The 288358-nt window shown below is 46.1% G+C and overlaps 1 protein-coding gene and 1 long non-coding RNA gene across 2 annotated transcripts; one reads left to right on the forward strand and one right to left on the reverse strand.

Annotated features, from left to right (window-relative positions):
* Nucleotides 1–32347: 32347 nt before the first annotated feature.
* Nucleotides 32348–162257, reverse strand: KYNU (kynureninase). The gene is made up of 14 exons (XM_073647244.1): nt 162123–162257; nt 145779–145991; nt 143828–143948; nt 135112–135194; nt 107019–107080; nt 102591–102662; nt 99781–99855; nt 88680–88826; nt 59540–59638; nt 57376–57449; nt 50277–50329; nt 47196–47281; nt 36469–36699; nt 32348–32590 (listed from the first exon to the last, which is right to left on the reverse strand). Exons 2-14 carry the CDS (start codon nt 145945–145947, stop codon nt 32435–32437), a joined length of 1428 nt encoding a protein of 475 aa, XP_073503345.1. The 5' UTR covers nt 145948–145991; nt 162123–162257; the 3' UTR covers nt 32348–32434.
* LOC141161822 (uncharacterized) lies at nt 82563–104965 on the forward strand. The gene is made up of 2 exons (XR_012250695.1): nt 82563–83096; nt 102979–104965. It is a non-coding gene; the product is annotated as an uncharacterized lncRNA (long non-coding RNA).
* Nucleotides 162258–288358: the final 126101 nt, after the last annotated feature.

Here is a 288358-nt window from a genome sequence, read left to right on the forward strand (position 1 = left end):
CGCCCGTCCGCACCCCTGGGATCCCTTCGTTCCTCTTTCCTGGAGCCTTCTCCTCTCCTCTTCCTTCCTTCTCCCTCTTCCAGGCCTGGGCCTCTGTTACTAGGCCCGCCTCCGGAGCAGAGCTCATGCAGAGCCCCTGCTCCCTGTCACTTCTGCTCAGACTTCTCTGCACTGAACTAAGATGGTGCCCACCTTTTATACTCCCTTCTCAATGCACCCAGGAACTGCTTCCTTCCTGCTCCTGCACTACAGGGTTCCCCTTCCTCGGTGTTCCCTCCCCCCCACTCCAGACAGGGGCTGTCGTGCCCATCTCAGGGGCATATTGGTCGCCCCGCCCCACGGCAATGTGGTGTAATGCATGCAGGTGTCAGGGTCCTGATCCACACTCTATCCTTACCTGAGAGTGAGATATCACACCTCTGGGTGAGGTGCAATACCTCTGTAGCTACCGAGCCCTCGGGGTGCTACAGTTCCATTTATCTTCAGCCTAGGTGACGTTTTGCGATACAGGGCCGTGATTTTGGCTATAAAAGGGTTCCCTAGACCCCTACCCCAAGCTTTTAAAGAGAATAATATATGGCGTGCCAGGAGACTTTATGGAATGCTTTCTCAGCATCCAACGAGAGTATCTAATTACAAATTTTTAACTGCATCTAGCCCAGGAAATACTTTGTGCCTAGTAGCAGTGTCTGCTAGTCAGCGGATTATCCCAGCTGTTAAGCAAGCTACACCACCTGTAGTTTGGACACTTCATTTTTTCAAAGGAAATGCTTCGGGACCCCGGGATACTCAGTGAAGAGCATCAGGAGGCACCCCAAGGCATAGGGGCTGGGACTGGCGGTAGGACGCCTTGTGGTGGACCTCCGAGCTCGATCCTTATAAAAGCTTTTTAACTGCAGCAGCTTTAGTGGACGCTACTGGAGCTGGAATTACGCGGCTGCTGGCATGAGACTTGCCCTCCAATAGATCCTTGTAAAAGGATTTAAAGTGTATTCATTCAAATTAGAGAGACAATTTAAATTAAAAAGCTTAGACCAGCCTCCACCACAGGGGGGCTCGCTTGACCCACCAGCGGACAGGCACCAGTATTGGGAGAGGGGGCCTGGCCGTCAGGGTCCACCGCAGCTCTGGCACAAACCCGGCGACACGGAGGTCGCACGGGCAGGAACGGACTGGCCGTGTCGGCTTCGCACTTTTTCGGTTTTAGAAGGGCATGACATGCCTATATCTGTGTCTCCCCCTCCTTTTATTTCTCCACCTCTTTTCTTTTCGCATGACTATATGTATTTGTCACTTTTCCATGTGTTAGTTGTGTCTTCTGAGCAGTTTGTCAGCTTTTGGACACCTTTGAAGGTGTTTTCTATGTGTTTCTATGTGTTTTTGTTTGCCTGCCATTGGTTTTAACGGTGTTCGAACACTACGGGGGTGGCTCAACACTACTCACTGGTAATGTCTCTAATTTGAAGATATTCATCTTTGCTTTTTATCCAGCGCAGACCGCCATCACTTTTTCCAGCCAGGATTCGTCTCTGCATAAAATAACACACAGTTATCTAGAGCACAAATTCCAGAGCACATTCCCCAACTTCTACACAACGCAGCTGAATACAGACATGCACCCACCATTAATATATAATTAGTTATTATGCAAATGTAGCGCCCCGAGGGTTCGGCCGCTACAGGGGTATTGCACCTCTGCCAGAGGTGTGATATTCCACTCCCGGGTAAGGATGGAGTATGGACCAGGGCTCAGTTAGCTGCATGCATCACACACACCCCATTTCCGGGGGACAGCTCAACAGTGCTCCCATTTATACTGTAATGCAAGCACGGCAGACCATGTCCCTGGCTGGATTGGGGAGGGGGGAGGAAAACCCAGTGATGTAGGAGCAGAGGGGGACGGTTTCTGAGCATAGGTAGGAGCTCATTGTGTGCTGGTCACCTGAGCTCACACTCAGAGGGGAGGTATAAAAGGTGGGCACCATCTTAGGTCAGTCAGTCAGTTCAGAATGAGAGGAGAAGACAGGGAGCGGAGGCTCTGTAGGAGCTCTGCTCAAAGGCAGGCCTAGGGTGAAGGCCGGAGCCTGGGAGGAGAAGGAGAAGTAGGCCTAGAGAAGAGGCCGAGGGAAGGAGGAGAAGAAGGAACAGGAAAGGAGAAGAAGTGACAGAGAAACAGAAGGGCTCAGAAACAAGAAGGCAGAGGGGACCCTAAGGACCAACGTGAAATCGGGTGATGGGTCAGGCAAGAAAAGGGTACCGGATCCCAAATTGGAGGAGGTAAATTATCCCTCAGCCAAGAACCGGAGGTCGTGACCATCACTTGGTGCGACCCCCTGCTAACCTTGCTAGGAAGGCACCATATAGGATAGCGGGAAACGGGGCCCACGTTTACCCGCATAGATCCGCGGCAGCTGGACAAAACCTTGGTCACTGGTGGGGCACGAGCCAGAGGAAGGATAGAGGGGAGTCCTGTGCCATACTCCTGAATTGCCTGGGGGTTGACCGAGCCCCTCACCTGGTGGACGCAGCACGGCTTGGGCAGTCACTACCTGTACAGAAGTGTCTTGGAGTATACTAACTGTGAGTAAAAGACCCTGGACTGCAACACGTTGTCTTTGTGCTTCTTACTTCGCCAGCACTAACGGTACTGGGACTCCCTGCACCATCACCCCCACCATCTACACCTCGCTGCCCTGAGGCTACACTCCTCCCGTGGGGAGTTGTACTACTCCCTGCTGCACCCACAACACCAGCCTCAGCGGTCTACACTGCAGCGGCGGTTAGCCCTGACCGCAATCCACGGGTGGCGTAGTCGGACATTGCAAAGCACATAGTAGACTACCACTGGTCTGACCACCCTGAGCCACGGGACCGGGTCGCCACTACTACTCCCAACATTGCCCTGAAGCCGGGTCCCGAGTGCCCCAAGGCCCAGGGGGCGAGTCAGCTTTGGCGTAGTCGGCAGGATCGTGACCAACCCGCCACAAACGGGTATTGCGTGCCTGAAAAGAGACTGTTTTACTGTATTAAAAATGGCGCCCACCCCAGAAGAACGGACGCCATAATGTGCGCGCCAAAAGACAACAGGAAGCCACCTCCCATCGTGGGCCAGGTCCCAGAATGGCGCCAAAGAAGGAGCCCACCCCCAACAGCCATGAGTGCGGCTGTGGAGATGTCCATCAAGGTGGGGGGGCTGCCCCTGAAAGTGATTGTCAGCAGATTGCCCCAAGACCACCCCCAATGGGGGCGGAAAGAGAAGAAAACTGCGGGGCCGGGTGTGGTTTGGATCAGTCTCACCGGACCACACCCGGAGATGGAGAGAGGAGCCAGCTCCAGTACTTTGGCGAGGGCCCTGCTACAGGTCGAACCACCATGCAGCTTCACGGAGCTGCTAGCACAGCTTCCCGAGGGAGACCCGGAGTATGTGTGGGCTGCGCTGGAGGAGTTGGACCGGAGGATGGTCCGGGCGCAGCGGGACGTGATTGCTGGGTGGAAGGAAGAGATGGTCCGGCGGACCGTGACCCAGCAGCAAAAAGCACCGCCACCACCCAGCAGCACGCCTACCTCCGGGGGCGGTGAGAGAGGATCGGAGGCTGAGGACGACGCCGCGGAGGAGGCCATAGCCGCGGAGGCAGTTAACGGGGAAGTCCTAACCCCGAGTCCAGGGGCCGCAACCCTGTCCCTGTCCTTGTCTCCCGTCACGGCACCCGAAGCCCCGGGAGCCGTAGCTGCCACCACACCTCCCCCGCTACCAACTAGGACCCAGGCCGTAGACGCCGCCGTCGAGCCCCGCCCCGCGCCGTGCCCTTTAATCCCGGGCGTGACCGGAAGCCGACCACCGCAGGCCTGGTCGCAAGGCCTAGTGCCCCCGGGCGCCGCTGCCCCGCCAGCGCCCCCTGCCTCTGCTGTGCCACCCCCGGGTGCGACTAGAAGAAGACCGCCACAGGCCTGGTCGCAAGGCCTAGTGCCCCCGGGCGCCGCTGCCCCGTCAGTGCCCTCTGCCTCTGCCGTACCACCCCTGGTCGCGGATCTGTTCGCCAGCACACCGGTCCGGATGGGCTTCCTTTCATCTGGCCCCCCGGATATGTTAACCCCCACCTACGGAGAGGCCTGTCCGCAGAGGCCGGAGTCCCACCTGAACCCCTGATACCTGCTCCGGAGCCCATGGAAGTCTCCCAGCCCCCGCTTGAAGACGCCCCGTTTGAGTGGGACCCGACCGGAGAAAATCTAATGGGGTTCACCCAGGAGACACGGGCGGATGCAGCCCGCCGACAGGAGTCCTGTCGCCCACATTTGGCGATGTTCGAGATGGAGCAGCGGGAACGAAGTGTCCGGCAAAAGCAGTTACAGGCCCGAAGCGCAGAACAGAAGATGCGCACCCGGTGAAAACCCCGAGCTGCCCGCGGTCCCCGAGCCACCGGGACTGTTGTAAAATTTCAGATGGAACACGGCTGGGGATTCATCCGGGACCCGGACACGATCAGTGATGTGTTCGTGACCCGAAGGGACGTGGATTGCCACCTGCCGGAGGGTCATCGTGGATGGGATTTGTATCCTGGCGACGTGGTGTCCTACACCCGACACCAAGGCGTGAAGGGGTGGTACGCTCTCCACGTCCATAGAGTAGTAGAGGAGGAGGAACAGCACTACTCAGATCCAGAGTACCAAGAGGACCCGGATGGGTCTGAAGACCATCACCATGAGGAGCAAGGCGCGGCTGGAGGGTATCGCTACCAGTGAACAGTGGCATACCATTGTATATAGTTACCCGACAGAGTACGTGGGACTGATTCGGATTTGAGTGTGGTCCCCGTTGGGACTGTTATGGGACTGTTACCTGCTAAAGTTGTCCCCTTCCCCAAGTTACCTGGCTGAGGACTGAGAACAGCCGCCCCTTTTCCTTAACCTGGCTGAGGACTGAGAGCAGCCATCCCCTTCCTAAACTAGCCGAGGACTGAGAACGGCCGTCCCAGTAAATAGTTGCGCTTCCTAAAGCGCCCCCTATTGGTTTTATAAAAGAACTGCAACGTCTACCTCAAGACAAGTTTGCTAGAGTGTTGCACCTTTAAGAAGAATGAACACCTGGTCGCAAGTTGCACCGCGGCCAGTACCCAAGAATATGTTTTACTTAAAAATGTTTTATATGAAGAGTTTTATATGCTGCTATATGATAATGAGAATGTTTTATGTGACAAAAGAGTTCCGGTAGTATTAACAATGACAAAGAAAAGTGTTTCCCATAAAGGGAATTGAACAATGTCATCCGTTTTCTAATGTGAAAAGTTTTTAAAAAGTTGTGCATGTCTTGTAATCAAATGTCTTTACTCTTTTCCAGCCCGAGGACGTGCTGTGGTTTACCAGGGGGGAATGTAGCGCCCCGAGGGTTCGGCCGCTACAGGGGTATTGCACCTCTGCCAGAGGTGTGATATTCCACTCCCGGGTAAGGATGGAGTATGGACCAGGGCTCAGTTAGCTGCATGCATCACACACACCCCATTTCCGGGGGACAGCTCAACGGTGCTCCCATTTATAAAGTAATGCAGGCACGACAGACCATGTCCCTGGCTGGAGTGGGGAGGGGGGAGGAAAAGCCAGTGATGTAGGAGCAGAGGGGGACAGTTTCTGAGCATAGGTAGGAGCTCATTGGGTGCTGGTCACCTGAGCTCACACTCAGAGGGGAGGTATAAAAGGTGGGCACCATCTTAGGTCAGTTAGTCAGTCAGTTCAGAGTGAGAAGAGAGGACAGGGAGCGGAGGCTCTGTAGGAGCTTTGCACATAGGCAGGCCTAGGGTGAAGGCCGGCGCCTGGGAGGAGAAGGAGAAGTAGGCCTAGAGAAGAGGCCGAGGGAAGGAGGAGAAGAAGAAACAGGAAAGGAGAAGAAGTGACAGAGAAACAGAAGGGCTCAGAAACAAGAAGGCAGAGGGGACCCTAAGGACCAACGTGAAATCGGGTGACGGGTCAGGCAAGAAAAGGGTACCGGATCCCAAATTGGTGGAGGTAAATTATCCCTCAGCCAAGAACCGGAGGTCGTGACCATCACTTGGTGCGACCCCCTGCTAACCTTGCTAGGAAGGCACTGACGCACCCCTGGGCCTGTGTCGCGCTGGGTTGCGCACGCGGGAGCTTACCCGGAGCCGGATCTCTTGAGGGTTGTAGTCTCGTGGCGGTGATCCGGTCCGTGCCCAGGGAGTCAGACTAAGTGGCGCTGTATCAGCGGTAGATGATGGACGACTATGCCACCCGTTGAATGCAGCTATGGAGCTGCCGCTGCAGGGCAGACCGCTGAGGCCGGTAGAAGGATGGTGCAGCGTGGATGGTATAACCCCCAACGGGAGGGGTATGGCCTCAGGGCAGCCGACGTGGATGATGGGGGTAGCAGGAACCACTCAGAGACGATGCGGTGTAGTTCAGGGTCTTTACTGGTGACAAAGATAGACCCTCCCGGAGTACTGGCTAGCGGTTGGGGCCTGGTCAGTCCTTGAGCAGATGGGATCTCCCCTGGCCAGGCGGAGTTGTAGGCCTCCCAAACTAACGATACTCTTCTGGCTACCTTGCTAGAAGCGAGTATAAGTAGCCCACGTCCATGAGTGTACTGTGTGGTGCTCACCCGTATGGCCGGTGACTCGGGGCCTTCTAGTAGCTTCCGCTCCACGACGGCGGTGCTGGTCCCATGCGTGTGACCGTGCCTTCGGGTTTCTTGGCCAGAGGACCTGAAATCCCCTGCCTGACGGATTCTGCTGCTGGGTAGGAGTTAGTCCCCACAGCCTCGGACTCCGGGTCCGGTAAGAAATCTTCTCAGTCAGGGCGAGCTCTGCAGCTGCCAGCCCCTGACTCCTTGTAACACTGCTCCCACAGAGCTCCTGTTGTTTCTTCCCATAGCTGCTTCTCTTCTCTGTCTCTACTTCTGGCATGGCCCAGGAGCTGGGCCCAGCCGGAGCCACAGCTCCCTGTCAGCCCTCCTGGCTGAACTCTCCCTCTGAACTCTCTAACCCTGCCTCAGCCCCAGGTTTTTATAGGGGAAGTTCTTCCCCTCCCAGGACTGGGCAGGAGGTGTGGCATGCATAGGATTCCTGACCAAGAGACCTCCCACCTGCTCTCAGACATAACACTGCCGTTACTGTGGAAACCAGACCCCTGGGGTGCCACATTCCCCCCTAGTGAAATTTAGTACTCCGGGACTAAACATATTTTTAAACATAACAAGGTATAAACAATAATAGTACAATAAGAAAAACACATAAAGATGGTTACGGCGTGTCCGCAACCGGGTGCAGTTTTGAAGAAAAGCAAGGTGTCCATTTCACCAAAACAGGGAGACGTAACCAGGTAGGGGTCTGTCCTGCCCCGAGTCCTTAACAGTCTTTAGTCCGTCCTGGGTTACGCTCCAACTATGTACAAAGGATTCCCGGCAAATCCACCAAAGACTCCCATAAATTACTAGAAACACATAATTATTTACAGGATATGGCCGCTCTCAGTCCTCGGCCAGTGGGGATAAGGAATGGCTGCTCACAGTCCTCAGCCTGGTAAGGGATAGGGGATGGCTGCTTACAGTCCTCAGCTTGGTAAGGGATAGGGACACATGGGGAACAATTCACTAATCCCAACGGGGACCATATTTTAATTAGCAGCAGTCCTTGTACCCTAACGGGTAACTATGTACAGCTCTTTATTCACGCTACTTCCCTTCAGTAGCTATGTCCTCTTTGTGCTCCCTCCTGAGGGTAGTCCTCAGACCCGTCCGGGTCCTCTTGGCTTTCCTCGTATTGGTAGTACTGCAGCTCCTCCTCGGTTAGCTGGGTTAGTATCTCTGCGACAGTCCTCCTCCCAGATGGCCAGGACTTTACCTCCCTTTGGGCTGCCCCGGTTAATTGGGCCACCAGGATGCTCACTTTTTGCTCCTCTGTGAGGGGGTACACCTGGAAGAGGCTATCCAGCTTTTCTCTAAAGTCACGCAGGGTATGTGACTCCCCTGAGTACTGGGGTAGCCAGGCTGCCCCCGGGATATAGGGCATGGTGAAAGGCATGACCGCAATGGCGGTGGCGCTGGCGGGGGTTGAAGCGGTGAAGCTCTCCTCCGTATCCGACATCCTTCTCCCCCCTAGTGGACCGTGGCCTACCTTGCGATGATCCTCTTCCGTAGGCCGCGGCTCCGCAGTGGATCGTCAGGGTTGAGGACCTTCCGTCGCGCTCCTGTGACGTCAGCGTCTGCTGGGCTCCTTCCAGGACCTTACGCGACGTCTGGACGTGAGGCGGGGCTTCAGTTCTCGCGCGCTTTTGGAGTCCACGCCCCTCTTCTTCCCGCGCGGCGTCCTCAAGATGGTGTCCAATGGCGGGAAAACTCCACGTATGGCGGGAAGAAGGCCGAAGATGGCGCCGGATGGCGGGAAACCTCCACCGATGGCGGGAAGGAAGCGGAAGATGGCGCCGGATGGCGGGAATCTTCACCACTGGTAAGTTTGAACAGTCTTTTTCAGGCACGCAGTACCCGGTGGTTGCGGGCACGAGATCCTGCCGACTACGCCAAAAGTTGACGCACCCCTGGGCCTGTGTCGCGCTGGGTTGCGCACGCGGGAGCTTACCCGGAAACGGATCTCTTGAGGGTTGTAGTCTCGTGGCGGTGATCCGGTCCGTGCCCAGGGAGTCAGACTAAGTGGCGCTGTATCAGCGGTAGATGATGGACGACTATGCCACCCGTTGAATGCAGCTATGGAGCTGCCGCTGCAGGGCAGACCGCTGAGGCCGGTAGAAGGATGGTGCAGCGTGGATGGTATAACCCCCAACGGGAGGGGTATGGCCTCAGGGCAGCCGACGTGGATGATGGGGGTAGCAGGAACCACTCAGAGACGATGCGGTGTAGTTCAGGGTCTTTACTGGTGACAAAGATAGACCCTCCCGGAGTACTGGCTAGCGGTTGGGGCCTGGTCAGTCCTTGAGCAGATGGGATCTCCCCTGGCCAGGCGGAGTTGTAGGCCTCCCAAACTAACGATACTATTCTGGCTACCTTGCTAGAAGCGAGTATAAGTAGCCCACGTCCATGAGTGTACTGTGTGGTGCTCACCCGTATGGCCGGTGACTCGGGGCCTTCTAGTAGCTTCCGCTCCACGACGGCGGTGCTGGTCCCATGCGTGTGACCGTGCCTTCGGGTTTCTTGGCCAGAGGACCTGAAATCCCCTGCCTGACGGATTCTGCTGCTGGGTAGGAGTTAGTCCCCACAGCCTCGGACTCCGGGTCCGGTAAGAAATCTTCTCAGTCAGGGCGAGCTCTGCAGCTGCCAGCCCCTGACTCCTTGTAACACTGCTCCCACAGAGCTCCTGTTGTTTCTTCCCATAGCTGCTTCTCTTCTCTGTCTCTACTTCTGGCATGGCCCAGGAGCTGGGCCCAGCCGGAGCCACAGCTCCCTGTCAGCCCTCCTGGCTGAACTCTCCCTCTGAACTCTCTAACCCTGCCTCAGCCCCAGGTTTTTATAGGGGAAGTTCTTCCCCTCCCAGGACTGGGCAGGAGGTGTGGCATGCATAGGATTCCTGACCAAGAGACCTCCCACCTGCTCTCAGACATAATACTGCCGTTACTGTGGAAACCAGACCCCTGGGGTGCCACAGCACCATATAGGATAGCGGGAAACGGGGCCCACGTTTACCCGCATAGATCCGCGGCAGCTGGACAAAAGCTTGGTCACTGGAGGGGCACGAGCCAGAGGAAGGATAGAGGGGAGTCCTGTGCCATACTCCTGAATTGCCTGGGGGTTGACCGAGCCCCTCATCTGGTGGACGCAGCATGGCTTGGGCAGTCACTACCTGTACAGAAGTGGCTTGGAGTATACGAACTGTGAGTAAAAGACCCTGGACTGCAACACGTTGTCTTTGTGCTTCTTACTTCGCCAGCACTAACGGTACTGGGACTCCCTGCACCATCACCCCCACCATCTACACCTCGCTGCCCTGAGGCTACACTCCTCCCGTGGGGAGTCGTACTACTCCCTGCTGCACCCACAACACCAGCCTCAGCGGTCTGCACTGCAGCGGCGGTTAGCCCTGACCGCAATCCACGGGTGGCGTAGTCAGACATTGCAAAGCACATAGTAGACTACCACTGGTCTGACCACCCTGAGCCCGGTCCCGAGTGCCCCAAGGCCCAGGGGGCAAGTCGCAACCTACTATTTCAACAACTGTCATGTCATGTCCTCTCTCCCACCCCCACTCTCTATTCATTATCAACTGTTCTCCCCCACAATCAATATATAATTTACTCTACTCCACCCCCGATTCATCATTTGCTAGCCCCCACCCTCAATTCATAAACATCTACTGTCCCCCAACCCCCAGTCTCAATATATCATCATTTAATCCCCCACCCTCAAAATTCATCATTATTTTTTTCTCTCCAGCCCCCCAAGTCATCATTTACTCTCCCCACCCCACCTTCAATTCATTTGCTCTCCCCACCTTCAATTTAATTGCTCTTCCCCATCCCCCAACTTCACTTCATCATCTGCAGTTCCCCCTCACCATCATTTGCAATCCCCTGTCACCCTCCCCCCACTTAATCATTTGCATCCCACCCATCCCCCATTTCATCATTTGCAGTTCCCCCTCACCATCATTTGCAGTCCCCTGTCACCCTCCCCCCACTTAATCATTTGCATCCCACCCCTCCCCCACTTCATCATTTGCAGCTCCCCCTCCCCTCACTCCATCATTTGCTGTCCCATATCCCCCACCCCCTCTCACTTCATCATTTGTAGTCCCCCCCCTCACACATTTAATTTATTTTATAAAGAAAAAAAAGAGGTTTTCATACTTGCCTCACTTACAATCCCCTGCCGGCACAGCTCCTCTTCTGCTGTCCTGGCAATGGTCACTGGCGCATTTACATGATAGCACATATGCGATGACGTCATCGAATACATGCCGTCACCTGTCCAGAAGTCCGGAGAAGGTGAAGGGAGCTGGAGCTTTGCAGCCGTTCAGGTACTTTGACGGCCATGGAGCTCCGGGAAAGCTCCCAGCGCCGAGGTGTGCGCCTCCGCCCCGACGCCCAGCACCTTGTTACATCCTGGGGCCCAGTGAGCAGATGCACAAGAGGAGGAGCCCTGACTAGGCCGGGCCCCCTCTGCTCACCGGGCCCCATATAACGGTAAGGACAGTAATGCCCTGATGGAGGATGTGGTCTCGGCAGTCAGACAGGATAGGTGATAACTTGATAAAATAGTAATAATACTTTAACTTACAATGGGGTCTACCAAGGCATGGCGCTCCCCATTTTAACGTAATTTACTTCAAAAGATCTGAACAAATCTGGACAGAGACTTAATAGCTTATATCTGCTAGTTACACAATGCTTCTAGAACAATCGTTCTGTTATTTATCAGAGGTTGTATGGAGCCATAATAAGACCATGTGCTTGAAGACTAGGGTTCTTATGGTTTTCACTCTTGGACAATTTTTTTTTTCTGGCTACTGTATCAGAAATCTTCGAGCTACTATAACACAAAAAAGAGAAATTAAAATAAACACTGAGATATTATCACTGAAAGATCTGTCTTGTGTTCCTAGATAATGTCTCAGTACAGTAAGATAATAAGTCACATGAAGTGGATATGGCCATTATATTTATTTATTTTTCAGTAAAAATTATTTCTGATAAAATATTTTTTATAGTTCTCTTATATGTTGAGGAATCATTTTCTTTCTTTCTTTCTTTCTTTCTTTCTTTTTTACTCCTCTTCTTTTTTTTTTCTTTCTCTCTATTTTTTTCTCATCTCTTTCTTTCTTTCTTTCTTTCTCTCTATTTTTTTCTCATCTCTTTCTTTCTTTCTTTCTTTCTTTCTTTCTTTCTTTCTTTCTTTCTTTCTTCCTTCCTTCCTTCCTTCCTTCCTTCCTTTCTCTTTTTTTCCTTTATTTTATCTTCTTTCTTTCTCTCTTCTAGTACTAATTTAGTTTTTCTAAATATTTACTCTCTCCTTCATTCAACACAACTTTGGATAACAAAAAGACACTCAATTACCATGTTATCTTATTATTCTCTTTTTTCTATCTGCCTTCAATGTGGGGAAAAAAAACATACACAGTAGAAAAAAAAAAGCAATCCAAATCTGCAGGTTTCCACCGGATGGGCAAAGAATCTAATGGGGTCTTCGGAATCTCCTCCAACACATTATATCAAGAACAAAAAGAGAACCGTTCACTCGATTTTTCAATTTAAATTGATTACCTCTGCCTACAATTGCCGCTGCTCCACTGATTCTGTAAAGAATAATTTTCTTCTGTGCCCCTTTGTTCCAAAATTGCCAGCATGCGCCGGGAGTGGCTGCTTCTAAAGCCTATAGAACCTCAGAACGATGCTCCATAGGCTTTGGATGATGGATTTGGTGAACATCATGGGAAGTGCTGGACTACTTCGGACCTGCGTGAAAACTTTTTTTTAGTAAATTGGCGAATCAGGGAAAGAGTTGGGGTGTTTTTTTTTCAAATACAGCTTTTTTTGTGTTTTTTTCTTTTTAGTGTTGGATTAGTAATAGGGGCGTTTGATAGACACTTCTTCATCACTTACACCAGTACTTGATGCCAGCTGTGTTTTCGGACAACTCACAGCTAACATCAACCCCAAGCCCCATTACCCCATTATCCCGATTGCCAACGCACCAGGGCATCGGGAAGAACCGGGCAAACCGCCAGAATCTGAGCATCTCATGTGATGCGCCATTTCTACAGTGGCTAATGGCTGCTATTCTTAGGCTGGAAAGGGCCAAATAACCATGGACCTTCCAAGCCTGATAATATCTACTCACAGCTGTCTGCTTTACCTGTGCTGGTTATAAAAAATGGGGGAACCCCACGTCACTTTTTTTTCATTTATTTATTTGATTAATAGCTGTAACATTGGGTCAACATATAAGGCACTAAAGGGTGCATTGTTTATAATGTGTCCTGGTGTTGTGAAATTAGATGTCTGTCTATCTAGGGTCTTTGCAAAGTTTTCAAACCTTTGACACATAAAAATCATTATTTTCTGCAAGGCAATTTATTCCGGTATGCATCACATGGAAAGTGCTCTGATGGCACACGTATGCCACACGGATAACGCACGCATACACAAGAATGTCACACGGACACACAACACCAGGACATGTGACGGGGGCTAAAAGTGCGTTAACTGTTTGAGAACGCCAACTAACACCTGTAAAAGATCATCCAAGAGTAAATGTGAGCTACAGTTTGCTCACAGTAACATCTAGAAGAATATAGACTCCCCCCCCCCCCCAATTTTATAGCTCCTCCGTTAACAGATGATTGCATGTCTCGAAGTGATTGATGATGAGTTTTCTTCCAAGTGCTCAATTAACTTTAGTAAAAACAAAAAAAATTGAGTAGAAGACGATGCTTTATGCAATTTAAGGCCATGTTCTCACGTTCAGTATTTGATCAGTATTTTGCATCAGTATTTGTAAGTCAAAACCAAATAAGGAACAATCAGAGGAAAAGTATAATAGAAACACGTCACCACTTCTGCATTTTTCACCCACTCCTGGCTTTGGCTTACAAATACCGATGTAAAATACTGACTAAATACTGACCAGATACGGACCGTGAAAGTGGACGAAAAGCAATAATTTTTTTTTTCATGTTAACAGTTGTTCCTTCTTTGATCTTCTACCTCATTACTGTCCATAAGAACTTCATGGTATGTTGAGTATCTCTGGAGTCTTTGTCTCATAAGGGTTTCTCCTCCATGGTTATGCTTATGTGTTACCCTGGCCTGGATGCCACAAATATAATAAAGCTGTGTCTGAGAGCAAGGGGGAGGTTCTCTGGTCAGGGGAACATTAGCATACAATACCTCTTGTCACAGGCCAGTAGAGGGAGCAGGCTGCCCCTATAAAAGCTGGAACTGGGGGCAGGGTTAGGGAGAACTGGACAACCAGTCGCTGGATAGAGAAGTGTCCCAGAGCAGTGAGGGACAGTTGTATTGCACCCTAAGAGGACGTGTGGCAGTAGGAGAGCCACAAGCCAGGGACAAGAGGTGAAGTACGCCTGTCCTGGCAGATAAAGAACCAAATTTACCAGACTTTGGTGTCTGAGGCTGTGAGGATTTCACATCCTACAGCAAATAACCAGTCCGCAGGGGACTGTACGTTCCTTGGCCTAAGAAGCCCGGAGGCTCCGCCACAGCAGAAGGGACCAGCAGAGCCGTACCAGGCCGGGAGTAGAAAGGAACCCACGTTGCAAACCATACGGGCGAGAGGACACGGTGAGCTCGGGACCGTGGGCTGTTACCCTACCAGGAGGAGATAGCCAGAAGGACACAAAAAGAAAAAGTGGGCACTGCTGGGGAATAATATTCACAAATAGAAAGGGGGGCTACAGTAACCTGATGTAAAGACACAAAATTATTCGGAAGAAAAAGACTCAGGATATATAACCATGCACACCCAATGTTGGAAAAGTGAAAAAAATCTTTATTACATGATTACATTTAGACAACAAAAGAAAATTTTTTAAAAGCATTTAAAACAGACAAAAACATGTGCAATCTTCATATGGGGGAATTCATGATAATATGCATAAAAATAGCAATAAACCCCACTATGTTATGTGCCACAGGTATATTTTACATCACTTATATAACATTCGATTAATGTAGACCAACTAAGCAACCCTGGTTATAAATAGCAGGGCACAACCAGTCAAAATATGTGTTTATGACAAACCAAACCCTCCTAAATAATATAAGTGAATCAAGGAATGAGTAGGAGAGATGGTCTATTGGCAATGGGGGCCCATATTTTAGAGGTATTGGCCAGATTGTGTCACCAAAGTCATATATGACGTGGCACAGTTGATCCAAATATAAATAACAAGCCAGGCATTCCTGAGTGGTCAAGTCAAGAAAATAAGTAAATAAAAAATATATGGAAGAATAATTACCTGCTGGCACCAGAGACCCTACGCGTTACGCTGCTCAGACGCAGCTTCGTCAGGGGTATGTTGTCTAAGAGCACATGTGTGTGTTATATAGTTGATCCCAAATGGTGTGACTAGTTTCAGGTGAGTGTTTGTCTCCCTATGGTGTGTAGACAGGCCTGTTCTCATCAGAATGTGTTCCACCCAGTCCACGTGGAACGCAAACGGAAATGGGTTAAACGTCATATCCGGTCCAAAGCAGAGGGCGCCAAATACAGCCCTGAAGCTATTATTGTCAAAGGTGCGTCCCACCCGTACCATACGGCGGAACGGGGGTGGAAGTGAAGTAAACGTCATATCCAGTCAGAAGGGTAAACACGCAGAGCAATGAACTATGCACGTAGTCCTAATAAAGAAGAGGCTTGCGTTCCACGATGGAACGCAAAAACCCCAGGAGCAGCGCGTCCGCTGCAGAGAATAATAGTGATCACACAAGAAAGTGCTAGCATTAATCAAAAAAAAAAAGAAAGAATTACAGTCCAAACCAGGAATACTAAGAAGTCAGTATATGATCTGAGGACAATCACCAAACATGCATAGATACAAAGATAGATACAAAGATGCATCACATAACAGAATACAGACCTGGACATATAAGACTCACTGACCAGACAGACATAAAACAAAAAAAAAAAAAAAATTCCCATTCAAAATAAAGCTCTCTCCTTTCCCTCCTTTTCCTTTTTTCTCTTCCTTTCTTTCTCCCTTCCCTTCCTTCTCCTTTCCCCTCCCCTTCTTTTCCTTCCCCTTTCCATCCTCCCCTCTCCTTCCCTCCCCTTCCTTTACTAAGATAAAAGACAAGACATATAAATGCATATGAGACTGTGTGCAAGTATGTGAAAAGATGCACACAGCTAAACAATCACAAATACAAGAAATAAGCAATAAACTAATGGAACTGCACAAGTTGGCCCCATGGGAGGGAAAAAAAACAAACAAAAAAAAAGGTGAATCAAAACCCCAATAGTGGGCAAGATTCCACATATAAGAACACCATGGGCGTCTGGAAAAGTCAGAAGTGGAAAATACTCATTCGTGCCCCTCATAGCCACTACATCAAACATTAGGGTCCAATAAGAAACTAACCCTGGGGAACTGGGTAGAATCTAAAAAATATTGATATTAAAGCTCCCTTCCTTTGAGGGACTACATTAACTGCAGGTCCACTAAGGTCTATGTTGGTCAAACATCGCAGGAACTTCGGAGGCGGGTACAGCAACACGCTTCGAATATCCATCTTGCTGAACAGGATTTGAGAAAGGGCAGGACCATCTCCACGGTGGCCCTGCACTTTCTTCAATTCCATTCCAGCAGCACTAATAAATTGCGAGTTACAGGCCTCCAAAAAATGAAGCCTAACCCACGCAATTCAGAATCATACTAGGGACCTTTTGAGGACAGAATCCAGGTGGATCTTTACACTTGACACAGTGGCCCCAAAGGGCATAAATGAGGATCTCTCATTTACTGGTTACTTGGCTTAAATTTCCATGGTGTCCTTATAAGCAGTACTCTGTTTATTTTGGGGGTGCATGTGCACCTCCTTTAAATTCCATTCCAGCAGCTTTAATATCAATATTTTTTAGATTCTACCCAGTTCCCCGGGGTTAGTTTCTTATTGGACCCTAATGTTTGATGTAGTGGCTATGAGGGGCACGAATGAGTATTTTCCACTTCTGACTTTTCCAGACGCCCATGGTGTTCTTATATGTGGAATCTTGCCCACTATTGGGGTTTTGGTTCACCTTTTTTTTTGTTTGTTTTTTTTTCCCTCCCATGGGGCCAACTTGTGCAGTTCCATTAGTTTATTGCTTATTTCTTGTATTTGTGATTGTTTAGCTGTGTGCATCTTTTCACATACTTGCACACAGTCTCATATGCATTTATATGTCTTGTCTTTTATCTTAGTAAAGGAAGGGGAGGGAAGGAGAGGGGAGGATGGAAAGGGGAAGGAAAAGAAGGGGAAGGGAAAGGAGAAGGAAGGGAAGGGAGAAAGAAAGGAAGAGAAAAAAGGAAAAAGAGGGAAAGGAGAGAGCTTTATTTTGAATGGGAATTTTTATTTTTTTTTTTGTTTTATGTCTGTCTGGTCAGTGAGTCTTATATGTCCAGGTCTGTATTCTGTTATGTGATGCATCTTTGTATCTATCTTTGTATCTATGCATGTTTGGTGATTGTCCTCAGATCATATACTGACTTCTTAGTATTCCTGGTTTGGACTGCAATTCTTTCTTTCTTTTTTTTTTGATTAATGCTAGCACTTTCTTGTGTGATCACTATTATTCTCTGCAGCGGACGCGCTGCTCCTGGGGTTTTTGCGTTCCATCGTGGAACGCAAGCCTCTTCTTTATTATGACTACGTGCATAGTTCATTGCTCTGCGTGTTTACCCTTCTGACTGGATATGACGTTTACTTCACTTCCACCCCCGTTCCGCCGTATGGTACGGGTGGGACGCACCTTTGACAATAATAGCTTCAGGGCTGTATTTGGCGCCCTCTGCTTTGGACCGGATATGACGTTTAACCCATTTCCGTTTGCGTTCCACGTGGACTGGGTGGAACACATTCTGATGAGAACAGGCCTGTCTACACACCATAGGGAGACAAACACTCACCTGAAACTAGTCACACCATTTGGGATCAACTATATAACACACACATGTGCTCTTAGACAACATACCCCTGACGAAGCTGCGTCTGAGCAGCGTAACGCGTAGGGTCTCTGGTGCCAGCAGGTCATTATTCTTCCATATATTTTTTATTTACTTATTTTCTTGACTTGACCACTCAGGAATGCCTGGCTTGTTATTTATATGTGGATCAACTGTGCCACGTCATATATGACTTTGGTGACACAATCTGGCCAATACCTCTAAAATATGGGCCCCCATTGCCAATAGACCATCTCTCCTACTCATTCCTTGATTCACTTATATTATTTAGGGGGGTTTGGTTTGTCATAAACACATATTTTGACTGGTTGTGCTGTGCTATTTATACCAGGGTTGCTTAGTAGGTCTACATTAATCAAATGTTATATAAGTGATGTAAAATATACCTGTGGCACATAACATAGTGGGGTTTATTGCTATTTTTATGCATATTATCATGAATTCCTCCATATGAAGATTGCACATGTTTTTGTCTGTTTTAAATGCTTTTAAAAAATTTTCTTTTGTTGTCTAAATGTAATCATGTATTAAAGATTTTTTTCACTTTTCCAACATTGGGTGTGCATGGTTATATATCCTGAGTCTTTTTCTTCCGAATAATTTTAGATAGCCAGAAGGAGCGCAGAGAGCACGGTAGGCCTACACCCTCACCCTGACCAGGGCCAATTTCCCAATTGCTCTCGGACATCCAGGTCCCCTCCTAGCCGGGACTGTTTGTGGGTCAGTTCACCTGTTCTAGTAAAGACCCTGGACTGCAACCTGTTGTCTGTGTGCTCCTTGCTCCTCCAGCACTAACGGTACTGGGACGCCCTACACCATCACCCCCATCATCCATTATACTGCCCTGGGGCCGCACTCTTCCCGTGAGGAGTCACACTATCCCAGCTGCATACATCATCAGCCCCAGCGGTCTACCTGGCAGCGGCGGTCCGCACTGACCGCAATCCATGGGTGGCGTAGTCGGACACACCAACAGCGCGTCGCAGACTACCACTGGTCTGACCACCCTGAGCCACGGAACCGGGTAGCCACTACTACCCCCATCGTTCCCCTATTGCCCGGATCCGAGTGCCCCACGGCCCAGGGGGCGAGTCAGCTTTGGCGTAATCGGCAGGATCGCGACCAACCCGCCACAAACGGGTATTGCGTGCCTGAAAAAGACTGTACACGTACCTGAAGAAGAGGTTTCCTGCCATCCGGAGCCGTTTCCCGCCATTTTCAGCCGTCTCCCGCCATCTTCTGTCGGTTCCCGCCATCTTCAGCCGTTTTCCCGCCATATGACGCCATCTTCAGGACGCCGCGCGGGAAGAAGAGGGGCGTGGACATCCAAACCGCGCGAGACCTGAAGCTCCGCCCCACGCACCGACGCTGCTCAAGGTCCTGGAAGGGAGAGAGAGCGACGCTGACGTCACCAGGACGCGACGCAAGGTCCCTGTCCAGAGGAGCATCAGCGGAGCCGCGGCCTACAGAAGAGGATCGTCGGAAGGTAGGCCGCGCTTAACTAGGGGGGAGGAAGATGACGGACACAGAGGCGCCCACTACCACCAGCGCAGCTGCAGCAGCGGTGATGCCATTTTCCCTGCCTTACATCCCTGGAGCGGCCTGGCTGCCTAAGTATTCAGGGGAGCCCCATGCCCTAACTGACTTTAAGGAAAGGCTGTACAGTTTATTCCAAATTTACCCCCTGACAGAGGAACAGAAGGTTAGCATACTGACAGGGCAGTTAACTGGCGCAGCCCAGCGGGAGGTAAAGTCATGGCCCGCTGAGGAGAAAAGAACTGTGAAGGATATTCTGGCCCGGCTGCGGGGGTACCTTTGACACACGTACCTCCGCTGAAATTAAAATGAGGTTCTATGGATGTAAACAGCGGACACAGGACAGCATCAGAGACTATGCCTTAAATTTGCAGGAAGCCTTGAGGGCCATCCAACAAGCTGACCCTGGCAGCGTACAGGATACGGATAAGCTACTAACTGAACAGTTTATAGAAGGTCTGCTGTCTAGCGCCCACAGGACCCAGCTGCGCCTCTTGTTCTTTCAGAACCCTGATCTGACCTTTGCCCAATTCAAGGACAGGGCCATAAGGGTGCTCCGTGAACCCGCAACAAGTGGCGCTATAAACCCCCGGCGCCCTGCTCTCACCTACAACCCGGGGGCGGCGCCCTCCTCTATGGACTCCGTGGGGGCTGACGCACAGGCCCTGAACCAAGCCCCGTCGAAAGATCTGCATCACCAAGTCCAGGAGCTGACCAGGAGCGACGCGGCGTTGACCAGGACCGTCCAGGCGTTACAAGTGGACCCGTCAAGACCCATCGAGCTGGCTTCAAGTCCGGAGGATGTCCCGTGGCGTCAACAGAGGAGGATCCCGTCATTCCGAGGGAGGCCCACAGACCGCTACGCAGAGGATGGACAGCCCATTTGCCGTCGATGCAACCAGCCCGGACACATTTCCAGGTACTGTAATTTAAACTGGTCCAACCTGGGGCAGAGGGCCGACCCCCAGGCATAAGATCACCAGGCCCTTATAATTGGCATGATAAGTACGTTGGGGGGCGCCCGGATTTACCCGTGGTGCTGGATGGTATCCCCATGAGCGCCTTGCTGGATACTGGGTCGCAAGTCCCTTATGTACTTTTTAAGCAGTATTGGACTGATGCTGATATCACACGGTATCCAGACAGTAACTTGAGCATCATCGCCAGTAATGGCTTACCCGTGCTGCAGATGGGGTTCAAGGAGATGACCATTAAAATTGGTAAAGTTGAACTACCCTCACAGGGAGTAATTATTGTGGACATTGACCGTCGTGAAAGTCACCCTAAAATAACTGTGGGTACTAACGTGATTGAAAATTGTCTTTCAGAGGTAATTGTAATTCTACAACAGGTGGTGGTGAATGCTAGTTACAACCAACAGAGAGTCCTCAACAAAGAGATAAAAGCCCTGATTAGACGGCAGCAGGTCGAACTGTCTGGTGGTGAGATCGGTAGCGTAAGACTGAGTGACCCATTCCCCATTTCCATGCCTCCCAAAAGTGAAATGATGATCTGGTGTCGGACTGCAATCGGGTTGAGGGGTAGAGACTACCAAGCCATGGTAGAACCCGTGTACTCAGACAGCAGGCCCACCATTTTGACAGCCCGGGGGGTGGTTGATGTCTGTCATGGGAGGGTGCCCGTTCGCATTCTCAACACTGGGGAGAGAGAGGTACACTTACCCAGGTACGCTACACTTGCCAAACTGTTTGTTGTCGAGCACAAAGCTATCAGGGCCGTGGAGCCTTTGCCTCCATCTCCACAGGCGGAGGGTAATGGCTCCCAGAAACAAAAGGAGGACTGGTGCCAGAAACTCCATGTGGGTGCTGACTCCACTCCCCTGCACCAAAAACAAGGAGTCTACCGGGTGGTACAGGAGTACGAGAGAGTCTTTAGTAAGCACCCGCTAGACTTCGGCAGAGTAAAAGGGATAGAACACCACATCCCCACAGGGAGCCACCCACCAATAAAAGAGAGACACAGGCCTGTACCCCCTGCACATTATCAGAACGCCAAGGGTATGCTGCGAGAAATGAAAGAAGCTGGGGTCATTAGAGATAGCTGTAGCCCCTGGGCAGCCCCCCTGGTTCTGTTAAAAAATAAAGACGGCACCATGAGAATGTGCGTGGACTATAGACAAATCAACCGTATCAACCACAAAGACGCATATCCGCTGCCTAGAATAGAGGAGTCTTTAGCCGCACTAAAATCAGGTAACTTCTTTTCTACTTTGGACCTTACTAGCGGGTACTGGCAGGTTCTTGTGGCAGAGGCTGACAAGGAGAAGACCGCCTTCACCACCTCGATGGGACTGAGTGAGTTCAACTGTATGCCCTTCGGGCTCTGCAACGCACCAGGGACCTTCCAGAGGCTGATGGAATGCTGTCTAGGGCACTGAAACTTCGAGACGGTCCTCCTTTACCTGGACGACGTGATCGTCTATTCGAAGACTTACGAGGATCATCTAAAGCACCTGGCCGAGGTGTTCGAAGCCCTGGCAGGCTATGGCCTGAAGGTGAAACCATCAAAGTGTCACCTGCTGAAACCAAAGGTCCAGTACCTAGGGCACGTGGTAAGTGTGGAAGGAGTAGCCCCCGACCCTGACAAGGTCACGACAATCAAGAGCTGGCCCAGCCCCTCGAACATCAAAGAAGTGAGGCAGTTCCTCGGGTTGGTAGGCTACTACCGAAGGTTCATCCCCGGGTTCACTAAGATGACAGCTCCTATGCAGGACCTCCTGATTGGACAGTCTAAGTCCAGAAGCCAAAAGCCACCCTTCAAGTGGGATAAACCGGAAGAGGAGTCCTTCCGCCAGTTGAAGATGGCCCTCACGGGGGATGATATCCTGGCCTACCCTGATTATGGCCAGCCTTTTATTCTCCACACAGACGCCAGTAATGTGGGACTGGGAGCCGTAGTGTCACAAAACCAACAGGGCAGAGAAAGGGTGATCGCATACACCAGCTGGAAGCTGAGGCCCACCGAGAGGAACCCGGAAAATTACAGCTCCTTCAAGCTAGAATTCTTGGCGGTGGTGTGGGCCGTAACGAAACACTTCAAGCATTACCTGGCCTCCGCAAAGTTCACTGTGTATACGGATAACAACCCGTTAACACACCTAGACAGTGCAAGACTGGGTGCCCTGGAACAGAGGTGGATGGCCCGTCTCTCCAGTTATGACTTCGTGATCAAGTACCGGGCAGGCAAAATAAATGCCAAAGCTGACGCCCTATCGAGAATGCCTCACTTATCTGAAGGTGACGAAGACCCAGAAGAGCTGGAGGAGGTAGAACTCCCCGCGTTTCACCGGTACGGAGCCACTCAATACTCCCACCACATGAAGGAGGAAGATTTAACCACCGTTATGATCAATCCCCTACCTCACCACAGCTGGGCCGAGACCCAAGATAGTGACCCTGCAATCCGCCTGGTGAAAGATCTGCTGACCCAGGAAGACGCCCGCATAGATCCGGATGCTCCAGAGGAAGCCAAGCAGCTATGGAAAGAGAAGAGCAAGCTGTTCCTCTACGATGGCAAGCTGTGCAGAAGACTTGTCAACCACCGGACGCACGAGCTGACCTGGCAAGTCGTGGTCCCAAGGCGGGATGCACCTATGGTCCTGGGGGCACTTCGGTTGGAAGAAACTGGAGTTCCTGCTAAGAGGACAGTTCTTTTGGGTCGGCATGAGAGGGGCTGTAGAGAAGTGGTGCAGAGACTGTGGCCCTTGTAACCTAAGGAGGAAGGACCGTGCCAGCCATAAGACACCCTTGAGGCCCATCGTCACCACGCAGCCTCTTGAGCTGGTAGCTCTGGACCATGTCAAATTGGCTCCAAGCCAGTCAGGATACATCTATGCCCTGACAATCGTGGACCACTATTCCTGTTTTCTAGTGGTGGTCCCGGTAAAGGACTTGACAGCCCAAACAGCGGCCAGAGCCTTCCAGCAATACTTCTGCCGTCCACACGGGTATCCGGAACAGGTCCTGACAGACCAGGGTCCAGCGTTCGAGGCTGAAATCTTCCAAGAGTTCTGCAACCTCTATGGCTGTAAGAAGATTTGGACAACGCCTTACCATCCACAAACCAACGGGATGTGTGAGAAAATGAACAATATAGTCATTGATCTCCTGAAGACATTGCCCCTGGAGGAACGCAGCCTGTGGCCAGAAAAACTGCTGGACCTAATAGTCTTATACAACCATATCCTGGTGAATGCTACAAACTGAACCCCGGCTTACCTGATGCAAGCTAGACCAGGTAAGCTGCCCGTAGACCTGGAGATGGGAGTCCTAACACCTGAGGACACCTCCCCGGATGCGGACTGGGATACGGAGAGGCGACTGCAGTACAAGAAGGTACAGGAGAGTGTGGAGAAGAGCCTGGCCCAAGTGAGAGAAAGGGAAGAAAGACTCTTCAACCAACACGCCCCTGCTGGTCCCCTAGAACCTGGTGAGCAGGTCCTGAAGCGAAAGAGAAGGCTTCACAAGTTGGACGACCAGTGGGAAAGGGAACCCTACACCGTACTGCAGTCTGATCACGACAACCCGAAGGTGTGCGTGATCACCAAGGATGGAGGAGAAACCACTAGTACCGTCTCCAGAGACCACCTAAAAAGGTGCCCCGAGCAACTTCATAGTGCAGAAGAGGATCAAAGTGACCTTGAACCCGCAGAGGACAAGGAAGAAATGATTAGCACCGTTCTCGGAGAGTTTCCTCAGTCCTGGACTCGAATAAACGATGCCATAGTGGTACCCATCCTGCATTTCCTGCAACCGGCAAAGCAACAACCTACACCAGAGCCGGAAGGTGAAGAAGAGCAAGCAGTTCCAGAGGCGGAAGAGCCTGTACCAGCAGCCCAGAAGAGTCAACCCTCTGCTGACAGTGAGCCTGCCATGCCTGCGGTAAGCCAAAGGACCAGCAGACAGCTGCCTGCCCTACCTGTAAGTCCAGCTGGTAGCTGTACATCTAACGCTAGTGGGGAAAGCCAGGTCGGTCCACCACCAGACAGTGGGTTAAGGAGGTCAACTAGGAGCACAAAGGGGCAGATACCCGCTCGCTGGAGAATATAGTGTGCACTAAAATTGTAAATAACCCTGTTGCCAAGTGTTGAAATGTTTACAATGTTACATGCAAGATTGGTAATTCTGTGTTTCAGTTTCTTACAGCTACCGTACGGACTCAAAGGTTATGGACTTTTAATAACCGGGACTTTGTATGGACTGCGTTCGGAGCCTGACCAAGGAATGAACTAAGACTGTAAAGGACTTGGTGTAGGACAGACCCCCCACCTGGTTAAGGCTCCCCGTTGTATTGGTGATATGGACACCCGGTCACAGACCACACTGTGACCTTAAGAAGTCAATCTGCGCGTCACTTTCCTGATAATGTTTTATGGTCATGCATATTGTCTTTGTTTATTGTTTAGTCCCGGAGTACTAAATTTTACTAGGGGGGAATGTGTCACCCTGGCCTGGATGCCACAAATATAATAAAGCTGTGTCTGAGAGCAAGGGGGAGGTTCTCTGGTCAGGGGAACATTAGCATGCAATACCTCCTGTCAGAGGCCAGTAGGGGGAGCAGGCTGCCCCTATAAAAGCTGGAACTGGGGGCAGGGTTAAGGAGAACTGGACAACCGGTCTCTGGATAAAGAAGAGTCCCAGAGCAATGAGGGACAGTTGTATTGCACCCTAAGAGGACGTGTGGCAGTAGGAGAGCCACAAGCCAGGGACAAGAGGTGAAGTACGCCTGTCCTGGCAGATAAAGAACCAAATTTACCAGACTTTGGTGTCTGAGGCTGTGAGGATTTCACGTCCTTCAGCAAATAACCAGTCCGCAGGGGACTGTACGTTCCTTGGCCTAAGAAGCCCGGAGGCTCCGCCACAGCAGAAGGGACCAGCAGAGCCGTACCAGGCCGGGAGTAGAAAGGAACCCACGTTGCAAACCATACGGGCGAGAGGACACGGTGAGCTCGGGACCGTGGGCTGTTGCCCTACCAGGAGGAGATAGCCAGAAGGAGCGCAGAGAGCACGGTAGGCCTACACCCTCACCCTGACCAGGGCCAATTTCCCAATTGCTCTCGGACATCCAGGTCCCCTCCTAGCCGGGACTGTTTGTGGGTCAGTTCACCTGTTCTAGTAAAGACCCTGGACTGCAACCTGTTGTCTGTGTGCTCCTTGCTCCTCCAGCACTAACGGTACAGAGATGCCCTACACCATCACCCCCATCTTCCATTATACTGCCCTGGGGCCGCACTCTTCCCGTGGGGAGTCACACTATCCCAGCTGCATACATCATCAGCCCCAGCGGTCTACCTGGCAGCTGCGGTCCGCACTGACCGCAATCCACGGGTGGCGTAGTCGGACACACCAACAGTGCGTCGCAGACTACCACTGGTCTGACCACCCTGAGCCACGGAACCGGGTAGCCACTACTACCCCCATCGTTCCCCTATTGCCCGGATCCGAGTGCCCCACGGCCCAGGGGGCGAGTCACTTATAAGGAAGTTGCTCAATAAATGTAAAGTCATTGTGTAGCACCCTGAGGATTCGGCTGCTACAGGGGTATTGCACCTCAACCCAGAGGTGTGATATTCCACTCCCGGGTAAGGATGGAGAGTGGAACTGAGCTCGGTAGGCTGCATGCACTACACACATCCCATTTCCGAGGAACAGGCCGACGGTACTCCCACTTAGAAATGTGCAGGTACGACCGAGTCTGTTCCTGGCTGGAGTGGGAGGGGGGTGGTACATCCCATGTAGTGTAGGGGCAGATAGGGGGAGCAGCCTGGGTAAAGATAGGAGCTCATTGGGTGCTGGTCACCTGAGCTCACACATAGAGGGATATATAAGGTGGGCACCAACTAGAATCAGGGTCAGACGCAGAGAGTCAGATGCAGAGAGGATCAGCTGCAGAAAGACCAAGACCCAGAGTGAGAGAGGAGAAAAGAGAAAGACCCAGAGCACAGAAGAGAAGGGACCCAAGAACCCAAATCAGAGCACCGGGTGAGGAGACAGCATCAGGGTACCGGAACCCAAGCTGGTGGGGGTAAAAACAATCCCCAGCCAGAGACCGGAGACCGTGGGCAGTGTCTGTCACGGTCACCCACCACATTCACCCCGAAGGCACACCACATGAAGGGTCAGGGAACCCAGGGCCAAGGGTGTCCCAACAGAAGGCCCGAGGGAGCTGGACCTAGGTGGATCACTGGTGGGGACGGCTGAAGAAAGGACAGAGGGAGAGCTCAGGGCCACGCTCCGGACTTGTTTGGGGGTTGGCTGGATCCAGGACCTGGTGGACGCAGCACGGCTCGGGTGGTCACTAGCAGCTGGAGTGACCAGTACAACATCTGCAGTAAGTAAACACCCTTAACTGCACAACCCGACTCTGTCTTCACTGCCGTCTGCACTACACCACCACAACCCCCATCCTCTGCGCCTGTCCCCTCTGAGGCTATACCCCTCCCGTTGGGGGTTATCCCACCAAGCTGCGCACCCACCATCAGCCTCAGCGGACCCTGCTGCAGCGGCGGCCACAGTGACCGCATCACAACGGGTGGCGTAGTCGACACAAAAGAACTTTAGTAACATCTGTAGAACTGCCACATCACACTGAGCTTGACGCCCTGGGCACGGGACCGGGTCACAGCCGCTCGGAGACTACAACCCCCCCCATCTGATCCGGTGCCGGGTATTCCCCTCAAAAAGGAATATGTCCCAGGGGGCGCGTCAACTTTGGCGTAGTCGGCAGGATTACGTGCCCGCAACACCCGGGTACTGCGTGCCTGAAGAAAAGTGCAAGTTTACCTCAGAAAGAAGTCTCCCGCCGGTTCCGGAGGGTCCACGCCATCGGACTCCATCACCAGTCGTTTCCCGCCGATTGTCCGCCATTTCCAGCTTGTTCCCGCCATCTGCAGAGTTTCCCGCCACTGGGCGACGCTTCCCGCCAAAACCGCAGATTTCCCGCCTTGGAAGAGCAGCGGACGCCATTATGGGCGTGCCAAAGGAGGGCAAGAGGCCACCTCCCATCGTGGGCCAGGACAGAAAATGGCGCCAAAAGTGGAAACCGCCCCCACCAACAGAGACTGTGATGCTGGAGGTGTCTGTCAGCGTGAAAGAACTCCCCCTGGAGCTGACAGTCACCGAGTTGCCCCGGGACCGCCCTCGAAGTGGGAGGAGACGAAAGAGAAGAGAAAAGATGGGTGTCGCTTGGAGCAGTCTGGAGCGAGCGCACCCGGAGGCAAGAAGTCTAACGAGGAGTAGCGGAGGAGCTTACCCGGATATGGAGAGAAAGCAGAACAGCACCGGCCCGCTGGCCAGGAGTCTGCTAGAGACCGAGGAAGGAGGGCAGAGCAGCACCGGCCCGCTGGCCAGGAGCCTGCCGGAAGCAGAGCAGAGCAGCACCGACCCGATGGTCAGGAGCCTGCTAGAGTCCACAACCCCGCTAGGTCTAGCGGAGATCTTAGCGCAGCTCCTCCGAGACCGGGAGTGTGCACAAACTGCCCTGGAGGGCCTCGCACGGAGGATGGCCCGGGTACAGCGTGAGATACTGGCGGAGTGGAGCCGGGAGATGGCCCAGCAAGCAGAGACCAGTCAACGGAGCACGCTACCCTGGAAGAGGAAGCAGACCGCCTCTGAGGATGGCGCGGGAGGACCCAAGGCCGGAGACGGCGCCGAGGAGGGAGCCGAACGCATGGAGGCAGGTAAAGGGGACGCCTATACCCCAAGCCGTGACACCGCTCACCTGCCCCAGCTCCCCGTCGCAGAGCCCGAAAGTCCCCCTGCTGTGCCCGTAGCCGCCACGTCACCGCTATGGACTAGGCCCCGACCGGAAGCCGCCGCAGCGACCCCTGTGACGTCACGCGCCTCGACCCGGAGCGTGACAAAGCAGGAAACACCACCAGCCTGGTCGCAAGGCCTAGTACCCCCGGGCGCCGCATCACCAACAGCGCCCCCTACCTCCGCGGAGCCTCCGGCCTGGCCGCAAGGCCAGGTAGCCCAGGGCGCCGCCGTCCTAACGGTGCCCTTCACCTTCCAGGTGCCCCAGGCCTGGCCGCAAGGCCTGGGCAACCCGGGCGCCACCACCACCGCGCCCGCGCCCGCAATACCAAGGGTGTCACACCTGGGGGAGGACCTCTTCAGCCAGCTCACATGGCCGGACGGGCGGCCCTTCATCTGGCCCGAAGGATACCATGAGCTGGAACGGCAGCAGAGACTAAGACCCCTGGATGAACCCCTGATTCCGGCTCCGAAGCCCGTGGCACGGATCTCGCCCCCGCTAGCGGAAGCACAGTTTGAGTGGGACCCCACCGGAGAAGATTTAATGGGGTTCACTCAGGAAACTCGGGCAGTCGCCGCTGAGCGTACTGAGTGTTGTCGTCAGCAGCTAGCAGAGTTTACGAGAGAACGGGAGGAGAGGCGGGTCAGAGAACAACAGGCCCAAATCCGGAGTGCGGAGCAGAAGAGCCGGACTAGGAGGAACCCCCGTGCAGCGCACTGTCCCCGCACCATCGGGACGGTGATAAAGTTCAACCCGCAGCATGGGTGGGGCTTTATTCGGGACCGTAACAACCGCGGTGACGTTTTTGTGACCCGCAGAGACGTCGAGTCCCACCTGCCGGAAGGTCACAAAGGCCGTGACCTCTATGTAGGAGACGAAGTCACTTTCACCCGGCACAAGTGTGCCAAAGGACCTTACGCCCTCCACGTACACCGCTTGACGGAGGAGGAGTTGCGGTACGGGGAGGAGGAGCCAGAGGACCCGGACGGGTCTGAAGCAACACCGTATCACTAAGAAAAAGCAGGAGGGAGCCGTCGTTGAGGACGGGAATAGAGACTGTATATAGTTGCCCGTCGGGGCACAGTGAACCGTTGCTGCTAAAATAGTCCCCGTTGGGACCAGTGAACTGTTTACCCGTTAACCCCTTAATCCCACAGGCTGAGGACTGTGAGCAGCCATTCCCTTCCCTTTACCTGGCCGAGGACTGAGAGCGGCCATATCCCTGTATATAGTTGCGCTTCCTAAAGCGCCCCCTACCGGTTTTATAGGAAAACCAGTTTTTCTAAGAGACTGTCGCACTTTTCCCGGACACACGTTGCACAGTGTCCGGAGGAGGAACCTGAAACAAGAAACGACTACGAGAATGTTTATATGAAAAGTTTTATATGATGTTTTATATGTTTATGTTTATAAAAAAAAAAATGTATGTTTTGGTGTTTTTGTCTTTACAGCCCGAGGACGTGCTGTGATTTACCAGGGGGGAATGTAGCACCCTGAGGATTCGGCTGCTACAGGGGTATTGCACCTCAACCCAGAGGTGTGATATTCCACTCCCGGGTAAGGATGGAGAGTGGAACTGAGCTCGGTAGGCTGCATGCACTACACACATCCCATTTCCGAGGAACAGGCCGACGGTACTCCCACTTAGAAATGTGCAGGTACGACCGAGTCTGTTCCTGGCTGGAGTGGGAGGGGGGTGGTACATCCCATGTAGTGTAGGGGCAGATAGGGGGAGCAGCCTGGGTAAAGATAGGAGCTCATTGGGTGCTGGTCACCTGAGCTCACACATAGAGGGATATATAAGGTGGGCACCAACTAGAATCAGGGTCAGACGCAGAGAGTCAGATGCAGAGAGGATCAGCTGCAGAAAGACCAAGACCCAGAGTGAGAGAGGAGAAAAGAGAAAGACCCAGAGCACAGAAGAGAAGGGACCCAAGAACCCAAATCAGAGCACCGGGTGAGGAGACAGCATCAGGGTACCGGAACCCAAGCTGGTGGGGGTAAAAACAATCCCCAGCCAGAGACCGGAGACCGTGGGCAGTGTCTGTCACGGTCACCCACCACATTCACCCCGAAGGCACACCACATGAAGGGTCAGGGAACCCAGGGCCAAGGGTGTCCCAACAGAAGGCCCGAGGGAGCTGGACCTAGGTGGATCACTGGTGGGGACGGCTGAAGAAAGGACAGAGGGAGAGCTCAGGGCCACGCTCCGGACTTGTTTGGGGGTTGGCTGGATCCAGGACCTGGTGGACGCAGCACGGCTCGGGTGGTCACTAGCAGCTGGAGTGACCAGTACAACATCTGCAGTAAGTAAACACCCTTAACTGCACAACCCGACTCTGTCTTCACTGCCGTCTGCACTACACCACCACAACCCCCATCCTCTGCGCCTGTCCCCTCTGAGGCTATACCCCTCCCGTTGGGGGTTATCCCACCAAGCTGCGCACCCACCATCAGCCTCAGCGGACCCTGCTGCAGCGGCGGCCACAGTGACCGCATCACAACGGGTGGCGTAGTCGACACAAAAGAACTTTAGTAACATCTGTAGAACTGCCACATCACACTGAGCTTGACGCCCTGGGCACGGGACCGGGTCACAGCCGCTCGGAGACTACAACCCCCCCCATCTGATCCGGTGCCGGGTATTCCCCTCAAAAAGGAATATGTCCCAGGGGGCGCGTCAATTGCGAGGACACAAATACAATAAAAAACAGCAACATCTGTCAGATTTTATCATGGAAACAGGTGTTCTTGGCAAACGTGACATTTAAACGAAGTACTCATTCATTTTGCGGTAACAATTACCTGGAAACATATTCTTTAGGTCACTGTTGGCACCCTTGAAAATGTTCCAGAAAATTAAGTATTTTATTGCACTTACACATGTTTTGTTATACACATGTTTGTTTTCTCTCTGTGTGTTGGAGCACACAAAAAAACAAAAGCAAATTGGACATAATTTCCCATAAAACTCCAAAAATGGGCTGGACAAAACTGTTGGCACCCACAACTTAATATTTGGTTGCACACCCTTTGGAATAAATAACTGCAATCAGCCCCTTCCTATAATCATCAACAAGCTTCTTACACCTCTCACCTGGAATTTTGGACCACTCTTCTTTTGCAAACTCCTCCAGGTCTCTCATATTTGAAGGCGCCTTCTCCCAATAATTTGAAGGGTGCTCCCCTGAAATATTACAGCAGTCATTTCTCCCCAAACAAAACTTTATACACACAAGAGGCAGGATCCCACCAGTTGCGGTATCCCCTTCCAGCAGCAAACAGAAGTGTTCAACTCGGGAGGGGATGGCTACCATAACAGAACCCTTTCCCCAGATCTGATCCCTTAAATGATGTTGTCAGAGATTGACAGTGGCAGCTAAGTAATTAATACAGGTGCCGGCTGTATAACACAGTCAGCACCTGCCATGTATGGAGCGGTCTCTGCTCCCTAAGAAGTCAGGAATGTCTTTAAAAGGGGTATTTCAACCATGAAAATTTATAACTTATTCATGGAACAGGTAATAATTGTTAGACTGATGGGGGTCTAATCACTGGAAACCTAAGCAATAATTGGGGGACTGTAGTCTCCTGACATTCCTGATTCCCCACCAGCACATCTCTTGTACCCTGGTCCTTCTTGGACAAATATTTATTGATCTCTTGTGTTTTAAGAATATTGTTCAATTAGTCCACCTAATATTTCTTTTTCTGGGATACATAACGGATAATTTTTGGTCCACTTTTTTGGAAACTTGAAAATTAAGGATGAGAGACAATCTTCTTAGCTTCAGACAATAGGGCAATTTTGGGACTTATAGAGACAAATGGGGTAATTCTAATACTTATTGGGACATATGGGGCAAATCTGGGACTTATGGGACAATTTTGGGACTTATGGAGACTTATTGAGCAATTCTGGGACTTAATGAGACTTTTGAGGCAAATCTGGGACTTATGAAGACTTATGGGGAACTTCTGGGACTTATGGAGACTTTTGGGGAAATTCGGAGACTTATGAAGACATATGGGGAAATTCTGGGACTTATCAAGACTTATGGGGCAATTCTGAGACTTATGGAGACTTTTTGGGCAATTCGGAGACTTTTGAAGACTTATGGGGAAATTCTGGGACTTATCAAGACTTATGGGGCAATTCTGGGACTTATGAAGACTCATGGGGCAATTCTGGGACTTATGACAGCAAAGGCCATAAGGAGTTTACTGTTGACCTGAAAGAAGAGGCTTACTTGTATGTATGAGATTGTGGTAGGAGTTATGCAACCATAGGGAGCCTACACCCAGAATAATGAGATCTACTTCACTTTAACATCCATAGGGAATAATTCTTGAATAACTAAAAAAAAAATAATGAATGTGAATTATTAATAAGGAGCCATAAAAAACATTATTTTTCTTTATTATTTTTACAGCATTTGTACAAAAATCAAATATTTGTGACACGACTATTTGAAACTACTGAGTCTAAGTCATTCTGATCTTTCTTCTGTCCCATCTTTCTCCTTTGAGCTTCTAGCAGCGGCCAAAGCTTCTCCCAAAATTTTAATAAACTTGAAGACATCGTGGAATGTGTTATAGAGAGGAACAGGTGCGATCCGTAGACCATTGGGCTCACGCATATCACACTGTAAGAGAAAATAGAAACGGTAAGGCTTTATTGCCAACTCGGAAGGTCAATTTTAACCTTTTAACTACTATGATTACAATCCAGTCTGGTATCAAACCAGTAGATCCACACCAAGACCTATATCTAGCTAACTCCGATTGCAAAAGTGTAATCCCTTAAAAGGAAGATGTCATCAAAAAATTGTTTAAATCAGGTTTTTGTGTTAAATTTATATTTTTATGACAATATTTTTTCTCTGTAATACAATCTTAATTAAAAAAATGATATCTGGCAATATTGATACTGGCCACTGAGGCTTTTTTAGACTCTAACTTCCTGATTCAAGAAATTGACATGTACATTAGCCACAATGGTCAGATTGTAACCCTATGTTTCGTATTAAAGCATCTAATGAGTGTGTGCAAAGGCCTTTGTGAAGAGAGGAGGAGCAGGGAAGCTGTGGCTTTGAATTGATGGATATTATATTATTAGTTGTGTATAGACCAGTCATTGTAATCTTGCCTCCAATGATAATGAGCCTTCTGAAAATTTTTCCTGAAGGACATGAAGTATGAGTTTAAAAAAGTCCCAGTGGCCAGTGTGAACAGTGCAAGATTCCTTATGTTGTGTTGTAATAAAGTACATAAGAAAAAAAAAATAACAAAAAAGCACATTGCCAATTTTTGAAGTGTAACAAACATTAAAGAACATTTTAAAAAAAAATATAAAGAAGCAAACATGTACAATTTCACTCCCCTTTCCCCAAAACTAATTAGCAAAATGTAAAAAAATAACACATTTGGCTTCACTGCATATTTGTTTGAACTAAAAAAAAACTTAAATATGTATCCCAAATGTCGAAATGCAAAAGAAAAATACAAAACAGAAAAAATACAGATTTGTTTTTCTATTTTTTTCCCATAAAAAGATGAATAAAAAGAGATGAGAACGTTGAATGGATACCAAAATGGTATGAATAAAAACTACAGCTCATTCTGTAAAAAAAAAAAACAACAAAAACAAGTCTTTATGCAAATCAGTAAAAAATAAAAACAAGTTATGGCTCCCAGAATATGATGACTGAAGCCAAACTTTTATTTTATAAGTATTTATATATTTTTAAGTAGTTAAAAAAAATACCATATGAGTTTGGTATGACCATAACCACATTGACCTCAAGAATAAAGTTACCTGGTCTTTTTAAAAAAGTGAATGTCATAATAAAAAAAGGAGGGGGGGGGGGGCGACGACACTTTTTATTTTTTTATTTTCCTCCACATCTTTCAGTACATTATGTCTGAAAATTAATGGTGTTATTCAAAACTACAACTTGCAGAAATAAAAGCTTGGTATTACCACATCAACTGAGAAATAAAAAAAATGTCTGGCTTTTGGAAGAGTGGGTTGAAAAACTGAAGGTGTTAGAATGAAAAATTGCCCAGTCCTTAAGGGGTTAGGAGATGTTTACATCTTGGAACATAAACCATGGCCGCCTTCTTCTAAAACAGCGCCACACCTTTCCAGAGGTTGTTTGTGGTATTGTAGTTCAGCAAACTTCACTGCAGGTGAACTGCAGTTGAGCAGCAATACCCGACACAACCATTGAACAGGTGTGGCACTCTTTGGGAAGAAAGCAGCCATGTCTTTCTAGTCCTATACAACTCTCTACCCTTCTTAAACAGGTTGCTCACTACATTCACATTAATGGTCTATCCTTAGGATAGGTCATCAATGTCTGATTGATGAGGGTGCGCGTTCAGGAGCTAAAGAGCACAGCTCCATCAACTGTTTAATGGCAGCGGCCGAGTAGTACACAACTAACCCCTACTTAAATCAATAGTGGATGAATGTGCAGTACCCGGCCGCAACCACTATCCCATTGGTGGAGCTGTGCAGCTCTGTAACTGAGCAGTTATGGCCGACACTAGGAACAGGTGATCGGCGGGGGTGCCAGGTGTCGCTCCCCCACTGATCAAACATTGATGACCTATTTATCAATCTTAAGGTAGTGGACAACCTCTTTAAACAAAGTTTACTATTTTTCCATATGACCGAGTATCAGTAGGGTTATTTTTTTTTATTCCCAGAAAGCTTTCATTATGAGCTTAATCATTTTGAGAAGGAGCAGCAAAAACTGAATTTCCAATAACATCATTGTTTTATTAGAAACAAAATATATATTTTTTTGCTTTATTTTTACATGTAAAAAATCCTAAATGATAAAATTTCTCAGGTTAGCCACTTGAGCATATGTAACACAGGCACTTTAGATGCAGTGATACAGAAGCACAGAGCAGCCAATACAGGGTTAATAAACAGGGAAAGTTTATGATAAGATGAATCTCCACGCAGGGAGTAACAGGGGAAAATATGGGGAAATAGCAGGTATTAGTCTGTAACTGACAGTTCACAGTTTAACTAGATTTAGCAGAGTCAAACCAGTAACAAACGACAGTTTTTTCACTTAGCTGACTTGTATCCTCTACAAGGCAGTTGCCGGCTGGTGCTGGTGACACTGTCTTCAGGCTTCCCCGCCCAAACAATGCTCCATCTTCTGGCGGCAGCGGGCGGTCTCCGGTTTTACCCGCTGAGCCCCTAGTCCATAACAGTGCACCTCACGTGCTCAGCTCCACGGACCCTGTGTCTCTTCTCCCTACAGTCAGCTTGACTCCTCCGGTCCACTGCACTCGGATCCCTTGCTCCAAGTCCTGTAGCCAGGAGCCTGGACCCTCTCACACTGCTCTACTGAGCTGGACACAGCTCCGCTTTCCCGCGCAAACGTCCTCATCTCTCCCTCTCTCTCGTCACACCAGGAGTCCCTCTGTTACCTGACCTCCCAGCTCTCTCTCAACTCGCCCCCTGCTTCCCTGTCACATGACTCCTCTGCTTGCAGTCTGTCTTCCCCCTGCAACAAGAGGTACGGCCCCGGCAGTTCCGGATCCCTTGCTCTGAAAGTACTTACACCCCGGTCCTCCCCCTTACACATACATAAATAGCGGTGCATTTTCTTTTCAGCTTTGCTGTGTGGGCTAAGACAGAGTCAGCAGGTTTTAATGACAATTGACAGCTCTACTGGGCAGTACTCTATATGTTTCTGAAGACAGTATTAGGGTGTTTCTGCACCTTAGATACCTAACAAGATATTTTAGCCGAGGTCTATGGCACCGCACTTCCCCATACATGTCTCATTCAAGCATTCATGGGTTCTTTATGGGGAGAATGGAGGAAGCCGGTGCCAGAGGCTTTCCTAGCATGAGAACATAAGGATTTGGTGATTGAATTCCATCCTTTTCTCCCCTGATATTATCCATTCATGGACAGTCAAGTTGCTATAGAATTCAGATCCCATCAAAATCATTAGATTTGGATGACATTAGACTAATGTGTATAGGGGACCATCTTCTCAGTCATTAATTTCTATTCTTTCCTTCTACTGGATATTCTATACAGTTAATACAGGATGAAAGTTTGTGCCTGCAATATGGCTGCCCTTAGAATAATTCCAAAAGTTAAAAAAAAAAAAAAAACAAACTAAATAATTAAAAAAAAATGCAAAAAAACATAAGTTTTCTTTAAAAACTGAAATCTACGGTAATTAACCGAAATGACATGCCTGATAACCTTTCCTTTAAATACATAATATGCCCACTTTAATGTCTACTGCTCCGTCTTCATGCATAAAAAAAATATAAAATTAATTGAAAATAAAGAATTCAGGCGCGAGCGATGACATCCTACAAAGTAGCAGAAGAAAGTCAGCACTCAAAGAGGAATGCTTGGAAAACTTTGTAATGTCTTAATGTGATTACCGGGTCAAGTGCAATTTTATTAAATAAAACAGTTATTGACATTGTTAATTTGCAAACACGTCCATGACAAAAGGACAATATCACGTACCGCGACGCCTCGCTTCTCCAGTTCTTTGTAAACAGCTTTTATGGGCAGAGAAAATGCCAAGGAGAGCTGACATCCCCGATCTTCAAAGCGAGAGGGTGTGATTATTTTTGCATAAGGTTTCTTGGGTTCAGCCATATTTTCACTGTAATAATGTTTAATTAAGTACTCCAAATAGCCAGTCAGTAAAATCGACTTTTGCCGTAAGTCCTTCATGCTGGTTTGATTGAAAACCTTTGAAGGAAAAAAAAAATGAGGCATTAAACATGTAATTGCATAAAACAGAATAATCGCTTAGAAAAGTGACATTTGTAGTTTATGGATATGCAAATAATAAAAGTGAAGAGATGAACTTGATGGAACTGTGTCTTTTTTTCAATCTTTGTAAGTATGTAGAAGGTTATGTCTAGGTACCAATCCGGCATCGGGGTCCGCTAGGATACAAATATTATCATCTTTTTGTAGCAAAATATTAAAATCATGGTACTCCACCACATAAGCAGTAAAATAACGCAGACGCGTTTCGGACCAAGGTCTTTTATTAATGCATGCCATATAAAGGGTTACAAATGCAGCAATGTAAAATATGGCTGTCCAGGTAGGAGGAGAAAAAAATGTCCTTTGCAAAGTAATATGTCATATAATAACAAAAAAATTGAGATATAGCAGAGCTGAGTTTTTTATTTGGCTCATTATGATGCAACAATGCATCTTCATTGGCTTTACACAGGACTTTAAGTAAAGTTAAAGGAGTTGTCCGGTCTTAGGCTTCCATTCTGCAGTAAATGCAGACTTATGAATCCTCATATTGCGCGCTGTGTGCATGCTGTCAGGATTCTCTGATGCCGGCAGGGGACCGCAAGAATGAGATTTACATACATGTGGTCACATGCCGACTAGACATGCACAACCTCACTTAGTGCAAGTGTATGGAGCAAGATCGGACACGTCTAGTCGGAATGTGGCCGGAAGTATGCAAATCGCATATTTGAGGTCACCTGACCGCCCGCTCCCGGTATCGGCACCAGAGAATCCTGATAGCGTGCAGTGCCTGATGAGAGAATTCACAAGTCTGCAGTCACATAGTGTGACTGCAGAAATATAGCCTAAAGCCAGAGAACCCCTTTATTGAGTTATTGTTACTCAATAAGTTAATGGTATTGATAAAATGCCGAATGACACATGGAGCTCTGCTTCATCTGTAACTTTTTACAAAAAAAAAATTAAAGTGATTCAGAGTTGTTTTTGCCACTTAGACCACGGCCCCACTATCAGAATTCGGTCAGTATTCGGTCAGTATTATTTCTCAGGAGTGGGAGCCAAAACCAGGAGTGGGTGATAAACGCAGAATTGGTGACTTGTTTCTATTATACCTTCTCTCTGATTGTTCCTCACTTGGTTTTGACTCCCACTCTTGAGAAAAAATACTGACTGAAAACTAACCAAATACTGATAGTGGGGCCGTGGCCTTAAAGGGGTATCCCGTGAACAACATTTATGTATCTTCTGTCCACAGGGGATGTTGGATCTAAGTTCCCTTATGAACAGAGCAGAGCTGTGCATGTGCAACCACCCCTTCATTCACTTTTATGGTTATATGGGGTAGTACACATGTCTGACCAATGCTCTCATTGTCAGTGAATGGTGCGGTGTTCACACTTGCGCACTACGACTCCAGCAATAAATTCAACGCTGCTGTAGGCTGATTTATAAACTTAGGGTCATGTAATCATCAGACCAAAAGGACTATCATGAAATGTCTTGATGCATGCCACTCCATATTGGTCCTAAGGATGCCTGGTGTTCGCCCTTTTACCCCTATATAAGGATCATATGCAGTGGCCTCTGGGATACATCCATGGAGTAGCTGCTGACCAATGGAGTGAGTGACAGTTAGAAGTGCCCACAAGTCAGGTAAGAAACTGAGAGAGGCCATAGCAAAATTATATACAAAGTGTAATTATGGGATAGCTGGGTTTAAGTTTACAGGGTCAGGCAGAAACGTTTGGCAAAGAGAGAAAACAGTGAGTTAAACAAAAGAGTAAATGTGGAACAAAAGCTGGAACAGAACACAAAGGGTCAATCCAATAGAAGAGCCACCAGAGCTGTAGTATGTGTACAATAATTGGCAAGTGACTATAGGGGTTTAAATAAGGAGTGGTGCACCCACATAGGTTGCTGAACCCATCTAGTAACTTACCTTTTGTTTTTATCAAAGTATTTTTTATCCAATTATTGTTCTAAATAAATTTGTGTTTTATACAGCCAACGTCTCCTCTTCTACCCTTTAGAATTGGGTACATATACGTTACATACTTTGATACTAGCGCAGGTGTATATATATTGTTTATATATATTTTTCGTCTGCAATTTGGGATACAATTTGTACTTATTGCCCAAAAAAAAATCGTGTTGACATTTTTCACATTGCAGAAGATTGTCTCAGAGAAGGCTTTCATGAACTCAAATGCTTCAATGCGGGGGGGGGGGGGGGCTTACCCATAATGCTTTGCAACTATCACATCACATGATATAGCACAGGCAATGATTCAGGATAGTGAGAGGACATCACAGCTCAGCAATACAGATAGGGAGTCTAAAGCCCCCGTCTCACATAGCGAGATCGCTGCTGAGTCACGGTTTTGGTGACGCAACAGTGACCTCACCAGCGATGTCGCTATGTGTGACACTTTGCAGCGATCAGGCCCCTGCTGTGAGGTCGCTGATCGCTGCAAAGTGTCCTGGACCATTTTTTGGTCGTTGCCCTCCCGCTGGTCAGCACACATCGCTGTGTGTGACCAGCGGGAGCAGCGATCAGGCTGGTAACTATGGTAAACATTGGGTTACTAGGGGCACACGCGCACCTAGTAACCCGTTGTTTATCATGGTTACGAGCTTGCTAAAGTGAGCGGTAACCTCCCGCTCACTGTAGCAGAGTGGTAACCATGATAAACAACGGGTTACTAGGTGCGCGTGTGCCCCTAGTAACCCGATGTTTACCATAGTTACCAGCCTGCTCCTGCTTCAGCAGGCTCGTAACTAGGAGCAGGACATCGTGGAAAGATTCTTTCCACGATGTCGCTGCTCCCCTGATCGTTGGTGAGCCTGCCTGTTTGACATCTCACCAGCGACCACATAGCGACGCAGCAACGATCCCTGACAGGTCATATCGTTGTCGGGATCGTTGCAGCGTCGCTAAGTGTGACGGGGCCTTTAGCCACAAAACACCGAATAAACATTACAGATCGTGTGTGTGACAGCACAGCGGTGAAGAACAGTTATCATCCGTTTTCCCATAGCCAAATATGTGGAGGTCACTTTAACACAAATATAACGTTAATAATGTCAAAGAGTTTGAAAAGGGGTTGGATACTGTTCTAGGAGACCTCAGAGTGTTACACATGTTTTTGGAAGCTTTGCAATTTGTGGTAAATTGATTCACTGCAAATTGAATTTTCGGGAAAAAATTCGAAAGTGAATTTCCAAAGATTTGCTCATCGCTAGCAGGCATGTGACACTCAAAGATTATTTCATCATAGACAATGCAGATATCGCTGAAGAAAAGGATTGACAGTTTGACACCCATCTTCTTATTGCTTAAACCTTGATGTGCCTGTCAACCAATAAAGATTTTCAAGCTAAAAGTAGATTTTAATGTAAATATTTACATATGAAAGTAAATAGAAAATGACAATAGGATAAACACATAAAAGTCCCTGAGAATGCAGCTTTACCGAGCCCTTCCTGAATGCTCGTATATTTATCCTCACAGCATTAAAGCATTGTAGATCCATTTTCTTGATTGCACCGGGAGCTGGGACTTAGCTAGTAACGGTTAGATCCATTTTGCTGAGGTTCTACAGCAGCAATTAGCATTTGGAAAGCCTAAGTCACCGTGCCAAAAAGGGTAAAATCAGCCATAAAAAGGAGAATCACTGAGCTCTCGACTCATTGCTGGAGACTCCCCGCAGCGGATTTAATGACATAGACACATAGCAGCTACGTGGTGACATAAGTTCATAAATGAAAAACCCTGTAGTCTCACATTGATGAACTAAAAACCCCCCAAAAAAGGAAAATATGATTTTTATGGAGTCTTTACAGTGAGGTACTTTGTGCAAATGAGCCCCTGGTGTGAAATCTTCTATCTGTACTCAGATTCCCAGGTCAAATTTGCCTAATTTAGCAGTGAAAATTCATGCAAAAAGCTTTCAGGATTTGGCTTAACAGCTTCTGTTGTTACAGATGAAGCATTAAGTTACGATGTAGAAAATGATACAAACAATCAGCGTTCGAGAACGTTATAAATGACTCGGCTCTAAAAGCTTTCTAAGCTCAGCTCGCGGAGTAGAGAAAGTTCATTTGTTTTGACTTGTGTCCTTGAAATTTCTATAGTGCCTCTGCCGGCACGTCCGTCTTAGAAATCAAGGAGCAATTTCTGCAATTGCTGCAGATCGGTCAATTATAACAACTTTATTATTAAAGGTAAATTTTCAGCAATAAGAAAAAAAAAGTATTTACCTGCTGTCTGTGTAGCAATCTGCAAGTAAGAAAATGTGTTAAACATGTGCAGCAGTTTTAGGCTTCATTCAGATGTCAGTTTTTCTCACGTACGAGAAGAACGAACCAATTATTTTGATTGATAGAAGAAAAATCCAGCCTAGAAAAAGCCATAAAATTGAAAATTTATTGAAACAACATTAAAAAGAATGAGGTAACAGCATAATAGTCAGAGCTTCATGCAGGGAAAATACTGGGCAGACACGTTTCAGACTATCAGGTCTTTAAACATTGGCAATGATTAAAGACCCGATGGTCTGAAACCCGTCTGTCCAGTACTTTCCCTGTATGGGGCTGTGATTATTATGCTATTACCTCATTCTTTTTAATGTTGTTTCAATACATTTTCAATTTTATGGGATTTCCGAAGCTGGATTTTTCTTCTATCAATTTGTCTTCCTGCGGCACTGCTGGGTTTCCATGCTCCGGACTCCTCCATGGGTGAGCTGACAAAGTTTTCTTTTATCATTTATTTTGGTCAGACTCTACTCTAATCATGTGGTCCGAATTATCATCAGTTTTTCTCGTACGTGGAGAAAAAAAGAAAAAAAAAAGGTTTCTCTACCTTTTCCTTTCCAACTGTCCATTAAAAAACGGACTGTCCGCACTAGATTTGATTTTTGTTACAGACCAAAAGACTTAAGATATCAATTTTGATCGGATCAAAATCTGACAGTCCACGAAAAATCATGGACATGTGAATGATCCCATAGACCATCACAGGTACAAGTACTATCCATGCAAATGATGTTTAGCAACCGTACATGAGGACTGGACATCTGAATGAGGCCCAGTTGGAAATGTGGCAACAAGGAGAAAATGTATTCATCAGGGTTGTGCAGGGAGCTGTAACAGTTACTACACAGTGAGCACGCTGTAATCATTCCCCCTACACCCTGATTGACATCCTACTGAACAACCTATGTGGCTACATAGTGAGTGGTGACTGTTAAAGCCTAGCTCCACCCTGATGACAGGAAGCAAGCAGCTGCAGGGAAAATATACCTTTTGTTTTCTCTCTGTAGCTAGTCTTCCAATCAGAGACCTGCACATGTTCAAAACAGTATTTATCTGCAGATTCCAACTAGGTTACCATTATTTTTATTTTTTTAGCTGAGGAATAAATTGCATGGAAATAATATTGCAAACATGTGAAAATATGTGGCTTATGGGTGGTGGTATTACAGCAGTCAGATTATTCAATTTTGCATTTGTTTTGCAACTGAATTACAATATTTTTTTCCTTTTGTGCTGTAATTAGAATTGATTTATTTATCAATCTATTGCCACCTGTTGATGAAAAGTGGTATTACAGATAATTCATTATTATTGTTGCTTATGTAGCGCCAATATATTCCACAGTGCTTTACAGACATTTTCATTACTGTCCTCAGTGGGGCTCCTAATCTACATTCCCTGTAAGTATATATTTGAAGTGTTGAAAGTGCTAACCACTGAGCCATCGCACTGCCCACACGTACCGTATACATTTCAATTCACCTACCAGTAAGTCATTTCATGTAATATTATTTAAATTATTAATAATAACAACAGTTGATTTAGCTATATTTTGTTTCTTGATTAATTTACAGTTTTTGAGCTACAGTGCCTACAAGTAGTATTCAACCCCCTGCAGATTTAGCTGGTTTGATAAGATGCAAATAAGTTAGAGCCTTCAAACTGCAAACGAGAGTAGGTTTTATGAACAGAAGCATAAATCTTACAAACCAAAAAGTTATGTTGCTCAGTTGAATTTTATTAAATTTTAAACATAAAAGTGTGGGTCAATTATTATACAACCCCTATGTTTAATATTTTGTGGAATAACCCTTGTTTGCAATTACAGCTAATAATCGTCTTTTATAAGACCTGATCAGGCCGGCACAGGTCTGTGGAGTTATCTTGGCCCACTCCTCCATGCTGATCTTCTCCAAGTTATCTAGGTTCTTTGGGTGTCTCATATGGACTTTATTCTTAAGCTCCTTCCTCAAGTTTTCAATTGGGTTAAGGTCAGGAGACTGACTAGGCCACTCCAACACCTTGACTTTTTCCCTCTTGAACCAGGCCTTGGTTTTCTTGGCTGTGTGCTTTGGGTCGTTGTCTTGTTGGAAGATGAAATTACGACCCATCTTAAGATCCTTGATGGAGGAGCGGAGGTTCTTGGCCATAATCTCCAGGTAGGCTGTGCTATCCATCTTCCCATGGATGCGGACCAGATGGCCAGGCCCCTTGGCAGAGAAACAGCCCCACAGCATGATGCTGCCACCACCATGCTTGACTGTAGGGATGGTATTCTTGGGGTCGTATGCAGTGCCATCCAGTCTCCAAACGTCACGTGTGTGGTTGGCACCAAAGATCTCGATCTTGGTCTCATCAGACCATAGAACCTTGAACCAGTCTGTCTCAGAGTCCTCCAAGTGATCATGAGCAAACTGTAGACGAGCCTTGACGTGACGCTTTGAAAGTAAAGGTACCTTACGGGCTCGTCTGGAACGGAGACCATTGCGGTGGAGTACGTTACTTATGGTATTGACTGAAACCAATGTCCCCACTGCCATGAGATCTTCCCGGAGCTCCTTCCTTGTTGTCCTTGGGTTAGCCTTGACTCTTCAGACAAGCCTGGCCTCGGCATGGGAGGACACTTTCAAAGGCTGTCCTGGCCGTGGAAGGCTAACAGTAGTTCCATAAGCCTTCCACTTACGGATGATGCTCCCAACAGTGGAGACAGGTAGGCCCAACTCCTTGGAAAGGGTTTTGTACCCCTTGCCAGCCTTGTGACCCTCCACGATCTTGTCTCTGATGGCCTTGGAATGCTCCTTTGTCTTTCCCATGTTGACCATGTCTGAGTGCTGTTCACAACTTTGGGGAGGGTCTTAAATAGTCAGAAAAGGCTGGCAAAAGAGATCTTTAATCCACACATGTGAAGCTCATTATTCTTGGTGCCTGAACTACTTCTTAATACTTTTGGGGGACCAAACAGAATTCTTGTGGTTTGAGGGGTTGAATAATAAATGACACTCTGAATTAACTTTTAACGTTTTTTAAAAAAAAAAAAAAAAAAAAAATTTGCTGCAGTGCATTTCCCACTTCCAGGCTGATCTACAGTACAAATGTCACAATGCCAAGTTAATTCCGCATGTGTCAACCAGCTAAATCAGCAGGGGGTTGAATACTACTTGTAGGATCTGTATATTTATTCTAATCTAATATAAGGTGAACTCTGAGTGTTGAGGCTAGTGATGGGTGAACCCCTGGATGTTCGGGTCCGGCGGGTTCAGCTGAACAGTTTATTAAAAGTTCGGGTTCAGGTACCAGAACTACTACAGTCATCAGCTTATGCCTGCTGTCACAGATAACAGCAAGAGCAGGCGCCGTTGAAGGGAGTATTCATCTGCCAGCGCCTGCGCTATAAATAAATAAATTTAAAAACAATGGCATGGGTTCCCCTGTATTTTTGATAACCAGCCAGGCAAAACTGACAGCTGCATGCTGCAATCCTTAGCTGTCAGCTATAGCAAGGCTGGTAATCAAGAATAGAGAGGTCCCCACGCTGTTTTTTTAATTACTTAAATAAATAATTTAAAAAACGGCGTGGGGTCCCCCCAATTTTTGACAACCAACCAAGCTAAAGCTGACAACTGGGGGCTGGTATTCTCAGACTGGTAAGAGGCCATGGATATTGCCCCCCCCCAGCCTAAAAATAGTAGTCCGCAGCCATCCCAAAAAAGGCGCATGTTTTAGATGCGCCAATTCTGGTGCTTTGCCTGGCTCTTCCCGCATGCCCTGTGGCAGTGGCAAGTGGGTTAATATTTGTGGGGTTGATGTCACCTTTGTATTGTATGGTGACATCAAGCCCTTTGGTTAGTAATGGAGAGGCATCTATAAGACACCTCTCCATTACTAATCCTATAGTTATATTGTAAATAAAAACACAGACAGAATAAAGTCTTTTATTTGAAATAAAACAAACACTACTTTTACTTTTTTATATATAAACAACAAACACAGTTATACTCACCTAACGCCCATTCCATTAAAGCCATTGTCTCCTGTAAAAAAAACAGAAAATAATAAACAACGAAAATACTCACCTAACGCCAATTCCTTTGAAGCACTAGTCTCCTGTAAGAAAACAAAAATAAAAGACAACTGTGGCGCCCCTGTGGGTCCAGTAGCCACAGAGGTACTGCATCTCAGCCAGAGATGTGGTACCCCACTCTCGGGTAAGGAGGGAGCACTACCCGGGACCCAAACACCCACATCCAACACCAAATCACTCCAGTAGGGAAGGGCGAGATTGCTCCTGAGGGAGAGCACAGTCCCTGTCCCTGTGTAAGGGGGAAAACCGGGGTGTAAGTACTTTCAGAGCAAGGGATAAGGAACTGCCGGGGCCGTGCGTCTGGTTGCAGGGGGAAGACAGACTGCAAGCACAGGAGTCAGGTGACTGGGAAGCTGGGGGCGTGCCCAGAGTGAGAGCTGGGAGGTCAGGTGACCGAGAGACTGGTGGCGTGGGTAGAGAGAGGAAGAGACGAGGACGTTTGCGTGGGAAAGCGGAACTGGGTCCTGCTCAGCAGAGCAGTGTGAGAGGGTCCAGGCTCCTGGCTCCAGGACGGGGAGCAAGAGCCGAGTACAGTGGACCGGAGGAGTCAAGCAGACTAGAGAAGAGATGCAGGGTCGGTGGAGCCGGGCACGTGAGGTGCCGTGTTAAGGTCTAGGGGCTCAGCGGGTAAAACCGGAGACCGCCCGCTGCCGCCAGAAGACGGAGCATTGTTTGGGCGGTGAAGCCTGAAGAAATCAACACCGGCCTCAGCTGGCAACTGCCTTGTGGAGGAAAAGAGCCAGCTAAGTGTAAAAACTGTCGTTTACGACCGGTTCAACTCTGCTATATCTAGTTAAACTGTGAACTGTCAGTTAAAGACTTTTACCTGCTACTTCCCACCTACTTCTAGAGAAAACCTGTGAGACCTTCGTCCCCTTCCTATTTCTAGAGAAAGCCTGTGAGTCCAGCTTATCCCTCCTATTTCTAGAGAAAGTCTGAGTCATATTTGTCCCTGTCCACGGAGAATTATTGACAAACCTACCTGCATAGAAGCTCATATAGGAAAAGCAGTATATCAGCAGTACTGCTGAGTAAAAAAGACTCAAGGGCTCTTTTTATGTGTGAGCATGAAAATAGGGCTCACAGCCTATCTCTATGAGATGGTAAAATAAGCAGGGCTCACATGCGGTCTCCAAAAGTGATAGGGGAAAGCAGTAGTCCCATTCTCTAGTCATGAGTGAGCAGAGATTCAATACTCACATGCTATCACTGAGAGTTAGTAGGGGAAGAAAGATGCACAAGCTTTCCTGAAAGTGGGTGAGATGATCAAGACTCTCATCCCTTTTTTCATGAGTGGGCAGAGAAGTAGGACTCACATGCTTTCCCTATGAGTGGGTTAGGAAGCAGGGGAATTTCAGACTTTCACTATGAGTTGGTGGAAGGAGCAGGACTCATATACTTTCTTTGTGAGTGGGTAGAGAAGCATGATTTACATGCTTTCCCGATGAGTGAGTGTGGGAAATAGGACTCGCATGCTTTCTCCAAAAGTGGGTGAGGGTAGTAGGATTCATGTCTATCTTGATCATAGAATCCTTTTAATAATGTAATAAACTTTGTAAATTGATGAAGCTGGAAACCTTTTTATGTATTCTACTGCAAGTAGTATTCATGCTTACTTTCTGGATGGGAAAGCAGAATTTCCATACTTTTTGAATGAGCTGGTGAGGGAAGTAGGACTCACATGCTATGTTCAAAACTGGGTGGATGAAGAAGGACTCACAAATTTCCTCTATGAATGGGGGAAAGCAGAACCCACATCCTTTCTCCAAGAATGGGCAGGATCAGCAGTACTCACAGGCTTTCTATAGTACTGATAACTTTTAAACAACTTTTTATGTGAAAATGTTCAATCAAATCATAAGAAGCAATGTATCCCTCATCTCAGCATCTCCTCTTCCATTTTATACTGATCGTATATCAGGTAGATAACCTGCCTGAGGTTTTAATGAAGGACTGTTGTGTGGATCACCACCTGTTGACCATTGTTGCAGGTGATATGGAACAATCTATGGAATAATACATCGTGTGATCACATTAAAAAGTCTATAGTGCATTTCACTATTGCACTTACATCCAAACTTGCATGCAGGGAACACACCAGTAAAATCGGGGGATTAGAAAGACGGAAGCCATCCACACCCTGGCACAATTTTAATTCTAGAAAAAAATGAAAAGCACAAAGTTATTATTATGAATTATATAGTGTTGAGGAAGCAAAAACATCTGTTTTTTTGGACTGTAATGGAGGTGTTCTCAGTCATTGTAGGAAGTAAGCTGTGACATCATCTATTTTTAAATAGTGGATCCTGTGTTATCTACTGTATATAGAGGTGTTATCAGTCATTGTACAGGAGGAGGAGGAGGTGAGCTGTGACATCATCTATTGTAAATAGTGGATCCTGTGTTATCTACTGTATATAGAGGTGTTATCAGTCATTGTACAGGAGGAGGAAAAGGTGAGCTGTGACATCACCTATTGTGAATGGTGGATCCTGTGTTATCTATTGAATATAGAGGTGTTATCAGTCATTGTACAGGAGGAGGAGGAGGTGAGCTGTGACATCACCTATTGTAAATGATGGATCCTGTATTATCTACTGTATATAGAGGTGTTATCAGTCATTGTACAGGAGGAGGAGGTGAGCTGTGACATCATCTATTGTAAATGGTGGATCCTGTGTTTTCTACTGTACATAGAGGAGTTATCAGTCATAATACAGGAGGAGGTGAGCTGTGACATCATCTATTGTGAATGGTGGATCCTGTGTTATCTACTGTATATAGAGGTATTATCAGTCCCAATACAGGAGGAGGTGAGCTGTGATATCACCTATTGTGAATGTGGATCCTGTGTGATCTACTGTATGTAGAGGTGTTATCAGTCATTTTACAGAATTAGCAGGTGAGCTGTAACATCATCTATTATAAATGGTGGATCCTGTGTTATATACTGTATACAGAGCTATTATCAGTCACTGTACAGTAGGTGGAGGTGAGCTGTGACATCACCTATTGTGAATAAAGGATCCTGTGTTATCTACTGTATATAGAGATATTATCAGTCATTGTACAGGAGGAGGAGGAGGTGAGCTGTGACATCACCTATTGTGAATGGTGGATCCTGTGTTATCTACTGTATATAGAGGTGTTATCAGTCATTGTACAGGAGGAGGATGTGATCTGTGACGTTTCCTATAGTGAATGGTGGATCCTGTAGTATCGACTGTATATACAGGTGTTATCAGTAATTATACAGGAGGACAAGGAGGTGAGCTATGACCACTTATTGTGAAAGAAGGATCCTGTGTTATCTACTGTATATAGAGATGTTATCAGTCATTGTACAGTAGGAGGAGGTGAGCTGTGACATCACCTATTGTGAATAAAGGATCCTGTGTTATCTACTGTATATAGAGGTGTTATCAGTCATTGTACAGTAGGAGGAGGTGAGCTGTGACATCTCCTATAGTGAATGGTGGATCCTGTGTTTTCTACTGTACATAGAGGAGTTATCAGTCATAATACAGGAGGAGGTGAGCTGTGACATCATCTATTGTGAATGGTGAATCCTGTGTCATCTACTGTATATACAGATGTTATCAGTCATTGTACTGGAGGAGGAGGTGAGTTGTGACATCATCTATTGTGAATAAAGGATCCTGTGTTATCTACTGTATATAGAGGTATTATCAGTCCCAATACAGGAGGAGGTGAGCTGTGATATCACCTATTGTGAATGTGGATCCTGTGTGATCTACTGTATGTAGAGGTGTTATCAGTCATTTTACAGAATTAGCAGGTGAGCTGTAACATCATCTATTATAAATGGTGGATCCTGTGTTATATACTGTATACAGAGCTATTATCAGTCACTGTACAGTAGGTGGAGGTGAGCTGTGACATCACCTATTGTGAATAAAGGATCCTGTGTTATCTACTGTATATAGAAATATTATCAGTCATTGTACAGGAGGAGGAGGAGGTGAGCTGTGACATCACCTATTGTGAATGGTGGATCCTGTGTTATCTACTGTATATAGAGGTATTATCAGTCATTGTACAGGAGGAGGATGTGATCTGTAACGTTTCCTATAGTGAATGGTGGATCCTGTAGTATCGACTGTATATACAGGTGTTATCAGTAATTATACAGGAGGAGGAGGAGGTGAGCTATGACCACTTATTGTGAAAGAAGGATCCTGTGTTATCTACTGTATATAGAGATGTTATCAGTCATTGTACAGTAGGAGGAGGTGAGCTGTGACATCACCTATTGTGAATAAAGGATCCTGTGTTATCTACTGTATATAGAGGTGTTATCAGTCATTGTACAGTAGGAGGAGGTGATCTGTGACATCTCCTATAGTGAATGGTGGATCCTGTATTATCGAGTTTCGTATTAGGCTTAGTGGTCAGTGGCTACTCCTTTACCAAAACAGCGCCTCACAGGGGTTGTGTTTCATGTCCCAGCTTAGCTGAACTAAGTGCATATGACTGAGCTGTATGTCACTTAACATATGAATGGTGCTGTTTTTTAAAAAAAATTGCCATAAGTTGACCTGCATATTTGCCAAAAGTGCCGGCTATGCGTTAATTATCCTGGTTTCCAGACTACAAGGTACAGGCTTTAGCAAAAACATGTAAAAACTGAAGTTGAAATTTTGCTCCATTTCAGAAAGTTTCTGGGAGTGGGACATAAAAGTGAAGAGTTTGACATTCTATATGTTAGTAAGTACGGTATGTGTCTGTGTTCCTAGAAATAGCAACACATTGTAACAGAAAAAAGAATGATGAAAATAGCAAACCCTTCTTTGCTACATCTGGATATACAGGACTAAATGTAACATGTGCTGGAATTGATGTCAGTGTAAGAAGCTTAGGACAAGACCGGCTACTAGACAAATCTGTGTCTGAGGTCTTAAAGACAGCAATGTTTCTTCTATCTTGGAATGACAGGTCCATTTAAAGATCAAGGCAGAAAACATAACTGTAGAGTCCTCCGCTCATCCCGGACATCATCAAAGATTAGTTGAGTGCCCGTCTTTCTCGCCCTGGCTGTGCGCTGATTGAAATGTTCTGCTGAGCGCATTGTTTTATGGAGACGCCGGTGCGTTAAAGGCTACGGATACGTTATCAGGCTGCGAGTACATACTGTTCTCCATGTTGAATCTGGATTTGAACTCGTGACCCCACCAGCCAACCAACCTGGAACAAAAGGGAAATAAAAATCATTATCCTCAATTACAGCAGCCTTGAAAGTAGCTAATGCCAGGGAAACGCAACACAACTGTATGTAGCATACAGCTCGTCAGCTCAGCGGGCGACAGTTTTGACATTACAGCTGTGTTTTGACATTACAGCGATGCTATTGCAGAGTTCAGATCAAACATCTCTGTGTGAGAAAATGGGGAACATGAATTTATTATTACTGACTAGAGAGATGGGAGAGAAGAATTGTATCACCGTGAAGGTCGGAAAGACTAAAGCCGGTGCAGAAATCTGGAGTCTGAGCAGTTAGAAATGGAGTATGCAATATTTAGTGAGCCTCTCTTAGAGAACCCATAGAGCTCCCAACCGCATAGAAATGAACATACACTCTACAAAGCCTAAAGTAGCACATTCTGCATTTTAAATATTTTTAACTCTTTTTGTAAACCTTTTTTTTGGCGGAAATCTATCAAAACAGATCTGTTATCAGATTTAAAAAAAGAAACTGCATACTGTACATAATTAAATATGTTTTTCCTTTCTAATAAGGCTGGGGTACTAACTTTGAAAATTAATGTCAGAATGGCTGTTTTATTTTATATGAAATTTTAATCTTCATCTTTTTCCATCTAGCCTGTTTGACAGCTCCTCAGTGTGACTCCTCCCTGCTTCTGCTGAATCTCCTCCCACCTAACTTGACTGACAGTTCCTCAATGTTTCTCTTCTCTGATTCTGCCGAATCTCCACCCACCAAGCCTGTTTGACAGCTCCTCAGTGTCCCTTCTCACTGCTTCTGCTGAATCTCCACCCACCTAACCTGACTGACCATTCCTCATTGTCCCTCCTCCCTGATTCTGCTGACTCTCCACCCACCTAGCCGATCTGATAGTTCCTCAGTGTCCCTCCTCCCTGATTCTGCTGAATCTCCACCCAACTAACCTGCCTGACAGTTCCTCAGTGTGTCTCTTCCCTGATTCTGCTAAATCCCCACCCACCTAGCCTGTCTGACAGTTCCTCAGTGTCCCTCCTCCCCACTTTTACTAAATTTCCACCCACCTAGCCTGACTGACAATTCCTCAGTGTCCTTCATTTCTCCTGCTGATGTGAAAACTCATGTTATTATGGTTGCATAATCATGATTTCAAAATAAATATTTTATCCACCCAGCACTGACAGCTGCAGCTTGTACTGAGCAGGGTGAGATCTCAGCAACTACAGGGAAGAAGTACACTGATTTGTCAATCAGGCTAGGTGGTATAAAGAGTAAACTTTACATGGAAATCTGGCAGCTCTTTATATGGTTTACACAGACTTTATTTACAGAGCTGCACTTACAAGAGAGTTTTCTGGGTTGCAGCCCTGGAGTAGCTTCTGGCCAGGGCAGCAAACTGGCAGAGGAGAGTCAACTAGCTGGATCAAAGCCAAGAAGTGCATATACAGGATACATTTGGCGATAGAAATGAGGCCAGTGGAATAGCCAAGGTCAGAACAATAGGAGGACAGACCAAATAGAAATTGATATACGGCACTCTGATAGGTGGTGCACGAGTAAGGGTTCCAAGCCATAATAATGTTTATCAAGATACTGGGCACTCTATTTGAAGTTCAATAAAGAATTTTTTATTTCAGTTCATTCTTTCATATGCAATCCACAAAACAATGTAACGTTTCAACCTATATAAAATGCCACGCCGTGCCAGAAATGCTGTCATAGAGGTACCAGAAACGTCATACATTTTCTAGGTTTTCACAGTAAAAGAAATTTTCTCATAGAGTGATGCATATTTTCTATTTAGCAACAGAGATACTTTCATACACAGATGCTCCCGTACAGCACCAGAGATGCTCCTGTACTGTGCCAGAGATGCTACCGTACAGCATCAGAGATGCTACCGTACAGTGCCAGAGATACTCCTGTATTGTGCCAGAGATGCTCCCATACAGCGCCAGAGATGCTCCCATACAGCGCCAGAGATGCTCCTGTACAGTGCCAGAGATGATCCTGTACAGCGCCAGAGATGCTCTCATACAGCATCAGAGCTACTCTCGTAGTGCGTCAGAGATGCTCCCGTACAGCACCAGAGATGCTCCTATAGTGTGTCAGAGATGCTCCCATACAGCGCCAGAGATGATCCTGTACAGCGCCAGAGATGCTCTCATACAGCATCAGAGATGCTCCTGTACAGCACCAGAGATGCTCCCATAGTGTGTCAGAGATTCTACCATACAGTGCCAGAGATGCTCTCGTACAGTGTCAGAGCTGCTCTCGTCGTCCATCAGAGATGCTACCGTACAGCACCAGAGATGTTCCTGTACTGCACCAGAGATGCTCCCGTACTGTGCAAGAGATGCTCCTGTAGGGCGTCAGAAATGCTACCGAACAGCGCCAGAGATGCTCCTGTACAGCACCAGAAATGTTCCCATACTGTGCAAGAGATGCTCCCATACAGCGCCAGAGATGCTCCTGTACAGCACTAGAGATGATCCTGTAATGTGCCAGAAATACTCCTTTACAGCACCAGAGATGCTCCCGTACAGGGTCAGATATGCTCCTGTACAGCATCAGAGATGCTCCTGTACAGTGCCAGATATGCTCCCGCAGTGTGTCAGAGATGTTCCCGTACAGCACCAGAGATGTTCCCGTACAGTGCCAGAGATGCTCCCGCAATGTGTCAGAGATGCTCCCATGGTGCATCAGAGATGCTTCTGTACAGCGCCGGATATGCTCCCGTACAGCACCAGAGATGCTCACGTACAGTGTCAGAGCTGCTCTCATAGTGCGTCAGAGATGCTCCCGTACACAGGACCGACATCAGGGCATTACTGCCCTTACTACTGTATGGGGCCCTGTGAACAGAAGCAATAAGGGGGGGCCCGGGCTCATGGGCCCCATGCCCCCGGCCAGCCTCGGACCCCTCTCTCTTTGCCTCTGCTCACCGGGCCTCAGGGAGTCAGGGGCAACAGTTCAGACCTTAATGCACCTGGCGGACGGAAATAAGCTCTATACCTTTAAACCGCTGCCGGGTGCATCATGGTCATGATGCTGGTCATGTGACACACTGCACGCTCGCTTTCATTTTGGAGCAAAGCAGTAGCGTGCCACATGTGCATTGGGACCCGGGACAGGTAGGCAGACTTCAGCAGCGGAGGCAGCAGGAGGAGGTAGGCACACTGTGTGTCAGTGTCTGTGTGTGTCTGTGTGTGTGTCAGTGTCTGTGTATGTTTCAGTGTCTGTGTGTGTGTGTGTTTCAGTGTCTGTGTGTGTGTGTGTATCAGTGTCTGTCTGTTTGTGTCAGTAAGGGACTATTTCTGGAACTGTGAGGGGGCTATTTCTGACCATGTGAGGGAGCTATTTCTGGCCTGTGAGGGGGCTATTTCTGGCTGTGGAGTTGGGGGTGGAGCCTGGGCGGAGTCTCATACAGTGCCAGAGATGTTCCCGTACAGTGCCAGAGATGCTCCCGTATAGCGTCAGAGCTGCTCTCATAGTGCGTCAGAGATGGTACTGTACAGCACCAGAGATTCTCCCGTACAGCGCCAGAGATACTCCAGTACTGTGCCAGAGATGTTCCCGTACTGTGCCAGAGATGCTCCCGTACAACGCCAGAGATGTTCCTGTACTGTGCCAGAGATGTTCCCGTACTGTGCCAGAGATATTCCCGTACTGTGCCAGAGATATTCCCGTACTGTGCCAGAGATGCTCCTGTACAGCGGCAGAGATGCTCCCATACAACGCCAGAGATGTTCCTGTACTGTGCCAGAGATGCCCCTGTACAGTACCAGAGATGTTCCCGTACTGTGCCAGAGATGTTCCCGTACTGTGCCAGAGATGTTCCTGTACTGTGCCAGAGATGCCCCTGTACAGTACCAGAGATGTTCCCGTACAGTGCCAGAGATGTTCCCGTACTGTGCCAGAGATGTTCCCGTACAGTGCCAGAGATGCTCCCGTATAGCGTCAGAGCTGCTCTCATAGTGCATCAGAGATGGTACTGTACAGCACCAGAGATACTCCCGTACAACGCCAGAGATGTTCCTGTACTGTGCCAGAGATGTTCCCGTACTGTGCCAGAGATATTCCCGTACTGTGCCAGAGATGCTCCTGTACTGTGCCAGAGATGTTCCCGTACTGTGCCAGAGATATTCCCGTACTGTGCCAGAGATGTTCCTGTACTGTGCCAGAGATGTTCCAGTACTGTGCCAGAGATATTCCCGTACTGTGCCAGAGATGCTCCTGTACAGCGGCAGAGATGCTCCCGTACAACGCCAGAGATGTTCCTGTACTGTGCCAGAGATGCTCCCGTAGTGTGTCAGAGATGCTCCCGTACAGCACCAGAGATGTTCCCGTACTGTGCCAGAGATGTTCCCATACAGTACCAAAGATGTTCTCGTACAGTACCAGAGATGCTCCCGTACAGCGGCAGAGATTCTCCCATACAATGCCAGAGATGCTGCTGTACTGTGCCAGAGATGCTCCCGTAGTGTGTCAGAGATGCCCCCGTACAGTGCTAAAGATGTTCCCGTACTGTGCCAGAGATGTTCCTGTACTGTGCAAGAGATGTTACCGTACAGTGCCAGAGATGTTCCCATACTGTGCCAGAGATGTTCCCGTACAGTGCCAGAGATGTTCCCGTATAGCGTCAGAGCTGCTCTCATGGTGCGTCAGAGATGCTACCGTACAGCACCAGAGATTCTCCCGTACAGCGCCAGAGATACTCCAGTACTGTGCCAGAGATGTTCCCGTACTGTGCCAGAGATGCTCCCGTACAGCGGCAGAGATGCTCCCGTACAACGCCAGAGATGTTCCTATACTGTGCCAGAGATGTTCCCGTACTGTGCCAGAGATGTTCCCGTACTGTGCCAGAGATGCTCCTGTACAGTGGCAGAGATGCTCCCATACAACGCCAGAGATGTTCCTGTACTGTGCCAGAGATGTTCCTGTACTGTGCCAGAGATGCCCCTGTACAGTACCAGAGATGTTCCCGTACTGTGCCAGAGATGTTCCCGTACAGCGGCAGAGATTCTCCCGTACAATGCCAGAGATGTTCCCGTACTGTGCCAGAGATGCTCCCGTAGTGTGTCAGAGATGCTCCCGTACAGCACCAGAGATGTTCCCGTACTGTGCCAGAGATGTTTCCGTACTGCGCCAGAGATGCTCCATACAGCATCAGAGCTGTTCTCATAGTGCGTCAGAGATGCTACCGTACAGCACCAGAGATGTTCCCATACTGTGCCAGAGATGTTCCCATACAGTACCAAAGATGTTCTCGTACTGTGCCAGAGATGCTCCCGTACAGCGGCAGAGATTCTCCCGTACAATGCCAGAGATGTTCCTGTACTGTGCCAGAGATGATCCCGTAGTGTGTCAGAGATGCCCCCGTACAGTGCTAAAGATGTTCCCATACAGTACCAGAGATGTTCCCGAATTGTGCCAGAGATGCCCCCGTACAGCGCCAGAGATGTTCCCGTACAGTACCAGAGATGTTCCCGAACTGTGCCAGAGATGCTCCTGTACAGCGGCAAAGATTCTCCCGTAAAATGCCAGAGATGTTCCTGTACAGTGCCACAGATGCCACCATACAGCACCAGAGATGTTCCCGTACAGCACCAGAGATGTTCCAGTACTGTGCCAGAGATGCTCCTGTACAGCGCCAGAGATGCTCCCGTACAGCACCAGAGATTGTCCCATACAGCACCAGAGATTGTCCCGTACTGTGCCAGAGATGCTCCCGTACAGCGCCAGAGATTCTCCCGTACTGTGCCAGAGATGCTCCCGTACAGTGTCAGAGATTCTCCCGTACAGTGCCAGAGATTCTACCGAAGTAGAAGATTCTATAGAGGTTAAGAGCTGCTCCCATACACTGCCAGAGATGCTCCCGTAGAGCACCAGAGATGCTCTAATGCAGTGCCAGAGATGCTCCTATAGAATGATAGAGATATTCCCATAAAGAATCAGAGTTGCTCCCATACAATGCCAGAGATGATCCTAAACAGTGCCAGAGCTGCTCCATGGGATGCTACCATACAGTGCCAGAGATGCTTTCATACGGTGTCAGGAATGCTCCTATATAGTGCCAAAGCTGCTCCTATACAGTGCGAGAAATGCCCCCATACTGTGCGAAAAATGCTCCTATATAGTGCCGGAGAGGCTCCCATAAAGTGCCGCAGATGCTTCCATATAGTGCCAGAGCTGCTCCAGGAGATGCTCCTGTACACAGCCAGAGGCGATCCTCAACAGTGCCGGAGATGCACCCATATAGTGCCACAGAGGCTCCAATGCAATTCTAGAGAAATAGCATTGAGTTCCTGGGATGATGCTTATGCTGCGCTAAAGATTACCATAATACATTGCCAGGATGATTCTATACATTGGCATAAGAGTTCCCATGTACCTCTTTAGAGTGCCAAAAAAAATACAAGACTGCCTGCGTTTTTTCAGCAGGGTGTTAGAGGGACCACTTTCATATAGTCCAAGGGTCAGACCACATTTTCTCTTATGTACCCCCAGACCCCATCCCACAATACTGAGTGAGATTAATTTTTAAAATATTATGCATAATAGTTCTGCAGCAAGTAGAGATAGAAGACTTCTCAGGATACACTGGAGACATTGATACATCACGAATGTCTCATGACCGAGGCTTACAGTGGAACCAAATGGTAACTTCCTTGGATAACATCATGCCTCTCCGCTCAACGTTGTCTCGAGACTTATTTGGTTGCTCATTATAATCAATGTCTAATCAGGGGGCCACCCTAATAAAAGCTGAGCAGAGCTGACTGGAGACATAGTGGCACGGTGACTGGGTTGCAGTGACTGGACACCCTCCGATTGGACATTAATGTCTACTCCTTTAAACCTACTTTCTGTTACCAGTATTATCACTCTGATGGTCCTGCAGATAAGACATTGATTCCTGTAACAATTACTACTTTTAGGAGTTTAGTAAGAATGTGACCCGTTGGTGCAGTTTAGATGTCAGGTCAATTTACCTAATTTCCTATAGAAAAACACTAATGAGTTGATAGGAAGGTAGAGTGTTACGTACGATGGTTGAATAGTGCTGGAATGTTTCTCATGGATGAAAGCTCCGGCTAATCCTCCAGCTCCGGAGTTCAGATACTGCAAAGAAGTAAAAGAAGTACAACTAATTACTGCACCAATGTGCAAAAGCATCAAAGAGAGTTAAAGTGTAAAAATATGCTGCATTATCTGAAATCAACCACCTGTCTCCTTAGCTTTCAGTGCTGGGCTTTATACTGTATGTGCAGATTGGCTCCTGTCTATGAGCAGAAGCTCACCCGGAAAGTATAGAGTATTAGTGATTTCACTATAGAATGTAAATATAGGGAAAGTATATCATTAGTTAAATGGCACACATAGGAGTATTAACAAGGTTGGAGTTCGACTTTAAGGATGCTACAGGCGCTGTCATAGCTGCTAACTGTCCAGATTTTTCAGATGTGGCCCCAGCAGATTCAGGGCCACCCCAGATTAAAAAAGGCTTGGGGTTTATGTAAACCCTGTCCAAATGTGGATGTTCCTATGTGAGTCATAGGTAGAGATGAGCGGACCCATGGGAGTTCAGGTTCTGGTACCCGAGTACCAGAATTCGGTTCAGGTACCAGAACTGTACCTGAAGTTGAACCTGAACCCCATTGAAATCAATAGGGACCCGGACTTTAGCGCTGGGAAATTCCTCTCCCCTTCCCTCCTTCCCTCTCTCTCTTTTTCTCTCTTCCAGGAGAACTCGGTGTTCGGAGTTCCTGGTGTCTGATACGAAACCCCGAACTTTACAGTTCGCGTTCGTTCATCTCTAGTCACAGGCATTCCTAGGAGAGTTGGGAGCATTCCCAGGTGATACCAGAGAGGGGATTTGAGCATCCCTATCTCTAAACACTATTGTTAGAAAGTATTCCATGGATATTTTTTTTAGGTGAGCCACTGGGTGGATATCTGTAATACATTAAAGCAGGAAGAGACATATCATTGGTGCAACCTGTGTAGCCACACAAGAGGTAAAGAGGCCACTACCACCCCCAAAGCAGCAAGCAGCTTCTGTCATAGCAGAACTATTGGACTGCAAGTGGCACATATACTGTTCTTGCACAGGGGCTATTTCTGTCTATGTCCACCATTGCATTAAAGGGTTAATTCTAAAAGATCATGTTATCCCTAGGGATGAGCAAACCAGTGGAAGCTCGGATTCGACCAAACTTTAGTCCAACGTTCGATTTGGGTACCAGAACTCTGCCCGAACTTTAACATAGAAATCTATGATGACCTGAACTTTGGGATCACTGGGAGTCCAAACACAGGGGGCCCCCTGCAATCTCGAGATCAGGCCTTTGATACTCCTAGAACAGGGCTCATGAATAGGCCAGGAGCATGCATGAATGGAGTTCATTCAATTCATTGTCTTTAGGACTGATGGAAGTAGCCGATCACTGTGCTTGGCAGTCCCATAGACAATGAATACAGCGAAGGTTGAGCATGTGGACCCCCAGCGATTAGGAAGTTATACCCTCTCTTATGGATAGGGTATCACTTTTAAAAAGAGCCTTTAAATTTAAATAGGGACCTTGTAATGAAAGTAAAGAGTTTTTCCCATTTTTTATTATTATCAGGAGAATGAAGGGGTCATGCTGCTGGTGTAAATAGACTCAACTTAAGGGATAATGTGGTTAAAACTTGACTTTCATTAAAATTCACTCATAGCCTCCCCGACATGTTTCGCCATAACTGGCGTCATCAGGCGATTGAGGATAGACTCAGTCTCCTGATTAAGCCAGTTATGGCGAAACATGGGGAGGCTATGAGTGAATTTTAATCAACTTTAGTGGTTTTGCAACTGACATCTATAATTGTCACAAGAACAGCTACCCTAGCTAGTGGATTGCAGGCTTAAAATATAGGTAGGATGGGATCACTCACCTACAACCTACATAGTGATTGGCCAGAGCAAATAAATGAAGTGGTTCAGTGCTGCGCTCTCTTCATTTTCAGGATCAGTAAGGGTCCTAGAGGTCAGACCGTCACTGATTATAGAGTGGCAATCACTTTACAAGATGGAAATACCTCTTTAATAATAGTTTATTGTTGGAATCTCACAGTAGCAGGGCCCCCGCAATCAAATCTAATTATTCTGCAAAGTGCCCTAAATAGCAAAACTCCATGAACTTAGTAAACATATAAGTAAAAAGAAGAAGGACCTTATAAGAACACCAACAAGCGAAGTCCACCTCCCAGTCGTGCAAGCAAAGTTCAACATTACCAACAGCATGGGCCAAATCAAAGCCAACATAGCACCCCTGGAAAAAAAAATACTTTATTATATATTTCATTAGTATAAATTGGAAGAAAAGTTTCAGCTGTGTTTTTTGTTTAGTGTAAACTTGTTAAATTTTATGGCAGCGCAGTTCCAAAAAGTAACACAAGAGGGCAGTAGTGAAATAAATATAAATATTCATTGCATAAAAGTAACTAAACCTCAGTCACTTCTTTTAAAATTGAGCGCCTTTTTAACTGCAAGCAGTAAAAAAGAGTATGCGTTACAGAAAATTACAAGGTTCTGAATTTTTTTAACCCCAAAAGTATACCAAAAAACCTTATAAGTGGGGTATAGTTGCACTTGTGCAGGCCTGGAGAATCATACGGTCAGGTCATTTTCAATGCACAAGGAACAACTTGAAAACAAAACCTCAACAAAAAAGAGGAATTATGTTTTTTCCCCCCATTTTTCAGTACATTATAAAAATGTATGCTGTCACTTAAAACTACAACTCGCAAAAAAAAAAAAAAAAGCTGCGTAGATGGAAAAATTAAAAAGACATGGAAGGAGGAGAGTAAAAAAATGAAAGTGCAAAAATGAAAAATGATAAAGGGGTGATGAAAAGTCTTAAAAAAAAGAACTTGAAATATTAAAAAATTATCTATTTTCAGCTTTTCTTTCTCTTGGTGAACCAGAACATATATCATTTAAAGCATAACTGTAGTTTCAATTTCTATCTCATAAATCAATAGTACTCATGAAAATAAGAAACGTATCAGATAAATCTGCTTCTTTCTCTGCTGGAGTTGATTAGTCATTAGCAAAATTCTCAATTTTCTTGTGTAAAATCTGTATTCAGTGAAGACTTTCCCATTACTGAGATAGGAGATGGCAGCTGCTCCTGATGAGATTCTATGTAGATTGAAGTAGGGAGGAGCTAGAGGTAGAGCTCCTCCTCTTTCCTGCTTTTGTAAGGAGATGGACAAGCTGCCACGTTCCCCTCGAACACATTAATGCTGCTGTGGTATAGAATGGGAATAATGTTTTGTTCCTGATATGTTTCCTTGTGGGCTGTAGTATTAACTAACGGCCACAAGATGTCACTGTCTAGAATATAGGTGAAAAGTGAAGTTTTGACTAGTAACACAGCCTGCAGAGACAGTGTGAGAGTTAATTAAGTGTGAGGACAGCCCATAGTGGGTGGGCACTTTGGGAATCTCTGGTTAGTGTCAGGAACAGGAAGTAGAGGACAGTGAGTAGTGTGCAGTACTGCAGAAATGAGCAGGCTCTATAGTGGCTGCTAGTGTAGACATGGACCTAGTATCCCGGACAGTGGATCGCCAAAGAATCCCTCCATAAGAGTCCCCTTAGCCCACCTGGGAGCCTCAACAAAGTCGTCGGGGGCCTGGGGACTCATTTGGTCTGCGAGGCTGCAGAAGAATTCGAGTCTCAAGCTCTAGGAGGTAGAGTGAATTGGGATCCAGATATACTGTCATTGGTGAGGAAGAGTCTCTAGGGCTAGAGAAGAAAGGAACAGAGATACCTCACCTAAATCGGGAACCAGGGCTGAAGTTGTATCCGCTACCTGTTGGAAAGATGACAAGCCGTTGGGACTTATCCTTTATACCTGCCTGTGAATACTGACAGTTACCAAGTAAAGTTCTGGTTGTTTTTATGAACTCTGTGTCCTCTGAATTGATTGCTGCCCTTGTTCCAGAAAAGGAATTCCTGGAGTCAGAAGAGGCCAGCTGGCCAGAAGTAAGTGGGAAACACCACATACACAGCAGCACACTAGAGCAAGGACACACTTTGTCTGTAGGGTGCCAAAGCAAGCATGGGCTACAGCTTGCCCACGACTACCTCGTTTTGGTACCTTACATTTCCTCTCCTCTACATTGAATCTCATCACTAGCAGCTGTCATCTCCTATCTCAGTAATGGGAAATTCTTCACTGAATACAAATATTACGCCAGAATTGAGAATTGTGATAATGACTGATCAATTCTGGCAGAGAAAGAAGCAGATTTCTCTAATAAGATATATTACAAAGTTTCTTATTTTCATGTGTACTATTGATTTATGAAAGAAAAATTTAAACAACTCTTACACTTTAAGTCGCAGAGAATTTAGAACAAACAGGGAGCAAGTAACAACATCAATATGATATGAAATTAATAGGCACAAATATATCAGCTTGGAACTATGCAAAGATCATAGTACAGCATTGGGAGGAGGTGAACTGTGACATCTCCTATTGTGAATGGTGGATCCTGTGTTATCTACTGTATATAGAGGTTTTATCAGTCTTGTACAGGAGGAGGTGAGATGTGACATCACCTATTGTGAATAGTGGATCCTGTGTTATCTACTATATATATAGATGTTATCAGTCATTTTACAGGAGGGAGAGGAGGAGGTGAGCTGTGACATCACCTATTGTGAATGGTGCATCCTGTGTTATCTACTATATATATAGATGTTATCAGTCAGTCTACAGGAGGAGGAAGTGAGTTGTGACAGCAGCTAATGTGAATGGTGGATTCTGTGTTATCTACTTTATATAGAGGAGTTATCAGTCATTGTACAGGAGGAGGTGAGCTGTGACATCATCTATTGTGAATGGTTGATCCTGTGTTATCTACTGTATATAGAGATGTTATCAATCATTGTACAGGAGGGGGAGAAGGTGAGCTGTGACATCACTTATTGTGAATTATGGATCCTGTGTTATCTACTGCATATAGAGATGTTATCAGCCATTGCACAGGAGGAGGAGGTGAGTTGTGAAATCACCTATTGTGAATGGTTGATCCTGTGTTATCTACTGTATATAGAGGTGTTATATTTCATTGTACAGGAGGAGGAGGAGGTGAGCTGTGACATTACCTATTGTGAATGGTGGATTCTGTGTTATCTACTGTATATAGAGGAGTTATCAGTCATTGTACAGGAGGAGGAGGAGGTGAGCTGTGACATCACCTATTGTGAATGGTGGATCCTGTGCTATCTACTGTATATAGAGGTGTTATCAGTCATTGTACAGGAGGAGGAGGTGAGCTGTGACATCACCTATTGTGAATGGTGGATTCTGTGTTATCTATTGTATATATAGATATTATCAGTCAGTGTACAGGAGGAGGAAGTGAGTTGTGACATCACCTATTGTGAATATTGGATCCTGTGTTATCTACTGTACATAGAGGAGTTATCAGTCATTGTACAGCAGGAAGAGGAGGAGGTGAGCTGTGACATCATCTATTGAGAATGGTGGATGTGTTTCTGTGTTATCTACTGTATATAGAGGTGTTATCAGTCATTGTACAGGAGGAGGGGGAGGTGAGCTGTGTCATTACTTATTGTGGGGACATCATACTGTATATAAGGAGCTGTGGTTTACTTTTAGGGGCACTCAGGGGAATATAACATGTTAAATAGGCACTTATAAGGCATCATTACATGATAGAGGCACTGAGGGTATTAAAAATGGCTGAGAGGCACTATTTTCAACGACCCTTAACATCCAGTTACTGTCATTAAGAAGGAGGAGTCCTGGAAGTGATGATCCGGTCCCCACAGAGCCCTGATCTCACTTAATCCAGTCTGTGTGGGACCACATGAGGAGACAGAAGAATCCGCACAAGACTCTCCAATTTTATTAATTGATAAAAAAAACGCACCTAATAACACTTTGAATTTTTTTAATGCCTTTCTAAAACGTTTACGCAGTACCATATGTATATATTTATTGTCTATACACTAAATTTGCACTACTTGCCGTCACTTTGCACTGAATGTTCTGAAATAATCAATCTCCAAAATGGCCACTAGATGGCACCATGCTACCAAGAAATCCATTGTCATCCAGAAGGAGACAGATTAGAAGCTTTTAAAGCAAAATAATGACTCATTTCTTAAGGGCCAAACATACTGTGCTTTTCTGAGACATTTTACGTAGCAGCGAATTAATATATCAGACAAAGTATAATTATTTAGAGATACTAGCATTCAGAAACCTGGAAATAATGATAAATTGCTGCTTATTCCACTTAATTGCTGATTCTTATGTCCTGAGTGCCTAATGGCTAGTTTTGTGCAATTTATCATGCTGTAGATTATAGGGTGATTACATGTTATTGGCAATTCTTTATTTTTGTAGTGATATATATATATATATCTCTGATAATCCAGCATATGTCAAATCCTCAAATCTATTGCTGGACTAATACATGTACAGGATATATATATATATATATATATATATATATATATATATATATATACACATACGCACATGAGCAGTATATACACTGTGTATATATATATACATATATATACAGTACAGACCAAAAGTTTGGACACACCTTATCGTTTAAAGATTTTTCTGTATTTTCATGACTATGAAAATTGTACATTCACACTGAAGGCATCAAAACTATGAATTAACACATGTGGAATTATATACTTAACAAAAAAGTGTGAAACAACTGAAAATATGTCTTATATTCTAGGTTCTTCAAAGTAGCCACCTTTTGCTTTGATGACCGCTTTGCACACTCTTGGCATTCTCTTGATGAGCTTCAAGAGGTAGTCACCGGAAATGGTCTTCACTTCACAGGTGTGCCCTGTCAGGTTCAATAAGTGGGATTTCTTGCCTTATAAATGGGGTTGGGACCATCAGTTGTGTTGTGCAGAAGTCTGGTGGATACACAGCTGATAGTCCTACTGAATAGACTGTTAGAATTTGTATTATGGCAAGAAAAAAGCAGCTAAGTAAAGAAAAACGAGTGGCCATCATTACTTTAAGAAATGAAGGTCAGTCAGTCCAAAAAATTGGTTAAACTTTGAAAGTGTCCCCAAGTGCAGTTGCAAAAACCAGGAAGACCAAGAGTCACCTCTGCTTCTGAGGATAAGTTTATCCGAGTCACCAGACTCAGAAATCGCAGGTTAACAGCAGCTCAGATTAAAGACCAGGTCAATGCCACACAGAGTTCTAGCAGCAGACACATCTCTACAACAACTGTTAAGAGGAGACTTTGTGCAGCAGGCCTTCATGGTAAAATAGCTGCTAGGAAACCACTGCTAAGGACAGGCAACAAGCAGAAGAGACTTGTTTGGGCTAAAGAACACAAGGAATGGACATTAGACCAGTGGAAATCTGTGCTTTGGTCTGAAGAGTCCAAATTTGAGATCTTTGGTTCCAACCACCGTGTCTTTGTGCGACGCAGAAAAGGTGAACGGATGGACTCTACATGCCTGGTTCCCACCGTGAAGCATGGAGGAGGAGGTGTGATGGTGTGGGGGTGCTTTGCTGGTGACACTGTTGGGGATTTATTCAAAATTGATGGCATACTGAACCAGCATGGCTACCACAGCATCTTGCAGCGGCATGCTATTCCATCCGGTTTGCGTTTAGTTGGACCATCATTTATTTTTCAACAGGACAATGACCCCAAACACACCTCCAGGCTGTGTAAGGGCTATTTGACCAAGAAGGAGAGTGATGGGGTGCTACGCCAGATGACCTGGCCTCCACAGTCACCAGACCTGAGCCCAATCGAGATGGTTTGGGGTGAGCTGGACCGCAGAGTGAAGGCAAAAGGGCCAACAAGTGCTAAGCATCTCTGGGAACTCCATCAAGATTGTTGGAAGACCATTTCCGGTGACTACCTCTTGAAGCTCATCAAGAGAATGCCAAGAGTGTGCAAAGCAGTCATCAAAGCAAAAGGTGGCTACTGTACAGTTTTCATAGTCATGAAAATACAGAACAATCTTTAAATGAGAAGGTGTGTCCAAACTTTTGGTCTGTACTATATATATATATATATATATATATATATATATATATATACATACACACACACACAATTTAGCATGTCTGATAATCCAGCATATGACAAATCTACAGATCTAGTGCTGGAATAAATATATATATATATATATATATATATATATATATATATATATAATATACTGTAATACTGCATATACATACAGTATGTATACATAAATCCTGCACTAGATATGACATATGCCGGATTACCAGATATGCTGAATGATGGGGGGTGTATGATTATTGAAATACTGTTCTCATAATTGATTATCTCTGCTCTGGCTTTTACTTTTCATTATATAGCCATCTGTATTATCCTTTAATTCTTTTTTTAAATGCAGGTTCTGAACTGCTGGCATTTCTGGAATATCAGATCCTTGATTAAAGGATTTGTTTCTTTTTTCTAAACATTTATTTGGTAGTTTATAATACTAAATATTATTAAGAGTACTTGTTACTTTTAAACAGGGAGCGGAATCGCAAATATAAGTGTAACCTCAAGCTCTTTGATCCTAATGCAAAATCAGAGGTTCTCCTCTTACCCCACAATATGTGTTATTGATATTCTTGGGATCTTCTCATGTAGCCATAAGAACTTTGGATCCCCCCAGCACAAGTTTCCAGAGCTTCTCTTAACAATATGATCGCTATCTTTGCATCCACTACAGATACTGTAAGCCCCTCCTGCAATCTGAAAAGTTTCCAAACCCCCCATCACTGGTGTGGGCTCTATCCGGGCTCCTTATTCCAGTCGACTTTCTTCCTTACACATTAGCAAGAAAATCTCTCTGCAAAATGAAATACAGACTTGCAAACAACTTGAATGTCTGACATTTATGATAATCCTTAGGTTTCCATAACTTTTACCATTGTAAAATACCCAGACTCTTGTCCACCCAGGAAGAATTGATGGAGCAGAAAATGAACTGTTTGCAAGGAGGATTTTCTCATGTAGAACAGTAGGTTGGAATCACAGGGGTCTCGACTTTGGGAACATTCACAACAAGCATACATATTACACTGCTGATTCGCTGCAAGTCCACATCAAAATCTGCGCTAAAAAGTCTCACTTGTTAAATGTGGATTTGATGCTGATTTTGGAGCATATTTGCTGCAGTTTTCACCTTTTGGATTGCAAAGGCTAAAATCCTTGGCAGCATAAACTGACAGGCTGTAGATATAAAATCCACACAGCTGGTTAATTTCCACCATAGAATTTTTTTCCTGCAGCATGCGGATGAGATCTGGTAAACTCTCATCTATTCTGCTGCTTCAGTATTGCGCTTTGGATTTTCCGCTTGCAAATCTAGATGGGAAATCAGCAGCTCATTGGCCAAATATGACCATACCCTTATACTTCTTCTTCCATTTTTAGGTAAACCCATAATCATATTTAGCGAAAATAAAAGGATTTTCTCCTGCATTTTTTTGTGCAGAAAATCAGCTGCGTTTCACAGTTCAAGAAGTGGATGTGATTTCCTGAAATCTCGTACTATCTGTGCATTAAAAAAAGGCTTCAGAACTCAATATTTTTGGCGCTTTTTTTTTCTTATGGACTTGAAAAGCGAATGTAAAATCACAATTGCATTTTTATGTGTGGAATTTCAGAGTTGCTAAACTAAAAAACACATTAAGAAAGTAAGCTCCAAAAAGACGCTTCAAAAAAAGGGAAAATATATAAAGAAAATGGTGAAAAAACCCTATAAAATGGAATATGTCAGAAGGTTTTTGCCATGTAATCCGAGAGCAGTATGATGTAGGGGCAGAGACTCTGATTCCAGCAATGTGTCACATACAAATCTGCTTGCTGTCATTTTGATACAATCTCTATTTTCTCTGCTGCAAATCTAGCAGTGCTCAGAATGCTGAGCTCAGCATAGCCCCACCCACATCACTGATTGGCAGCTTTCTATGTACACTGTGCATTGGTACTGCCAATCAGTGGTGGTGGCGGGGTTACAGAGAGCAGGAGGATTACATGGCACAAGACGCCTAGTCAGTGATAATCTCCAAATGATAAAACCAGTGTTTATTGAAACATCAACACACACGCTGCTATCGGATTACATAGCAAAACCTGCTGACAGATTCCCCTTAACAGTGCAAGTGGCTATTGCAAATTCTAGTGTGGACTTTTGGGGAAAAAACATGTAAAAAAAAAAAGTGATTTCACTACGTGGGAAAATGACATCAGGCTTAAAAAACTGCAGAAATATTTATCTGGATCTACTGATGTGCGGTTAGTTCATTTGCATGGCAAAGCTTCAATGGTAAGATGAAAGAATATGGCACAGCTTCATTTTTAGGGTATGTTCACAATGCAATTGAGCCTCTTTTAAAAAACAAAATGTCAGCAACGACCGACAGTTTTACTATAGTTTGCAACAATAGTCGCAGCACGATCGCATGGTGTGAACATGCTCTTAAAGAGTAATTGTCATTTTATTTTTTATTTCATAAATCAATAGTACATGTGAAAATAAGAAACTTTGTATATATCTCATCAGAGAAATCAGCTTCTTTCTCCTCCTGGACTGATCTGTCGTTCTTAAAATTGACAATTTTCGGGTAAAATCTGTGTTCAGTGAAAACGTAATTGTTACATTACTGAGATAGGAGTTTCCACTGATGAGGATGGATGAGTGAGGATAGGGAGGAAGGAAGAAGAAGGAAGGAAAAGGGAGGATGAATGAAGGAGGATGGATGAGGGAAGATGGATAAGGAAGGATGGATGAGGGAGGAAGGAAGGATGAGGGATGATAGGGAGGAAGGAAGAGGGATGAAGGATGAGGGAGGAAGGATAAGGGAGGATAGGGAGGAAGGATGAGGGAGGGTAGGGAGGAAGGAAGAAGAAGGAAGGAAAAGGGAGGAGGGATGAGGGAGGATGGAAGGATGAGGGGAGGAAGGATGAGGAATGAAGAGGGAGGATCGGGAGGAAGGATGAGGAAAGAAGGATGAGGGAGGATAGGGAGAAAAGATGAGGGAGGTTATGGAGAAGGAATAAGGGAGGATGGATAAGGAAGGATGGATGAGGGAGGAAGGAAGGATGAGGGAGGAAGGATAAGGGATGATAGAGAGGAAGGAAGATGGTTGAAGGATGAGGGAGGAAGGAAAAGGGAGGATAGGGAGGAAGTATGAGGGAGAATAGGGAGGAAGGATTAAGGAGGATGAGGAGGAAGGATGAGGGAGGGTAGGGAGGAAGGATGAGAGAAGATAGGGAGGAAGGATGAGAGAGGATAGGGAGGAAGGAAGAAGAAGGAAGGAAAAGGAAGGATGGATGAAGGAGGATGGATGAGGGAGGATGGATAAGGTAGGATGGTTGAGGGAGGAAGGAAAGATGAGGGAGGGAGGGGGGAAGGAAGGATAAGGGAGGAAGGATGAGTGATGATAGGGAGAAAGGAATGGGGATGAAGGATGAGGGAGAGTGGATAAAGGAGGGTAGGGAGGAAGGATGAGAGAAGATAAGGAGGAAGGATGAGAGAGGATAGGGAGGAAGGATGAGAGAGGATAGGGAGGAAGGAAGAAGGAAGGAAAAGGGAGGATGGATGAGGGAGGATGGATAAGGTAGGATGTATGAGGGAGGAAGGATGAGGAAGGAAGGAAGGATAAGGGAGGAAGGAAGGATGAGGAGAGGAAGGATGAGGAATGAAGAGGGAGGATCGGGAGGAAGGATGAGAAAGGAAGGATGAGGGAGGATAGGGAGGATGGATGAGGAAAGAAAGATGAGGGAGTATGGATGAGGGAGGATAGGGAGGGAGGATAGGGAGGAAGGATGAGGAAGGTTAGGGAGGATGGATAAGGAAGGATGGATAAGGGAGAAAGGAAGGATGAGGAAATGAGGAAGGATGAGGGAGGAAGGATAAGGGATGATAGGGAGGAAGGAAGAGGGATGAAGGATGAGGGAGGAAGGAAGAGGGAGGATAGAGAGGAAGGATGAGGGAGGATAGGGAGGAAGGATTAAGGAGGATGGGGTGGAAGGATGAGGGAGGGTAAGGAGGAAGGGTGAGAGAAGATGGGGGAAGGAAGAGAGAGGATAGGGAGGAAGGATGAGAGAGGATAGGGAGGAAGGATGAGGGAGGATAGGGAGGATGAGGGAGGAAGGCAGAGGGAGGATAGGGAGGAAGGATAGGGAGGAAGGATGAGAGAGGATAGGGAGGAAGGATGAGTGATGGTAGGGAGGAAGGAGAAGGGAGGGTAGGGAGGGAAGCTCTGCTTCTAGTTCCTCACCACCTTACTTTTGTATAGAATCTTATAAGCACCAACTGTCATCTCTAATCTTCGTAATGTAAGATTCTGTCTTCATTGAATACAAATTTTACCTTAAAATTGACAATTTTGAAAATCAATGATCAGTCCTGGCAGAGAAATAAGCAGATTTCTCATTCTCATTTCTCATGTGCACTTTTGATTTATGAAATAAAAAATAAAATGAAGGTTGCTCTTTTAACATTTGTTTTATTTCATTTGTAAATACATTTAGTAACTTTTTTTTGTGCACTGATACTAAACTTACATAATGTTTCTACTCCATTCACCCCCAAAGCTGCATTCAGAATCTTTCTGGCTGCCATTTGTGCTGACAGAAACATCTGTAATACTCAGAAATGTTCTGTTTCAATGCATTATAGTTTTACATTATCTGCTAGAAACACGACATCTCCCACAATGTTCTGCAGCGCCGTGTGCTCCGTACATATAGCGTTCCTGTAGGAAATAGAGCTAAGAGCAAAACTGTTGTTCACCTGTGGATTATTTATTTTCCAATGATGAACTATTGTATTCAGCAAAATTAAAAAAAAAATGAGTAGGGATCTTAACGCTTATAATAGATCTCTGCTTGCTGTCAGTAAATAGGAAGATGTTTTTCTAACAATCATAGGCTAAAACTATGTCCTATTTTGAAATGATGAATTAACACAAAGCCAATTAGAATGCCCTTTAATTGTTATTACGCCATGCAATATATGGGCAGGTTCCATCATCATTAAAAAAGGTAATTTTAACAAAAATGTTGCTCCCCCCCAAAACGCTGCAAAAACCCCTGACCATACCAGTCAGAGCGGCACGGCTGCCACCACGTGTGACTTCAGCCTTTTACAACGCAAATGCTGATTCTTCGCTTAATACTTTCTAGTGGTTTATGATGCAGAAAGGAAACAGCCGGCATTTCATCTAGAAAACGATCCTTTGTGGCTGAGCTCATAACCGCCAGTCTTATCTTGTCTACAGGAGGAGGACTCTTAAAGCCTATTTGTAATTAACCTTGTAAAATCCACCCTGATAATCCGTTAATCACTCAGATCATGTTGAGTGTTTGTAAGAAAATGTACCGTGACTTTAATCCATTGATACGGCCGCGCTGCAGCTTCAACTGCCGGAACAATAAACTCAATTTATTCCCAGCAAAGGGAACAAAATACATTTTTCTAATGCATTAAGACAAAATGTGGTCGTATGGAGACATAAACTCTGTGTGTATTTTTAATATAGCACGGGAAATGTGATGAATCTCTACTCTTACAGGCACGTTAACTAGAATATTAGGGAACTGAAATGTTAGCAATTGCCTGAAGGACACTTCCTGCAAACCCAGGATTTGTTGGGGGGGTTGTTGGCACAAGAATCAATGCCTTCATTATAATGTCACCATAGAGGATACACACATTATGTTGCCATCCTCTCCATACGTTTTCCATCTTGAAGCACATATCAATAACATTGTTATGCTATATACATAATTCATGTACTATATACATATAGTATACATAAATAAGATTGCCATATTCTATACATATATATCTAATCCCTCCATATAGTACACATATACAACATTCTCATACTGTATACATATATAACTGATGCCCCCATACAGTACACATAAATAACATTGCCATACTATATACATATATATCTAATGCCCCCATACAGTGCACATAAATAACATTATCATGCTGTATACATATATAACTGATGCCCCCATACAGTGCACATAAATAACATTATCATGCTGTATACATATGACGCGCCCCCTGGGCCATATTCTTTTAGGGGGAATATCCGGAGCCGGATCAGATGGGGGTTGTAGTCTTCCGAGTGGCTGTGACCCGGTCCGTGCCCAGGGTGTCAAACTGAGTTGTATGTGGCAGTCATACAGATGTTATAAGTTCTTTATTTGTCGACTACGCCACCCGTTGTGTTGCGGTCACTGTGGCCGCCGCTGCAGCAGGGTCCGCTGAGGCTGGTGGTGTCGGTGCAGCTTTGGTGATATAACCCCCAACGGGTGGGGTATAGCCTCAGTGGGATCAGGTGCAGAGGATGGGAGTTGTGGTGATGCAGTGTAGACGGCAATCAGAGACAGAGTCGGGTTATGCAGTTTAGGTTGTTTTACTCACTGCTGATGTTCTGGTCACTCCAGCTTCGAGTGACCTCCCGAGCCGTGCTGCGTCCACCAGGTTCTGGATCCAGCCAACTCCCAAATAAGTCCGGAGCGTGACCCTGAGCTCTCCTTCAGTCCTTTCTCTGGCCGTCCCCACTATTGATCCACCCAGGTCCAGCTCCCTCGGGCCTTCTGTTGGGAGACCCTTGGCCTTGGGTTCCCTGACCCTCCTCGTGGTATGCCTTCGTGGTGGATGTGGTGGGTGACCGTGGCAAACGCTGCCCACGGTTTCCGGTCTCTGGCTGGGGAGTGTTTTTGCCCCCACCAGCTTGGGTTCCGGTACCCTGTGCCGACTCTTCACCCGGGGATTTAAGTTGGGTTCTTGGAGTCCTTTTCTTCTGGTTCCCCCTCTGGGTCTCTCTCTCTCCTCTCTCACTCTGGGTCTCTCTTCTCCTCCGCTCGCTGACTTTCTCTCTGCAACTGACCCTGTTCTTAGTTGGTGCCCACCTTATATACACCCTCTAAGTGTGAGCTCAGGTGACCAGCACCCAATGAGCTCCTATCTTTACCCAGGCTGCTCCCCCTATCTGCCCCTACACTACTTGGGATGTACCACCCCCCTCCCACTCCAGCCAGGAACAGACTCGGTCGTACCTGCACATTTCTAAGTGGGAGTACCGTCGGTCTGTTCCTCGGAAATGGGATGTATGTAGTGCATGCAGCCTACCGAGCTCAGGTCCACACTCCATCCTTACCCGGGAGTGGAATATCACACCTCTGGGTTGAGGTGCAATACCCCTGTAGCAGCCGAATCCTCAGGGTGCTACATTCCCCCCTGGTAAATCACAGCACGTCCTCGGGCTGTAAGACAAAAACATCACAAAACATACAAATTTTTTTCATAAACATATAAAACATATAAAACATTATATATATATAAAACTTTTCAGATTAAACATTCTCGTCGTCTCTTGTTTCTCCTCCGGTCACTGGGCAACTGTTGACCGGGCAAAGTGCGACAGTCTTTCTAGAAAAATGGTTTTCCTATAAAACCGGTAGGGGGCGCTTTAGGACGCGCAACTATATACAAGGATATGGCCGCTCTCAGTCCTCGGCCAGTTAAGGAGGGAAAGGAAATGGTTGCTCACAGTCCTCAGCCTGTGGGATTAAGGTAAACGAGTAAACAGTTCACTCATCTGGTCCCAACGGGGACTATATTTGCAGTAACAGTTTCTTTATACCCCGATCGGGTAACTATTTACAGCACCTACTCCGCTGTACTCAACAACGTCTTCCTCCTGCTCCTTCTTTGGGGATCTCAGCTTCAGACCCGTCCGGATCCTCTTGCTCTTCCTCCTCACATTGCAGCTCCTCCTCTGTCAGGCGATGCACATGGAGGGCGTAAGGTCCTTTGGCACACTTGTGCCGGGTAAAGGTGACCTCGTCCCCGATATAAAGGTCACGACCTCTGTGCCCCTCCGGCAGATGGGACTCCACATCTCTGCGCGTGACAAAGACGTCGCCGGGGGTGTTGTGGTCTCTGATGAAGCCCCACCCATGCTGCATGTTGAACTTAATTACAGTCCCGGTGGTGCGGGGACTGTGCGCTGCACGGGGGTCCCTCCTGGTTCGGCTCTTCTGCTCGGCGCTCCTTATTTGGGCCTGTTGTTCCTGGACCCGCCTCTCTCTCCGCTCCCTCGCAAACTCCTCGAGCTGCTGTCGGCAGCACTCAGCACGCTCCGCTGCAGCTGCCCTGGTTTCTTGAGTGAACCCCATTAGGTCTTCTCCGGTGGGGTCCCACTCAAATTGGGTCTCTTCAAGCGGGGGCGAGATCCTTATCACGGGCTTCGGAGCCGGAATCAGGGGTGCACACATGGCCCCAACTCTCCTCTGGTGCTCCAGTTCATAATATCTCTGGGGCCAGATGAAAGGCTGCCCGTCCGGCCACGTGTGCTGGGCAAACAAGTCCTCTCCCAGACGCGGCACCCTTGGTTTTACGGGTGCGGGCGCGGTGGTGGTGGCGCCCGGGTTGCCCAGGCCTTGCGGCCAGGCCTGGGGCACCTGGAAGGTGAAGGGCACCGTCAGGACGGCGGCGCCCTGGGCTACCTGGCCTTGCGGCCAGGCCGGAGGCTCCGCGGAGGTAGGGGGCGCTGTTGGTGATGCGACGCCCGGGGGTACTAGGCCTTGCGACCAGGCTGGTGGTACTTCCTGCTTGGTCACGCTCGGGGTCGAGGCGTGTGACGTCACAGGGGTCGCGGCGGCGGCTTCCGGTTGGGGCCTAGTCTGCGTCGGTGACATGGCGTTTTCGGGCACAGCAGGGGGACTTTCGGGCTCTGCGACGGGGAGCTGGGGCAGGTACGCGGTTTCCCGGTTTGGGGTATAGACGTCCCCTTTACCTGCCTCCATGCGTTCGGCTCCCTTCTCGGCGCCGTCTCCGGCCTTGGGTCCTCCCGCGCCATCCTCAGAGGCGGTCTGTCTCCTCATCTTGGCTGGCATGCTCCGGGTCTTGGTTTGCTGGGCCATCTCTCGGCTCCACTCCGCCAATGTCTCTCGCTGTACCCGGGCCATCCTCCGTGCGAGGCCCTCCAGGGCAGTCTGTGCACACTCCCGGTCTCGGGGGAGCTGTGCGAGGACCTCCACTAGGCCTAGTGGGGTCGTGGTTTCCAGCAGGCTCCTGACCAACGGGTCGGTGCTGCTCTGCTCTTCTTCCAGCAGGCTCCTGGCCAGCGGGCCGGTGCTGCTCTGCTCTCTGGCCATCTCCGGGTGAGCTTCTCTGCTACTCCTCTCCAGGCTTCTTGCCTCCGGGTGCGCTCGCTCCAGACTCCTCCAGGCGGCACCCATCTTCGTTCTTTTCTTTCGTCTCCTCCCCCTTTGAGGGAGGTCCCGGGGCCACTTGGTGATTGTCAGCTCCAGGGGCGGTTCTTTCACGCTGACAGACACCTCTAGCATCACAGTCTCTGTTGGTGGGGGCGGTTTCCACTTTTGGCGCCATTTTCGGTCCTGGCCCACGATGGGAGGCGGCCTCTCACCACCCTCTGGCACGCCCATAATGGCGTCCGCTCTGACAAGGCGGGAAACCTTTGGAAATGGCGGGAATCGCTTCCCAGTGGCGGGAAACTCTGCAGATGGCGGGAAAACGCTGTTAATGGCGGACAACCGGCTGGAATCGACTGGTGATGGGGTCCGATGGCGGGGACCCTCCGGAACCGGCAGGAGACTTCTTTCTGAGGTAAACTTGCACTTTTCTTCAGGCACGCAGTACCTGGTTGTTGTGGGCACGTAATCCTGCCGACTACGCCAAAGTTGACGCGCCCCCTGGGCCATATTCTTTTAGGGGGAATATCCGGAGCCGGATCAGATGGGGGTTGTAGTCTTCCGAGTGGCTGTGACCCGGTCCGTGCCCAGGGTGTCAAACTGAGTTGTATGTGGCAGTCATACAGATGTTATAAGTTCTTTATTTGTCGACTACGCCACCCGTTGTGTTGCGGTCACTGTGGCCGCCGCTGCAGCAGGGTCCGCTGAGGCTGGTGGTGTCGGTGCAGCTTTGGTGATATAACCCCCAACGGGTGGGGTATAGCCTCAGTGGGATCAGGTGCAGAGGATGGGAGTTGTGGTGATGCAGTGTAGACGGCAATCAGAGACAGAGTCGGGTTATGCAGTTTAGGTTGTTTTACTCACTGCTGATGTTCTGGTCACTCCAGCTTCGAGTGACCTCCCGAGCCGTGCTGCGTCCACCAGGTTCTGGATCCAGCCAACTCCCAAATAAGTCCGGAGCGTGACCCTGAGCTCTCCTTCAGTCCTTTCTCTGGCCGTCCCCACTATTGATCCACCCAGGTCCAGCTCCCTCGGGCCTTCTGTTGGGAGACCCTTGGCCTTGGGTTCCCTGACCCTCCTCGTGGTATGCCTTCGTGGTGGATGTGGTGGGTGACCGTGGCAAACGCTGCCCACGGTCTCCGGTCTCTGGCTGGGGAGTGTTTTTGCCCCCACCAGCTTGGGTTCCGGTACCCTGTGCCGACTCTTCACCCGGGGATTTAAGTTGGGTTCTTGGAGTCCTTTTCTTCTGGTTCCCCCTCTGGGTCTCTCTCTCTCCTCTCTCACTCTGGGTCTCTCTTCTCCTCCGCTCGCTGACTTTCTCTCTGCAACTGACCCTGTTCTTAGTTGGTGCCCACCTTATATACACCCTCTAAGTGTGAGCTCAGGTGACCAGCACCCAATGAGCTCCTATCTTTACCCAGGCTGCTCCCCCTATCTGCCCCTACACTACTTGGGATGTACCACCCCCCTCCCACTCCAGCCAGGAACAGACTCGGTCGTACCTGCACATTTCTAAGTGGGAGTACCGTCGGTCTGTTCCTCGGAAATGGGATGTATGTAGTGCATGCAGCCTACCGAGCTCAGGTCCACACTCCATCCTTACCCGGGAGTGGAATATCACACCTCTGGGTTGAGGTGCAATACCCCTGTAGCAGCCGAATCCTCAGGGTGCTACACATATATAACTGATGCCCCCATACAGTGCACATAAATAACATTATCATGCTGTATACATATATAACTAATGCCCCCATACAGTGCACATAAATAACATTATCATACTGTATACATATATAACTGATGCCCCCATACAGTGCACATAAATAACATTATCATACTATATACATATATAACTGATGCCCCCATACAGTACACATATATAACATTATCATACTATATACATATATAACTGATGCCCCCATACAGTACACATAAATAACATTATCATACCATATACATATATAACTGATGCCCCCATACAGTACACATATATAACATTATCATACTGTGTACATATATACAGTACACATAAATAACATCGCCATACTATATACATATATATCTAAGGCCCCCATACAGTGCACATAAATAACATTATCATGCTGTATACATATATAACTGATGCCCCCATACAGTGCACATAAATAACATTATCATGCTGTATACATATATAACTAATGCCCCCATACAGTGCACATAAATAACATTATCATACTGTATACATATATAACTGATGCCCCCATACAGTGCACATAAATAACATTATCATACTATATACATATATAACTGATGCCCCCATACAGTACACATATATAACATTATCATACTATATACATATATAACTGATGCCCCCATACAGTACACATAAATAACATTATCATACCATATACATATATAACTGATGCCCCCATACAGTACACATATATAACATTATCATACTGTATACATATATACAGTACACATAAATAACATCGCCATACTATATACATATATATCTAAGGCCCCCATACAGTGCACATAAATAACATTATCATACTGTATACATATATAACTGATGCCCCCATACAGTGCACATAAATAACATTATCATACTATATACAGTACAGACCAAAAGTTTGGACACACCTTCTCATTTAAAGATTTTTCTGTATTTTCATGACTTTGAAAATTGTACATTCACACTGAAGGCATCAAAACTATGAATTAACACATGTGGAATTATATGCTTAACAAAAAAGTGTGAAACAACTGAAAATATGTCTTATATTCTAGGTTCTTCAAAGTAGCCACCTTTTGCTTTGATGACTGCTTTGTACACTCTTGGCATTCTCTTGATGAGCTTCAAGAGGTAGTCACCGGAAATGGTTTTCACTTCACAGGTGTGCCCTGTCAGGTGTAATAAGTGGGATTTCTTGCCTTATAAATGGGGTTGGGACCATCAGTTGTGTTGTGCAGAAGTCTGGTGGATACACAGTTGATAGTCCTACTGAATAGACTGTTAGAATTTGTATTATGGCAAGAAAAAGCAGCTAAGTAAAGAAAAACGAGTGGCCGTCATTATTTTAAGAAATGAAGGTCAGTCAGTGCGAAAAATTGGGCAAACTTTGAAAGTGTCCCCAAGTGCAGTTGCAAAAACCATCAAGCGCTACAAAGAAACTGGCTCACATGAGGACCGCCCCAGGAAAGGAAGACCAAGAGTCACCTCTGCTTCTGAGGATAAGTTTATCCGAGTCACCAGCCTCAGAAATCGCAGGTTAACAGCAGCTCAGATTAGAGACCAGGTCAATGCCACACAGAGTTCTAGCAGCAGACACATCTCTACAACAACTGTTAAGAGGAGACTTTGTGCAGCAGGCCTTCATGGTAAAATAGCTGCTAGGAAACCACTGCTAAGGACAGGCAACCAGCAGAAGAGACTTGTTTGGGCTAAAGAACACAAGGAATGGACATTAGACCAGTGGAAATCTGTGCTTTGGTCTGATGAGTTCAAATTTGAGATCTTTGGTTCCAACCACCGTGTATTTGTGCGACGCTGAAAAGGTGAACGGATGGACTCTACATGCCTGGTTCTCACCGTGAAGCAAGGAGGAGGAGGTGTGATGGTGTGAGCGTGCTTTGCTGGTGACACTGTTGGGGATTTATTCAAAATTGAAGGCATACTGAACCAGCATGGCTACAACAGCATCTTGCAGCGGCATGCTATTCCATCCGGTTTGCATTTAGGTGGACCACCATTTATTTTTCAACAGGACAATGACTCCAAACACACCTCCAGGCTGTGTAAGGGCTATTTGACCAAGAAGGAGAGTGATGGGGTGCTACGCCAGATGACCTGGCCTCCACAGTCACCAGACCTGAACCCAATTGAGATGGTTTGGGGTGAGCTGGACCGCAGAGTGAAGGCAAAAGGGCCAACAAGTGCTAAGCATCTCTGGGAACTCCTTCAAGATTGTTGGAAAACCATTTACGGTGACTACCTCTTGAAGCTCATCAAGAGAATGCCAGGAGTGTGCAAAGCAGTCATAAAAGCAAAAGGTGGCTACTTTGAAGAACCTAGAATATAAGACATATTTTCAGCTGTTTCACACTTTTTTGTTAAGTATATAATTCCACATGTGTTAATTTATAGTTTTGATGCCTTCAGTGTGAATGTACAATTTTCAAAGTCATGAATATACAGAAAAATCTTTAAATGAGAAGGTGTGTCCAAACTTTTGGTCTGTACTGTACATATATACCTGATGCCCCCATACAGTACACATATATAACATTCTCATACTGTATACATATATAACTGATGCCCTCATACAGTACACATAAATAACATATACAAACTGTATACATATATATCTAATGCCCCCATATAGTGCATATACATAACATTTCCATACTGTATACAAATAAATCTAATTTCCCCATAAAGTACACATGCATAAAATTACCATATTGTATACATACATAAGTAATACCCCATACAGTGCACATATATATCATTGCCATACTAAATACATATCTATTTATCACTTACAGTACAGACCAAAAGTTTGGACACACCTTCTCATTTAAATATTTTTCTGTATTTTCATGACTATGAAAATTGTACATTCAAACTGAAGGCATCAAAACTATGAATTAACACATGTGGAATTATATACTTAACATAAAAGTGTGAAACAACTGAGAATATGTCTTATATTCTAGGTTCTTCAAAGTAGCCACATTTTGCTTTGATGACTGCTTTGCACACTCTTGGCATTCTCTTGATGAGCTTCAAGAGGTAGTCACCGGAAATGGTTTTCACTTCACAGGTGTGCCCTGTCAGGTTTAATAAGTGGGATTTCTTGCCTTATAAATGGGGTTGGGACCATCAGTTGTGTTGTGCAGAAGTCTGGTGGTTACACAGCTGATAGTCCTACTGAATAGACTGTTAGAATATGTATTATGGCAAGAAAAAAGCAGCTAAGTAAAGAAAAACAAGTGGCCATCATTACTTTAAGAAATAAAGGTCAGTCAGTGCGAAAAATTGGGAAAACTTTGAAAGTGTCCCCAAGTGCAGTTGCAAAAACCATCAAGCGCTACAAAGAAACTGGCTCACATGAGGACCGCCCCAGGAAATGAAGACCAAGAGTCACCTCTGCTTCTGAGGATAACTTTATCCGAGTCACCAGCCTCAGAAATCGCAGGTTAACAGCAGCTCAGAATAGAGACCAGGTCGATGCCACACAGAGTTCTAGCAGCAGACACATCTCTACAACAACTGTTAAGAGGAGACTTTGTGCAGCAGGCCTTCATGGTAAAATAGCTGCTAGGAAACCACTGCTAAGGACAGGCAACAAGCAGAAGAGACTTGTTTGGGCTAAAGACCACAAGGAATGGACATTAGACCAGTGGAAATCTGTGCTTTTGTCTGATGAGTCCAAATTTGAGATCTTTGGTTTCAACCACCGTGTCTTTGTTCGACGCAGAAAAGGTGAACGGATGGACTCTACATGCCTGGTTCCCACCGTGAAGCATGGAGGAGAAGGTGTGATGATGTTGGGGTGCTTTTTTGGTGACACTGTTGGGGATTTATTCAAAATTGAAGGCATACTGAACCAGCATGGCTACCACAGCATCTTGCAGCGGCATGCTATTCCATCCGGTTTGCATTTAGTTGGACCATCATTTATTTTTCAACAGGACAATGACCTCAAACACACCTCCAGGCTGTGTAAGGACTATTTGACGAAGAAGGAGAGTGATGGGGTGCTACGCCAGATGACCTGGCCTCCACAGTCACCAGACCTGAACCCAATCGAGATGGTTTGGGGTGAGCTGGACCGCAGAGTGAAGGCAAAAGGGCCAACAAGTGCTAAGCATCTCTGGGAACTTCTTCAAGATTGTTGGAAGACTATTTCTGGTGACTACCTCTTGAAGCTCATCAAGAGAATGCCAAGTGTGTGCAAAGCAATCATCAAAGCAAAAGGTGGCTACTTTGAAGAACCTAGAATATAAGACATATTTTCAGTTGTTTCACACTTTTCTGTTAAGTATATAATTCCACATGTGTTAATTCATAGTTTTGATACCTTCAGTGTGAATGTACAATTTTCATAGTCATGAAAATACAGAAAAATCTTTAAATGAGAAGGTGTATCCAAACTTTTGGTCTGTACTGTATATAATACATATGCATAACATTGTCATATTGTATACATAGCACATAACTAATGTCGCCATACAGTACGGATAAATATCAGTGTCATACTAAATACATATATAACTAATTCCCACATACATTACACATAAATATCATTGCTAATGTACTGTTACGCAAGGTGAGGGAAACACTAAGTGCACAACAATGGGAAGAGGGGGAGGAAGCCCAAACACTAGGGAAAGGGGGAGTGGAGACCCGTAGGCAGATCTGAAAACACCCTGGCTCTCTTAATGTCCCTAAATAGCTTCCTCTCTTATCGCTGAGCCGGAAACCCAATCCCTGACTGCCCCTAGCAATAGGCCCTAGGTAGGGAGGGGAAGGGGTGAAAACTAGTCAGCCCCCACTGCAACTAAAGACAAAGAAGTAAACAGACAAGGGAAACACTTAGCTTGAGAAGACACCAGAGAGATCACGACTACAATCCTCCAAGGGAACTCCAAGAAGAAATTAGCCGATTACTAGTATTTCAAGCCTGGACTGAGGAAAATAGAGCTATCACCAGCGACTCTCTGGGGAGCAAAAACAAATCCCGGCACTCACATGTGGTGAACTAATCTCGTTTATTTCCACATCTCAAAACTTTTCAGCTCATCCAAAGACTTCGTCAATAGTCAAAGTCTCTGGATGAGCTGAAATGTTTTGAGATGTGGAAATAAATTAGATTAATTCACCATATGTGAGTGCCGGGATTTGTTTTTTCTCTTGGATCTATCACTTCTCCTCATGCACCACGAAAGGAGTGCAGAGTGCCGACCACATTGTGAACGTTATATGACTCTCTGGAGAGACTGAATATCCATCAAGGGTGTGTCAATAAACAGCAGAAGGTGGAGGTCACTACTGGGTCCTAGAGGGAGAAGGATATCACTGCACTACAGAGATGAAAAGATCAAGAAGGTGTCTGCAGAGCCAAGCGCAAAGAACTTCTACAGTTGGATCCAGAACGACTGTCTGTCACACCTGCCACACTCGTGACATGCACTCATACAATACACATGCATAACATTGACAGATTGAATCCCACAATGTTTGTCCGCTATTTCATCCTTCTCTGCTAGCTTTCTAAAACTTAAGATTTCCCGGTAGATACCTGCACGCACCCTCCGATCCTCACAAGATCTCCTTCTCTACTCCCCTCTTATCTGCTCTTCCCACAATCACATAAAAGTTTTCTCCTGTGCATCCCCCCTACTGTGGAACTCTCTATCCCAACATAAAAGACTCTCGCCTGCCGTGGAAACCTTCAAAAGGAACCTGAAGACCCACCTCTTCCGACAAGCCTACAACCTATTGTAAGTATTTTTGCTATGTACAACCCCTGGCAAAAATTATGTAATCACCGGGCTCGGAGGATGTTCATTCAGTTGTTTAATGTTGTTGAAAAAACAACTCCCCCCACCTCCTCCATCACCATTGCTCTCCCTGTTCTCCCCCCCACCTCCTCCATCACCATTGCTCTCCCTCATCTCCCCCCACCATCACCACTGCTCTCCCTCATCTCCCCCCACCATCACCATTGCTCTCCCTCATCTCTCCCCACCATCACCATTGCTCTCCCTCATCTCCCCCCACCTCCTCCATCACCATTGCTGTCCCCATTTCCCCCCATTTCTAGTCCAGTGTATTAGTTAAAAAAAAACAAAAAACACTTACCTCTCAGCATTCTCCCTCGCAGCATCGTCCTCTGCTTCCTGCCCGGCATTTTTCTCCTAACACAGGCTCACGCTGCATGATGACGTCATCAATCAGCACGAGCCTGTGTCAGGGAGGAAGCGCCAGGCAGGAAGCAGAGGTGAGGATGGATCGCTCCAGCTCTACTGCAATTTTCATCCTGTCAGCAGCGAAGCTGGAGGGATCGCTCCCTACCCACCGCACAGGATGAGGACAATCTGGCCATGGGCCCCCCGGAGCCTGGCGGTCCTAGAAGCAGGCCAGATTGCTCTCATTAGCCACACTGCAAGACCCTTCCTGAGAATTCTCTGGTGTCCCGGTGCCCCACTCCGACCCTGCATGTCATACAAAGCCATCCACAACTTGTCTCTTCCATATATCTGTGACCTAGTCTCCTGATACTTACCTACACGCAATCTCCGATCCTCAGAAGATCTCCTTCTCTACTCCCCTCTTATCTCCTCCTCCCACAATCGCATACAAGATTTCCCCCATGCATCCCCCCTACTCTGGATCTCTCTACCCCAACACATCAGACTTTCGCCTACCGTGGAAACCTTCAAAAGGAACCTGAAGACCCACCTCTTCCCACAAGCCTACAACCTATTGTAAGTATTTTTGCTATGTATACCCCCTTTCACATGTAAAGCTCCATGAAATAAATGGCGCTATAATAAATAGTAATAATAATAATGCATACATATATAACTAATGATCCCATATAGTACACGTTTCCATACTGTATATTGTACATATATAACTAATGTCTCCATACTGTTCATATAAATAGAATTGTCATATACATAAATAGATACATAAAAGAAGCCCCCATACACTACACATAAATATCATTGCTATACTCATCTAATGCCAATATATTGCTAAGCTGTACATAAACTGCAATTAAGCCATCATTCAGCACATACAGTTATATGAAAAAGTTTGGGCACCCCTATTAATCTTAAGCTTAATGTTTTATAAAAATTGGTGTTTTTGCATCAGCTATTTCAGTTTGATATATGTAATAACTGTTGGACACAGTAATGTTTCTGCCTTGAAATGAGGTTTATTGTACTAACAGAAAATGTGCAATCTGCATTCAAACAAAATTTGACAGGTGCATAAGTATGGGCACCTCACCAGAAAAGTGACATTAATATTTAGTAGATCCTCCTTTTGCAAAACTAACAGCCTCTAGTCGCTTCCTGTAGCTTTTAATGAGTTCCTGGATCCTGGATGAAGGTATTTGTGACCATTCCTCTTTACAAAACAATTCCAGTTCAGTTAAGTTTGATGGTCGCCGAGCATGGACAGCCCTCTTCAAATGATCCCACAGATGTTCAATGATATTCAGGTCTGGGGACTGGGATGGCCATTCCGGAACATTGTAATTGTTCCTCTGCATGAATGCCTGAGTAGATATGGAGCGGTGTTTTGGATCATTGTCTTGCTGAAAGATCCATCCCCTGCGTAACTTCAACTTTGTCACTGATTCTTGAACATTATTGTCAAGAATCTGCTGATACTGAGTGGAATCCTTGCGTCCCTCAACTTTAACAAGATTCCCGGTGCCGGCATTGGCCACACAGCCCCAAAGCATGATGGAACCTCCACCAAATTTTACTGTGGGTAGCAAGTGTTTTTCTTGGAATGCTGTGTTTTTTTGCTGCCATGCATAACGCCTTTTTGTATGACCAAACAACTCAATCTTGGTTTCATCAGTCCACAGGACCTTCTTCCAAAAAGAAATTGGCTTCTCCAAATGTGCTTTTGCATACCTCAGCCGACTCTGTTTGTGGTGTGCTTGCAGAAACGGCTTCTTTCACATCACTCTCCCATATAGCTTCTCCTTGTGCAAAGTGCGTTGTATAGTTGACCGATGCACAGTGACATCATCTGCAGCAAGTTGATGCTGCAGCTCTCTGGAGGTGGTCTGAGGATTGTCCTTGACTGATCTCACCATTCTTCTTCCCTGCCTTTCTGATGTTTTTCTTGGCCTGCCTCTTCTGGCCTTAACAAGAACTGTCCCTGTGTTCTTCCATTTCCTTACTATGTTCCTCACACTGGAAACTGACAGGTTAAATCTCTGAGACAGCTTTTTGTATCCTTCCCCTGAACAACTTTGTTGAATAATCTTTGTTTTCAGATCATTTGACAGTTGTTTTGAGGAGCCCATGATGCCACTCTTCAGAGGAGATTCAAACAGGACAACAACTTGCAAGTGGCCACTTTCAGTAGCTTTTCTCATGATTGCATACACCTGTCTATGAAGTTCAAAGCTCAATGAGGTTACAAAACCAAAAAAAGTGCTTTAGTAAGTCAGTAAAAAGTAGGTAGGAGTATTTAAAACAAGAAAATGATAAGGGTGCCCATACTTATGCACCTGTCAAATTTTGTTTGAATGCAGATTGCACATTTTCTGTTAGTACAATAAACCTCATTTCAAGGCAGAAACGTTACTGTGTCCAACAGTTATTACATATATCAAACTGAAATAGCTGTTGCAAAAAAACCCATTTTTATAAAACATTAAGCTTAAGATTAATAGGGGTGCCCAAACTTTTTCATATAACTGTATGAACCATAAAATATAATGTCTACAGTTACTTAAAGGAGGAGCCACTTAAAGAGTAGCTAAATTATTGCAAACATTTTTAATATTAGGTAGGTACGGGTCTGGGTCCTGAGACCCCCTGATCACCCACAAAAAAACCCTCAGAAGTGCAGAGCTCAGGAGACAGGAGCACACGGGTCTTTCCTGTGCGCACATGGAGAGGTATAAGGATTCAATAGTAATCATGGACTGTCTACTGAATCCATACTCCGCTTTTAGTACATGTGCACATGACGTCTCTTACATGTGGGCGGACCTACCGTATTTTCCAAGAGGAATCGCTGGCGCTTTTATTTCTTCAAGCTTCTTTTTTTGGCATTTTTTGGTCATTTTTTGAGCGCTTTCTCATCATTTTTAGCAGTAAGCTATTGTTTAAGCTTTCCCATTGACTTGTATTAAAAAGTATGGTGTGTCCTCAGAAGCCGACAGAAGAATGCACCGCTGTGGTGCATGTGGTACTCAATAAGAGTAATTTTTTTCAGACCAAGCAGAGGGAAAAAATTATGGAATCACTAAATTCTGAGGAATGGACCGCTCACTTCTTTTAACTGCCTGGTGACTTTGGAAATCGGAAGCAGTTACAAGACACTCAAAAAGCTGAACGAGCATATGAACAGTAAGTGGGATTTACATAGAAATAAACATGTTCATTCTTTTGAGCGTTTTCTAGGCACCTTTTCAGGTGAGTTTTGGAGCGGAATCCGCCTGACAAAGCCGTCATGTGCAAAATACCATGGGGAATGTGAACAATGGAGGTTTTTTTTAGGTTGTCAAAAATGACGAGTTTTCTAGGGTAAATGCCATCAGGAAACACTCCTTCTTCTTTTTCTAGAGCATTGTTTGCAGCTTTTGATTGGACAGTGTCTAGATTGAAGCATTTCCATCAGGAGCCGCTTAAAATAAGTGACATGCAGAAAGAAAGGTTCAAAAGATGGAACATATGGATAACAAAGTAGTTTTACAACAGAATTGCTCAGTAAGAGGCTTTCAAATGTTTTTTGAGCAATTTTTTAAGATGTTTTTTTCAGAGCAGACCTGCTCCAAAAAACTCCTTACAGAACTCTGTGTGCACAAGTCCTTAGATGCCACTGTCAATAGTGACAGAGGTTGGAAATGGGGAAAGGAGTCATTCTGACCCCCATTGGCCCCAAACCACAACATCTTTATGAGGTGTATGAGGAGCTGGCCACGGACTAAAGACTATTGAACCAATTGACGTAAAGCAGAGTCCACGGGCTCTATGGGATGCAGACTTTTTCCAGCTTGTAGCACAAGTTATGTCAATCTTATTGTTGTGTTTTATTGGAGATTTTCTTGCTCATCAGATTGGGTTGCATGGGTCTCTCCTAGCGAGTGTTCAGCCTTGGGAACCGCTGTTTCAATTCAGTGACAGTAAACAGAGGAAGACATGCAGGCTGAATCTTATGTATACGTTAGGCCAGACATGAGATTGGTAATCTGGTAAAGCAATCATACCATTACTCTTGTGAGTGTCTCAGAGGCCTCAATTGAGCCATTGTTTCATATGAGACTGTATGTTGACTCTTGTTGTATGTTAATTTGTAAATGCCTGCTGAGAACGTATTGCATCAGCCCACTGCACTTTACTAATCAACACAATTTAGGACAAATATGCAAGTTAGTTGAACATTCGAACAGTGAAGGATTACCTCCCCCCCGCCTTTCCTCAATCCTGTGGAGGAATGTCCTGAATGGAAGCTGTGGGTATAAAGTCTCTGGCTCCCTCTCCAGAGAGTCTCTACAGGAAAAGTCCAAAGAACCATTGCTCCATTAAGTAGAATAAAGGTCTGCTCATCTGTTCAATCACTGAACCCACAAAGGCACTTGGAGAACACCGGTTGGGACTGTGCCATATGTTGTTATCGGCTGGAGCTGTATACATGTGCTACAGTCATGGTATCCATCGCCTGGATGTGGCATGTGCTACAGTTGTGGTATCCGTCATCTGGAGGGGCATGGGCAGTGACTACAGACTATACTGGCCGAAGATACAAAAGCTGTGGCCCAACCAAAAGTTGGGAGAAAGTGGTTATCGCCTGGTTCAGCCCGAGTTTGGATCTTGTGGACTGGGGGCATTGTATTTTGGCCATCTACCCAGAATTGCTGTAAGACCATGGATGTAAAGAATAAAAAAATAGTTGCATTGCTATCCTGTCTAGGTAATTATTACAACCCACAACCTCATATCTTCACAGGTCGTTAAAGGCATTATCAAGGCATCCAGGGCACCTAATAAATGCCCCTGTGTCTGCCATATTTGTACACCCATGAAACCCTGCCCGTAGTTTCATAGGAAATCAGTAATTTTACAATATATTGTGAGATTAAAGATAAAACAAAAAAATTAAAAAAAGTTACAGCTATTGGATGGAGAGGAAGAAAGCTAGAAAAGAAATAGGGGTCTACTGGGATGCTGTTTCCTAATGACCCCATAAATCTGGAGCAGGCACTCACCCCAAGTACACGGGGTGGTAGTGAGCATGTTCGACCTCTGCACCATTCACTTTCTCACTATCGCTCCAGTCACACAGCGGATTTATGGCTCCTATTTACCAGAATCTGTGGTCGACCCAGCAGTCAGACCCCCAGTGATCCTACATCAATTATCTATTCTATGGATAGGCAATAATAAATGCTGTTTATGGGACAATCCCTTTAAGGTTATGGTCACACTTTGTGTTTTTGCTGTGTTTTTTTATGCAAATTTTAAGCTGCGTTTTACAGCATCAGCAAACTCTATGAGATTTCAGAAATCTCATGCACGCACACAGGTTTTTTCTGACTGATTTGGAAAACTGCTGCGTTTTTGCAAACTGGAGCATGCCACTTCTTTCAGCGTTTTTGCAGAGGTTTTTCCACCCAGAGGAAGCAATGAGTAGTGCAAAAATGCAGCTAAATCACAGCAAAAAACGCAGGTATCAGGTTTTGCTTCGTTTTTGGTGCAAAAAAACTCAGGAAGTTGCATCATGTTTTTTTGGGGGGGGGCACTAAACTTTATCAGCATGCAGGAGAGACAAAGGTATCTGAGAAAAAAATGCAACAAAAAAACACAACTAAATCTGTTTTTTGGTAAACAACTTCTTTACTGACAAGAGAGCAGGTTTTGCCTGTAGAAAAAAACACAACGTGTGAACATAACCTGCTAGTGCTACAAACCACAGAGTCTCAACTTCAGCTACATGAGTCAGATCAATCCACAAAAGAAACATTTCACTGACAAACTCAGCTCTGCTACATCTGCACATAAATCAGTGCAATCACACCACCTACAAATAACTTTTTTTTCCCTCAATCTAGGTCACTAATCTGTAGATATCTTTGGCTCCAGGGCAGAAAGGTCAAGTCACTAAAGGCCAATCATAAGAAATAAGAGGCAGAATTTTGTAGAGAATCCGTCTCGTGCAGGTTGATGAGCTGACAAAGGCTTCTGTCAGCACCGCAGGGATCTACCTGCTGACTGCAAAAAAGTCTGTGGAAGCAGTGAAATTTGCAGGGCGCACATTATTACTGCAGAAGGTGGCCCCCGATCCCTGACACATGGGTGTGCAGCACTCACCATCCTGTGCCCGGCCTCAGTGATTCTGGGGAGGTCAAATAATTGTCCAGTATAATATTGTACTCCGCTGAATAATATCACCGCTATACTGTCCCCTTCTCTTTCTATCACTGACAAAATATCCTCAGTCCTCAGAGTCTCTTCTCCCTGAATGGAAAGAAGAAAATGTATTAGAAATAGTAAAAATGCAAAGATAGACCTATATGAGAAAGAAAAATAGATAGATAATAGATTGATATATACTATAGATAGATGATAGATAGATAATAGATAGACAGATAGATAGATAGATAGATAGATAGATAGAGGGATGGATAGATACATAGATAATATATAGATGATAGATAGATACATAGATAATAGATAGATAGATAGATAGATAATGATAGATAGATAATGATAGATAGATAATAGATAGATAGATAGATGATTGATAGATAGATAGATAATAGATGATAGATAGATAATAGATAAATAGATAGATAGATAATAGATAGATGATAGATAGATAATAGATAGATAGATACATAGATAATAGATAGATATAGATAGATGATAGATAGATAATGATAGATAGATAATAGATAGATAGATGATTGATAGATAGATAGATAGATAGATGATAGATAATAGATAGATAGATACATAGATAATAGATAGATATAGATAGATGATAGATAGATAATGATAGATAGATAATGATAGATAGATAATAGATAGATAGATGATTGATAGATAGATAGATAATAGATGATAGATAGATGATAGATATATGATAGATAGATGGATAGATAGATAGATAGATAGATATGTGACACCCCAGGGGTCTGGTTGCCACAGTAATAGAGATATTATGTCTGAGAGCAAGTGGGAGGTTTCTCTGGTCAGGAGCCCTAAGCATGCAACACGGCCCACCCAGACCTGGGAGGGGAGGAATCTGCCCTTATAAACTGGGTCTGGGGCGGGATTAAGTCAGACAGAGCCTGCAGAACGAGCAGAGCAGTCAGAGCCTGGAGTGAAGCTGCAGACACAGGAAAAGATACATCAGGAGCTCTGTAGGAGCAGAGGCAGAAGGCCAGGGGCTGTGAGCAGAGATATAGCTCGCCCTGGCTGAAGTTACTAAAACCGGACACAGGAGTCCGAGGCTGTGGGGACTGATATATACCCAGCAGCAGAAACCAGCCGGCAGGGGATTCCAGGTCCTCTGGCCATAGAAGCCCGGAGGCTCAGTCACAAAAAAGGGACCAGCGCCGCCATCCAGGAGCGGAGGCTAACAGAAGGTCCCAAGTCACCAGCCATACGGGTGAGCACCACACGGTATACTCAGGGACGTGGGCTACTTGTAACCGTTGACAGCAAGGTAGCCAGGAAGAGTGCAGATAAACGGGGAGGCCTACAACTCCACCTGGCCAGGGGAACTCCTGCTTGCTCGCAGACTGACCAGGCCCCTTATACTAGCCAGTACTCCCGGGAGGGTCTGCCTTGTACCATCAGTAAAGACCCTGAACTGCACCTCACGTCTCTGTGATTCCTTGCCGCACCAGCACCATTAGCACTGGGACCCTCACACCATCACTCCCATCATCACTCACATTAGCTGCCCTGAGGCAATACTTCTCCTGTGGGGAGTTATCCCATACTCGGCTGCACAAACAACATCAGCCTCAGCGGTCGGCAGCGCAGCGGCGGTCCCCACTGACCGCAATCCACGGGTGGCGTAGTCGGACATTTGCTATACATTAAGACTGCCACTGGTTTGACCACCCTGGGCACAGACCGGGTCACCGCCACACGGAGACTACAACCCCCAGCATTCTACAACAGGCCCGGTTCCGGGTTCCCCTGCACAACACAGGCCCAGGGGGCGCGTCAACTTTGGCGTAGTCGGCAGGATTTCGTGCCCGCAACCACCGGGTACTGCGTGCCTGAAAAAGAGACTTTTATACTTACCTGTAGTGAAGTTTCCCGCCGTCCGGAGTCGTTTACCGCCATCCGGAGCCGATTCCCGCCATCAGACGCCATCTTGGACCGTTTCCCGCCGTCTTCTGCCTTCTTCCCGCCATCCGCAGCTGCTTCCCGCCTTCGGACGCCATCTTCGGGACGCCGCACGGGAAGAAGAGGGGCGTGGACGCCGAAAGCGCGCGAGATCCGAAGCTCCGCCCCACGCTCCGCCCCACGCTCTGACGCTGCGCAAGGTCCTGGAAGGGAGGCAGAGCGACGCTGACGTCATCGGAGCGCGACGCCAGGTCCTCAACCCCGACGATCGACTGCGGAGCCGCGGCCTACGGAAGAAGAGCATCGCAAGGTAGGCCACGGTCCACTAGGGGGGAGGAGGATGCCGGATACCGAGGGGAGCTCCACTGCCACAGCCACCGCCAGCGCAACCGCTGCAGCAGTCATGCCATTCACCATGCCCTATATCCCGGGGGCAACCTGGCTACCCCAGTACTCAGGGGAGTCACATACTCTAAATGACTTTAGAGAAAGACTGGATAGCCTCTTCCAGGTGTACCCCCTCACAGAAGAGCAAAAAGTGAGCATCCTGGTGGCCCAATTAATCGGGGCAGCCCAAAGGGAGGTAAAGTCCTGGCCACCTGGGAGGAAGAGGACTGTCAGAGAAATACTAGCCCGGCTGAAAGACACATTTGATACCCGCACCTCAGCCGAAATAAAGCTCAGATTTTACGGGTGTAAACAGCGGGCACATGAGAATATAAGAGACTATGCTCTAAACCTACAAGAGGCCCTGAGAGCCATTAAGCAGGCAGACCCTGACAGCGTGGGAAATGAAGATAAGCTGTTGACTGAACAATTTATTGAGGGTCTACTGTGCAATGCGCACCAAACCCAGTTGCGGGCAATGGCCTTACAGGACCCTGACCTGGACTTTGCACAGTTCAAGGACAGAGCCATCCGGGTGCTCCGAGAACCGGCACCAGGTGGCGCTGTGACCCACAGGCCCCCTGCTATCACTTACCACCAGGAGACGTCGCCCTTGTCTGCAGGGCCTGTGGGAGCTGATGCGCAGGCTTTAAACAGTGACCCGGCTACAGATCTGCACCATCAGGTCCAAGAGCTGACTAAGAGCGTTGCCGCGCTAACCAGAACTGTGCAGTCTTTACAGGTCTCTTCTCCAGGAAAGATCCAGCTGGCATCCGGACCGGAGGACGTCCCGTGGCACCGACTGAGGAGGACCCCACCGGCCAGAGGAAGACCCAGCTACAGATACAACGAGGACGGACGACCCATCTGCCGCCGCTGCAATCAACCCGGACATGTGGCAAGGTACTGTCATTTAAACAGGCACAACCTGGGGTAGAGGGCCAACCCCCAGGCATAAGACCATCAGGCCCATCAAACTGGCGTGATAAATACGTAGGGGGACGTCCAATCTTGCCTGTGGTACTGGATGGCATTCCTATGAGTGCCCTACTAGACACTGGGTCACAGGTGACCACCATCCCGTACGTGCTCTTTAAACAGTACTGGAATGACTCGGACATAACCCGCTACCCAGATGACGACCTGAGTATCATCGCCAGCAATGGTCAGCCCGTGCCGCAGGTGGGATTCAAAGAGGTGACCATTAAGATCGGTAAAGTCGAACTGGCGGCACAAGGACTGATTATAGTGGACATAGACCGTCATGAGAGTCACCCTAGAATAACCTTGGGAAGTAATGTGATTGAAAATTGTCTTGCAGAGGTGATTCTCATTTTACAGCAGGTTGCCAAGAACGCCAGTTCCGGCCAGCAGCGTGTGCTCCAAAAAGAGATCCGGGCACTGATGAAGCGGCAACAGGTGGAACTATCTGGTGGTGAGATAGGTAGCGTGAGAATGTGTGACCCGTTCCCTATTGCCATGCCCCCAAAAAGTGAGATGATGATTTGGTGCCGGGCAGCTATTGGTCTAAGAGGTAGAGACTACCAAGCAATGGTAGAACCCGTCTACTCAGACAGTAGGCCCACCATTTTGACAGCACGGGGGGTGGTCGATGTACGCCATGAGAGGGTGCCCGTTCGCATCATAAATATCGGGGAAGTACACCTGCCCCGGTATGCCACGCTAGCCAAATTGTTCACCATCAACCAGAACTCTGTACAGGCCGTGGAACCCTTGCCTCCATCTCAACCAGAGGAAGGTAACGGCTCTAAGAAACCAATGGAGGACTGGTGTCAGCAACTGCATTTGGGTACTGACTCCACTCCCTCACACCAGAAACAGGGAGTCTATCGGGTGGTTCGAGAGTACGAGAGAGTGTTTAGTAAACACTCGCTAGACTTCGGGCGAGTAAAGGGGGTAGAACACCACATCCCCACGGGAGACCATCCTCCCATAAAGGATAGATACCGACCCGTACCCCCGGCACACTACCAACACGCCAAGGGGATGCTTAGAGACATGAAGGAGGCTGGGGTAATCAGGGACAGCTGTAGCCCCTGGGCAGCTCCACTAGTCTTAGTGAAAAAGAAAGACAACACCATGAGAATGTGTGTAGACTACAGGAAGGTCAACCGTATCACACACAAAGATGCGTACCCGTTACCAAGGATAGAAGAGTCCTTAGCTGCATTAAAATCTGCTAACTTCTTCTCTACTTTGGATCTCACTAGCGGGTACTGGCAGGTTCCTGTAGCAGAGGCGGACCGGGAGAAGACCGCATTCACCACCCCGATGGGTCTCAGCGAATTTAACTGTATGCCGTTCAGGCTCTGCAACGCACCAGGAACCTTCCAACGGTTGATGGAATGCTGTCTGGGACACCGGAACTTCGAGACGGTCCTGTTATACCTGGACGATGTCATCGTCTATTCCAAGACCTACGAGGACCACCTGAAACACCTGGCAGAAGTGTTTGAATCTCTGGCAAACTACGGCCTAAAGGTGAAACCCTCCAATTGTCACCTCCTGAAACCAAAGGTGCAGTACCTGGGACACGTGGTGAGTGCTGACGGAGTGGCTCCCGACCCTGATAAGATCACCGTGATTAAGGACTGGCCAAGACCCTCCAGCATAAAGGAAGTGCGACAGTTCCTCGGGTTGGTGGGCTACTACCGAAGATTCATTCCCGGTTTCACCAAAATGGCAGCCCCTATGCAGGACCTCCTGATAGGTCAATCTCGGAAAGCCAAAAACCAGAAGCCGCCCTTTAGGTGGGAAAAGCTGGAAGAGGAGTCCTTCTGCCAGCTGAAGATGGCCCTCACGGGGGATGAAATCCTGGCATATCCAGACTACAGCCAGCCCTTTATCCTCCAAACGGACGCAAGCAACATCGGGCCAGGAGCTGTACTGTCCCAGATCCAGCAAGGGAAAGAACGGGTAATCGCTTACGCCAGCCGAAAGCTACGGCCCACGGTGAGGAACCCTGAGAATTATAGCTCATTCAAGCTGGAGTTCCTGGCAGTAGTGTGGGCAGTGACCGAACGTTTCAAGCATTACCTTGCCTCCTCCAAATTCACCGTGTACATGGATAACAACCCGTTGACACACCTGGACACTGCAAGGCTCGGTGCCCTGGAACAGAGATGGATGGCCCGCCTGTCCAACTTTGAATTCACCATCAAATACCGGGCAGGACGCTCAAATGCCAACGCGGATGCCCTGTCTAGAATGCCGAACTTACCGGACTTAGGGGAAGATCCAGAAGATCTGGAAGAAGTTGAGCTCCCTGCGTTCCACCGTCATGGGATTACCCTGTATTCCCACTGTGTGAAGGACAGGCGCTCCGTGACGTTCAATCCCTTGCCCCACTACAACTGGGCGGAGACGCAAGACAGTGATCCCGCAGTCCATTTGGTGAAGGAAATGCTGACCCAGGCCGATGCCCGTCTTGACCCAGATGCTCCGGAGGAGACCAAGCAACTGTGGAAGGAGAAAAGTAAGCTGTTCCTCTACAGGGAGAAGCTGTGCCGGAGAATGGTTAACTCTCGAACACATGAGTTGACCTGGCAGGTAGTGGTCCCAAGACGAGACGCGGCTATGGTTCTGGAGGCATACCACAACGGAGCAGGGCATTTTGGATGGAAGAAGCTGGAGTTCTAGTTGCGTGAACGGTTCTACTGGGTAGGCATGAGTGGAGCCATCGAGAGGTGGTGCAGAGACTGTGGCCCGTGCCACCTGAGAAGAAAAGACCGAGCCAGCCAGAAGACTCCCCTGCAGCCCATCATCACCAGACAGCCACTGGAACTGATAGCCCTGGACCATGTGAAACGCTCCAAGCAGATCTGGGTATGTCTACGCCCTCACAATCGTAGATCATTACTCCCGGTTCCTGGTGGTGGTCCCGGTCAAGGACTTAATGGCTCAAACAGCAGCTAGAGCCTTCCAGCAGCACTTCTGCCGTCCACACGGGTACCCGGACCAAGTGTTGACAGACCAAGGACCAGCCTTCGAAGCGGAGGTCTTCCAGGAGTTCTGCAACCTGTATGGCTGCAAGAAGATAAGAACAATGCCCTATCACCCTCAAACCAATGGACTCTGCGAGAAGATGAACCAGGTGGTGATAGATCTGCTAAAAACATTGCCCCTGGAAGAACGCAGTCTGTGGTCTGAGAAACTGCCCGATCTGGTGGACCTGTATAACCACATCCCTGTAGGTTCCACCAACTGTACCCCGGCTTACCTAATGAGAGCAAGACCTGGTAAGCTGCCTATTGACCTGGATATGGGAGTCCTGACGCCTGAGGACACCTCGCCAGAGGCAGACTGGGATACAGAACGGCAGCAGTGGTATCGGAAAGTACAGGAGAGCGTCGAGCGAAGTCTGTCTCAAGCTAGAGAAAGGCAAGAGAAGGCTTATAACCAGTATGCTCCCGCTGTTCCCCTGGTACCTGGAGAGCAGGTCTTGAAGAGGAAGAGGCGGCTCCACAAGTTTGACGACCAGTGGGAGAAGGACCCGTACACCGTACTGCCATCAAGCCATGAGAACCCAAAAATCTGCGTAATCAGTAAGGATGGAGGAGAAACCACAGCCATTGTCTCCAGAGACCACCTGAAGAAGTGTCCCGAGCAGCTGCAAAGCCCTGAAGAAGATCAAGGAAACCCTCAACCCGCAGAGGAAAGGGAAGAAATGATCAGTACCGTACTCGGAGACTTCCCCCGGTCTTGGACACAAGTAAACGGCGCTGTCGTGGTACCCGTCCTCACTTTTCTCCAGCCAGCCCCGCAAGTGCCTACAGAGGAACCGGTAGAGCTGGAAGAGCAGCCGGCCCAAGAGGCAGAAGAGTCCACACCAGCAGTACAGGAGGATCAACCCTCTGCTAGTAGTGAGCCTGCTGTGCCCCTAGTGAGAAGGCCAGGGGCTGTGAGCAGAGATATAGCTCGCCCTGGCTGAAGTTACTAAAACCGGACACAGGAGTCCGAGGCTGTGGGGACTGATATATACCCAGCAGCAGAAACCAGCCGGCAGGGGATTCCAGGTCCTCTGGCCATAGAAGCCCGAAGGCTCAGTCACAAAGAAGGGACCAGCGCCGCCATCCAGGAGCGGAGGCTAACAGAAGGCCCCAAGTCACCAGCCATACGGGTGAGCACCACACGGTATACTCAGGGACGTGGGCTACTTGTAACCGCTGACAGCAAGGTAGCCAGGAAGAGTGCAGATAAACGGGGAGGCCTACAACTCCACCTGGCCAGGGGAACTCCTGCTTGCTCGCAGACTGACCAGGCCCCCTATACTAGCCAGTACTCCCAGGAGGGTCTGCCTTGTACCAAAAGTAAAGACCCTGAACTGCACCTCACGTCTCTGTGATTCCTTGCCGCACCAGCACCATTAGCACTGGGACCCTCACACCATCACTCCCATCATCTCTCACATTAGCTGCTCTGAGGCAATACTTCTCCCGTGGGGAGTTATCCCATACTCGGCTGCGCAAACAACATCAGCCTCAGCGGTCGGCAGCGCAGCGGCGGTCCCCACTGACCGCAATCCACGGGTGGCGTAGTCGGACATTTGCTATACATTAAGGCTGCCACTGGTTTGACCACCCTGGGCACGGACCGGGTCACCGCCACACGGAGACTACAACCCCCAGCATTCTACAACAGGCCCGGTTCCGGGTTCCCCTACACAACACAGACCCAGGGGGCGCGTCAGATAGATACATGAATAGATAGATAGATAGATAGATAGATAGATAGATAGATATGGACAGATCAGTTATTTATTCACATATATTGTACATGTATTTAGCATTATTGCCATCTAAAGATTAGAGTTGCTAGAAGACACTGACACAGAAGTTTTGTCATGGGGCAAAAGTTAAGCAGCTCTACTGATAAGGAGGGCAGTGATTTCAGCTTCTTAGGAATAAATTGTTACTTTTTGTAAGATCTTCAAAAGTAATGAAAGGGTTTTAAGATAAACCCTCTGGTAGTTCTCCTTTAACATTGTCTTTGGGTAACTGTGAGCACTGGTAACAGTAATAGTAAATGGAATATTAGGGAACAAGTCTCTAAGTGGCGATTACAATAATTGGTTCTTTGTAGCCTTTCATAGTAACTGCAATAAATGATCCCTTGCAGTACCACTTTTCACCAACACATATTCACCAATGCAACAGCGCCCCCCCCCCCCCAGTATTAATTTACAATAGCAGACCACTAGAGATTTCAGCCCAAAATACCAATCTTTAAAAAAGTGCTAACAAAGTATGCTGCAGAAATGAAAGATTGCTAGTCATACTGAGCAGGACTTAACTCCAATATAGAACATTTACTTCCCCTTTAAATGACAGGACTACATCTAATGTAATTTTGTTTCAGAATGGAAATCGCTATGACTTCAAAATAGTCTGGAGGCTTCATCTTCCAGCTTTTTTTGACCAATTGTCCTCTCTGCAGACCAATTTAATAAGTGGGACGAGAGTTTAAGACCAAACTGTGTTCATTCAGAATTCATGTGCTGACCGAGAGATGTCACTCCTGAGAATTCGCCGGCTTCTGAAGCATTTGGCTTTGACTTTCTTACAAATATCAACTTATTTTTTTGCAATGGAGTCGTCATCTGCTGGGAGGGGATGTGCGCTCTTTACCTGAGATACAGTGCAGGGTTTCATTTGCTTAAAAATAGTAAATCTCCCGTAGGCAGAGAGGGAGTAAAATGTTTATGTGCCGGGAGACTAATTAGCCGGTCGGTATATGGTTATTTATACCGGCTTAATGCAATCGTTAAAGGTTTACGGAACGTAGCCTTTAAAGAAATGTAGCGACATAAAAAGGCACGGATCCTGCCGTATGTTCTGGTGAGTATATTGTAACCTTCTCAAATGTTAATGATGACGCCATTGAGAAATTGTTGCTTTTTACCAGGAAAAAAAAGTCACATTCGAGAACTATGAGCTACATTTCTTTTTCAGTCTAAGTTAAAGAGGTCCTTATGGCTCCCCAGACTTGTTTGTTTCAGTAAATAATTGCATATACTGGGAAATTACAATCTTGGAGTATTTTTTTTACTTAGAACTTCTTGTGTGGCTCCTCCATTATTCCTCCTGGAAATGAATGAATGAAAAACAGGTCGCTATTATTCACCCTAAACAGTGAAACTCTGTAGGACAGCGTCAGAGTGTTTAAGCAAATGCCTAAGTTGTCAGTTTATACACACATTTCCAGGAGGAGTATTAGAGGAATGGCACAATGCAGAATGTTCTGAAAATGTGATCAATTATTGTTATTTCATGGGGAATGTATTGGCTAAAACAGACATCTCAGAAGAACTGACAAGTTTTCTTAAAGGGTTATTCCAGTTTTATGGTTCTCCTGGTTTGGAGATAAGTCGGCCGCCGTTTTGCTGGATTAAAACAAACAATCAAAACTTTATGCTCAGCTGTTTTGCAACCTCCAACGCCATTGCAGCTCCACGCAAGTGGATTTCTTGTCTTCCATTGCTCCTTTCCAACAATGAAGCCAACCTGAGACCTGCAATTAGCGTCACGCAGTCATGTTGGGGGTTGGGAGTGACATATGTCATGACATTCGTTATTCCCCCCAACATGACTTTGTGATGACAATATGAAGCCACAGAATAGAGCGACAGATCATGGATGAAAAAAACACCAGTGAAGATGTCCAATGCCGCAGCAGAGTTGGAGGCAGCAGAACAGACGAGGAAAGGTGAGTGTAAATTGGGACAGGTTCAAATTGGATCTAATGTAAAAGGGACCAATGTAAATCTGCCAGCCATATTTGTGCCAATCTGCCCAAATCAAATTTTGGGATATCTGCTCCTCTCTGATCATTTTTAGATTTAAAATTTTGTGATGATTATTTTCTTAATATATCATTACATCGGTTGATGTTCTGTTTTCTTTACACAGAACTCTAAATATTCTGCATTGACATAATGATAAAATTTTGTCTGCCAGCAGTCACCACAAGAGGGAGCTGAAGAGCATATTGCATACTGTTTCTTCATAGAACTCAATACAACAGCAGTATGCTTCAAACTCTTATGCTCCCTCTAGTGGTGGCTGCAGGCGGACAGATCTTTAGCTTTTATTTCTATGTCTATACAGAAGATTTGAAGCTCATTATAAATCAAAGAACCGACCGCTATAAAGATTTAAAAGATATTACTTATATAAAAAAAAAGATATTGGAGCTATTTAGGTTATATAAACAAAACTGTCTTGACATTAAGGGGCACTAGACTCCAAGACGGAAGCACTGATAGAGTAAAGGTTTCTCTTAAATGAAAGATTGTTCTAATGTAGTAGGAGGCCGTGCTTGAAACGACACCTTGACATTTGCCCACATCCTTTTTTCATATGATTGCTAATTATAAGGCATTGAAAAGAGTTATAATTAAACATAAAGTGCTGCTCTCCCTTAGTGCGAGGCTTTCATTTTTCCCCAGAGTGTAATTAACTCGGAACCAAGCATAATAATGATAGTATCCATTTTTTTAAGTCGCAAGGGACTTATATCTGTGTACTACGCTCATCCGGACTTCGGCTATCAAACGCTACATTGTTAGCTTGTTCTCTTGATTTTATACAAAGCTTTGAAATAAATAAATAAAAACAAAAAGAAAGAAACATGAAAGATAAAGAATAGATTAAAGCTTCGGAACAGAAACAGAGAAATAAAAATGTCTGGTGGTACGAACCTTGCGGGGATGGACTAGGAGCATACTGGACTCCACGTCGAGCCCGTGAAACCGGATTTGGGATTCAACAGTATACTGCAAGAGACACAATTTTCTGTTTAGCAAACTAATAAAACCATTAGGTACCACATAAAGCAGCTACAGATAAGCTTCTGTTACACTAACAGTCTTACTGATGAAATTAGCTACAATGAATCTATGCTTGCTGAATAACATACTCCAAAAATTGCAACAGGGGATAGATTTCTGCCCCTACACAGTAACAAACTATCAGACTTGTGAGCAGAGATTGTTTGCTATGAGAAGGAGGCTATGAGTGGCCTCTATTTTAAAGGATTTGTCCAGTCTTACGTAAGTAGAAAGCAAAGTTATAACTCTTTTTTATCTTGATTCTGTTAGTTTCAATGTGTCAGTGAATGAGAACATTCATATTTACATTTAAAGGATGGAAATCAGCGGTGATCGTGTTCCACTGACACTGATGCGCAAATCATTGCGGAAAAAAGAGAAAAAAAGATCACTGGTACTCTGTGACAATCTTTATACCCTTATCAATTGAACATGAACGAAACAGCACCTGGATGTAACTACGATTATTTCCATTCACTGACAGCAAGCAGATATGTTAAAAATAATAAGGAAATTGCAACACAACATAAATGTATCTGACTTGATTGTATTTGCACATGGAAATATGTTGACAACCCTAGAGAGGGCTGACACACTTCATGTGTTAAAATATAGTATACATCCAAGCCACCCCTTTGTTTCAAAATAAGCCCTTCCTCTACAGATTAGGGTGTGACTACAGAGATTTAGCAGGGGGCTTTAGTGTTTGTCACAATGCCTCAGCTCAGTGTGTCTGGGACGCGGTGACAGCTCAGTTGTCTAATCTGGTGCAGGGACATGCTGAGTTGTCAGTATTTTGATGGACAGCTCAGCCATCCAATCTGAATCTGGGAGGTGCCGAGCTTCTTACAGGTGATCCCTGTTCAAGGTGATTACCCAGGTACTTATCTGAGCTGTCTGTCCTAAATCTCTACCAGACATAGCACCTGCTCAGTGGGTTGCTTTGTTTTTCTGTGCTCTGTTTGTTGATCTATTGCTGCCTGACCTTGGACCTCGTTCTGACCATCCGTTTGCCTAGCCCCTTTGCTCTGATCCGCTATCTTCCAGGCATTCTGACCTCAGACTGTGACCTGACTTTGCCTTTGTCTTTACACTTTAGTTTACTACGAGCTTTCATCCCAGAACGTTTTGACTACCCTGCCTCATGGCTTGTCCGTGAGTAGTGACTAGCATCACAGTGTTGAGTCCTGATAAAGAACGCGGGTTTTGCGTTCAAAACGCTTTGCTCCTCGTTTGTACATGGAATTTGACTATGGAATCTATTTTTAAATAACAATAAATTTTTGGAATATTTATGAAGCTGGAACTTTTTCCTTCCTTTCTTGGACATTTAAAGCAAGTGGTTCCTTGTGTTCTGTGCCTCAGAACGCCCGAGTCTAGGTAAGCTGGTGTTTCCTTCAATTTTACAGTGTTGTTATCCAGCCTTAGGCTGAGTTCACACGATGCGTATTTAATGCGCTTCCGCGGCGTTTTTGCAGTTGCGTAAACGCCGCGGAAACGCATTAAAAACGCATGGTAGAAGGGCAGCAATGTTCCCCAATTGAAATCCGCATGTGCTGTGCCCATGATGCGGATTTTTCCGCAGCGTAAACGCTGCGGTCAAAAATCCACAGCATGTCAATTAATTTTGCGGAAACACTGCTCTTTTGCCGCCATTGACTTGCATTAGACCGCATGGAATCCGCATCACTGTATATGTTGATGCGCTTTTCATGCGGTCTAATGTGCGGATGGTACCCGGGTGTGGATGAGAAGACTCTCATCCAGACCCAGGTACCATTAAAAAAAAAAAGAATAAAATAAAAAATATATATATTCTCACCTTCTGATGGCCCGCGCAGCGCTCCTGCTTGGTTCCCGGGACTTCGCGGTTGAATGAAGAAGGACCTTCGCTGACGTCAGAGTCATGTGACGGGTCACGTGACGCTGACGTCGGAAGGTCCTAAAGTCTTCACTGCCGGCAGCCGGGACCGAGCGAAGCAGGACACCGGGGGCCATCAGAGGGTAAAGTATATATTTATTTTTTATTTTTTTTCCTGCCAGAGAGATGCAGAAACGCTCAGGAAAAAATCCTAAGCATTTCTGCATCGTGTGCACATACCCTTATACAGCTATTCAGCAGTACAAGGATATTAAAAATGAGATTGCTCTGCTGATTGTGACCAAGTCTATACAGCAAAGCTGAAAAGTGCAGAAAGCATGAAACCTCAGTCAATTGTGTGCGTTCAATTGATGAATGGGAATACTTTTTTCTATTTTCTGTAAAACACTTGTAGACTTGAGCTAGCGAAAGACAGCAATCCAAATATAGCATAAGACTCCTATCGACGGATCCAGGAGCGCTTTCACCTGTGAGCCTGGCAATTGTTTTGCTGCTATATAAATAAATGACATTTTGAACCCTCACGCGCTGTATTGATTTTACATTGAGCATTAAAAACATCATGAGTAATTGTCAGCAATGTACGACTCAGCTACCAATGGCTTTGAGAAATAGCCTGAAATCAATGAGCAAATCCAATTGTGATGTGTAATGTGTGCTTTTCTATTGAGCTGGAATAAATAGAGCCCTATAGAATACGGAGAGGTGGATTTACTATGAAAAGAAGACAGTCACCACGGAAAATATACAAAAAATGGCAAATAATAGCTAATTAGTAGACTGGTAGGTGGCTCCTTACATGGTCCGACGGAAAGGCTTTAGCTTCAAGGAGAATCTTATGGCGAGTTTTTGTTGGTTTGTAAAAGGATAACTGCAAAACACAAACACGAGAGAATAATACTGAAGACACGAGCTTTATCCAGCAACCATAGTAATGCCATCATTAAAGGATAACTGAAAAACATGGTTCATGTTATTGTGCACATTGAACAATTCACATCATCTTCGAAGAGTGTTACAAAAGTATAAATATAAATTTCACATTCTTTATTGTAATTTTTAGCGCACACAAACATGAAGATCCATGTCAATATTCTTGTCCAGACTGGAAGCTGTTACAGTAGATAAAAGTGCAGGTTTGAATATGGAAAGTGAAATTTCAACTTTTTAAACCTTGTTCTTTCAAGGTGCAACTCCTAAACCAAATTTGTGAACTCCCCCGATCATCCAAGAAGCATCTGAAACAAAAAAAAGGACACGACCTATAGTTCTCGGAGTGTCGGTAAACCTTCCAAGAACACTGGCGACCATCCAGAATTCAGCAAACCTGGATGGATTCTCCCACCTGAAGAAGCTGGGATGGAAACATGGAGAAGGAAGGCTATGGTAGAGCGGGTGTGTGAATAGGACGTGGTCCCTGCAAATGGGGCATGGGTATGGCTGAATATTTACAGTGCCATGCTCAATTCACCCCTCAACTCTCAATCTTCAGGATGTCGACTGCATGCTATATATATAGAATATATTCTGTGCTGATCAATGTATTAATAATATCTTTATAGTGTTCCAAGTTTTGTTTTTCTGATATAGGGCTCCAAATATTGCTTTCATACATATAGGGGGCATAGAGGAAAGAATGCAAAAAGGGAATGTTCCCTCCTTCAGCATTAATTTAATGCACATTATTTTATTGTTACAAATGTTGCTACTAATAACAGAAAAAATAATAAATAAAGGGCAGCAAAACTACTTAAACCCTGCACAGATGAGGTTGCATGATCATCTTACGTGTACAGGTCTTGTTACTGTTGGGCTGAAGGACCTGCAGACATTTGGCTGCATGATCATCTCTGTGCAGGTCCAAAAGTCAAAAGACAGCAGCAGAGGTGGAAAATGTCAGTGGCTATGTAAGTGTAGGGTTCTTCTCTTGGGTCTGTATTTATTTAGCGGAATTGGTCTGGTGTCAGTTCAGGGGTATATTCTTGTTTATGGGTCTTGTCCGGGGATTGCAACAGTTTAGTGGCTCAGATGTCTGCATTTGTTTACAGAGTATAATTTATGGGTTTGATCTGGGGTCTCTATATAATTAAGGGTCTATATTATTTAACGAGTTGCCAAAGCTTGGAGCGCAAGTCTAAATTCACAATGTGCAGTGTGCATGCTGTCAGGATTCCCTGGTGCCAGAGCAAGTAGCGGGTCATCATGTGACCACAAATATGCGATTTGCATACTAACGGCCACATTCTGACTAGACGTGTCCAGCTTCACTCAATTCACTTGTATTGAAGGAGACCATGCATGTCTAGTCAGCATGTGACCAAATGTATGCAAATCGCAAAGTTGCGGTAATGCGCTCGTCCACTCCGGGAGAATACTGACAGTGTACACACTGTATGATGTGAGGATTCACGCAAGTTTGCCGACACACAGGGTGACAGCAGACTTGTGCCCCGAGCCTGGACGACCTCTTTAAGGACTGGTCAGGGGTCTAAATTATTAGAGGCTGGGAAGGCTGCAGATGTGAGGAACCAACGATGGTCATCATCATGGTGGTCTGGACAGGATAGAGAATAAAAAGGAAGATAATATTTACAAGGAAAGGTGACACTTATTGTGAGTCTCTACATTTATAGAGGAGCCATTACCATTGGCAAGTTGATGGCTTACTACATTGTGTCAGTGAATTTTGGATGTTGTCCCTGTGTAGCAGAATAGCATTTAACTTTTACATTTTTTTTTTGAAGCCCAAAAAGTGGTCACATCTGTTGTGATTTCCCTGACCCCCTTCCTCTTGGAAATTTGTGTAAACTTCATTGCTCAGAAGGGCAGAAAAGAAAGATCCTTCATGATAAATTATGAAACTGGATTTCATAGAATCATAGAATCATAGAATGGTAGAGTTGGAAGGGACCTCCTGGGTCATCTGGTCCAACCCCCTGCTCAAAGCAGGATTCACTAGATCATCTCAGACAGATGTCTGTCCAGCCTCTGTTTGAAGACGTCCATTGAAGGGGAACTCACCACCTCTCGTGGCAGCCTGTTCCACTCATTAATCACCCTAACTGTCAAAAAGTTTTTTTCTAATATCTAATCTGTGTCTCCTCCCATTTAGTTTCATCCCATTGCTTCTAGTCTTTCCTTGTGCAAATGAGAATAAAGATGATCCTTCTACAATGTGACAGCCCTTGACATATTTGTAGACAGCTATTAAGTCTCCTCTCAGTCTTCTTTTTTGCAAGCTAAACATTCCCAAATCCTGCAACCGTTCCTCATAGGACATGGTTTGCAGACCAGTCACCATTCTGGTCGCTCTTCTCTGAACTTGCTCCAGTTTGTCTATGTCTTTTTTAAAATGTGGTGCCCAAAACTGTACACAGTATTCCAGATGAGGTCTGACCAAAAAGGAGTAAAGACCGATAATGACTTCACGTGATCTAGACTGTATGCTTCTGTTAATACATCCCAGAATTGTATTTGCCTTTTTTGCTGCTACATCACACTGTTGACTCATGTTCAGTCTATGATCTATTAGTATACCTAAGTCTTTTTCACATGTACTGTTGCTTAGCTCTATTCCTCCCATTCTGTATATGCTTTTTTCATTTTTATTGCCCAGATGTAGTACTTTGAATTTTTCCCTGTTAAAAACCATTCTGTTGGTTGCTGCCCACTGCTCCAGTTTATTTAGGTTTTTTTGAATCCTCTCTCTCTCTTCTCTAGTATTAGCTATCCCTCCTAGCTTTGTGTCATCAGCAAATTTAATCAGTTTACCCTCAATTCCTTCATCTAAATCATTGATAAAGATGTTGAACAATACAGGTCCCAGGACGGAGCCCTGTGGTACCCCACTTGAGACATTCATCCAGCTGGATGTGAAGCCATTTACAACCACCCTTTGAGTCCGATCACTAAGCCAGTTATGAATCCACCTAACAGTTGCCTGGTCCATTGCATACTTGGTCATTTTTTCAATAAGGATGGTGTGAGATACTTTGTCAAATGCTTTTCTGAAGTCAAGATATACTATATCTACAGCATTTCCCTGATCCACCCAGTCAGTGATTCTGTCACAGAAGGAAATTAAGTTAGTCTGACATGACTTGTTAGTTACAAACCCATGCTGACTCTGGTTAATCACTTCATTCTTATCCATGTACTTACATACATGTTGTTTAATAATTTGTTCAAAGATCTTTCCTGGTATAGAAGTCAGACTCACCGGCCTATAGTTCCCTGGGTCCACCTTCTTCCCCTTTTTGAAGATAGGAACAACATTTGCTCTTCTCCAGTCTTCTGGGACTTCTCCTGTTCTCCAAGAATTTTCAAAGATTATGGAGAGTGGTTCTAAAATTTCTTCTACGATCTCCTTCAGTACTCTGGGGTGTAATTCATCTGGACCTGGAGACTTGAACTCATTTATGTTAGCTAATATTCCCTCACAATCTTTCTGTTTACAGATAACTTGGATTCCTCTAGTCCTTTAAAAGGACAGTGAAGATCAGTTGATGTTACATTTTCTTTCTGAGAGAAAACAGATGCAAAATAGGAATTAAAAAGTTCGGCCTTCTCAACATCCTCTCTTACCATTTCTCCATTTTCATCCTGTAAAAATCCTATAGCATCTTTGACTTTTCTTGTACTTTTGACATACCCCCAAAATCCTTTTTTATTGCTTTTGACATCTCTTGCAAGCCTTAATTCATTGTCAGCTTTAGCTAACCTGATACGTGCCCTGCAGGATCTGCAGACTGCATTATAATCTTCTTTAGATATGCCTCCCTCTTTCCATTTAATAAACATTTCTTTCTTTCTTTTTAGCATGTGTTTAAGTTCTGTGTTCATCCATCCTGGTTTCCTTAAATGCTTCCCATTCTTCCTACTTTTCGGGATTGTTAACGATTGTGCTTTGAGATTTGTTTTGCAATTTTGGGAGGTGAGGCTCAGTAGCAGAGAAAATGGAAAAATTTTTAAAAGCTATTTGTAAAAACTTGGATTGTATGCAAAATGGCTTCAGTATCAGAGAAAACTTGCTGGGGTATGAAAAATCTCAAAAGCAGCTGTTTCCGAGAATGGCTGGAGACGATTATTGTTCCACATCTTCATGATTTACAAGAAAAGAATTTCTTGAAAGAGAAAGTAATGCTGTTCCTTGTGTGAACATGCATAGGAGATAAGGGAAATCTGCAATAGAAAGTAGACAAACCCGAGCTCAGGAGAAAGGACTCACCATCTGAAGATGCAAATTAACAGTTAGTCCATTCATTAACGCCACCTCTCCGGCTTTGGCACCTGCAATAAAATATGAAAGAACTCTCAGCAATTTTTTTGTCCAATAATTTCGGTTAGCACGAAAAAAAAATATTCTACGGTGAATGAGAAGATGACTTTCCATAATCTGGGAAAGTAAACACAATTTGAATGTTCCACCCGAATAAAAGCGAGAGTCTATTTATTTCTCTCATTTGGTGATCTGAATAAGAAGATAATGAAGTAGTCGCAGTGAACGAGAAGCTGATTTATGGCTATCATTATTTTCCAGCTGAATTCATACAAATTGCATTTCAAAGCTGAACACATGGAAATAGGAATTCCAATCAAAGACAACGGCAAGATGGAGGCACGTATAATAACAAGGTTCTGATTATATTACAATATATCATGGTGTGCAGTGATATGCCGTTCAGTCTTTACTACCATCCTGTGCCGCACTAGTACTTTCTGCAGTAATGTTTCCTAGCCCCATTGGTGGTCTAATCTTGATAAAAAAATGTTTAAATGTTGCCCATGACATGAGCAAATTACTGTGGTAAAGTCAAGGGGTTGGAGAACCTGTACCCAGAAGTCAAGTTTGTCATCATCCACGCCCAAGCTTTTCTAAAATCCTACACATGCGCAGTTGTCTCTTCACAGATGTCAATGAATATATATTGCCACTTATTGCATATGCAGTATATTTTATATATAATTTTATATATAATATTTTATAATAATTATGTGGATTGCATAGGTTGTTACCGACATCTGGTGAGAATTTCATGTCAATAGCTTCTTTAAAAATATATTTACTTAAAAAATTGGTAATGTGTTCAATACTTATTTCACCTACTGTATATATATAAGATGAGAGAATCGAATCACGCTACTCTGGTCCAGTGTCCAGGTCAGTGGCACCCGGCAGCTAGACTAAAAGTCCATGAATCTCTTACCTTCAGGCATCTCAGGATGGCATTTGAATTGTCAGGGCTGGTGCAACATCATAAGTGCAACGTGATGCACAGAGGATGTCTCACCAGCCCTGGCTAATCAAAAGATGCGCCAGGGACACTGGAAGGTATGAGATTTATGGGCCTCTTGTCTAGTGGCCAGGTGTCATTGAGGCAGAGGCCTGCAAATTTATCCGCTCCTCTCTAGTATAATATATATATACTGTATATGTGGCACCCCAGGGGTCCGGTTGCCACAGTGGCATTGCCTTCCTCACAAGAGTTGATGCCATGCCTGGAAGCAAGCACGGGTCCCCTAGTCAGGTATACTAGCATGCAACACTTTCCTGGCTCCAGACCAGCAAGGGGAGCTCCTCCCCTTAGCAACTGGAATCTGGAGGCGTTGTTAGTTAGAGTTAGTGAGACGAGTTGAAGACAGGACAGCGAAGAGGAAAGACCTGGGGAGTGGAGCTGCACGGCAGCTCACCCCAGAGAGGAGCATAGAAGAACCGGACACCGGAGTCTGAGGTTGTGGGGCACTGAAGGCCCAGCAGCAGAAACCGGAGGGCAGAAGACTGCAGGTCTCCTGGCCCCATCAGACGCCCAGAGGCTCCGCAGCACATAGGGCCCAGCACCGCCAGGTGGGAGCGACACTCCAGAAAGGCCCGAGCTGCCAGCCATACGGGTGAGCACAAAGACGTTTTACTCAGGGACGAGGGCCACAGCACAGCTATAAGCAGCAGGGCCAATGAGATTAGCGCAAAGGGAAGGCCTACAACTTCACCTGGCGATGTGGATTTCCAACTAGCTTCCAGGCCTCCCGGACCTCTACTACAAGCTAATATCCGTGCCCCGGTCTGCCTAACCACCGCAAGTAAAGATAAGAGGAAACTGCCATTAAGTTGTGGACTGGTTATTATCTGCGCCATCCCCCTGCACTACACTGCACAGCAACATCTGTAACATCACCAATTCCTGTCCTGGAGCTAAGCTCTGCCTGTGGAGACTTGTCCCAACTCTGCTGCGTCACCATCAGAGGATCTGCACCACAGCAGCGGCTCCATATAGCCGCATACCACAGGTGGCGTCACGAACATTAAACTATAAAAACTATAATCCCCTTTTATTGACCGCCCTGGGTCATGGACCGGGTCACTGCCACTGTGACTTCCCCTGCACCGACCGGCCCGGCACCGAGTACCCCACAGCCCAGGGGGCGCGTCTTATATATATATATATATACACACACACACACACACACACACACACACATACATACATACACACATACATATATATATATATATATATATATATATATATATATATATATATATATATAAATAGCCAGGGCTGGTGAGGCGACATCTATGCGTCACGTCGCACAAGTGACATTGATCCAGTCCTGATAAATTAAATGCCACCCCGGGAATGTCAGAAGGTAAGAGATTTGCAGGCTTCTCATCTAGCTGCAAAGTGCCACTGACCTAGATGCTGGACTGGAGTCCCGCGAATCAATCCGCTCATCTCTAGTGTACAGAGGTACATAAAGTGTTTATGTGACACCATGTAGTACGAGTATACTATTGGTGTAAATACTGCACCTCACCCAGAGGTGTGGTATCTCACTCTCGGGTAAGGATAGAGTGCTGCCCGGGACCCTAACACCTGCATCCAACACATTCCACTTCAGTGGGGGCAGGGCGAGATTGCTCGTAAGGGAGCGCACAGTCCCTGGTCCCTAGCTGAAGGGTGGAACTATGTAGTGGGTGTGGGTGGAGGACGTAGTTCAGGGGAGCACAGGAAAGGAAGTGATATAAATAGAGGAACCATCTTGGGAAGGCAGTTCAGTCTGAGAGGAGAGTTGAAGGGAGCAGGAGCTCAGCAGGAGCTCTGCTCAGGAGGAGAGCCTAGCCAGAGAGGCCCAAGACTGAGAAGGAGAGGAGGAAGGAGAATGGAGCAGGAAGGAAGGCTCCAGGAGGAACGAGGGGATCCTAGGGGTACGGGCAGTGCTGGAGGCCACCCGTATGCCTGAATCTACCAGGTGTGGAAGGATCAAGCCGCAGAGGGGACCAGCCCCTAAACTAGTGGAGAACTACAAGGCTCAGCTAGAAACCGGAGGCTTCTGTAATTTTAGGGTGCAGTTGCCACAGCCACAATTACATCGCTGAAAAGGTGGCCACAGAGGGTCCAGGGGGCTGCAGGTCGCCCGACAAGACCCGAGGCTACCGGATTGGCACACTGATTGTGAGGCGCAGAGCAGGAGGGTGAGAGCCAGCGCAGGAAGACGACTGAGGAAGGCACACAGAAAGGGGTCCCGTTAAGTGATCTGGAATTACCTGAGGGATTGCTGAACCCCTGCCTGGTAAACGCAGCGCGATGTGGGAGGCTGTAATCTGTACAGTGCAACCTGAGGAACTTAACAACTGTGAGTAAACTCTGAAGACTACACCCCACTGTCTCTGTGAATTATTGCTGCGCCATCACTCCCTGCACTACACTGCACTACAACGCCCAGCAACATCTACAACATCTACACTGCCCTGGAGCTAAGCTCTACCTGTGGAGAGCTAAACCAACTCTGCTGCATTTACACCCACTCCAGAGGACCTGCTCCGCAGCGGCAGCTCCATATAGCCGCATACCACAGGTGGTGTCACAAACTATATATAAAGACTATAAATCCCCTGTAAATAATCCCCCTTTTGATTGACCGCCCTGGGTCACGGACTGGGTCACCGCCACTGTGACATCTCCCCTAGCAACGACCGGCCCGGCACCGAGTACCCCACGGCCCAGGGGGCGCGTCATAAAGGGTGGTGCCAATATTGTGTCAATGTACCTCACCTAATAACTTCACTGCGCTGACCTGGCCTGTAGGGCATATATCACGATACATACCAAGTCCAACGTTAACAAGTAAGGGGAAAAACGTCAGGTGGAAGATGTTCACTGATAGCTGCAGTCCCAAGTTTTCATGCAAGCAGTCAAGGATATTGGTTGTCTCATGTTGATATGGCAATGACAGCATCACCCAGCCACACTCTGGACAGCCAAGCAGCCCTCTCCAGTGACAGCATTGTTGCACCACATTCAGAGAGGTTTCTAGAAAAAGTAGCCTTGCCAAAAGTTGTTCCCACTTCCTATCCCCAGTTGGCTAGCCGCAATTAACGGGCATCTTTCAAAATGGCAAAGACAAAATGGCTTGCACCTGCTTCACAAGTTGTATTTAGATTAAAACTGGCATGCTGGAACATCAGAACCATGTTTGGCACAGCAAACAACAATTGCCTAAAATGACGCTTTGCTCTAGTCGCCCATAAACTATCGAGGCTGGATGTTAACATTGCTGCCCTCAGTGAAGTCTAGCTCTCAGAGGAAGGCAGCCTTCAGGTTCATTGACATGCTACACTCTATATTGGTCAGGCAAGCAAAAGTTTGAGAGAAGCCTTTAAGGGGTTGGCTTCATGGTTAACCACTCCATTGCCTCCACACTTGACAACTTGCAAACAGAACATTCTGACTGCATCATCTCCATGTACCTCCCTCTATGGAACAAGCTGACCCTGGAGACAAGGACAAGTCCTATGCTATCTTGCATAGACTAACCATGATGCACCTGTTGATGATATGGTTGTAATCCTTGGTGACTATAACTCCAGAGTAGGCAAAAATTTGATGACCTGGAAAGAAGTACTTGGCAAATATGGCTTTGGAAAATGCAACAATAATGGTCGACTTTTGCTAGATTTATGCACAGAGCAGCAATTTGCCATCACTAACACCATCTTCCAGCAGAAAGACAGCCTGAAGAAAACTTGGATGCATCCTAGATAGAAAGACTGGCACCTCATAGACTATACTTTAGTGCACTAGATAGACCTATGAGATGTCCTACACACCAAAGTGATGCCCAGTGCAAAATGTCACACTGACCACCGTTTTGACTGATATTAAACTCAGATTGCAAGTCAAAGAGCAAGGAGGGGCATCAAAAGAAAGAATTTCCATATGTCAAAATCCAGTCAGCTGGGCTGAAAACCAGCTTTCTGGCAAACCTTCAGTCCAGACTTCTGGATCTCAGTTGTCCCACAGACTCCTCCCCAGAAGCATTCTGGAAACACTTAAAAGCCAGCAACTTCCAGACTTCCATAGAAGTCCTAGGGTTCTTCTCAAAGAAGAACAAAGAGTTGCTGGACAAATCAACAAGGAGACCTAACAATAGTTATCAAAGTAAAGATCTATCCACCAAGCACACCTAGTTCAACCATCTTGTCTTGATGAGGTTGCAGCTTTCTGACTTGTATGCACCATTCTCCAGAACAAGGTTTGTGTGTTCTGGAACAACCGATGTGCCAGCCTGGCACAAAAAAATTCAACTTTGTGCAGACATTGGTGACTACAGAGAGTTTTATGAAGTCCTGAAGGCAAATTATGGTCCTTTGCATCAAGTCCGAAGTCCTCTGCACAGTACAGAAAGTCACAGTCAGCTCACAGCGAAGGAATCCATCCTGAACTGATGGACTAAACATTTATAGACTTTTTTATACTACAAACACACTGTCAAAAAAAAAGATTTAAAAATCCATATCATTCCACTGCAATGAAAATGGAATTGGATGAGATCCATTCCTCACCCTTGAAGAAACTATTAAGGCCTTTAGCCAACTGAAAAGGGGTAAGTCTGCAGGAGTTGATGAAATTCCACCTGATATCTAAAGCTTGGCGCTAAATACAAAGCTTTGTAAACTCTTTGCCTGCTTCTGGGAACAAGGCAAACTATTACAAGACATTCAAAATTGTCATCCTATATAAAAACAAAGGAGAAAAGCCTAACTGGATAACCCTACCTTCCATTGCAGGAAAAAATCTTAACAAGAATACGCGTAACCAGTCTCTTTCCCACCATCAGGGAAGAATTGCTCTCAAAGCGAAAATGTGGCTTTATTGCAAACATGAGTAACATTGACATGCTTTTTTTATACAGGCAGCTTCAAGAGAAATGCAGGGAACAAAATAAGAGACTGTATGTATCATTTGTCAACCTCACCAAAGCATTCGACACAGTGAGTAGGAAACGGTTGAGCACATCATGGAACGATTAAAATGTCCTCCAAAGTTTCTTGACATGATCATCCAGTTACATGAAGGTCAGCTTGGTCAAGTCATAAACACCCATGATCTTTGAGAACCCATCCCAATAAAAAATGGAGTAAAACAAGACTGCATACTTGCAACAATTCTTTTTATAATTTTCTTTAGTATTATGCTTAAAAGGACCACAATAGACCTTGAAGATTTGGACAGACTCTACATCCGATACTACACTGATGGTAATCTATTCTACCTGAAGTGACTAATTGACAAGTCCATGAAAGAACTCATCTGAGAGATACTCTTTGCCGATGATGCTGCCCTTGTCTCCCATACAGAAGCAGATCTTCAGCGTATAACATCTTGTTTTACAAAAGCTGCCAAACGCTTTAGACTAAAAATTAGTATGAAGAAGACAAATATTTTTTATATCAGCTAGCAACTCAGGAACCTTAGCCCCTCAACACATCACCATTGGTGCTTCAGAGTAAAAGAAATTCAACAGTTCAGATACTTAGTATGCATCTTCTACTTTGATGCCAAGGTTGACAACGAGATTGATACCAGATTAGCAAAAGGCAAACATTGCATTTGGTAGACGGTATAAAAGAGTCTGGAGGAACAAGCATGTGAAGAAATGAATAAAAGTCAGTGTGTACAATGCCATCATATTATTCACCCTCCTGTATGGGTCCAAGATGAGGGTTATCTACTGCCACCACCTGCGACTCCTCAGGCACTTGCATTGGTGCTGCCTCCATACCATCCTTCATATAGTTCAAAACATAGAAAGGTTGAGTTGGAAGAGATCTGCAGGGTCATCATGTTCAACCCCCTGCTCAATGCAGGATTCACTAAAACATCTCAGACAGATGTCTGTCCAGCCTATGTTTGAAGACTTCCATTGAAGGAGAACTCACCACCTCTCGTTGCTGCCTTTTCTACTCATTAATCATCCTCACTTTCAAAAAGTTTGGAAGGATTTCACTATCAACATTGCAGGTCTTCAACAGGCAGCAGTTACCAGCATCAAGGCCATACTTCTAAAGAAGCAGTTGTGCTGGGCAAGGCACATCTCCAGGATGAAAGATCATTGCCTACCCAGAATTGCATTTTATGATGAACTCGCCACGAACTACCATGACAAAGGTGTACCAATGAAGATATACAAGGACATCCTGAAGAACTCTCTAGATGCCTGCCATATTGACCCTAGTCAATGGCCTGTCCTAGCTGATAACCATGAGGGTTGGAGACATACCATCCACAAATCTGTCTCTTTCTTTGAAAATGGTCACCGGGCTAGTCTCGAAGACAAAAGATGATGGCTCAAGTAGTCTGGAGTCAATGCAGCAAGAGCTGATTATCCCGCATTGATCTCATCATCCACCGAGTCTGCAATCAACATAGACAATTCCCCCTTCACAAATCTTTATGCATGAAGTTAAGCCATGATGACTAGAAAGTACACAATATGCTTTCCTACAAAATCCATGCATTCAATGTGCTTATGTGGTAATCTCATGTGGTGTATGGCAGTGTGCTGTACTCCTCGCAGCATACAATGTATCTCGCTGTGGCCAGTTTTCTGTCAGAAGAGTCCTCTCTCCTCCAATTACACACCCACATCAAACTCCACGATATAATGTTTTTCCAGTAAATGCCTCCAGGTAGAGGGTGATGATGGTGGTAGTAGTCTGTGCACCCGTGCCCCAGTCATAAAGAAGCCTTAAGAACTTAAACAGAAGTCTCTTTACAGAGGATAATGGGGCAAATTCTTATTCACAAACGATAGGGAACTGAGGTACAGGATTACTCTCACGGCTGCAGACTGCTGTGTACCTGCAGACAGGCAGATCTTGGTAACCTCTGGTGTCATCAAATCTGAATATTTCCCTCAGCACTGTGCTCTGTTTCTGCCCTGAGGTAATTCTTCCTCCTAGAGGTGCAATTGTAATCTTCCTAATATGAAGACTATCAGTTCCCTTTATTGTGTTCGCCCCTTTTTAAACGCAGCAGTCAGGGAGAAGGTAGGTAACTCCTTCACCTACAAAATGGCTTCCTCTTCTCAAAATGTCTGACCACCAACTGCCACTTCAACCCTTAACTACCTCACAGGATTTAGCTCCTCCCACTCCCATGTGACTGTTAGAGCTGCAGTCATTGGCTGACTGACAAGAGGCGTTTTTTTCCAGAAGCTTCTGCATATTAAACAGAGGCTGGGTCACATGATCAAGCCTGTGAGAGGGAGATTAACCCTTTTTGTGCTGCCTGTCAGCAGGTCTCACGATGTATTTAAAATGCACAGTTTACACAAAAAAGCAGCATTTACATGAAACACACTATATATCCGGTATCCCATAGAAATGGCCACTTTGTGGGAAACCACATGTCTCCCCTCTTGAAGTGTGTCGTCCCCGACACATCCGCATCTGTAAAACAAAATGAAACAGCATACATGTATACATATTCAGTCCATACTGTTGTTTAAAATATTCTTGGTTCCTTGAGTACCTGTGAAGAAACATAAAACTATGCAACATCTGAATACAAAGGTAAAACAACAAAGGTAAAACAACATGTAAACGTAATAAAAGAGTCCTTTTACTCCTGGAGTATGTTCTTGCAAGAACAACCCCCACTAAGTGGGGAATGGGATAACAGCTAACCCGTTATAACTTCTTTGCTTCGTCCCCAGGTGCAGTCGGGGCACACAGACCATAAAGAAACTTTCTGCACCAGCTGTTTTTGGGAAGGCTAGGAAACAGTATGGCAGTAATAAGGCTCTCATAAGCAATGGAGTCTCTCTTATTATGTACTACAAATACGTCTCTATCGGAGCCACACATGCAAAGTCTCTCCCATTTAGATAAGTAGTGACCAACTAGTCCTGGTAACGAGCGGGTAACTGTCCCTTGGTCGCTCGTTCGGATCTCCGCAGAGCAGGCACTTCCCTTTCTTCTTGGGTGGATGCAGGAGCTATGTCCGAATCCTCTAACGGAGAATGAGGCACTGGCACCACAAACTGAAGACAGGGTGCATGAAGCCAAACAAACGGGTGGGGGGTTTGAGAAGTCTATTCTGGTGCAATAGGGTTAGAAATTGGCGGGACTGGAACTTCCAGGGGTATTTAAATCTTGATCTGGCTACGATGGACCACCTTTTCTTGCTGAGTGTACTCTCTGACAATTTTGTACACTTCCACCCCTGGGAACGGGATACTGGTGATGACGTAAGGGTATGATTCCCACTGGTCATCCAGTTTGTGGGAGCGGTGGTTCTTTTTAGCCCAAACTCTGTCTCCTATTTGTAAGGGATCCGCCTTGGCCCTTGCATTGAAATCACCCTCCTGCCTTTGGCGGACAGCATTCATTTGGTCTTCCACAATTTCATTAGCTTCTTCGAGACGTCTTTGGCGGTCTACAACCCTATCTGACTGTGTTAGGGAATTAGGATGATTTTCCACTTGAACATTTAGCTGAAAATCTTCAGGCAGTTTCAAAGGACAGCCAAACATCAGGTAATATGGAGTGTAACCGGTGGAGCAGTGGGTGGTGTTGTTATACAAGCAAGTTAACTCTTGGAGCAACTCAGGCAATTCTTGTCTTTCTTTGGTTGGAACATTCTTTAACATGTCTATCAAAGTTTTATTCATCCTTTCACATAGTCCATTGCATTGGGGATGGTACGCAGTTGTGCGAAGTTTCTTGCAGCCACAGAGTGCACACAATTCTTGGAATAACTCAGACTGAAATGTGGGACCTTGATCTGTCAGGATCTGCTCGGGGTATTCATAAGGCTTTACAAAATGTTTCCAAAATACTGTGCCAGTGGTCCAGGCCGTCTGATCTCTGACAGGCACAGCCACAACAAATTTAGTGTAGTGGTCGATAATGGTCAGAGCATAGAGGTATCCAGTATGACTGGGTTGCAGTTTCACATGGTCAAGAGCAACAAGCTCCAGAGGATGGTGAGTTTCAATGGGATGCAGCGGGACTCTTTGTTCCATACCTTCTCGGCTACTTAGAGTACATGAAACACATTCTCTGTACCATTTCTCAATGTCTTGGCGCATTCGTATCCAATAGAAGCGTTCTCGGATGGTCATCTCAGTCTTTTGGCAGCCAAAGTGTCCTGATTGGTTGTGGTAGGCCTCTAGGATGAGCCTGGCATCTTGTCTGGGTACGACTACTTGAAACACTCTCTCGTGAGTGTGAGGGTTCACGTTGCGTCGTATAAGAACTCCTTTGTGGAACGGCAGATGTTTTTTCTGTCCCCATAATCGACAAAGTTCTGGGTCTGATTGTTTGTAGCCCACGCGCAGTTTTTGGGGTCTAGAGTTTAGTAACTTCCGTAGAGTTCTGAAAGTTCTGCTCTCCTTCTGGATTTCAGACAATCTTGACGCACCGTGGATTTGGGGCTAGGTTCTGAAACTGGGTTTCTTTTGACTCTCTGCACATTCTGTTTGGCGACATAGGAGTAGAAGGTAGGCATTTCTACTTCTTCCCACTCGTCTTCGTCATAACGGGGTGTTTCTGTTGTGGGCAACCTGGACAAGGCATCAGCATTGGCATTTGATCGGCCTGCTCAGTACTTCAGGATAAATTGGTAGTTGGCCAGGCGAGAGGCCCATCTCTGCTCAAGGGCTCCAAGTTTAGCAGTCCGTAACTGGGACAATGGGTTATTGTCGGTGAAAACCATGAAGGGGGTTGCAGCCAAGTAATACTTAAATTTTTCAGTGACGACCCACTCTAATGCAAGGAATTCCAAGTTAAACGAACTGTAGTTCTGATCATTTTTCTCGGTTGGCCGGGGGGATCTAATGGCATAAGCTATAACTTTTTCTTTGTCATCTTGGACCTGAGCTAAGTACTCCATCTTTTTGCTCAAGGGGGGTCTCTTCAGTGCCTATGTCGAATTTGTGCCACCACTTCTTTTCAGTTTCTGCACTTGGGGAAGGTTTCACTTGGATAGAACATTGGGACTCTTTAAGGATATCCTGAAAATTGAGTCTACTGTTTTGCTACAGTGATATATTTATGCAGGGTCACAGCTTTGTCCCCGCAATTTATGAGAAGCACTGGTACTCGACCTTGAGTTACAGTAGCCAAACCTCTTGTAGCTATAATGACTGTATCATCTTTGTGTTCATTTGGTTCAACTAGAACTTCATAGTCCTGACCCTTTAGACCCATCTTGGTTTTGCACCACACCATAGTTTCTGTACGAGGTTTCAGGATTATAGGCCTGGAATCCATTATCCTGGCAGGGCCAATCTCCCCTTTTGAATTAGTGAATTTCTAATGACTAGCGAGTATGCGGAGTGTTTTCTGAATGGTTCTCTTCTTCATGGGGGATGCAGCATTAAGAGCGTAATTCATGCCTTCAATAAGTTTGTCAAAACAATTTTGTAGTACATTCATCCCTAAAACTACAGGTGGGAAATCATCTTCTCCTGTATCGACTACATTAAGGCCTTGGTCAGGTAGTTCAGTTCTGCCAATTTTAAAAGTAGCTGTCCAGTAGCCCACTTGAGGATGAGGTTGTCCGTTACTAGCTATAATGTTAAGGTCAGCCGAGGTAATTTTCGCTAGATGGTCTGTTTTCCAATAGCGCATATATTGTGGTAGTTGGATTGTCATAATTTGCGATCCAGTGTCAAGTAGTGCTGGAAAAGGGATACCATCTCTTGTGATCGGAATTATGCGGCGATAGCCAACATATTTCAAGCCCCAGTCAGGGTCATCTGGACCTATGCATTCTTCTCCTGAGGGTCGGTCCTTGGCCTCAGGAAATTCCAGTTTAAAGACCGACATTCTCTTTCTATGTGACCACTACGGTTGCATCTGCTACAAATCAGTCGACCTAAGGAATCAAATCTGTTGGTAGGTCAATCTGTCCGGTAGTAGTTGTCTCTGGGATTGTAGGGTGGGACATTCTGGATAAAAGGAGGATTTTCTTGACTGGGGGTTGGATGCTTCAATGCCTTTACTTCTTTGCATAGGAGTGAAAGACTTTTGGTTACTTCTGCAATTTGATTACGTATCTCTTCAGTAGAGCCTTCTACCTGTTGGGGAGCACACTGAACAACAACAGGTTTGGCAGGGGCAAACACAGAACTTTCTTGGTCGTTCAACCCTTTATCCCTTGGACTCAATATTTTTATGGCAGATTCTTTAAAATCCAGAAAATCTCTATCAGGGTGTTGTAGTGCGAGCATTCTCAATTGTAACCTGGTAGTATCAGACATGACTCCCTCAGTAAATTGTTCCTTTAAAATTTGATCAGCATTAACAGCTTCAGTGGGATCAGCTTGGTTAAGGACACACTAGGCTTCCCGTAAACTGAGGGCAAAATCTCTTAAAGATTCATGGGACTGTTGTCTTTTCCTAAAGAATGTCATCTTTAACTGTGACAGGGTTCTGGTCTCAAATGTAACCCCTAACCTGTCTAGTATCTGTTCAGGAGTTTTCTTTATACTGGGAGGCCAAGACTTAACTTCCCTTAGTGCAGCGCCCCCTAGCTGACCAATCAATATCTCCACTTTTTGTCCAGGGCTCACAGGGTACAGTCTGAACATTGCCTGCATTTTCTCTTTAAAGTCCACTATAGCTGGGGACAGGGTCGGCCTGGCCTGGCGGGAAATCGGGAAATTTCCCGGTGGGCCCCGATATGAGAGTGAGAAAATTGGTGGCGGGGGCCCTTTAAAAGTGTGAGCCCTTTAAAAGTTCAGCTGAATCAAATGTAGCGTCGCGCGCACGGCACATTCATTGGTGACAGCGGGCCTGCAGTGACGTGCATGCAGCATACTTACCACGTGAGTCTCTGACACTAAGAGGATGGATTCTTTCTGGGCGGTGACACGCAATGCGCTCTGCTTTCCCGCTGGCTGGCAGACTGTGGTGACGCTGACGCCGCTCTCTCCTGGCCTCTGATACGCGCGCCCGCGCTCTGCAGTGCTCTCTCTGCTCCGGGGCCGTCCTATGATACGCCGGCGCCACCGAAGCTGATGTCTCGCTCTGCTCTCCCTGCTCCCGGGCTTCTGATACGGTCCCATCCCGGCTCCATATCTGCTCTGGCCTGCTCCCCTGTAGTAATACCGGCTCCCGACCAGGTGGTGGCACCGCCCCCTTCTCTCCTGCTCTGACTCTGGGCTTTTTTATACCGGCTCCGGGGCTGGATATGTGGAATGTGGCCTGGCCTGGAATTGGAAACAAGGCTGCAGTCCTACAGCTCTCACTGCTTCAATTTCATATCAAGAGCACTGTGCCAGATATTCAATAACGTTTTTATTGGTGAGTTATATGGCTGTGTGTGTGTGTGTGTATATGCCTGCATGTGTGTGTGTGTGTGTGTGTGTGTGTGTGTATATGTGTGTGTATGCCTGCATGTGTGTGTGTATATGGCTGTGTGTGTGTGTGTGTATGCCTGCATGTGTGTGTGTGTGTGTGTGTGTGTGTATATGGCTGTGTGTGTATATGCCTGCATGTGTGTGTGTGTGTGTATATGGCTGTGTGTGTATATGGCTGTGTGTGTGTGTGTGTGTATATCCCTGCATGTGTGTGTGTGTGTGTATATGGCTGTGTGTGTATATGTGTGTGTGTACAGTGTGTGTATATGCCTGTGTGTGTGTGTGTGTATGTATGCCTGCATGTGTGTGTGTATGGCTGTGTGTGTATATGCCTGCATGTGTGTGTGTATATGGCTGTGTGTATATATGCCTGCATGTGTGTGTGTGTGTACTGTATATGCCTGCATGTGTGTGTGTGTGTGTGTATATGCCTGCATGTGTGTGTGTGTGTATATGCCTGCATGTGTGTGTGTGTGTATATGGCTGTGTGTGTATATGCCTGCATGTGTGTGTGTGTATATATGGCTGTGTGTGTGTGTGTATATGCCTGCATGTGTGTGTGTGTATATGCCTGCATGTGTGTGTGTACATGGCTGTGTGTGTGTGTATATGCCTGCATGTGTGTGTGTGTATATGCTTGCATGTGTGTGTGTATATGGCTGTGTGTGTGTGTGTGTGTATATGCCTGCATGTGTGTGTGTGTATATGCTTGCATGTGTGTGTGTATATAGCTGTGTGTGTGTATATGCCTGCATGTGTGTGTATATGCCTGCATGTGTGTGTGTATATGCCTGCATGTGTGCGTGTGTGTGTATATGGCTGTGTGTGTATGTATATGCCTGTGTGTGTATATGCCTGCATGTGTGTGTATGTGTGTGTATATGCCTGCATGTGTGTGTGTGTATGCCTGCATGTGTGTGTGTATATGCCTGCATGTGTGTGTGTGTATATGGCTGTGTGTGTGTATATGCCTGCATGTGTGTGTGTATATGCCTGCATGTGTGTGTGTGTATATGCCTGCATGTGTGTGTGTGTGTATATGCCTGCATGTGTGTGTGTGTGTATATGGCTGTGTGTGTGTATGTATATGCCTGTGTGTGTATATGCCTGCGTGTATGTGTGTGTGTATATGCCTGCATGTGTGTGTGTGTGTGTATATGCCTGCATGTGTGTGTGTGTGTATATGCCTGCATGTGTGTGTGTATATATGCCTGCCTGTGTGTATATATGCCTGCCTGTGTGTGTGTGTATATGCCTGTGTGTGTACAGTGTGTGTGTATATGCCTGTGTGTGTACAGTGTGTGTGTATATGCCTGCTTGCGTGTGTGTACAGTGTGTGTGTATATGCCTGCTTGCGTGTGTGTACTGTATATGCCTGCATGTGTTTGTGTGTATGTATTTGAGTGCATGCATGTCTACGTGTGTATATATGTCTTCACACGTGTGCGTACTTCCCTGTGTGTCTGCATTTTTGTGTGTGATTGTCTGAGTGTGTCTGAGCATGACTGCGTGTGCATTTCTGTGTGTGCTTGCCTGCGTGTGTACTTGTCCCCATTTCTGTGAGTATGTGTATCTGCGTGTGTATATTAGGGCTCTTTCACATGTTCTGATATTTACGGGACTGGAGATATCCGTGTCCACCTGTGTGTCATCCGTGTGACACGTACCGGCGCTTGGGAATCAGTGTACAGTTAGCGCTGTTCCCAAGAGCCGGGTGCTGAGCGCTGCCCTCATCATAGATCCCTGCCGGTGCTGCGATCAGCAGCAGCAGGGTCAATGATGAGAGTAGTAGTCTACTCCCTCCATGTCCAACTGTAAAAATAGGAATAAAATAAAAGAATCCTTATACTCACCTCTCCTAAGCGTCACCCGCTGTGATCCGTGTGAGCGCTCACGCCGAGGAGAATGACTCCTGCAGCGAGCGGGTCCCGGAGCTGCGCTCAGTGATTAACAGGGCACCCCTTGTTGAGCGCAGCTCCGGGGCCCACTCGCTGCAGGAGTCGTTCTCCTCTGCATGAGCGCTTGCACGGATTACAGCGGGTGACGCTTAGGAGAGGTGAGTATAAGGATTTTTTTATTTTATTCCTATTTTTACAGTTCTACACGGCGGGAGTAGACTACTACTCTCATCATTGACTCTGCTGCTGCTGATCGCAGCGCCGGCAGGGATCTATGATGAGAGCAGCGTTCAGCACCTGGTGCTTAGGAAGAGCGCTGTCATCAGTGTGCGGGATGTTTTGTGGGAGGTGCAGCAGGTAAAAACATTCATTTGAATGGGTCTACATGTACCAATGTCTCTGGTACGTGTGGAAACTGTCACCGCATGTACTGACGTGTGAAAGAGCCCTTAGTATGTGTCTGTGTGCGCTTGTTTTCGTGTGTGTAAGCGTGCTTCGGCATGTCTGTGTGCTCTTCCGAAGATTTATTATATTTGGGGAGAGATGGGAGAGAAATTTTAGGAGACAGAATGGGGAGATGTGTGAAGAAACAGTATGGTGAACCAGAGGAGGGGTGGGAATGAGTGCAGGAACAGAATGGGGAAGGGGGATGTATGAGGAAACAGTATAGAGAGTGGAGGAATAGTGTGAGGAGACAGTATGGAGGGAGAAAAGTGTGAGGTGACAGCACAGAGACTAGGTAGTGTGGGGGAAGGTATAGAGATGCGGCAGTATGGGGGAAACAGTGTGAGGGCACAGAAAGGGGTGAACAGTATGCTGAGGAGGGGGAGTGTGATGAAGGGGCACAGTATAGAGACTGGACAGTATAGGGGGGACACAGTGTGAGAGGACAATGTGAACAGGGGGCCCAGTATGGTAAGGAGAGGACAGTGTGGAGAGGGGGCCCAGTATGGAAAGGAGAGGACAGTGAGGAGAGGGGGACCAGTATCGTAAGGAGAGGACAGTGTGGAGAGCAGGTACCATAAGAGGGGTAGAGTGTATGTCATGTTTTGTGCAGGGAGCATTGTAAGAGTTAGGTTTATTCAGGGGCTCAGTGTAGATATTTTTATTCAGGAGCATTATAATGACACTGCTATCTTTAAGGGCATCGTGTGGGGATGTGCTGCAGAAGACCGGAGAAGATGGAAGTCTGCAGAGATGAGCTGTGGATGAGAAAAGTCATCATGGAGTCTGGACAAGATGGAGAAAAGAAAGAGAACAACTCTAATCAGAGAAGACGTCTCAGGTAAGATACCTGGATGTAAATGTTCATTTGTGATCCAGCCTGCGTCTCATCAGTACTGTGGTTCCTGTATGGTCCGCAGTCTGATGATGACTGATAACAACTCCCAGTATCTCTATTGTTAATTACATACTGGGAGTTGTAGGTTTATGCGATACAAGACATTACAAATGATGGTGGTTCAGATGATGCATTCATGTACTGATGTGTTTGTGCGCGTCTGCGTGTTTGTGCGTGTCTGCGTATCTGGAATAATATGTATTTTTGTAAGATGCGTGTATGTAACTGTGCATTGTGGTGTGTAATAACATTCATATGCTTGGGGCACCTTTACTAAATCTATTAGGTCTCTTTCACATGTGTTAGGGAATTCCATTTGTCTTTCCACATTTAGGAACAAACAAGTGAAATTTGCTAACCTTGTCATAACTGTCACCATAGGGATGTGCTTGTATGGAGCGGGTTCAGGAGCTGAGCCTGCTCCATACCGAGCAGATGTCGGCTGTGTTACATAGCTGTCGTCTGCCTGTAACAGCAGTGATCAGAGCTCGCCTTGATTGCTGCTGTTTTGAGTATTTAAGTGCCCTTGTCAATCACTGACAGCGGCATTTAGATAGCACAATGGCCGGTGCATGCAGTCGCCTGCTCCCTTCAGCCCCCTGTGATGCAGTTGCAGGTTGCTGATGGGTTGCCAGTAGTGCTGAGTGAGCGTGGTCGGATAAGAGACATTACAGTCACCGCGAACTACAAAGTGAGCGTGCTGCAATAACGTCCGGCACCTTGATTGTGACACTTCCATGGAGGCCAACCTCAGGCTGAGCTTCATTGAATGACTAACATGGCAGCAGCACCTGGCAACTAGTGCTGAGCGAGCGTGGTCGGATAAGGTGTGATCCCAGCATGCTCGGGTGTTATCCGAGTATCTTGTAGTGCTCTGCTAATATGCTCTAGTCCCTGCGGTAGCATGTTTTGCGGCGGTAGACAGAAGCAACACATGCAGGGATTACCTAACAAACAGGCAATTCCTGCATGTGTTGCGTCTGTCTACCGCCCCAAAACATGCTACCCTGGGGATTCGAGAATAGTAGCAGAGCACTACAAGATACTCAGATAACACCCGAGCATGCTGGGATCACACCTTATCCGACCATGCTAGCTCAGCACTAGTTGCCAGGTGCTGCTGCCATGTTAGTCATTCAATGAAGCTCAGCCTGAAGTTGGGCTCCATGGAAGTGTCACAATCAAGGTGCCGGACGTTATTGCAGCACCCTCACTTTGTAGTTCGCGGTGACTGTAATGTCTCCCTCCTTGCACCGATCCTATGACAGGAAGCGAGTGGCGGCAGGGAGAATAAAATGTAATTTTCTCCGTGTAGCCAACGCTTTTCCAATAAGCCGTCTAACCAGGCTTTAAACCCTATTTACCTGCAGATTAACCCCATATCTGCAGATAAATATAGTTTTTCAAGGTGACAAGTTACCATTAAAGGGACTCTGGCAGTACGGAATGACTGTCCGAAGAAAGTCCTGCCACTCAGTGCTTCACAGCGCGGCCAATCTATAGTACATTATAGAAAAGCATAACAAGTAATAAAACCGTTTATGGTGGGCGGTAGTGTGGGCCCCAAGAGTCAGTTTCCCTGGTGGGCCCTAGGCACCCCAGTCCGACCCTGGGCATGATTATCATCATGCCCATTGCCCAGCCTGTCCTGCTGCCAACCTCTCGTTACTGTTACTATGCCTAGCAGCATGTACTACCACCAGTGGTTGGCAGGACATGCTGGGTGGGCATGAAAGTACCAAGGAGGCTGGCAGGACATACTAAGCATGAATCGGGCTATGGGCGAAGGAGAGCGGTGCCAGCGCCCGCCCATCTCCCCCGCTTGCTCAGGGCCCAGCAGCCGGATACTTACCTCCTCCTGCCTCCGCAGATCCGCTGTATTTCTGCTCTGCGCTCCCTGTGACATATCAGGTCAGAGGGTGCGGTGACGTCCTTCCACCGCGCCCTCCCCTGAGCCATCACAGGCAGCGCAGAGCGGGAAGACGCCGGCGACGCTGGAGTACGGACCTGAGCAGCGGCAGCGGGTAAGGAGGAGTGAGGTGAGTAGATTATTATTATTTATTTTAATGTATGGAGGCATGGGGCATTATATGGGGGGGGTGATATCCTGCATGGGGCACTATATGGGGGAGTGACATCCTGCATGGGGCATTATATGGGGGGTTGACATCCAGCATGGGGCATTATATGGGGGGGTGACATCCAGCATGGGGCATTATATGGGGGGGGGTGACATCCTGCATGGGGCATTATATGGGGGGGTGACATCCTGCATGGGGCATTTTAAAGAGGGGGGTAACATCCTGCATGGGGCATTATAAAGAGGGGGGGTGACATCCTGCATGGGGCATTATATGGGGGGTGACATCCTGCATGGGGCATTATATGGGGGAGGTGACATCCTGCATGGGGCATTATATGGAGGGGGGTGACATCCTGCGGCGCTGGAGTCCAGACCTGAGCAGCGGCAGCAGGTGAGGAGGAGTGAGGTGAGTATTCGATTATTTATTTAATGTATGGAGGCATGGGGCATTATATGGGTGGGGTGGTGATATCCTGCATGGGGCATTATATGGGGGAGTGACATCCAGCATGGGGCATTATATGGAGGGGTGACATCCAGCATGGGGCATTATATGGGGGGTGACATCCTGCATGGGGCGTTATATGGGGGAGGTGACATCCTGCATGGGGCATTATATGGAGGGGGGTGACATCCTGCATGGGGCATTATATGGGGTGCGTGACCTCCTGCATGGGGCATTATATGGGGGAGGTGACATCCTGCATGGGGCATTATATGGGGGAGGTGACAGCCTGCATGGGGCATTATATGGAGGGGGGTGACATCCTGCATGGGGCTTTATAAGGGGGGAACAGCCTGCATAGGGCATTATGTGGGGGGAACAGCCTGCATGGAGCTTTATATGGGGCCAGTATCCTGTACAGAGCATTTTATGGGGGCCAGTATTCTGTATGGAGCGTTATATGGGGTCAGTATTCTGTATGGAGCATTATATGGGGGCCAGTATTCTGTATGGAGCATTTTTTGGGGGCCAGTATACTGTGTGGAGCGTTATATGGGGACCAGTATCCTGTATGGAGCGTTATATGGGGGCCAGTATTCTGTACGGAGCGTTTTATGGGGGCCAGTATTCTGTATGGAGCATTATATGGGGACCAATATCCTGTATGGAGCGTTATATGGGGGCCAGTATTCTGTATGGAGCGTTATATGGGGACCAGTATTCTGTATGGAGCACTTTTTGGAGGCCAGTATACTGTGTGGAGCGATTCGCCGGTTTCTGAGCTATTATAGAATTTACAATAGATATCACTCATGTAATATAAGAAGTGAAATCTTTGCATTGTACTATACTTATATTTCTCTGCGTTATCTGTGCATCATGAATCGTGGTATGTGTTAAAGGGGCCCACTGAGACTCTTTCTCCCAGGGCCCAGAAAAACCTGGAGACGGCCCTTTGTGGTACTATCATGCTAGTACTACTACCACCAGTGGCTGGCTGGCAGGACATGCCATGTGAGCTTGAATGATAGTACCACAGAGGCTGGCAGTACATACTGGGCAATGGGCATAATAATACCACAAAGGCTGGGAGGACATACTGGGCAATGGGCATGATAGTACCACCAGTAGACTGACTTGGCGGTCTCCAGGGCTCCGTCTCCCCTTCTCGCTGCTGTTAGGCTGGGTTAACATTGCGTTTATACTGTGCGTTACAACGGATCCGTTGTAAATCAGCGCAGACGCAATGTACCGTAGACTTGCATTGCAAAAATAGGCATGTGTTTGAAAGTATGCATTATTTGCAACGCACAGGAAAACATCGTCGGCGGCTGGAGGCCAGCTGAGCACTTCTCTGACAACTGTGTTCTAGTGTCATTCTGTGCCTGCTCATCTCTGTCAGCAGGGGTATTTGTCTGATGGCAAAGATGTAGCAGAGCTGGAGACAGAAGATCCGTGGATTACCTCAGAGCGAGGATTTTGTTTTTTATTAAAGATGGAGTCCCTACATGTGTTTTTTTCTGTTTACTAGAAATTCATGGTGGCCATGTCTAGTTTGGTGTGACGCCATGAATTTCAGGCTTAGTGCCAGCTGATAATACAAAGCTGGTACTAACCCCATTATTACCCAGCGTGCCACCCCCACCAGGGCCGCTGGAAGAGCCGGATAAAGCGCCTGGAAATGGTGCTACGATGAATGCGCCAATTCCAGGGGTGGCTGCGGGCTGCCGTCTTCAGCGTGGGGGGCCCAGAATGCTTGGGCCTTACCATGCTGAGAATCCCAGCCCCCAGCTGCCTGGTTTTTTACCAGGCTGGCGATCAAAATATGGCGGGAGTCCACGCATTTTTTTAAATAATTTAAAAATAACATTGGGCTTTCCTGACTTTTGATCGCCAGGCAGCTGGAGGTGGCAGCCCGTAGCTGTCTGCTTTATCTGCGCTGAGAATCAAAAATTCTGCGGAGCGCTATGTCATTTTTGTTTTATTATTTATTTATTTTCACACTTTTATATGTGTGACAGTCCCAACAGCTAATCACAGACGCTGACACAGAGAACGGGCGTCTGTGATTGGCTGCTTGAGTAACCTGAAAGCAGCCCATACATAGTACCATACTAGAATGTATGGGCTGATTGTAGATTACTCGAACAGCCAATCACAGACGCCCATCCTCTTTGACAGCATCTGTGATTGGCAGTTGGGTCTGTGACATATAGAAGCGTGAAAAGAAATTTTTAAAAACGATGTAGCGCTCTGCAGAATTTTTGATTCTCACCGCAGATAAAGCGGACAGCTACGTACTGCCACCCCCAGCTGCCTGGCTTTACCTTGGCTGCCGATCAAAAGACAGAGAAGCCGAATATTTGTTTTAAACTTACTTAACTTTTTTTTTTTCCGCCATATGTTGATCGCCAGCCAGATAAAACAAGGCAGCTGAGCTGGGGGCTGGGATTCGCAGCATGGTAAGGCCCAAGCGTTCTTGGCCCTCCACGCTGAAAATCGCAGCCCGCAGCCACCCCTGAAAATGGCACATTCATCATAGCACCATTTCCAGGTGCTTTACCCGGCTCTTCCAGCGGCCCTGGTGGTGAGTGGCACCCTGGGTAATAATAGGATTAGTACCAGGCCAGCTTTGTATTATCAGCTGGTACTAAGCCCGAAATTCATGGTTTCACGCCAAATTAGACATAGTCACCATCAATTTCTAGTAAACAGAATAAAAAAGAATTTTTTTTTTTTATTAAAAATAAAACACATTTAGGGACTCCATCTTTAATAAAGAAAAATCCTCACTCCAACGTAATCCATAGGTCTTCTGTCTTCAGCTCTGCTAGATCTTTGCCATCAGAGAAATATGTCTGCTGACAGATGAGCAGGCACAGAATGACACTGGAGCACTGTTACTGTGTAGTGCGGCGCTATATTTCTTTTTTTTGTCATTTAATGCAGTGTAGAAATCTTGGGAAAAGTGTGGATTGTGCTCTGGAAGTGATCAGTTATAGCTAACTATGTTATTTTCTGCAGAGATAAGTCCTGCATAGAAGATGGGATATATCGGTCTGCAGATAAAGAACTTCACCTAGAGACATCACTGGTGAGTATGTGTATTACCTATACACACACACTGACACTATACACAGAGCTCCTGTGCATAATGTCACTGGTGATCACTGTATTACGTCTACACTGACACTATATACAGAGCTCCTATGCATAATGTCACTGGTGATCACTGTATTACCTCTACACTGACATATATACAGAGCTCCTGTGTATAATGTCACTGGTGATCACTGTATTACCTCTACACTGACACTATACACAGAGCTCCTGTGCATAATGTCACTGGTGATCACTGTATTACCTCTGCACTGACACTATATACAGAGCTCCTGTGTATAATGTCACTGGTGATCACTGTATTACCTCTACACTGACACTAAATACAGAGCTCCTGTGCATAATGCCACTTGTGATCACTGTATTACCTCTACACTGACACTATATACAGAGCTCCTATGCATAATGTCACTGGTGATCACTGTATTACCTCTACACTGACACTATATACAGAGCTCCTCTGTATAATGTCACTGGTGATCACTGTATTACCTCTACACTGACACTATACACAGAGCTCCTGTGTATAATGTCACTGGTGATCACTTTATTACCTGTACACTGACACTATATACAGAGCTCCTGTGTATAATGTCACTGGTGATCCCTGCATTACCTGTACACTGACACTATATACAGAGCTCCTGTGTATAATGTCACTGGTGATCACTGTATTACCTGTACACTGACACTATATACAGAGCTCCTGTGTATAATGTCACTGATAATCTCTACATTATCTGTACACTGACACTATATACAGAGCTCCTGTGTATAATGTCACTGGTGATCACTGTATTACCTCTACACTGACACTATACACAGAGCTCCTGTGTATAATGTCACTGGTGATCACTGTATTACCTCTACACTGACACTATATACAGAGCTCCTGTGTATAATGTCACTGGTGATCACTGTATTACCTGCACACTGACACTATACACAGAGCTCCTGTGTATAATGTCACTGGTGATCCCTGTATTACCTCTACACTGACACTATATACAGAGCTCCTGTGCACAATGTCACTGGTGATCACTGTATTACCTGTACACTGACACTAAATACAGAGCTCCTGTGTATAATGTCACTGATAGTCTCTACATTATCTGTACACTGACTCTATATACAGAGCTTTTTTACATTTTCATGATCAGTCACTATCTGGTGCCATTATGTGCCATGGTCATGGTGTGGCGGTATTTCTCCCTTGTATGTGGTATTATTCAGACAGTCACTATGTGGTGGTAATATGTGGTCTTCTCATGGTGTGGCAGTATATATACCTTGTACTTGGTTGTATTTGAGTATTTGATCACTATCTGGTGGTATGTGTTCTGGTCATGGTGTGGCGGTATTTCTCTCTTCTATGTGGTATTATTAGTCTAGGTATAGTGGATTGTTGTCAGTCATTTGTTTTTTCGGATATTAAGAATGGGAACATTCTTTATTTGCAATACATATTAAATACTTGGATGTTTAATCTCTCCCTGTGTTGTGACTACTACACAGCAGCAGAGATTTATTGGTTAATAAAGTTGATTCATTTTGAAAGAGTTTGTGGACTTATGTTATTCCTATATACGGTAACTGCATGGTGCTGGTGGGCCCCAAGGTTGATTTTTTCCTGGTGGGCCCCAGGTACTCCAGTCCGGCGCTGGCTGGGGAGCCAGGATGCCCCAAAGTAATAAGGCAATGTTAATGGCATGGCTTGAGCCATAGGAGTTGATGGGCTAGTCACTTCACTCTCCTCTTCTGAAGACATGTTTACAACACTGTATGCAGTAATTCTTTTTTCCTTTCCGGCTGCTGTATGTCTCTCCCCTCTCTGTCGGAGCGCAGTGGAGAAAATTTCAACTTCAGTTGCTCATTCCTGCAGGGCACCGACTTTATATACAAGATATCTGCGCAAAAACTTGGAAAACACAGTTTAAATCACAGGGTATTACAATCAAATCAGATCCACTGTTCCCAATAAAGCAGCCACTGGGATGTGTGCAGTCCAACAACAGCTGTGGTGCAGTACAAATTCTTTACAGCAGTAAAGACTGACACTTTCTGAGGTAATTTTTCTCTTCAACTTCCCTCAATATCAGCAGTATTTATTAACTCAATCTTCAATATATATAAGGCAACAGAGGTAAATCCTGTTCGTGACGCCATTTCTTGTGGTAATCTCATGTGGTGCATGGCAGGGTGCTGCACTCCTCGCAGTATACAATGTATCTCTCTGTGGCCAGTTTTCCGTCAGGAGAAGAGTCCTCTCTCCTCCAATTACACACCCACATCAAACTCCACAATATAATGTGCTTTCCAGTAAATGCCTCCAGGTAGAGGATGCTGATGATGGTGGTAGTAGTCTGTGCAACCGAGCCCCAGACATAAAGAAGCCTTAAGAACTTAAACAGAAGTCTCTTTACTGAGGATAATGGGGCAAATTCTTATTCACAAACGATAGGGAACTGAGGTACAGGATGACTCTCACGGCTGCAGACTGCTGTGTACCTGCAGACAGGCAGATCTTGGTAACCTCTGGTGTCATCAAATCTGAATATTTCTTCCTCAACACTGTGCTCTGTTTTCTGCCCTGAGGTAATTCTTCCTCCTAGAGGTGCAATTGTAATCTTCCTAATATGAAGACTATCAGTTCCCTTTATTGTGTTCGCCCCTTTTTAAACGCAGCAGCCAGGGAGCAGGTAGGTAACTCCTTCACCTACAAAATGGCTTCCTCTTCTCAAAATGTCTGACCACCAACTGCCACTTCAACCCTTAACTACCTCACAGGATTTAGCTCCTCCCACTCCTATGTGACTGTTAGAGCTGCAGTCATTGGCTGACTGACAAGAGGAGTTTTTTTCCAGAAGCTTCTGCATATTAAACAGAGGCTGGGTCACATGATCAAGCCTGTGAGAGGGAGATTAACCCTTTTTGCGCTGCCTGTCAGCAGGTCTCACGATGTATTTAAAAACACAGCATTTATATGAAACACACTATATATCCGGTATCCCATAGAAATGGCCACTTTGTGGGAAACCACACATAGATGCCAGGAGTCAAAGACTAATTATATATACCACCATATATACTGTATAAGTTAGAGGACGGTAGATATTTCTCATATTGGGGCCACAGGAGAGACTCCATCAGGTAGGTTGAATCTTGTAAGAAGTTATTAAGTCCAAAGTCATTGTAGAAGATGATCTTTTCACGCTCTGATCTTTCGGCGTGTTGTTTTTTTGTGTTATACTGGAAGTTCTGTTAATATATTCAGGACTCAGGCATTTTTAATGCTTTCACAATACTGGAAAGGGCATGCTAGAGCTCCGACAGCAGATTAACATCCCCTCATAATAAGGGCAGATGGATGGGGGCATTCAAGTACATTATTAAAGCAAAAGAAAGTTTAAAGGGATTCATAAAGTTTAGAAAGATGAATTAACATGGTACAAAGTGCAGGATAATACACAATACGTACTGAAGGCGCTGGCATCCTGTTTATAGGCTATTTAAGAGCAGCAGGTAATGTATCCTCTCATATATATATTTCGTACATCTCATAGTTATTATCACACACTAGCTCTGCCAGGCTGTGGATCGTACCCAGAAAACCCAGATTTTTTTTGCATTCTTTATGACAAATCAGCTTTTTTTTCTACTATTTTACATGCAGACGTTGCTTACTTACAAGGACGGTATTATTTCACATTTATTCTGTCTCACCAAGCTAAATAGCATATTTAAAGAAATGCCTATTTTTTACTTAGTAAAGTTAAAAAAAAGCTTTTTTATTCTAGAAACAGCTCCCCTCTTGCCTTCTGGTTGCATCTGGTATTGCAGCACAACCCAATTCAAATAACTGAGGCTGAGCTGCAATACTAGTCACAGCCTGGAGATGGTGCAGTTAATGAGAAATTAAAACAACAAACTTATATTTGAAGTTTTAACTTCCCCTTGCAAAACAGCCAAGTGTGTAAAAAATAAAGTGCGTGAAGTCTATTTGCCAGGATAGCCCTGACTTTTGGAAGATGTTCTGGGTCATAAACTGATAGGGTTTACATAAACTACATCTAAAAGTGGCGTCACATTATTAACGACAACACTGGTAAGAATGGTATTTTTAACTTTGAGAGAAGTATATTTTTTTAATTTTTTTTCAGCAAAGTTTGTAAATAATGGAGTTTTTACTTCTCCTTTGAATGAGGAAAAGATGCGATCAATCTGTAACCGTTCAGCAACAAGAATTGACTTGCTACAGAATAAAAAAGTCTGCACCGCTGGTCAATTTATAAGTGAAAAATGTGTGCAAATCTGCAGCAATCCCAGTGCATGTAAATCTACGCTGATGATTAACTTCTTAAAATACTTCTTATCTTCTCCATTCGTACCCTTTTTTTTAATTTTTGAAATATGTTTAAATATTTTCAGGCTTTGAAATTTGTTATAAAGTTGATGCAGATAGGATTTAAGATTATTTGATCTCCATGAAATGATTAATAGAAGACGAGTGTTACAGAACTAATAATGGTAGGAGCTGGGAGAAGGCTTTACACAGTGCAATATAAATCAGCCTCCGCCGTGGTAATGAATAGTGTCCAATCATCCTAATTTAAATGCACTTTGCCTTTTGCATATATACTTCATCACTTCAACTCTGTTGTATCTGCTCTTTGCTGAATCAGCTCCTTGTAGCATTGAACCAGCATATTCCACAAAGTTAATATCAGCACTTCACCCCTTCTTCCTAACTTTTTGATGTTTGTTAGAATCTTATTCAAAACTTAGAAATGGATTGAGGAGGTCACTGTAAACAAATAATATGAAGCTTATAGACACATTAGTGGAGCTCTCTACTGAAGATATTCATTTTTGTCACATTGGTAAATCAGTAAGACACATTGGAAGCAAGTATTTCATTTCCCTACAGCACCTCTACAGGAGAGATGAAGAATTACATATTTTTTACTAAATCAATCGAGCCTGCTGGGTCCTGCCAAGCAACGGCTAATGGATGAGAGTTCTTGAAAGACGATACATTTTTTAACATTTTGCTATGCATTTTTCATAAAAATGAATTAGTTTTGTAAATTTACTAGTGAACAACTCCTAAAGTTGATAGATGGCCCCTTTTGTAAAAATGCTCACCACCTAAAACACAAGAGCGCAAACGATAAGCCACATTTGAGGCAGCTTTAGCTTGGGTTCATACAGTGCTGCTAAAAAAAAAAAGAAAAAAAAAAGACGAAGTCTAACATTTTTTGACATGTGTTCGATTTGCTTCTTTTTATCTACTTTTAGGAGTTGTGTGAAAACCTGATTTAGTTTTATGTCAAATTTATGCAGAAATATGGAAACTTTTGAGGGGTTCATAAACTTTCAAGCACCACTGAATATTCAATTATTTATGCAGATTTTATTTTTGCCAAAGCCAGAAATAGATTTGATGGGAAGGAAACATGTAAAGAAAGAAATATGTGTCTATTTTGTATCCACTTCTATATTTGGCTCAAAATATTGTACAAAATATTGTACTTAAAGCGGCTTTTTCACGACCAAAGTTAATTTTAATCGATAGATCTTGGAATAATATTAAGTTCCACAATTGGATGTGTTTAATTAAAATGTTCCTGTGCTGAGATAATCTTATAAATGTGCCCCTGCTGTGTACTGTGTAATGGCTGTGTATACATGTATTGGCGCTATATAAATAATGCATAATAAATATCTTGCCGTAGTTGATTTTCACCACTATAAAATAAAACCAAACAAACTTATTTTACATACCGACAAGTTTAACCATAAGGTCCGCAATACATTCATCACCAAGTGCCCATGGACGCTTTCCCATGAAATGACCATGAACTCCCCTGAAAATAGAAAAGTGCATATTAAATCGGCTCAGCAAAAATAATTTTTTTTAGGTTTTATGTCATCATGTGTTTTAGTACCTGTATTATGGAGCAGGACGACTTCTGTTTAACCAAAAGGATCTTTGATCACTCAATTATCCTTTTTATTTAAATTTTCTTTGGTTGAACAGTGGAAAGCCTGGGGATTGCGAATCTAGTATGAATTTTACACAATGAGTTTGTGGTGAGTTTTTACGCTGCATATTTTCGAAAAAATTTAAGAAATCTTTTTTACCTAATGGGTGCAGAAATGGTGCAGAAATCTGCAATATTAAAAACTAATTGTGGGAACGTAGCCTTAAGGGAATCATGTTAGCTTCCCCAGGTCACCCAAACTGCCCCAGTGTCATTATTGATCCCTTTATGCATTTCCTAGCAAACCGTCTTTTATGGCTTATTGATTTTTGAATATGCCTAAAATCAATTTTATAATGGCTTGCAATATATATATATATCGGGGTGTATATATATATATATATATATATATATATATATATCAGGGTGTTAATTTCACCCCAATTAAATGACCTTCTAATCATGTTCACGCCACTGTAGGTATAAGTGGCATGACATGTGGAGTCTCTTTTCAAATCTCTGACTCTCTGGCAATGCACAGTGAAGCCGGGTGTTTGCTCCCCGACGTCATCGGCGCACTGAGCGTTCCCTGGTAGACTGCTGAATTGCAGGACTCAGCCGGCCGTCACCACTGGCTCTTTGCCACTGGCCACTAGGAGATTTTTAAACTCTAACTTTCTGTTAAAGGAAAACAACATGTATATTAGCAGCAATAAACAGACGCTGTTCCTATCTTTTATATTGAAGCATCTAATGAGTGTGTGAAAAGGTCATTATGAAGGAAGCGGAACAGGGTCAACAGTGACGTTACCTATTGTGAATGGTGGATCCTGTGTTATCTACTGTATATAGAGGTGTTATCAGTCATTGTACAGGAGGGGGAGGAGGTGAGCTGTGACATCACCTATTGTGAATGGTGGATCCTGTGTTATCTACTGTATATAGAGGTGTTATCAGCCATTGTACAGGACGGGGAGGAGGTGAGCTGTGACATTTCCTATTGTGAATGGTGGATCCTGTGTTACATACTGTATAGAGGTGTTATCAGTCATTGTACACAAGGAGAAGGTGAGTTGAGACATCATTCTTTGTGATTGGTTGATCCTATGTTATCTACTGTATATAGAATTGTTATCAGTCATTGTACAAGAGGACGAGGTGAGCTGTGACATCACCTATTGTGAGTGGAGGATCCTGGGTTATATACCGTGTAGAGGTGTTATCAGTCATTGTACAGGAGAGGGAGTAGGTGAGCTGTGACATCATCTATTGTGAAGGGTGGATCTTGTGTTATCTACTGTATATAGAGGTGTAGTCAGTCATTTTAGAGGAGGAGGTGAGCTGTGACATCACCTATTGTTAATGATGGATCCTGTGTTATCTACTGTATATAGAGGTGTTATCAGTCAGTGTACAGGAGGAGGAGAAGGTGAGCTGTGATATCACTTGTTGAGAATGGTGGATCCTGGATTATTGCTATCAGCTGGATATAGAGGTTTTATCAATCATTGTACAGAAGGAAGAGGTGAGCTGTGACATCACCTATTGTGAGTGATGGGTCTTGTGTAATCAGCTGTGCATATAGGTGTCATGTCTCATTGTAGTTCTGCCTTTACTGATAAATAGCCTACTTAAAACTCTTCCTGCAAGGTTACAATGTCATAGTCTAAAGTAGCCTCAATGGCCAGTGTGAAAATTTTAAGATTACGAATTTTGCTTTTTAATGTCAAGAATGATGTAAAAAAATACAAGTAACAAAAACCTGAATTTAAACAATAGGTCATTTTCTGATGTTACTTTCCCATTAAGCTAAAGAAGTTCTAAAGATAAGCAAACAATCGTCCAACATTCAGATTTCCCGGTGTAAACAGAACGCACTTAAGACGATTGTCGGAGAACGCTTTTAGAATCTGATCTCAAGAATGAGGAGAGTGAATACTTTATTCTAATCAGCTGAGATAATGGTGTTTTTGCTGCTGGCACCGGGATATCTGTGTCCTATCACATTTGCAGTTTGCAGTAAAATGCTATGCAGATATTTTATAATCCCTCTTCTTCTCGCACTTTTTAGGTATTGAAATAATGAACTTTGACGTTGCTGAAGAAACTTTGAGGGTGAAAGGTTTTGCTGTATGTCACATCTTTCAAAATAGCTGCGGCTTCCCAGGCCCACGGTCTGGAGCGTAACATTTCCATAAGGAGAAAATAGATTTTTAAAAGGCTGGATAGAGCATGACATGTTCAACGGCGGTAGGAACTGCTGAGATGGAGAGAAAACTAAACATCTGAAAAGTAAAAATGTGTCTTTTTTTAAAGTTAAGCAAATTGTGGTGTTATAAATGGGCATCACGAAAAGTGATCTATCTGTATACAAGGGAAGAATAAATCCTAATAGTGCAGTAATAATAGAGGAGGCATGAGGCATCATGTACCTCATATACGGGTCAGGGGCTAAAAGGGTCATCTGGACTTTAAAAAGGAACCTGTTTATGGCATCATTTGATTGGACTTGTATTAATCTTCTAAATCCCAAATGATTTTCCATGGTGAGAGACAACACCCCAAAACACTGTGGCTTTAAACTGAGATTCTGGTTTGGCTTTTATCCTACGTCATATTGCAAGGCTCGTTGAAGGGTCGATATTGACTTTGAGGATGACTGCTTCCAATAGGTGGCGCTAGAGTTCAAATTCTCTTCCTTTCTGAAGAGACAATTTGCATATCTAATTTCCCAGAAGAGCATTGCATGGGTCATATAAGTCTCCTCACTCTGACATGCCAGGCATGGCATGTCACTCTCTGCAAGGAGAAACGTTACCCCTTCGATCCATGGTTTCCTATAAAGCTGATGAACCATGGAGCAGAGAATTGTAGCGAGTATGGCTCATATACAGGTAGCAGTACATTTATTATAAAGTTCTATAACCCATATTAAGAGCTTGGTTCAGATAACAATAATATTGAAGCTTTCTTTCAAACATAGTGCAACTATTAATTATTAACTATCTGTGGTATCTGTGCCCAGTCCATGGCAATAACAGAAAAATAGCATTTTTAGTTATCTTTCAAGTCTCATGTATGCAGCTAGCTACTTTAGCTATTTCTTGATCTATTTCTACCATCAGCAGGGAGAACGTAAAGGACTTCAGTCATTCAAGTCTTCTTCTTTGACCCATATTGAAATGAATCAAGTGTGCAGCAGATAAGTAAAAGGGCTTCAAACTTTAATCACAGCAGCCCTTTACTTTACTATGTTCCTACATCATAGTTTTTTCAGTGTTTTTTATGGGTCTTTTATGCAAATTTTTCACTGCGTTTTACAGTACTTGCAAAGTCTATGAGATTCCAAAAATCTCATGCAAACATCATGCTTTTTTTTTTTGTTCAGGATTTTGTGCTTTGCATGTTTTGTCACTTCTTTCAGCGTTTTTTCAGTGTTTTTTCAGCATTTTTTCCCCCCATTGGAAGTAATGGGTGGTGAAAAAAACGCTGAAAGAACGCACCAAAAACACAGTTGTCAGGTTTTTCAGCAGTTTTTCAGCATTTTTTCAGCGTTTTTTTTGTGCCAAAAACAGATTGAGATTTTTTTTTTCACTGACCTTTATGTATATGCATATAAGAGACAAAAGGACAGTGAAAAAAACGCTGAAAAAATGCAGCAAAAATGCACCAAAAAAATAAACAAAAAGCAAGAAAAATCCCAAACAGCCTCCTGGCAAGAGATCACGTTTTGATACAGGAAAAAAACACTGAAAAAATCATGATGTGTGAATATAGCCTAAACCTTATCAAGGAGAAGGTAAAGGACTGCAGTAATTCAAGTCTCCTTCTTTGAAGTGTGAAACAGATAAAGAAAAAGGCTTCAAACTTGAATCACAGCAGTCCTTTACTTTCACCCCCAGCAGGGAGAAAGTAAAGGACTGCAGCAATTAAATTTTTTTATACTCTGACCCATATTGAAATTAGTGTAGTGTGGAGATACCAAGCCACAGAGAATAGCATTTTTTAAGTCAATTTTACACCCTGAAATACATATTCTAAGGGAATATTCATGCAGTTAGCTCTCTCCTAGAAGAAGTGCCACTTATCCTGTAAGTCTACTTTGTACTGACAAGGAACCAGACTCAGCTGTTTCTAGGCTCTTTCATGGGTCTAATATTGACTTCCTGATGGATATGTATAAGTAGAGAGACATTCTTCCAGGATATAAATATTTACATACTTTTTTTACCTAGACTCCTTCTGCCTGTTCTATCTTCACTAGAAAAGATATTTTAACCCTCAGAAATTTCATAAATCAACAGTCATTTCTTATATAACTTATGTTTTTAAGAAGATCCATTAATATATGCCTTAAAGGGGTTGTCCGGTCCAAATCGGAATGAATTATGAATCCCCCCCCCCCCCAGCGCAGGCACTGTGAGCTGCGAGGATTCGCCGGTTTCAGCCTCGGGACCGGAGGATATGTATTTGTTATACATACTCCCGGCCAATGGGCGTGGCCTCGCTTCCATATATCTGTATAGAGCGAGGCCGCGCCTTCTAGTCAGAGACGCCTACTGGATGACCACGTCACTGTACAAGTGTATGGAAGCGAGGCCACGCCCATTGGCCAGGAGTATGTATAACACATACTGTACGTACCCTCCGATCCCGGTTCTGAAACCGGCAAATCCCAGCAGTGCGTGTGCAGGGGGAATTCATAAACCTGCAGTCACACAGAGTGACTGCAGACTTATCATTTTGAACCGGACAACCCCTTTAAGGAGGTAACCTCCAATACAGTATGTTTTGCATTGTGTTTAGTATTAATAGCAGATGTCTAATTACCAGGGTAGCAGCATTGTAGCCATAATGGGACCCAGATACTTTTATTCATCCAGTGGATGATAGCTCGGCGATACCAAATAATGTATGACAAATCACAAATCTTCATAATCATTCCATATTCCGAACTGTCATGGTAGGGTCATGGTGGACTAGGACTATGGTCCATGTTTTGCATGGGACCCCCATATACCATTGTTATTCCACTGTTTATTAGTCAAAATGCCCTTATGTTTATGCAACTGCTATTTATTAGACGTTAATTGATGTATCTTCTATTGATTTGTGCGTTTGCATGTTTCCCATTAGCAATAATTAATTAATATGAAGCTTTTATTTGCTTTTACCCCTAATAGCCATCCATTACTCATTATGCACTAATAAGTGATATTTTTTTCCATTGAATCATGCGATCGCTTCCATCGGGTATCGGAATATTCTAAATGATAATGTGGCTGTTAACGAGCGCTGTCTTTCACCTCTGTTACTCCTCTCAATGTTAGGCGTTTAATTACTATGTAGCGCAGTGATTGCTGCTGCTGGGGGGGAGTTGGATCTCTAAGTGCTGGTAATGGGTTTCAGCACTTCAGGATTCTGATGGCTTGAATCATCCTCGTACCCTTTGTACGTAAATTCTGCCTACAGTTCCAGGAATCCATTTGATCATTTGCCGTGACCTTGTCATTGGGAAGGAATTTAGAGAAATGGTAAATATTTCTCATGGTGAAGGTGAACACCGGATCTCGTCGTCTCTGATAATTAGTGATACGTGGGAATTAATGTGTAGTTATTTGTAACAAAGTAGCATTATAACATTATTCCCATATACATGATGGATAGATTCATTTCAAATGTGTTTATGGAATTATCGTATTATGGAAGTGACCATCTGTGGACATTATATGGCGGTATTATCTTGGCACTGTGTGGCTGAACGGAAGCACTACAGTATCTTAATGGGTTCTTTTTTGAGGTTGTTTGTAGTATTATATGGGAACTGTATGTCAGTATGATGTGTACAATTTAAGGGAAAATATTTGGATGCTGTATATTATTTGGGCACCATGTGGTGGTATTCTGTAGATAATATATGGTCGTATTATCTTGACACTGTATGGCTAAAGTGAAGCACTACAGTATCTTAATGGGTATTATGTGAGGTTATTTGTAGTATTATATGGGAACTATATTGTAGTATGATGTTGACAATTTAAGGGAAAATATTGTCATGCTGAATATTATTTTGGGCACCATGTGGTGGTATTCTGCAGATAATATATGGCGATATTATCTTGACATTGTATGGCTAAATTTAAGTACTACAGTATGTCAATGGGTATAATTTGAGGTTATTTGCAGTATTATTTGGGAATGTCTATGGTGGAATATGGTGGCTCATGTTGCGTGTATGGGCAGAAGAAAATTGGGCTGACAATTCTAGTATAATTTAGTAGTTTATGGTCAAATTATTTGAGAATTCAATTGTGAAATTATACGGCAGAAATGATGGACAATTTAGTAATATTTGGATACTTTCTATTATTTGGTCACTATGTAGTGGTATTTTTTAGACAATACATGGCAGTATTATCTTGGCACTATATGGTTGTTTGGAAGTACTACAGTATGTTGGCGAATATTATTTTAGATTCATTGTGGCATTATATAGAAACTGTATGGCAGTATTATGTGGACGGTTTAAGGATATTTGGGTAATAAGAAGTAATATTCTGTGGACAATATATGGCGGTATTATCTTGCCACTATGTGGCTGAATGGAAGCACTACAGTATGTTAATGGGTACTATTTGAGGTTATTAGTAGTATTATATGGGAACAGTATGGCAGTATAATGTGGGCAATTTAATGGAAAATATTTGGATGCTGTATATTATTTGGCCACAATGTGAAGGTATTCTGTAGATAATATATGGCAGTGTTATCTTGACACTGTATGGCTAAATGGAAGCACTACAGTATGTTAACAGGTATTATTTGAGATTATTTGTAGTATTATATGGGAAGTATATGGCAGTATAATGTGGACAATTTAAGGAAAAATATTTGCATGCTGTATATTATTTTGGGCACCATGTGGTGGTATTTTGTAGATAATATATGTCAGTATTAACTTGGCACTGTATGTTGTATGCAGGTACTACAATATATGGGTGTATTATTTGAGATTAATTGAGGTATTATATGGGAACTATATGACAGTATTATGTGGGTAAAACAAGGATATTTGGATATATCATATTTTTTTTCACTGTTTAGTGATATTCTGTAGACAATACATGGCAGTATTATCTTGGCACTATACAGTTTTATGGAAGTATTATAGTATGTTGGTGGGTATTATTTGAGATGTATTTGAGATTTATAGTTTAATTATATAGAAATTATTTGGCAGTATCTGTAGACAATATATGGCAGTATTAACTTGGCACTATATGTTGTATGCAGGTACTACATTACATGGGTGTATTATTTGAAATTAATGTATGTAATATATGGCAACTAGATGGCAGTATTGTGTGGATAATTTAATAGATATTTGGATACTTGATATTTTGGATCACTATACAGTGATATTCTGTAGACAATATATGGCGGTATTACTTTGGCATTATGTAGTTGTTTGGAAGTATTACTATATGTTGGTGAGTAATATTTGACATTTATTGTGGTTATATATAAGAACTATATGCCAGTATTATGTGGATGGTTTATAGATATTTGGATACTTCATATTGTTTGATCAGTATACAGTGGCATTTTTAGGCACTATATAGCAGTATTATTTTGGCACTATATAGTCATATGGAAGTGCTACAGTATGTTATTGGGAATTATTTGAGATTGTTTGTGATATTACATTATTTGTGATCAAACATTAGAGTAAAGAGAATACGGACAATATGAAAACATAAATACAGTAAATATACATAAATGCAATAATAGATTCTATTCTGTGGAAAGAATTTGAGATAAAAACAAGTCAAAATAAATTTTCTGCAACATCTGATAAGTAATGTAGCAGTGAAAGTAACTGGCCCAACTTCTGACCTATAAAGTTTTAAAATTTGCCTATTGATTTAAAGAGTAACAAAACTTTATTTTAATTTAATTATCCTCAGGCTTTGCAAAGTTCTGATTTTTCTCGTAATCAGGTATACTTCATTATATTACTTTTTTCCTTCTGTCCTAAAAACTATGCTGCAGTGCTGTTTCATACCAGTATACGCACCTTTACAAGATCCTTTTAAGTGCTGCTCCATGAAGATCTATACACGATATTCAAACAGACTTTGTAGGATAATTCCCCTTATTGAGTCTCTTTGCTCCCTACTTCTCTATTAGACCCAGTCAGTGGAATGAATATTTGAATATAATGTACGGATCTTTGTCAAGCCGCAGTTGGAAGGATCTTCTAAAGGTGCATGCTGTATGCTGGGCATTGAAGCAGCTCTGCAGCATAATGTTTGGAAGAGAAGGAAGCAAAGTAAGATAATCTGTATTGCAAAAAAAAAATCATAACTTTGAAATGCCTGGCTGATTCATTAAAAAAATGAAAAAAAAATTAAGTAAAAAAAAATGTTCAGCTATTCTTTAAGATTAAATAAAGGTGCAAAAATATTAACTATTTTTAAAAATGCACAAAAGTATTAAAAGAAATCAATACCTACATTTTTGCCCATTTGTCCAGCTCTTCATCAAGATAGGATTTCATATTTTTTGGCAAAAGTCCAAGTGAGTTCCCGCAAAAATATATACAGTCGTTTTCTTCATTAACAAGAGATTTATCTGCTGAAATAAATAAATAAACCATAAAATAACCACAAAGTAATAATAGGGAAGTCGTCTGTACAACATTGATTTCGTGCATCTCAACTTCCACCTCCATTGTCACTTTTAAGACTGATTATGGCCAAAGATGCAAATTGTCTCTTCAGAGAGGAAGAGAACTAGAACTCTAGTGCCACCTACAGGAAGTAGCAATCCTAAAAGTAAATATAGACCCTTTAACGAACCTTGTCACATGACTTAGGATAATAGCCAAAATCACAATTTGCAGACACTGTTTCGGGGTACTGCCCCTCATCAGGGCAAGGGGTGAGATATGGTTTGGCTGGGTGAGACATCTGAACAGTATCCAAAAGGTAATATTTCTCCTTGCGGAGAGTGACATGTTAAGCATGTCACGGTGAGGAGACTTTTAAGCCGCAATGCTCCTCTGGAAAATATGCAAATTGTCTCTTCAGAGAGACAATCTTCCTCTCTGAAAAGACAATTTGCATATTTCCTAAAAGAGCATTGCGGGCTTAAAAGTCTCCTCACTTTGACATGCTTAACATGTCACTCTCCACAAGGAGAAACGTTACCCCTTGGATATAACCAAAGAGTCAGATGTAGAATTCATCTCGGTATCTTCATCACATCTTTAGTTATTAGAATTGTTTTCTGCTCATTATCACTCTGTGCAGTGCAGAAAGCAACCTACAGCTACATGTAAACCACTGACAAGAGGGTTAGCTACCATAGTAACAGTAAAGACGAAGGTTAGCAACTGTGAAAACAGTCAAGAAGGATAGCTACTGTGGTAACCGTCGATATAAAGGTTAGCTATTGTGGAAACAGTCAATAAGAAGGTTAGCTACTGTTAAAACACTCAGTAATAAAGTTGGCTACTGTGATAACCATCAATAAGAAGATTATGGAAACAGTCAATAAGAAGGTTAGCTATTGTGGAAACAGTAAATAAGAAAGTTAGCTACTGTGAAAACAGTCAATAAAAATGATAGATAAAGAGGTAACCATGAATATGAAGGTTAGCTATTGTGGAAACAGTCAATAAGAAAGTTAGCTACTCTGGTAACCATCAATAGGAAGTTAGCTACTGTTGAAACACTCAGTAATAAAGTTGGCTACTGTGATAACCATCAATAAGAAGATTATGGAAACAGTCAATAAGAAGGTTAGCTATTGTGGAAACAGTAAATAAGAAAGTTAGCTACTGTGGTAACAGTCAAAAAGAAGGATAGGTACTGTGGAAACAGTCAATAAGAAGGTTTTATACTGTGGGAACACTCAATAAGAAGGCTAGCTACTGTGGAAACAGTCAATAAGAAGGTTAGTTATAGTGTAAACAGTCAATAGAAAAGTTAGCTATTGGGGAAACAGTCAAACATAGATGCAGAGCACCTGAGCATGCTCGTTTAAAGGGTTAAACGAGCATGCTTGCTCAACACTAGAAATTATCATAAATATATATTAATAAATAAAGATACAATATAATAATAATAATAATAATAATAATAATAATAATAATAACACAATCATAATTAATAGGAACATTTTTGATCAAGACTATTTGCAAAGTTGCTCCCTTTTCTCTTTCAGATGCATCTGAGGAAAACAAAAGTGGTTGCGTAAGTTTGCAAACTTCATTATATTCTAAATGTCACAGTCGATCCACCGTCTTGGTGGGCCAAGGACATTTGCCATTTTTGCTCCTGGCTCAGCTCCAATGAATGCATGTCTGGAGGTTCTTATTACTGATTACTTTTCACCCAGTTCATAAAAGAAATATGCAGAATAGAAGCCAAAGACTTTAAAAAACGTAATAATGTGTCTTACTTGTTGGCAAATCCATAATCTTTGGAATGTGAAAACATTGTCTGAGGTGCTTCAATTCATCTTCATTGTCTAAGTGGAGAGCGACGTCCTCGTCCAGCACAGTGCATCCCAGCTGAGACGCTACGCTTTCTAACCTTGTTACAGGTGACATATGATTCGATGCACTCATGATGATAGAAGGGACCAGACTCAACAAAACTCTGCAAACCTGACCTGAAATACAAAAATACCCACATCGTAGTCAATATATCATAGCAAATGTACTCGGTACATGATATACATATATTTATGACCAGGGGCTTACATAGAAATCATGAGGCCCCGATAGCAGAATTTCTAATCACAGAAGAGTATATCTTAAAACTTTGCAGTCCTTACAAAGTAATTTTACTCCTACTGAAGCCCTAGATTCCCTTTTTATTGCACCCATAAAGTATGATGTCAACAAAAGTGCCCCACAAACACTGTTTGATACCCCCACAGTGAATTCCACCACAGTATCCTCCACACACAGTATAATGACCCTCAACTCCCCCAGCAAACTATGATGACCTCAATGTTACGCACACGTCTGGACTGACTGCCGTGAGCGTGGTTAGTGATCCCACTGGACCATGGACCGAGGAGTGCCTGGAGGGGCGTGACTAAGTATCAACTCGGTCCGACCAAGGTCACACGGCGGCTCAGTCGACTCCGTGAACCAGGGAGGAACCGAGCAGACTGACCAGGTGCTACTCCAGGTCAGACCCCGGTCACAACTGTTGACCCACACCGGGGAATACAGGAACAGGCAGGTTAGGCTGGCATACAGACAGGTGGGTACTGGCAGGCATGGCTGGTATGCAGACAGGTGGGTACTGGCAGGTAGGAATGCAGGCAGGATAGGGACTAGTACAGACTGGGATACAGGAACAAAGCCGCAGGTGCGGTAGACAAGCAGAGCAAAGCACGCAGATGTGGCAGACAAGCAGAACAGAGGAAAACCCGCAGGTGCGGTAGACAAGCAGAGCAGAGCAAAACCCGCAGATGCGGTAGACAAGCAGAGCAGAGCAAAACCCGCAGGTGCGGTAGACAAGCAGAGCAGAGCAAAACCCGCAGGTGCGGTAGACAAGCAGAGCAGAGCAAAACCCGCAGGTGCGGTAGACAAGCAGAGCAGAGCAAAACCCGCGTGCGGTAGACAAGCAGAGCAGAGCAAAACCCGCAGGTGCGGTAGACAAGCAGAGCAGAGCAAAACCCGCAGGTGCGGTAGACAAGCAGAGCAAAACCCTCAGATGCGGTAGACAAGCAGAGCAGAGCAAAACCCTCAGGTGCTATAGACAAGCAGAGCAAAACCCGCAGGTGTGGTAGACAAGCAGAGCAGAGTAAAACACTCAGGTGCGGTAGACAAGCAGAGCCGAGCAAAACCCGCAGGTGCGGTAGACAAGCAGAGCAGAGCAAAACCCGCATGTGCGGTAGACAAGCAGAGCAGAGCAAAACCCGCAGGTGCGGTAGACAAGCAGAGCAGAGCAAAACCCGCAAGTGTAGTAGACAGGCAGAGCAGAGCAAACCCAGCGTGCGGTAGACAAGCAGAGCAGAGCAAAACCCGCAGGTGTGGCAGACAAGCAGAGCAGAGCAAAACCCTCAGGTGCGGTAGACAAGCAGAGCAGAGCAAAACCCGCAGGTGCGGTAGACAAGCAGAGCAGAGCAAAACCCGCAGGTGCAATAGACAAGCAGAGCAGAGCAAAACCCGCAGGTGCGGTAAACAAGCAGAGCAGAACAAAACCTGAAGGTGCAGTAGACAAGCAGAGCAGAGCAAAACCCTCAGGTGCGGTAGACAAGCAGAGCAGAACAAAACCCGCAAGTGCAGTAGACAAGCAGAGCAGAGCAAATACACACAAGGTACTTACAATGAAGTAGTGAGTGGACACTAAACTCACAAACAGAAGTACAGAGACAACGAGTTGGAGTTAGGTGTAGGTTCAGACACTGCAGGAAAAGGGAAGATACGGACATAGAGACAAACAAGTAACGGGCTAGGACACTGTTTAAACATGAACTGAACCAGGAACAAGATACAGGAACGAGCCTGGGAACTCAACCCCCAGGGTGGCGTAAACAGACTAGAAGTCATAGATACAGGTAACGGGCCTGGGTATACAGCCCCCAGGGTGGCAGAAGCAGACAAGATACAGGACTGGACCTGGCTACTCAGTTGCACAGAACACACTGAAAGAAAGTGTTGCTCAGGCACCTCCTACTGGGTGGAGGAGGTTTAAGTATCCTTTGACTCACAGCAATAGGCTGGGGACGCATTAGGACTGTGCACACAGTAACTATAAGAAACAGGCAGTAACCGTGCCGCCGCCCTAAGCAATCAGACAAGAGACATGCACACAGCAGGTACTGGAGCAAAGTGTGCAGCCTGGACTGATAGGTAAGATGGCGGTATTGCATGGTGGGAGGTGGTAAGCCATGCCAGCATGCCACCAGGGATGTTACACCCAACACTATATGAACCCCCAGCTGTGAACCCCACACAGTCAAGTAGGATAATGGGAGGAGTCCTGAGGAGATAATTTGCATATTCCCACTGCATTTTGGGGTAAGTGAAGAGTCTCCGCGAGCTCAAAGAACACTGGATTTTGGCTGTTGGAGCTGAAAAGAGGACATCGGTAAACCAGGGGAGGAGTTCTGAGGAGATAATTTGCATATTCCCACTGCATTTTGGGGTAAGTGAAGAGTCTCCGCGAGCTCAAAGAACACTGGATTTTGGCTGTTGGAGCTGAAAAGAGGTCATCGGTAAACCGCGCGCCTATTGGCGCGCGCATTTTTAAGCTTTTTTCACTGTTTTCAGAACATTAACAGTAAGAACATGGAAGAGTCCAGGAGCCATTTGGTGAGCTGCATATCCTGCTACATGTTCACAGACTTGCCAGTGGAAAAGCCAAACTTCACATGCCAGAAATGCAAGCTTGTGTCCCTGTTGGAGGAAAAGTTGCGAAATCTAGAAGAGAGGTTAACTACCTTGAAAATCATTAAGGAAGGTGAAGAGTTCTTAGACAGAGCAGAATTATCTCTTCATGATTCAGAAAGAGAAGAAATTCGAACTGCACCTGATGAAACAGAGGAATGGAAGCATGTGACCCACAGAAGCAGGAGGATCGAGAGGCAGTCAGCACCCATACTGCTCAGGAACCAGTACCAGGCTCTCAAGCAGGAGAACCATGAAGAAATACAGCAAAATAACACTTTGCCAGCAATGAATAACCTTGTAAGCCCTCAGAATCCTCCTGGATGGAAAAAGAAGAATGTTGTGAAGAAAAAACGGAGAGTGGTGGTCATGGGGGATTCCCTGTTAAGAGGAACAGAGGCCGCTATCTGCAGACCAGACATAACCTCAAGAGAAATGTACTGTCTTCCAGGAGCAAAAATTAAAGATGTGTCTGACAGGATATCAAGACTCTTCAGACCTACAGATCACTACCCATTCCTGCTAATACATGTGGGGACAAATGACACCGCAAGAAAGGACCTGGAAACCATCAGCAGTGACTTTGAAGACTTAGGCAAGAAAGTGAAAGAATTGGGAGCGCAGGTGGTCTTCTCATCCATCCTCCCAGTGGATGGCCATGGAACAATGAGGTGGAATAAGATTCTACAGGTGAACAACGGGCTACGTCGATGGTGCCGTCAACAAGGATTTGGATTTCTGGATCACGGAATGAATTACCTATACGATGGACTACTTGCTAGAGATGGGGTGCACCTTACGAAGACTGGAAAACATGTATTTGGAAGTCGCCTTGCTACACTCATCAGGAGAGCTTTAAACTAGAACAATGTGGGAAGGGAAGCAAAAGGCCAGAAAAAGCCATACAGCTGACAAATACTATTGAGATCTCTGCTACTGGAAGTGGAAAGGAAGAACAAAAACAAAACAATTTAAATAATAAAAATATGGGAGGAAGAGAAACCAATCACAAACTAAAATGTTTTTATACAAATGCACAAAGCATGGGCAACAAACAAGGAGAATTGGAACTACTAATTCAGGAAAAGAAATATGATGTCATTGGAATCACTGAAACTTGGTGGGACGATACACATGATTGGAATAAAAGGCTAAAAGGATACAACTTATTTGCAAGAAACAGACTTGATAAACGAGGAGGAGGTGTCGCATTGTATGTTAGAAAAGCGTATATCTGCACAGAGATTGAAGCTTCAGAGACTGGGAGTTCTGTGGAAACTGTTTGGGTAAGAATACAAGGAGAGAACAACGGAAAGGACACCATTGTAGGCATTTACTACAGGCCACCTGGGCAAGCTGAAGATATGGATGAACTCTTTATGTATCAAATGACCAAGTTCTCCAAAAAATATGACGTAGTGGTCATGGGAGATTTCAACTATCCAGACATTTGTTGGGAATCTCTCTCAAGTAAAACTAACAGGTCAAGAAAATTCTTATCCTCTCTTGCTGACAACTTTATCTTCCAAAAGGTAGGGGAGAAAACAAGGGGATCTGCTACTTTGGATCTAATCCTTATAAACAGGGAGGAAATGGTTGAGGAGGTAAAGGTGGCTGGGACCCTAGGAGGCAGCGATCATGCTATTATAGAATTTTGGATAACTAGAGGAGGAAGACATGTGAAGACTCAAACTTCAAGGTTAGATTTTAGAAAGGCAGATTTTAATAGACTCAGAAAGAGAATAGGAGGGATCCAATGGCTGGATGTCCTTAAGGACAAAAATGTCCAGGAAGGATGGGAAATTTTTAAAAATGAGATTCTCAAAGCACAATCGTTAACAATCCCGAAAAGTAGGAAGAGTGGGAAGCATTTAAGGAAACCAGGATGGATGAACACAGAACTTAAACACATGCTAAAAAGAAAGAAAGAAATGTTTATTAAATGGAAAGAGGGAGGCATACCTAAAGAAGATTATAATGCAGTCTGCAGATCCTGCAGGGCACGTATCAAGTTAGCTAAAGCTGACAATGAATTAAGGCTTGCAAGAGATGTCAAAAGCAATAAAAAGGATTTTGGGGGTATGTCAAAAGTAAAAGAAAAGTCAAAGATGCTATAGGATTTTTACAGGATGAAAATGGAGAAATGGTAAGAGAGGATGTTGAGAAGGCCGAACTTTTTAACTCCTATTTTGCATCTGTTTTCTCTCAGAAAGAAAATGTAACATCAACTGATCTTCACTGTCCTTTTAAAGGAATAGAGGAATCCAAGTTATCTGTAAACAGAAAGATTGTGAGGGAATATTTAGCTAACATAAATGAGTTCAAGTCTCCAGGTCCAGATGAATTACACCCCAGAGTACTGAAGGAGATCGTAGAAGAAATTTTAGAACCACTCTCCATAATCTTTGAAAATTCTTGGAGAACAGGAGAAGTCCCAGAAGACTGGAGAAGAGCAAATGTTGTTCCTATCTTCAAAAAGGGGAAGAAGGTGGACCCAGGGAACTATAGGCCGGTGAGTCTGACTTCTATACCAGGAAAGATCTTTGAACAAATTATTAAACAACATATATGTAAGTAAATGGATAAGAATGAAGTGATTAACCAGAGTCAGCATGGGTTTGTAACTAACAAGTCATGTCAGACTAACTTAATTTCCTTCTATGACAGAATCACTGACTGGGTGGATCAGGGAAATGCTGTAGATATAGTATATCTTGACTTCAGCAAAGCATTTGACAAAGTATCTCACACCATCCTTATTGAAAAAATGACCAAGTATGCAATGGACCAGGCTACTGTTAGGTGGATTCATAACTGGCTTAGTGATCGGACTCAAAGGGTGGTTGTAAATGGCTTCACATCCAGCTGGATGAATGTCTCAAGTGGGGTACCACAGGGCTCTGTCCTGGGACCTGTATTGTTCAACATCTTTATCAATGATTTAGATGAAGGAATTGAGGGTAAACTGATTAAATTTGCTGATGACACAAAGCTAGGAGGGATAGCTAATACTAGAGAAGAGAGAGAGAGGATTCAAAAAGACCTAAATAAACTGGAGCAGTGAGCAGCAACCAACAGAATGGTTTTTAACAGGGAAAAATGCAAAGTACTACATCTGGGCAATAAAAATGAAAAAAGCATATACAGAATGGGAGGAATAGAGCTAAGCAACAGTACATGTGAAAAAGACTTAGGTATACTAATAGATCATAGACTGAATATGAGTCAACAATGTGATGCAGCAGCAAAAAAGGCAAATACAATTCTGGGATGTATTAACAGAAGCATACAGTCTAGATCACGTGAAGTCATTATTGGTCTTTACTCCTCTTTGGTCAGACCTCATCTGGAATACTGTGTACAGTTTTGGGCACCACATTTTAAAAAAGACATAGACAAACTGGAGCAAGTTCAGAGAAGAGCGACCAGAATGGTGACTGGTCTGCAAACCATGTCCTATGAGGAACGGTTGCAGGATTTGGGAATGTTTAGCTTGCGAAAAAGAAGACTGAGAGGAGACTTAATAGCTGTCTACAAATATGTCAAGGGCTGTCACATTGTAGAAGGATCATCTTTATTCTCATTTGCACAAGGAAAGACTAGAAGCAATGGGATGAAACTAAATGGGAGGAGACACAGATTAGATATTAGAAAAAACTTTTTGACAGTTAGGGTGATCAATGAGTGGAACAGGCTGCCACGAGAGGTGGTGAGTTCCCCTTCAATGGACGTCTTCAAACAGAGGCTGGACAGACATCTGTCTGAGATGATCTAGTGAATCCTGCTTTGAGCAGGGGGTTGGACCAGATGACCCAGGAGGTCCCTTCCAACTCTACCATTCTATAATTCTATTCTATGATTCTATGATAATGGCACCAAACCACATTGTATATTGGCCCCCGCTAGCCCTTCAAATCTTTTAATGTCCGCTACATAGCCCTCTAAATATTATAATGGACCCCACATAGCTCTCTATATAGTATACTGGGCCCCATAGTCCTTCATATAGTATACTGTACCCCATTATCCTCCATATAGTATAATGCACCCCATAGTCCTCCATATCGTATAATATACTCCCTGTAGTCCTCCATTTTCTGAAAACGTATATGTGATCCGTGTGACGGAGAAACCACAGTTTTAAATAGCTGCATTTCTAGCGCTGTAATATGGAAAGGAGCTGGCTGTATTCTTCACTGCCAAAAAGCAAATGGCGCAGAAAAACGGTGTTCTCTGGATTTCTTTTTAAGCAAATAATGAGAATTAAGATCCAAAAAAAAAGTATTCCTGGCCCCTGAGACCTGGGCCTTTGTATAGAAATATCTAACAGCAGCAGAAGGTAGAATTGGAATGGAGCCTCTTGTGCTATATGCACTGCAGTCTGCTATATACCCTGCCTGCCTATATACACTGCCTGCCTGATATCTCTGCAGATGGATTAGTCCTCAGTAGGACTGTTTGTTGAGGTGGATATGTGTAATATACAGTTAGGTCCATATTTATTTGGACAGAGACAACATTTTTCTAACTTTGGTTCTTGACATTACCACAATGAATCTTAAACAAAAAAATTCAGATGCAGTTGAAGTTCAGACTTTCAGCTTTCATTTGAGGGTATCCACATTAAAATTGGATGAAGGGTTTAGGAGTTTCAGCTCCTTAACATGTGCCACCCTGTTTTTAAAGGAACCAAAAGTAATTGGACAATTGACTCCAAGGCTATTTGAGGGACAGGTGTAGGCAATCCCTTCGTTATGTCATTCTCAATTAAGCAGTTAAAAGGCCTGGAGTTCATTTGAGGTGTGGTGCTTACATTTGGAAGGTTTTGCTGTTAACCCTAGAACGCATACCTGGGGCCTCGCAGGCCCGCCCTGTTAATTGTTTTCTATTTTCTGCAAGATTACTTTAGTTAGAATTTTGAAACTCTAGGTATTCCTCAGGTATATAGTTGTTAGTTATTTTTGTTTGAGTTATTCCATGTTATTTGCACACGGGCCTAAAAGGCCCCAGGTATGTGCAAATGTAGATTTTTATGGTTATGCGTTCTAGGGTTAAGTAAACATGCGGTGAAAGGAGCTCTCCATGAAGGTGAAACAAGTCATCCTTCAGCTGCAAAAACAGAAAAAACCCATCCGAGAAATTGCTACAATATTAGGAGTAGCAAAATCTACAGTTTGGTACATCCTGAGAAAGAAAGAATGCACTGGTGAACTCATCAATGCAAAAAGACCTGGGCACCCACGGAAGACAACAGTGGTGGATTATCGCAGAATAATCTCCATGGTGAAGAGAAACCCCTTGACAACAGCCAACCAAGTGAACAACACTCTCCAGGAGGTAGGCGTATCGATATCCAAATTTACCATAAAGAGAAAACTGCATGAAAGTAAATACAGAGGGTTCACTGCACGGTGAAAGCCACTCATAAGCATCAAGAAGAAAAAGCCTAGACTGGACTTTGCTAAAAAAAATCTAAAAAAGCCAACACAGTTCTGGAAGAACATTCTTTGGACAGATGAAACCAAGATCAACCTCTACCAGAATGATGGAAAGAGAAAAGTATGGCGAAGGCGAGGTACAGCTCATGATCCAAAGCATACCACATCATCTGTAAATCATGGCGGAGACAGTGTGATGGCTTGGGCATGCATGGCTGCCAGTGGCGCTGGGTCACTAGTGATTATTGATGATGTGACACAGGACAGAAGCAGCCGAATGAATTCTGATGTATTCAGAGCCATACTGTGTGCTCAGATCCAGCCAAATGCAGTCAAACTGATTGGTCGTCGTTTCATACTACAGATGGACAATGACCCAAAACATAAAGCCAAAGCAACCCAGGAGTTTATTAAAGCAAAGAAGTGGATTATTCTTGAATGGCAAAGTCAGTCACCTGATCTCAACCCAATTGAGCATACATTTCACTTGTTAAAGACTAAACTTCAGACAGAAAGGTCCACAAGCAAACAGCAACTGAAAACCACCACAGTGAAGGCCTGGCAGAGCATCAAAAAGGAGGAAACCCAGTGTCTGGTGATGTCCATGAGTTCAAGACTTCAGGCAGTCATTGCAAACAAAGGGTTTTCAACCAAGTACTAGAAATGAACATTTTATTTACAATTATTTAATCTGTCCAATTACTTTTGGTCCCTTTAAAAACAGGGTGGCACATGTTAAGGAGCTGAAACTCTTAAACCCTTCATCCAATTTTAATGTGGATACCCTCAAATGAAAGCTGAAAGTCTGAACTTCAACTGCATTTGAATTGTTTTGTTTAAAATTCATTGTGGTAATGTCTAGAACCAAAATTAGAAAAATGTTGTCTCTGTCCAAATATATATGGACCTAACTGTACCTCTGTTCTACCTACACTACCTAATAAACAAGTAAATCTCTCCCTAGCTCAGCAGCACCTCTCCCTACACTGTCTGATTCCAGAGTGACTGTGACCAGCAGGGCCAGCTCCAGGTTTTTGTGGGCCCCGGGCCAAAGAGTCTCAGTGGGCCCCTTTAGCACATACCATGATTCATGATGCACTGATATGGCGGAGAAATATAGGTATTCAACACAGGGCCCAGCCTGTCACCTCATCCTTCATATATGCAAACATGCACGCACACACACAGTATGCAGACATGCACGCACACACAGTACGCAGACATGCACGCACACACACACACAGTACGCAGACATGCATGTGATTCGCCCCCAAGGGCCTTACTATTCGGGATAGTATATCACGGTGGCTGGCCCAGGGCGGTCAGTGCACAAAGGGGTAGTAAATACTAATAACAGTTCAGAGAATTCGTGACGCCACCTGTGGTGTCTGGTGAAGGTCACCAGCGCTGCAACAGTCCTCTGAGGCAGGTGTCAAGGCAGATAAAGATGGTACAGCTCCCCACAGGTGGAGCGGGCCTCAGGGCAGTGTAGATAGATGAATGAGTGGTGTGCTGGGCATTGCAGTGCGGTGAGGATTAATGGCGCCGGTGAAGAAACAGACAGAGGCTGTTCGATGCAGTCGTCCAGGGTTTTACTTACAGTTCTTAGGCAATTCACAAGTGCGCTTTACAGGTGAAAGCCTCCCCCGTCGCGCTGCGTTCACCGGGCAGGGTTTCAATCTTTCCTGAAGCAGTTTAGGAATGCCTGGCGGAACCCCACTTTCTTGTGTTTCTACTTTGACCTACTTCACACTTGGTCCTTCAAACCGTTGCCCTACGCTGCCCACTCTCAATCCTCCTCGGGTATGCTGAAGTCCTTCCAGTATGTCGGATTCGGGACCAACCTGACCCCCTGGGGTTTAGAGTGAAGCAACCGATCCTTTCTGACACCTGGCAGGAGAGGGGCGTGCGGGTGCCGTCCTGCACGCGCCGTACCCCCTAGGATCCTCGTAGTAGAACGGAGCCTACTCCCTGCTACCCTCCGGGGCCTCTATCCTGCGCCCTAACTTGTGGAACAGAGCTCTGACTGAGCCTCTGCTCCCAGACTGTTCCTCTGAACAGCCCTCACTAGAAACTGAACTCCTCTCCAAAAATGGCTTCCCATTATATACCTCCTGTATCTTCTTCCTCCACCTACACCCACTATTGATTCCCCCTAACTTTGGGTCCCCCCCCCCACTCCAGCCAGGGTCAGGGCTCAGCAGAAAACTACATTGCGTCTTGCCCCTCCTGCTGGCCTGAGCAGTGTGGTGTTGGATTTAGGTGGTTGGGGTTCCGTGCAGCACTCCCATCTTACCTGAGAGAAGGGAGACACCGCACCTCTGGGTAAGGTGCAGTATCTCTGTGGCGACAGAACCCTCAGGGGCGCCACACATGCACACACACACAGTACGCAGGCACGCACGCACACACACACAGCACGCACACACAATACGCAGACAAGCACACACACTCAATACGCAGTCACGCGCACATGTGGCACCCCTGAGGGTTCAGTCGCCACAGAGGTACTGCACCTCAACCAGAGGTGTCGTGTCTCAGGTAAGGAGGGAGTGCTGCCCGGAACCCCAACACCCGCATTCAGCACTACACTACTCCAGGCCAGCTAGAAGGGCAAGATGCACTGTGTTTCTGCTGAGCCCTGTCCCTGGCTGGAGTGGGGGGAACCGAAGAGAGGGGAAACCAGTAGTGGGTGAGGGTGGAGGATTTAGAGTAGGGGAGAACCATTGTAGGATGTATATAAAGGGAAGCCATCTTAGGGTGGCAGTAGAGAGAGTGAGTGTGATTCAGTGAAAGGAGAGGAGGGGAGCAGAGTCTCTTCAGGAGCTCTGCTCCAGAAAGGGGCCTAGTAATAGAGGCCCAGGAGGGGAGCAGAGGAGAAAGGCTCCGTTAACATAAGGGATCCCAGGGGGTACGGTGAGGATGGCAGGATGGCACCCGTACGCCCGAGTCTGCCAAGTGTCAAAGGGATCAGGCCGCAAGAAGGGAACGGGTCCCTGGACCAGCCGTGTTACTCCAGGTCTCGGCTGGAAAACCGGAGGCTTTTGCGCTTCCATGGTGCAGTTGCCACAGCCTCACCCTAGTCACCGTGAAGGGCATCAAGTAGGTCCGGGAACTCCAGGTTGCCCAGAGGGACTTCAGAGCACCCGATCGGGACTGTGTGTGGGGAAGCGCAGGGCAGGAGGGAGAAGACCCAGCACGGGAAGTCGGTCTAGTAAGGAACATAAGGAAAGCGGGGTTCCGTCAAGCGCTCCTAATATACTTGAGAAAGTGCTGGACCCCCTTATCTGGTAGACGCAGTGCGACGCGGGAGGCTGACACCCGTACAGTGTACCTGAGGAACTTGAACAGAACTGTGAGTAAACTCAGATGACTGCACTCCGCTGCCTCCGTCAGTTATTTCCGCTGCGCCATCTGTCCTGCACCACAAGCCCCAGCATCACCACCATCTATTCTACACTGCTCTGGGGCCTGCTCCACCTGTGGGGAGTCGTTCCATCCCAGCTGCCCTACCAACCGCCCCAGAGGTCTGAAGCAGCGCTGGTACCTATTACCAGAAACCACAGGTGGCATCACGAACACTTCCTAAAAACTACAAATCCCATATAAATATTTTCCTTCCCCTTTTTGCTGACCGCCCTGGGCCACGGACCGGGCCGCCGCCGCTGTGACATATCCCTTCCCCCAGCATCTAGAGGCCCGGCACGGCTCTGGGGGCGCGTCACACACACAATACACAGACACGCACACACACAATACGCAGACACGCACACACACAATACGCAGACATGCATACACACAATATGCAGACACGCACACACACACAATACGCAGACATGCACACACACACAATACGCAGACACACAATATGCAGACACACAATATACGCAGACACGCACACACAATACGCAGACACGCACACACAATATGCAGACACACACGCACACACAATACGCAGACACGCACACAATACGCAGGCACACACACAATATGCAGACACGCACACACAGTGCACAGACATGTGCATGCACACGGTACGCAGGCATGCACACACATACACACATGAACATGGTACACAGACATACACACACAATACGCAGACAAGCACAGATACATACACATACAGTACAGACCAAAAGTTTGGACACACCTTCTCATTTAAAGATTTTTCTGTATTTTCATGACTTTGAAAATTGTACATTCACACTGAAGGCATCAAAACTATGAATTAACACATGTGGAATTATATACGTAACAAAAAAGTGTGAAACAACTGAAAATATGTCTTATATTCTAGGTTCTTCAAAGTAGCCACCTTTTCCTTTGATGACTGCTTTGCACACTCTTGGCATTCTCTTGATGAGCTTCAAGAGGTAGTCACCGGAAATGTACATATTTGAACACATTCTTAAAAACACATGTAAAACAGATATATATACAGTACAGACCAAAAGTTTGGACACACCTTCTCATTTAAAGATTTTTCTGTATTTTCATGACTAGAAAAATTGTACATTCACACTGAAGGCATCAAAACTATGAATTAACACATGTGGAATTATACAGTTACCAAAAAAGTGTGAAACATCTGAAAATATGTCTTATATTCTACGTTCTTCAAGGTAGCCACCTTTTGTTTTGATGACTGCTTTGCGCACACTTGGCATTCTCTTGATGAGCTTCAAGAGGTAGTCACCGGAAATGGTCTTCCAACAATCTTGAAGGAGTTCCCAGAGATGCTTAGCACTTGTTGGCCCTTTTGCCTTCACTCTGCGGTCCAGCTCACCCCAAACCATCTCGATTGGGTTCAGGTCTGGTGACTGTGGAGGCCAGGTCATCTGGCGTAGCAACCCATCACTCTCTTTCTTGGTCAAATAGCCCTTACACAGCCTGGAGGTGTGTTTGGGGTCATTGTCCTGTTGAAAAATAAATGATGGTCCAACTAAACGCAAACCGGATGGAATAGCATGCTGCTGCAAGATGCTGTTGTAGCCATGCTGGTTCAGTATGCCTTCAATTTTGAATAAATCCCCAACAGTGTCACCAGTAAAGCACCCCCACATCATCACACTTCCTCTTCCATGCTTCACGGTGGAAACCAGGCATGTAGAGTCCATCCGTTCACCTTTTCTGCGTCGCACAAAGACACTGTGGTTGTAACCAAAGATCTCAAATTTGGACTCATCAGACCAAAGCAGATTTCCACTGGTCTAATGTCCATTCCTTGTGTTCTTTAGCCCAAACACGTCTCTGCTTGTTGCCTCTCCTTAGCAGTGGTTTCCTATCAGCTATTTTACCATGAAGGCCAGCTGCACAAAGTCTCCTCTTAACATTTGTTGAAGAGATGTGTCTGCTGCTAGAACTCTGTGTGGCATTGACCTGGTCTCTAATCTGAGCTGCTGTTAACCTGCGATTTCTGAGGCTGGTGACTCGGATAAACTTAGCCTCAGAAGCAGAGGTGACTCTTGGTCTTCCTTTCCTGGGGCGGACCTCATGTGAGCCAGTTTCTTTGTAGCGCTTGATGGTTTTTGCAACTTCACTTGGGGACACTTTCAAAGTTTTCCCAATTTTTCGCACTGGCTGACCTTCATTTTTTAAAGTAATGATGACCACTTGTTTTTCTTTACTTAGAATTTGTATTATGGCAAGAAAAAAGCAGCTAACAGTCTATTCAGTAGGACTATCAGCTGTGTTTCCACCAGACTTCTGCACAACACAACTGATGGTCCCAACCCTATTTATAAGGCAAGAAATCCCACTAATTGAACCTGACAGGGCACACCTGTGAAGCGAAAACCATTTCCGGTGACTACCTCTTGAAGCTCATCAAGAGAATGCCAAGAGTGTGCAAAGCAGTCATCAAAGCAAAAGGTGACTACTTTGAAGAACCTAGAATATAAGACATATTTTCAGTTGTTTCACACTTTTTTTGTTAAGTATATAATTCCACATGTGTTAATTCATAGTTTTGATGCCTTCAGTGTGAATGTACAATTTTCATAGTCATGAAAATGCAGAAAAATCTTTAAATGAGAAGATGTGTCCAAACTTTTGGTCTGTACTGTATATATATATATATATATATATATATATATATACACAGTCATACACACTGACATACACAGACATTCACATCATGCATGCACACACACATAAGAAATATTTTTTATATAGGGATTGGGGAAGCTCGCTCACCTCTACCTGGCCTGTGTCCCATCCAGCTCCTTAGTCATGTGGCAGTGCAGGGCCTCAGGCATGTCACATGGCCCTGGACCATCAGGGGGGCCCACTCGCCGTCAGGGCCCGGGCCGCTTCCCCGGCATCTGTGCAAGGCCACCGGTGCTGTTCAAGCTCTGCTCTGCTACATGCAGCAGCAGCAGTGTGCAGTCAGTGTGCTGCTGCTCCACCAATCAGGCCCAGTACTGTCACTTTCCAGACATGGCCGCATGCTGTGCGCTGTACGGCTGTGTCTGGTAGTAATGACGCGGCAGGTGTGACACACAAGCACAATTAAAGGCGCAGTGTCGCCCCTGCGTGTCATTACTACCAGACACAGCTGCACTGCGCACAGCGCGTGGCCATGTCTTGAAAGTGACAGCACTGAACCTGATTGGTGGAGAAGCAACACACTGACCGCACACTGCTTTTGCTGCATGAAGCAGAGTAGGGCTTGAACAGCCCGAGCCCCAATAACGAGTGGGTCCCCCTGATGGTCCAGGGCCCGGGTACGCCAGGTGCTGACGCCAGCCCTGGTGACGAGCATGGCAGCGCCAGGTCTGATATAGACCTGACGACGCTGTGCGGCCAGCCAGTCACTGTAATGCAACAACCAACATGGTTGTGGCATTACAATGAGTGGCTGGCAATCCCTGCATGTTCGTTGGCTCTTTAAAGAGCGCCAAACATGCAGGGAGGGGACCCGAGCTCCTGCCGAGCATCTCGCAAGTACTCGGCGAGCTCTGAGCATCTCGAGTACTGACATGCTCGGGCACGCACCAAGTACTTGCGAGTATGCTCGCTCATCACTAGTAATAACCAGTAACCAAATAAATACATGTTTTTATGTTTGGAAATATCTGTCTCACTCCCTATCTCACTCCCTGTTTTACTGTTACAGTACCTCTTTGCACAATGCACTATGCACTTTTAAAAGAGGCACACATTATCATGTGGGTGAGATATATTTAATGTTTGACAAGGTGTTCTGATTGTCTGATTACGCCTCTATTTTGCAGAGGCTAAACCTGGTGTCTCTACCTTTATAAGACAACTGTGATAGGGATTTTGTATGGTGTTCACTTTGATCTGATATTGTTCTCTGCTGTAAACTAGACCTGATTATTAACTTGTGATGGATCTGTCTTGCCGACGGTTTTATTCATTCCCTGTTTTGATTGTTGTTTGTGATTTTTTAAATATAGTTCAATAAAAATTATGTTTTTATATTATCAAATTCTCTTCTTGTTTGTTGAGCAAAATCCTTTGGGCTCAACATAGTGTTGAAATACTGAATTTTTTGAAGAGTACTGATTCATTTTTGGACATTTGTGATTATGTTTGTTACAGTACGGTGCAACATTGTAGCAACTATTGGCACTATGATAAATATTTATAATTATGTATACATAAATGTAGCACAGCTGCCAATATATTGAAGTGTGACTATGTTATTGCCTTAGCACACCACTCATTCAATACAGGGAAAGTTGCAGTATGGTATAGAAAAAACTGTGATGTGCTGAGATATCTACAGAAATACATAAAATACATTCTTTAATTATGTACAGCACAGTCCTTGTTAGCAGTATTCTTGTCTAAACATCCCACCTTGTTCTTAGAGCCATAATAAGAAATATGTCTATTGGATTTACTGACTTATTAAACAATACTTTCAATTAAGTACATTAAGTAACGACTCTTTCATGCAATAGTTATGCAATATAAGTCTGTACAAACCTTACTCCTGGTGTCTGAAAAGCTGGATAGTAACAAAGATCACAGTACAGAATTACAAAACATTTCTTCCTGTCCTAATGATTTGTGCTGGCGTAACTTTGGCTCTTTAAATCCCACCCCCATTCGTAAGCAAATACCTGTGTAGTTTCAAAGGTTATTGGACTCTTGTCTGCAAAATGAGGCACAAGGAAAGGTGGAAGTTTGTAAACACTTTTTTTTATTTGCACAGGCACTTTTTTTGTGAGAATAACACATGTAAATTTGTGTAAAATTCCAGTCGTGTATTGTAACAAAAGTCACTTCATTATTCTCGGGTCCAATAGTTTCCTAAAATACCTGATCTGATGTTACGTGGTTATCACCACGGGGTCTAGCATATTAAAAAAATTCACAATGTGGTTTTATAATAATGTGTCTGTATGGTTTTTTTTTATTAATTTGAGCCAATTTACCCACCAGTTTTATATGGGTCCATTCTGCTGTAGTTCCAGAGCTCTTGGTTGATCATGTGCAGTGGAGTCTCTTTGTAAGGCTCATGAGGTGAGGCAGATCCTCAGACCTGGGTGGAAACACAGATCGCGGACATTGATGTAGCCAGCAGAAAGGCACGTGGGCAGTAAGGACTTGGCACACTCAGGAATCTCAAACCAAACATGGGACTAGAAACTCACTCCCAAGACACAGGTGTGCGAATTAATGGGCTTTAAATAGGAGTAGGGTGATGATGACAATGATCCATGCTGGGCAGCTTGAGTGTAACTCTCAGCTTCTAGCATAGCGCTACTCTGTTTCCAACACTGATTGCTTCTACAGATAGGATACACTATATTTCTTTGTGCACTGTGAGGTCCTGTACACAACTCTGCCTGAAGGATATGGCAGAGGATTATCTTCCGCCACATACATCAACAGAGCATTTGAAGTTTTGTATCCTTGACCTATCAGCAGCAGGCATCAAAATTATGTCAGCCCTGCTTGTCTCAGCTCTGTGGTGCTACTGCTTAGTTATTTCAACCTTTGTTGTGGAGGCAGAGAATACAGGACGGCAGGACATTTCAGCTCTGCTGGAAACCAGCTAATAGAACAATGAGGTAAATAGACATATGAAGCTATGTTGATGTAGATGGTAGAAGATAAAATCCCTCAGGCAAAGTTGTGTACAAAACTGCACAAAATAATAAGGGGTTTTCTCACAGAGGAGATTTCATATGATTCATGCTGCCTAAACTGAAGACATCAGGAATCAGAGCCTGGTTGTGTGATTGCATCAATATATTTTCTTCTGAGAATTGCTGGGGTAAAAATGCATGGTGCCTATAGTGAAACATGGTGGTGTCAGTGTCGTTATAGTGGGTACGGAAAGTATTCAGACTCCTTTAAATTTTTCACTCTTTGTTTCATTGCGGCCATTTGGTAAATTCTAAAAAGTTCATTTTTTTCTCATTAAAGTACACTCTGCACCCCATCTTGACTGAAAAAAACAGAAATGTAGAAATTTTTGCAAATTTATTAAAAAAGAAAAATTGAAATATCACATGGTCATAAGTATTCAGACCTTTTGCTCAGACACTCATATTTAAGTCACATGCTGTCCATTTCCTTGTGATCCTCCTTGAGATGGTTCTGCTCCTTCATTGGATTCCAGCTGTGTTTAATTAAACTGATAGGACTTGATTTGGAAAGGCACACACCTGTCTATATAAGACCTCAAAGCTCACAGTGCATGTCAGACCAAATGAGAATCATGAGCTCAAAGGAACTGCCCAAGGAGCTCCGAGACATAATTTTGACAAGGCACAGATCTGGCCAAGGTTACAAAAGAATTTCTGCATTACTCAAGGTTCCTAAGAGCACAGTGGCCTCCATAATCCTTAAATGGAAGAAGTTTGGGGCCACAAGAAGTCTTCCTAGACCTGGCCATCCAGTCAAACTGAGCAATCGTGGGAGAAGAGCCTTGGTGAGAGAGGTAAAGAAGAACCCAAAGATCACTGTGGCTGAGCTCCAGAGTTGCAGTAGGGTTATGGGAGAAAGTTCCACAAAGTCAACTATCACTGCAGCCCTCCACCAGTCGGGCCTCTATGGCAGAGTGGCCCGACGGAAGCCTCTCCTCAGTGCAAGACATATGAAAGCCCGCATAGAGCTTACTCAAAACATATGAAGGACTCCCAGACTATGAGAAATAAGAGTCTCTAGTCTGATGAGACGAAGATAGAACTTTTTGGTGATAATTCTAAGCGGTATGTGTGGAGAAAACCAGGCACTGCTCATTACCTGCCCAATACAATCCCAACAGTGAAACATGGTGGTGGCAGCATCATGCTATGGGGATGTTTATCAGCTGCAGGGACAGGACGACTGGTTGAAATTGAAGGAAACATGAATGCTGCCAAGTACAGAGATATCCTGGATGAAAACCTATTCCAGTGTGCTCTGGACCTCAGACTTTGCCCAAGGTTCACCTTTCAACAAGACAATGACCCTAAGCACACAGCTAAAATAACAAAGGAGTGGCTTCAGAACAACTCTGTGACCATTCTTGACTGGCCCAGCCAGAGCCCTGACCTAAACCCAATTGAGCATCTCTGGAGAGACCTGAAATTGGCTGTTCACCAACGTTCACCATCCAACCTGACGGAACTGGTGAGGATCTGCAAGGAAGAATGGCGTGTGAATCCAAGTGTGAAAAACTTGTTGCATTATTCCCAAGAACACTCATGGCTGTACTAGCTCAAAAGGGTGCTTCTACTCAGTACTGAGCAAAGGATCTGAATACTTATGGCCATGTGATATTTCAGTTTTTCTTTTTTAATAAATTTGCAAAAATTTCTACATTTCTGGATTTTTTCAGTCAAGATGGGGTGCAGACTGTGCTTTAATGAGAAAAAAATGAACTTTTTAGAATTTACCAAATGGCTGCAATGAAAGAAAGAGTGAAAAATGTAAAGGGGTCTGAATACTTTCCGTACCCACTGTATGTGGGGCTGCATGAGCTGCTCGTGTCAAGAAGCTACATATCATTGATGGGATTATGAATTCACAGATGTACTGCTCTATAGTGAGAGAGAAGATGCCACCATCACTCTGTGATAGATGTGCACTTTTCTAACATGGCAATGATCCAAAACTCACATCTGTTGCATTTCTGGAGAACAGGGTGAAAGTGATTCATTGGCCAATTGTCTCCATATCTGATCCCATGGGACGTTCTTAAGAGACAAGTTGTCATCACTCTCCATCCAGCATCCAGGTTCTATAAGAGGTCTGTGACGAGACAGCATTTAGTCTTAATTATCCAGACATAAATTCAGTAGCCAAGGAGCCATGCATTTTTATCTTTATATTGACTTTTGAATTTGTGTTTTTCTTTGGTTGATCAACACAAACTATTGTTTGAATAAGCCTGGATGTTGATACTTGAGTTGAAATTTTTGTTAGAACTCTACTGTTAGGTTTTTTCTATCTTGCTGGTCACATTACCTTGTTTGCCTATTTAATCCTGCTCCGCCCTCCTGGCCTTGCTGGACTTCATTGTAATTTCTACTCTTAAGTTAGCCTGGTGCTTAGTTACCTTTCTCAGTCTGTTTAGCTTGGTCTTCGGACCATTATGTTCTATGTTGTGTGTTTGTCTTTTACTGCTACAATTTCTGCTAGGAGGTGCCCAACTTTATCCCAGTCCCTAGTTCTTGTAGGGATCCCTCCCTTGCATCTATAGGTCTTCGTACAGACTAGCCGAGGACTTTAGCGGGTCTGATCGCAGGATCAGGTTCCCCGTTACATCGTAGGGATCTAGCTTAGTTCTATTGTAGGGACAGATCTCCTTTCTTTCCTTAGTGCTTGTAGCAGATCATAACAATTTTCTGTAATTTATTGTCTGTTATCTCTGGAGGACAGGGACTCAGGGTCATGAAACAATGATGTTTGCTAATATGCTGATTACATATTGTACCGGGTCAGTTAGTTTGTTGACTTGCAGAGCAATGGAAGATAAACTATGCAAATTGATTAAATGCTCAAACAATGAGACACGGGCCCCTGCCACTTTTCCTCCTACCTGTGGATGATGAGAGGGATTTTACAATATCACAGCCAAAAGAGAATCAGAAGTCAATTGCCAGAGCAGGAACAATCTACATGACAGCTCTACAGGATACCATGGCTCCATAAAGAGGGACACAGATTTTGATACTACAGGATGCCAGCCCAAGGGACCATGGCTGGAGGAATACAGATCTGCTCCATTAACTATCACAGAACCCATGGATACATTTGGGGAAACCAGGTTGGGACCCTCCGGTCACCTGGTCCCATAGAGATGTTTGGGGTATCCAGGTTGGGACCCTCCGGTCACCTGGAGCCTATGGATAATATCAGAGTAACCAGGTTGGGAACCTCCGGTCACCTGTTTCCCTGGATATGTTCGGAGAAGCCAGGTTGGGATCTTTTGGTCTCCTGGCCAAGTACCTCAATAGACTGTCAGCTTCCTAAGCTTGTCATTACCTCCTCTCTATGGGTGCATGCCAAAAGCGGGGTGCCACTGGTGGGGGTAGTCGGCCAAGGAAGCTCCTCAGAGTCGCAGATGCTTTAATCCTGGAGAGTCAGCGGGAGGGTGAGACTCTAATTTTTCACCATCTTGGGTATTTTGCTGGGACTGTTCTATATGTTGACTGTTTAGTGGTTCAATAAAGTATTGCCACACTGTTTTACCCTCACCCTGTGTTGTCTGAGTAGTATTATGCCCACGGAAGACCCCGTGTCTTCACATGGTCGTTCTTGAAGAATGAAAAAATATAGATGTTGCAATATGTCGCCAACTTGTTCATTCCATGTCTAGAACATTTGGTGCTGTCCTTAAAAATCAGAGGTAGTAATTTTTGGTGTGGGGTGTACTCATTTTTGCATCAACTAATTTGAGTAAAACTGAAGATTTTGCAATGAAAGTTATACTATTAATCTTACTTTGATGCTTTAGGTTAAAAAAATGTTCTATGAAACTCAGTCTTGTCAAACTTTTTGAAATTGTTCTTATGTTTAGTGGGATATTGATTAAAACCTTACTTTTCAAAGGGGATGTACTCATTTACACAGGATGGAGCGATCTAGTTTATTAATCATGTGGTTTTATCTGATAACTGTATGATTATATTACTTGGGTACAATGTTATACAAGAAGAGCATATTGGGAACATTTATGAAGAGCTGTGAGCCATGGTTAATGGCATCAAAAAGTCATATCATTTGTGCAAGGCCCACTTACATAAAACTTTGCAACTTTTTGCACTTTATTGCCACCTTTGCACCTCTTTTTACAAAGTGTGAAAGGCTTAGAGATACCAGCATGGTTACCCACATCACAACTCATTTACTATAATATACAACAGAAACTGGCCTCAAAACTGGTGCATATTTCTGTTCCTTTCACACAGGCCGGCCAAGATAAGTCACATACTTTAGGCCATGTTCCCACATACCAAAACACTGATTTTATTCTTCTGCATTTTTCTGCAGGCATCTTCACCGAAATATGCAATAGTAATCTTCTCTGAATTTTGCATTTTATTCTGCATTTTTCTGCCTTCTGCACAAGTATATTGGACAGTTTTTTTTTCATCCTTTTTTAGTGCAAAAATACTGAGATTCTGCAGGTAGAAAATACAACTGTATTTTTTAAATACATTTTTTCAGGCTCCCCATAGAAACCTACAGTATATGGAAAAAATGCACCAAAAACAACAGTGCATCAGTGTCTTTAAAAGCACAGAGGGCATGAGTTTTCATGAAATTGCACCTACTTTGCCTGAACTGTTCTGCGCAACATATTTTCTGCTTAAAACAGCAGCTGAAAAAACACAGTAGTTATCAGGGGCGTAACGATCGCGGTCGCAGAGGTCAAGATCGTGACTGGGCCCATGTGGGTGGAGGCCAATCGATGCCTGTACAAACTTCAGCTGAAGTGTATTGCGGTGCAGAGACCTGTCTGGTCCGTATGCCGTAATATATGCTGCCGGCCAATCAGAGGCCAATAGCTGATGTTGGCGTGCAGGTGACTATGGGCACATGGCAGTGACATCATACGCTCCCGTCACTTGCACTCTGAAGTCAGCTGCCGGCTGCAGAAGAGGACGTCGCGCGGCGGGGTAGTGGAGGGAAGGTGAGTAGAATGTTTTATTTTTTTTTATGCATTAAAGAACAGCGGGAGAATGGGGGACATATACCAAGATAAAGGACATATATACAGTACCAGGATGGGTGACACATATACAGTACAGACCAAAAGTTTGGACACACCTTCTCATTTAAAGATTTTTCTGTATTTTCATGACTATGAAAATTGTATATTCACACTGAAGGCATCAAAACTATGCATTAACACATGTGGAATTATATACTTAACAAAAAAGTGTGAAACAACTGAAAATATGTCTTACAGTGCTGGCCAAAAGTATTGGCACCCCTGCAATTCTGTCAGATAATACTCAGTTTCCTCCTGAAAATGATTGCAATCACAAATTCTTTGGTATTATTCTCTTCATTTAATTTGTCTTCAATGAAAAAAAACGCAAAAAGAATTGTCCTAAATAGTGTTGAGCCACCCCCGTAGTGTTCGAGTTCGGTTCGGTTCGTCGAACACCCGTGTGTTCGCCGAACTGTTCGTCGAACTGTTCGTCGAACACCTTCGAACACCGTTAAAACCAATGGCAGGCAAACAAAAACACATAGAAACACATAGAAAACACCTTCAAAGGTGTCCAAAAGCTGACAAACTGCTCAGAAGACACAACTAACACATGGAAAAGTGACAAGTACATATAGTCATGCGAAAAGAAAAGAGGTGGAGGAGTAAAAGGAGGGGGAGACACAGATATAGGCATGTCATGCCCTTCTAAAATCCAAAAAGTGAGAAGCCGAGACGGCCAGTCCGCTCCTGCCCGTGCCACCTCGGTGTCGCCGGGTTTGTGCCAGAGCCGCGGTGAACCCTGACGGCCAGCCCCCCTCTCCCAATACTGGTGCCTGTCCGCTGGTGGGTCGAGAGAGCCCCCCTGTGGTGGAGGCAGCTCTAAGCTTTTTAATTTAAATTGTCCCTCTAATTTGAATGAATACACTTTAAATCCATTTACAAGGATCTATTGGAGGGCAAGTCTCATGCCAGCAGCCGCGTAATTCCAGCTCCAGTAGCGTCCACTAAAGCTGCTGCAGTTAAAAAGCTTTTATAAGGATCGAGCTCGGCTGTCCACCGCAAGGCATCCTAGTGCCAGTCCCAGCCCCTATGCCTTGGGGTGCCTCCTGATGCTCTTCACTAAGTATCCCGTGGTCCCGAAGCATTTCCTTTGAAAAAATTAAGTGTCCAAACTACAGGTGGTGTAGCTTGCTTAACAGCCGGGATAATCCGCTGACTAGCAGACACTGCTACTAGGCACAAAGTATTTCCTGGGCTAGATGCAGTTAAAAATTTGTAAGTAGATACTCTCGTTGGATGCTGAGAAAGCATTCCATAGAGTCTCCTGGCACGCCATATATGATTCTCTTAAAAAGCTTGGGGTAGGGGTCTAGGGGACCCTTTTATAGCCAAATTCACGGCCCTGTATCACAATACGTCACCTAGGCTGAAGATAAATGGAACTGTAGCACCGAGGGCTCGGTTGCTACAGACGTATTGCACCTCACCCAGAGGTGTGATATCTCACTCTCAGATAAGGATGGAGTGTGGATCAGGACCCGACACCTGCATGCATTACACCACATTGCCGTGGGGCAGGGTGACCAATATGCCCCTGAGATGGGCACGACAGTCCCTGTCCCTGGCTGGAGTGGGGGGAGGGAACACTGAGGAAGGGGAACCCTGCAGTGCAGGAGCAGGGAGGAAGCAGTTCCTGGGTGCATTGAGAAGGGAGTATAAAAGGTGGGCACCATCTTAGTTCAGTGCAGAGAAGTCTGAGCAGAAGTGGCAGGGAGCAGGGGCTCTGCATGAGCTCTGCTCCGGAGGCGGGCCTAGTAACAGAGGCCCAGGCCTGCAAGAGGGAGAAGGAAGGAAGAGGAGCGGAGAAGGCTCCAGGAACGAGGAATGAAGGGATCCCAGGGGTGCGGACGGGCGAGTCGCCACCGCACGCCCGAATCCACCTGCGTGGAGGGGTCAGGCCAAAGGGGGAGACCGGTCCCCGAACTAGTGGAGGCAGGAAACGACCCTCAGCTAGAAACCGGAGGCTCTGACATTTTATGTGGCGCAGCCCCTTGCTCCACCCGCTAGGAAGGCACCACATAGGGTCAGGGAAACTGGCGCCAAGTTTACCAAGAGGAGGCCCGAGGCAGCCGGACAGAAGTGTTGGTAAGAAAGGCCAGACAAAGGACACACAAAGGGGGTCCTGTGAAGCGCTCCAAAGTTATCTGGGAGTTGTCTGAGCCCCTCACCTGGTGAGCACAGTACGACGTGGGCAGCCGTTACCTGCAGACGTGGTCTGGATAATAAGAACTGTGAGTAAAGGCCCTGAACTGCATCACTGACTCCGTGTCGTTACTGCTGCTGCCCTGCACCATCACCCCCATCCTCCGCATACACTGCCCTGAGGCTATACTCCTCCCGTGGGGAGTTATGCTACGCTCTGCTGCACCCACAACACCAGCCTTAGCGGTCTGCCCTGTAGCGGCGGTTCACTCTGACCGCAATCCACGGGTGGCGTAGTCGGACATTTAAACATCAAAACCACATAAATAGTTCCGCCACTGGTTTGACCGCCCTGAGCCACGGAACCGGATCGCCGCCACGAAGACTACAACCACCAGCATCCACCAAAAAGGGTCCGGCTCCGGGTGTCCCAAGGCCCAGGGGGTGCGTCAGAACATTTTCATCACCTTTCACAATCACCAATGGGACAAGGCAGGGATGTCCTCTGTCCCCTCTCTTATACATCCTAGTGACGGAGCACCTGCTCTCATCAATTCGCCATAACCCCAATATTAGGTGGATTGAGGTGGGAGGCACCGAGTACAAGTGCTCTCTATTTGCTGATGATGTCCTAGTATATATCACTCAATCACATATATCCATCCCTGCTGTTATGGCTGAAATAGATCACTTTGTTACATGGTAAAATTTTAAAATCAATGCAGCGAAGTCTGAGGCCCTCGATGTCTCCCTCCCTAAATCCATATAGGATTCCATCCAGTCCAACTTTCCCTTTGCCTGGCCCTCACAGGGTATCAAATACTTAGGAATTCCTATTCATAGAGACCTCTCCCATCTATGTTATCTTAATTTTGGGCCCTTTATTGAACAATTCCATACAGACCACGGTTGGCAAGTTGGAACTGTGAGATTCACTACGTGCACCACTGGTATTTTGTGGAAAAGCACATGTAAGATTCTGCAACAGTCTCTGCTGATACTCCTGCATGCGTGCATCCCTTTCTATGGCAGGAATAAATTCTGCAAATTTACTTTTGTACCGGGGATCTAACAGTGTGGCAACCCAGTAGTCAGGATTATTTCTAATTCTCACAATTCGAGGGTCATGTTGCAGGTAGTGCAGCAAGAAGGCACTCATGTGTGTTGCGCATCCAGGAGCACCAAGTCCCTGTTGTGTTGGTGGCGAGGTAACAATCATGCTTCCTTCCTCTGTCCTCTCCCCCCAACCTCGCACAACAGAAATGTGATCAAGGTCTCCCTCATCTGATGAGTCTTCCATCAGTTCGTCCTCCACTTCTTCCTGGGCTCCTGCACCTTCCTCACTAGTTTGGCTGCTACCATGCGCCCTGGTAAAATCATCTCCCCCACCCTCACATGCCTGCCGCCCTGGTGCTGCCGACCGTCTGGACCTTGCAGATGTTAGCCCTTCCGCATACAACTCCTCCTCCTCTACTTCCTCCACCTCCTCTTGTGCCACCACCTGACTCCGAATTCTGTTTAACATGTGCTCCAGCATGTAAATCACCGGAATAGTCATGCTGATAATGGCATCGTCAGCACTAAACATCTTCGTCGCCATTTCAAAACTGTGCAGAAGGGTGCATAGGTCCCTGATCTGAGACCACTCCTCCAGCGTGATTTGCCCCACCTCTGAATCTCGTTGGCCCAGGCTATACGTCAGAACGTATTGCACCAGGGCTTGTCGGTGCTGCCACAGTCGCTGCAACATGTGCAGAGTTGAATTCCACCGGGTAGGCACATCGCATTTTAGCCGGTGAAGTGGCAGGCCCAACGACTTCTGTAGAGATGTAAGTCGCTGAGCTGCGGGATGCGAACGGCGGAAGTGAGCACACAGCGACCGTGCCCTCTGCAGAAGGCCATCTAGTCTGGGATAGTGGGCTAAAAATTGCTGGACAACCAGGTTCAACACGTGAGCCATACAAGGCACGTGTGTGACATTGCCCCGGCGAAGGGCCGCACCCAGGTTTGCAGCATTGTCGCACACGGCCTTCCCTGGTTTCAGGTCCAGTGGAGACAACCATTCATGAAATTGGTTCTCCAGAGCTGACCACAACTCCTCAGCTGTGTGACTCACATTTCCCAGACATTTCAATGTAAAAACCGCCTGATGACGTTGAGCCCTACTGCCAGCATAGTAAGGAGGTGTGCAGGATCCCTTCTGCGCAGTTAGAAAGCTTGTGGCATGACCAGACAGGCTTTGGGTGCAGGTGGAAGACCGAGAGGAGGTTGAGGAGGCAGAAGCAGTGGAGGAAAAATGACATAAAAAGGATTGACGCACAACTCGTGGGGACGGCAAGACTTGGACAGCAGCCCCTTGTCCTGCTGTCACCATAGTTACCCAGTGCCCAGTCAGCAACATGTAACGCCCCTGTCCATGCCTACTCGTCCAAGTGTCTGTGGTGAAATGCACCCTGTCACACACAGAGTTTCTCAAAGAAGCGGTGATGTTGTGTGCGACATGCTGGTGGAGCGCAGGCACACCTTTCTTTGAGAAGTAGTGCCGACTGGGCATCTGGTACTGGGGCACTGCGACGGACATAAGGTCTCGAAAATCCTCTGTGTCCACCAGGCGGAAAGGCAGCATTTCTGTAGCCAAGAGCTTGCAGATGGTGAAATTCAACCTCTTAGCTTTCTCATGGCTAGGAGGAAATGGTCTTTTACTTGTCCACATCTGAGGGACCGAGGGCTGGCTATTGTGCTTAGACGGGGTTGATAAGGGTGTCCCCGGCAAACTGCCGGTCTGTGAGGAAGATGCAGGCGGACATGTTAGGTTGCCTTGATCCAAAGGTGGTGCTATCGATGTCGGACAGCGCTCAAGACCAGCTGGTGTTACCACCTCCAAAGAAAATGATGACCTGCCAATCACGCTGGCTGTTGCGGGTAAAGAGGTGGCAGGTCTGCGCCCCAAAACAGGTGTGACTGCTGTCCCCCCAGTCACAGAGGATGAAGAGGCCGCGGATGCACAAGATATGGCAGACGGTGGTTGGCCCGGCCGGCTAGACCGCATTGTAGCACACTGAGCTTCCCACTGCAACTTATGCTTCATGTCCATGTGCTGGTTCATGCATGAAGTACTCAAACTATGTATTTTTTGGCCTCTACTTAGCTTTTGCTGACAAATGTTACAGATAACACGAGTTGGGTCATCTTTATCGATCTGAAAAAATGCCCAGGCTATGCAAGGCTTAGCACCCATGCGACCTGAAGAGCCACCACGACTTGTGGTGAGAGGCAGAGTTGTGTTTGAGGATGCAGTTGTTGACGTGCTTCCAGTACTACGTCTCTGTCCAGGAAGGCGCAACCTGACCTCGTCGTCACTAGCATCTTCCTCCACCTCCTCTGCTGACCTCATCTCTTGGCTGACTGTGGGTTGACAGTAAGTGGGATCTCCGACCTCATCATCATCACCCTGTGCGTTATCACACCCGTCGTCCTCAGAGCCAACCTGTTCCTGCCCTGACAAAAAACTAAAGTTGTCGCTCCAATCAGGTATTTGAGTCTTATCATCGTCTTCCTCATTGTCTCCACCAACAGGAGTTACAGTTTGGAAATGAGGGTCTACATTATGGTCAGAACCTTCTGCGTCTGGTCCTGGATCCGACTCATAAAGATTCTGGGCATCAGTGCAGATCATTTCCTCGTCTGGATTCACAGAAGCGCTGGAGTCGACCTCTGATTCCCAGGCTATAGTATGAGTAAACAGCTCTGCAGACTCAACCATCTGTTCTACCTCATACTCAGACGGGCAGCTGGAGATTTGGGAGCTGTGAGGAAGCAAGTGCGATTTGGGTGACACCTTTGAGGACTGGAGTATTTGTGATGTTGAAGTTGATGTGGAGGAGAGCCCACTTAAAGGAGCACTTGATATCCGTTGAAGCACCTGCTGTTTTTGTGCCTCATCTGGAATTTGTAGCGATTGGCGTGGCCGTAAGAAAGGGATCTTATCACATTGTCCGCTAAAAGAAGTAGACATTTTAGTTTGGCTGGAAGATGGTCTTTCTTCTGCACCTACCCCACGGACACAACCTTTTTTCCCCTTCCCAACACGCCTATTCCCCTTTCCACCAGCAGCAGGCCTTTTTCCACTCATTTTGGTGGTTAACTAATTCACAACTCTGGAATTGTTTGCACAAAAAAACAATGGATGGTAACCGAGCAGAGCTGAGTGGCCAAACTGTGGTATTAGGCCAAAACTATTGGCTGGGTTAGATGCAGAAAAAAATTATTTTTAATTTGCAACCTGATGGAGGTCAGTATAGATGGACTAATAGAACAAGTCCCACACGCTGCTAGAAGCCCAAGTATTTTTTCAGAGATAAATGAAGAAAAAAATTATTTTTAATTTGCAACCTGATGGAGGTCAGTATAGATGGACTAATAGACCAAGTCCCACACACTGCTAGAAGCCCAAATATTTTTTCAGAGCTAGATGCAGAAAAAAATTATTTTTAATTTGCAACCTGATGGAGGTCAGTATAGATGGACTAATAGACCAAGTCCCACACACCGCTAGAAGCCCAAATATTTTTTCACAGCTAGATGCAGAAATTTTTTTTATTCAATTTGCAACCTGATGGAGGTCAGTATAGATGGACTAATAGACCAAGTCCCACACACTGCTAGAAGCCCAAATATTTTTTCAGAGCTAGATGCAGAAAAAAATTATTTTTAATTTGCAACCTGATGGAGGTCAGTATAGATGGACTAATAGACCAAGTCCCACACACTGCTAGAAGCCCAAATATTTTTTCAGAGCTAGATGCAGAAAAAAATTATTTTTAATTTGCAACCTGATGGAGGTCAGTTTAGATGGACTAATAGAACAAGTCCCACACGCTGCTAGAAGCCCAAATATTTTTTCAGAGATAAATGAAGAAAAAAAATATTTTTAATTTGCAACCTGATGGAGGTCAGTATAGATGGACTAATAGACCAAGTCCCACACACTGCTAGAAGCCCAAATATTTTTTCAGAGCTAGATGCAGAAAAAAATTATTTTTAATTTGCAACCTGATGGAGGTCAGTATAGATGGACTAATAGACCAAGTCCCACACACCGCTAGAAGCCCAAATATTTTTTCAGAGCTAGATGCAGAAAATTTTTTTATTCAATTTGCAACCTGATGGAGGTCAGTATAGATGGACTAATAGACCAAGTCCCACACACTGCTAGAAGCCCAAATATTTTTTCAGAGCTAGATGCAGAAAAAAATTATTTTTAATTTGCAACCTGATGGAGGTCAGTATAGATGGACTAATAGACCAAGTCCCACACACTGCTAGAAGCCCAAATATTTTTTCAGAGCTAGATGCAGAAAAAAATTATTTTTAATTTGCAACCTGATGGAGGTCAGTATAGATGGACTAATAGAACAAGTCCCACACGCTGCTAGAAGCCCAAATATTTTTTCAGAGATAAATGAAGAAAAAAAATATTTTTAATTTGCAACCTGATGGAGGTCAGTATAGATGGACTAATAGACCAAGTCCCACACACTGCTAGAAGCCCAAATATTTTTTCAGAGCTAGATGCAGAAAAAAATTATTTTTAATTTGCAACCTGATGGAGGTCAGTATAGATGGACTAATAGACCAAGTCCCACACACCGCTAGAAGCCCAAATATTTTTTCAGAGCTAGATGCAGAAAAAAATTATATTCAATTTGCAACCTGCTGGAGGTCAGTATAGAAGGACTAATAGAACAAGTCCCACACACTGCTAGAAGCCCAAATATTTTTTCAGAGCTAAATGAAGAAAAAAATTATTTTTAATTTGCAACCTGATGGAGGTCAGTATAGATGGACTAATAGACCAAGTCCCACACACTGCTAGAAGCCCAAATATTTTTTCAGAGCTAGATGCAGAAAAAAATTATATTCAGTTTGCAACCTGATGGAGGTCAGTATAGATGGACTAATAGAATGATGCTATGCCCAAAAGATTTTACTTCACTAGGTGCAGTAAAAAAATTGGTATTCTATACACAGGTGGTATATCTTGCAACACAGATAGGCTACTCCACTGACTAACACACTCTGCAATAGGCCAAAAAGGATTAGCTTTGCTAGATTCAGCCAAATGCTGTGAAAAAAACTTGCACAGCACTGGCACAGACCTGCCTGGCAAAAACTGATAGGAACTGATGTAACCTAGTCCTGAAAAGGACTCCAATTACAATTAGTCTTTACTCCCACAATCTATCTATTTAAGAGCACAGACCTGCCTGATAAAAGTCGTAGGAAATGCTGTAACCTAGTCCTTAAAAGGACTGCAATCACAACTATTCCCTACTCCCAAGCTATCTGTATATTTGTGCGAAAATTGGCTTGAAATTAACAAGGTATAGCGCACACAGCAACAGCGGTGCCGTCTAACACGCAGCTGCAGCAGTGAGAAAATGGTGGCGACGGGGAAAATGGCTTGGTCTTATAGGGCAAGGACATGTGACATACACTGCCAATCACACATGCCCTTGCTTGTGTGAAAAAAAGCACTTCGCTCCGTGTGTGCGCTGCTGATAGGCTGACAGATTGCACCTCCCCACTGCAAATGCGGGAAAGAGAAAAAAAAATGGAGATCTTCATTGTTCCTGCAGAGATCCATCCCCTGCCCCTCCCCCCGCCCCGCTGTACACTCAAACTGCGTATTAACATTAATTTTCATCATTACTGAGAAAAAATCCAGTTATGATTTTGGTGCACGAACAGTTATCGAACATAACCTCGAACAGCCGAATTTTTCTCAAATTGTTCGTGTTCGCCGACCGGCTCGAACACCGCCCAAAACAGCTCGAATTTGAGATTGGTGAACAGTTCGAGTAGAACAACGCTCATCTCTAGTCCTAAAGCCAAATTGGATATAATTCCACACCAAACCTAAAAAAGGGGGTGGACAAAAGTATTGGCACCCTTTGAAAAATCATGTGATGCTTCTCTAATTCGTGTAATTAACAGCACCTGTAACTTACCTGTGGCACCTAACAGGTGTTGGCAATAACTAAATCACACTTGCAGCCAGTTAACATGGATTAAAGTTGACTCAACCTCTGTACTGTGTCCTTGTGTGTACCACATTGAGCATGGAGAAAAGAAAGAAGGCCAAAGAACTATCTGAGGACTTGAGAAACCAAATTGCGAGGAAGCATGAGCAATCTCAAGGCTACAAGTCCATCTCCAAAGACCTGAATGTTCCTGTGTCTTCCGTGCGCAGTGTCATCAAGAAGTTTAAAGCCCATGGCACTGTGGCTAACCTCCCTAGATGTGGACGGAAAAGAAAAATTGACGAGAAATTTCAACGCAAGATTGTGCGGATGGTGGATAAAGAACCTCGACTAACGTCCAAACAAGTTCAAGTTGCCCTGCAGTCCGAGAGTACAACAGTGTCAACCCGTACTATCCGTCGGCGTCTGAATGAAAAGAGACTGTATGGTAGGATACCCAGGAAGACCCCACTTCTTACCCCGAGACATAAAAAAGCCAGGCTGGAGTTTGCCAAAACTTACCTGAGAAAGCCTAAAACGTTTTGGAAGAATGTTCTCTGGTCAGATGAGACAAAAGTAGAGCTTTTTGGGAAAAAGCATCAACATAGAGTGTACAGGAAAAAAAAAGAGGCATTCAAAGAAAAGAACACGGTCCCTACAGTCAAACATGGCGGAGGTTCCCTGATGTTTTGGGGTTGCTTTGCTGCCTCTGGCACTGGACTGCTTGACCGTGTGCATAGCATTATGAAGTCTGAAGGCTACCAACAAATTTTGCAGGATAATGTAGGGCCCAGTGTGAGAAAGCTGGGTCTCCCTCAGAGGTCATGGGTCTTCCAGCAGGACAATGACCCAAAACACACTTCCAAAAGCACTATAAAATGGTTTGAGAGAAAGCACTGGAGACTTCTAAGGTGGCCAGCAATGAGTCCAGACCTGAATCCCATAGAACACCTGTGGAGAGATCTCAAAATGGCAGTTTGGAGAAGGCACCCTTCAAATATCAGGGACCTGGAGCAGTTTGCCAAAAGAAGAATGGTCTACAATTCCATCAGAGCATTGTAAGAAACTCATTGATGGTTACTGGAAGCGGTTGTTCGCAGTTATTTTGGCTAAAGGTTGTGCAACCAAGTATTAGGCTGAGGGTGCCAATACTTTTGTCTGGACCTTTTTTGGAGTTTTGTGTGAAATGATCAATGATTTGATTTTTGCTTCATGCTCCTTTGTGTTTTTTCCTTGCAAGCAAATTAAATGAAGAGAATAATACCAAAGAATTTGTGATTGCAATCATTTTCAGGAAGAAACTGAGTATTATCTGACAGAATTGCAGGGGTGCCAATGCTTTTGGCCAGCACTGTATATTCTAGGTTCTTCAAAGTAGCCACCTTTTGCTTTGCCAAGAGTGTGCAAAGCAGTCATCATTCTCTTGATGAGCTTCAAGAGGTAGTCACTGGAAATGGTCTTCCAACAATCTTGAAGGAGTTCCCAGAGATGCTTAGCACTTGTTGGCCCTTTTGCCTTCACTCTGCGGTCCAGCTCACCCCAAACCATCTCGATTGGGTTCAGGTCTGGTGACTGTGGAGGCCAGGTCATCTGGCGTAGCACCCCATCACTCTCCTTCTTGGTCAAATAGCCCATACACAGCCTGGAGGTGTGTTTGGGGTCATTGTCCTATTGAAAAATAAATGATGGCCCAACTAAACGCAAACCGGATGGAATAGCATGCCGCTGCAAGATGCTGTGGTAGCCATGCTGGTTCAGTATGCCTTTAATTTTGAATAAATCCCCAACAGTGTCACCAGCAAAGCACCCCCACACAATCACACCTCCTCCTCCATGCTTCACGGTGGGAACCAGGCATGTAGAGTCCATCCGTTCACCTTTTGTGCGTCGCACAAAGACACGGTGGTTGGAACCAAAGATCTCAAATTTGGACTCATCAGACCAAAGCACAGATTTCCACTGGTCTAATGTCCATTCCTTGTGTTCTTTATCCCAAACAAGTCTCTTCTGATTGTTGCCTGTCCTTAGCAGTGGTTTCCTAGCAGCTTTTTTACCATGAAGGCCTGCTGCACAAAGTCTCCTCTTAACAGTTGTTGAAGAGATGTGTCTGCTGCTAGAACTCTGTGTGGCATTGACCTGGTCTCTAATCTGAGCTGCTGTTAACCTGCGATTTCTGAGGCTGGTGTCTCGGATAAACTTATCCTCAGAAGCAGAGGTGACTCTTGGTCTTCCTTTCCTGGGGCGGTCCTCATGTGAGCCAGTTTCTTTGTAGCACTTGATGGTTTTTGCAACTGCACTTGGGGACACTTTCAAAGTTTTCCAAATTTTTCGGACTGACTGACCTTCATTTCTTAAAGTAATGATGGCCACTCGTTTTTCTTTACGTAGCTGCTTTTTTCTTGCCATAATACAAATTCTAACAGTCTATTCAGTAGGACTATCAGCTGTGTATCCACCAGACTTCTGCACAACACAACTGATGGTCCCAATCCCATTTATAAGGCAAGAAATCCCACTTATTAAACCTGACAGGGCACACCTGTGAAGTGAAAACCATTTCCGGTGACTACCTCTTGAAGCTCATCAAGAGAATGCCAAGAGTGTGCAAAGCAGTCATCAAAGCAAAAGGTGGCTACTTTGAAGAACCTAGAATATAAGACATATTTTCAGTTGTTTCACACTTTTTTGTTAAGTATATAATTCCACATGTGTTAATTCATAGTTTTGATGCCTTCAGTGTGAATGTACAATTTTCATAGTCATGAAAGTATAGAAAAATCTTTAAATGAGAAGGTGTGTCCAAACTTTTGGTCTGTACTGTATATCAGGATGGGGGGGCGATCCAAATCCTATCCAAAAATTCCCTATCACTATGTCTTTGGAGAAAAACAGAGAACCCCTCACTAATAGGCACAAAGAGGTAAAAAAATATAAATATATATATTTGTCTCATTGCTCCTCTGTATTCAGCGCTGCGTCCCATGTCTGTCTGCTGGGATTAACATCCATTGGCGGCAGAGCATAAATGCAGCAGTCAATCAGCAGCAAATAATTGGTCTGCAGTGTTGACATTTTGCACTAGGAAATAATAATGGCACATATACTGTAGTACTGTGTCCTTCTGTAAATAATGGAGGCACAGATAGTACTATGATCTCTCTCTGTAAGTAATGGCGGCACAGATAGTACTGTGTCCTTCTCTCTCTGTAAATAATGGAGGCACAGATAGTACTGTGATCTTCTTTCTCTGTAAATAATGGAGGCACAGATAGTACTGTGTCATTCTCTCTCTCTATAAATAATGGAGGCACAGATAGTACTGTGTCGTTCTCTCTCTGTAAATAATGGAGGCACAGACAGTAGTGTCCTTCTCTCTCTCTCTCTGTAAATAATGGAGACACAGATAGTACTGTGTCCTTCTCTCTCTCTGTAAATAATGGAGGCACAGATAGTACTGTGTCCTTCTCTCTCTCTGTAAATAATGGAGGCACATATAGTACTGTGTCCTTCTCTCTCTCTGTAAATAATGGAGGCACATATAGTACTGTGTCCTTCTCTCTCTCTCTGTAAATAATGGAGGCACAGACAGTACTGTGTCCTTCTCTCTCTCTGTAAATAATGGAGGCACATATAGTACTGTGTGATTATCTCTCCCTGTAAACAATGGAGGCACAGTTAGCCATCCACTCTGTCTCCCTGTTATATGGATATGCCATAAATACATGATAGCTGTAGACCCCAACTTCAGATTAAAAGAATGAGAGTCCTGTATACTGATTCTCTACCGCTGCATACTGTATGCAATAATCAGCAAATACAGATCCCTGCTCTCTCAATAGAGGGGTCCCAGAGACATTAATAGCATGCAGTCCTGACTAATTTGGGGATGTATCAAGCCATAAAGGTGTGATATTTCCACAAACCATGTCCATAATTGAGCAGTACCTAAAATGGTTGGGTTTTGGTTAAAAGGTCAATCAATGTGTTAAACATCAATTATGCAATGCCCCTTAAATACCACGGATACATTAGCCACCATAGGAAATGCATGGGTTACACAGCATATATGACTAGTGTTGAGCCACCCCCGTAGTGTTCGGGTTCGGTTCGGTTCGTCGAACACCGGGATGTTCGAGGAACTGTTCGTCGAACTGTTCGTCGAACACCTTAGAACACCATCGAACACCGTTAAAACCAATGGCAGGCAAACAAAAACACATAGAAACACATAGAAAACACCTTCAAAGGTGTCCAAAAACTGACAAACTGCTCAGAAGACGCTTTCTTTAAAAAAGCCGGCCGGCAATTCAGCAGCGGCAAACACCGGTACCCGACAATTTAGACAAGAAGGAATAGAGCCTCACACATAGATTAGATAGATAGAAACATGTCAGTCACATATATATGAAGTACAGTGACAGTGTTGCTTACTGCACTTGTCATTTAGTGTAAAGGATTTATTAAAAAATATAATAGTGTTTTCATGCACTGTCTCTTTAAAAAAGCCGGCCGGCAATTCAGCATCTGTACCCGACAATTTATAACAGACAGAATAGAGCTTCACACATAGATTAGATAGATAGAAACATGTCAGTCACATATATATGAAGTACAGTGACAGTGTTGCTTACTGTACTTGTCATTTAGTGTAAAGGATTTATTAAAAAAAATAATAGTGTTTTCATGCACCGTCTCTTTAAAAAAGCCGGCCGGCAATTCAGCATCTGTACCCGACAATTTATAACAGACAGAATAGAGCTTCACACATAGATAAGATAGATAGAAACATGTCAGTAACATATATATGAAGTACAGTGATAGTGTTGGTTACTGTACTTGTCATTTAGTATTAAAATAAAGGATTTATTATTAAAAAAAATTGGCGTGGGGTTCCCCTTAATTTTAGTCTCTAGCGGAGGTTAAGCAGACAGCTGGGGCAGATGTTTGAAGCCTGGGAAGGGGGTAATACCCACGGAGCTTCCCAGGCTACTAATATGAGCCCCCAGCTGAATACATAGCCTTTACTAGCTATTAAAATGGGGGACCCCCCCAAAAAAATGACGTGGGGTCCCCCCTAATTTAATAGCTAGCAAAGGCTAGGCAGACAGCTGGGGGCTGATATTAATAGCCCAGGAAGGGAGCCATGAATATTGGCCCCCTCCCAGGCTAGAAACACCAGCCGTCAGCCACCCCAGAAATGGCGCATTCATAGGATGCGCCAATTCTGGCACTTAGCCTCTATCTTCCACGCTGCCCTGTAGCGGTGGCAGGGGGTAATAGGGCTGGGGTTGATGTCAGCTTATAATGCCAGCTGACATCAAGCCCAGGTTAGTAATGGAGAGGCGTCTATAAGACACCCCCATTACTAACCCCATAGTCAAAGTTAAAAGAAAACACAAACACCCAGAATAAAGTCCTTTAATTGAAATAAAGACACAATTCTTTATTGTTCTAAATTAAACCATACTTACCATCACGCCCATTCCAGCTGAAGCCAACGATCTCCTGCAATAAAAGAAAAATAATAAAGCAACATCATCCTTACCTTTCCATGGTTCCCACGACAGCTTCAGCTCTGCTACATCGAGATGACAGGCTGGACCGCAGCAGAACGCTGCCATCCAGCCTGTCATCCCGCAGACACTGAGAAGCGCAGGCATGCTTGCGCTCTGCAGTGTCTGGCTGTGACGGCATAAAGATGAGACGAGTTCATGTCCAATGAACTCGGCGCACCTCATGCACGTCACTGACAGCGTGGGAAAATTCTCACGCTGAAGCGCTGAGTGCAGGAGAATTCTCCCACGCTGTCAGTGACGTGCATAAGGTGAGCTCATGTCCAATGAACTCAGCTCACCTCCTGCACGTCACTGACAGCGTGGGAGAATTCTCCTGCACTCAGCGCTTCAGCGTGAGAATTCTCCCACGCTGAAGCGCTGAGTGCAGGAGAATTTTCCCACGCTGTCAGTGACGTGCATAAGGTGAGCTCATGTCCAATGAACTCAGCTCACCTCCTGCACGTCACTGACAGCGTGGGAGAATTCTCCTGCACTCAGCGCTTCAGTGTGAGAATTCTCCCACGCTGAAGCGCTGAGTGCAGGAGAATTTTCCCACGCTGTCAATGACGTGCATGAGGTGAGCCGAGTTCATTGGACATTAACTCGGCTCATCTGGATGCCCTCACAGAGAGACACTGTGGAGCGCAAGCAAGCCTGCGCTTCTCAGTGTCTGCGGGATGACAGGCTGGATGGCAGCGTTCTGCTGCGGTCCAGCCTGTCATCTCGATGTAGCAGAGCTGAAGCTGTCATGGGAACCATGGAAAGGTAAGGATGATGTTGCTTTATTATTTTTCTTTTATTTCAGGAGATCGTTGGCTTCAGCTGGAATGGGCGTGACGGTAAGTATGGTTTAATTTAGAACAATAAAGAATTGTGTGTTTATTTCAATTAAAGGACTTTTTTCTGGGTGTTGTGTTTTTTTTAAATACTTTACTAGAAATTCATGGTGGTCATGTCTAATATTGGCGTGACCCCATGAATTTTGGGCTTAGGGCCAGCTCATAATGCCAAGCTGGCCCTAACCCCTTTATTACCCAGTGAGCCACCGCATCAGGGCCCTGGATGAGTTGGGTACAGCGCCAGAAGATGGCGCTTCTATGAACGCGCCATTTTCCGGGGTGGCTGCGAACTGCAATTTGCAGCGGGGGCGGCCCAGAAAGCTTGGGCCTCCCTGCGCTGCGGATTCCAGCCCCCAGCTGCCTAGTTGCACCTGGCTGGACACAAAAACAGGGCGAAGTCCCACGTCAATTTTCTTTAAATTATTTCATGAAATAATTAAGAAAAAAAGGGCTTCACTATATTGTTGTGTCCGGCCAGGTACAAATAGGCAGCTGGTGGTTGGGGGCAGCCCGTTCCTGCCTGCTGCACCTGACTGGACACAAATATAGTGCGAAGCCCCACGTCAATTTTTTTTTAATTATTTCATGAATTTCATGAATTTAAAAAAAAAATACGTGGAGCTTCGCCCTATTTTTGTGTCCAGCCAGGTACAACTAGGCAGCTGGGGGCTGGAATCTGCAGCGCAGGGAGACCCAAGCTTTCTGGGCCCCCCCCGCTGCAAATTGCAGTCCGCAGCCACCCCGGAAAATGGCGCGTTCATAGAAGCGCCATCTTCTGGCGCTGTACCCAACTCATCCAGGGCCCTGGTGCGGTGGCTCACTGGGTAATAAAGGGGTTAGTGCCAGATTGGTATTATCAGCTGGCCCCAAGCCCAAAATTCATGGGGTCACGCCAGTATTAGACATGACCGCCATGAATTTCTAGTAAAGTATTTAAAAAAAAACACAACACCCAGAATAAAGTCCTTTAATTGAAATAAACACACAATTCTTTATTGTTCTAAATTAAACTATACTTACCATCAAGCCCATTCCAGCTGAAGCCAACGATCTCCTACAATAAAAGAAAAATAATAAAGCAACCTCATCCTTACCTTTCCATGGTTCCCACGACAGCTTCAGCTCTGCTACATCGAGATGACAGGCTGGACCGCAGCAGAACGCTGCCATCCAGCCTGTCATGCCGCAGACACTGAGAAGAGCAGGCATGCTTGCGCTCCTCAGTGTCTCGCTGTGACGGCATCCAGATGAGCCGAGGTCATGTCCAATGAACTCGGCTCACCTCATGCACGTCACTGACAGCGTGGGAAAATTCTCACGCTGAAGTGCTGAGTGCAGGAGAATTCTCCCACGCTGTCAGTGACGTGCATGAGGTGAGCTTATGTCCAATGAACTCAGCTCACCTCATGCACCTCACTGACAGCGTGGGAAAATTCTCCTGCACTCAGCGCTTCAGCGTGAGAATTCTCCCACGCTGTCAGTGACGTGCATGAGGTGAGCCGAGTTCATTGGACATGACCTCGGCTCATCTTTATGCCGTCACAGAGAGACAATGTGGAGCGCAAGCATGCCTGCTCTTCTCAGTGTCTGCGGGATGACAGGCAGGCTGGATGTCGGCGTTCTGCTGCGGTCCAGCCTGTCATCTCGATGTAGCAGAGCTGAAGCTGTCGTGGGAACCATGGAAAGGTAAGGATGAGGTTGCTTTATTATTTTATTTTTATTACAGGAGATCGTTGGCTTCAGCTGGAATGGGCGTGATGGTAAGTATGGTTTAATTTAGAACAATAAAGAATTGTGTCTTTATTTCAATTAAAGGACTTTATTCTGGGTGTTTGTGTTTTTTTTAACTTTGACTATGGGGTTAGTAATGGGGGTGTCTTATGGACGCCTCTCCATTACTAACCTGGGCTTGATGTCAGCTGGCATTATAAGCTGACATCAACCCCAGCCCTATTACCCCCTGCCACCGCACCAGGGCAGCGTGGAAGAGCGAGGCTAAGTGCCAGAATTGGCGCATCCTATGAATGCGCCATTTCTGGGGCGGCTGACGGCTGGTGTTTCTAGCCTGGGAGGGGGCCAATATTCATGGCTCCCTTCCTGGGCTATTAATATCAGCCCCCAGCTGTCTGCCTAGCCTTTGCTAGCTATTAAATTAGGGGGGACCCCACGTCATTTTTTGGGGGGGGTCCCCCATTTTAATAGCTAGTAAAGGCTATGTATTCAGCTGGGGGCTGATATTAGTTGCCTGGGAAGCTCCGTGGGTATTACCCCCTTCCCAGGCTTCAAACATCTGCCCCAGCTGTCTGCTTAACCTCCGCTAGAGCCTAAAATTAAGGGGAACCCCACGCCAATTTTTTTAATAATAAATCCTTTATTTTAATACTAAATGACAAGTACAGTAACCAACACTATCACTGTACTTCATATATATGTGACTGACATGTTTCTATCTATCTAATCTATGTGTGAAGCTCTATTCTGTCTGTTATAAATTGTCGGGTACAGATGCTGAATTGCCGGCCGGCTTTCTTAAAGAGACGGTGCATGAAAACACTATTATTTTTTTTAATAAATCCTTTACACTAAATGACAAGTACAGTAAGCAACACTGTCACTGTACTTCATATATATGTGACTGACATGTTTCTATCTATCTAATCTATGTGTAATGCTCTATTCCTTCTATTCTAAATTGTCGGGTACCGCTGCTGAATTGCCGGCCGGCTTTTTTAAAGAGACGGTGCATGAAAACACTATTAATTTTTTTGATAAATCCTTTACGCTAAATGACAAGTACAGTAAGCAGCACTTTCACTGTACTTCGTATATATGTGGCTGACATGTTTATATCTATCTAATCTATGTGTAATGCTCTATTCCTTCTATTCTAAATTGTCGGGTACAGATGCTGAATTGCCGGCCGGCTTTCTTAAAGAGACGGTGCATGAAAACACTATTATTTTTTTTAATAAATCCTTTACACTAAGTGACAAGTACAGTAAGCAACACTGTCACTGTACTTCATATATATGTGACTGACATGTTTCTATCTATCTAATCTATGTGTGATGCCCTATTCTTTCTGTTCTAATTTGTCGGGTACCGGTGTATGCCGCTGCTGAATTGCCGGCTTTTCGTGTTTCACTGTGAGCACTGTTCCCATCGATTTGGGCAATCACTGTAATGCCACAACCACCATGGCTGTGGCATTACAGTGAGTGGCAGACAATCCCTGCATGATTGGTGCTCTAAATAGCGCCAGACATGCAGGACACGCTTTTGGTGCACGAACAGTTATCGAACATAACCTCGAACAGCCGAATTTTTTGCAAATCGTTCGGGTTCGTCGAACAACTCGAACACCGCCCAAAACAGCTCGAATTTGAGATTGGCGAACAGTTCTAGTCGAACACCGCTCATCTCTATATATGACATTTTGCACCTTTGTGCTCTAACGTACGTTTTTTCATGTCTTTTTGATACTTTGCCTTTAACAGAAGGGTGTAATAAAAAAGTAGAACATTTGCTCAGAAATTGTTAAAGACTGAGAGAATGGCACACATGGCACCCGAGAGAGAATATTCTGAGCAATTTTCCCAAACATTATGTTGACCATTAGGAATGAAAATCTGCTCAATTACAACAGGGGGAGGCTGCGCAATTATTCCTGCAGAATCAGACAGAAATGTAGAAAGGACGCGATTCCCCCAGCAATGGAAGCAGTAACGGCCGTCTGAGGGATTGCCACCGAAAGTCTCATTTAGCATTAAGGCAAAATGTGTGCACTTTTTATTTTAATTGTAATACCCTGGGTCTAGTTCAGCTCTTCACCTTAAGCTATGAAAGGCAATAATGCTACCAGAACATTTTATACACTGAGCTGCCCAAAGTGTTCACCTGTCTCCCATGATGAAGAGGTTTCGAATTAGGCTGGATAAAAGGCTGAACGACAATACAGCAATCAGCACAAAAATGGAAGCTGTGTGTTAACCCTTCCTATGGCAACAACCATACATTTGCTTGCACATTCCCGGAGGGATAAAACCTTATACTTTGTATTGTTAGAGTTTGTAATATACTTCAAAGCTGTATTTACGGAGGCATTTTTTTCTCCATTAGATTTCAGTACAACATTTGGTGTAAAGGTTACACTTTCAAATTGGGAAACTATTAGAGAAAACTCTGCACAGGTAAAAATTAGAAATACTTGAGAAGTTCAGCTCTGAAGCATTTTCTAGTGTTTAATTCAGCTCCAACATGTATAAGTAAAATTCTGGTCAGGAGCATACATAGATATCATGGGCTACATAGCAAAAGTCCAAATTGGACAAATAAAAAAAATATAAATATTCGGTGAGGTCAGGCGGGTCATCGCACGTAGGAGCAGTAACAAATCCCCCAACTTGAATAGACAGAAAAAGAGACACAAAAATAGTTCTTTTTCTGAGCCTGCTCAGAAATATTTCCCCTAGTGTAGACCTTTATTCTTCTCACGTGCTAAAATATCCCTTTTGTGGCTCCAATACAGTATAATTCCTGACTATGTAGTATGATGCCTCCACAATCTCCCTTCACACAAATCCGCCCCAAATTTGCATTCATGCACGCAATTTGTCCCCACAATAAAGCCCACACACAATATTATTCCCCACAAATTATTCCCCACAATGCATTTTCTCCATAGTATGATCGTATCACAGTGCTCCTCACATATAATGCCCCCCAATGTGCCCCCAACACAGTGTTATGTCTTGACAATGGCTCCGCAAACTATGATGCTTCCCACACATTACGATGCCCCCACAGTACCCTCACACATTATGATAGCTTCACAGTGCCCACACACAGTATGATGCCCCCACAGTACCCTCGCACATTAGTGTCCCCACACATTATGATGCCTTCACAGTGCCCACACACAGTATGATGCACCCACAGTACCCTTACACATGATGCCTTCACAGTGCCCGCACACAGTATGATGCCCCCACAGTACCCCCACACATTAGTGTTCCCGCACATTATGATGCCTTCACATTGCCCGCACACAGTATGATGCCCCCACAGTACCCCCACACATTAGTGTTCCCGCACATTATGATGCCTTCACATTGCCCGCACACAGTATGATGCCCCCACAGTACCCCCACACATTATGGTGCCCCCACACAGTATAATGCCTTCACAGTGCCCCCACTCAAAGTATGATGCCTCGACACAGCCGTCTACACAGTGCTATTCCCCACTGAACCCCCACACAGTGTGATGTCCCGACAGTGTCGCCTCACAATAAGATGTCTCTATAATGCCCCCTCCAGCATTCTGTCCATCTTCTCCACTTACTGCTTAAGCTAAATAAGTAAAGAAAGAAATCTTGCCTCAATGCCCCAAGGAGCTGCGGCATTAGTAGGTACAACCTAATGATATCATTGTGCCTGCTATACCAAGACTCAGACACACAGGTTGATGATGGAGCAAGGGGATGGTGGTTCTCTGCACTGCCATTGTAATCAGTTGTGAACTGAGGACACAAAATTTCCAGGTGGAGGATGGGGCATGGTTTGTCTTCATTACAGGTCCACGAATGATTCGCTCAGTAAAAGTCAAAGGACACCACCTATCCAAATTATTACCTAGTGAGAACATACCATCATTAAAAAAAATACCGATTAATACAATATATCTGCCATCAGAGTTATTAACCTCTTTCCAACCGAGATATTCTAGTATTTTAAAGGAACCAGCTATTCGTCCTTGGTTCCAATATTATTGTATAATTGTGCAATTTATCATTCATAAATCTGTGCCGAAAATCTCATGGGAGCTGTAAAAATTACCATATTGATTGTCAACAGTTTCCGAGTTGAGACAGTCTAAAGGCACAGACTGTATAGCACTTTAAACCCAACCCATTCAGTAGATCACACCTATTGTTATGTATGTTCTCTTGCCTTTATAAAATAAAGCAGAACATTACAGGGCATTTCATGGCATTTAGCTCCCCTGCAGTCTTCCACGTTCCACCCTCTGTGGCCTAAATAACCATATATAAATATGGTGCCTAAATAACATATATAATGGGGTAAGCATGTTTACAGTAGTGTTGAGCCACCCCCGTAGTGTTCGAGTTCGGTTCGGTTCGTCGAACACCCGTGTGTTCGCCGAACTGTTCGTCGAACTGTTCGTCGAACACCTTCGAACACCGTTAAAACCAATGGCAGGCAAACAAAAACACATAGAAACACATAGAAAACACCTTCAAAGGTGTCCAAAAGCTGACAAACTGCTCAGAAGACATAACTAACACATGGAAAAGTGACAAGTACATATAGTCATGCGAAAATAAAAGAGGTGGAGGAGTAAAAGGAGGGGGAGACACAGATATAGGCATGTCATGCCCTTCTAAAATCCAAAAAGTGAGAAGCCGACATGGCCAGTCCGCTCCTGCCCGTGCCACCTCCGTGTCGCCGGGTTTGTGCCAGAGCCGCGGTGAACCCTGACGGCCAGCCCCCCTCTCCCAATACTGGTGCCTGTCCGCTGGTGGGTCGAGCGAGCCCCCCTGTGGTGGAGGCAGCTCTAAGCTTTTTAATTTAAATTGTCTCTCTAATTTGAATGAATACACTTTAAATCCATTTACAAGGATCTATTGGAGGGCAAGTCTCATGCCAGCAGCCGCGGTAATTCCAGCTCCAGTAGCGTCCACTAAAGCTGCTGCAGTTAAAAAGCTTTTATAAGGATCGAGCTCGGCTGTCCACCGCAAGGCATCCTACTGCCAGTCCCAGCCCCTATGCCTTGGGGTGCCTCCTGATGCTCTTCACTAAGTATCCCATGGTCCCGAAGCATTTCCTTTGAAAAAATTAAGTGTCTAAACTACAGGTGGTGCAGCTTGCTTAACAGCCGGGATAATCCGCTTACTAGCAGACACTGCTACTAGGCACAAAGTATTTCCTGGGCTAGATGCAGTTAAAAATTTGTATTTAGATACTCTCGTTGGATGCTGAGAAAGCATTCCATAGAGTCTCCTGGCACGCCATATATGATTCTCTTAAAAAGCTTGGGGTAGGGGTCTAGGGGACCCTTTTATAGCCAAAATCACGGCCCTGTATCGCAATACGTCACCTAGGCTGAAGATAAATGGAACTGTAGCACCCTGAGGGCTCGGTTGCTAAAGACGTATTGCACCTCACCCAGAGGTGTGATATCTCACTCTCAGGTAAGGATGGAGTGTGGATCAGGACCCGACACCTGCATGCATTACACCACATTGCCGTGGGGCAGGGCGACCAATATGCCCCTGAGATGGGCACGACAGTCCCTGTCCCTGGCTGGAGTGGGGGGAGGGAACACTGAGGAAGGGGAACCCTGTAGTGCAGTAGCAGGGAGGAAGCAGTTCCTGGGTGCATTGAGAAGGGAGTATAAAAGGTGGGCACCATCTTAGTTCAGTGCAGAGAAGTCTGAGCAGAAGTGGCAGGGAGCAGGGGCTCTGCATGAGCTCTGCTCCGGAGGCGGGCCTAGTAACAGAGGCCCAGGCCTGGAAGAGGGAGAAGGAAGGAAGAGGAGCGGAGAAGGCTCCAGGAACGAGGAATGAAGGGATCCCAGGGGTGCGGACGGGCGAGTCGCCACCGCACGCCCGAATCCACCTGCGTGGAGGGGTCAGGCCAAAGGGGGAGACCGGTCCCCGAACTAGTGGAGGCAGGAAACGACCCTCAGCTAGAAACCGGAGGCTCTGACATTTTATGTGGCGCAGCCCCTCGCTACACCCGCTAGGAAGGCACCACATAGGGTCAGGGAAACTGGCGCCAAGTTTACCAAGAGGAGGCCCGAGGCAGCCGGACAGAAGTGTTGGTAAGAAAGGCCAGACAAAGGACACACAAAGGGGGTCCTGTGAAGTGCTCCAAAGTTATCTGGGAGTTGTCTGAGCCCCTCACCTGGTGAGCACAGTACGACGTGGGCAGCCGTTACCTGCAGACGTGGTCTGGATAATAAGAACTGTGAGTAAAGGCCCTGAACTGCATCACTGACTCCGTGTCGTTACTGCTGCTGCCCTGCACCATCACCCCCATCCTCCGCATACACTGCCCTGAGGCTATACTCCTCCCGTGGGGAGTTATGCTACGCTCTGCTGCACCCACAACACCAGCCTCAGTGGTCTGCCCTGTAGCGGCGGTTCACTCTGACCGCAATCCACGGGTGGCGTAGTCGGACATTTCAACATGAAAACCACATAAATAGTTCCGCCACTGGTTTGACCGCCCTGAGCCACGGAACTGGGTCGCCGCCACGAAGACTACAACCACCAGCATCCACCAAAAAGGGTCCGGCTCCGGGTGTCCCAAGGCCCAGGGGGTGCGTCAGAACATTTTCATCACCTTTCACAATCACCAATGGGACAAGGCAGTGATGTCCTCTGTCCCCTCTCTTATACATCCTAGTGACGGAGCACCTGCTCTCATCAATTCGCCATAACCCCAATATTAGGTGGATTGAGGTGGGAGGCACCGAGTACAAGTGCTCTCTATTTGCTGATGATGTCCTAGTATATATCACTCAATCACATATATCCATCCATGCTGTTATGGCTGAAATAGATCACTTTGTTACATGGTAAAATTTTAAAATCAATGCAGCGAAGTCTGAGGCCCTCGATGTCTCCCTCCCCAAATCCATATAGGATTCCATCCAGTCCAACTTTCCCTTTGCCTGGCCCTCACAGGGTATCAAATACTTAGGAATTCCTATTCATAGAGACCTCTCCCATCTATGTTATCTTAATTTTGGGCCCTTTATTGAACAACTCCATACAGACCACGGTTGGCAAGTTAGAACTGTAAGATTCACTACGTGAACCACTGGTGTTTTGTGGAAAAGCACATGTACACTGCGTTCCAAATTATTATACAAAAAGTGTTTAGGAGTGATAAGGGAAGAATTTGTTTGTTTGTCAGTTAAACTCATTGATGGTGATGTGTGTCAGGGCTCTTTATATCACTGTAAGCAATTGCAGACACCTGTGCTAATTAGTTTGGCAGGTGTGTCCAATGAAAGGCAAGACTACTTAAGAAGGCTCTCTCACATTATTAAGCAGCCTACATTTTCTGCCAAAATGGGAAAGAAAAAGGATGTGTCGGCTGCTGAGAAGCAACAAATTGTGGAGTGTTTAGGTCAAGGCATGACTACAATCAACATTGTGCGATGATCAGGATGAAGTGTCTTGGCAATCAAGAAGTATGTAGCTGATTCACAGTACACACGTGTGCGTGCTGATAAGGGCAAATTGAGGACTCTTTCCTACAGGCAATTACGTCAGGTTGAAAGAGCAGCGGCAAAAAAGCCTTGTCATAGCAGCAGACAAGTTTTTGAAGCTGCTTGTGCCTCCAACGTCCCCCGAACAACAAGATGCAGGGTCCTTCAGAGGTTTGCAGCTGTGCATGCGCCATCCTGTCGACCTCCTCTATCCACTTCACACAAGCAGAAACGGCTCCAGTGGGCCAAACATTACATGAAGACTGATTTCAAAACTGTTTTGTTCACGGATGAGTGCCGTGCAGCGCTCGATGGTCCAGATGGATGGAGTGGAGGATGGCTGGTTGATGGACACCCCACGCAAACACGGCTACAGCGCCAACAAGGAGGAGGTGGAGTAATGTTTTGGGCTGGAATCATGGGGAGAGAGATTGTCGGCCCCTTTAGGATCCCTGAAGGCGCTAAAGATGAACTCCATAATGTATGTGGATTTTCTCAAACAGCACTTCCTGCCATGGTTCAAGAAGAAGAACCGTGTATTTCACAGCAAGATCATTTTTCTGCATGATAATGCACCATCTCATGCTGCACATAAAACATCTGCATCTCTGGCTGATATGGGCATAAAAGGGGACAAACTTATGGTGTGACCCCCATGCTCCCCTGACCTCTACCCCATTCAGAACCTTTGGAGCATCATTAAAAGGAGTGTCTATGATGGCGGGAGGCAGTTCACATCTAAGCAACAGCTCTGGGAGGGTATTCTGTCCTCATGCAAAACAATTGAAGCATAAACCATCCAAAACCTGACAAATTCAATGGACGAGAGAGTTCAGAAGCTCCTTTCGAACAAGGGGTCCTATGTGAAAATGTAACATCACCTAGAATAAAGTTTTGAGTTGAAAACTGTTTGATTTCAGTTTCTAACAACCTGCTAATGCTTATAATTTCAAAAATGACCATTTTTTTGGTCTTTATTAAAATGAAAAGGTTGATCGAAACGTTTGGGGGATCTAAGAGTGTGGCAACCCAGTAGTCATGATTACTTCGAATTCTGACAATATGAGGGTCATGCTGCAGGTAGTGCAGCAAGAAGGCACTTATGTGCCTTGCGCATCTCGGAGCCCCAAAATTATTTTCCGGGCTAGATGCAGCTAAAAATTATTTTTAATTTTAAATCTGGTGAAGCTTTAGTATAGATGGCCTAATAGGATCAGTGCTGCACACTGCTACAAAGCCCAAATTATTTTCCAGTCAAGATACAGATAAACATGATTAGTAATTTGAAAGCTTAAAACGGTTGGTAGGGTGATTTTAACCAATCATCAAGCTTTTACTCTCCCCAGGACGACACAGGGGTAGAAAAGTCGTTTCGGATCCATGATTTGTTCATCTTTATGAACGTGAGTCTGTCTACATTATCAGTGGAGAGCCGCGTGCGCTTATCTGTCAGCACACCACCAGCAGCGCTGAACACACGTTCAGACAGAACGCTGGCTGCGGGGCATGACAAGATCTCCAAGGCGTAAGTGGCTAGCTCCGGCCATTTATCCAGATTGGAAGCCCAAAAAGAGCAAGGGTCCAGTGACACAGTCGTGGCTTCAATGTTTACTTGGAGATACTCCTGTACCATCGTCTCTAGGCGTTGACTATGTGTCAGACTTCTTGTCTCCTGTGGCCTTGCAAAGGATGGGCTAAAAAAGAGGTGAAATGATTCCGCAAAATTGATGTTACCAGCAGATACTGTGGTTCTGTCACGGTTTGAGTGCTGAACACTTGACGGTCCCACGGTTGGCAAGTTGGAACTGTGAGATTCACTACGTGCACCACTGGTATTTTGTGGAAAAGCACATGTAAGATTCTGCAACAGTCTCTGCTGATACTCCTGCATGCGTGCATCCCTTTCTATGGCAGGAATAATTTCTGCAAATTTACTTTTGTACCGGGGATCTAACAGTGTGGCAACCCAGTAGTCAGGATTATTTCTAATTCTCACAATTCGAGGGTCATGTTGCAGGTAGTGCAGCAAGAAGGCACTCATGTGTGTTGTGCATCCAGGAGCACCAAGTCCCTGTTGTGTTGGTGGCGAGGTAACAATCATGCTTCCTTCCTCTGTCCTCTCCCCCCAACCTCGCACAACAGAAATGTGATCAAGGTCTCCCTCATCTGATGAGTCTTCCATCAGTTCGTCCTCCACTTCTTCCTGGGCTCCTGCACCTTCCTCACTAGTTTGGCTGCTACCATGCGCCCTGGTAAAACCATCTCCCCCACCCTCACATGCCTGCCGCCTTGGTGCTGCCGACCGTCTGGACCTTGCAGATGTTAGCCCTTCCGCATACAACTCCTCCTCCTCTACTTCCTCCACCTCCTCTTGTGCCACCACCTGACTCCGAATTCTGTTTAACATGTGCTCCAGCATGTAAATCACCGGAATAGTCATGCTGGTAATGGCATCGTCAGCACTAAACATCTTCGTCGCCATTTCAAAACTGTGCAGAAGGGTGCATAGGTCCCTGATCTGAGACCACTCCTCCAGCGTGATTTGCCCCACCTCTGAATCTCGTTGGCCCAGGCTATACGTCAGAACGTATTGCACCAGGGCTTGTCGGTGCTGCCACAGTCGCTGCAACATGTGCAGAGTTGAATTCCACCGGGTAGGCACATCGCATTTTAGCCGGTGAAGTGGCAGGCCCAACGACTTCTGTAGAGATGTAAGTCGCTGAGCTGCGGGATGCGAACGGCGGAAGTGAGCACACAGCGACCGTGCCCTCTGCAGAAGGCCATCTAGTCTGGGATAGTGGGCTAAAAATTGCTGGACAACCAGGTTCAACACGTGAGCCATACAAGGCACGTGTGTGACATTGCCCCGGCGAAGGGCCGCACCCAGGTTTGCAGCATTGTCGCACACGGCCTTCCCTGGTTTCAGGTCCAGTGGAGACAACCATTCATGAAATTGGTTCTCCAGAGCTGACCACAACTCCTCAGCTGTGTGACTCACATTTCCCAGACATTTCAATGTAAAAACCGCCTGATGACGTTGAGCCCTACTGCCAGCATAGTAAGGAGGTGTGCAGGATCCCTTCTGCGCAGTTAGAAAGCTTGTGGCATGACCAGACAGGCTTTGGGTGCAGGTGGAAGACCGAGAGGAGGTTGGGGAGGCAGAAGCAGTGGTGGAAAAATGACATAAAGAGGATTGACGCACAACTCGTGGGGACGGCAAGACTTGGACAGCAGCCCCTTGTCCTGCTGTCACCATAGTTACCCAGTGCCCAGTCAGCGACATGTAACGCCCCTGTCCATGCCTACTCGTCCAAGTGTCTGTGGTGAAATGCACCCTGTCACACACAGAGTTTCTCAAAGAAGCGGTGATGTTGTGTGCGACATGCTGGTGGAGCGCAGGCACACCTTTCTTTGAGAAGTAGTGCCGACTGGGCATCTGGTACTGGGGCACTGCGACGGACATAAGGTCTCGAAAATCCTCTGTGTCCACCAGGCGGAAAGGCAGCATTTCTGTAGCCAAGAGCTTGCAGATGGTGAAATTCAACCTCTTAGCTTTCTCATGGCTAGGAGGAAATGGTCTTTTACTTGTCCACATCTGAGGGACCGAGGGCTGGCTATTGTGCTTAGACGGGGTTGATAAGGGTGTCCCCGGCAAACTGCCGGTCTGTGAGGAAGATGCAGGCGGACATGTTAGGTTGCCTTGATCCAAAGGTGGTGCTATCGATGTCGGACAGCGCTCAACACCAGCTGGTGTTACCACCTCCAAAGAAAATGATGACCTGCCAATCACGCTGGCTGTTGCGGTTAAAGAGGTGGCAGGTCTGCGCCCCAAAACAGGTGTGACTGCTGTCCCCCCAGTCACAGAGGATGAAGAGGCCGCGGATGCACAAGATATGGCAGACGGTGGTTGGCCCGGCCGGCTAGACCGCATTGTAGCACACTGAGCTTCCCACTGCAACTTATGCTTCATGTCCATGTGCCGGTTCATGCATGAAGTACTCAAACTATGTATTTTTTGGCCTCTACTTAGCTTTTGCTGACAAATGTTACAGATAACACGAGTTGGGTCATCTTTATCGATCTGAAAAAATGCCCAGGCTATGCAAGGCTTAGCACCCATGCGACCTGAAGAGCCACCACGACTTGTGGTGAGAGGCAGAGTTGTGTTTGAGGATGCAGTTGTTGACGTGCTTCCAGTACTACGTCTCTGTCCAGGAAGGCGCAACCTGACCTCGTCGTCACTAGCATCTTCCTCCACCTCCTCTGCTGACCTCATCTCTTGGCTGACTGTGGGTTGACAGTAAGTGGGATCTCCGACCTCATCATCATCACCCTGTGCGTTATCACACCCGTCGTCCTCAGAGCCAACCTGTTCCTGCCCTGACAAAAAACTAAAGTTGTCGCTCCAATCAGGTATTTGAGTCTTATCATCGTCTTCCTCATTGTCTCCACCAACAGGAGTTACAGTTTGGGAATGAGGGTCTACATTATGGTCAGAACCTTCTGCGTCTGGTCCTGGATCCGACTCATAAAGATTCTGGGCATCAGTGCAGATCATTTCCTCGTCTGGATTCACAGAAGCGCTGGAGTCGACCTCTGATTCCCAGGCTATAGTATGAGTAAACAGCTCTGCAGACTCAACCATCTGTTCTACCTCATACTCAGACGGGCAGCTGGAGATTTGGGAGCTGTGAGGAAGCAAGTGCGATTTGGGTGACACCTTTGAGGACTGGAGTATTTGTGATGTTGAAGTTGATGTGGAGGAGAGCCCACTTAAAGGAGCACTTGATATCCGTTGAAGCACCTGCTGTTTTTGTGCCTCATCTGGAATTTGTAGCGATTGGCGTGGCCGTAAGAAAGGGATCTTATCACATTGTCCGCTAAAAGAAGTAGACATTTTAGTTTGGCTGGAAGATGGTCTTTCTTCTGCACCTACCCCACGGACACAACCTTTTTTCCCCTTCCCAACACGCCTATTCCCCTTTCCACCAGCAGCAGGCCTTTTTCCACTCATTTTGGTGGTTAACTAATTCACAACTCTGGAGTTGTTTGCACAAAAAAACAATGGATGGTAACCGAGCAGAGCTGAGTGGCCAAACTGTGGTATTAGGCCAAAACTATTGGCTGGGTTAGATGCAGAAAAAAAATATTTTTAATTTGCAACCTGATGGAGGTCAGTATAGATGGACTAATAGACCAAGTCCCACACACCGCTAGAAGCCCAAATATTTTTTCAGAGCTAGATGCAGAAAAAAAATATTTTTAATTTGCAACCTGATGGAGGTCAGTATAGATGGACTAATAGACCAAGTCCCACACACCGCTAGAAGCCCAAATATGTTTTCAGAGCTAGATGCAGAAAAAAATTATATTCAATTTGCAACCTGCTGGAGGTCAGTATAGAAGGACTAATAGAACAAGTCCCACACACTGCTAGAAGCCCAAATATTTTTTCAGAGCTAAATGAAGAAAAAAATTATTTTTAATTTGCAACCTGATGGAGGTCAGTATAGATGGACTAATAGACCAAGTCCCACACACCGCTAGAAGCCCAAATATTTTTTCAGAGCTAGATGCAGAAATTTTTTTTATTCAATTTGCAACCTGATGGAGGTCAGTATAGATGGACTAATAGACCAAGTCCCACACACTGCTAGAAGCCCAAATATTTTTTCAGAGCTAGATGCAGAAAAAAATTATTTTTAATTTGCAACCTGATGGAGGTCAGTATAGATGGACTAATAGACCAAGTCCCACACACTGCTAGAAGCCCAAATATTTTTTCACAGCTAGATGCAGAAAAAAATTATTTTTAATTTGCAACCTGATGGAGGTCAGTATAGATGGACTAATATAACAAGTCCCACACGCTGCTAGAAGCCCAAATATTTTTTCAGAGATAAATGAAGAAAAAAATTATTTTTAATTTGCAACCTGATGGAGGTCAGTATAGATGGACTAATAGACCAAGTCCCACACACTGCTAGAAGCCCAAATATTTTTTCAGAGCTAGATGCAGAAAAAAAATATTTTTAATTTGCAACCTGATGGAGGTCAGTATAGATGGACTAATAGACCAAGTCCCACACACCGCTAGAAGCCCAAATATTTTTTCAGAGCTAGATGCAGAAAAAAATTATATTCAATTTGCAACCTGCTGGAGGTCAGTATAGAAGGACTAATAGAACAAGTCCCACACACTGCTAGAAGCCCAAATATTTTTTCAGAGCTAAATGAAGAAAAAAATTATTTTTAATTTGCAACCTGATGGAGGTCAGTATAGATGGACTAATAGACCAAGTCCCACACACCGCTAGAAGCCCAAATATTTTTTCAGAGCTAGATGCAGAAATTTTTTTTATTCAATTTGCAACCTGATGGAGGTCAGTATAGATGGACTAATAGACCAAGTCCCACACACTGCTAGAAGCCCAAATATTTTTTCAGAGCTAGATGCAGAAAAAAATTATTTTTAATTTGCAACCTGATGGAGGTCAGTATAGATGGACTAATAGACCAAGTCCCACACACTGCTAGAAGCCCAAATATTTTTTCAGAGCTAGATGCAGAAAAAAATTATTTTTAATTTGCAACCTGATGGAGGTCAGTATAGATGGACTAATAGAACAAGTCCCACACGCTGCTAGAAGCCCAAATATTTTTTCAGAGATAAATGAAGAAAAAAATTATTTTTAATTTGCAACCTGATGGAGGTCAGTATAGATGGACTAATAGACCAAGTCCCACACACTGCTAGAAGCCCAAATATTTTTTCAGAGCTAGATGCAGAAAAAAATTATTTTTAATTTGCAACCTGATGGAGGTCAGTATAGATGGACTAATAGAACAAGTCCCACACGCTGCTAGAAGCCCAAATATTTTTTCAGAGATAAATGAAGAAAAAAATTATTTTTAATTTGCAACCTGATGGAGGTCAGTATAGATGGACTAATAGACCAAGTCCCACACACTGCTAGAAGCCCAAATATTTTTTCAGAGCTAGATGCAGAAAAAAATTATTTTTAATTTGCAACCTGATGGAGGTCAGTATAGATGGACTAATAGACCAAGTCCCACACACCGCTAGAAGCCCAAATATTTTTTCAGAGCTAGATGCAGAAAAAAATTATTTTTAATTTGCAACCTGATGGAGGTCAGTATAGATGGACTAATAGACCAAGTCCCACACACCGCTAGAAGCCCAAATATTTTTTCAGAGCTAGATGCAGAAAAAAATTATATTCAGTTTGCAACCTGATGGAGGTCAGTATAGATGGACTAATAGAATGATGCTATGCCCAAAAGATTTTACTTCACTAGGTGCAGTAAAAAAATTGGTATTCTATACACAGGTGTTATATCTTGCAACACAGATAGGCTACTCCACTGACTAACACACTCTGCAATAGGCCAAAAAGGATTAGCTTTGCTAGATTCAGCCAAATGCTGTGAAAAAAACTTGCACAGCACTGACACAGACCTGCCTGGCAAAAACTGATAGGAACTCATGTAACCTAGTCCTGAAAAGGACTCCAATTACAATTAGTCTTTACTCCCACAACCTATCTATTTAAGAGCACAGACCTCCCTGATAAAAGTCGTAGGAAATGCTGTAACCTAGTCCTTAAAAGGACTGCAATCACAACTATTCCCTACTCCCAAGCTATCTGTATATTTGTGCGAAAATTGGCTTGAAATTAACAAGGTATAGCACACACAGCAACAGCGGTGCCGTCTAACACGCAGCTGCAGCAGTGAGAAAATGGTGGCGACGGGGAAAATGGCTTGGTCTTATAGGGCAAGGACATGTGACATACACTGCCAATCACACATGCCCTTGCTTGTGTGAAAAAAAGCACTTCGCTCCGTGTGTGCGCTGCTGATAGGCTGACAGATTGCACCTCCCCACTGCAAATGCGGGAAAGAGAAAAAAAAATGGAGATCTTCATTGTTCCTGCAGAGATCCATCCCCTGCCCCTCCCCCCGCCCCGCTGTACACTCAAACTGCGTATTAACATTAATTTTCATCATTACTGAGAAAAAATCCAGTTATGATTTTGGTGCACGAACAGTTATCGAACATAACCTCGAACAGCCGAATTTTTCTCAAATTGTTCGTGTTCGCCGACCGGCTCGAACACCGCCCAAAACAGCTCGAATTTGAGATTGGCGAACAGTTCGAGTAGAACAACGCTCATCTCTAGTTTACAGTTCTCTTTTGCAATTTGCTTGATGTGAGACAATGTGCAAGAGTTAATACTGTGATAACCAAAAAGCTTTATATGTGAGCATCTTGCAGGAAGTGAGTCAGTGTGTGGCTGAAGCCACATAGAAGACAGAGATCCCCTGCAACCATACCACCAAAGAAATCAGAAGAAAATTAGACTAGAGGCAAAAAGTAGCTCCAAAAGAAGAGGTCAACCTTCTGACCAAGAGGGAGTCTGCAAAGAATGCAGCTGCAGATGGACAGTCCAGTCCATGTAATGAAATAGTTGCAGAAAGGAGGTAAGAGATTGAGGCAAAGGAGGAAATCAGCTGTGAAAAGAGCAGACTGCTGTGTCACAGACTGACTTAAAACCATATCTGTTTGTGTTATGTTAATGCCTTTTATGTATACTTTATATCTGTACTGTATTCTGCCCTGCTTTTTCCCTGCACCGCATATGAGAACCTTGTCTACCGAGTTTGTAGTAGGCAAGTGCCGCTATAGGGTGTAGTGGCACCTCCATGCTTTATCTTCAGATGTTCCCTCAAAGCTATTGGAAAGTGGCACATGATGTCATTAGAAGGGAGACTCCATAGGGTGCCAGGTGATCCTATTGCTGGAATATGCACTCTTTGTCCACCATAAAGATAAAAGCAATTATTGTGAACTAATCCATCATGCATATTGCATTGTGCAAAGGAGAACTGCAACCATTAAGCGTAAGGTGCCACTATTAGTGTTGAGCGATACCTTCCGATATCAGGAAATATCGTATCGGATTGGATCGGGCCGATACCCAAAAAGTATCGGATATCGCCGATTCCGATACCGGAAACCAATGCAAGTCAATGGGACACAAATATCGGAATGAAAATAAACCCTTTCTTTCCTTGTAGGTTAATTCTACATGAAGTAAAACAACTAAGAATAATGTAGAATGACATGAAAAGCCGGCAATTCATCAGCGGCATACACCGGTACCCGACAATTTACAACAGAAAGAATAGAGCTTCACACATAGATTAGATAGATAGAAACATGTCAGTCACATATATATGAAGTACAGTGACTGTGTTGCTTACTGTACTTGTCATTTAGTGTAAAGGATTTATTAAAAAAAATATTAGTGTTTTCGTGCACCGTCTCTTTAAAAAAGCCGGCCGGCAATTCAGCATCTGTACCCGACAATTTATAACAGACAGAATAGAGAATCACACATAGATTAGATAGATAGAAACATGTCAGTCACATATATATGAAGTACAGTGACAGTGTTGCTTACTGTACTTGTCATTTAGTGTAAAGGATTTATTAAAAAAAAATATTAGTGTTTTCGTGCACCGTCTCTTTAAAAAAGCCGGCCGGCAATTCAGCAGCGGTACCCGACAATTTATAACAGAAAGAATAGAGCTTCACACATAGATTAGATAGATAGAAACATGTCAGTCACATATATATGAAGTACAGTGACAGTGTTGCTTACTGTACTTGTCATTTAGTGTAAAGGATTTATTTAAAAAAATAATAGTGTTTTCATGCACCGTCTCTTTAAGAAAGCCGGCCGGCAATTCAGCATCTGTACCCGACAATTTAGAATAGAAGGAATAGAGAATCACACATAGATTAGATAGATCGAAACATGTCAGTCACATATATATGAAGTACAGTGACAGTGTTGATTACTGTACTTGTCATGTAGTGTTAAAATAAAGGATTTATTTAAAAAAAAATTGGCGTGGGGTTCCCCTTAATTTTAGGCTCTAGCGGAGGTTAAGCAGACAGCTGGGGCAAATGTTTGAAGCCTGGGAAGGGGGTAATACCCACGGAGCTTCCCAGGCTACTAATATCAGCCCCCAGCTGAATACCTAGCCTTTACTAGCTATTAAAATGGGGGAACCCCCCCAAAAAAATAACGTGGGGTCCCCCCTAATTTAATAGCTAGCACAGGCTAGGCAGACAGCTGGGGGCTGATATTAATAGCCCAGGAAGGGTGCCATGAATATTGGCCCCCTCCCAGGCTAGAAACACCAGCCGTCAGCCGCCCCAGAAATGGCGCATCCATAGGATGCGCCAATTCTGGCACTTAGCCTCGCTCTTCCACGCTGCCCTGGTGCGGTGGCAGGGGGTAATAGGGTTGGGGTTGATGTCAGCTTATAATGCCAGCTGACATCAAGCCCAGGTTAGTAATGGAGAGGCGTCTATAAGACACCCCCATTACTAACCCCATAGTCAAAGTTAAAAGAAAACACAAACACCCAGAGTAAAGTCCTTTAATTGAAATAAAGACACAATTCTTTATTGTTCTAAATTAAACCATACTTACCATCACGCCCATTCCAGCTGAAGCCAACGATCTCCTGCAATAAAAGAAAAATAATAAAGCAACCTCATCCTTACCTTTCGATGGTTCCCAGGACAGCTCCAGCTCTGCTACATCGAGATGACAGGCTGGACCGCAGCAGAAAGCTGCCATCCAGCCTGTCATCCCGCAGACACTGAGAAGCGCAGGCATGCTTGCGCTCCTCAGTGTCTCTCTGTGACGTCATCCAGATGAGCCGAGTTCATGTCCAATGAACTCAGCTCACCTCATGCACGTCACTGACAGCGTGGGAAAATTCTCCTGCACTCAGCGCTTCAGCGTGAGAATTCTCCCACGCTGTCAGTGACATACATGAGGTGAGGTCATGTCCAATGAACTCAGCTCACCTCATGCACGTCACTGACAGCGTGGGAAAATTCTCACGCTGAAGCGCTGAGTGCAGGAGAATTTTCCCACGCTGTCAGTGACGTACATGAGGTGAGCTGAGTTCATTGGACATGACCTCGGCTCATCTGGATGCCGTCACAGCCAGACACTGAGGAGTGGAAGTATGCCTGCGCTTCTCAGTGTCTGCGGGATGACAGGATGGATGGCAGCGTTCTCCTGCGGTCCAGCCTGTCATCTCGATGTAGCAGAGCTGAAGCTGTCGTGGGAGCCATGGAAAGGTAAGGATGATGTTGCTTTATTATTTTACTTTTATTGCAGGAGATCGTTGGCTTCAGCTGGAATGGGCGTGGTGGTAAGTATGGTTTAATTTAGAACAATAAAGAATTGTGTGTTTATTTCAATTAAAGGACTTTTTTCTGGGTGTTGTGTTTTTTTAAATACTTTACTAGAAATTCATGGTGGTCATGTCTAATATTGGCGTGACCCCATGAATTTTGGGCTTAGGGCCAGCTGATAATGCCAAGCTGGCCTTAACCCCTTTATTACCCAGTGAGCCACCGCACCAGGGCCCTGGATGAGTTGGGTACAGCGCCAGAATATGGCGCTTCTATGAACGCGCCATTTTCTGGGGCGGCTGCGGACTGCAATTTGCAGCGGGGGTGGCCCAGAAAGCTTGGGTCTCCCTGCGCTGCGGATTCCAGCTCCCAGCTGCCTAGTTGTACCTGGCTGGGCACAAAAATAGGGCGAAGCCCCACGCATTTTTTTTTTTTAATTATTTCATGCAATTCATGGAATAATTAAGAAAAAAAGGGCTTCCCTATATTGTTGTGTCCAACCAGGTACAAATAGGCAGCTGGTGGTTGGGGGCAGCCCATTCCTGCCTGCTGTACCTGGCTGGACACAAATATAGGGCGAAGCCCCACGTCAATTTTTTTTAAAATAAATCCTTTATTTTAACACTAAATGACATTTGAGGAGTTAATAAAGATGCAGTCCCTAAATTATTATTTATTTTTTAATTAATTTTTCCCAAAACTTTTGACGTGGGCTTCGCCATATTTTTGTATGCCAGCCAGGTACAGCATCCAGCCATTTTCCGGGGTGGCTGCGGACTGCAATTTTCAGCGGGGGGCAGAAAGCTTGGGCCTCCCTGCGCTGCAGATTCCATCCCCCAGCTGCCTAGTTGTACCTGGCTGGACACAAAAATAGGGAGAAGCTTCACGTATTTTTTTTTTTTTTAATTATTTCATGAAATTCATGAAATAATTAAGAAAAAAAGGGCTTCCCTATATTGTTGTGTCCAACCAGGTACAAATAGGCAGCTGGTGGTTGGGGGCAGCCCGTTCCTGCCTGCTGTACCTGGCTGGACACAAATATAGTGCGAAGCCCCACGTCAATTTTTTTTAAATCATTTCAGGAAATTCATGAAATAATTTAAAAAAATTGATGTGGGGCTTCGCCCTATATTTGTGTCCAGTCAGGTACAGCAGGCAGGAACGGGCTGCCCCCAACCACCAGCTGCCTATTTGTACCTGGCCGGACACAACAATATAGGGAAGCCCTTTTTTTCTTAATTATTCCATGAATTTCATGAATTTAAAAAAAAAAAACGTGGAGCTTCGCCCTATTTTTGTGTCCAGCCAGGTACAACTAGGCAGCTGGGGGCTGGAATCTGCAGCGCAGGGAGGCCCAAGCTTTCTGGACCCCACCCGCTGCAAATTGCAGTCCGCAGCCGCCCCGGAAAATGGCGCATTCATAGAAGCGCCATCTTCTGGCGCTGTACCCAACTCATCCAGGGCCCTGGTGCGGTGGCTCACTGGGTAATAAAGGGGTTAAGGCCAGCTTGGCATTATCAGCTGGCCCTAAGCCCGAAATTCATGGGGTCACGCCAATATTAGACATGACCACCATGAATTTCTAGTAAAGTATTTAAAAAAAACACAAACACCCAGAAAAAAGTCCTTTAATTGAAATAAACACACAATTCTTTATTGTTCTAAATTAAACCATACTTACAGTCACGCCCATTCCAGCTGAAGCCAACGATCTCCTGCAATAAAAGAAAAATAATAAAGCAACCTCATCCTTACCTTTCCATGGCTCCCACGACGGCTCCAGCTCTGCTACATCGAGATGACAGGCTGGACCGCAGCAGAACGCTGCCATCCAGCCTGTCATCCCGCAGACACTGAGAAGCGCAGGCATACTTCCACTCCTCAGTGTCTGGCTGTGACGGCATCCAGATGAGCCGACAATGAACTCGGCTCACCTCATGTACGTCACTGACAGCGTGGGAGAATTCTCCTGCACTCAGCGCTTCAGCGTGAGAATTTTCCCACGCTGTCAGTGACGTGCATGAGGTGAGATCATGTCCAATGAACTCGGCGCACCTCATGCACGTCACTGACAGCGTGGGAGAATTCTCACGCTGAAGCGCTGAGTGCAGGAGAATTTTCCCACGCTGTCAGTGACGTGCATGAGGTGAGCTGAGTTCATTGGACATGACCTCGGCTCATCTGGATGACGTCACAGAGAGACACTGAGGAGCGCAAGCATGCCTGCGCTTCTCAGTGTCCGCGGGATGACAGGCTGGATGGCAGCGTTCTGCTGCGGTCCAGCCTGTCATCTCGATGTAGCAGAGCTGAAGCTGTCCTGGGAACCATGGAAAGGTAAGGATGAGGTTGCTTTATTATTTTACTTTTATTGCAGGAGATCGTTTGCTTCAGCTGGAATGGGCGTGGCGGTAAGTATGGTTTAATTTAGAACAATAAAGAATTGTGTCTTTATTTCAATTAAAGGACTTTTTTCTGGGTGTTTGTGTTTTTTTTAAATACTTTACTAGAAATTCATGGCGGTCATGTCTAATATTGGCGTGACCCCATGAATTTCGGGCTTAGGGCCAGCTGATAATGCCAAGCTGGCCTTAACCCCTTTATTACCCAGTGAGCCACCGCACCAGGGCCCTGGATGAGTTGGGTACAGCGCCAGAAGATGGCGCTTCTATGAACGCGCCATTTTCCGGGGCGGCTGCGGACTGCAATTTGCAGCGGGTGGGGCCCAGAAAGCTTGGGTCTCCCTGCGCTGCAGATTCCAGCCCCCAGCTGCCTAGTTGTACCTGGCTGGACACAAAAATAGGGCGAAGCGCCACACATTTTTTTTTTTAATTATTTCATGAATTTCCTGAAATAATTAAAAAAAAATTGACGTGGGGCTTCACACTATATTTGTGTCCAGCCAGGTACAGCAGGCAGGAACGGGCTGCCCCCAACCACCAGCTGCCTATTTGTACCTAGCCGGACACAACAATATAGGGAAGCCCTTTTTTTCTTAATTATTCCATGAATTTCATGAAATAATTAAAAAAAAAAAAACGTGGAGCTTCTCCCTATTTTTGTGTCCAGCCAGGTATAACTAGGCAGCTGGGGGATGGAATCTGCAGCGCAGGGAGGCCCAAGCTTTCTGCCCCCCCCCCCCGCTGAAAATTGCAGTCCGCGGCCGCCCCGGAAAATGGCGTGTTCATAGAAGCTGGATGCTGTACCTGGCTGGCATACAAAAATATGGCGAAGCCCACGTCAAAAGTTTTGGGAAAAATTTATTAAAAAATAAATAATAATTTAGGGACTGCATCTTTATTAAGTCCTCAAATGTCATTTAGTGTTAAAATAAAGGATTTATTTTAAAAAAAAATGGCGTGGGATCCCCCATAATTTTAGTCTCTAGCGGAGGTTAAGCAGACAGCTGGGGCAGATGTTTGAAGCCTGGGAAGGGGGTAATACCCACGGAGCTTCCCAGGCTACTAATATCAGCCCCCAGCTGAATACCTAGCCTTTACTAGCTATTAAAATGGAGGACCCCCCCCAAAAAAATGACGTGGGGGCCCCCCTAATTTTAGTCTCTAGCGGAGGTTAAGCAGACGGCTGGGGCAGATGTTTGAAGCCTGGGAAGGGGGTAAAACCCACGGAGCTTCCCAGGCTACTAATATCAGCCCCCAGCTGAATACCTAGCCTTTACTAGCTATTAAAATGGGGGACCCCCCCAAAAAAAATGACATGGGGTCCCCCCTATTTTAATAGCTAGCAAAGGCTAGGCAGACAGCTGGGGGCTGATATTAATAGCTCAGGAAGGGTGCCATGAATATTGGCCCCCTCCCAGGCTAGAAACACCAGCCGTCAGCCGCCCCAGAAATGGCGCATCCATAGGATGCGCCAATTCTGGCACTTAGCCTCGCTCTTCCACGCTGCCCTGGTGCGGTGGCAGGGGGTAATAGTGGTGGGGTTCATGTCAGCGCCAGCTGCCATGAAGCCCAGGTTAGTAATGATGGCCGTCTATATGACACCCCCATTACTAACCTACAAAGTGTTAAAAAGAAAAAACACACTACACCCAGAAAAAAAAAATTTATTTGAAATAAAACACCATTTTATTTAATTCTTAGTTTACTAAAAAAAAAATAGTTACCTGTCCACGTTCCTGCGCTCATCTCCCATGCACAGCTGTCACATCTGGAGATGGTGACAGCTGTGCATGGCTGCTGTAAGCTCACGCTGCCGGGAACACGTCCGCTCCCGGCAGCGGGAGCCACTGACTGAGGTCACCGGAGTGCATTCAGGCAGCGCAGCTCCGGAGACCTCCTTTACGGCAGTGCTGTACCGTGGGAATTTCTCACGATACAGCAGTGCCGTAAAGGAGCTAACCGGAGCAGCGCTGCCTGAACTCCGGTGAACCCTTACGGCCCCGTCATTCTAGCGGCGGCAGCGGTTCAGAGCGGTCACATTCTATGTGGCTGCTCTGAACTGGAGATCTTCGTGGGACACTCGTGGACTGCTACGGAGGGGTAAGGATAAGGTTGTGGTTTATTATTTTATATTTTATTACAGGAGATCGATGGCTTCGGGGAATTAGGTGTCTAGGTGAGTATAGGTGTAGTTTTTTATTTTTTACTTTATTTTAGGTGGCGATCGGCGGGGACAGGTAATGTATGAACTAATTTCTTTTAGGTAACCACTGGCCACCAATGACATGTATTTAAAATTTATTGGGGACACAGTAGGGCAATTTAAATAGCAGGATCAGGCTGATGGGAACTACTGCTCCCATCGAGCTGATCCTGCTGGCAGGAGTGGACGGGGGACAGACATAGGCCGATGGGAGTAGTAGTGTCACATCGGCCTATGTCTGCCTGCACGCACAGACACCCCGCACACACACCCGCACACACACACCCCGCACACACACACACCCCGCACACACACACACCCCGCACACACACACACACCCCGCACACACACACACACCCCGCACACACACCCCGCACACACTAATCATGACGGGTTTGGGAGGAGTGGCTGACCTGTGCGGCCGTGGGAAAGTTGATGTGAGTTCATGCAGTCAAGCATGAACTCACATGAACCCTCTGAGGGCACCGCGGCTACTTCAAATTAACAGCTCATCGGCATCACCTGATACCTCAGCTGTTCATTTGAAATAACCGGCGGGAAAGCGCAGCACAGAACGGGAAAGCCGGCGGTGAAGTCTTTTCACTGCCGGCTTCCCCGCCCGGGTCCTTCGCTCCTTGGTGCTGCACTCCCCGCCCGGTCCTAATTTACGATTGGGATTGGAGGTGGCGAGGGGAGCGGAGGATCGGGGTGGGAGGCTGCGGGGAAGCAGTATGGGGCTGCGTGATTGTTTAAAAGCCGGCGGCTTTTTACCGCGCGCCGGCTTTTAAACAGTCAGGAGAATTCTCCCACGCTGGGATGGCATTCTGATGACAAGCTGGATCGCAGCTGAGCGCTGCCATCCAGCTTGTCATCCTTCACAGACACTGCAGAGCGCAGGCATTATGGGAACTTCCGATTCCGGTATTCGATATTATAAAAGTATCGGAATTAAGTATCGGAATTCCGATACAGTGAATATCGGCCGATACCCGATATTTCAGTATCGGAATGCTCAACACTAGCCACTATATATAAAGAAGAAAACTAAGACTGTCAGTCACAGGCTGTCCAAAAAGATCTGACAGTATAAAGCAGCTCGCTGCACTATTTTGTTTGGTGAAATGCTGAATCCAATGAAATCCATGAGATCATATTATAGTTATTAGGGTCCGTAGGACACCAATTGTATTGGCAGCATGTAACGAATCCAGTTCTTCCATGAATTTCATTCTTCTTCTACTAAACTAAAGAACTAGTCTTGAATAAAATTATATAATATAAAGTAAAAATAATGACTAAAGTCATCTGTTCTGATCACAACTTTGAGGAACCCTTGACCACCTCTTACTTATCACCACCTATAATCTACATATTAATTTACACTATACAGTTTACTCATATGCACATTTTTTGGTCAGTTGATGCTCTCGCCCCTGGGTTGGTAAATCCAGAGTTGGATGTCATCAAATTTTTGCAGAAATGGAAATAAAGGAAAATAATTCATGATGAACAAGCATGTTCTGTTAACCCTTTCGGCGAGCATGCTCGGGTGCTCGCCGAGTATCTTCGGAGTGCTCGGGTGTTATGTTTGAGTCACTCCGTGTGCTTGATTTACGAATGTTTGACAGCTTTAATAAATTTGAGGAATGCCTAAGAAACAGGCATTCCTCACATATATTAAAGCTATCAAACAGTTGCAACCCATGCGCACAGAGTGACTCAAACATAACACCCGAGCACTCCGAAGATACTCGGAAAACATCCGAGCATGCTCGTAAATCTCGAGTAACGAGCATGTTCGCTCATCACTAAAAATAATGTAAAAAACTTGATAGAAAAGGATTTAAAGATTTAGATAAAGGGGAAGCACTTGCAAAAAGTGCTTGCATAAAAGTAGTTTTCAACATACAACCTCACCATATATTAGGTGTTGGTTACTTAAAGGGGTTGACCACTACTTGGCTATGTATTATGCCTGCACATAGAAAACAGAGAGTCATATAAAAGGTGATTGTCCACTATTCTGACAACCCTTTTAAAATACTATATTTATCAGTGTAAAGTAAAAACAACAGATACTCACCTCCCACACTGGCGCTGTTCCTGCAATGTCGGCGACAGGTCTCCTACGGCTCGTGTGACATTGTTATGCAGGGCTGATAATGGCTGAAGTTCTCATACGTCCTTTAGACATCAGAGGCTCCACCGAAGGAACTGTGAGTGAAGCAGGCCATTAGTGGCCGCTGATAGGCTGCAGTGCTCACTTGGCATACGATCGCTGACTTCATATGTTATTGAGATTGTATGCCACGTGGTCAATGAACAGGAATTGCAATAAATGATCTTTTTAGCACCTGACCTGTTAACTTTTCCTTAGGACTTGGAGACATTGCAAAATGTTTCCTTCGTACACAATTACATATAATTACACAATCCGGTTAAGCCAAATTGTTGACACTGTCCCAAACGTTAAGTGGGGTTGAGCTCCTTTAATAAACGAACCACATTGGGCTTCTCTGTAAGAAACTCATGTAAGATTTAGAACAAGCCTGGAAAGTGGCAATTTTAAAAAGTGACTTTATGTTTTACCTAATCAGATCCCCCTGGAAAGCAATCATGAAAAAATATTCTTGCAAGTCCGCGCTGATTACCTGTGTGCCTCATTATGGCATATCCCGTCTGACTGACAGACAATCACCATTGACTTCTCCTAAGTTATTACCCAGGCTTTTTGTAAAATAATTATTTGTGTGTTTCTTTTCACTTTGCCCATTAGCAGTACATGTAATTGTCTAATTAGTCTGACATGGAAACAGTTATGGAATCTTTAATGTTTTTGCATCATGAGAGGTATTGCCGGCTTTCTGGCTCATTGTTACAAGTGGCAAAATATTCTTAAAGTAGTTGTAAAATTCCTTAATTATTAGATGGGTCTGTTCGCAAAAAGTCTGCAGGGACACAAAGTCGTCATCTGTAACCTATCAGTATGGTAGTAAAAGACGATTTAACATCTTAGGGGATTGCTTTTAGTCATTTTTTATTTTTTGCTTTTTTTTGTGTAAAGTTTTTAAAAATGGAGTTTGTGCAAAAACAATTGTGCTCTTTATTTTTGGGTTTACCCTTTTTGCAAATTTCTAGCACAAAAAGTTGAATGTTCCTTTGAAATGTGGCAAAATTTTCCCCAAAAATTTAAGACGTACGTAAAATCATTCCACAAGGGACTGAAGTTCATATGGGCAAAAATGTTGTGGCTTTTTTAAAAAGTTGCAATTGATGAATCGGCCAAAAGTATTTGGAAGCTCCAAACATTACCCGCAAGCACAAACAAAACAAAAACAAAACAGGTGAAGAATAGACATTAAAATGGTGCAAATTCAAATTAGAATAAGTCGCAAATGAAAAATAGACAAAAAAAATAAAAACTAGACAATAAAAAGGCACAAATGCAATAATAAATAAAGCCCTAAGTGTCTAATATCTCTGTAGTGCCACCACAGGTCAAATTGAGTATTACAAAATGCCCATTCAAATCAATAGGTTGACTGTGTAATGCAGGAGAATGAAGGTTGTCCAGAGTAAGAAAGATTCTTTGTAGTCAGTATCCAGTATAGCTAAGAGAAGAAGATCCAAAACAGAGGAGCCCCTGTTATAAACTGTGCTCGAAACCCTTGGTCATAAAGAAGAATTTACTGAACAGTTACTGACAGATGAGCCGCTGTACTAGTGCAAATAATGAGGACAATGCGGTGCTTAATTATGCTGATTGGTTGGGGTCTCTGACTCTTACTGATGAAACATTGATGACCTATCGACTCAAAAATGAAGTTATTGCAATAGGGTTAAGATTAGGGCTGAGCAGACCCATGGAAGTTCAGATTCTGATACCAGACCCAAACTTTATTCCATAGATCAGTTCGGGTACCAGAACTGTACTGGCCATTGAAAACATTGGGGCTCCAGACTTTTAAGCTGGAAATTTCTCTCTCTCTCTGCAACGGACGTCCCCCGGATCTCCGAACATTGCAACGGACTTCCGAGGAAAGTTCATGTTTGGCATTTAGCGCCGCATAGTAACTGTAACTTTCAACTTTGGCTTTGCTCATCTCTAGGTGAGATATGAAGGTAATAATGACTTCCAAATTTAAGAGTAGGTTGTTTTCATCGATGAAGGGCATCCACTGGTCTACAAATGAGTCATTTTTAACCTTTTCTTATGGTTTGACTTGTCCCGAGATGATTGTGTTGAGATGATGAGCTTTGAAAACAATAATATGATTTTGCTATAATTTGTTGGGGGATGTTTATGCTCTACATATAGTGTTTATGATATGAATTGCGTGAACCTCCCATCCAGTGGCAAGACTACTGACCTGGCCGATGGTACTGAGGCTCTCAAATTGATCCACCAATCTCTAATAGACTGTTCACATCTGATTGTAGATGTCTAGTCTACAGTTCCACAACTACTAGGGATGAGCAGACCCATGAAAGTTCAGGTTCTGGTACCTGACCAAACTTTAGTCCAAAGTGCGCTTCGGGTACCAGAACTGTATCCAAACTTGAACCTGAACCCGAACCCCATTAAAATCCATGAGAACCCGAACTTTGGAGCTGGAAAATTAATCTTTCTCTCTCCAGACTTCTGAAGTGTAAAACGGACCTCCAGAGGAAGTCCATGGTCGGAGTTTACACAGTATGAACACCAAACTTTAAAGTTCGTGTTCGCTCATCTCTAGCTACTCCCATCTGTCCTATACACCCATGAGCTATTGCTTTTAGGTTTCTGCTTTTTTAAGCATTGAAGAATTATCTGAACTCATAATGATGCCTTCTTAAGAACCAGATGGACCAGACTTAGAAGGACATCTGCTTTTTATGCATTACTTCTCTGCTCCATTTCTTAATATCCCTTAATTTTTTTTTATTTCCTTATGAGATGTTAAGGCGATCGGACACACGAGACGTCTCAGACCATATGTCCTTGACACAGTTTCTCCCTTTTCCAAACAGAAACAAAACATGCGGCAGAAATCATCTATTTAATTGTCTTCTAATTAGCAATGCATTTAATGGATACCCTTGAAGGCAGAATATATATATGGCCAGCGAGGACTGAGAGTTGAGAGGCAAATTACTGTATGTGCTATGTAGGGCATAGAAGCTAAGTAAGTAAAGATTAATACAGGTCAGCTCACCTCTTGCCTGTGGAAATGCTGATTAGGAAGAAAGCGACTCATTGCCACTTATCCGGAGTGATGATACAGTAACTGGAAGCTTTGCAGATGTTGGCAATTGTGCTGTTCTTGCTAATAGTGCATTTTAAAGTACTTTGATATGTTTATGTAAACCTTAATACGACCTCTGTATTATTTATAATGTCTCATTTTTGTGCAGGTCTAATAAATCTTATGACAGACCGCACCGTCCTTACGTACACATTTATTTTAAGGGTTTAATTCGTTTTATTTAGGGACGTCTATTGTTTGCTTGGGAATTGCTCACCGCTGGGTTTCAGTTTGCCGTTGTGACCTTGTTAGATAAAACTACGAGATGTTATTTCTTATTTTTACATGTTTTATATCTAAAAAATAACAAAAATAAACAAACTGTAAATGTGAGAACTTGCATTATCTTTAAGTTGTATGAATTACTATTCAGCTATTTCTTAGTTATATCTGTATAAATGGTCATCAATCTTTGCACTGATCCATAGTACAAGTGAATATAAAAATACTTTCTAATATATCTTATCAGAGAAATATGGTTCTTTTTCCACTTAGGAGCCACTTCTCCTCTCCCTACATCATGAACTTAGTAATAAAATTTAAATCCTTCTTGCTGAAGGCAAAATAAACTGCCAGCTCACTGAGGGGTCAGGTTACAGCTGCCAGTTGAAGTCTATGGAAGGGAAAGGGGAAGGAGAAGGTGAGAGAGACACAGAAAACACAGTTGCTGTTGCTTTCTAGTGAGTGTTTTATCTTACATCAAAGCTGGATTGACTTCTACACTGCTCAGTACTGTTGTATATTTGTCTTCCATGCTGCTGCTTGAACATGTGCTACAAAGAGAAAGGGGAGCAGCAATGGCGTAACTTGAAGCTTATGCCCAGTTCAAAATCTCCAACAGAGCCCCCAATTATTGCAGGTCTTTAATAGTATTGATCTTTTCATACACTGTGTGCAGAATTATTAGGCAAGTTGTATTTTAGAGGATTATTTTTATTATTGATCAACAACTATGTTCTCAATCAACCCAAAAGACTCATAAATAGCCAAGCTTAATATTTTTGGAAGTTGGAGTGGTTTTTTTTAGATTTGGCTATCTTAGGAGGATATCTGTTTGTGCAGGTAACTATTACTGTGCAGAATTATTAGGCAACTTAATAAAAACCAAATATAATCCCATCTCACTTGTTTATTTTCACCAGGTAAACCAATATCAGTGCACAAAATTTAGAAATAAACATTTCTGACATGCAAAAGCATAAACCCAAAAAATTAGTGATGAATATAGCCACCTTTCTTTATGATGACACTCAGCAGCCTCCATCCATAGATTCTGTCAGTTGCTTGATCTGTTTTCGATGAACATTGCATGCAGCAGCCACCACAGCCTCCCAGACACTGTTCCGAGAGGTGTACTGTTTTCCCTCCCTGTAGATCTCACATTTTATGATGGACCATAGGTTCTCTATGGGGTTCAGATCAGGTGAACAAGGGCGCCATGTCATTATTTTTTCTTCTTTTAGACCTTTACTGGCCAGCCACGCTGTGGAGTAGTTGGATGCATGTGATGGAGCATTGTCCTGCATGAAAATCATGTTTTTCTTGAACGATACCGACTTTTTCCTGTACCACTGCTTGAAGAAATTGTCTTCCAGAAACTGGCAGTAGGTCTGGGAGTTGAGCTTCACTCCATCCTCAACCCGAAAAGGTCCCACAAGTTCATCTTTGATGATACCAGCCCATACCAGTACCCCACCTCCACCTTGCTGGCGTCTGAGTCGGAGTGGAGAACTCTGCCCTTTACTGATCCAGCCTCTGGCCCATTCATCTGGCCCATCAAGAGTCACTCTCATTTCATCAGTCCATAAAACCTTTGAAAAATCAGTCTTAAGATATTTCTTGGCCCATTCTTGACGTTTTATCTTATGTTTCTTGTTGAAAGGTGGTCGTTTTTCAGCCTTCCTTACCTTGGCCATGTCCCTGAGTATCGCACACCTTGTGCTTTTTGATAATCCAGTAACGTTGCAGCTCTGAAATATGGCAAAACTGGTGGCGAATGGCATCTTGGCAGCTTCACGCTTGATTTTCCTCAATTCATGGGCAGTTATTTTGCGGATTTTTTGGCCAACACGCTTCTTGTGACCCTGTTGGCTATTTGCCATGAAACGCTTGATTGTTCGGTGATCACGCTTCAAAAGTTTGGAAATTTCAAGACTGCCGCATCCCTCTGCAAGACATCTCACAATTTTGGACTTTTCAGAGCCCGTCAAATCTCTCTTCTGACCCATTTTGCCAAAGGAAAGGAAGTTGCCTTATATAGGGTGTTGATGTCATTAGTCAACTCCCCTCCTCATTACAGAGATGCACATCACCAGATTTACTTAATTGGTAGTTGGCTCTCAAGCCTATGCAGCTCGGAGTAGGACAGCATGTATAAAAAGTATCATGTGATCAAAATACTCATTTGCCTAATAATTCTGCACACAGTGTATAGGTCAAAGGGATTTTTTTGGCCCCTTAGACTCCCGGGTCCAGATGCGATTGCAAACTCTTCACCTGTTGTAGTTACGCTCCTGGGGAGCAGTGATCTCTTATACTGTGCAGTTTTGGACTGTGGTGCCAAGGGCCCACCAATGCCATTGCACAAATAATTAACTGAGTAGTTGTTAAAGGGGTTAATCAAGACTGCTCAATTTTTCCCATGGGGCTAAGAACTTAAAGGCAGGAAATTGCTGTCTGCCTGCTTGTTCTGCTGGCTCAAGCGGTGACTCTCCTGTTTCACTTCAACAGAGGAACGCAGTTAGGCAGCGGGGAGCGGGCTGTCAATCATCAGCAGTAATGCACTGTCAACAGAGTAGAGCAGAAGAGAAGCTGCTCTGTGGACGTGATGTCACCGGAAGGAGAATCGCGGCCAAATGTGGTCCTGTTGCTGGTTAGAAGAAGCAGGTAGTTTGTAACTACTGTACTTTCCTGTAAGTTCTTAGCCCCATATAAAAAAATTAACCAAAGCACCGGACAACCCCTTAAAATGAATAATGAAATGCTTCCTTTGTCTGTACATGTAGCATTAAGTGTACGGTGCCAAACACTGCTCATTAGTGATGAGCGAGCATGCTCGCCACTGCTCGGTACTCGCCTGAGCATCTCAGTACTCGAGATGCTCGGAGCTTCCCGAGTACTTGCGCGATGGTCGGGCGGGAGCTCGGATCCCCGTCCTGCATGTCTGGTGCTATTTAGAGCACCAATCATTCAGGGATTGTCTGCCACTCACTGTAATGCCACAGCCATGGTGGTTGTGGCATTACAGTGATTGCCCAAATCGATGGGAACAGTGCTCACAGTGAAACATGAAAAGCCGGCAATTCAGCAGTGGCATACACTGGTTCCCGACAATTTAGAACAGAAAGAATAGAGCATCACACATAGATTAGATAGATAGCAACATGTCAGTCACATATATAATAAGTACAGTGACAGTGTTGGTTACTGTACTTGTCATTTAGTGTTAAAGGATTTATTAAAAAAAATAATAGTGTTTTCATGCACCTGTCTCTTTAAAAAAGCTGGCCTGCAATTCATCATCGGTACCCGACAATTTAGAACAGAAAGAATAGAGCATCACATATAGATTAGATAGATAGAAACATGTCAGTCACATATATAATAAGTACAGTGATAGTGTTGGTTACTGTACTTGTCACTTAATGTTAAAATAAAGGATTTATTAAAAAAAAAATTGGCGTGGGGTTCCCCGTAATTTTAGTCTCTAGCGGACGTTAAGCAGACAGCTGGGGCAGATGTTTGAAGCCTGGGAAGGGGGTATTACCCACGGAGCTTCCCAGGCTACTAATATCAGCCCCCAGCTGAATAGAATACCTAGCCTTTACTAGCTATTAAAATGGGGGACCCAAAAAAAAATGACGTGGGGTCCCCCCTATTTTAATAGCTAGCAAAGGCTAGGCAGACAGCTGGGGGCTGATATTAATAGCCCAGGAAGGGTGCCATGAATATTGGCCCCCTCCCAGGCTAGAAACACCAGCCGTCAGCCGCCCCAGAAATGGCGCATCCATAGGATGTGCCAATTCTGGCACTTAGCCTCGCTCTTCCCACTGCCCTGTAGCGGTGGCAGTGGGGTAATAGGGTTGGGGTTGATGTCAACTTATAATGCCAGCTGACATCAATCCCAGGTTAGTAATGGAGAGGCGTCTATAAGACACCCCCAATACTAACCCCATAGTCAAAGTTAAAAAAACACAAACACCCAGAATAAAGTCCTTTAATTGAAATAAAGACACATTCCTTTAATGTTCTAAATTAAACCCTACTTACCGTATCACCCATTCCAGCTGAAGCCAATGTCTTCTGCAATAAAAGTAAAATAATAAACCAACCTCATCCTTACCTTTCCATGGTTCCCAGGACAACTTTAGCTCTGCTACATTGACATGACAGGCTGGATCGTAGCAGAACGCTGCCATCCACCTTGCCATGCCGCAGACACTGAGAAGCTCCTCAGTGAAGCACCTCAGTTTCTCGCTGTGACTGCATCCAGATGAGCCGAGTTCATGTCCAATGAACTCAGCTCACCTCATGCACGTCACTGACAGCGTGGGAGAATTCTCCTGCGCTCAGCGCTTGAGTAGAAGAATTCTCCCATGCTGGGATGGCATTGAGATGACAGGCTGGATTGCAGCTGAGCACTGCCGTCCATGCCTGCGCTCTGCAGTATCTATGAAGGATGGCATGCTGGATGGCAGCGTTCAGCTGCGATCCAGCCTGTCATCTCAATGCCATCCCAGCGTGGGACATTATCTAAGACATCTAAAAGACTGCCACTGGTCTGACTACCCTGAGCCACGGGACCGGGTCGCCACTACTACCCCCATCGTCTCCCTATTGCCCGGTATCGAGTGCCCCACGGCCCAGGGGGCGAGTCAGCTTTGGCGTAGTCGGCAGGATTTCCCCCCAACAACCATGAGCACGGCTGAAGAAATGTCCGTCAACGTGGGGGGCTGCCCCTGAGAGTGATTGTCAGCAGAATGCCCCAGGACCACCCCCCATGGGGGCGGAAAGAGAAGAAAACTGCGGGGCAGGGGGTGGTTTGGATCAGTCTGGCCTGGCCGCACCCGGAGATGGAGAAAGGAACCAGCTCCATCACCTTGGCAAGGGGCCTGCTGCAGGCCGCACCACCATGCAGCTTCACAGAGCTGCTAGCCCACCTCCCCAAGGAAGACCCCGAGTATGCGTGGGCAGCGCTGGAGGAGCTGGACCGGAGGATGGTCCGGGCGCAGCAGGACGTGGTTGCCGGGTGGAAAGAAGAAATGGCCCGGCGGGCTGTGACCCTGCAGCAGGAGGCACCGTCGACATCCAGCAGCACACCAGCCACCGAGGGCAGTGAAGACAGAGCGGAGGCTGAAGACGATGCTGCGGAGGAGGCCGCGACAGCAGAGGCAGGTAACGGAGACGCCCCTACACCGAACCCTGGGGCCGCTGACCTGCCCCTGCACCCTGTTGCGGAGCCCAACGTAACTGGACCCGCCGTCGACACCGTGCCTCCACCACCACCAACCGGCCCCCAGGCCGTCGACACTGCCAGTGAGCCCCGCCCCACGCCGTGCCCTCTGACCCCGGGCATGCTCAGCAGACCACCATCGCAGGCCCGGCAGCAAGGCCTAGCGCCCCCGGGCGCCGCTGCCCCGTCGGAACCCCCTGCTCCCGCTGTATCACCCCTGGGTGCAACTAGGAAGCGACCAACGCGGGCCTGGTCGCAAGGCCGCGTACCCCCGGGCGCCGCCAACCCGCTCTCGCCCCCTGCCTCTGCAGTACCAACACTGGGCGCAGATCTTTTCGCCCAACATACCAGTCCGGATGGGCTTCCTTTCATCTGGCCCCCCGAGTATGTTAACCCCCGCCTTCGGAGGAGCCCGCCCGCGGAGGTTGGAGTATCATCTGAGCCCCTCATACCTGCTCCGGCGCCTCAGGAAACCCCCCAGCTGCCATTGGAAGACGCCCAGTTTGAATGGGACCCCACTGGGGAGGACCTGATGGGGTTCACACAGGAAACACGGGTGGGCGCAGCCGAATGGCGGGAGGCCTGCCGCCAACAGCTGGAGATGTTTGAGAGGGAGCAGCGAGAGCAGCGCGTGAAACAAGAGAAGCTGCAGGTCCGGAGCGCGGAGCAGAAAATGAAGGCCCGGCGAGATCCCCGAACTGCCCGCAGTCCCCGAGTCACCGGGACTGTTGTGAAGTTCCAGATGGAGCGTGGCTGGGGTTTCATCCGAGACCCTGAGACCATCAGCGACATGTTCGTGACGAGGAGGGATGTGGAGAGCCACCTGCCGGAAGGTCATCGAGGGCGGGATCTGTTTCCAGGGGATGTGGTGTCTTATACCCGGCACCAAGGCGTGAAGGGATGGTACGCCCTCCACGTCCACAGAGTAGTAGAGGAGAAGGAACAGGACTACTCGGACTCTGAGTACCAAGAGGGCCCGGACGGGCCTGAAGATTATGAGGAGCAAGGAGCGGCTGGAGGGTATCGCTACCAGTAAACAGTAGCATACCAGTGTAAATAGTTACCCGTCAGGGTACAAAGGAACTGTTTGGGACTGTTTCAAATTGAGTGTGGTCCCCGCTGGGACTGATATAGGACTGTTTGACTGTTGCCCCATCCCCTATGTAACCTGGCTGAGGACTGAGAGCAGCCATCCCTCTTCCCTTTACCAGGCTGAGGACTGTGAGCAGCCATTCCCCCTTTCCAACCGGCCGAGGACTGGGAACGGCCAATCCCTTGTATATAGTTGCGCTTCCTAAAGCGCCCCCTACTGGTTTTATAAAAGAGACTGCAACGTCTACCTCAAGATAAATCTGCTGGACTGTTGCACCTTTAAGAAGAAAGAACACCTGGTCGCAAGTTGCACCGAGGCCATGACCCAAGAATCTAAGAATGTGCTTTACTTAAAAATGTTTGACATAAGAAAGTTTTATATGCTGCTAGGTGATAATGCGAGAGTTTTATAAGGTGTTTTATACAAAAGAGTTCCGGAAGTATTGAAAATGTTTTTATAATGCCTAGTGAAAAGGAAAGTGTGTCCCATAAAGGGAACTGAACTGTGTCGTCCGTTTCTAAATGTAAAAGGTTATTGAAAAAGTTTTTGCATGTCCTGTAATTAACTGTTTTTGCTCTTTTCCAGACCGAGGACGTGCTGTGGTTTACCAGGGGGGAATGTAGCGCCCCAAGGGTTCGGCCACTACAGGGGTATGGCACCTCTGCCAGAGGTGTGATATTCCACTCCTGGGTAAAGATGGAGTATGGACCAGGGCTCAGTTAGCTGCATATGTAGCACCCTGAGGATTCAGCTGCTACAGGGGTATTGCACCTCAAGCCAGAGGTGTGGTATTCCACTCCCGGGTAAGGATGGAGTGTGGAACTGAGCTCAGTAGGCTGCATGCACTACATACATCCCATTTCCGGGGGACAGATCAATGGTACTCCCACTAGGTATATGTGCAGGTACGACAGTGTCTGTCCCTGGCTGGAGTGGGAGGGGGGGTGGAACATCCCAGTAGTGTAGGGGCAGATAGGGGGAGCAGTCTGGGTAATGCTAGGAGCTCATTGGGTGCTGGTCACCTGAGCTCACACATAGAGGGAGTATATAAGGTGGGAACCATCTTAGATCAGGGTCAGACAGGCAGACAGTTACCAGTCAGTCTTTTGTAGAGGGTCAAGCAGTCCTGAAAGAAGAGAGAGAGGAGAAAAGAAGGACCCAGAGGGGAAGAAGAGGGAACCCCAAGAGCCCAAATACAACCAGAAGGGTGAAGGGTTGGCACAAGGGTACCGGATCCCAAGCTGGTGTAGGGCACTAATCCTCAGCCAGAGACCGGAGGTTGTGGGCAGGATCTGCCACGACCCCCCACTAAATCCACTGCGAAGGCACACCGAGTATAGGGTCAGGGAACCCAGAGACAAGGGTTTTACCAACAAGAGGCCCGAGGGAGCCGGACATAAGTGGATCCCTGGTGGGGAAGGCCAGAGAAAAGGAACGTCAGAAAGGGAGCTCAGGATCACGCTCCAGAATTACCTGGGGGTTGGCCGAGTCCAGGACCTGGTGGACGCAGCACGGCTCGGGCGGTCACTCAAGGCCGGAGTGACCAGCACAACAGCAGTAAGTAAAAACCCTGAACTGCACAGCCCGACTCTGAGTCTGATTACCATCCTCACTGCACCACCACAACCACCATCCTCTACAACTGACCCCCTGAGGCTATACCCCTCCCGTTGGGGGTTATACTACCAGAAGCTGCACACACACCACCAGCCTCAGCGGACCCTGCTGCAGCGGCGGCCGTATTGACCGCAAATCAACGGGTGGCGTAGTCGACACTAAAGAACATCCAGCAACATCTGTAGGACTGCCACACACCGAGTTTGACACCCTGGGCACGGACCGGGTCACCGCCACTCGGAGACTACAACCCCCATCTGATCCGGCTCCGGGTATCCCCCAAACAACACTGGCCCAGGGGGCGCGTCAACTTTGGCGTAGTCGGCAGGATAACGTGCCCGCAACAACCGGGTACTGCGTGCCTGAAGAAAAGTTCACCGTTACCTCAAAAAGAAGTCTCCCGCCGGTTCCGGAGGGTCCCCGCCAACGGACCACATCACAGGTCGTTTTCCGCCGGTTGTCCGCCATTTGCAGCTTTTTCCCGCCATCCATGGAGTTTCCCGCCACTGGGAGACGATTCCCGCCAATTCCAAAGATTTCCCGCCTTGGAAGAGCGGACGCCATTATGGGCGTGCCAGAGGGTGGCAAAAGGCCACCTCCCATCGTGGGCCAGGTCGAAGAATGGCGCCAAAAGCGGAAACCGCGCCCACCAACAGAGACTGTGATGCTGGAAGTGTCCATCAGCGTGAGAGAACTGCCCCTGGAACTGACAATCACTAAGTTGCCCCGGGACCACCCTCAATGTGGGCGGAGACAGAACAAAGGAGCGAAGATGGGTGCAGCCTGGAGGAGTCTGGAGAGAGCGCACCCGGAGACAAGAAGTCTGGAGAGGAGTCCAGAGAAAGCGTACCCGGAGATGGAGGGAGAGACAGGCAGCACCGACCCAGTGGTCAGGAGCCTGCTGCAAGCAACAACCCCACTAGGCTTAGTGGAGATCCTAGCACAGCTCCCCCGAGACCGGGAGTGTGCACAGACCGCGCTGGAGGGCCTCGCACGGAGGATGGCCCAGGTGCAGCAAGACACGCTGACGGAGTGGAGCCGAGAGATGGCCCTGCAGGCAAGAACCTGCCAGCAAAGCACGCCGCCCGAGACGAGGAGACAGACCGCCTCTGAGGATGGCGCAGGAGGAATGAAGGCCGGAGACGGCGCCGAGAAGGGAGCTGAACGGACGGAGGCAGGTAAAGGGGACGTCTCTACCCCGAGCCGAGAAACCGTGTACCTGTCCCAGCTCCCCGTCGCAGAGCCCGAAATTCCCCCTGCCGTGCCCGTCGCTGCATCGTCACCGTGCCAGACTAGGCCTCAAGCAGAAGCCGCGGCCGCGACCCCTGTGACGTCACGCGCCTCAACCCTGAGCGTGGCGAAGCAGGAAATACCATCGGCCTGGTCGCAAGGTCTAGTACCTCCGGGCGCCGCAATTCCAACAGCGCCCCCTACCTCCGCGGAGCCACCGGCCTGGTCGCAGGGCCGAGTACCCCCGGGCGCCGCCGTCCTTACGGTGCCCTTTACCTTTAGGGTGCCCCAAGCCTGGTCGCAAGGCCTGGTCGACCCGGACGCCGCTACCATCAACGCACCCTCAACATCTAGAGTGCCGCACCTGGGCGAAGATCTATTTGCCCAGCACACGTGCCCGGATGGGCAGCCCTTTGTATGGCCCCAGGAGTACTACCAACTGGAACTCCAAAGAGCAAGGCCCCTGTGCGAGCCCCTGATTCCGGCTCCGAAGCCCGTCAGGAGAACCCCGCTCCCGCTAGAAGAAGCACAATTCGAGTGGGACCCCACCGGAGGAGACCTCATGGGGTTCACTCAAGAAACGCGGGCAGCCGCAGCAGAGCGAGTGGAGTGCTGCCGCCAGCAGTTGGCAGCCTTCGAGCAAGAGCGGAAAGAGAGGCGGATCCGTGAGCAGCGGCTGCAGGAACAGAGCGCAGGGCAGAAGAGCCGGAGCAGGAGGAACCCCCGTGCAGCTCATAGTCCCCGTACCACCGGGACTGTGATTAAATTCAACCTGCAGCATGGGTGGGGCTTCATAAGAGACCATCATACCCCCGGCGACGTCTTTGTAACCCGCAGAGACGTAGAAAGCCATCTGCCGGAGGGACACAGAGGTCGTGACCTGTACGTAGGGGACGAGGTCACGTTCACCCGGCACAAGTGTGCCAAAGGACCCTACGCCCTCCATGTACATCGCCTGACGGAGTAGGAGCTGCGGTGTGAGGAGGAGCAAGAGGACCCGGACGGGTCTGAAGACAAAGAAGGAGCAGGAGGACGCCGTCATTAAAGTACGGTAAAGAGACTGTAAATAGTTACCCGTCGGGGTACAGTGAACTGTTGCTGCTTTAAATATGTCCCCGTTGGGACAAGAGTGAACTGTTAACCCGTGTGTCCCTTAATCCCACTGGCCGAGGACTGAGAGCGGCCATACCTCCCCTTGTATATAGTTGCGCTTTTTAAGGCGCCCCCTACTGGTTTTATAGGAAACCGTGTTTCTAAAAGAGACTGTCGCACTTTACCCGGTCACAAGTCGCACCGTGGCCGGAGGAACAAGAAAAGTTTACAAGAATGTTTATTATGAAGAAGTTTTATGCTGATATATATATATGATGTTTTATTTGTTTATGTTTTATGAGAAAAAAAAAAAAATTTTGTATGTTTGATGTTTTATTCTCTTACAGCCCGAGGACGTGCTGTGATTTACCAGGGGGGAATGTAGCACCCTGAGGATTCGGCTGCTACAGGGGTATTGCACCTCAAGCCAGAGGTGTGGTATTCCACTCCCGGGTAAGGATGGAGTGTGGAACTGAGCTCAGTAGGCTGCATGCACTACATACATCCCATTTCCGGGGGACAGATCAATGGTACTCCCACTAGGTATATGTGCAAGTACGACAGTGTCTGTCCCTGGCTGGAGTGGGAGGGGGGGTGGAACATCCCAGTAGTGTAGGGGCAGATAGGGGTGCAGTCTGGGTAATGCTAGGAGCTCATTGGGTGCTGGTCACCTGAGCTCACACATAGAGGGAGTATATAAGGTGGGAACCATCTTAGATCAGGGTCAGACAGGCAGACAGTTACCAGTCAGTCTTTTGTAGAGGGTCAAGCAGTCCTGAAAGAAGAGAGAGAGGAGAAAAGAAGGACCCAGAGGGGAAGAAGAGGGAACCCCAAGAGCCCAAATACAACCAGAAGGGTGAAGGGTTGGCACAAGGGTACCGGATCCCAAGCTGGTGGAGGGCACTAATCCTCAGCCAGAGACCGGAGGTTGTGGGCAGGATCTGCCACGACCCCCCACTAAATCCACTGCGAAGGCACACCGAGTATAGGGTCAGGGAACCCAGAGACAAGGGTTTTACCAACAAGAGGCCCGAGGGAGCCGGACATAAGTGGATCCCTGGTGGGGAAGGCCAGAGAAAAGGAACGTCAGAAAGGGAGCTCAGGATCACGCTCCAGAATTACCTGGGGGTTGGCCGAGTCCAGGACCTGGTGGACGCAGCACGGCTCGGGCGGTCACTCAAGGCCGGAGTGACCAGCACAACAGCAGTAAGTAAAAACCCTGAACTGCACAGCCCGACTCTGAGTCTGATTACCATCCTCACTGCACCACCACAACCACCATCCTCTACAACTGACCCCCTGAGGCTATACCCCTCCCGTTGGGGGTTATACTACCAGAAGCTGCACACACACCACCAGCCTCAGCGGACCCTGCTGCAGCGGCGGCCGTATTGACCGCAAATCAACGGGTGGCGTAGTCGACACTAAAGAACATCCAGCAACATCTGTAGGACTGCCACACACCGAGTTTGACACCCTGGGCACGGACCGGGTCACCGCCACTCGGAGACTACAACCCCCATCTGATCCGGCTCCGGGTATCCCCCAAACAACACTGGCCCAGGGGGCGCGTCAACTTTGGCGTAGTCGGCAGGATAACGTGCCCGCAACAACCGGGTACTGCGTGCCTGAAGAAAAGTTCACCGTTACCTCAAAAAGAAGTCTCCCGCCGGTTCCGGAGGGTCCCCGCCAACGGACCACATCACAGGTCGTTTTCCGCCGGTTGTCCGCCATTTGCAGCTTTTTCCCGCCATCCATGGAGTTTCCCGCCACTGGGAGACGATTCCCGCCAATTCCAAAGATTTCCCGCCTTGGAAGAGCGGACGCCATTATGGGCGTGCCAGAGGGTGGCAAAAGGCCACCTCCCATCGTGGGCCAGGTCGAAGAATGGCGCCAAAAGCGGAAACCGCGCCCACCAACAGAGACTGTGATGCTGGAAGTGTCCATCAGCGTGAGAGAACTGCCCCTGGAACTGACAATCACTAAGTTGCCCCGGGACCACCCTCAATGTGGGCGGAGACAGAACAAAGGAGCGAAGATGGGTGCAGCCTGGAGGAGTCTGGAGAGAGCGCACCCGGAGACAAGAAGTCTGGAGAGGAGTCCAGAGAAAGCGTACCCGGAGATGGAGGGAGAGACAGGCAGCACCGACCCAGTGGTCAGGAGCCTGCTGCAAGCAACAACCCCACTAGGCTTAGTGGAGATCCTAGCACAGCTCCCCCGAGACCGGGAGTGTGCACAGACCGCGCTGGAGGGCCTCGCACGGAGGATGGCCCAGGTGCAGCAAGACACGCTGACGGAGTGGAGCCGAGAGATGGCCCTGCAGGCAAGAACCTGCCAGCAAAGCACGCCGCCCGAGACGAGGAGACAGACCGCCTCTGAGGATGGCGCAGGAGGAATGAAGGCCGGAGACGGCGCCGAGAAGGGAGCTGAACGGACGGAGGCAGGTAAAGGGGACGTCTCTACCCCGAGCCGAGAAACCGTGTACCTGTCCCAGCTCCCCGTCGCAGAGCCCGAAATTCCCCCTGCCGTGCCCGTCGCTGCATCGTCACCGTGCCAGACTAGGCCTCAAGCAGAAGCCGCGGCCGCGACCCCTGTGACGTCACGCGCCTCAACCCTGAGCGCGGCGAAGCAGGAAATACCATCGGCCTGGTCGCAAGGTCTAGTACCTCCGGGCGCCGCAATTCCAACAGCGCCCCCTACCTCCGCGGAGCCACCGGCCTGGTCGCAGGGCCGAGTACCCCCGGGCGCCGCCGTCCTTACGGTGCCCTTTACCTTTAGGGTGCCCCAAGCCTGGTCGCAAGGCCTGGTCGACCCGGGCGCCGCTACCATCAACGCACCCTCAACATCTCGAGTGCCGCACCTGGGCGAAGATCTATTTGCCCAGCACACGTGCCCGGATGGGCAGCCCTTTGTATGGCCCCAGGAGTACTACCAACTGGAACTCCAAAGAGCAAGGCCCCTGTGCGAGCCCCTGATTCCGGCTCCGAAGCCCGTCAGGAGAACCCCGCTCCCGCTAGAAGAAGCACAATTCGAGTGGGACCCCACCGGAGGAGACCTCATGGGGTTCACTCAAGAAACGCGGGCAGCCGCAGCAGAGCGAGTGGAGTGCTGCCGCCAGCAGTTGGCAGCCTTCGAGCAAGAGCGGAAAGAGAGGCGGATCCGTGAGCAGCGGCTGCAGGAACAGAGCGCAGGGCAGAAGAGCCGGAGCAGGAGGAACCCCCGTGCAGCTCATAGTCCCCGTACCACCGGGACTGTGATTAAATTCAACCTGCAGCATGGGTGGGGCTTCATAAGAGACCATCATACCCCCGGCGACGTCTTTGTAACCCGCAGAGACGTAGAAAGCCATCTGCCGGAGGGACACAGAGGTCGTGACCTGTACGTAGGGGACGAGGTCACGTTCACCCGGCACAAGTGTGCCAAAGGACCCTACGCCCTCCATGTACATCGCCTGACGGAGTAGGAGCTGCGGTGTGAGGAGGAGCAAGAGGACCCGGACGGGTCTGAAGACAAAGAAGGAGCAGGAGGACGCCGTCATTAAAGTACGGTAAAGAGACTGTAAATAGTTACCCGTCGGGGTACAGTGAACTGTTGCTGCTTTAAATATGTCCCCGTTGGGACAAGAGTGAACTGTTAACCCGTGTGTCCCTTAATCCCACTGGCCGAGGACTGAGAGCGGCCATACCTCCCCTTGTATATAGTTGCGCTTTTTAAGGCGCCCCCTACTGGTTTTATAGGAAACCGTGTTTCTAAAAGAGACTGTCGCACTTTACCCGGTCACAAGTCGCACCGTGGCCGGAGGAACAAGAAAAGTTTACAAGAATGTTTATTATGAAGAAGTTTTATGCTGATATATATATATGATGTTTTATTTGTTTATGTTTTATGAGAAAAAAAAAAAAATTTTGTATGTTTGATGTTTTATTCTCTTACAGCCCGAGGACGTGCTGTGATTTACCAGGGGGGAATGTAGCACCCTGAGGATTCGGCTGCTACAGGGGTATTGCACCTCAAGCCAGAGGTGTGGTATTCCACTCCCGGGTAAGGATGGAGTGTGGAACTGAGCTCAGTAGGCTGCATGCACTACATACATCCCATTTCCGGGGGACAGATCAATGGTACTCCCACTAGGTATATGTGCAAGTACGACAGTGTCTGTCCCTGGCTGGAGTGGGAGGGGGGGTGGAACATCCCAGTAGTGTAGGGGCAGATAGGGGTGCAGTCTGGGTAATGCTAGGAGCTCATTGGGTGCTGGTCACCTGAGCTCACACATAGAGGGAGTATATAAGGTGGGAACCATCTTAGATCAGGGTCAGACAGGCAGACAGTTACCAGTCAGTCTTTTGTAGAGGGTCAAGCAGTCCTGAAAGAAGAGAGAGAGGAGAAAAGAAGGACCCAGAGGGGAAGAAGAGGGAACCCCAAGAGCCCAAATACAACCAGAAGGGTGAAGGGTTGGCACAAGGGTACCGGATCCCAAGCTGGTGGAGGGCACTAATCCTCAGCCAGAGACCGGAGGTTGTGGGCAGGATCTGCCACGACCCCCCACTAAATCCACTGCGAAGGCACACCGAGTATAGGGTCAGGGAACCCAGAGACAAGGGTTTTACCAACAAGAGGCCCGAGGGAGCCGGACATAAGTGGATCCCTGGTGGGGAAGGCCAGAGAAAAGGAACGTCAGAAAGGGAGCTCAGGATCACGCTCCAGAATTACCTGGGGGTTGGCCGAGTCCAGGACCTGGTGGACGCAGCACGGCTCGGGCGGTCACTCAAGGCCGGAGTGACCAGCACAACAGCAGTAAGTAAAAACCCTGAACTGCACAGCCCGACTCTGAGTCTGATTACCATCCTCACTGCACCACCACAACCACCATCCTCTACAACTGACCCCCTGAGGCTATACCCCTCCCGTTGGGGGTTATACTACCAGAAGCTGCACACACACCACCAGCCTCAGCGGACCCTGCTGCAGCGGCGGCCGTATTGACCGCAAATCAACGGGTGGCGTAGTCGACACTAAAGAACATCCAGCAACATCTGTAGGACTGCCACACACCGAGTTTGACACCCTGGGCACGGACCGGGTCACCGCCACTCGGAGACTACAACCCCCATCTGATCCGGCTCCGGGTATCCCCCAAACAACACTGGCCCAGGGGGCGCGTCACATACAGCACACACACCCCATTTCCGAGGGACAGCTCAACGGTGCTCCCACTAGACAGAAGTGCAGGCACGACCAACTATGTCCCTGTCTGGAGTGGGGAGGGGGGGTGGAACACCCAGTGCTGTAGGGGCAGATAGGGGTTGGTTCCTGAGCGTAGGTAGGAGCCCATTGGTTGCTGGTCACCTGGGCTCATGGCTAGAGGGAGGTATAAAAGGTGGGCACCATCTTAGCTCTGAGAGAAGTCCTGTCCAGAGAGGAGAAGACAGGGAGTAGAGGCTCTGTAGGAGCTCTACTCCAGGAGGGCCTAGTGAGAGACCGAGGAGGAGGTGAAGGGGAGCTGTGATTAAGTCTCATCCCAGCTCCACGAGAAAGGAACAGACAGGAACAGAAAGGAACAGAGAAGGAGAAGAAGAGACAGAGAAACAGAAGGGCTCAGGAACAAGAAGGTGGAAGGGACCCTAAGAACCCACGAGAATCCAGGGTGCAGGGTCAGGCAGATTAAGGGTGCCGGATCCCAAGTTGGTGGAGGAGAAACTACCCTCAGCCAAAGACCGGACGTCGTGATCATTTATTGGTGCGACACCTCATCAAACCTGCTAGGAAGGCACCATATAGGACAGCGGAGGACGGGGCCCATGTTTAACCGCACAAGTCCGCGGTAGCTGGACAAAAGTGGGTCACTGGTGAGGCAGGCCAGAGGAGGGATTAAAGGGGGTCCTGAGCCATACTCATGAACTGCCTGGGAGTTGACCGAGCCCCTCACCTGGTGGACGCAGCACGGCTCGGGCAGTCCTTCCCTGCAGAAGTGACTTGGATATTAACCGTGAGTAAAGACCCTGGACTGCAGTATGTTGTCTGTGTGCTTTTTCACTCCTCCGGCATTACCGGTACTGGGACTCTCACCACCATCACTCCCACCATCCACTACACTGCCCTGGGGCCGCACTCTTCCCGTGGGGAGTCACACCATCCCAGCTGCGTACATCATCGGCCCCAGCGGTCTGCCCTGCAGCGGCGGTCCCTAATAATCGCAATCCACGGGTGGCGTAGTCGGACATTATCTAAGACATCTAAAAGACTGCCACTGGTCTGACCACCCTGAGCCACGGGATCGGGTCGCCACTACTACCCCCATCGTCTCCCTATTGCCCAGTTTCGAGTGCCCCACGGCCCAGGGGGCGAGTCATCTTTTTTTCAATTAAAGGACTTTATTCTGGGTGTTTGTGTTTTTTTTAACTTTGACTATGGGGTTAGTAATGGGGGTGTCTTATAGATGCCTCTCCATTACTAACCTGGGATTGATGTCAGCTGGCATTATAAGCTGACATCAACCACAACCCTATTACCCCACTGCCACCGCTACAGGGCAGTGGGAAGAGCGAGGCTAAGTGCCAGAATTGGCACATCCTATGAATGCGCCATTTCTGGGGTGGCTGACGACTGGTGTTTCTAGTCTGGGAGGGGGCCAATATTCATGGCACCCTTCCTGGGTTATTAATATCAGCCCCCAGCTGTCTGCCTATTCTTTCCTAGCTATTAAAATAGGGGGGACGTCACGTCATTTTTTTTTTGGGTCCCCCATTTTAATAGCTAGTAAAGGCTAGGTATTCAGCTGGGGGCTGATATTAGTATCCTGGGAAGCTCCGTGGGTATTACCCCCTTCCCAGGCTTCAAACATCTGCCCCAGCCATTTGCTTAACCTCCGCCAGAGACTAAAATTACGGGGAACCCCACGCCAATTTTTTTTTTATAAATCCTTTATTTTAACACTAAATGACAAGTACAATAACCAACACTATCACTGTGCTTATTATATATGTGACTGACATGTTTCTATCTATCTAATCTATGTGTGATGCTCTATTCTTTCTGTTCTAAATTGTCGGGTACCGATGATGAATTGCCGGCCAGCTTTTTTAAAGAGACAGGTGCATGAAAACACTATTATTTTTTTTTAATAAATCCTTTAACGCTAAATGACAAGTACAATAACCAACACTGTCACTGTACTTATTATATATGTGACTGACATGTTTCTATCTATCTAATCTATGTGTGATGCTCTATTCTTTCTGTTCTAAATTGTCGGGTACCGGTGTATGCCGTTGCTGAATTGCCGGCCGGCTTTTTTAAAGAGACGGGTGCATGAAAATCGGAGGGCACTAGTGTGTTCCAAGTGTTCCATGTGCCCTGCTATGTTTTTCATGCACCCTCCTATATACCCTGCCTGTCTGCCTATATATTCTGCCTGCCTGATTTAATTAAGTACTGTTCCCATTGATTTGGGCAATTTTTGACCTTCTGCAGACCTCCGGGGGGACAGCCAGAAAAATGCTCGAGTTTCCCATAGACTTACATTGGACTCGTTGCTCGGGTCGAGCAGCCGAGTATTCCAATGTGCTCGACCAGAGCTTCGAGCACCCGAGCATTTTAGTGCTCGATCATCACTACTGCTCATGTAAGTGGGTGACGTCCCTCTTTTGCACACACTAGGAAATTTACATGTTACACTATGGGCATATTTGAGCCTGTGTCTCTGTGTATTATGTAGGGTAGCAGCTAATCTCCACCTACTAGCTTGAAGACAACTGAAAATTAGATATAGAGGTGAAAACTGTAAAAATTCAGGATACAAGTCTCTTTTTTTGCCATTGTCAGGTAGGAAATCTTCCTGCTGATGCAGCGATATTTACTATTTGTGGTATATTGTTGCCATGAAGAACTCTATGAAATGTCTCTCTCTTTAGTGCAATAATGGCATTTATAGTAATTATTTTAACCTAACTTTCTTACGCATATGACAACTAATTTGGGGTTAAGGTTCAATTTTATACTTTCTCTAACTTAGGGCCGGTTACCCAGCTGATGGAATCCTGGTAATAAACAAAGTAGCCCCCATTTCCAAACTGGGTTGCCATTTTAGATAGTCTTCTCTCATATTTTCCACCTACACAATACCACCAGACCATATAGGGATGAGATAATACTTCCATATGCTACCTACGTAATACTGAACACCTATAAAGTGCTAATATATAATGTCATTTTCAAATTTTTCCCCACTGAAGGTTCATTAAATATAGAAATGAATGACAAAAGTCAACAAGAGATGAAGTTATTTTACTCTGCATGTTCCTAAAACATATAGGAGGCAATTATTTGAAGCTTTTTCGACAGGTTTCTGGCAAAAAAAGATTTGAAAAGTTGTAAAAAATATATATTCTGTCATTTTCAAATCATTCTTGCCCAAGCTCCGACAAAGTGGACAGAGCTGTGGCAGGACAGGGGCGTTACGGGGTGTTACGACACCGGCTCATCAAATTTATAACGAATGGCAATGTTCATTAGCAGGGGCAGGAGTAATAATGGAGTAAGAATTGTGGTGAGGTGCATATTATGAGCCTCGCCTGATTCATTAAGAGGTGTGCACTTCTAAATGAATCAGGAGTGTCTGCTCCAACAAGCCCCCTCATTAATGTTGGTATATGCAACAGTTGTGGACTTCTTTGTTTGTGTGAAGGAGGACTTTTGCAGATGTGACAGTAGATGGCTATGTTGTGTAAAGTTTCCTTGTTTACTGTATTGTAAAAAGAAAAAGAGTCTCTCTTGTATTTTCTGTGTTGTTCTTACTTCCTGGTGCAGTACTGTGTGACTGTGCGTTTTTTCTTTTACCTCATGTTCTGAGAAGTAAAAGCTTGTTTTCCCATGTAATCTGCTCTGTGAAGTTTCTACCGCAACTGTGGGTATCCAGAAGCTGTGCAACAATTAAGACCGGCGAAAAAATCGTCAGGCTTGATGAATAGGCCCCATAATGTTACTGAAATATTGCAATCTGCTCTTATCTATTCCATTTTGAATCAAATGAGGGTGGAGGGCATTGCAATCTTTTGTCCAACTGCAGACACAGCAAAGGGGAGAGGCTCCTGCTGCAGCCAGCTGTTTTCAAACCAAACACAGAGAAGTGAAAATGAAAAAGAGTGGAGAATGGCTGAACACTTTCTCACATATAAAAAAATTCTATATATATTTCACAATTTTTTTTATGTAAAATGAGACAAAATAGTATTAAAGGGAATGAAGAGGTTAAAATGGTGTTCTCAAGATGATAATTAAGTAGCGCTCCACCCCGATACTTGACATATTCCTGCCACTGGTCCAAACTGTGCTCTCTCCCAGACTGCAAACAGAGGCAATTTGATGTGTAGCGGAAACCCCTTTCCTGGGAGAGCTTATTTGGGGTGAAAGGGTCTCCAAATTTGCCAGTGGTGGTCAAATCAGGGCATTGATCGATCAGAGATGAAGCAAGAATACACACGTCTGTCTGTGTGCAAAGCCTGTCTGCCAGACTCTCAGACAGACGTGCTGTTTATTACAAATGTAGAAAAAGGACGTAAATAAATGTGTTACATCATAAAAGGGGGTAAGGTCAACACAACAGCAGCAAGTGGACATTCCAGGAGCTAACACCCACGCTTATGAAACCAGTCAACGTCTAAAACAGTTTTTAGAATAGAGCATACATTAAAAATAAACAAAGTTTATTAGAGCTGAATATGTAGATATATATTTTTAAATGATAATTAGTGATGATCGAGCATGCTCGTTGCTCGAGATTTACGAGCATGCTCAGGCGAGCACCTATTATCTTCAGCGTGCCCGGGCTTTAAGTTTTCGTCGCTCCGTGTACATGATTTGCGACTGTTTGACAGCTTTAATACATGTGAGGAATGCCTGTTTTTCCAGCATTCCTCACATGTATTAAAGATGTCAAACAGTCGCAAATCATGTTCACGGAGGGACAAAAACTTAACGCCAGAGCACGCTGAAGATAATAGGTGCTCGCCCGAGCATGCTCATAAATCTCGAGCAACGAGCATGCTCGATCATCACTAATGATAATAAATAGTGATGAGCGAGCGTGTTCTGTTAACCCTTTCGGCGAGCATGCTCGGGTGCTCGCCGAGTATTTGCGAAGTGCTCAAATGTTATGCTTGAGTCACTGTATGTGCATGATTTGCGACTGTTTGACAGCTTTAATAAATGTGAGGAATGCCTAACAAGCAGGCATTCCTCACACGTATTAAAGCTGTGAAACAATCGCAAATCATGCACACGGAGTGACATAAAAATACAACATTTGAGCACGTGGCAAATACTCGGCAAGCACCTGAGCATGCTCGCCGAAAGGGTGGACAGAACACGCTCGCTCATCACTAATAATAAAAATAAGCTATAAAATAATAACCTTGGCAAATCGAATTTCCTGGGTGAACTTGAGCAAATCTGCCAAAGTCAAATTTTGGTAAATTCTCTCATCTCCATCTCAAAAGTACCCAATTCATACAGAAAACACATTTAGACAACACCCTTATCACTTTTAGAGGATTTTTTTTAATATGTTTAAATTTATGCACAATATATATAACCTTGACCACAACTTCTTTGATGTGGATATTTTCCCTAAGTTAGTACCTCTGCACCTTTTTTTTTTTACAGCAATTTCAATCTCGGCAAATGTGTGTTACCTCATTATTACAGTAGACATTTATATTAATCCTCACACTAATGGTTTGCTTGGCAAATCTACTGGAGCAGATAACAAATAGAGATCAGCAGTTATGAGTTATAGCGCTTAGGACTTATAGATTAACTTTTAATGTTAATTTATAACTTGGCTACGGATGGAGACGCCACATTCTAGGGCCGGAGATTTTGTTTTCCTGAGTAATAGTTGAGGGGCTTTCTAACCAAGAAACGTGACTTGTTACTATTAATCCAGAGAATGTACAATGTATTTCTAAACACTGTGATAACACAAAGCGCAATGTCATAATGAAATAACAAAACTATGTATGAATTATTGATCCAGCGAGTAAATAACTGCTTCTTGTTCTTTTGTGTCTTGAAACGGTTATTCATTTTCTATATTCATTTTGCGTCAAAAAAGGATTTCTTATGCTTTTATCCGAAAATCGTAAGTGGAGAAAAGAAAAGAATTGAGCTTTCACAAATTGCTGATACATTTTTTCAATATGAAGTGTAGGTGGAGAATTTACTAATGTGTGCTATATATTGCTATATATACAGTGTTCGGCATAAATAAGTACATCCCCTTTGAAAGTAAGATTTTAATCAAAATTTCTCTGAATAAAATAACAATTTCTTTGTTGACAAGACTGATTTTCATGGAACATTTTTTAACCCATAACATGAATGTAAGGTTAATAATATAGCTTTCATCACAAAATTTTCAGTTTTACTCAAATTGGTTGATGCAAAAGTGAGTACACTCCCACACCAAAAACTACTACCTCTAGTAGTTTGTGTAACTTCAATGATTTTTAAAGACAGTACCAAGTCGTTTAGACATGGAATGAACAAGTTGGTGACATATTGCAACATCGATATTTTTCCATTCTTCAAGAACGACCTCTTGTAGATCATGGATGCTGGATCGAGAGCGATGACAACTTGTCTCTTCAGAATTCCTATAGGTCTTCGATTGGGGTCAGATTAGGAGACACTTGGTCACTGAATCACTTTCACTTTGTTATTTTTCAGAAATGAAGCAGATGTGTATTTTGGATCATTGTCATGTTGGAAAAGTGCACGTCTACCAAGGGCACAGAGTGAAAGCGGCATCTTCTCTCTCACTATAGAGCAACACATCTGTGAATTCATAATACAATCAATGACTTGTAGCTGCCCAACACCAGCAGCACTCATGTAGCACCACAAAAGGACAATGGAACCAGAAGGCAACAAAGATAGCTCGGTGAGCACCTGATTGTTGACTACACCGGAACAGGGCTGTACAATGGGATAGATGAAGGCGGGTGAGTATAATTTTTTTCTTTTTTTGCATCTGTTTCTTATGTTCTGGTATCTAGAGGGACCCCAGACCATAATAATGCATATTTTATTTACAGTGAATAAATTTGATACAAAACAAATTTCCTGACCTAATTTGAGCAAATTCAAGGATTCAAAACTTTGGCACTTTTACCGTCATTACTTATAGAAAGAGATACAGTAGACTGATGGGTGAATAGATAGATGGTGTGACATACACACTTCTAAGCACATGACGTTGGGTGCGCCTGCAAGAGTTAATTTATCTACTCTCACTCAATCCAACACTCAACCTCTGTTCTAGGCTATATAGTGAGCATAAATCATACCCCAACACAGTCCGCACACCCTGATTTCTTAATGCGCTGACACCACTCATCAAACACATGGAATGATGAGTCCCCAAAATATGTTACTGTCAGATAATCAATAGATCACACATTCTCTGAAAACTATGGATTCTTTAGAGCATACAAGACAAAACTTATTAATGATTTAAAACTTTAATATAAAAATATACATTGCTTGCAATAAAAGAATAAAAATAAAATGGCACAAATATGCAAAACAGTTAAAAAATAAAAAGGGAGAAATAACAGAAATACCTAAACTTTTCTGTCAGCAGTTATTTTCTGTTTTCTTGAGGGTAGGAGAAGTGAATTATAGATCGCATCAGACTCCTAGGCAGCCCTCACATGTGAACCACTTCTTTTTGTGCCATCCAGCTTTTTATAGTCCTGACCATAGGCTCATATTTCCAGGATGACCCGAATTGGCTCATTTAAAATTTGCTGTTTGTGAATGAACGATGGGCTAAGTTGTGGCATTTCAAATATCCTGTGTCTCCCCCCCTTCTCGTTATACAGACAATAGGAAATATTCTTTCCTAGTTACAAAACATCTTCTAACTCTTTGAAGTTAAGGGTCAAGGCTGAGATGCCATGTTTGACTCACTTTCCCAAGAGACCCCCCTTTGGTCTGAGTTCCTGCAATAAGAGTAGGCAGATGTTATCTACTTTGGGTAGTGACAGTATGTGGAAGCAGCCTCAACTAATTATTTTACTGACATTATAATTTCCCTTATAATTATATACTTGCTTCATAGATGGGTAAATTGATATATCAAGAAATGCATATATGGATTGGATAGATAGGTAAATAGATAGAATGACCAATAGATGGGTGAAAACGAAGACATGCCCAAAAGAGAAAACCATATTGTCACGGGTGTATTAAGTGTGAAAGACAGTTGCGCTGGATCCGGCTGTAGAAGGTCACTGCGCTTGGCATTGCAGACGCCTTCTTGATTCTCTCATCTCTGTAGTGTAGTGATATCCTTCTCCCTTTTGGGACCCAGCAGCGACCTCCACCTTCTGCTGCTAATTGACACACCCTTGCTTGGTAGTTAAGGACTCTCAGTGTCTCCAGAGAGTCGTCGGTGATAATTCTATGTTCCTCAAAACTGTTCCCGAACTTGAAAAAGAACCTGACCCACATTGAAACAATGGAGACTCGAACTTTTGATCTTAAAAATTCTCTCTCTCACACTCTATTTTTCTCTCTCTCTCTCTGGTCTGGACTTCTCCCAGAACTCCGAACATTAAAATGGACTTCTGGGAGAACACATTGTTCAGCGTTTAGTACCGGTATGAACACAAAACTTTTAAGTTTAGGTTCGCTCATCTCTAATCGTTGATGAACTTCATCCTTTTCTAACATGCTTTAATTGTCTGTAAATTATGAAAGCTTTGATTATTTGCATTAATAAAAAAAATTTGTATTACATTTTGTGTAGTCATCTTTTAGATATATATACACACATACACACACACATACAGACACACATATACACACACACATATACAGTACAGACCAAAAGTTTGGACACACCTTCTCATTTAAAGATTTTCCTGTATTTTCATGACTATGAAAATTGTACATTCACACTGAAGCCATCAAAACTATGAATTAACACATGTGGAATTATATACTTAACAAAAAAGTGTGAAACAACTGAAAATATGTCTTATATTCTAGGTTCTTCAAAGTAGCCACCTTTTGCTTTGATGAAGCTCATCAAGAGAATGCCAAGAGTGTGCAAAGCAGTCATCAAAGCAAAAGGTGGCTACTTTGAAGAACCTAGAATATAAGACATATTTTCAGTTGTTTCACACTTTTTTGCTAAGTATATAATTCCACATGTGTTAATTCATAGTTTTGATGTGTGAATGTACAATTTTCAAAGTCATGAAAATAGAGAAAAATCCTTAAATGAGAAGGTGTGTCCAAACTTTTGGTCTGTACTGTACATTTGGTCCAGATTTTAGACACAGCTTACTGTGAACAACCAACATCTTTTGCAACATTGCGTGATGATTTACCTTCTTTTAAGAGTTTGATAATCCTCTCCTTTGTTTCAATTGACATCTCTCCTGTTGGAGCCATGATTCATGTCAGTCCACTTGGTGCAACTGCTCTCCAAGGTGTGATCACTCCTTTTTAGATGCAGACTAATGAGCAGCTCTAATTTGATGCAGGTGTTAGTTTTGGAAATGAAAATTTACAGGGTGATTCCATAATTTTTTCCTCAGAATTGAGTGACTCCATAATTTTTTCCCTCTGCTTGGTCTGAAAAAAATTACCCTTACTGAGTACCACACTTTTAATCTTGATTTCTTTTAGTGTTTCTTAAAGCCCTAAAGTTGCCATTTGAAATGACTTTAGTTTTGTGCCATGTCTGTGATCTGCTTTTTTTCAACAACATTAAACAACTGAATGAGCGTCCTCCGAGCCCGGTGATTCCATAATTTTTGCCAGGGGTTGTATATACATACAGTATATATAAATGTATCTTTATTATGCCTAAAGAAGACTCACTATGCAATTTCAGAGATCCAGTACAGGAGGCGAACCCTGCTTAAGATAACTAAGTTGGCACTGCAGACAGGATATAGTCTTAAGCTTTGACCACATCTACATCAGAGGCTTGTTCTGGGATTCCTTCCACTGACAGCTGGACACACTTGGTGGAATCCATTGGGGTCATTTGGATGCTGGTGGTGGAATTTATCCCAAAGGGATTCACCCTTTTTTGTGGGTTAAGTTAAAATTATTGTATGAAGCCTTGGACACTAGAGTAGTTGATATCAATATTCTCAAATTACTGGTGTAACATTTACAAGGGGTCCTTATCAATCTCCACGCTCAGTGCCAATCATCTTATTTTGCTTAGTGTTTCTTATTCCTATTGAGCTCATTAACACATCAAATCTCTCATCAGCCTGAAATCAATCTCGTTTCAATTAGAAATTAAACTAAGCACCTGCACCAACCTTTGTCAGCAAACTTCTTTTTTTTGTTATTTTAAAGTTTGGCTAATGAAGCACAGAGAAACTGATAATAATTGTCTTCTACTGCAACAATATATCTGATGTCTAAATATTTTGATTCGAAAATAAAACAAGTGTAAAAGCTCATTTTTTCTCAGTTTTTTTACACAATTACAAAATGAATGGCAACATGGAAACTGTTCAAGACCATAAACACTGATAAGTAATAACGGACCTCACACAGTCGGCTGTCAAACATCATTATCCTGACATTAGGTTCTATTACTGTGAAAACTTATTATAAACTTTTTCAGATATAATTGACTGAAATGACTCTTGGTTTCCATGGCCGATCTTTATCTTGTAACTATGTACTAATTCTTTATTAAAATGTGACTCACAGGCGAGGGCTTGAAACCAATTTAAAAAGACTTGGGTTAGTAGGAGATATCCAGTGATATGTGCTTCTCTGCCCTTTCTTCAGGGTGTTTGTCTGGAGTGGGCAAAGAGAATTGTGTATGAGAAGGGTCAGATAGTCAAAGAGCGAGCAAGTAAAACATTTGGCTTTTCAGATTGTTATATTCTCAGCCTCTATTTCATTAAATTATAAACTGATTTTAACATTTTTGTAAAGGTTTACATTTAGACAGGTAGATATTTGATGGAGAGATAGATAGATGGAGAGATAGATAGATAGATAGATAGATGGAGAGATAGATAGATAGATAGATAGATAGATAGATAGATAGAGGGATAGATAGATGAAGAAGGAAGAGTAAAGCAGCACTAGATGCACAAAACATAAGCAGTACAAGTCCCTCTAGATCCTCTTGATCCGCACAGTCCTTGTGTTAGCAGGGATCCGCCTGCTGAGGGTTTAGCAACTCCACACGGTTCAGGTCAGCTCAACACAAGCATGTCTGGAGCTAGCCTCTCCAGACCTACTGAACACTGACTGCCTCAGCAGGCCGTCTATTTAAACCTCCGACCACACCCTTGGGTGGAGATATGGTGAACGACCTCCCACCCGCAATATGGTCATTCACAAAATTCCAGCCTTTTTAAAATGACTGCTTAACTCCTCACAACACTTAGTGTGCTGGAGCAAAACTTCTGAGTTTCAAATCACTGAAGCTAATAGCCTCAGTGAAACATACCCCCCCTCCAGCACTCTGCCAGTGACTTTGTCACAGCACATATTAAGTAAAGTAGGTTACTTGCATTTTTTCTAAAATACGCAGCGTAAAAAAACTCATTGTGGAAATGTCTAAGAAATGAGGGTGCAAAGATTCCCTGGTACATACTAAACCATCCAGATAAAAAAGAAAAAACTGGAGGTAGTACACCAAAAAAGTGTACAAAAGTTAATTATTTATAAGCCCATTGTGGCAATGTTTCGATTCCAATATGTGAGCCTATTTCCAGCAGTGGGCATAGTGCACAGACCATATATTTGAAGGTGCAGTGATTACAAAAGTGAATATGCATTATTAATAAAAAATGTGTACATAACATACAGAATAACATCAAAATTCAAAACATAGCGTAATATGCCTTTGTGCACACATATTACAGATATCCCACTACTATTGCAATACAACATTACCACTACTACACATATGGACTACACACTATAATACTATGATACTACAGATTAATAATCAATACTTTGTCTTGGACAATCCCTTTATTTATAGCTGCATTATTAGGCCATGCTCGCACATGGCGTCTTTGGTCCGTTTTTTTTTTTTGCACCAAAACATTCTCTTTTTTCGGTTCAGTTTTTGCCTCAAAAAGCAGGTTTACCTTAATTTTTGCTGCATTTTTTTGGCGTTTTTGCTGCATTTTTGGTGCAGTTTTTATGTGTTTTTGCCACTGTCCATTTGTTTCTTGTGCATGCTGATAATGTTTAGTGACAAGAAAATAACCTAATTCAACTTCCTCAGGTTTTGGCACCAAAATCACAGCAAAACCTGATACCTGTGTTTTTTGCTGCATTTGTGCTGTGTTTTTGCACTTACTCATTGCTTTCAATGGGTGAAAAATGCTGCAAAAATGCTGAAAGAAGTGATATGCTGCATTTTGCAAGAACGCAGCTCTTTGTCAAAACAGTCAGGAAAAAAAAAAGATGTGTGTGCATGAGATTTCTGAAATGTCATAGACTGTGCTGGTACTGTAAAACGCAGATGAAAATTTGCACAAAAAAAAAAGCATAAAAAAAGCACCAAAAACGCCACATGTGAACATAGCCTTGTAACTATATTTCACTAATACTGCATCAGTACTGCAACACTGTCACAGCACTACTGCACTACTACTCCTGATTCACCATGCACAACTTTAGCACTACCGCACAACTACTGCAACACTACAGCAACTTAAATACACAAATACTTTACTACTATTGCACCACTACACAAATAATTCACTAGAGCACAATTACTGACAATACAAAATCATACAACTGTAAAAGTAAATAGTAATATACTGTATATATTATATATATATATATATACATATACATATATATATATATATATATATATATATATATATATATATATATACACATGATACAGCAAGGAAAAAACTTTTCATTCTCAATGTCTTATTCTATAGTTCAAGCATAATCTTGTATAACAGACCTACATTAAAAAAGGTTGTCCACCAGAGGACAATTTTGAAAAAAAAAAATCTTAAATGCTTGTAAGAATAATTTTTGCAGTTGGGTTTCAGTAAAATTTGGGCACCGTTTGGCTTTTACAGGATTTTTGTTTCCCGGCACATTCACCTTCAATGTGGCCTACATTTATAAATCAGTTATGAAGAGCTCAAAATAAGAAAAAAAGGAGATAGAAACTCTTCTATTGTACTATCATAATGAGCTCACTGACAGATTATCAGTTAATGCATTCTACAGCCTGCAATAGTCAGTGCAACACAGAAGGCAACTGGTGCAACATTTTTAATGAAACCCAATTCCAAACATTTTTTTTAAGCCAAAAATACATGCACTGAAGCAAGAAAAGAAAATTGACTCCAAGGGTGAACAATCCCATAATGTTTAGTTATCCTCTATGGATAGGATAACTAACTGATCACTGGGCTCAACTATTTCCATGAATGAATCGATCAGAGTTCCAGTATGCACACCTCCACTGCATTCAAGACATGACTCCCTGTTCTCGGGATCTAGTGCAACGTTCTTGAGATCTCGATCCCTGGGGGTCCTATCACTGGGAACCTATGGGTAAGCTATAACTTTTAACCCAGGGACTAACCCTTTAAGTGCAGATATAAAATCATGTGTCTCACCTTCAGATGGGGGAAACTGGGAAATCTTCAAGCCATGAGTCAGGTCACAATATATTAGAAAAAATATTGTTAGTTTCTTTAAATATATAAATATAGCGGTCTACAGTCCTAGAATAGTCTCCATCCATGATTGCTGGGTTCTCCACTGATCAGCTGTAATCAGTGGGAGAACACTCTGACCACTGTTCAACTTTTACTACAGTGCCACCACAGGAGAAAAAACACATTACAAAATACCAACTGAAAACTAATGGGTAAGTTTGGGGTACTCCGCTATCTGCTGAGGCCGGCAGATGACAGTTATGAAACAGGGACCCTTATCTCATTATAGTGTATTTTCTAATGAGTAGAGATAGTTAGATAGATAGATAGATAGATAGATAATAGATAGATATACAGTACAGACCAAAAGTTTGGACACACCTTCTCATTTAAAGATTTTTCTGTATTTTCTTGACTATGAAAATTGTACATTCACACTGAAGGCATCAAAACTATGAATTAACACATGTGGAGTTATATACTTAACAAAAAAGTGTGAAACAACTGAAAATATGTCTTATATTCTAGGTCCTTCAAAGTAGCCACATTTTGCTTTGATGACTGCTTTGCACACTCTTGGCATTCTCTTGATGATCTTCAAGATGTAGTCACCGGAAATGGTCTTCCAACAATCTTGAAGGAGTTCCCAGAGATGCTTAGCACTTGTTGGCCCTTTTGCCTTCACTCTGCGGTACAGCTCACCCCAAACCATCTCGATTGGGATCAGGTCTGGTGACTGTGGAGGCCAGGTCATCTGGCGTAGCACCCCATCACTCTCCTTCTTGGTCAAATAGCCCTTACACAGCCTGGAGGTGTGTTTGGGGTCATTGTCCTGTTGAAAAATATATGATGGTCCAACTAAACGCAAACCGAATGCTGGTTCAGTATGCCTTCAATTTTGAATAAATCCCAACAGTGTCACCAGCAAAGCACCCCCACATCATCACACCTCCTCCTCCATGCTTCACGTTGGGAATCAGGCATGTAGAGTCCGTCCGTTTACCTTTTTTGCGTCGCGCAAAGACACGGTGGTTGAAACCAAAGATCTCAAATTTGGACTCATCAGACCAAAGCACAGATTTCCACTGGTCTAATGTCCATTCCTTGTGTTCTTTAGCCCAAACAAGTCTCTTCTGCTTGTTGCCTGTCCTTAGCAGTGGTTTCCTAGCAGCTATTTTACCATGAAGGCGTGCTGCACAAAGTCTCCTCTTAACAGTTGTTGAAGAGATGTGTCTGCTGCTAGAACTCTGTGTGGCATTGACCTGGTCTCTAATCTTAGCTGCTGTTCACCTGCGATTTCTGAGGCTGGTGACTCAGATAAACTTATCCTCAGAAGCAGAGGTGACTCTTGGTCTTCCTTTCCTGGGGCGGTCCTCATGTGAGCCAGTTTCTTTGTAGCACTTGATGGTTTTTGCAACTGCACTTGGGGACACTTTCAAAGTTTTCCCAATTTTTCGGACTGACTGACCTTAATTTCTTAAAGTAATGATGACCACTTGTTTTTCTTAACTTAGCTGATTTTTTCTTGCCATAATACAAATTCTAACAGTCTATTCAGTAGGACTATCAGCTGTGTATCCGCCAGACTTCTGCACAACACAACTGATGGTCGCAACCCCATTTATAAGGCAAGAAATCCCACTTATTAAACCTGACAGGGCACACCTGTGAAGTGAAAACCATTTCCGGTGACTACCTCTTGAAGCTCATCAAGAGAATGCCAAGAGTGTGCAAAGCAGTCACCAAAGCAAAAGGTGGCTACTTTGAAGAACCTAGTATATAAGACATATTTTCAGTTGTTTCACACTTTTTTGTTAAGTATATAATTCCACATGTGTTAATTCATAGTTTTGATGCCTTCAGTGTGAATGTACAATTTTCATAGTCATGAAAATACAGAAAAATCTTTAAATGAGAAGGTGTGTCCAAACTTTTGGTCTGTACTGTATAATAGATAGATATATAATAGATAGATAGATAGATAGATAATAGATAGATAGATACAGAATAGATAGATAGATAGATAGATAGATACATAATAGATAGATAGATAGATAGATAATAGATAGATATATAATAGATAGATAGATAGATAATAGATAGATAGATAGATAGATAATATATAGATAGATAGATAATAGATAGATAATAGATAGATAGATAGATAGATAGATAATAGATAGATAATAAATAAATAGATAATAGATATATAGATAGATAGATAGATAGATAGATAGATAATAGATAGATATATAGATAGATAGATAGATAGATAATAGATAGATGCAGTAGTGACCTGTCACAGGTTCTTCTCTCTGCCCTGTCCCCGTGTATTTGCTAACAGGAGACAGGCAAAGTTTGCATTATGTTTAAATAAGAGTGAAAATGACCCATGTGATAGATAACGAAGCCAAGAGTCATGGAAAATGATACTAAAGAAGGCCTGTATGTAATTCACCTCTGTGTTACTGCTCTAATACTTATGTAAAAACCCTTGCTCCTAATTCTCTGCCTGAAATATTAAATATGCAATGATTTTTTCATAGGATTAACACGATACTTTCCCTTTTACAATATTGAGGGCTGGGTGATGTTCACAACTAGACATGAGCAAATCTTTTGAAATTTTAATTCTCCAACTTCGCCATTTTCTTTTTTTAAATAATTTGATTTGGGACCAATGAATTCACGCCAATTTCAATACTGGAATTGGAAAATTGAAAAGTTCCTTATTAATCGAAAAATACATGGGAGAGAGAGAACCTCGCTGACCAAAAGAGCTTACACTCTACAGGAGAGAGAGGACCCCACTGACCATAAGAGCTTACACTCTACAAGAGAGAGAGAGGACCCTGCTGACCATAAGAGGTTACACTCTACAGAAAAGAGAAGACCCTGCTGACCAAAAGAGCTTACACTCTACAGGAGAGAGAGGACCATGCTGACCATAAGAGCTTACACTCTACAGGAGAGAGAGAGGACCCCACTGACCACAAGAGCTTACACTCTATAGAAAAGAGAAGACCCTGCTGACCAAAAGAGCTTACACTCTACAGGAGAGAGGGGACCATGCTGACCATAAGAACTTATACTCTACAGGAGAGGACCCCGCTGATCATAAGAGCTTATACTCTATAGGAGAGAGAAACGACCCAGCTGACCATAAGAGCTTACACTCTACAGAAGAGAGAAGACCCTGCTGACCATAAGAGCTTGTGTAATAATGGGGAAGGGCGTAGCCTTCCCTTGGCACTGAGGTAGTTAAAAGAAGTGTTCCTGTAGTTAGACCTCACTGAACTGTTGGTAGGCCAAGCTAAGGGGTTAGCTTCAGTGGTCCAGTCAGCAGAGTAAAGGGGGAACTTAGTGCCCTGATCAAGCCTTGAGTGATATAGAGCTTGTTCCTGGCATAATTCCTTGTGGGCTGCAGTACCCGTAAACAGCCAGAAGATGCCACTGTCCTGGGTGCAGATGTCAGGTTGAGTCTGCTAGCAGTGTTACAGACAGTGATGGGGTTAATGCGGAGTTATGACAGCTCACAGAGGGTGGGCACTTTAGGAAAATCCCTGCTTAGTTTCCAGAAGCAGGAGGAGATATTGAGTAAGAGATAGGACAGTGAACCGTACGGGCAGCGTGAATATATAGTGGCTGCTAGGGTAGACGGGAGCTACATACCCTCAGACAGTGGGATCACCAGTGTGAAAGAGTCCTGTTAGCCGGCCAGAGAAACTCAAAGGAAGTATTGAGGACCCGGGGGACTTCTAGTCTGCAGGAAGCAGAGGAAGATAAATAGGACTCCAGGCTAAGATGTGGGGGAGAGATCGCATCCAGATCACTGTTGGTATTGCAGAAGAGTCTCTTGGGCTAGAGATTAGAGTCACAGAGATGCTTCACTTAAAGAGGGAACCAGGGCTGAAGATGTTGCCAGCACCTGTGAGAGAGATAATAACCTGTCGGGCCTTATCCATTATATCTGCCTGTAAATATTGTACATATTCCTCTTCCCCAAGTAAAGTCCAAGTTCTGGTTAAGAACCTCATGTCCTCTGAATTTATTGCTGCCCTGGTCCCAGAAGAGAAATGCCTGGAAACAGCCGCAATCGGATGGTTTGAAGTAAGTGAAGAGCACCACATACACAGCCACACATCAGAGGGAGGACACGAATTGTCTGTAGGATGCCAGAGCGAGAGGGGGCTACAGCTCGCCAAGACTACCTCACTGGGGCACCTTACATTTGGCGTAGTCGGCAGGATGCGAGCTCCTCGCATGAAGAAAGCGGGGAAGAGCCGACGCAGAACACTGAGGAGAAAGTGTTGGAAGGCATGCGGTCCAAGATGGCGGCCCGAAGCATGGATTCCAAGATGGTGACAGTGGCGGTAAAGTCTGGGAGAAGAACCGCCTATCGTGGGAGTGGACGGCGCTGGAGCGCGCGAAAAGATGTCCAGCTCCTACGAGTTCCGGCCCAAAGGCGGATGGGCCCAGCAGTGAAGATGCGTCCCAGGATGGAACGTCCAGTGAGGAAGAGGGCGCGGCGCAAAGTGAAGTCCGGCCTCGTGAGTATCAGCGCGCACAGAGAGGGGGTGCGGCTGAAGGCGGAGCTGCCGAGAGCGACGAGTGACGCGGCGGTCGCGTCAGAAGGCCGGCCCAGGAAGAGGAGGAGTTGAAGGTGCAGGACGCGCGTCACTGGTAAGCGACCAGTGCCATTTTCTGTCCAGCACACGAGAGGAAGGAGGTGCTGTGGTGGACGCTCTAAGAGGATGGTGACCAGAGGATCGGATGACCTGTCCGAAATGAGCGCCGAGGAAGAAATCCTAGAGCTGATTACCCCAGGGGCTGCAATCGAAAGTCGCTCACCCGCAGATGCTGCCCGTCAGTCTTTAACCCCAGTGGCTGCCCAGTGGTCCACTAGGCCCGATCCGGAGTTGGGCCTGCTCGTCCATGAGTTCCGTATGTGGTGCTGGAGCCGGATGCCGGATTGGCGTGGGGTTCCCCGTAATTTTAGTCTCTAGCGGAGGTTAAGCAGACGGCTGGGGCAGATGTTTGAAGCCTGGGAAGGGGGTAATACCCACGGAGCTTCCCAGGCTACTAATATCAGCCCCCAGCTGAATACCTAGCCTTTACTAGCTATTAAAATGGGGGACCCCCAAAAAAAAGACGTGGGGTCCCCCCTATTTTAATAGCTAGCAAAGGCTAGGCAGACAGCTGGGGGCTGATATTAATAGCCCAGGATGGGTGCCATGAATATTGGCCCCCTCCCAGGCTAGAAACACCAGCCGTCAGCTACCCCAGAAAAGGCGCATCCATGGCGCTCTACAGTGTCTATGAATGATGGCATGCTGAATGGCAGCGCTCAGCTGTGATCCAGCCTGTCATCTCAATGCCATCCCAGCGTGGGAGAATTCTCCTGCTCAAGCGTTGAGCGCTGAGAATTCTCCCACGCTGTCAGTGATGTGCATGAGGTGAGCTGAGTTCATTGGACATAAGCTTACCTCATGCACGTCACTGACAGCGTGGGAAAATTCTCCTGCACTCACCGCATGCGCAGGAGAATTTTCCCACTCTGTCAGTGACGTGCATGAGGTGAACTGAGTTCATTGGACATGAACTCGGCTCATCTGGATGCCGTCACAGCCAGACACTGAGGAGCGCAAGCATGCCTGCGCTTCTCAGTGTCTGCCGCATGGCAAGCTGGATGGCAGCGTTCTGCTGCGGTCCAGCCTGTCATGTGAATGTAGCAGAGCTGAAGCTGTCGTGGGAACCATGGAAAGGTAAGAATGATGTTGCTTTATTATTTTACTTTTATTGCAGGAGATCATTGGCTTCAGCTGGAATGGGCGTGATGGTAAGTATGGTTTAATTTAGAACAATAAAGAATTGTGTCTTTATTTCAATTAAAGGACTTTATTCTGGGTGTTTGTGTTTTTTTGTAACTTTGACTATGGGGTTAGTATTGGGGGTGTCTTATAGACGCCTTTCCATTACTAACCTGGGCTTGATGTCAGCTGGCATTATAAGCTGACATCAACCCCAACCCTATTACCCCACTGCCACCGCTACAGGGCAGTGGGAAGAGCGAGGCTAAGTGCCAGATTTGGCGCATCCTATGGATGAGCCATTTCTGGGGCGGCTGACGGCTGGTGTTTCTAGCCTGGGAGGGGGCCAATATTCATGGCACCCTTCCTGGGCTATTAATATCAGCCCCCAGCTGTCTGCCTAGCCTTTGCTAGCTATTAAAATAGGGGGGACCCCACGTCATTTTTTTTGGGGTCCCCCATTTTAATAGCTAGTAAATGCTAGGTATTCAGCTGGGGGCTGATATTAGTAGCCTGGGAAGCTCTGTGGGTATTACCCCCCTCCCAGGCTTCAAACATCTGCCCCAGCCATCTGCTTAACCTCTGCTAGAGACTAAAATTACGGGAAACCCCACGCCAATTTTTTTTTTAATAAATCCTTTATTTTAACACTAAATGACAAGTACAGAAATCAACACTATCACTGTACTTCTTATATATGTGACTGACATGTTTCTATCTATCTAATCTATGTGTGATGCTCTATTCTTTCTGTTATAAATTGTCGGGTACCGATGCTGAATTGCCGGCCGGCTTTTATAAAGAGACGGTGCATGAAAACACTAATATTTTTTTTAATAAATCCTTTACACTAAATGACAAGTACAGTAACCAACACTGTCACTGTACTTCTTATATATGTGACTGACATGTTTCTATCTATCTAATCTATGTGTGATACTCTATTCTTTCTGTTCTAAATTGTCGGGTAGCGGTGTATGCTGCTGCTGAATTGCCGGCTTTTCATGTTTCACTGTGAGCACTGTTCCCATCGATTTGGGCAGCCACTGTAATGCCATAACCACTATGGCTGTGGCATTACAGTGAGTGGCAGACAATCCCTGCATGATTGGTGCTCTAAATAGCGCCAGACATGCAGGACACGCTTTTGGTGCACGAACAGTTATCGAACATAACCTCGAACAGCCGAATTTTTTGCAAATCGTTTGCGTTGGTCGAATGGCTCGAACACCGCCCAAAACAGGTCGAATTTGAGATTGGCGAACAGTTCTAGTCGAACACTGCTCATCTCTAATCAACGCCCCTTCGGCAAAGCGTTCCGCCGAGCTCGGGAGTCTGAAGTGGACTACCCGCAACGCCCTGATGACGCCACGAGAACAGCGGCGATGGACCGATACCTTCCTGAGAGGCTGGCTGGAGGGGTCCAACGCGGCACGGAGGGAGTCGGTGGAGGCGTCCCAGACTCGGGGGCGAGTCATCGAGTTCCATATCCTTGAGGGGTATGGATTTTTAGAAGAGGAGTGGACCGGGCATGAGGTATTCATCACCCGTGAGGTCATCAAAAGCGACTATCTGCCCGACCGTCTCCACAACCTACGTGTGGGGGACATAGTCCACTTTGTCAAATGCGAGTGTTCCAGGGGGTGGTATGCGGCTGCGCTCACCCGACCGTGCAAGTGGAAGGATATCCTTGAGAAGGACAAGGAAGTCTTCCAACGAAGGGCCAAGAGAGAGGCTCTGCAGCGCTGGGCTACGGAAGCCCCTAAAGGATTCCTGTCCCCTCCCAAGGCTAGTGTCCCACAAGAGGAGGAACCCAGGAAGCGGCAGTGGGGAGACATCGAGAATGAAGAGGAGGAGGTCCTCCCAAGCTGCAGCAAGGCCAACTCTCCCAGTGAGGCGCCTGATGTTGACTCAGCAGCCAAACACCCAGGAGGGGCTGAGGCAGTTGAGAAAGGAACTGCCAGAGAGACTCAGGCTGGTGCCAGTCATGAAGTCCACCACTTTACAGTGACCAGCTACGGCCCCACCCAGGTCGACTGTGGCAGTGCTACGTCCTCGGACGAGGACCCCGGGCCTAGCAGATACCCCGATCAGCCTTGGAAGTGGAAGAAGCCACCTTCGTCTGCAGCATGGGTCGCCTTCATGAAGGAACAGGGGGAGGCCCGGAAGAATTGAGCTAGCTGGCTAAAAGGTCCGTTGACCTTTCACCTCGTCCTTTATCAGGACCCACCAGCAGTGGTCCTGTTTCTGGGACTGTTTCCCAATGGGGGCGGAGTGCCCCATGTTGAATTGAGTTAAAGAGAAAAATGGAGGACTGTTCCCCTACCTCCCAGGCCAGGAAGGCCTTTAGCAGCACTGAAAGTTGTGTGCCCAAGGGAGCTGCTCTTTTTGTTTTTATTTCTATTTTTATTTTTGTTGCGCTTGTTGTGCCTTTTTCTTCTGGAATTTAACACACTGAGGCACACCGTGAGGATGACTGTCCTCTAAATCTAAGAAACTTGCGGCCTAGCGGGAAGAACCGGTGACCCCCGCTAGCGCCAAGAAGAAAGTGACTCACGGGGTGCTCCCTGTGACCGTGTGCCTCAGAATGCAGCCTTCAAAGGAGATTGAGGGCTATTGGTGTGCGACCTGTCTTAAAAATATGGACATGGACATTGTGTTTCCAGGGTCCTTGCCGAGAAGGACCGGTACTTTTGAGAAGTTTGAAAGCTGATAATGGACTGTCCTAAATTTCAGTTCTGGGGCCCTTAATCGAGAAGGACCGGTCTCCCGCTCAAGAAGAAGACTTCAGGACCAGTCGTGTACTAAAATGTTTTAGTAAATGTAGTAATGTGATATGCTGCTGATATGTATTGATTGTTTAGTGTGGTCGGGGACGACCAACATTAAAGTGTGGGGGAATGTAATAATGGGGAAGGGCGCAGCCTTCCCTTGGCACTGAGGTAGTTAAAAGAAGTGTTCCTGTAGTTAGACCTCTCTGAACTGTTGGTAGGCCAAGCTAAGGGGTTAGCTTCAGTGGTCCAATCAGCAGAGTAAAGGGGGAACTTAGTGCCCTGATCAAGCCTTGAGTGATATAGAGCTTGTTCCTGGCATAATTCCTTGTGGGCTGCAGTACCCATAAACAGCGACAAGATGCCACTGTCCTGGGTGCAGATGTCAGGTTGAGTCTGCTAGCAGTGTTACAGACAGTGATGGGGTTAATGCTGAGTGATGACAGCTCACAGAGGGTGGGCACTTTAGGAAAATCCCTGCTTAGTTTCCAGAAGCAGGAGGAGATATTGAGTAAGAGATAGGACAGTGAACCGTACTGGCAGCCTGAATATATAGTGGCTGCTAGGGTGGACGGGAGCTCCATACCCTCAGACAGTGGGATCACCAGTGTGAAAGTCTCCCTATGCAAGAGCAAGAGTCCTGTTAGCCGGCCGGAGAAACTCAAAGGAAGTATTGAGGACCCGGGGCACTTCTAGTCTGCAGGATGCAGAGGAAGATAAATAGGACTCCAGGCTAAGACGTGGGGAAGAGATCGGATCCAGATCACTGTTGGTATTGCAGAAGAGTCTCTTGGGCTAGAGATTCACAGAGATGCTTCACTTAAAGAGGGAACCAGGGCAGAAGATGTTGCCAGCGCCTGTGAGAGAGATAATAACCTGTCGGGCCTTATCCATTATATCTGCCTGTAAATATTGTACACTAGATGGTGGCCCGATTCTAACGCATCGGGTATTCTAGCATATGTCTCCCGACCCTCCTTTATAATGCCCCATGCAGGATGTCACATCCCCCCCTCCCTTATAATGCCCCATGCAGGAAGTCACATCCCCCCTATATAATACCCCATGCAGGATGTCACATCCCCCTATAGTGCCCCATGCAGGATGTCACATCCCCCCTATATAATACCCCATGCAGGATGTCACATCTCCCCATAGTGCCCCATGCAGCCTGTGACATCTCCCCTATATAATACCCCATGCAGGATGTCACATCCCCCGTATATAATACCCCATGCAGGAAGTCACATCCCCACTATATAATACCCCATGCAGGATGTCACATCCCCCTATAGTGCCCCATGCAGGATGTCACATCCCCCCTATATAATACCCCATGCAGGATGTCACATCTCCCCATAGTGCCCCATGCAGCCTGTGACATCTCCCCTATATAATACCCCATGCAGGATGTCACATCCCCCGTATATAATACCCCATGCAGGATGTCACATCCCCACTATATAATGCCCCGTGCAGGAAGTCACATCCCCCTATATAATACCCCATGCAGGATGTCACATCCCCCTATAGTGCCCCATGCAGGCTGTGACATCTCCCCTATATAATACCCCATGCAGGATGTCACATCCCCCGTATATAATACCCCATGCAGGATGTCACATCCCCCGTATATAATACCCCATGCAGGATGTCACATCCCCACTATATAATGCCCCGTGCAGGAAGTCACATCCCCCTATATAATACCCCATGCAGGATGTCACATCCCCCTATAGTGCCCCATGCAGGATGTCACATCCCCCCTATATAATACCCCATGCAGGATGTCACATCTCTCCATAGTGCCCCATGCAGGCTGTCACATCCCCCCTATATAATACCCCATGCAGGATGTCACATTTCTCCATAGTGCCCCATGCAGGCTGTCACATCTCTCCATAGTGCCCCATGCAGGATGTCACATCTCTCCATAGTGCCCCATGCAGGATGTCACATTCCCCCCTATATAATACCCCATACAGGATGTCACATCCCCCCATAGTGCCCCATGCAGGTCCCCATGGCCCCATACAAAAAAAAAAATCCAATACTCACCTCACTGCTTCTCTGGACTCCAGCGTAGCCGGCATCTTCCCACTGTGTGCTGTGACCGCTCAGGAGAGAGCGCGGTGTAAAGACGTCACCGCGCCCTCTGACCGGAGACATCACAGAGCATCAGCGGAAGACACAGGAGCTGCTGCGCAGGCACGGGGAGGGGTAAGTATGACGCCGGGTGCCGGGGTCCTGATCGAGCGGGGGGAGGGACAGGAGGAGAGGAGAGGGGAGGGGTGGGGCGTCACACTTGTCCTCGGGAGATAAGCGGCTGTAGCCGCTGATCTTCCGACGATAGCTGCATGTAGGTCAGCGGCGCCTGCGGTCGGGGGAATTATGCTGCGAGCAGCTGGCTGCATCTCCCGGCTGCATCGCCGCTGACCTCCGTGCCGCACATGAGCCGCTAATGGCCGCCATGTTTTTCTGAAATGCCGCGTCGCTGATTGGCCGCGGCCGGACCAATCAGCGACCTGGGATTTCCTGGACAGACAGACAGACAGAAAGACAGACAGACGGGATAAGACAATTATATAGATAGATATTCCTCTTCCCCAAGTAAAGTCCAAGTTCTGGTTAAGAACCTCGTGTCCTCTGAATTTATTGTTGCCCTGGTCCCAGAAGAGAAATGCTTGGAGACAGCCGCGATCGGATGGTTTGAAGTAAGTGAAGAGCACCACATGCACAGCCACACATCAGAGGGAGGATACGAATTATCTGTAGGGTGCCAGAGCGAGAGGAGGCTGCAGCTCGCCTACGACTACCTTGCTGGGGCACCTTACACTTGCACTCTACAAGAGAGAGAGGACCTCACTGACCATAAGAGTTTACACTCTGCAGAAGAGAGAAGACCCTGCTGACCATAAGAGCTTACACTCTACAAGAGAGAGAGAGGACCCTGCTGACCAAAACAGCTTACACTCTACAGGAGAGAGAGGACCCCGCTGACCATAAGAGCTTACACTCTACAGGAGGGAGAGAGGACCCCGCTGGTCATAAGAGCTTACACTCTACAGGAGAGAGAGATAGGACCCCACTGATCATAAGAGCTTACACTCTACAGGAGAGAGAGGGGACCCCACTGATCATAAGAGCTTACACTCTACAGGAGAGAGAGGACCCCACTGATCATAAGACCTTACACTCTACAGGAGAAAGAGAGGACCCCACTGATCATAAGAGCTTACACTCTACAGGAGAGAGAGGACCCCACTGATCATAAGAGCTTACACTCTACAGGAGAGAGAGGACCCCGCTGACCATAAGAGCTTACACTCTACAGGAGGGAGAGAGGACCCGCTGATCATAAGTGTGTCACCCTGGCCTGGATGCCACAAATATAATAAAGCTGTGTCTGAGAGCAAGGGGGAGGTCCTCTAGTCAAGGACCATTAGCATGCAGCACCTCCTGTCCCAGGCCAGTAGGGGGAGCAGGCAGCCAGTATAAAAGCTGGAGCTGGGGGCAGGGTTAGGGAGAACTGGACAACCTGTCTCTGGATTGAGAGGTGTCCCAGAGCAGGGACAGACAGTTGTGTTGCAGCCTAAGAGGACGTGTGGCATTAGGAGAGCCACGAGCCAGGGACAAGAGGTGAAGTGAGCCTGTCCTGGCAGATAAAGAAACTAATCTACCAGACTTTGGTGTCTGAGGCTGGGAGGATTCCAAGCCCTACAGCAGATAACCAGTCCGCAGGGGACTGTATGTTCCTTGGCCTAAGAAGCCCGGAGGCTCCGCCACAGCAGAAGGGACCAGCAAAGCCGTACCAGGCCGGGAGTAGAAAGGGACCCAAGTTGCAAGCCATACGGGCGAGAGGACACGGTGAGCTCGGGAACGTGGGCTGTTCCACTACAAGGAGGGAAATAGCCAGAAAGAGCACAGAGAGCACGGTAGGCCTACACACTCACCCTGACCAGGGTCAGCTTCCCACTTGTTCTCAGACATCCAGGCCCCCTCCTAGCCGAGCCTATTTCTGGGTCATTTTACCTGTTCTAATAAAGACCCTGAACGGTTTAAGAGGCCTCCGTTTCCTGGCTATCGCGGTCGGAATCATCCCCTCCATCATCCATCTATATATATAATTGTCTTATCTCGTCTGTCTGTCTGTCTGTCTGTCCATGAAATCCCGCATCGCTCATTGGTCCAGCAGCGGCCAATCAGCGCCGGGGGATTTCTAAAAAAAGATGGCGGCCGTTAGCGGCTCATCTGCGGGACGGAGCTGAACGGCGATGCAGCGGGGAGATGAGCGCCGCGAGGCGCTCATCTCCCAGCCGGCAACAGCAGAAGGAACCCGACCGCCGGACCCATCTGTGGGACGGAGATGCAGCCGGGAGATGAGCGGCGTGAGGCGCTCATCTCCCGGCCAGTATCAGCGGAAGGACCGCCGGCGCCGCTGACCTCCATGCGGAAGGGAGGACCGGGGAGCGGCGCTGCGGGTCAGTATACTTCTCCTGCGAGCGCCCGCTCATGTCCCGGGTTCTCGCAGTGTAAGTAGCCGCACAGGCAGCGCCGCTCCCCGGTCCTCACCAAGACGATTTGATGATTGGTCGCGGTCTTCAGACCCGACCAATAACTGATCTCTTAGCGCAAAACTTAAACACCGCTGTGCTGATTGGTCGCCGATGCTGCCCGCGACCAATCACCGATTTGGGCGCCAAATTTAAATATCGGCCACGACCAATCACCACAGCGGTGTTTAAATGTGGAGCCAAGATCGGTGATTGGTCGCGGCTGATATTTAAATTTGGCGCCCAAATCGGTGATTGGTCGCGGCCGATATTTAAATTTGGCGCCCAAATCGGTGATTGGTCGCGGTCAGCGCCCGCGACCAATCAGCATAATAGTGTTTAACTTTGGTGCCAAGATCAGGCATTGGTCGCGGGCCAAGACAGCGACCAATCACCGATTTGTGCGGCACTTTTAAATAGCGTCCGCGACCAATTGGATGTCAGCGCCGCTGCCTGTGCGGATACTTCCGCTGCAAGAACATGGGACATGAGCGGGCGCTCGCAGCAGAAGTATCCGGACTCGCAGCGCCGCTCCCCGGTCCTCCCTTCACACCCTAGCCGCTGATGTCCCCACTGTATCCGCATGGTGTTACAAAGGTCCGGAAATTTGTGTTAAAAATCGCTGATTGGTCGCTGGCGCGGCCCGCGACCAATCACCTATTTGGGCGCCAAATTTAAATATCGGCCGCGACCAATCAGCACAGCGGTGTTTAAATGTGGAGCCAAGATCGGTGATTGGTCGCGGCCGATATTTAAATTTGGTGCCCAAATCGGTGATTGGTCGCGGGCAGCGCCGGCGACCAATCAGTGATTTTTAACACAAATGTCCGGACCTTTGTAACACCATGCGGGTACTGTGGGGACATCAGCGGCTAGGGTGTGAAGGGAGGACCGGGGTGTGGCGCTGCGGGTCTGGATACTTCTTCTCCGAGCGCCCGCTCATGTCCCGGGTTCTCGCAGCGGAAGTATCCGCACAGGCAGCGCCGCTGACATCCATGCGGCTAGGGTGTGAAGGGAGGACCGGGGAGCGGCACTGACATCCAATTGCTCGTGGACGCTATTTAAAAGTGCCGCACAAATCGGTGATTGGTCGCGGTCTTGGCCTGCGACCAATCACGGATCTTGCCGCAAAAGTTAAACACTACGGTGCTGATTGGTCGGGGACGCTGCCCGCGACCAATCACCGATTTGGGCGCCACATTCAAATATCGGCCGCGACCAATCACCGATCTTGGCCCCACATTTAAACACCACTGTGCGGATTGGTCGCGGACGCTATTTAAATGTGGCGCCAAAATCGGTGATTGGTCACGGCCAGCGTCGGCGACCAATCAGCACAGCGGTGTTTAAATGTGGAGCCAAGATCGTTGATTGGTAGCGGCCAATATTTAAATTTGGCGCCCAAATCGGTGATTGGTCGCGGGCAGCGTCCGCGACCAATCAGCACAGTAGTGTTTAACTTTCGCCGCAAGATCAGTGATTGGTCGCGGGCCAAGTCGGCGACCAATCACCGATTTGTGCGGCACATTTAAATAGCGGCCGCGACCAATTGGATGTCAGCGCCTCTCCCCGGTCCTCCCTTCACGCCCTAGCCGCATGGATGTCAGCGCCGCTGCCTGTGCGGATACTTCCGCTGCGAGAACCCGGGACATGAGCGGGCGCTCGCAGCAGAAGTATCCCGATCCGCAGTGCCGCTCCCCGGTCCACCCTTCACACCCTAGCCGCTGATGTCCCCACAGTACCCGCATGGTGTTACAAAGGTCCGGGACATTTGTGTTAAAAATCGCTGATTGGTCACTGGCGCTGCTCGCGACCAATCACCGATTTGGGTGCCAAATTTAAATATCGGCCACGACCAATCACCGATCTTGGTTCCACATTTAAACACCGCTGTACTGATTGGTCGCGGACGCTATTTAAATGTGCCGCCAAAATAGGTGATTGGTCGCGCACAGCGTCGGCGACCAATCAGCACAGCGGTGTTTGAATTTGCCGCCAAGATCGGTGATTGGTCGCGGACGATATTTAAATTTGCCAAATTTAAACAACACTCTGCTGATTGGTCACGGTCGCCGGCCGCGACCAATCAGCAGCATTGGGGCCAAATGTAAACCCCGCTCTGCTGATTGTTCGCGGTCGCCGGCCTCGACCCATCAGCATTATTGGTGCCAAATTTAAACCCTGCTCTGCTGATTGGTCGCGGCTCCAGCCGCGAACAATCAGCGAGATTGGCACCAAATTTAAACACCGCTCTGCTGATTGGTCGCGGTTGTCGGCCGTGACCAATCAGCAGTATTGGCGCCAAATTTAAACCTCACTTTGCTGATTGGTCGCAACCACCGGCCGCGACCAATCTGCGCTTTTTGTGCCAAATTTTGTGCCGCTCATGTCCCGGGTTCTCGCAGCGGAAGTATCCGCACAGGCAGCGCCGCTGACATCCATGCGGCTAGGGTGTGAAGGGAGGACCGGGGAGCGGCGCTGACATCCAATTGCTCGTGGACGCTATTTAAAAGTGCCGCACAAATCGGTGATTGGTCGCGGTCTTGGCCTGCGACCAATCACGGATCTTGCCGCAAAAGTTAAACACTACGGTGCTGATTGGTCGGGGACGCTGCCCGCGACCAATCACCGATTTGGGCGCCACATTCAAATATCGGCCGCGACCAATCACCGATCTTGGCCCCACATTTAAACACCACTGTGCGGATTGGTCGCGGACGCTATTTAAATGTGGCGCCAAAATCGGTGATTGGTCACGGCCAGCGTCGGCGACCAATCAGCACAGCGGTGTTTAAATGTGGAGCCAAGATCGTTGATTGGTAGCGGCCAATATTTAAATTTGGCGCCCAAATCGGTGATTGGTCGCGGGCAGCGTCCGCGACCAATCAGCACAGTAGTGTTTAACTTTCGCCGCAAGATCAGTGATTGGTCGCGGGCCAAGTCGGCGACCAATTACCGATTTGTGCGGCACATTTAAATAGCGGCCGCGACCAATTGGATGTCAGCGCCGCTCCCCGGTCCTCCCTTCACGCCCTAGCCGCATGGATGTCAGCGCCGCTGCCTGTGCGGATACTTCCGCTGCGAGAACCCGGGACATGAGCGGGCGCTCGCAGCAGAAGTATCCCGATCCGCAGTGCCGCTCCCCGGTCCACCCTTCACACCCTAGCCGCTGATGTCCCCACAGTACCCGCATGGTGTTACAAAGGTCCGGGACATTTGTGTTAAAAATCGCTGATTGGTCACTGGCGCTGCTCGCGACCAATCACCGATTTGGGTGCCAAATTTAAATATCGGCCACGACCAATCACCGATCTTGGTTCCACATTTAAACACCGCTGTACTGATTGGTCGCGGACGCTATTTAAATGTGCCGCCAAAATAGGTGATTGGTCGCGCACAGCGTCGGCGACCAATCAGCACAGCGGTGTTTGAATTTGCCGCCAAGATCGGTGATTGGTCGCGGACGATATTTAAATTTGGCGCCCAAATCGGTGATTGGTCGCGAGCAGCGCCAGCGACCAATCAGCGATTTTTAACACAAATGTCCGGACCTTTGTAACACCATGCGGATACTGTGGGGACATCAGCGGCTAGGGCGTGAAGGGAGGACCGGGGAGCAGTGCTGCGGGTCGGGATACTTCTGCTCCGAGCGCCCGCTCATGTCCCGGGTTCTCGCAGCGGAAGTAGCCGCACAGGCAGCGGCGCTCCCCGGTCCTCACTAATACGATTCCGCTCCCCGCTCCTCACCAATACGATTCTCACCAATACGATTCGCTGATTGGTCGCGCTCTCCACACCAGACCAATCAGTGATCTTGGCGCTAAAGTTAAACACCGCTCTGCTGATTTGTCGCGGCCGCTGCCCGCAACCAATCACTGATTTGGGCGCCACATTTAAATAGCGGCCGCGACCAATCACCGATCTTGCCGCCACATTTAAACACTGCTGTGCTGATTGGACGCGGACGCCGGACGCGTCCAATCAGCGAGACTGGCACCAAATTTAAACAACGCTCTGATGATTGGTTGCGGACTCCAGCCGCGACCTATCAACGAGATTGGCGCCAAATTTAAACCTCACTCTGCTGATTGGTCACAACCACCGGCCCCGACCAATCTGCGTTTTTTGTGCCAAATTTAAACAACACTCTGCTGATTGGTCACGGTCGCCGGCCGCGACCAATCAGCAGCATTGGGGCCAAATGTAAACCCCGCTCTGCTGATTGTTCGCGGTCGCCGGCCTCGACCCATCAGCATTATTGGTGCCAAATTTAAACCCTGCTCTGCTGATTGGTCGCGGCTCCAGCCGCGAACAATCAGCGAGATTGGCACCAAATTTAAACACCGCTCTGCTGATTGGTCGCGGTTGTCGGCCGTGACCAATCAGCAGTATTGGCGCCAAATTTAAACCTCACTTTGCTGATTGGTCGCAACCACCGGCCGCGACCAATCTGCGCTTTTTGTGCCAAATTTAAACACCGCTCTGCTGATTGGTCGCGGCCGGCGAACAATCAGCGATTTTGGCGCCAAATTTAAACACCGCACTGCTGCTTGGTCGCGGCCGCCATCCGTGACCAATCAGCCAGATTGGCGCCAAATTTAAACAACGCTCTGCTGATTGGTCGCGGTCGCCGACCTCGACCAATCAGCGATTTTGGTGCCAAATTTAAACAACGCTCTGCTGTTTGGTCGCGGCCGACGACCAATCAGCGATTTTGGTGCCAAATTTAAACCCCGCTCTGCATCGCTCTGCTGATTGGTCGCGGTCGGCGGCCGCGACCAGTCAGCAGTATTGGCGCCAAATTTAAACACCGCTCTGCTGATTGGTCGCGACTAATCAGCGATTTTGGTGCCAAATTTAAACACGCTCTCCAGTCCTCACTAACACAGCTCGCTGATTGGTCGCGGCCGCCGCCCGCGACCAATCATCGATATTGCCGCCAAATTTAAACACCGCTTTGCTGATTGGTCGCGGTTGCCGAACCCGACCAATCAGCGATTTTGGCGCCAAATTTAAACACAGCTCTGCTGATTGCACCCGGTCGGCCGCATACCTATTCTAGAATACCCAATGCATTAGAATCGGGCCACCATCTAGTTATATATACTGCCCTGGGGCCATACTCCTCCTGTGGGGAGTTGAACTATTCAGTGCTGCACATTTATATAAGCCCCAGTGGTCAGCACTGCAGCGGCGGTTAGCCCTGACCACAATCCACGGGTGGTGTAGTCGGACACTAGCTACAGCACATCATAGACTACCACTGGTCTGACCACCCTGAGCCACGGAACTGGGTCACCACCACTACCCCCATCGTTTCCCTGTTGCCCGGCTCCGAGTGCCCCACGGCCCAGGGGGCGAGTCAGCTTTGGCGTAGTCGGCAGGATTGCGATCAACCCGCCACAGACGGGTATTGCGTGCCTGAAAAAGACTGTACTCGTACCTGAAGAAGAGGTTTCCTGCCATCCGGAGCCGTTTCCTGTCATTTTCAGCCGTCTCCCGCCATCTTCAGCAGCTTCCCGCCATCTTCAGCCGTTTTCCCGCCATCGGACGCCATCTGCAGGACGCCGCGCGGGAAGAACAGGGGCGTGGATGTCCAAACCGCGCGAGACCCGAAGCTCCGCCCTACGCACCGACGCTGCGCAAGGTCCTGGAAGGGAGAGAGAGCGACGCTGACGTCACCAGGACGCGACGCAAGGTCCTCGTCCGGAACAACACCAGTGGAGCCGCGGCCTACAGAAGATGATCGTCGGAAGGTAGGCCACGCTTAACTAGGGGGGAGGAAGATGTCGGACACGGAGGCACCCACTACCACCAGCGCAGCTGCAGCAGCGGTGATGCCATTTTCCCTGCCCTACATCCCTGGGGCGGCCTGGCTGCCTAAGTATTCAGGGGAGCCCCATGCCCTAACTGACTTTAAGGAAAGGCTGTACAGTTTGTTCCAAGTTTACCCCCTGACAGAGGAACAGAGGATTAGCATACTGACAGAGCAGTTAACTGGCGCAGCCCAGCGGGAGGTAAAGTCATGGCCCGCTGAGGAGAAAAGGACCGTAAAGGACATTTTGGCCCGGCTGCGGGGTACCTTTGATACAGGTACCTCCGCTGAAATTAAAATGCGGTTCTACGGATGTAAGCAGCGGGCACAGGACAGCATCAGAGACTATGCCCTAAATTTGAAGGAAGCCTTGAGAGCCATCAAACAAGCTGACCCTGGCAGTGTGCAGGATACGGATAAGCTACTAACAGAACAGTTCATAGAAGGTCTGCTGTCTAGTGCCCACAGGACCCAGCTGCGCCTCATGTTCTTTCAGAACCATGATCTGACTTTTGCCCAGTTTAAGGACAGGGCCATAAGGGTGCTCCGCGAACCCGCAACAAGTGGCGCTATAAACCCCTGGCGCCCTGCTCTCACCTATCACCAAGAGGCAGCGCCCTCCTCTATGGACTCTGTGGGGGCTGACGCACAGGCCCTGAACCAAGCCCCATCGAAAGATCTGCACCACCAAGTCCAGGAGCTGACCAGGAGCGTCGCGGCGTTGACCAGGACCATCCAGGAGTTGCAAGTGGACCAGTCAAGACCCATCGAGTTGGCCTCAAGTCCGGAGGATGTCCCGTGGCGTCGACAGAGGAGGATCCCGTCGTTCCGAGGGAGGCCCACAGACCGCTACGCAGAGGATGGACAGCCCATTTGCCGTCGATGCAACCAGCCCGGACACATCTCCAGGTACTGTAATTTAAACGGGACCAACCTGGGGCAGAGGGCCAACCCCCAGGCATAAGATCACCCGGCCCTTATAATTGGTGTGATAAGTACGTTGGGGGGCGCCTGGTTTTACCCGTGGTGCTGGACGGCATCCCCATGAGCGCCTTGCTGGATACTGGGTCGCAAGTAACTACTATCCCTTATGTACTTTTTAAGCAGTATTGGACTGATGCTGATATAACATGGTATCCAGACAGTGACTTGAGCATCATCGTCAGTAATGGCTTGCCCGTGCTGCAGATGGGGTTCAAGGAGATGACCATTAAAATTGGTAAAGTTGAACTACCGGCACAGGAAGTGATTATTGTGGACATTGACCGTCGTGAAAGTCACCCTAAAATAACTGTGGGTACTAACGTGATTGAAAATTGTCTTTCAGAGGTAATTGTAATTCTACAACAGGTGGCGGTGAATGCTAGTTCCAGCCAACAGAGAGTCCTCAACAAGGAGATAAAAGCCCTGATGAGACGGCAGCAGGTAGAACTGTCTGGTGGTGAGATCGGTAGCGTAAGACTGAGTGACCCATTCCCCATTTCCATGACTCCCAAAAGTGAAATGATGATCTGGTGTCAGACTGCAATCGGGTTGAGAGTTAGAGACTACCAAGCCATAGTAGAACCCGCGTACTCAGACAGCAGGCCCACCATTTTGACAGCCCGGGGGGTGGTTGATGTCCATCATGGGAGGGTGCCCGTTCGCATTCTCAACATTGGGGAGAGGGAGGTACACTTACCCAGGTACGCTACACTTGCCAAACTTTTGGCTGTCGAACACAAAGCTATCAGGGCCATGGAGCCTTTGCCTCCATCTCCACAGGCGGAGGGTAATGGCTCCCAGAAACAAAAGGAGGACTGGTGCCAGAAACTCCATGTCCGTGCTGACTCCACTCCCCTGCACCAAAAACAAGGAGTCTACCGGGTGGTCCAGGAGGACGAGAGAATTTTTAGTAAGCACCCGCTAGACTTCGGCAGAGTAAAAGGGATAGAACACCATATCCCCACGGGGAGCCACCCACCAGTAAAAGAAAGACACATGCCTGTACCCCCTGCACATTATCAGAACGCCAAGGGTATGCTGAGGGAAATGAAAGAAGCTGGGGTCATTAGAGATAGCTGTAGCCCCTGGGCAGCCCCCTTGGTTCTGGTAAAAAAGAAAGACGGCACCATGAGAATGTGCGTGGACTATAGACAAATCAACCGTATCACCCACAAAGACGCATATCTGCTGCCTAGAATAGAGGAGTCTTTTGCCGCACTAAAATCAGCTAATTTCTTTTCTACTTTGGACCTTACTAGCGGGTACTGGCAGGTTCCTGTGGCAGAGGCTGACAAAGAAAAGACCGCCTTCACCACCCCAATGGGACTGAGCGAGTTCAACTGTATGCCCTTCGGGCTCTGCAATGCACCAGGGACCTTCCAGAGGCTGATGGAATGCTGTCTAGGGCACCGAAACTTTGAGACGGTCCTCCTTTACCTGGACGACGTGATCGTCTATTCGAAGACTTATGAGGACCATCTAAAGCACCTGGCCGAGGTGTTCGAAGCCCTGGCAGGCTATGGCCTGAAGGTGAAACCATCAAAGTGTCACCTGTTGAAACCGAAGGTCCAGTACCTAGGGCACATGGTAAGTGCGGATGGAGTAGCCCCCGACCCTGACAAGGTCACAGCAATCAAGAGCTGGCCAAGCCCCTCGAACATCAAAGAAGTGAGGCAATTCCTCGGGTTGGTAGGCTACTACTGAAAGTTCATCCCCGGGTTCACTAAGATGGCAGCTCCTATGCAGGACCTCCTGATAGGACAGTCTAAGTCCAGAAGCCAAAAGCCATTCTTCAAGTGGGATAAACCAGAAGAGGAGTCCTTCCGCCAGTTGAAGATGGCCCTCACAGGGGATGAGATCCTGGCCTACCCTGATTATGGCCAGCCTTTTATTCTCCATACAGACGCCAGTAATGTGGGACTGGGAGCCGTACTGTCAAAAAACCAACAGTGCAGAGAAAGGGTGATCGCGTACGCCAGCCGGAAGCTGAGGCCCACCGAGAGGAACCTGGAGAATTACAGCTCCTTCAAGCTAGAATTCTTGGCGGTGGTGTGGGCCGTAACGGAATGCTTGAAGCATTACCTGGCCTCCGCAAAGTTCACTGTGTACACGGACAACAACCCGTTAACACACCTAGACAGTGCAAGACTTGGTGCCCTGGAACAGCGGTGGATGGCCCGTCTCTCCAATTATGACTTCGTGATCAAGTACCGGGCAGGCAGAACCAATGCCAGCGCTGATGCCCTATCGAGACTGCCTCACTTACCTGAAGGTGACGAAGACCCGGAAGAGCTGGAGGAGGTAGAACTCCCCGCGTTTCACCGGTACGGAGCCGCTCAATACTCCCACCGCGTGAAAGAGGAAGATTTAACAACCATTATGATCAATCCCCTACCTCACCACAGCTGGGCCGAGACCCAAGATAATGACCCTGCAATCTGCCTGGTGAAAGATCTGCTGACCCAGGATGATGCCCGCTTAGATCCGGATGCTCCAGAGGAAGCCAAGCAGCTATGGAAAGAGAAGAACAAGCTGTTCCTCTCTGAAGGCAAGCTGTGTAGAAGACTTGTCAACCACCGGACACATGAGCTGACCTGGCAAGTCGTGGTCCCAAGGCGGGATGCAGCTATGGTCCTGGGGGCTTACCATGACAGAGCGGGGCACTTCGGTTGGAAGAAACTGGAGTTCCTGCTAAGAGGACGGTTCTTTTGGGTCGGCATGAGAGGGGCTGTAGAGAAGTGGTGCAGGGACTGTGGCCCTTGTAACTTAAGGAGAAAAGACCGCACCAGCCAGAAGACACCCTTGAAGCCCATCGTCACCCAGCAGACTCTTGAGCTGGTAGCTCTGGACCACGTCAAATTGGCTCCAAGACGGTCAGGATACATCTACGCCCTGACAATCGTGGACCACTATTCCCGTTTTCTAGTGGTGGTCCCGGTAAAAGACTTGACAGCCCAAACGGCGGCCAGAGCCTTCCAGCAATACTTCTGCCATCCACACGGGTATCCAGAACAAGTTCTGACAGACCAGGGTCCAGCATTCGAAGCCGAAATCTTCCAAGAGTTCTGCAACCTCTATGGCTGTAAGAAGATTCGGACAACGCCTTACCACCCACAAACCAACGGGATGTGTGAGAAAATGAACAATATAGTCATTGATCTCCTGAAAATGTTGCCCCTGGAGGAACGCAGCCTGTGGCCAGAAAAACTGCCGGACCTAATAGACTTATACAGCCATATCCCGGTGAATGCTACAAACTGCACCCCGGCTTACCTGATGCGAGCCAGACCAGGTAAGCTGCCCATGGACCTGGAGATGGGAGTCCTAACACCTGAGGACACCTCCCCGGATGCGGACTGGGATACGGAAAGGCGACTGCAGTACAAGAAGGTACAGGAGAGTGTGGAGAAGAGCCTGGCCCAGGTGAGAGAAAGGCAAGAAAGACTCTTCAACCAACACGCCCCTGCTGGTCCCCTAGAACCTGGTGAGCAGGTCCTGAAGTGAAAGAGAAGGCTACATAAGTAGGACGACCAGTGGGAAAGGGAACCCCACACCGTACTGCAGTCTGATCACGACAACTCGAAGGTGTGCGTGATCACCAAGGATGGAGGAGAAACCACTAGTACCGTCTCCAGAGACCACCTAAAAAGGTGCCCCGAGTAACTCCGTAGTGCAGAAGAGGATCAAAGTGACCTTGAACCCGCAGAGGACAAGGAAGAAATGATCAGCACCGTTCTCAGAGAGTTCGCTCAGTCCTGGACTCGAATAAACGATGCCATAGTGGTACCCGTCCTGCATTTCCTGCAACCGGCGCAGCAACAACCTACACCAGAGCCGGAAGGTGAAGAAGAGCAAGCAGTTCCAGAGGCAGAAGAGCACGTACCAGCAGCCCAGGAGAATCAACCCTCTGCTGACAGTGACCCTGCCATGCCTGCGGTAAGCCAAAGGACCCGCAGACGGCTGCCTGCCCTGCCTGTAAGTCTAGCCAGTGACTGTACCCTAAATGGTAGTGAAGAAAACCAGGTTAGACCACCACCAGACAGTGGGTTACGCAGATCAACCAGGAGCACAAAGGGGCAGATACCCGCTCGCTGGAAAATATAAGGTGCACTAAAACTGTAAATAACCCTGTTGCCAAGTGTTGAAATGTTTGCAAAGTTAAATGCATGATTAGTAATTGTGTATTTCAGTTTCTTACAGTTGCCGTACGGACTCAAAGGTTATGAACTTTTAATAACCGGGACTTTGTATGGACTGCGTTCGGAGCCCAACCAAGGAATGAACTAAGACTGTAAAGGACTTGGGGCTAGGACAGACCCCCACCTGGTTAAGGCTCCCCGTTGTGTTGGTGATATGGACACCCGGTCATAGACCATACTGTGACCTTAAGAACTCAACCTGTGCGTCGTTTGTCTACTAATGTTTTATGGTCACGCATATTACTCTTGTTTCTTGTTTAGTCCCGGAGTACTAAATTTTACTAGGGGGGGAATGTGTCACCCTGGCCTGGATGCCACAAATATAATAAAGCTGTGTCTTAGAGCAAGGGGGAGGTCCTCTAGTCAAGGACCATTAGCATGCAGCACCTCCTGTCCCAGGCCAGTATTGGGAGCAGACTGCCCCTATAAAAGCTGGAGCTGGGGGCAGGGTTAGGGAGAACTGGACAACCTGTCTCTGGATTGAGAGGTGTCCCAGAGCAGGGACAGACAGTTGTGTTGCAGCCTAAGAGGACGTGTGGCAGTAGGAGAGCCACGAGCCAGGGACAAGAGGCGAAGTGAGCCTGTCCTGGCAGATAAAGAAACTAATCTACCAGACTTTGGTGTCTGAGGCTGGGAGGATTCCAAGTCCTACAGCAGATAACCAGTCCACAGGGGACTGTATGTTCCTTGGCCTAAGAAGCCCGGAGGCTCCGCCACAGCAGAAGGGACCAGCAAAGCCGTACCAGGCCGGGAGTAGAAAGGGACCCAAGTTGCAAGCCATACGGGCGAGAGGACACGGTGAGCTCGGGAACGTGGGCTGTTCCACTACAAGGAGGGAAATAGCCAGAAAGAGCACAGAGAGCACGGTAGGCCTACACCCTCACCCTGACCAGGGTCAGCTTCCCACTTGTTCTCAGACATCCAGGCCCCCTCCTAGCCGGGCCTGTTTCTGGGTCATTTTACCTGTTCTAATAAAGACCCTGAACGGTTTAAGAGGCCTCCTTTTCCTAGCTATCATGGTCGGAATCATCCCCTCCATCATCCATTATATATACTGCCCTGGGGCCATACTAATCCCGTGGGGAGTTGAACTATTCAGTGCTGCACATTTATATCAGCCCCAGTGGTCTGCACTGCAGCGGCGGTTAGCCCTGACCGCAATCCACGGGTGGCGTAGTCGGACATTACCTACAGCACATCGTAGACTACCACTGGTCCGACCACCCTGAGCCATGGAACCCGGGTCGCCACCACTACCCCCATCGTTTCCCTGTTGCCCGGCTCCGAGTGCCCCACAGCCCAGGGGGCGAGTCATAAGACCTTACACTCTACAGGAAAGAGAGAGAACCCTGCTGACCATAAGAGCTTACACTCTACAATAGTGAGAGGACCCCGCTGACAATAAGAGTTTACACTCTACAGGAGAGAGAGAACCCTGCTGTTAGAACCTTCCTACTTGTTTTTTCCATCTTGTGTTTTGCGGTCACGTGACCATCTGCCTTTATATTCCAGCTCCGCCCTTTTGGCTGTGCTGGACTTCAGTGTTTGACTGTTTCTCTAGCCAGGTGCTTCGGTGTCTTTCTCTGTCAGTTCGCTTGGTCCTTCTGGGACCTCTAGTAACTTTTCGTCAGTTTGTCTTTTTGTGTTCTGTAACAACTTCTCTGTTTAGGAGGTGTCCCATTTTTGTCCCAGTCCTTAGTTCTTTTAGGGACCCCTCCCCTTATGCTAGGTCTTCGTTCAGACTAGCCGAGGACTAAGGCGGGTCTGTTCGCTAGAAACAGTTAGCCCGCTACATCGTAGGGTTTCAGCTTAGTCTTACTGTAGGGACAGCTTTCCCCTATCTTTCCTTAGTACTTGTTGCAGATGATAACAGTAAGTCCAGCCCAAAAAACTAAAAGGAAAGAAATTCGGGGATCAGTATGGTTTCCGTCCAGGATTTGGCTCAACACTTGCAGGGATTGTCTCTGGAGGTGGCCAAGCTACAGCAACACGTGAGTGGCTGTTCTGAAGCGCATTTTGTGGAACTCAAGGTAGGACTGCCTGATGTTTTTTATGGTAAACAGCAAGATTTTTTTTCCTTTAAAAATGCTTGTTTGTTATATTTTTGTTTGAATGAATCACAGCGCAATGGTTTTATTATGTCACTTTTGCACAATGAACCACAGGGATGGGACTTTTCTCTCCAACCTAATGATCCATGTTTAAGATCTGTAGAAGAATTTTTTTCTGCTATGGGGCTATTAAATGACGATCCGGATAGAATCTCATCTGCTGAGGCAGAACTCAGGCGTTTGAATCAGGGGTCAGGTGATGTTGAAAATTATTGCACACACTTCAGGAGATGGGCTTCAGAAGTCAAATGGAATGATCATGCGCTGAAATGTTTATTTCTTGCTGGTCTGAGTGAAAGGGTTAAGGATCTGCTAATTGCATTCCCCGCACCTGAGACTCTGCAGGATGCCATGCAGTTAGCTGTTCGTGTGGACAGGAGACTGAGGTCCAGGGTGAATGAGGTAAAGACTCCTGTAATGTCAGGTCCTAGTCCCCAGAAAATCTGCTCTGATGGCGGAGAACCGATGGAAGTTGGGGCGATGTCACTCCGCTCTCAGGAAAGAGACCGGAGGTTCGCCGAGGGATTGTGTCTTTATTGTGGTAAAGCTGACCATTTGATCAAGTATTGCGAGCTTCGTTTAAGAAAAAGAAAAAAAAGGTCAGTTACGCCAGTATAGCTTGTTTACGCTCTGCAGGAATATTTCTTTCCGGGAATACTACTTTGCAGGAAAATTTGATTGAATTTCAGGTATTTGTGGATTGTGGTTCAACACTTAATGTGATTTATGAAGGGTTTTTGGAAAACCTTAAATTGAAATCCAAACCTTTGTCATCACCTATTTCTGTGATTGCAATTGATAACACTCCCTTGAAATGTATTACTCACAAGGTTGCTGCATTTCTCCTCACTATCAATGGAGTTCACCAAGAAATTTTGGACTTGGTTGAATTAGATAATTTACCCTTCCGGTCGTTTTAGGTTTGCCTTGGTTAAAACTGCACAATCCTTTGCTGGACTGGTCTACTAATGTGATTAAGTCTTGGAGTCCGAAGTGCTTTGATAAATGTTGTAATGGTCACATTGCGGCTGAGGAAAAAGGGAATTACCTGTACCTATTCAAGATTTTTGGAGGGTTTTTTCAGAGGAGGAGTCGCAAGTTTTACCTTCTCATAGGGATTATGATTGTGCCATTGAGTTTGTTCCTGGAGCTACTCTTCCCAAGAGTCGCTTGTTTAATCTGACTATTCCTGAAAGAAAGGCATTGGAGGAGTGCATACAGACTAGCCTGGCTGCTGGTCACATTAGACCTTCTAAGTCGCCTGTGGCAGTTGGATTTTTCTTTGTTAAAAAAAAGGACGGGGGTCTGGATTTTCGTGAAATTAGTAAGATTACCATATGCAATTCCTACCCATTGCCGTTAATTCCTGACTTGTTTAACCAGTTGGTGGGGGGCAAGTGGTTCTCTAAAATTGATCTCCTGGGGGCATACAATTTGTTACGAGTGAAGGAGGGTGATGAATGGAAAACTGCTTTTAACACTCCAGTAGGTCAGAACGGGCGCCATTATGTGCGTGATCAAGGACAACAAAGAACCTCCCATCGTGAACCGGGTTCCAGAATGGCGCCAAAAGTGGGGCCCGCCCCAAGCAGCAGTGGCCATGTATGTAGATGTGTCCATCAAAGTGGGGGGACCGCCCCTAGGAGTGACCGACAGCAGGCTGCCATGGAACCACCCCCGAAAGGGGAGAGGAGGAGGAGAGAAACAGTGGAGACAGGGTGTGGTCTCCAACAGACCAGACAGACCGCACCCGGCAGCCGGCATGGACGGAGGTCAGGACAGAGCTCCCGCCCATGGTCTGCAGCAACACGAGACACCCCTCACCCTGGAGGGGGTGATCTCTAAACTGTCCCCGGAGGATACCGAGTTCCTCCAGGCTGAGGTGCAGGAGCTGAGCTGCAAAGTGAAGAAAGCCCAGCAGGCAGCAGTCGCGAGATGGAAGAAGGAGTTGCTAGAGAAGATTGCTGCCCGGCAGCAGAGAACGCTGTGTGCCACCAGCAGTGTTCCAGCCCCGGCGGAACACTGCTGGTGAGCACAGTAGGCAGCGTGCAGCACAGGAGCGGCCGCGGGTGCAGGTAAGAGGAGTCTCCCTGTCCCGGACGCTGACCTGCTCCTGGGCCTCCAGCAGAATCCTTCGTCCCCGGGCGAATCCGCCCTAGAGCAGCTCCTGGGCCCGGAACCTGCAACTCTGGGCATCCAGGCTGCGGACCTGCTGCTCGGCCCCCTTCCAGAGCCACTTGCCCCTGCTCCCGAGTGGGTGCACGGACGTACCACCTACGATTGGTCCGACAAAGTCGAGGACCAGCAGGGACCCCCTCTAATACCTACACCAGCACCCCTGGTTGCCTGCCAAAGAGGAGAAGAATTTCGGTGGGACGACCAGGAGGGGAACCTCATGGGAGACCCAGGCCCAAGCCCTCAGTACGGAGGAGTACTGCAGGCAAGAACTCCTGCAGCTGGAAAGGGAGTGGCATACCCGGCGGGTGCGCTGGGAGCAGATGGAGGCCCTGAATATGGCAGCCAAAGCTCAAGCCCGCAAGACAGAATCTGTCATGCCCAGTCTCCGTGTGGAGGGGCTTATAGTCAAATTTGACCTGGAAGCCGGATGGGGCTTCATAAGAGATCCACAGATAGCCCAGGATATATTTGTGAATCGGCGGGATGTCGAGTCCCATCTTGAGCAAGGACAACCCGACAGGAACCTCTATCCTGGTGATCGTGTCACTTTCACCCGACACAATGGGGAGCACGGGTGGTACGCCCTCCAGGTGTACAGAGTGGTTGAGGAGGAAGAGGACCTGCCCCCGCAGTCTAGGGCTGAGTCAGCTTGCAAAAATCAGGTGTTTCCCCTGCGGGGACACCACTACTAAAGCGTAGTAGATGGAACTGAACTGTACTTAGTTATCTGGAAAGGTACAGAAAGTTTTGTTCATTTAGTTACCCGGTAAGGGTATAGAGACATTGAGGTAGAGGACGATGATCTCCCTAAAAACTTTTACTTGTACATAATTGCACTTCTTAAAGTGCCTCTTATTGGTTTTATGCAACAAATGACCTCAGAACAAAAACCCGTTTGGCGTGGCCGAAGACGTGGTCCAACACCAGGATCACCTAAGCCCTGCAGCCACTCCCAGGGCCTACGTTGAGGGTTTTCGGACGGGTCCCTCAAATTGCACCTTGTTCGGTGGAATGGACACCTTGTTGCAGATTGTGCTGTAACCTGCTAAGAATGTTTTAAGTGTGAAGAAGAATGTTATTAAAAATGCTCTTATAATGTTTGTAAGCTGATATAGTACCTGTAACGTTCAAGAAGTGTGCCTCCCATAAAGGGAAGAAAAGTTGTTTGTTTATGATCTTCTATGTGATGCATCTAAAATTGCATGTCTTAAAAATTGTTTTTTTACTCTGTTCCAGCCCGCGGACGTGCTGTGCTTTACCAAGGGGGTATGTGGCGCCCCTGAGGGTTCATTCGCCACAGAGGTACTGCATCTCACCCAGAGGTGTGGTATCCCGCTCTCAGGTAAGGATGGATTACTGCCCGGGACCCTAACACCTGCATCCAACACATCCACTTCAGTAGGGTGTGGCGAGATTGCTCCTAAGGGAGAGCACAGTCCCTGGTCCTTGGCTGGAGTGGAGGGGAACCAAGTGAGGGGGAACCATGTAGTGGGTGTGGGTGGAGGAAGCAGATCAGGTGAGCACTTGTGAAGGAGTGGTATAAAATGGGAAGCCATCTTGTAAAGAGGAGTCAGTTAGAGGAGGAAAGTGAGGGGAGCAGAGGCTCTGCACGAGCTCTGCTCCAGAGTGGGCCTAGTGAGAGAGGCCCAAGACTGAGGAAAGGAGAGGAGCAGGAAGGAAGGCTCGAGGAGGAATGAGGGAATCCTAGGGGTACAGGCAGTGCTGGAGGCCACCCGTACGCCCGAATCTACCAGGTGTGGAAGGATCAAGCCGCAGAGGGGACCGGCCCCTAAACTAGTGGAGAACTACAAGGCTCAGCTAGAAACAGGAGGCTTCTGTACTTTTAGGGTGCAGTTGCCACAGCCACAATTACATCGCCGAAAAGGTGGCCACAGAGAGTCCAGGGGACTGATGGTCGCCCGACAAGACCCGAGGCTTCCGGATTGAGACACTGATTGTGAGGCGCAGGGCAGGAGAGTGAGAGCCAGCGCAGGAAGACGGCTGAGGAAGGCACACTGAAAGGAGTCCCATTAAGTGCTCTGGAATTACTTGAGGGATTGCTGAACCCCTGCCTGGTGAACGCAGTGCGACGTGGGAGGCTGTAACCTGTACAGTGCAGCCTGAGGAACTTAACAACTGTGAGTAAACTCTGAAGACTGCACCCCACTGTCTCTGTGAATTACTGCTGCGCCATCACCCCTGCACTACAGTGCCCAGCACCACCTATAACATCTACAACATCTCTACACTGACCTGGAGCTAAGCTCTGCCTGTGGAGAGCTGAACAAACTCTGCTGCACTAACATCAGCTCCAGAGATTCTGCACAGCAGTGGCGGCTCTATATAGCCGAATATCACAGGTGGCGTCACAAACTATATATATAAAAACTACCAAATTCCCCTTTTTACTGACCACCCTGGGTCAGAGACCGGGTCACCGCCACAGTGACATCACCCCTAGCAACGACCGGCTCGGCAACGAGTACCCCACGGCCCAGGGGGCACGTCACTTACACTCTACAGGAGAGAGAGAGGACCTCACTGACCATAATCTCTTACAGTCTACAGGAGAGAGAGGACCACACTGAACATAAGAGCTTACAGTCTACAGGAGAGAGAGGACCCCACTGACCATAACAGCTTACACTCTACAGGAGAGAGAGGACCCTGCTGATCATAACATCTTACACTCTACAGGAGAGAGAGAACCCTGCTGACTATAAAAGCTTACACTCTACAGGAGAGAGAGGACCCTGCTGATCATAACATCTTACACTCTACAGGAGAGAGAGAACCCTGCTGACTATAACAGCTTACACTCTACAGGAGAGAGAGGACCCTGCTGATCATAGCATCTTACACTCTACAGGAGAGAGAGAACCCTGCTGACTATAAGAGCTTACACTCTACAGGAGAGAAAGAGAAACCTGCTGACCATAAGAGCTAACACTCTACAGGAGAGAGAGGACCCCGCTGACCAAAAGAGCTTACACTCTAAAGGAGCGAAAGAGGACCCTGCCGACCATAAGAGCTTACACTCTACAGGAGAGAGAGGACCTCACTGACCATAAGAGCTTACACTCTACATGAGAGAGAGTACCCTGCTGACCATAAGAGCTTACACTCTACAGGAGAGAGAGGACCCCGCTGACCATAAGAGCTTACACTCTACAGGAGCGAGAGAGGACCCTGCTGGCCATAAGAGCTTACACTCTACAGGAGCGAGAGAGGACACTGCTGATCATAACATCTTACACTCTACAGGAGAGAGAGAACCCTGCTGATTATAAGAGCTTACACTGTACAGGAGAGAGAGGACCCCACTGACCATAAGAGCTTACACTCTACAAGAGAGAGAGGATCCTGCTGATCATAACTAGTGTTCAGCGAGCATGCTCGACACTGCTCACTACTACATGCTCGAGCATCTCACTACTCGGGATGTTCGGCGAGCACCGAGCATTTTTGGGTTACTCGGGTGGGAGCTCGGGTCTCCGCCCTGCATGTTTGGCGCTCTTTACAGAGCCAATGAACATGCAGGGATTGCCAGCCAGATACTGTAATGCCGCAGCCATGTTGGTTATGGGCATAACAGTGATTGGCTGGCCGCACAGCGTCACCTTGAGTATTTAAAACCGGGCGCCGCCATCTTGGACACAGTCGCTCCGGATCAGACAGTGTAGGGAGAGTTCTGCTGAGCTAGGGAGAGATTTATACTGCGAAATATGTAGTGTAGGGTCTCTAAAGCCTGCAAAATTAAACAAACAGTCCTTCTGAGGACTAATATCCATCCCAGATATCAGGTAGGCAGGTAGGCTGTATAGGAGACACAGTGGTTATGCCAACAAACACTGCATTACAGTCCTGTGTGCTGCTGCTGCTCAAATTGCTAGACTTAGCCCCAGGTCTCAGAGACCAGGAAAAATCCCTTTTTTTCATCTAAATCCTCTTTTTTTTTTTTCCTCAGTCAGACTGTACAAATACACGTCTTATTAACCTTTTGGTATCGCCCCCCCCCACAAAAAAAATCGAGTGTGTCTGTGAGTGTTCAGACACAAATATATCTGTTTAAAAAAGTCTGGTTTCGGCCAGATAACTAGAACCGTGGTTTTGCACAAGGCCAAATCTTAGTAGCCGTGAGTCTCGACCGCATACTCCTCCTCACCCTGATGCTCCTTCCTCCCACCATGCCGAGTGTCGTCAGACAGCAACTGATCCCACAGTTGGACACTCTGAAGAGCTATTCACTGGTCCATTTCCATATTTGGGCCCCTCGCCTTCTCCGCTTGATGTGGTGGAAGAGGAGATCGCATGTAGCGATGGCCAAATATTTGAACAGCCACGGCCACAGGAAGGCGACGCTGGCAATTTGTCACAAGAGGTGGACGATGACGAGACACAATTGCCACGAAGTGAGGAGGAGGACCGTGGTGCGGAAGTGGAAGAGGAGGAGGTGGTGGATGATCTAGTAACTATCCCAATGTGGCAGGAGGACACGCAGAGCGAGGCCAGCAGCACACAGGTGGAGGGAGGCAGAGTACCCCAACAGGCAGGAAGAAGCAGTGTGGTGGCCGCAGACGGAAGGCGGGCAACCGTTCCCCCTTACACCAACACGAGGGATGTTGCCAGTACAACCGGTAGCTCTTCCAGAGTCTGGAATTTTTTTAAAGACTCTGCTGATAACCCCAAAAAGGCCATTTGTACCACCTGCCAGGCCAGCATCAGCAGGGGTGACAAAACAAACAGCCTGACCACCACCAGCATGATCAGGCACATGTCAGCAAAGCCCCCGACTTTGTGGGGCAAACCTCAGGGTCCACGACCAGTGTCAGCGGGTGTCACCACTGCTTCTTCCGCTGTTGTGCGTGTAAGAGAACCACCTGTTGTGCGTGCAAGGCAATCCCCAGTCCATACTGCATGCAAAGATGCCCCCTCCTCTCAGTCTTCACTTGTTATGGCAGTTTCTCAAGAAACAGCATCAACGTCCATGTCCACGTCCTACCGCAGCGTTAAATTGTCCATATCTCAGACCTTTGAAGAAAGTGCAACTTCGCAGCCAACGCCCCACAGGCCACAGTCCTAAATTCGCACATTTCACGACTGCTTGAGTTGGAAATGCTTCCTTTTAGGCTGGTGGAGACGGAATCCTTCCGCAACCTTATGGCGGTGGCTGTCCATCGGTACTCGGCCCCCAAGCCGACACTATTTTGCCCGGTGTTCCATCCCCACACTACACAAGCACGTGTCCCAAAACATCTGCCGTGCCCTCAACAACGTAGTTACTGGGAGAGTCCACCTGACAACGGACACGTGTACAAGTGCTTGTGGCCAGGGACAGTACATCTCCCTGACGGCACACTGGGTAAACATAGTGGAAGCCGAGACCCAGTCGGACCTTGGGACGGGACACATCCTCCCCACACCGAGGAATGCGGGCCCTATGTCAGTCAGAGTTGCCCCCACAGTGTACAGCTCCTGCGCATCCTCCTCCTCCTCATGTTCAGCCTCCATCTCAGATATCACCACATCAGTTACAAGCTGGAAGCACTGCAGTACTGCCTCAGCCAAGCAGCAACAGGCTGTGCTGAAACTCATAAGCTTAGGTGATAAACCTCACACTGCTTGTGAGTTGTGGACAGCTGTGAAAAAGCAGGCAGATCTGTGGCTGAGACCATTGAACCTACATCCAGGCATGGTCGTGTGGTGGCGGCTCTGAGGCGAGGCGAGATCACACACGTACCATGCCTGGCTCATGTGCTTAACCTCGTGGTTCAGCAGTTTCTTAAATCGTACCCCGAGTTGCCAGATCTGCTCGTCAAAGTACGCCGCCTGTCAACTCATTTTCGGAAGTCGGCTACAGCTTCTGTCGCCCTTGCTGTATTGCAGCAGCGTTTGCAGCTTCCGGCACACCGACTGGTGTATGATATCCCCACACCTTGGAACTCTACCCTCCACATGTTGCAAAGGATTTTTGAGCAGAAGAGAGCAGTTGTGGAGTACCAGCTGCAACAAGGCCGTCGATATTCAGGTCAGACTCCACACATAAGACCTCAGGAGTGGACCTGGATGTCTGACATATGTACTATCCTGACAAACTTTGAGGAGTCCACCAAGATGGTGAGTGGCGATGACGCCATCATTAGCGTCAGCATCCCACTTGTCTGTCTTTTGCAATGCTCTCTGCAGAGAATTAAAGAGGACAGCCAGAGCATGATGAGATGGATCAAGAAGCCTTACCGGTCGATTACACACAGCCCAGCCTCATCTCATCCCAACGTGCAGTGGGGGACAATGAGGGAGAGGAGGAGGAGGAGGAAGAACAGGAGCTGGTATCATGCGCTGTAGACGGTAGCACTTGTACAACTGTCATACCGTCGGTTCAGCGTGGGTGGCCTGAGGACAGGGGGGAGGAGGAGGAGAGCATATCAGTCGTCATCTTGATGAGGACACGGAAGTTTTGCCATTTACCAGTCTGGCACGCATGGCTGACTTTATGTTACGCTGCCTTAACCGTGACCCTCGCGTTGTCAAAATGTTGGGTGACAGTCATTACTGATTGGTGACACTTTTAGACCCCGCTACAAGGAGAACTTTCACTCTCTTATTTCTGAGGTGGAGAGGTGTTGGAATAATTCATATTAATCTGTATGTGTATTGCAACAACTACTGTGCTGTTTCATATGTTGTGCATATTGTGAGGTTGTTAACAAAGTTTAGTTAAAAAAAAAAAAAAAACTCCCACAGACAGGATGCCCCCTCCTTCTCTTCCTTTGTTGTTGTTATATATGTATTTTGATTTCCTCATGCTGCAGTAACACCAGACTCCATGCTGTGCCTATGCTGGATATGAATAAACCTACATTCTGTGTTCTAAACTCTGGATGTCACGCGGAATAATCCTCTGCTAACAGGTTATGGGCCCAGATGTACCTGAGTCCTAGAGTCACAGATCCCCAGAACACAGAGGAAAGAAAAGAAAGAAAGACAGCAAACTGAGAAGAAGCAAAGATGGCCACCAGCAGTAGCTCCATGAAATTTACAGTGCCAAGTCTCACTAACCAGAATTATCAATCCTGGAAATTCAAAGTGAAAATGCTGCTGATAAGAGAAGGTACGTGGAAATACACACAGGAGCCTAAACCAGACCCAGTGCCACAGGAGTGGACAGAGATGGATCAGAAAGCACAAAGTACCATATCACTCAGTATAGATGATGACCAGATTGTGCATGTGTGTAAATGTAATACTGCAAAGGAAATGTGGGAGCAGTTGCAAAAGGTACATAAGAGGATAAATTTAAGCAATAAGCTCTATCTCATGAGAAAGCTGTACCAGTCTAAGCTACAGAAAGGCCAGGATATGCAGGATTACATAAGAAGTGTTCTGGAAATTGTAGAATGCCTGAGAGGCATTGGGGAAGATCTAAAGGATTTTCATGTGGCCGCATTACTGCTTAGTGGCCTTCCAGAGAGCTATGATACGCTTGTAACCGCACTAGATGCGCGTCCAGATGATGAGCTTACACTGGAGTATGTCAGGGGGAAGCTCATAGATGAATATAAGCGAAAGGCAGAAGGTGTAAACAGTAGGACATGCAACACAGAATCTGCTTTACTGACACAAAACCTAACTGATAACAGGAAGCACATAAAAGAAACACGTGAATGTTTTGTTTGCAAGAAATCAGGACATTTGAAAGCTGACTGCAGAGTCTGGAAAGCTAGAATGAATCAGCTGAAAAAGCAAAGCAGTCATCAAAGGGTTAAAAGTGCTGCATCTGGAGAAAATGATTCTGTGAATACTGAAATGTCAGTGCAAATACATCAAAGCATGCATGGTGTATAGACTCTGGAGCAACTAGTCACATGACTAATAACAGAGACTTCTTTTCTAAGCTTGACCAAAGTAAATCAGAGAAAGTGATTATGGCTAATGGTCAGTACTAGTGTTGAGCATTCCGATACTGTAATATCGGGTATCGGCCGATATTCGCGGTATCGGAATTCCGATACTTAATTCCGATACTTTTACAATATCGGATACCGGAATCGGAAGTTCCCATAATGCCTGCGCTCTGCAGTGTCTGTGAAGGATGACAAGTTGGATGGCAGCGCGATCCAGCCTGTCATCAGAATGCCATCCCAGCGGGGGAGAATTCTCCTGATTGTTTAAAAGCCGGCGGCTTTTAAACAATCACACAGCCCCATACTGCTTCCCCGCAGCCTCCCACCCCGATCCTCCGCTCCCCTCGCCACCTCCAATCCCAATCGTAAATTAGGACCGGGCGGGGAGCGCAGCACCAAGGAGCGAAGGACCCGGGCGGGGAAGCCGGCAGTGAAAAGACTTCACCGCCGGCTTTCCCGTTCTGTGCTGCGCTTTCCCGCCGGTTATTTCAAATGAACAGCTGAGGTATCAGGTGATGCCGATCAGCTGTTCATTTGAAGTCGCCGCGGTGCCCTCAGAGGGTTCATGTGAGTTCATGCTTGACTGCATGAACTCACATGAACTTTCCCACGGCCGCACAGGTCAGCCTCACCTCCCAGACCCGTCATGATTAGTGTGTGTGCGGGGTGTGTGTGCGGGGTGTGTGTGCGGGGTGTGTGTGCGATGTTTGTGCGGGTGTGTGCGGTGTCTGTGCGATGTGTGCGGGGTGTGTGTGCGGGGTGTGTGTGCGCAGTGTCTGTGCGATGTTTGTGCGGGTGTGCGCGGTGTCTGTGCGTGCAGGCAGACATAGGCCGATGTGACACTACTACTCCCATCGGCCTATGTCTGTCCCCCGTCCACTCCTGCCAGCAGGATCAGCTCGATGGGAGCAGTAGTTCCCATCAGCCTGATCCTGCTATTTAAATTGCCCTACTGTGTCCCCAATAAATGTTAAATACATGTCATTGGTGGCCAGTGGTTACCTAAAAGAAATTAGTTCATACATTACCTGTCCCCGCCGATCGCCACCTAAAATAAAATAAAAAATAAAAAACTACACCTATACTCACCTAGACACCTAATTCCCCGAAGCCATCGATCTCCTGTAATAAAATATAAAATAATAAACCACAACCTTATCCTTACCCCTCCGTAGTAGTCCACGAGTGTCCCACGAAGATCTCCAGTTCAGAGCAGCCACATAGAATGTGACCGCTCTGAACCGCTGCCGCCGCTAGAATGACGGGGCCGTAAGGGTTCACCGGAGTTCAGGCAGCGCTGCTCCGGTTAGCTGCTTTACGGCCCTGCTGTATCGTGAGAAATTCCCACGGTACAGCAGTGCGGTAAAGGAGGTCTCCGGAGCTGCGCTGCCTGAATGCACTCCGGTGACCTCAGTCAGTGGCTCACGCTGCCGGGAGCGGACGTGTTCCCGGCAGCGTGAGCTTACAGCAGCCATGACAGCTGTCACCATCTCCAGATGTGACAGCTGTGCATGGGAGATCAGCGCAGGAACGTGGACAGGTAACTATTATTTTTAGTAAACTAAGAATTAAATAAAATTGTGTGTTTTATTTCAAATAAATTATTTTTTTCTGGGTGTAGTGTGTGTTTTTTCTTTTTAACACTTTGTAGGTTAGTAATGGGGGTGTCTTATAGACGCCCATCATTACTAACCTGGGCTTCATGGCAGCTGGCGCTGACATGAACCCCACCACTATTACCCCCTGCCACCGCACCAGGGCAGCGTGGAAGAGCGAGGCTAAGTGCCAGAATTGGCGCATCCTATGGATGCGCCATTTCTAGGGCGGCTGACGGCTGGTGTTTCTAGCCTGGGAGGGGGCCAATATTCATGGCACCCTTCCTGGGCTATTAATATCAGCCCCCAGCTGTCTGCCTAGCCTTTGCTAGCTATTAAAATAGGGGGGACCCCACGTCATTTTTTTTGGGGGGGTCCCCCATTTTAATAGCTAGTAAAGGCTAGGTATTCAGCTGGGGGCTGATATTAGTAGCCTGGGAAGCTCCATGGGTTTTACCCCCTTCCCAGGCTTCAAACATCTGCCCCAGCCGTCTGCTTAACCTCCGCTAGAGACTAAAATTATGGGGGATCCCACGCCATTTTTTTTTTTAATAAATCCTTTATTTTAACACTAAATGACATTTGAGGAGTTAATAAAGATGCAGTCCCTAAATTATTATTTATTTTTTAATTAATTTTTCCCAAAACTTTTGACGTGGGCTTCGCCATATTTTTGTATGCCAGCCAGGTACAGCATCCAGCTTCTAAGAACGCGCCATTTTCCGGGGCGGCTGCAGACTGCAATTTTCAGCGGGGGGGCAGAAAGCTTGGGCCTCCCTGCGCTGCAGATTCCATCCCCCAGCTGTCTAGTTGTACCTGGCTGGACACAAAAATAGGGAGAAGCTCCACGTTTTGTTTTTTTTAATTATTTCATGAAATTCATGGAATAATTAAGAAAAAAAGGGCTTCCCTATATTGTTGTGTCCAACCAGGTACAAATAGGCAGCTGGTGGTTGGGGGCAGCCCGTTCCTGCCTGCTGTACCTGGCTGGACACAAATATAGTGCAAAGCCCCACGTCAATTTTTTTTTAATTATTTCAGGAAATTCATGAAATAATTAAAAAAAAATTATGTGGGGCTTCGCCCTATATTTGTGTCCAGTCAGGTACAGCAGGCAGGAACGGGCTGCCCCCAACCACCAGCTGCCTATTTGTACCTAGCCGGACACAACAATATAGGGAAGCCCTTTTTTTCTTAATTATTCCATGAATTTCATGAAATAATTTAAAAAAAAAATGCGTGGGGCTTCGCCCTATTTTTGTGCCCAGCCAGATACAACTAGGCAGCTGGGGGCTGGAATCCGCAGCGCAGGGAGACCCAAGCTTTCTGGGCCACCCCCGCTGCAAATTGCAGTCCGCAGCCGCCCCAGAAAATGGCGCGTTCATAGAAGCGCCATCTTCTGGCGCTGTACCCAACTCATCCAGGGCCCTGGTGCGGTGGCTCACTGGGTAATAAAGGGGTTAAGGCCAGCTTGGCATTATCAGCTGGCTCTAAGCCCGAAATTCATGGGGTCACGCCAATATTAGACATGACCACCATGAATTTCTAGTAAAGTATTTAAAAAAACACAACACCCAGAATAAAGTCCTTTAATTGAAATAAACACACAATTCTTTATTGTTATAAATTAAACCATACTTACCATCACGCCCATTCCAGCTGAAGCCAACGATCTCCTGCAATAAAAGTAAAATAATAAAGCAACCTCATCCTTACCTTTCCATGGCTCCCACGACAGCTTCAGCTCTGCTACATCGAGATGACAGGCTGGACCACAGCAGAACGCTGCCATCCATCCTGTCATCCCGCAGACACTGAGAAGCGCAGGCATACTTCCACTCCTCAGTGTCTGGCTGTGACGGCATCCAGATGAGCCGAGGTCATGTCCAATGAACTCAGCTCACCTCATGTACGTCACTGACAGCGTGGGAAAATTCTCCTGCACTCAGCACTTCAGCGTGAGAATTTTCCCACGCTGTCAGTGACGTGCATGAGGTGAGCTGAGTTCATTGGACATGACCTCACCTCATGTATGTCACTGACAGCGTGGGAGAATTCTCACGCTGAGGCGCTGAGTGCAGGAGAATTTTCCCACGCTGTCAGTGACGTGCATGAGGTGAGCTGAGTTCATTGGACATGAACTCGGCTCATCTGGATGACGTCACAGAGAGACACTGAGGAGCACAAGCATGCCTGCGCTTCTCAGTGTCTGCGGGATGACAGGCTGGATGGCAGCGTTCTGCTGCGGTCCAGCCTGTCATCTCGATGTAGCAGAGCTGGAGCTGTCCTGGGAACCATTGAAAGGTAAGGATGATGTTGCTTTATTATTTTTCTTTTATTGCAGGAGATCGTTGGCTTCAGCTGGAATGGGCGTGATGGTAGGTATGGTTTAATTTAGAACAATAAAGAATTGTGTGTTTATTTCAATTAAAGGACTTTATTCTGGGTGTTTGTGTTTTTCTTTAACTTTGACTATGGGGTTAGTAATGGGGGTGTCTTATAGACGCCTCTCCATTACTAACCTGGGCTTGATGTCATCTGGCATTATAAGCTGACATCAACCCCAGCCCTATTACCCCACTGCCACCGCTACAGGGCAGTGGGAAGAGCGAGGCTAAGTGCCAGAATTGGCGCATCCTATGGATGCGCCATTTCTGGGGCGGCTGACGGCTGGTGTTTCTAGCCTGGGAGGGGGCCAATATTCATGGCACCCTTCCTGGGCTATTAATATCAGCCCCCAGCTGTCTGCCTAGCCTGTGCTAGCTATTAAATTAGGGGGGACCCCACGTTATTTTTTTTGGGGGGTTCCCCCATTTTAATAGCTAGTAAAGGCTAGGTATTCAGCTGGGGGCTGATTTTAGTAGCCTGGGAAGCTCCGTGGGTATTACCCCCTTCCCAGGCTTCAAACATTTGCCCCAGCTGTCTGCTTAACCTCCGCTAGAGCCTAAAATTAAGGGGAACCCCACGCCATTTTTTTTTTAAATAAATCCTTTATTTTAACACTAAATGACAAGTACAGTAATCAACACTATTACTGTACTTCATATATATGTGACTGACATGTTTCTATCTATCTAATCTATGTGTGAAGCTCTATTCTGTCTGTTATAAATTGTCGGGTACAGATGCTGAATTGCCGGCCGGCTTTTTTAAAGAGACGGTGCACGAAAACACTAATATTTTTTTAAATAAATCCTTTACACTAAATGACAAGTACAGTAAGCAACACTGTCACAGTACTTCATATATATGTGACTGACATGTTTCTATCTATCTAATCTATGTGTGAAGAAGCTCTATTCTGTCTGTTATAAATTGTCGGGTACCGCTGCTGAATTGCCGGCCGGCTTTCTTAAAGAGACGGTGCATGAAAACACTAATATTTTTTTAAATAAATCCTTTACACTAAATGACAAGTACAGTAATCAACACTGTCACAGTACTTCATATATATGTGACTGACATGTTTCTATCTATCTAATCTATGTGTGAAGCTCTATTCTGTCTATTATAAATTGTCGGGTACAGATGCTGAATTGCCGGCCGGCTTTCTTAAAGAGACGGTGCACGAAAACACTAATATTTTTTAAAATAAATCCTTTACACTAAATGACAAGTACAGTAAGCAACACTGTCACAGTACTTCATATATATGTGACTGACATGGTTCTATCTACCTAATCTATGTGTGAAGCTCTATTCTTTCTGTTGTAAATTGTCGGGTACCGGTGAATGCCGCTGATGAATTGCCGGCTTTTCATGTCATTCTACATTATTCTTAGTTGTTTTACTTCATGTAGAATTAACCTACAAGGAAAGAAAGGGTTTATTTTCATTCCGATATTTGTGTCCCATTGACTTGCATTGGTTTCCGGTATCGGAATCCGCGATATCCGATACTTTTTGGGTATCGGCCCGATCCAATCCGATACGATATTTCCTGATATCGGAAGGTATCGCTCAACACTAGTCAGTACATGACTTCAGAAGGCATAGGAGATGGTTATATTGATTGTCAAATCTCACCAACGCAAAGCAGGAAGATCCCAGAAAAGGATGTGCTGTATGTGCCTAGTCTTGAAAGTAATCTACTATATGTGAAGAAACTCACAAAACAAGGAAATTAAGTTACATTTAAGCATGATAGCTGCATCATCTCAAAGGCAGGTCACACACTAGCAGAGGGAAACATCACAGATGAACTTTATCAGCTGAAATGCAAAGAGTGTGTGTATACAATGCAACAAGAAGAGCATAAAAACTGTATTCATGTGTGGCATAGGCGTCTGGCACACAGAGACCAAGAAGCAATAAGAAAGTTAGTCCAAAAGCAACTAGCTGAGGATATTACAATTGATCTATGTAACCAGACAATGAAGTGTACTAGCTGCATCAAAGGGAAAATGTCTAGGAAAGCTTTTCCTAAGAGAATTAGTACAACAACAGCACAGCCACTAGATTTAATACACACAGATGTCTGTGGTCCAATGAGCACTCTGACTCCAGGGAAGAAGAGATATTTTCTCACATTTATTGATGATCATTCAAGATATACAGTTGTCCACCTGCTTCACAGCAAGAAGGAAGTTCCAGAGAAACTTGAAATATACCTTGCTGAAGTATATAATAAATTTGGAAGAATGCCAAAGATTCTACATGCAGATAATGGGACTGAATATACAAGTAATGAGACACAGAGCATTTTAAAGAAAAATGGAATCCTATTTCAGACCACTGTACCGTACAACCCAGAGCAAAATGGTGTCGCGGAAAGAAGGAACCGAACACTATGTGAAAGTGGAAGAAGCATGTTATTTGAATCAAATCTGCCCACAGCATATTGGGGTGAAGCAATCATGACAGCTTGCTATCTTCAGAACAGACTACCAGGTAAAGCTACAGAGAAAACTCCATTTGAGCAATGGAATAGCAGAAAGCCAAAACTACATCACATAAGAATATTCGGAAGTAAAGCATTTGTACATGTTCCCAAAGAAAAGCGAACTAAGTGGGAATCTCACGCTAAAGAAGGTATCCTGGTAGGCTACAGCGAAACCCAGAAAGGTTATAGGATTCTACACCCAGAAACAAACAAGATCACAATAAGTAGAGATGTAGTGATTAATGAGAACTTTGTATCACCCAAGTTTTGTGACATCACGCCAGTAGTCCAGCTGAAGTCACAATTACAAGACAGCAACAAGGAGGATGTAGAGGTATGGCTGGATTCTTCAACTAATGAAGGAACAACAGAAAAATCAGGTGAATCTGAAATCAGGAGATCGTCAAGATCAAATAAAGGTATACCAGCTAAACGTCTATCCTACATTGTCAAGACACTACCTGAGTCAGAGCCGCAGTCATGGGATGAAATGCAAGCACTACCTGTCCATGAAAGAACAAAGTGGATCGATGCCGCTAATGAGGAAATCAAATCGCTTCATCAACTCCAAACTTGGAAACTCACCAAGCTACCACAGGGCAAAAGGGCAATCAAGTGCAAGTGGGTCTTCAAAACTAAATATGACTCTGAAGGTAAAGTCCACAGATTCAAAGCAAGGTTGGTCGCAAAAGGATATTCTCAAAAGTATGGCGAAGATTACGATGCTACATTTGCTCCAGTCGCTAAACAGACCACGTTCAGAGCTTTGTTAGCTGTAGCTGCTGTACAAAAGATGTATGTCAGACATTTGGATATAAAAACTGCCTTTTTAAATGGTGACATTGAGGAGGACTTATACATGACTCAACCTGAAGGTTATGTAAAAAGAGGTGAAGAGAATCTTGTTTGTAAACTACAAAAATCTCTCTATGGTCTTAAGCAATCAGCAAGAGCATGGAACACAAAGCTGAATAAAGTCTTGTTGAAAGAAGGATTTAAAAGAGGTCAAGCAGATCCGTGCTTATACACAAAATATACAGATGGAAAGTGGATGTATATTCTCTTATATGTGGACGACGTGATTGTTGTTCATCAAGAAGACGCAGAAATTGGAAAAATGACTGAAATTCTGAATCAGCACTTTGAAACAAAAGACCTTGGAAGTGTGACATATTATCTAGGAATCCAAATCCAGAGAGAGGAAGATGGAAGTTTTCTTCTAAACCAAAGTGCAAAAATAAATTTGATTCTGAATCAGTTTAAAATGTCAGAGGCCAAAGGTATATCAACCCCAATGGAACCATCCTACCTGAAGCTGGAAGGAGAAGATGACCTGTTGCCTAACAATGAGAAATATCGTCAGGCAGTGGGGGCACTTCTATACATATCAACTATGACTTGACCGGATATCACAACAACAGTTGGAATCCTTTGCAGATATGTGGAAAAACCGCGCCAAAGAGACTGGAATGCTGTTAAGAGACTTCTCCGATATTTGAAAGAAACGCAAGATGTAAATTTAAAACTATCTGCAGCAGGAGATCTAGAACTTACCGGCTATGTAGATGCGGATTGGGCTGGTGATTCGCGTGATCGTAAATCCACAAGAGGATACTTGTTTAAAGTTGGAAAAAGTTCAATCTCCTGGTCTAGTAGGAAACAAATGTCTGTTGCCTTGTCATCTACAGAAGCGGAGTATGTGTCCGCAGCCTATGCAAGCCAGGAGGTTGTTTGGCTAAGACAATTGATGGACGATCTTGGCAAACCGACAACTCAGAAAACGGTGATTTATGAGGACAACCAAGGATGCATTAAACTTGCATGCAGTGAAAAGATCAGTGCTAGAACCAAGCACATTGACGTCAGACATCATCTACGTGATTTGATAGATCGTGGGATAATTCAGTTTGTCTATTGTGAAACTGATAAGATGGTAGCTGACATTATGACAAAGCCATTGCCACGAGCTAGGTTCCAAGAATTGAGAACCACAATGGGACTAAGAGGATAAGTAGTTGTTGAGTGGGGGTGTTGGAATAATACATATTAATCTGTATGTGTATTGCAACAACTACTGT

The sequence above is a fragment of the Phyllobates terribilis genome, unplaced genomic scaffold, assembly GCF_046119375.1.
Source record: "Phyllobates terribilis strain yellow unplaced genomic scaffold, ASM4611937v1 Scaffold_9__5_contigs__length_417890890, whole genome shotgun sequence".
Classification (NCBI taxonomy): domain Eukaryota; kingdom Metazoa; phylum Chordata; class Amphibia; order Anura; family Dendrobatidae; genus Phyllobates; species Phyllobates terribilis.

What these genes read in the sequence shown, in the direction of transcription:
- KYNU (XM_073647244.1), bottom strand. Translation starts at nt 145,947, where the DNA reads ATGAGTGCATCGAATCATATGTCACCTGTAACAAGGTTAGAAAGCGTA. An exon ending in TCCTAGTCCATCCCCGCAAG is followed by an intron (nt 88,827 to 99,780) that starts GTTCGTACCACC and finishes CTTTCCATTCAG; the next exon opens with GGAGAAGAGACTCTGAGGAC. An exon ending in CAGATTCAACATGGAGAACA is followed by an intron (nt 47,282 to 50,276) that starts GTATGTACTCGC and finishes ATTTTTTTCTAG; the next exon opens with AATTAAAATTGTGCCAGGGT.